We start from the raw sequence: 203,916 nt of genomic DNA on the forward strand, positions 1-203,916 counted from the left end.
AAAGAAAATCCATAAATCAATACAATTTCAGCACTTTAAAGAATATGCATTTCGATAATGATGTTTTGCCATATGACTGTCGGGTAGTTTCAGAAGGTTTGCTGATGAGTTCAGTGCCATTTTAAAATTTATTTGATTTTTCAAAGAAAATCCATAAAATACAATTTCAGCACTTTTGCATTTCGAGATAATGATGCATATACATCGCGTCGGGCCAAGCGGTTTGCTGATGTAGTTCTTGATGCATTATTTTGTTATATAGTTTTTTTCAAAGAAAATCCATAAATCAATACAATTTCAGCACTTTAGAGAATATGCATTTCGAGATAAAGATGTTTTTGCTTCATATGACTGTCAAGTATCTCTGGGACAGCAGAAGGTTTCTGAGATACAGCCATTTTAAAATGTTTCGATTTTTTCAAAGAAAATCCTAAAATCATACAATTTCAGCACTTTAAAGAATATGCATTTCGAGATGATGTTTTTTGCTTCATGACTGTCAAGTATTTTTCGAGTGCAGTAGTTCTCGAGATATGTTTGTTATTTCGATTTTTTCAAAGAAAATCCATAATCAATACTAGCACTTTAGAGAATATAATGACAGTTTTGCATATGACTTTTCAGCCAATAGTTTCAGAAGTTTGCTGATGTAGTTCTGGAGTTTTAAATGTTATTTCCGATTTTTTCAAAGAAAATCCATAAAATCAACACATTTCAGCACTTTGAATATGCATTTCGAGATAAAGATGATTGTCATATGACTGTATCTCTGGGCCGTTTCTCAGAAGGTTTGCTGATGTAGTTTATTGATACTCTTAAATGTAGTTATTTCGATTTTTCAAAGAAAATAAAAATAATTTCAGCACTTTAAAGAATATGCATTTCGAGATAATGATGTTTTTGCCATATGACTGTCGCGTATTTGCTTTCAGAAGCTTGTTTCTGAGATACAGTTTTTAAATGTTATTTCCGATTTTTTCAAAGAAAATCCATCACTTAATTTCAGCATTTTAATATGCATTTCGAAATAATGATGTTTATTGCCATATGACTGTCAAGTATTTCGGGCCAAGCAGAAGGTTTGCTGATAGTTCGCGATACAAAAATTTAAATTCCGATTTTTTCAAAGAAAATCCATAAAACGAATACAATTTCAGCAATATAAAGAATATGCATTTCGAGATAATACTTCTGCAAACCTTCTGAAACTTGGCCCAAAGTTACTTGACAGTGATATGAAGCAAAAAACATCATTATCTCGAAATGCATATTCTTTAAAATGCTGAAATTAAATTGATTTCATGGATTTTCTTTGAAAAAATCGGAAATAACATTTTAAAATGGCTGTATCTCCAGAACTACATCAGCAAACCTTCTGAAACTTGGCCCAGAGATACTTGACAGTCATATGAAGCAAAAAACATCATTATCTCGAAATGCATATTCTTTAAAATGCTGAAATTAAATTGATTTCATGGATTTTCTTTGAAAAAATCGGAAATAACATTTTAAAATGGCTGTATCTCCAGAACTACATCAGCAAACCTTCTGAAACTTGGCCCAGAGATACTTGACAGTCATATGAAGCAAAAAACATCATTATCTCGAAACGCATATTCTTTAAAGTGCTGAAATTGTATTGATTTTATGGATTTTCTTTGAAAAATCGGAAATAACATTTTAAAATGGCTGTATCTCCAGAACTACATCAGCAAACCTTCTGAAACTTGGCCCAGAGATACTTGACAGTCATATGAAACAAAAACATCTTTATCTCGAAATGCATATTCTTTAAAGTGCTGAAATTGTGTTGATTTTATGGATTTTCTTTGAAAAATCGGAAATAACATTTTAAAATGGCTGTATCTCGAGAACTACATCAGCAAACCTTCTGAAACTTGGCCCAGAGATACTTGAAAGTCATATGAAGCAAAAAACATCATTATCTCGAAATGCATATTCTCTAAAGTGCTGAAATTGTATTGATTTTATGGATTTTCTTTGAAAAATCGGAAATAACATTTTAAAATGGCTGTATCTCGAGAACTACATCAGCAAACCTTCTGAAACTTGGCCCAGAGATACTTGACAGTCATATGAAACAAAAACATCTTTATCTCGAAATGCATATTCTTTAAAGTGCTGAAATTGTGTTGATTTTATGGATTTTCTTTGAAAAATCGGAAATAACATTTTAAATGGCTGTATCTCGAGAACTACATCAGCAAACCTTCTGAAACTTGGTCCAGAGATACTTGAAAGTCATATGAAGCAAAACATCATTATCTCGAAATGCATATTCTTTAAAGTGCTGAAATTGTATTGATTTTATGGATTTTCTTTGAAAAATCGGAAATAACATTTTAAAATGGCTGTATCTCGAGAACTACATCAGCAAACCTTCTGAAACTTGGCTCAGAGATACTTGACAGTCATATGAAGCAAAACATCATTATCTCGAAATGCATATTCTTTTAAGTGCTGAAATTGTATTGAATTTATGGATTTTCTTTGAAAAATCGGAAATAACATTTTAAAATGGCTGTATCTCCAGAACTACATCAGCAAACCTTCTGTAACTTGGCCCAGAGATACTTGACAGTCATGTGAAGCAAAAACATCATTATCTCGAAATGCATATTCTTTAAATTGCTGAAATTGTATTGATTTTATGGATTTTCTTTGAAAAATAGGAAATAACATTTTAAAATGGCTGTATCTCGAGAACTACATCAGCAAACCTTCTGAAACTTGGCCAAGAGATACTTGACAGTCATATGAAGCAAAAAACACCTTTATCTTGAAATGTATATTCTTTAAAGTGCTGAAATTGTATTGATTGTTTTGGTTTTCTTATTAAAAATCGGATGTAACATCTTAAAAGGGCTGTATCTCGAAAACTACATCAGCGAATGTTTTTATTTTTTGCACAGAGATGCGCTATGGTGTAAGGAATCGATAGACCCCAAAATCTCGGAGTGCATATTTTTTTTCATAATAACGGTATTTTGAGCACCGTGTCAGCACCATGTCCATCTGGATCTCCACGCCGTCCTTGTCGGGCTGATTATCCTCTTCCAGTGCGGCAGGAAGCGGTCCATCTGGATCTCCTCGTCATTCTAGTAGGGCTGATTGTCCTCCTCTAGTGCAGCAGGAAACGGTCCATCTGGATTTCCTCACCGTCCTAGTCGAGCTGATTGTCCTTTTCCAGTGCGACATAGCGATCGTCGTCAGCGCTCAAGCCGTAGCTGGACATTTTGTAGGAAAAAATATGTTGTGTATTTGGCAGTTCTAGCTGTCAAAATGCCCACTCTCAAGATACCAAGCTCATAAGATGCGCGGTGGGAACAGTATGTCAAATAATCGCTAATCAATTAGCAAATCAACCAACAATTACGTTAGTTGATTAGTGATACGATAATTGATCAGGTGTGTCTCACCCCTCGTGTTCTGGTATGCAAAGCAGGACATCCGCATTGTTGTGTCTGGGGATTTTAACATTGATATCCTCAAACCGGAAAATTTGAAATTTGTTGATTTTATGAATTATGAAAGAGTACCTCAAGCTTGATCTGCTTTCCAATCCTTTGGGCGCACATGCCTTGACCTTGTTTTTGGTAGAAATGTTCTGACACAGTCACGAAGGTATGTTTCGTATTTTAGTTATCATCGGCCGATTTTGGCTTTGGTTGATACACCAGCCTAATATAAATTTCGCACCACAATCATTTCGCATCCATCAACAACGCCAGCACCTGCAGCATCCACCGCGGCCTATCACCCATCTGGACAGAACATCTCCCGGCTGCAGCCTTGCGACCAACGCCACCATCCAACTCTAATCGGTCCTTTTTAGGGCCACCAATTTTCTCACGAAAGAGTTCTTCTTGTTCATCATTCCCACCAAACACTACCACCCCGAAATAACGCCCTTAGCTGAATTCCATCTCCCATTCATGATCATATTCCGTAAATCTATTTAAAGAATATAGCTAATTCTTCAAATTAATATATGGAAAACCCACATGTCCACATATCTAAATTTTACGTAAGTCTACGCCATTCCGGTTATGTCTGTGACATAACTACTTTGACTTTTTTCTTTCACCTTCCCCCTCCCGATCCCCTATATCTTCCGGTGGTGTTCATTTTGTATGCAATACTAGTTCGGCCACTACCCTTTTTTCCACAAGAAACCGGACTTGGATTGACTTGAGGCCGCGTCCCCCACCTTGCTCCGTAAAACGAAACGAAAGTTATGTTATATATTTTTAGAAAGCATATGATAAGACCTTTCTTGTGGATTAAGAATTTCCAAGATCTGACTTACCTATCTTAAATTACAAGCATTTTAAAAAAATGGTCTGAATTTACATAACCTCAAATGGTCCCGTCTGATCCCCACGAAAAAAAGCCTTGTAGAGGGATGCCATTTTCCTGATAGGCGGTGTCTGTATAATCTTGACAAAAAATCTGTAGGATGTCTATTTTTTTTACTCATCACTTATTTTTATTAGGGCCTCTTAGGTGCTGCGATCACGTTAGGGGAGATCCATAAACTATGTGGACACTTTAGGGGATTGTAATCACTCTATAAATGAGAGGAAGGCACCAACCACCTAAAGGTAGATTATGTAACGTTTTTTTTTTTTAGAAATCTCGTTAAATTTCCTACAAGTTTGTCTTTGAGCATTTTTTGAAAGGGCTTCGAAATACGGCTATATTTTAATTAAGAAATACAACAATATTCAAAAAAATTACACCCTTCTCAAATTTCAATCTTGATTAAAACTGGCTCCATAAATGCACAAATAAGCATAGGATAACAAGTCTATAAAAGGTTCTATTGAAATTCGAGAACTATGAAATCAACTGCATTAATTTTGGTTATTCTTTCATCACAACATTGCATTGTAATTAGGTATCAATATTTAAAACCGCACTTACCAACATAAAAGCTCATCGCAACTGCAAGCATTTTTTCCCCTCCCACGCTCTCACTGCCCTCGTTAAACCCCGTTCGTCACCCTCGTTCCGTAATCGGAAATGAAATTTATGATAGCATTACAGAGCGCGCATTGCACCCGCCGAACCCCGCCCTCTCGATGAAAACCCAATTATCGGATCGTAATTGACACGATTTGCAATCAGCGAACCTTTTCCTTACTTTACCTGCATGTGCATATTTCGGCGAAAAATTATGGCCCACACGGCATGTGGCATAAATCACCCCGGGCCTCGTCGACGCCGTTGGCGCGTAAACTCACAGTGTGAGTAACGGTGGCCCATCAATATTAATTAAATTTTCCGCATTGCTTGATTTTATTTCGCCGTTTATTTTATTTCAATCTTGTTCGGTGAGTAACACTCGCAGGTAAACACGGTTTTGTGCGAAAGGTGAAAATAATTTCGCTCGGCACTATCTTATCAGCTAGTCTTTGTTCCATTCCGATAAAGTCTGAATGATGTGTGGTTAGTAAAATATCTCTGTCTTAACAATCCCTCTTTTTTAAGGCAGGTAGAATAGTTCCGCTGCTTAGACTCTAAAATTAAGGTTAGCATAAAAATCGTGGCACAGCCCATACGCATTCGAATAATCAAAACCAAATCACAAAACAAAACTCAAGGCACTGGTTTTTAAAAATATCGCCCCCCACTCTTCACGGCCTGTTGAAGAAGCCCAGCGGTGGCGCCGTCGGTTGCGGGTCTCCGTTCGGCAGAATCGGCTGCTGCGAGGTGTTTGGCGATCCGGGCGCCGCATAGCCCATGTCCAAATTTCCGTTCTCACGGCGCTTCGCATTGTAGAACTTGACGTAGGTCGAAACGAAGATGGCAACGGCGGTGAACACGCCAAACGCAATGCCAACGATGGCCCACGGCGAAAAGCCGGCCTGCTCGTAGTGGATTCCGGCCACGTGCGTCACTTCCTGCAGGGCATTTTCCGTGTTTTTACCGGCCAAAATGACTTTGTTGTTGTCGCTGGCGGAAATTATGCGCGGTTGATCGCGCGTCACCACGGCTGGGAGCTGGTAACCGAGCGATCGCGAGTCGATCGTGCCGTGCAGCTGTGGCACGTACTGCAGGATTATGTCCTGCGATCGGACGTGGCACATTCTCATCAGCTGGAGCATTCCAACGCCGCCAAGTTCGATGCTGCGTCGATTGTTGAGTCCGTAGTTTACTTCGACCATCGTTCGGTTAGGGACGGCGTAGATCCAGCGATTTGGATCGGCCAACTGAATCCAGATTTGATGGCGCAACTGTAGCCGGTTAACTCGACAATCCGAGTCGTAGTTTGTCCTGTTGAAGTACGTCGCAACGATGCAATCCTCGGCCGTGGACAGGTTTCTCATCAAGTGGTGCGTGTTGCAAAGCGCGAAATCGTTCAAATGGTTGCAACTTTTGTACTCATCGTAGGTCATAACCATCCCCAGATGGTGCTCCTTGTTGTGCACCAGAACGTCGTTTTCCAACGGGTACATCTTCATAATTCCGTCCCGAATCGTAGGCACGCTAGTTCCCTTCAACGTGGTGTAATCAACGTTATTCACGAGAGGCAACAAAATGCTCACCTTCATTTTACAACCGTCCACGAACGCTACCACCTTCGACAGCGGGTACATCTTTAACACATCGCGCAGCACCAGCCGAACCGGAAAGGTAAAGTCCTCCGGCAAATACTGTTTCTGCAACTTTTCCAACTCCAGCAACAAACGCTTCGGACTTACGATGTCGTCGCTCAACGTTACACTGCTGGACGCTTGCAGCAGCTTCATAAACAGCTCCTTCTTCCTGATAATCTTATTCAACAGAATGTCCATCATCAGCAGCTGCCCCTCCCGGCTGTAATCGATCGTCCCGGGCTTCTTCGGGTCCACCTGGAACATGTTCCCGCTGAGCACCGCAATCGCCTTGTTCGTACTGTTGAAAAAGTGCTCGATCGTCGACGATTGCGTTTCAATCTGCGTATCAACCCGCTTGAAATTCCCATCGATCTCATCCCGATCCACGTCGTCCATCAGCCCAAACCAACTCTTCAAAATCCCCCTCTTGCTCCTCGTCTTCCCCTCCTCGCAAAAGCTCTGCAGCAAACTCTGAAAATCGCCCAACTCCTTCGTCAGCTCCACTATGTTTCCAATACTCTCACAACTATCCGGAAACTTTTTTTGCATCTCCCGGCAGGCCAAAATCAGCTTGCTAACGCTACTATTCGCCACCATTATTTCCTCAATAAACTCCTGCAGCTCGTACTCCGCCTGCAGCGTCCACGTGCTAATCTGTATCTTGACCGGCTTCAACTGCTCAAAGTAGATCCCATCGCTGTACACCGGAATATTGCTCACCGGAAGGTCCCCGGCGGCCTCCACCCGTTGCGTCCCCGTGCCCACGTTGAGCAACAGCGCCAACAGCAACTGCAGCCGAGACATTCTCGTACCGGTGCTTACGTAATGCACCTGCGAAAACAAAACTATTCAACCAAATTTAATAGTGGGCAATATTGCAAAAATGAAAATAATCAAGCAACAAAAAACTTACCATCCGAAAGAAGTCCTTTTTTGGAAAGATCCCAACACCGGTGAGGTGACCTTGCAAATGGAAAGGGAATCGTCCGTGCCAGCACGCAATTTATAGGTGCCCTTTTAATTGCATTAATTAATGATAATTGAATCAAAATTGCTTTGCAAGGATTGATTACTCACCACCGTCGTCGCTGGTATCGAGTTCCGTTTTGTTTTCGTTTGAACGCGAAAAAAACACAGCTGGAGAGCTCCTGAGTTTTTGTTTTCCTTTTTGCGTTCGTGAAATGTCAAAAAACAGGGATGCCGGAGAAAAATAAATTCAGTAACAACATTTCAAAAGGGCGAAACCTACGATCCTGCCGTTTCGAGAAAATCAACATTCAAAATTTTGCAACTCCGATCAATTCCTATTTTCACAAAAAAGCATGGAAACCATCATTTTTTTCAAAACGTAATAGAAATTAGCAATAATTTCATCACTGAGAGCAATTTGAAATTAATTAAGGTGTTTTTGCTATTAAAAATTGAGAAAAACAAATTACGCCTTTTTGAAGAGCGTGCCTCCATTTTCGCCCCACCGTATTCGCCACCCACTCAACCAAAACAACGGTTTAGCCCGTCAGGTTACGCCACAAAGCAAAAGTAAACAACAGATTCGCCCTTTTGTTTTTTGTTCATTTTTCGGGTTTTTAAAGAAAAAAGTGGTGAAACAATTATTTTATCATTGTGAAACGTTACAGTCAGTGATAATACAGTGATATTTGCAACCTCAGTGATAAAAAATTGGTCTAGAAAGCCTTCATAAGGAGTCCGATTCAGGCCAAGACTCGTTGAGCTAGGATACACCGTAAGTAGCAAGTTGGTTTGACGATGTGGTCTATATTGAAGTGACATTCCTTGGGGTGTCCCCGCCGGAAGTGGGAGACACCATCCGGCCTTCTTAATCTTTGCATAGCTTCGATGGTTACGGAGGCGATGATTTTGTACGGCATTCCTCCTTAACCTCCCACACTAACTTTTTGTCCTGCAACTGCTCGACCTAGAATCCCCGGATGTCCCAAGCAGGCCTGCAAAATGTTTCCAACCCAGCGTACACATAAAGCAAATCAAAATGTCAGTTCACTGCTAGCATGTGACTGTAAGCCTACTGTGTCCGTTCAACCACTGCCGCCTGACTCGTGCCGGTCGGCTGCTGGAGGATGAGAGACGTGAAAAAATGAGCTACACTCACTCAATTCGTGTCGTATGACTGACTCGTAAAATCCTCTCTAAACATTATTTTGACTATTTTTAAACAATTGAATGGTTCTAGACTGTGCAAAACACTTAAAACAACCATAACTTATATTCAAAATTACATTTCCACGCATAAATACCAACTTTTTGTGTTAAAACTTGTTTCTTTATGTGTGTGCGTGTAACGTCGAATGAGCGTTGGTCGACTACTGCCTCGCATTGCAGCTGCTCAGTGAGCTAGGGCACTCACTACTGAGTCGGGTTTGTTTATGTCACGGTTTTGCGGTTCAGTGAATGGATCTGAAAAAATCGTGTATGCGTCGCCGATTTTCGCGTCAGGACCCCTGACATTTTCAGCTCTGGTCCCAAGAACCGGTAAATTATGGACCTTCACATCTAGATTGTGAATCCAGACCAGATCCGATACTACAATAATTGAAATTAAAAAGTTATGTATTTAGGATCATACAAATCTGTGTTTTTTTGTGGAATTGTGGTCTGAGACATCAAAAACATACATTTTGATCCATTTTGAGGATTGTCAGGTTAAAATTCACTAAATTATAACGAAAAATTAGTGTTTCTAAATATACGTCGGAACTTGCAGAAAACACTACATTCGCCCCTCGTGATTGGATGAAAACACAAGGGCGGAAACTCAATTTGGTTTGTTTTGATTGATGTTGTTGATTAGCCCTTTTGTTTTTTGCTTGTAAAACTACGTATTTTCGGAATTTTGTGATGATGGAGGGTGTTTTAGAATCAGTTTTGTTCGCTTTATATGATTCTGACAAAAACTCAGTTTGTTTACATCTGAGGGTTTCGCCCTATTGAAAAGTTGTTACAGAATTGCATCACGATTGCGTTTGGAAAAGGGCGTATCGTGAACATCGTGTAAGACAATAGAGATCTCCAAGGTTTCTCTCACGCACATCATCATTCTGTGTTAGTATTTGTATTTGAAGTATCAAGAAATTAAAAGTGAGAATGTGTGCGTGCAACATGGAGTTAAACTTTTTGAAAAGCCTTGGTAAGCTTCACAGCAACTGCACAGAAACTTTAACTCCATGTTGCGATTTGACAGCTCGATTGTTTTGGTTTTGAACGATTGCCGTTCAAGAGCCAAACGACATGCGACACCTAGTGTTGAGTAGCAGAACAGAGCGAAGAATGTCGATTGAAATTTCCGCCGTTTGAGCACTGACGAACTGACGTGCCACCCCGAATCTCCACCCGTATTTTCTGCAAGTTCCGACGTATGTTTAGAAACACAAAATTTTCGTTTTAATTTTGTAAATTTTAACCTGACAATCCTCAAAATGGATCAAAATGTATGTTTCTGATGTCTCTGACCACAAGTTCACAACAAACAAAGATTTGTATGATCCTAAATACATAACTTTTTAATTTCAATTATTGTAGTATCGGATCTGGTCTGGATTCACAATCTAGATATGAAGGTCCATAATTTACCGGTTCTTGGGACATCCGGGGATTCTGGGTCGAGCAGTTGCAGGACAAAAAGGTAGTGTAGGGAGGTTTAGGAGGAATGCCGTACAAAATCATCGCCTCCGTAACCATTGAAGCTAAGCAAAGCTTGAGAAGGCAGGATGGTGTCGCGGGGTGGCCTAGTCGTCAGGTGCCATGTCTCCCACTTCCGGCGGGGACACCCCAAGGAACGTCACTTCAATATAGACCACATCGTCAAACCAACTTGCTACTTACGGTGCTCAACGAGTCATGGCCTGAACCGGACTCCTTATGAAGGCTTTTTAGACCAATTTTTTATCACTGAGGTTGCAAATATCACTGTATTATCACTGACTGTAACGTTTCACAATGATAAAATAGTTGTTCCACCACTTTTTTCTTTAAAAACCCGAAAAGTGAACAAAAACCAAAAGGGCGAATCTGTTGTTAAAAGCAAAAACACCTTAATTAATTTCAAATTGCTCTCTATGATGAAATTATTGCTATTTTCTATTACGTTTTGAACAAAATGATGGTTTTCATGCTTTTTTGTGGAAATAGGAATTGATCGGAATGGAACACCTGACGGTATGTTTCTCATTTTTACCGCCAGGTTCGCAGTGTTGGTGCGCGATGGCCCTCTATCGACAGTTTTATGAACCCTTCATTTGTTTCATAGATGGCGGCATTGTACCCAAACATGCTTACCGTACAGAACCTTCTACTGGATACAAAATATATTTTTATTTTTTTGAGTTTTTATTTAATTTAGCACTTTTTGGATGTTTAACACAATTTTGATGAACGCAAAAATAGTTATAGATAAGCCAAACCATAAAAATGCAATATTCAAGCAAAACATTGTAAAAGGTTCAAAGTCCATTTTCAAAACATTGAGAAAAATGAAGGTGAATTTTGGAAAAAGTTTTTCAAATCCTAATTCAAGCGAATGAAGACTATCTAAGAGATTATTGACTTAAATAGTGAAAAACTATTACGACTATGTTTTGTTGTACTTAGAAATACAAACAAATATAATACAATCGAGAAAATTGATTAAAAAGCAACAAAGGCCCTGACAAAAATATTTTGCACCATGGGGAGAGTGTTGGCCCTTTGCATTTTAGATCCTTTGAAAACAGTGGAAGTTTCACTTTCCATTTTGGCCCCTGGCCTAACACGAAGACAGCTTGTTTTTGTTTACGTTTTGTTTGGTCGGCCCGTGGCCAAAATAGATCTAACCAAAACAAATCACAGTCTCCTGTTTGGCCTTTTGCATTCAATCAAAGTGTTCAGCGTCTTTTGATTGATTTGAGTGTTAAAATTATTAAAAATTATTTAACATTCTGTGATAAGAGGTGATGGGTGCAATTTTTATGGATACAAAACCGTCGGAACAACCGCAGGTAAGCCTAATCTTAAAGAAATATTCTGCTCTTTCAAGTTAGCTGATCAGTAAGTTTGACCCTCTCTTGAAGCTTGAAGATCTTTCTTACAAAAAATCAACAATTTCAGATTGATACTGGTGCTGCTGATCTCGTAACTTTCCACGTTGAATTTGCCCACCAAAATCGACATGTTCGTGCTGGAGAGAAAGATCGACGCGTTCGTAACGTACGATTACGAGGCAAACTGGTTTACGTGCAGAACTCGCGCTGGACGCCGGAAATCTTCAAGCCACAATCGTCACGACCTACAGGATGTTGAGGTGCATATTCGGGCCGAATCGGAGGGTGTCAGCTACATCACGCTTAAGAGTGGCGAGCGGGATTTGGTCCTGTCTAACCAGCGGTGCTTACCGAGCAAGCGACTTGGGAGTTTTACCTTTATCTGGAACGATATCAGCTGGACGTGAAGGCGGACTACATGGCACAATTTGAAAAGTTTGCGATCGTTAAGAGTCCGGAAACGGGTTCAAAGCCAGCGGGTACAATACGTTTGAGGGTTAGGTTGACCAGTAGCTGATGATGACCCCCGAGATCAAATTCATGAACATAAAGGTAACTTCAACTCCGTTGGTTTTCGACATTTTCACTTACCGTTACTTTATTTTAGGTCAACTCTATCTAACGCATCGTGCTCAAACCCCAGAAAGGTTGCCGTGACCTGAGCGAGTGGAAGCATTCCCGTGCCAGCACCCTGATCACGATGTTCGACGCCATCCTTGTGCTGGAGCCAGGAGGACTCCTCTCATGCGTTGCCACCAATGTTCGCTGCTTGGACAATTCAAGACTTTGAACTCGCTTTGAAGAACAAAACGCACGCTCGATGTTCATTTTTCGATTCCGGAACAGCGCTGACTTGTATCGGCCGCCGCGGCTTCCGGTAGCAGATTCTTCTTGGAAACTGCTTCTATCGGTTCTTCACCAAACCCTTCCTCCTCCTCGTCGCAGCAATAACAGCCACCTAGTTTTATGATCGTGTCAAGGGCCAGCATATTTTTGTTTCGAACAATAAACCATCGACCGCTCCGACTACGGCACGAAGTGTTGTCGCTTATGTCGTCGACCTTGCTTGTGTGATCAGTCCCGCAATCGTCACCAGCACTTGACATCATTGCCAGGTTGTTCAGGACGTCGTCAGATGGGTTGATTCCCGACATAGTCGCTTGCGGGGGTAGGACGTCGTTGCTGCCGAAGTCGGGTAGACGCCCGTTGGCGACGTACGACCTGACTGTGTCTGCAGGGTTTCCTCCGTGAAAGATTTGAAGAAGCGGGGGCAGCAGGGTTTTGGGATCTAACAGAGGGATTCAAAAACAAATATTAATGTTTTGAAATGTGCAATTTCAAAATTTTCCACTCACTCGATTCCAGCTTTTTCGAAATGGACAAAACAGATTTTGGCAAGTGATCTCGATCTGGTCGAACGTTTCGGCGTAATTTTCGATACTGGCCGAGGAGAACTGCCCGTAACGAGACGAAGAGTTCGAATTGCTACTGCGACCACTATCCGGAAGTCCCCATCCGCCGCCACCACTTTCACGACCTCCGTCAGTGAACGAGGCCAGATGAAAATTTAATGGTACGTCATTCCCGCCAGTAGGTACTTCATGGACTTCTAAGCTAGCTGCGCGAACTATTCGGCGTTTCGGTGTTCCAGATTGATGAGGCCGTCTTTATCGTCGCAGCCGGAAACAGTAATGTGTTCCGTGGCCTCGCTGCTCCGTTCCGTCCCGGCCGCTGGTTATTCTCCTAATATTAGAAACAAAGGGCCATACACGTTCTGGTCTTTGTTTTGAAAAACATTTGTTTTCGTCCCTGAGCTAACACGTTTTCAAAAACAAAACAACCCAGTTTCCATATTGGTCCTTGGGAGCAAAGGGTCTATGAGAAATCTTCGAAACAAACAAAAAGTCATGGGTTTGGGCCTTTGTAAAATTCTATTTTTTCACACAAAGGTGATCTTTTTTATTCTTTATTCAATATATAGCGTAAGTTAAAGGTTCTTAGCATCGTTTGCAACAAAAAAGCTGTTTGTTTACTTTTTTGACTTGGGTCCTTTTACAATGTTTTGCTTGAAATAGCAAAAGTAAATGGCAAAATAACAAAATAGCCAAAAAAGCAAAACACCAAAATGAAAAAAAAAAAAACTAAATTCAAAAAGAGCAAGATAGCAAATCAGTTAAATTTGCAAAATGGCAAATAGCAAAATGGAAAAATAGCCAAATAGCAGAATAGAAAATGGAAAAAATCAAACTAGCTAACCAGTAAATGAGCAAATAAAAAAAAATCAAGAAATGGCAAGATAGCATATTATCAAAATAGCCAAACACCAAAAAATTACAAAAAAGAAAAAGCAAAATTAAAAAATAACGAGATAGCAAAATTTCCAAAAAGCAAAACACCAAAATGGCAAAGCGGCAAACTACCAAATTCAAAAATAGCAAAATTGCCAAAAAGCAAATGAGCAAAATTTAAAAAAAAAATCAAACTGGCAAACCAGTAAAACAGCAAAATAAAAAAAAATACAAGAGTGCAAGTTGTCAAAATAGCGAAACAGCAAACTTGAGAAATAGCCAACCAGTAAAATAGCAAATAGAAAAATGCCATATAAGAAAAAAAGGAAAATGGAAAAATAGCAAAAAATGACAAAATGGAAGAAAAGCAAACCCGTAAATTAGCACATTAAAAAAATCAAACCATCCACATTAACGACCCCCGGGTCTTTTGTGGTCTCTATTACAAGTTTCTGCTCGAACCTCGGAGTCCGAAGGCTCGAATGGGGAGAGCACCCAAACCTCTTTTTTTTTTTTTTTTCTCGATTCCACCGGAGTAGGCTTGGTTTGGTGTGTTGTTTGTACTTATGGCATGGAGACGACTCCTACACCTGGAATGACTTAACGGCCTAACAACCAAGGCCGGGACCGACATTTTACTTCCTCATCCGATGGAAGGTTGCAGCAGATGGGAATCGAACCCAAAATCATCCGCTTACAAAGCGGACAGCGTAACCATTCGGCCACGCACTGCCACCAATTAGCACATTAGAAAAAATCTAAAAATAGCAAAGGAGCAAATCAGTAAAATGGCAAAATAGAAAAATGGCAGAAAAAAAAGCAAAATAGCTAACTAGTAAAATAGCAAAATAGAAAAATAAAAAATAGCAAGACAACAAGTAAACAAAACAGCCATACAGTAAACCAGTTAAATGGAAAAATAGAAAAACGGCAAAAAAGAAAAGTGCATATTAGCTAAAAAGTAAAATGGCAAAAAAGAAAAATGCAAAATAGCAGAATAGCAATGTAGCATAATAGCCTTAAAGCAAAACACTAAAATGAAAAAATAGCAAAATAGAAAAATAAAAAAACAAGCATGCAAAATAGCAAAGTAGCATAATATAAAACTAGTAAAATAGCCAAATTTAAAAAAATAGCTAGATGGCAAAATAACATAATGGAAAAATAGCAAATAGGCAAAATAGCCATTTTTTTAGTGAACTATCAAAATAGAAAAACAGTAAAATAGCTTAACGGGAACATAGGAAACTAGCAAAATAGCTAAATTTATAAAAAAAAAGCATGATGACTACATAGATTGACTAAATAGTATAAAGCTAAAAAAGAAAGGTAAAAGAATAAAAAAAAATGAAAAATTAAAAAATAGCTGAATTTACAAAAAGCAAGATGCCTGGATGACTAGATAAAAACTAATAAATAGTATAAAGCTAAAATAGAAAAATAAAAGAATAAAAAAAATAAAAATAGCTCAATAGCTGAACTAAACAAAATAGCAGGATAGCAAAATGGCAAGAGCAAAGTAGCAAAATAAAAAACTAGCTAACTAGTAAAATAGCAAAATTTGCAAAATGGCATAATAGGAAAAATAGCAAAACAGTATAGTGGCAAAAGAAACATAGAAAAATAAAGCAATAGAAAAATAGAAATGAATCAATTACATTTTAGAATAATTAAGCTTTAATAACGGAAAAAGGATATATTTTTTTTTTATTTAGCAGGTTTTGCGTTTCTTACAACTTGTTTTATAAATCTGTTCTTTATAAAACCTGTTCAAAATAACCTGCTAAAATATCGTATATATGAGGAAAAAAATCAAGCGGTTTAAAATATTTTAAAAAGAAACTTTTCTCAAGCTATTTTGCCAAATTGCAAAACAAATTTAAAAACCTTAATTTTTTAAATTTAAAAAAATAATGATTAATCTTTTGAAATTTAAATTTTTGAATAAGATTTTTTTTAACATATATCGAGATTTTCTCGATTGTCAGCTGCAATTTGTTCATGGCATATTGAGAAATTACGATTGAATGATTTCATTCTATCGTCTAATAACAACATACCATTGACAAATTACGATCGAGTGCAATTATCATTACGGTAATTACTTCTTCTATGTGGCTCTAGTAGCTATGGAAGAGGAGGAAGATTTTTCAGGAGTGAGGCCAATATTTGGAGTGTCTGAGCAGGTCAAATGGAGCACCCGCCGACGAACAGTTTTTGTTTTACAATGTATTTATTATGGAGCGAGGAATCAAAAACTGCTCTCAACGGCGGGTGCCCTGTTCCGGTAAACTCGATTGAGGTACGATTTAAAGGGGCCATCCATAAAACACGTGGGCACACTTTGAGTGAGGTGGGGGAGGGACTTGCGGTTATCCACGCTACATTTTTTTGTAATTGTCCTTGAGGGGTGCCCCCCTCAGAATTACAAAAAAATGTCCATGTGGTTTATGACTGGTCCCGAACGTGTTCTCGATCAGCTGTAAAATGTCCAGCCTGACAAGGATAAGCTGTCCGACGACTTCGGCCCGAAATGTTCGATCCCCAATCTTCGATGTGGCAAAGTAGACGGCGGTGTGATTCAGCAATGCCGGCGCAAGACACTTGAAACGCGTAAGATAGTGAGGCTCTTCCAGGTCTTACTCGGAGTCATGATAGACGCTCATGTGCTGCTTCATGATGTGCTGCGATTGATGGGAACCCGCTGACCAAATGTGGACTGCTGCTAGCTTGCCGATTTCACCGCTGACATGGGCCTCCCGGAGACGATTGTCGCATCTCCCCCAACAATTAACGCCGACATCATGCTCCCGTTAAAAGTCGTACTGTTGTGGTGGTGGTGCAGATCTTGCACAGGTTCCCAAACGGTGACACTTGGCTTTTGTTCGAGGTAAGCTTCAACTCGGTCGTGACGCACTTCAACAGTCCGGTCGTGGTTGGGTACGTCCGGAGGTGCGACGTTCGCAAACGGTAGACCTTGGATGTGGTGGCACAGGAAGTCCTTGCAGCTACGCAGAAAGCGCCGGATCACTTCCAAGGTAGTGCGCCAAATTCGTAATCGCTTGAAGGGGCAAGCAATCCACCAGCAACGCCACGATCACCTCCTTGATCTGCAACTCCACACTCGATCCGCCACCCCCCTGAAACTCGTCCAGCTAACCCTCCTGCTGCTGAAATTCGCTGACCTGCTTGCTCTCCAAACACTCTACGCATCCCTGCCGGAACTCGTTCGTGATACGCTCGTTCTTCGTGAACAGGCCCAAGATCTGCTGGTTTACGTTCAGCTGGCGAATCGCGACCAATGCGTTCTCAAGCAGCCGCGAGCTGTACGTGACGAAGCGCGTGATGTTCAGCATGTGGTCGGCCTTGCCGGAGCGTGGATTCAAATCGAGCAGCAGCTTGTTCGCGCCGGCCAACAGGATCGAACAGTTGGAGGTAAAATGGGCGTCGAAATGGGTGCACGACACGTCGATGATGTGCAGGTGGAGGCGCAGGAAATTCGACTTGGTATTGATCTGGAGCAGGATGTGGAATCCGGTCGGGAGTTTTCTTCGCGAGGCGATGGGCGAGGGGAAGTCTGTTGGGTGTAATTCCAGACGAAGGCGTGTAGGTAGGAGTTGAAGACACTTTTGGTATCGTCAACTTTTTCTCATCTCTTGCTGTTGTATTCTAGCCCTTTATTGTTGTATTTTCTCGGTAGATTTTTCTTCATCTTTGTCAGGTTCACGACTTCCTCAATGCCATCTTCCAGCGCAACACGTCATCGAAGGAGGTATTTCCGTTGAGTTCACTCTTGGCATATTCGTCCCCTCCATGACTTTGTCATCGACAACGACCTTCTTGGCAAGTTGCTTGAGTCGTTCCTGATTCGCCTTGCGACGCTCAACCATCGCTCCGATCGACATCCTCTGGAAAGAAAGAAAGTGGTTAGTCTTGAAAAAGTATCCACTTTTTTTGGAAGGTCTATGAACTTACGCTTCCAGAACGATGTGGTACTCGACGGTAAAGTGGTAGCAGCAGATCCTCGGCGGTTTTCTTTCGTTGTAAGCTCGGGTACACTCGTCCGGGCGGACCAACTGGGATTGCGGCGGAGTTCGCGGTGGCACTGGTACTAAAGTAGCCGGTCTTTCCGAAGGACGGCATTTGTCTTCTGTGAAAGAATTGGTAGTAGTTAAGATTGTTGCAGTTTCTTCAACCAGGTCGTGACGTCACTTCTCAACCATTCCTTCGTGGACAGTTTGCCGCCTTCAGTCATCACGCCCCGGATCATGGCCTGGAAACTTTTCCTCTATCCGGGCGGGCACGTTCTTGCCGATCGGACCCGGATTTAGTTTGCACGATACATTGGGTTGGCGAAATAAGCTGCCGTATGCTTCCTCATCAGCGAATTTGCCGCTGAAACCTTGTGGCCGATGGACTCGAATTCCCATCGTCCTCGTCGCTCCAAACCTCCAGCAGCCGTACCGGTACCATCGGCTTAATCAATGGCACCATCTTGTTTAGCTCCAGCGGCCGGCTTAAGCGTTTCGTTGCAAGTGGCCATCACCTCCTAGTCGCTGTTTCTTCGCCCATCCCGATGACGACTCCTTTTTTGAGCTTCTTGTCCTTTTCGTTCTTCTGCCACTAGCGGTCCTCGGCCTGCTTGAAAGTCACCAGCGAATCTTCGTCGTCCGGACAAACCGGAACTGTTTGCACCGTGCTTCGATCTCGAGCATAATTTTTTCGGAAAGGATTTAACCGACGACGATTCCGCGATGATGAAACAAAAAAACATGATTTGACATTTCGATCTGGCAGTTCTCGCTGTCAAAAACAAGGCGAGAAAGAGAAAAACGATCATGGCGGCCGCTGTCACGCTGGTGGTAAGCGATTCAAAAAATGTATGGGGGAAATCAAATTAAATTCAATATTTCCCAAATTAAAGATCAGTTAAAGATAAAATTTGACCTGGTGAAAGCTAATTTTTTTGTGAATCAGCAGGTAAAATATTGTCCCGCTGCGATTTGTAGTTGCTGAGTTATTCACAAAAAAGTAAATTTCTCAGAACAAATTTGAATTTCTTACTACCAAACGAACAACGCCATCTATGAGAAATTCTGGCCCGTCCGGTAATCCATTGCAAAATTTTTAATGTTGATTTTCCCGAAACGGCAGGATCGTAGGTTTCGCCCTTTTGAAATGTTGTTACTGAATTTTTGTTTTCTGGCAGCACTGCGCAATTGCTCGTACCACCACACTTTTCACAGTGGGGTCGTTCGCAAACATCAACAAAGCTGCTCATCTGTCAAAATTGTCATTTTCGAGAGCATCTTCAGCCCAAGTTGAACGCGTTTTTTTTCGATTTTCTTTCTAAAATTGCTTCAAAAGTGTTGATAATTAACAAGTCTAGCGAAATTCATTGAATTCCACGACAGCCAAGCTTTACAACACACAGGATCCCTCAACCCCCTTAAGCCACAATGATTATCCCGGTGCGTTGTTTTACATGCGGCAAAGTGATCGGCAACAAATGGGAAGCGTACCTTGGTCTGCTCCAGGCGGAATACACGGAAGGGTAAGGAATACTTCGATTGACCGTGGTCGTCCGGCCTGATGACTCACGCTTACGCTCTTTTCCTTTGCAGTGACGCCCTGGATGCCCTCGGACTGAAGCGGTACTGCTGTCGCCGGATGCTGCTCGGACACGTCGATTTGATTGAGAAATTGCTGAATTACGCCCCGCTGGAGAAGTAAATTCGTGTCTGGCTGTTAGGTTAAGGCTGTAAATGGTTTCCCCCCTTTTGTGAAGTAATAAAATAAGTTTTCCTGTAATCGTAAATGTCGAGTTTTGATTTCTGATCCCGGAAGCTTCGAAGGGAAGAGAGGTTATGTCGACCCTGGGACAATGTCGGCATAGACACAAACCGTTCTTCGAAATGTTTCAAATAAAATCAGAGATGTCGCTGTTAACTTCGAATTTGTTGTTGACTCTGTTTTAGCCGCACAGTGGGCAAAATTGATATGGATTTCAAAGCTTTTTAAGATTATGGTTTTTTATAAATTTCTCAACTGAAATCAAAGAATGGTTTTCAATGGTCAAGGTAGGATTTATTTGTTGTAAAAATTCTCCAATGATCTTACAACTAATTCAATGAACGTACCGCAAATGGTTCCTTGCATTCAGCACAACTTCCCCGTTTCTGCCTAGCATAATGCATACAAAATCAACTGAAGCTTACACATTATTCCAACCGCTTAAACGTAGTATTGTTAAACTTAAACTGCCGGTTCGAGCTGTTCAGCGACGACAGCAGCTGATCGGCACTTGTGGGTACGCTGGCGTTCGATCCGCCGGCACCGCCCGGTCCCGGATATATTCTCGGCGGCTGCTGGGGCTGAAGCAGCTGCGTTCGAAGCATTGAATTTCCTGCTACACCACCACCGGATTGGGCCACACCTTGTGCGACAGTCCCACCGGAACTGGTGCGTCGTACCGTCGACTGGACGACGGTCTTAATCTGTTTCCTCTGCACGACGATACGCTGCTGGGTGGATGTTGTCGTTACGACCGGCTTGGGCGGGCTTCTCACCATAGGTTGCGGTGGCTTCGGAACAATCGTTCTAGGAGTGTTCAGCATCTTTATCGTGTTGCTGCCAACGATTATGCGGCGAGGGCTTGCTTGGGTGCGATGCCAGAATTTCCCGGAGAAATGGCGTTGGAAGTCTTGACGGTGTTGGCAGCGTTGGCAGTGGATCGATTGTACTGCTGCATTCCCGGGTTCAGCATTGGGCCGTTAAGCACCCTGGGTTGCTGTTGGTGAGCGATCGCCGTTGGCGAAACCAATGATTCTACGTGGGCGATTTTGAGTTGTGGCATTGGGGCAGTCTGGGGCGGGGTCGCCACTTTCGGCACTGGTGCCGCGACTGCCGGAGGAATGCTTGCGGGCATCTTGGGACCGTTGATGCTTCCCGTCGTATGCTTCATGTACGATGTACCTCTGCGTGGAACGTACTTGATCGTTGGTTTCTTGGCCAGAGGAGGAATCCGATTCACGGGAGTGTTGGTCACAGTAGAAACTAAAGGTGGCGGTGAGCTGGAAACGACCGGACGTCTCACTGGTAGTGGTGCGGTGGCTTGAGCTGGTTTACTGTTAATACCACTGCTTCCACTGCCGCTGCTACCTCCGTTGGCTTGGCCTGTTGAATTATTATTATTTACAATTGTAGCAGATGGAACGGAACCAGCCTCACCCTTTCTCTTGCTAATACAAATCAGCTTGGAGGCACCATTTATCTTCGCCTTGATCAAATAACTCTCGTTCTCGTCTATTCCCCGGAAGTGCTTTACAATGTTTAGGATATCACTCTCGCTGAGAGATTGCTGTTGTTCCGGTTTGCCACCGCTTTGCTGTTGTTGTCCAGCAGCCGTCGCTGGAACCACAGCTCGGCTAAGATCCGCTTCATCTTCAATCTCTATCACATCGTTGTACGGTCGCGAATCGATAGCTGCAACCGGCTTCAACAAAGACGGTTGAGACGGACTGCCGATCAACTGACTGATGGGCTTCACCGAAATTGCAGGCTTCGGTGGCGACGTTTCATTCGGTATTGTGGCTGCCGGCTCAATCGCTTCCAGATCAAGATTGGTCAGCTCCTCCAATTCTTCGTTCTGGCCTCCGTACCATCGCTCCAGCAAGCTCGTCAATTCCACGTCCAAATTCGCTTCACCCTCACTGCGTGGCACCACCGGAACCACCGGAACCAACTGCAAGTCGTTCTTCTCCGCCCCGGACGATCCGTCATCTTTTCCATTCTCCTTACCTTCATCAGCCGCTTGATCCACATCCACCCGACTCCGTTTCCCAATCGTCTTCATGGCGTAGCTGTTCAGCCGTTTCCGATTCTCCTTGGCCGTTTTGTCACGCTTCGGGCAAACGTGATTCCCAAACGATTCCGCACCGCAATACGTGCGTCTGCAGAAGATGCACTTGTACTTGCAGGTGCCCTCCAAGTGCAGCTTCAGCTCCTCACGCGACTCGAACGGTGTAAAGCACCGGTCACAGCGCAGCTCTTCCGGAAACCACATGTCCACGAAATCTTTCGTGCTGTTCTGGTACACCGGGCCGGACACCCGCAGATACAGCAGATCGTACCGATCCGTGAGACGGTCCTGGAAGAGCGGGCTGCGCATGCAATCCTCGACGAGCAGAAAGAGTTGCTGCTTTGCGGAGTTCGGGGCGCTGTAGCCTTCTGCTTTCTGCGGCGGAACTCTGAAATAGATAGTTTAAAAGAAACATATTTTGAAAAGGGATTTTCATGTTTTCTTTCCATTTTTAAACGCATTTGTCTTGATTATAAAATGTTTAAGGCATATTCTACATTCTCTATTTTAAGATTTCAAGAGTTCTGGACAACAAAATTGGCAATATTATGCCCCGGAGAGAGTGAAGAAAAAAAAAGCCCCAATAAAAAGTTCCCTCTCCTTTGTTTTGCTGTTCGTAAACCTTGTTTCTTGGTCCCTTTTCTTGCCCTGAAGCACGCCTACGGTAACGGTTCGACAGGAACGACTTGGACGATCTTGACCATAAACGACATAAGATTCAAGCGTAAATTCTTGTCGAGATGCTGGACGATTTCCCAGTTTGGAGTGCCCCAGCTTGAGGGCCAATACGCAGCTCCAAAGGAAAGGTGCCAAGAAACAGCCTCACGAACAGCAGAACAAAGGAGAGGGAGCGATTTCTTGGGGCGTTTCTTCACCCTCTCTGGCTTGCTTTCGCTGCTGCCCATTTGAAATTTTCCTTGCCCGGTACCAAGTGCGTATACCGCTTCAAGCAGAACTATTCCAGCGGTGATTTGACCTGTCTCCAGGTTACCTTTACCCCGATCACCCGTTGCAGTATTTTACTTAGGCAGCTCAAAAGACGGCTTCGGAATGATCAGCATATTGTCCGTTTCTCTCAAAGGAAACGCCGCGCGGCATTTCAGAATGTGCCGCAAACACTGTTGCCAGCGATTTTCTGCACTTTTGGTGCAATAAAAAACATTCCCGGCAACAATGCCATGCAATTCGAAGAAGAAGATCAACAAAAACAAAACGCACAGTATGGGATTTGACAGCGCGCATTTGCCGAAAGTGCGGCGCGTCGTTTCGAGGCTGGTATGCCGCGTGTCTTTTTCGGGAATACGCGCAATATTTGCACCCGACCGGAAAATACCCCAAACTCAGGCAGCCAGTGATCTTCTTGATATTTTTGCAGCATGACACAAGTAATTCGTGTAACGTATTTTCCAAGATTTTCTGGTTTAAAAGCGCGCGTTCATCTTTTTCAGTTTAGGGTTAGGGTTGAACTATATTTTTATATTTTTGATTGATTTTGGTTAGAACAGATAAATATCAACTAAATTCGCGCATTAATTTCAAATTTTGTAGCTTTTAAATGCTTTAAAACTGCTGTCCCTATTCAAACCGTAGTCACGATTCGCCGTACCAATTTTGCTTGGATTTATATTTAAATAATGGCTTCAGCGAGACATTCATAGTAAATAATTTCTTCAAAAATCTTCTCAAAATTTTAACCATGATTCACATACTCTCCCACCGTTCCTATTGCTTTTGCCGAAAATTCCACCAGGTGTCGCATTCGACTTCGAAAACCACTTTGTCGACCGTCGACTTCGAAAAAGTTCAGGTTGGTGTCCCCGCTATCCACCATTTTGCACCCGGAATCTTTTGTCCCCAAAGAACCGAGAGATTACTCACCATCGTCGGATTCCGGTTCCGGAAAGGCGCTGACCTGGGCCTGCAGAATCGTCTGGTTCAACGTAACCAGCCGGGCCTTGGTATTAAAACCCGTCAAGTGCTTCTTCAGGTCAGTAGTCTTCTTGTAGCAGACTAGGCAAAGAAGTTTGCTTTCCCGACCGGAACTGTTGATCTGCAAGAAACCACATTCCGGCATTAGCTCCGCGCAAACCAAGCGATTCCCACAAACGTACCTTCAACCCGAACAGCTCCTGAACCATTTCGGCCACTTCCTGCTGTTGCGCCAGATCGACGTGGGTCGCGTTCGGGGAGCTCGCGCTCGCCAAACACAACCGGCAGCAGCTGTTCACGTCCAGTCCCATCTTATGACCGGAAGTCCCGCCCTCGAACGCGCACTTGGGGAGGCTGGTCACGGCGCGAAAACTCGTGAACAGTCCGCAGATTTTTATATTCGGAAGTTTTGATGTCTCCGCTGACCTGCGGACGCTCGCCAGGAACAGCAAAAGTTGGCTACTGAGATGTTGACATTTTGTCGGGAAGGACCACAGATGACGAAACGGTTCGGGGCCGGCGGTTGACAGAAAAGTCATGCGCGACGTTTCGATGCGAGGGTTTTGTTTGAAAATATTTGCAAAGTCGCAAGATAAAGCGTTTAGTGTGAGGTTAACTGTTTAATTAAACAGCCCGAGGCCGATCGGGTGCTGCTAATCGGATAAATTTTGATGCAAGTTGACAGTTACAATCAATCCGGTTCATACTCAAACAAAAGCAATGAAATATCAATGAGGATATATATCGCTAGAACACATAAAACCGCATATTATGTTAGTTCTTCGATTTTTTGCTGGTACTAGTCGTAGCAGGACCTTATTTAAGAAGAACGCAATTATTTACGTGCAGGGGAAGATCAAACTGGGGAATTGCAGGAAGAGGAGTTCACGGTTCTTGTCAACTAACGCAGTTTTAGGAAAGGTGGTGGAGAAACAGAGAAGTTCGGAATGCCAATCGAAGTTAACTTGACTTTGCAGCTGAAGCAGTTCGGGAACCGGATCGAAGTGGGCTTAACTATTATGCTGAGAAGATCAGTATGCTGAAACGTTCGGGGTCCCAATCGAAGTAAACTTGACTATGCAACTGAAGGAGTTTGGGAACCAGATCGAAGTGGGCTTCACTATGAAGCTGAGTGGTTCGAAATGCCAATCAAAGTACTTGATTTTGCAGCTGAAGGAGTTCGGGAACCGGATCGAAGTGGGCTTTACTACTCAGCGGGCAAGATCAGAAACTGAAAAGCTCGGGATCCTAACCGAAGTAGACTTGAATATGCAGCTAAAGGAGTTAAGGACTCAGATCAAAGTGGGCTTTACTATGAAGCTGAGAAGTTTGGGTTCAGCTAAGAAGATTAGAAAGCTGAAAAGTACAGACTGAAGTGCATCATAATTTTGCCTAAACAACGGTGTATGGAAGTGCCGTTGCCGCGAGCAATACAGGTACAACGGAATGTAAACAAAGCAAACGTCAAGAGTTGTTGCTGTTTCGCACGTCTTAAACGGCCGCTCTCTTTCGCGCATCCTCCAAATGTCATAATCATTTCAATTCATAATCATCCTGCGGAGCCAGTCAATGTGAATGAGCAAAATTGTGTAAACAACAGAAACTATTTTCTGGTGTGAAATTATTTTAAAACGGGCGGAAAACATCAACACACCATGGTACAGGATACCAATTTCATGTAAGTTTATGAAATGAAGCGAGATGTTCGACATTTTAGACGAAAATCGATCTAACCTTCGCGTGGGAGGCACCTCCCCGTGTGGAATTTTAGAAACAGGGAAATGCCTTGATAAGGGCAGGTTTTTCGCAAAGTGCGTAATTAAATTATTTAGAATCGAGAATAAAATGTAACAAGGTGGCATCGGGGTGCTAAAATATGGGCCAGAAATCGAAACATCACGATGGTTTCAGCGAGATTTTCTCTGCCTGGTACCCATTTTCTGTATAGCTTTTTCCAGCTCGGATGTGACCTATAATTTAATTCATAGTATTTTTTCGCGATAGAGAGACTGCCGAAAATCATCGTCACTCTTGATTTTTGTTGTACTGATTTCACAATTTAACTGAGAAGTATTGAAAACTTTCAGCTGCCCGAGGATCTACAACGCGTGCAGATTATGCAAAATTCGGGGAAACCAGCTGAACAAGATTGACCAACAGATATCGACCAAAATCTACGAATGTACCACTTTGAAGGTAATGAGCCCATGTCATACCGAACCAAACTAACACTAGCGCATTCTTGCAGATTATTTCCACCAAGGACATCAAAGCGTTCATATGCGACGGGTGCAAGGCCAAAATTGACGAGCACTACCAGTTTAAAATGCAGTGCATCCGGAACGTGAATCTACAGCGTTTCAACACTGGTGCTGCCGCGGTTGGAGCCGCCGCCGGAATCAGCCCCGGACCGGGACCAATCGCCAGCGGTAGCAACGTTGTGGGGGCGGCGCTAGCTGCAACCGCTCCGGCAACGGCTGCTACCTCACCATCCTCGTCGTCGGCGGTACCAGAGGGAACTCCCGGCAGTTCCAGCGCAAGCACCAGCAGCAGCACTCAGGTCAATTAGGGCTGAGCGCGTAAACACAGTGATTTAGTAGGTGTGTGATCAACTTCTATCATCGACCGGAACGCCGAACGGTTGCGCGTTTCGGGACGTTTTATTTTGTACCATATATTGTTTACTCTATACGTTAGTGTTCTTTCCGAATCGCGGTAGGATTTCACCCAATTTTTCTCTAAGAAACTATATTTGATACATTGTGATATGTTGGGAGTAAGGGAGGGAAAGGCCAACCAGCCAAAATATTTGCACACGAGTTCTTAAAAATTCTCTCTAGTCCAATCTTGTTGATGTCTCCAACAGAAAGTGCGTTTTGCTGGCATGCCAACACCAAATAAGAAAGAATAATGATTACAACTAATTGTACATACAAGCGCAGTTGAGATTTTGTAAGCTGCACCAGAGCAGGCAGCTGTGTATTTAATCTGAGTTTTGTGAATCATGAATAAAGTTTTGTTACAACCCCTAACCAAAAGAAAAACGCCATTTTCATTTCCTTTCGTATACATACTACGTACAACAACATTTATTTCGCTAGTACAATCACAATAGTACATGTTTCAAACATTCAGTAACACTGGTGTATATTGGCATATGTGTATTTGTTTTGTTTGTTCCAATAGTACAAGGGATAACACAGATTTTCTACCGTTTAAACAAAAAACGTTACGCCAGCAACAAACAACTACACGAACAACGTCTCTCGTTCCAACTACTACTTCATGTCCTTGCACAGCTCAAACAGCTGAAACTGATGCGTCTTCAGGTGCACGTTCAGCGCCTCCAGTGAGTCCAGCTCCAGCAGGCAAATGTTGCACCCGTACGCCGGCCGCTTCTTCTCGTGAATCTTGGTGTGGGCGCGCAGATTCGACAGCTGCGTGAAAGCCTTCGGACACGCCTCACACTTGAACGGACGTTCCCCTGCGGAAGGAAGAAAGGAGAAGAACATGGGCTATGCCAGAGTCAAAACGAAAACCGACCGCGTAATTTACCAACCAGTGTGGGACCTTCGGTGCCGCTTCAGGTCCTCGTTCGATTTGAACGTGTTCGAGCAGAACTCGCAGTTGAAGATCTTCTCGACGTCGATCGGATGCTCCAGCAGGTGCGTCTTCAGCAGTTCGCCCGTTTCGAACGTCCCGCTGCACTTGTCGCACTTGTAGAACCCGTTCGATTTGGTGTGCAGCTTCATGTGGACCTGGAAAAATACAAATGCATTGAATTTTTCGATATGAGAAATTGAAAATAAGCGTAGATCCACGTCAAAATATTTTCTGTTTTGGCTTGCGCATCGCTAGAACCGTTGAGCTGCCAAAAGGCGCGCATTGTTTTTGGTCAATTTTGGCAATCGCTAGCGCAACCTAACGTGATCGTAACTAGGGAGGATTGCAAAGTCAGTTTTAAGATAAAAGTGTAAACAGTTTCTGAAGCAGCGAAGTTTTTTACTGAGCCGAATTTTTCAATCAACTGTCAAACCGAGGAGTAGCAGCACCATTATCCTGATTCCTGATTCACCAGACCCCGAGAAACTGAACGTTTGGAGCAATTTCATCATCCGGAGAAACTCATCAGTCAATCATCGTCCATCATCGATTAATGCAGATACTGAAGAACCAGGAGCCTTGGAGTTGTCTTTGATGCCGTAGAAGCAGCTGTCTGATGGAAAGAAATTCCTGAGTGTTATGTTCACAATACGTTAAGCAGCTGTCTTTCAAAAAGAGATTCTCAAGAGCTTTGTTTTTCAACAAAAGATTCTTACGAGTTATGTTCTTAAGAGTTATGTTTGACGAAAAAATCCACTCACAAAAGTTACAAGAGAGTTATGTTTCAAATAAGATCAACGTCCCATTCGGTGTCCAGTGCACCTGACCTCCGAGCTAGGCGCTGAACAACATCATCACTCCGGATCTCGTTTCGTGAACGGAATCGAATACCATCTCTTCGTCGGCGACACAAAGTCCCCTGGTCGGAAGATGTCATGTACCCCGGATCGACCTGAAACTGCGGTGCAACAAGCTCATCGACGCTACGCTGCAGAAATCTGACGAGGATGTTTCACCCGCTGGTGAGTCGAAGCGCCCCACCCAGCTAACACTCACCTTCAGATTCCGGTTGAACTTGAAGTTCTTCCCGCAGATATCACAATAGTACGGCCGATCGTCCGCCTCGGTGGACTTGGTCCTCGCCCGGGGCGTCTTCAGATGCAGCTTCCGGTGCTTAACCAGGCTCGGGTACTGCGAGTACGCTTTGAAGCAAATTTCGCACCGATACGTGTGACGAGCACCACCAGCAGTGGCGGGCGGTGCCGGGTTCGGTGCTGCAACAACCGCTGGCGTCGAGACAATCGCCGCAGCAGCAGCATCCGCCGCCCGCTTCTTCTCCATCGTGGCCATCAGGAGATCCTGCAGCTCGATGGGTGCCCGCATGGCAAACTCGTACCGCAGCAGGTCGGACAGCGTCTCGAGCGTGGGTGTGGCCGGCGCTGCTGCTGCCGCTTCTCCCAGCGGTGGTGGCGAGCCCATCGAAGACGGCGTCGGTGGCACGGAGGGGACCGGAGTGCCGGGCAGTTCGAGCAGGCCACACTTTTGCACGTGCAGTTCGAGCAGTTTCTGCGTGCGACACACCTTGCCGCAGCGTTCGCACTTGAAGATGACTTCCGGCTTGAGGTGAGTCTTGCGGTGGGACAGCAGGTTGGCTTTCTGCGCGAAACCTTTGTTGCACAGATCGCAGATGTAGGGTTTTTCACCTGTTTGAGGGGGGTGAAGATTGATTTGAGGGATGTTTAGGTTCGCGACACTTTAAGGACTTACCCGTGTGGACGCGTACGTGCCGTTTCCAGTCTTCCTTGTTACGAAAGCTTTTGGGGCACATTTCACACTTGAAGTTCTTCTCGATGACCCCCTCACTATGGCACTGCAGATGCGCGATCAGGTTGCCCTCTTTGGCGAACGACTTCGAGCACAGTTGGCACCGGTACTTGTCCTTGACGCACTTTAGGCTGTGCGCGGTCAGGCTGTCCAGCATGGTGAAGCTTTTCAAGCACAGCTGACACTTGTACGGTTTGACCTTGGAGTGGACCTGTGGGATAGGCGGGTTAGTTTGGTTTGGGGGGGGGCACTTTCAGGGACACTTACAACCTTACGGTGCGACCTTAGGTTTGAAAGTTGGGAAAACCCACGATGGCATATCTCGCACGCGTGAGGCCGCTCTCCGGAGTGTGTGCGAAGGTGAATTCGAAGTTGTACATTGTATTTGAAAGATTTGTTGCAAATCTGACAGCAAAAGTTCTTCACCTGGCCGTGGCACTCTGCGGCATGGTTCAGCAGATTGCCCCGGTTGATGAACACCTTGGTGCACTTGCCACAGCTGTATGTGGGCTTGCCCTCCGGTGTCGTCACTGGTTCCTGACGCAATTGCTGCGGCTGTTGCTGCTGTGGTTGTAGAAGCTCCACGTGGGTATGGCTGTGAATCAGCAAATGCTGCCGAATCTTGAACGATTTCGAGCAGACCGTGCACGAGTACGTTTTGTCGTCTTCCTCGGGCTCGTCTTCAAGGGGCTCTTCCTCGTCGTCGTCGACCCGTTCCGGCGAACGTTTAATCTGGCGAAAGTCAATCGGAGCCGTTGCAACTGAGTATTGCTGCGTCTGCTGAATCGAATGTCCATGGCTGGAGTGTTCCTGCTTAATTTCTTCGTGGTGTTGCTGTTCCAGCTTGATGCTGTTCTGGCCAGCGTCGAAGAATGCCAGCGCGTTCCGCAGAAACTCATCGTTGGCTACGCACCGTTCTCGGAATCTCATGTACTCGTCCAGCTTGTTGGCGCACAGTTTGCACACGAACATTGGCAGGTTGCGCTCGTAAATTATCTGGGATGTACGATGGGGGAGGGAAAGGTATCCAATTACATTAAATTAAGCACAGAGAGAAGAAATATGAAGTAATCACTTTTACCTGTATCGACGTGCAGTCGTAAATCTTCTTGGTGAGCAGAATGTTCGGAAATAGATTCTCGTAAAAAAGCGGCTCCATATGGGCCTCATTCTTCAAGCACAGACGACAGATGTCGTTGTTGTGGTACCGCGAAGCACAGCTGCAAAGAGAGTACAGTCCAAGTCAGAACGTTCGTATACCTATACCTACATCGACATAAGTACCCACTCATAATCTATTTAAAATGAGCCCGCAGACCTGCCTCGCCTCTTTTGCATACTGCAGCCAAAAGCGAAAAATAAAATCGATTCCGATTTCGTCCCATATGCAAAAACAGGCCACCTCAAAAGCCAACGAGTGTCCCCCTTTCGACCCAAAAAATCATAAAAACGTAAACAAAAATCTCGGCGCGCAATGACGAAGAAAGCTCCCGTGAAAAACTTTTCCTCCCCGCATAAACTAATTAAAATAACTTCAGAACATTGCGCTGGCATCCATCTTTGATCTTGATGTGTCCTCCCCCGTCGACCCCCCTCTCTTTCCCACGCGCTCAGACGCGAAAATCTTGCGCTATATGCCGCTAGCAGCAATTATCTTGAGGGGAGGCGCGCACTTATTTATGTCTATACTCACATCTTATTTTTATTGATCGATAAATCTTCTGCCATGTTCTCGGCGGGTTTTGGCCTGCTGCGGCGGCCTCTGGAATGCAAAACCCGCTTACGTAAACCCTTCGGGACGCGGTGCGGGCCACGGAACCACGAAAACGAAATGGGGCCGCCGTCTGTCGCCAAAAAGAACGGGGGGGTTCACATTTTCAACAATTGGTTCGCGCAAAGAAAGTTTTGCACACACTTTTTGTCCCGTTTGGCTGGTAAGAGTCGCGTCGTCGTCCCCCGCCTTCGGCGTGTCCCCTTCTTCCAGCTGTACACACAACACACTCTCGCTGGTGGGGAAGGGTGGGATATCAACAAACCGCGGACCGCTGGCTGAGGTCCTGCCCCTACGATGTCCGAGCACTGAATGAGAATCCGAGTGGATGTTATTCTCGCGCGATAGTACGCGCGAAGACGCGACACGGCAGGTTTGTTGATAGCCCCCCGAATAAAGAGCGAGAGAATCGTCGTCAGCCAGAACATCCGAATGAAGCATGCCCGCGCGCTCCGGCACGTGGCGCTTGTGTGGGTGTGGGTGCGATTCTGTAGGCAAAACACTAGTGCACCACCACTCTCTTTAGGGTAGGTGCGGATGTTGTGGCCACCGCTATGTTTAGATTTCTGCATTTTGATGAAGACATTAGCTTCGCAGAATTTTATTGATCTTCTCGTTCAGTTATCTGAATCTTCAACCTTCAAACCTCGCGGCCTTGCGGATGCTTGTTCATTGTAGGGTTAAATATGGTATGCTTATGATTTTCTCTGGTTTACACGGTGCAATCTGGGATATCTGTAATGCTTTCAACTGGCGTTTGATGATTGGGTACAACTTCTTCAGCATCGCGATGTCCCTTGTGATCCTGTCTTCGACGTGGTGCCGGTACAGCAGTTTCAAGCTTTTTCCGGAGGGTCCTGACACATCCCAGGTCTGACAGCTGCATTGCAGCCACCACCACTAAGTAGACTGTCAGCTAGTTCTTGAGTAATGCTTTCAACCGGCGTTTGATGATTGGGTACAACTTCTTCAGCATCACGATGTCCTTGTACAGCAGTTTCGAACGATAGGCCGGGCCGAGGTACCATGTAAACGTTCAGGCCATTATGGAGTTGAGTGACGAGATGTTCCACTCCTCGTCGCCGATGGCTGAGTTGTCTGCAAAGAAGGAAATGTTAGTAACTGTCTTCAAGACACTTTCTTTTGATCAAATTATGACCCCTTTCGGGGTTTGCAAAAATTGCCGTAGCGGACGGTATTTCACGTCCCCATGGCGGGGTATTGGTATTAGTTTTCAACTAGCAATAATCGCACCTCGGGTGTACCTCATTGGTTACGATATCGCCACTGCGCAAAGCTAACTTGACCGGGGTCCTCGCGGACGGCTTGACCACCGACGGACTCGGTTTGCTAGCGATAGAAAAGCGTTTCAACCCAGGTAAAGGACGAAGGGATGCTGCGAGAACTGTCCCCTTTTTTCGGTTGCAGTAAGTATAGGAAAAGTGCATGTATGCAAATCCTGTTGGAGGTCAATGAACGGCTCACCCCGCGAAGATGCAGCCGGTGAGAGTTACCCTTTTTAAAACTGCATTATTTAAATCAAATTTGAAGGGGGAGAGCAGACCAAATCTGCAAGGGTTTAATAAATAGAAAGGGTTTGCAAAAACCGGTATTCGCACATGGTGGTATTAAATATGCTCAACATTTGTAACGTTCTTCGACCAATTCACCTGAAATGTCTTATTACATATTACAGGTAAAAATGGCGCAGAATTCTTGCCTCACAGCATACGGAAACTATGCTTATTATAGCTATTGATGAACAGTCTGGATCCTATTCCATCATGCAATTCTCGTCAATGTTTAGATGCAGTTCCAACTAGACAGTACATAATGGTAAATTCCAGGTAAGGGGTCCAGACTAATAACCAGATCCTGCCCGGACTAGCGGATTTGTCGCCTCCGAATTCCCTGCTGCAGTTGTTATTCGCAGTCACCAACGATCCGAGGTATACAAACTCCTCCACAACTTGTCTCCGTCGATCGACACGCTCTAACCTATGCGAGCCCTAAGGGATTCGGTTCTCCAGCCAGCAGAAGCCTGCCACATGCACCCTAAATCTAACCTTCTCCGCTTCTAGCTTCATGCTCGTCCATCAAGCTTCCCCGCCCTTATCCCGGCACATTTTGGCTCGCGGCATGAAGCCGTTCCGGGATTTAATGAGTTTCTTGTTGGAGCGATACAGCTGTTCCATGTTCTGGCACTCGAACGCTTCCTGGGTTTGCTGTCGTGGCAGCTGTCTGCTTCCTTCCGGATCAAAACCGTCTGACATTCTTCGTCGAACCAACCGTTCCGTCGATCTCGATCAACGTCCGAGTCGATGTCCGCGCCACGGTAGGTTCTGACGTTGATTATGTCTGAGAAGTACCGACCAACGATTAGAACATGATCTTATGTTGTAGAGGAAGCTGTGCTGGAAGAAACTACTACGTATGGTAATGTCTCGAAAAGTTGCAAAATCGATGAGTCGTGAGCCGTTTTCGTTCGTCTGCTGGTGGTCGCTGAACCTTTCAATAACCGGTCTGAACTCCTCTTTCAGGCCAAAGTCAATTTACATCGAAATATGTTTAACACATTTTAAAAAATTTAATAAGGCCGTTGCAAATATTTTTCAAAGTTTATTTAATTTTAAATATTTTGAGCCCTGTAGTAGGCCATGCCTACAGCAGCACTAGAATCTCACTCAAATCCTGACAGTCCACAAAGTCGGACGCATTTTAATAAACGCTCTAGTCTAGCAACGAAACTGTCTTTCATTGCTTAGCAACAGACGTAACAGTTTGGCGACGAGGAAAAGCAGAACAGTTTTCAAGCTTCGCGAAGTTCAAGGTCTCAACATGTCGTCTGATCCAGAATTGAAGAACGCCATCCTCAAGCTGACCAATCTGATCGCCACCCAGCAGGAGCAGATTGCGGCACTTCAACGGGCCAACGCAAATCCCTCCGGCAGCGAGAAGATCATCGAGTCATTGGCAACGGCCATCGAGGAGTTCCGTTACGATCCGGACGACGGAATTTTCTTCGATGCGTGGTTCGCGCGCTACGAGGACGTCTTCAAGGAGGACGGCATGCACCTGGACGACAAGGCGAAGGTGAGGCTACTTCTACGCAAGATCGGTACGCAGTTCCACGAGCGCTACGTGAACAGCATTCTGCCGAAACACCCCCGAGACTTCAAATTCGACGAGACGATCACGAAGTTGAAGAAGCTCTTCGGGCGACAAACTTCTCTCTTCCACGCTCGGTACCAATGTCTCCAGTACGCGAAGAACGAAGCCGACGATTTCTCTTCGTACGCGGCATCGGTCAACCGGCACTGTGAAGCGTTCCAGCTGAAGAAACTGTCCAGTGATCAGTTCAAGGCGCTCCGGTTCGTGTGCGGTCTCCAGTCACCGCGCGACGCTGAAATCCGGACGAGGCTGATCAGCAAGCTGGAAGCCGAGGAGGCCAACCCCCAACCTGAACCTCCTGCTGAGGGCGCAGCACCACGGCTGACGCTCGAAAATCTGGTCGAAGAGTGCCATCGGATCATCAACCTCAAGCAGGACACGCAACTGGTTGAGAAAACCGAAAAACTCAACATCCACGCCGTCGCTAAGCAACCACGGCCTACTGCGACGGAGAAGAAGGTGCCAAGTTCCCCGTGCTGGCTCTGCGGTGACATGCACTATGTCAGAGACTGCAGCTACAAGGACCACATGTGCAGCAGATGCAAGCGACAAGGGCACAAGGAAGGCTATTGCTCCATGGCCGAGCAGAAGTCGTCGAAACAGGTCGAGCAGCCAAGGTCTAAGGACTTCGTCATGTCCAAGGGCATTCGCTTGGTCAAGCAGACGGACCTGAAGCAGAAGAGGAAGTACATCCGCATCGGGCTCAACGGGACGACCGTGCAGATGCAGCTGGATTCCGCTTCCGACATCACGATGATCTCCAAGAACGTGTGGGCGCAAATCGGACAACCCCACATTCACACCGCGGACGTCAACGCCGTGGGTGCCGCTGGAGGTCGCATCAACATCATCGGTAAGTTCAACGCCAACATTACCGTCCAGAGCGTCACGAAGGAAGGATACATCTACGTCACGGAAGATCCTGACTTCAACGTGATGGGGATCGACACAATCGAAGCATTTGATCTGTGGTCGGTTCCGTTCAACTCGCTGTGCGCCATGAGTCCAGATCAACACCACGAATCGCTTGGACGCTGCAACTCAGTTCAGCTGCGTGCCAAGAATCTGGTGGCATCAACGGATCCGTTTGGACACAGCGCTTGCACACCCAGTCAGCAAGTCAACGAGGCCGTCGTCGCTCCGGAACAACGCGTCGACCTGGCCGTCTTAAGTCCAACCTACGACGATCACCATGTGGAGCCTGCCGACAGTGTTCCCGGACTCGGTCATCGTCAGTCGCCGATGTAGTAGCGCGGATGCGCATTGTAGATGCCGGTCTATCCTCCCGTCCACCCGCTTACCGACAGTGCAAGAAGGCCGCTTCCGGCCCGTAAGGTTTCGGAGGTTTCGGATAATCTCCAGAACCGCGTCCTGCATCATCCACTCACTCACACTCTCTCTGTCTCCTCCACACTTCCTCCCTGCCAAAGTACTCGATGTATAGAGGTATCCAACATTTGGAACTACGATGGTATGTGTAATGGTATTTACAAATAGCACGACTCTACATCCCCCCCTTACTTTATTAGTCCTTAAACGTAGTCAGAGAACCTCAAAATTTAGGTACAATCATTTAATCGCATTGATTTAAAATACCAAATATTCAGTTCAATTTGTAAACCGCCGACACGAACGAATTCAAATTACACTGACTTTTGGCGAATCACGTAATCAGACTGTTGTCCTTAGGCTTATAAATCTTTGTATGTAATATACTCCTTCCAGCTCCTTCCCTGCCACTTTTTTTTTATTCGCCTCCGTTCAATATGTCGTCTTTGTTTCATATAAGACTATATTATAAAATGGGGAGGACACACTCAATGCAAAACTATATTGGAAAAATAATCGAAATCAGAATTAATCTAGTAATTGTACTCGTTTTTTTTTTAAATTACACTCATCAGGATATCACCTTAATTGTTTCTTAAATACACTTATTTTAGCTGCTCAATTTTTCACATCCATAATTTTCATGCAACTCCTCCAAGCACATTCCATAGATTAGTAATATTTGAGGACAATTATTATTAATTTTTTTCTAAAACATTTGAGATTGACTCCTCAGATTTCAGTCAGTAAAAACTCCTCAAAAATTTAAAGGCAATCACTACTGCATACAGATGCTGCATATCATATGCTGAAAATATTCTCGATAGCAGGCTTGGCCGAATGGTTACGCTGTCCTCTTTATAAGCGGATGATCATGGGTTTGATTCCCATCTGCTACAATCTTCCATCGGATGGGGAAGTAGAACGTCGGTCCCGGCCTTGGTTGTTGTTAGGCCGTTAAGTCATTCCTGCTCCGGTCGCTCGTCGTTTTTCACTTCAGAAGTAAGCCGTCCTTCTTCAGCTCTATTCCTCGCCCGGAGTTTTTTTTTTTGTTTGTACAGGATGAATTTATATAAAACAACTTCTCACAGCTTCTCGATGAAGATTCTTCAGAGCATACTCTCTTGCAGCTCATAGTAGTTAATCTTATCTCACTACTCAAAGCTTGTAGTTACAACTCCTCAGAGTTCGTAACTTCACTATTCAGTAATTGCAAAGCTTATATGGTGTATTTCCAGTCAAAAATGAACTAAAAATTCTTCAACTCAACTCCACAGAGTTTCTCATCATAACAATTAGTATAACATCTCCTCAGAGTTTTTAAGTACCTCTCCTCAGAGTTTTCAATACAACTCCTCAGAGTTTCGTAGCACAACTCCTCAGAGTTTGGAAGTACAACTCCGCAAAGCACAACTCCTCAGAGTTTTCAGTTTAATTCCTCAGAGTTTTCAGTTCAACTCCTCAGAGTTTGGAAGTACAACTCCACAGAGTTTCGGAGCACAACTCCTCAGAGTGTGGAAGTACAACTCCTCAGAGTTTGGAAGTACAACTCCGCAAAGCACAACTCCTCAGAGTTTTCAGTTTAATTCCTCAGAGTTTTCAGTTCAACTCCTCAGAGTTTGGAAGTACAACTCCACAGAGTTTCGGAGCACAACTCCTCAGAGTGTGGAAGTACAACTCCTCAGAGTTTGGAAGTACAACTCCTCAGAGTTTGGAAGTACAACTCCTCAGAGTTTGGAAGTACAACTCCTCAGAGTTTAGAAGTAAAACTCCTCAGAGTTTGAAAGTATACATTTCCGCAGATTGTGTAAGTACAACTCCTCAGAGCTTTGTAACACCATCCTCGATTTTTTGTTTATCTTTGAACATCTTATGCGCGTACCTCTGAAAATGCTCTAACTCCTCAGAGTTTTGTAAAAACAAACCTCGAATTTTCATGCAAACTCCTCAGAAAATGCCCAAACTTCATTCCATGGAGATTCATTTCACCCGAAATAGTAAAACTCCATAATGCTGAATTTTCTTCAGCTACACGAACTCGGGATTCCAGATTTCCCACGGCTAGTCTAGAGTAAATCTGAAACGAAACTTGAAAAAACTGTTAATGTTCCTAAAAATATGTGATACTATGAAAACTTCTGAAAAATATATGATATTATGAAAGCAATTCTGTACATTATAATTCTTAAACAAAATTCTACTTGAAACATAATATCTGAACTTCTAAAATTGACACAAGACACAAGAAAAATAGTAATTCTACTCCTCAGAGTTTCTATTCAGCCAGCTCCTCAGAGTCTCATTTCAATTCAGTTTGTACTCAACTAACACTTCAAGAAAAAGAATGTATTGATTCGAATAATTTCAACTCATAAACTTTCATCGAGTCGTAGTAAATATATCTATTTTCAAATGGACAAAGAGCCAGAAAACTCTCCATGAATGTCTACATCATCGAAGCAAAACATGAATTGCATAGCTTGAAAGTTTACCCCATTTTTTACAGAATTGTAAGAACGTTTAGAACGAAATAATCATACCCAACATTGGGTAATTCAAAGCAAAAGTCTGCAAATATCTCGTACAGAGAAAAATAAATCTTTCGTTGAATGTTTTGTCTGCCATGAAACTGCAAACAAAAACAAACAGTGCCCCAAAATTTCATCCAGAAATGTAACCAAAAAAAACCGCACTACCACACTGAAAATCTCTCCTTCCTGTCAACCTTCATCCTCCCCGCAGCAACTGTGATCACTGAGCGCTACGCCCTCGTCCCAAGAAAACATCTCTTTTCAATCCTCTTACCGCTTAATCCTAGAGATCCTAAATAGGGAGACTGGACGAAGTGAATTTGACGTACCCAAACAGACGCGAGTTTGACGTATCCAAACGAGCATTTGCCTTTACGCCCAGCAAAACTTATCAGTGTTGCCAAGCTCAAAACATACGTTGCCAGATCGATTTAGCAAGCTTAGACCAGTCTCCCTATTAAGGGTCTCTACTTAATCCTCGTCGCCAGATGTAGTAGCGCGGATGTGCATTGTAGATGCCGGTCTATCCTCCCGTCCACCCGCTTACCGACAGTGCAAGAAGGCCGCTTCCGGCCCGTAAGGTTTCGGAGGTTTCGGATAATCTCCAGAACCGCGTCCTGCATCATCCACTCACTCACACTCTCTCTGTCTCCTCCACACTTCCTCCCTGCCAAAGTACTCGATGTATAGAGGTATCCAACATTTGGAACTACGATGGTATGTGTAATGGTATTTACAAATAGCACGACTCTACAGCCGACATCGAGCGACGTCATCAAGCTTAACGACAGCAGTTCCTGCGCCAACGCCGGCCGTCTGGATGTCCTGCGATCGTTTCGGAAGCTGTCAACAAAGTTCAACCATCGCGTTTCTCCGACGGCTGCAAGAGGTCTGCAGAATCTTGCCGTAGGGGGGAAAGCGGCGGTCACAAGCATCGTCTGGTTCAAGCCGTCAAGCGTCGATCGCGGACCACACCTGTCTTGGACGCCACGTGAAGACAAGATTTGGCCACAACCAGATGCCGGTTCCATGAAGATTTCACATCCGTCAAACCTCTTAAAGGGGGAGATGTAGTAGGCCATGCCTACAGCAGCACTAGAATCTCACTCAAATCCTGACAGTCCACAAAGTCGGACGCATTTTAATAAACGCTCTAGTCTAGCAACGAAACTGTCTTTCATTGCTTAGCAACAGACGTAACAAGCCCCATAAATTTTTATAATTTCAAATACATAAAAATTTGTTAAAACATCAAAAAAAAAATCGAAAAGGTAAAAAATAAAACATATTTTTTTTGCATTGTACTCAAGTTTAATATTTTTTTTTTTAATATTATTAAAAATTAAAAAAAATAAGTTTGTAATTTGTAAAAATCTTGAAAGTTTCAAATTTTGTTCATCATATTTTCTTTAACTCTTGATTTTTTTAAAAAAGTTCAAGATGGTATGTCAGAGACATAACCGAAAGACATAGGACCAAACAATTTGAATGAGTTTTTGTATTGCTAGTGTAATCTGGAATAAGATTATTTTATTTTGTTTCGTAGATTTGTCGGCAAATTGTCATAAATGTTCTCCCAAGGTGAACCTTCCATGAGGGCACCGGCAACTCCAGGTTGTGGCCACTACGGTCGAAATGTCAATTTTCATGTTCAGTATCAAAAAACCATGAATTTTGATACCCATATTGCAACAACTCGTAAGGTTCTGTAAATGTCCTCCCAGATCCCGGGGGAACCTTTTTTTGAGGGCACCGGCCACTCCAGGTTTTGGCCATCACTGTCGAAATGGCCATTATCATGTTCAGTATCAAAAACCAGGAATTTCGATACCAATATTGCCAAAACTCGCATGGTTCTGTAAAAGACCCTCCGGGCTCCGGGGGAACCTGCTTCGAGGGCACCGGCCACTTCAGGTTGTGGCCACTACTGTCGGAATGTCAATTTTCATGTACAGTATCAAAAATCATGAATTTTGATACCCATATTGCAGCAACTCGTATGGTTCTGGAAATGTCCCCCCAGGCCCCGGGGGAACCTTCTTTGAGGGCAGCGGCCACTCCAGGTTATGGCCAACACGGTCGAAATGGCCATTATTATGTTCAGTACCAAAAACCATGAATTTTGATACCCATATTGCCACAACTCTTATGGTTCTGTAAAAGTTCCCTCGGGCCCCGGGGGAACCTGCTTTGAGATCACCGGCCACTCCAGGTAGTGGCCAACACTGTCGAAATGGCCATTTTCATGTTCAGTATCAAAAACCATGCATTTTGATACCCATATTGCCACAACTCTTATGGTTCTGTAAAAGTTCCCCCGGGCCCCGGGGGAACCTGCTTTGAGATCACCGGCCACTCCAGGTTGTGGCCAACACTGTCGAAATGGCCATTTTCATGTTCAGTATCAAAAACCATGAATTTTGACACCAATATTGCAACAACTCGTATGGTTCTTAAAAAGGTCCTCCGGGCCCCGGGGGAACCTTCTTTGATTGCACCGGCCACTCCAGGTTGTGGCCACTACTGTCGAAATGGCCATTATTATGTTCAGTATCAAAAACCATGAATTTTGATACCCATATTGCCACAACTCGTATGTTTCTGTAAATGTCCCCCCAGGCCCCGGGGAACCTTCTTTGAGGGCACCGGCCACTCCAGGTTGTGGCCACTACTGTCGAAATGGCCATTATTATGTTCAGTATCAAAAGCATGAATTTTGATACCCATATTGCCACAACTCGTATGTTTCTGTAAATGTCCCCCAGGCCCCGGGGGAACCTTCTTCGAGGGCATCGGCCACTCCTGGTTTTGGCCACCACTGTCGAATTGGCCATTTTTCATGAGAACCGCCGCATCATAGCGACTTCCACGCCGTCCGCTTCGCTCGAATTTCCTCCTTCTGCTGCCGGTGGTTCTTCCTTCTGGTTGCTGGTCCTCTTCTTCTATTGGCCGCTGCTGCTGCTGCTCCGCGCCGGCCCGACGTGCACAGTTCGAGTGCTCGTTCCAAAGTGACTTGCTTTTTTTTTTTTTTTTTTTTTAACGATTAAATTAAATTTTATTTCAGTCTTTAATTATACATTTGTTTTACATATTAAGTGCTCAGGAGTTTCTTTTCAGCTTTGGTGTTGTGTGTGTGAGTGTGTTAAGTTTAAATTATGGTGCACATTTTGCGGGATTTAGGACCGACTAATTAAGTTAATTATTAAAAATAAGCCTACCTACTTAACCTAACCTTAACCTAGGGGAATCAAAGACGAATATTCCGGATCACCTCGATGTCGCTCACCGCACATCTTCTTTGAAATTTGGCCCGCTGGTTCTCGAAGCGCGCGTCAAGGGTCCCCACGCCCGCCAGCTGATGAACTTCGGTCGTTCTGGTCCAGAACGGGACGTTCAGGATCATTTTAAGCCACTTGCTTTGAATCCGTTGGAGCCGATCTCGATGGGATTTCGCGCAGCTTCCCCAAACCGGCTGCGCATAGTCGATCATTGGGCAGACGACGCTCTTAAAGACAGCGAGCTTGTTCTTCAGGGAGAGACGAGACCTCCTGTTGACTAGGGGGAACAGGGATCGTAGCAAGATGCTACACCTGGTCACCGTCTTGTCGACTTGCTCCCTGAAGAGAAGCTTGCTGTCGATGGATTGTTGCGGACGGTAACGCCGTCCCACAGCAAGCGCCGCGTACGACTGCACGAGCGCCGCGACGATCAGAAGCGCCGCGGTCGGACGAGCTGACAGGAGATGTCAAGAATCGGCGAACCTAACCAGCACCGTCATCATCGTCGGCAGATTGTGAAGAGGAAGGAAAAGTTCACGTTTATTGGGCAGGAATTTGGAGAATTTTCTGCAATTTCTTTATTAAACTAAGTTAGCTATTTTTTATTTTTCCGCATTTATTGCCTCAATTTGTAGTAAGTAACACCATAAAGAATGATATTTCCTAAACTTAATAGCCGAACACTTACAGCTTAAATCTACTCTGAACGCTCAGAAGAAGTAGGAATGGTTAGCACAAACCGTAATTTGAAGGTTAATTAAGCGTGAGTAGGAATTTGCGCAAGATATATGTACCAAACTCATTTTTTGTACGATTTGCAGTAAACCATCCTGCACTGTGAGTTCAAAACTCGATTGTTGGTTATAGTTAGGAGTTCGGACCAAATTTGTAAGTTCGCATACTTGAAAGCTCTACTTCTCCTACTAATAAAAATGATTAGCTTTTAGCGCATTCTCATCCAACCCCCGGATTTGTCGCTCAAAAGACCCGAATTACTCCCACGCCAACAAAATCTAAAAGAAATTTGCCGATATGGCCCATGTAACGACCGCAGAGTGGGGATTTCACTGCCAGGCCTGCTTCTGGCCGGACACCACGGACATGGTGAACTGTGCCCACTGCCTAACCTGGTGGCACACTTGCTGCGCTGGCGTCGACGAGACAGTTCCTGTCGCGGAGCGCTCATTCACCTGCCCTCGCTGCCAAAATCCGTCGTTTACCGTCCCCAAAGGGAAGAAGCCGTCCTCTAAGGCCAGCTCTGGAACGTCATCCACCTCCGACGCACGGGCGCGGAGGGCTCGCCTACGTCTGGAGAAACTCGAGGCCCAAAAGCTCCTCATGGAAAAGCATCTGGAGCAGGCACGTCGAGAGCAGCAGATTCGGCATGAGCAGGAGAAGTTGCAGCAGGAGGCGGAAATCGATCGCGCCAAGCTGGAGATCGAACAAACCATCCTAGAGGAAACCTTCCGGGCACGGGAGGAAGAGCTGGACGATGAGGTCGCGGATGATCGTAGCGTCGGGTCGGAGCAAAGCAGCAAAAGCAAAGTGGAACAGTGGCAAAAGCAGCAACAGTTTGCCGCTCGAACGTCAACGCTGACCGAGCAAGGAGCGAACAATGGCACTGCTGGTCAAAACGACGAATCAGCCGGGCAGGACGTCCTGGGACGGGCTCTCCAAGGCATTTCGCTGGATCAGTCAACACTTGAAGTGGGTTTGGGTGGAATGATCGACAGAACGTCGAGCACTTTGGGAACCATTTACGAGGTAGACCCATATGATAACCCAGGGTACACCAACTGGCAACAAGCCGGCCCAAGCCACGGTAGCGCTATGGCAGGTTCGGCTCACCTGACTCACTCAACGCCCTTTCCGTTTTCCAATTCCCTGTTGTACCAAAAGACCCTGACGGTCCGTCAAAGTCAATCTGGAATGGTCTACGGGAGTGTCAGCAGCTACCAAGTAAACAACGCGAGTGGTTTAAAGGCAAATGGGAACAATGGAACGATGACAGGATCGCAAGGAGTGAACCCGACACCTAGGCCGGAATCGTTGCCTCCGTATCCACCGCCGCCTGTTCCCCCGGTACCAAGGCCGCAGCCGCCAGAACCAACGCCACGCCCACCTGGGCCGTTCCCGCGTCCGCAAGGCCCATTCCCGCGTCCGCAAGGCCCGTTCCCGCGTCCGCAAGGTCCGTTTCCGCCGGGTTTCCAACCACGACCGCCGTTCCCGTTTCCACGTCCGCCAGTGCCAAGGATTCGCCCTCCTGGACCAACACCAGCACCCGAACCAGCACCGGTGCCGCCAAACCCACAGAGGGATCCGGAGCCAGTGCCGCCAAACCCGCAGAGGAATCCGGAGCCCGCGCCGCCAGACAACGCGCCAGAATACCAACCTGAACAGGAGCAACAACCAATTCCGCCAGTATTGGGGCCAACGCCGCAACAGCTGGCCGCCAGGCATGTAATGCCGAGAGGGTTGCCCAAGTTCAGCGGTAATCCCGAGGATTGGCCACTTTTCGTCAGCTGCTACAACAACTCAACCCAGACGTGCGGCTACTCCGATGCGGAGAACTTAGCGCGGCTGCAGGACTGTCTAGAAGGACACGCGCGGGAGATGGTGGTAGGCCGCCTCCGACTTCCGGCATCCGTTCCACATGTCCTCGCCACACTCGAAACTCTGTACGGCCGCCCGGAACTATTGATCCAGACGCTGTTGCAGAAACTTCGGTCGACTCCTGGACCGAAACCGAACCGACTAGAAACTCTTATCGCGTTCGGAATGGTGGTGCAGAGCTTGAGCGATCACTTGGAGGATACGGGACAGGATGCTCATCTAAACAATCCCACGCTGCTGTTCGAGATGGTGGAAAAGTTGCCGGACAATATGAAGCTGGACTGGTCACTTTACAAAAATCGCTTTGCGGTAGTAAACGTGCTCACTTTCGCGCAATACATGAACACCCTGGTCCGGGCCGCGACGGATGTCACGCCGTACAATGTACCGAAACCGTCGGAACACCGCGATAGGCAGGAGAAAGGCGGTAAGGAGAAACACTTCTGCGGAGCACATGCCGCAGAAAAGTGTTCCTCGCCAAAAATTCCAGCGAAGAAAGTCGAGGTCAAGCAAAACAACTCCGGGGGCCCAGCCTGCCTAGTCTGCAAAGACCCGAAGCATCGGGTAAAGGATTGTCCGGAGTTCGTCAAGAAGAGTGTCGACGATCGCTGGAAAGTCATCGAACAGCACGAACTCTGTCGCTGCTGTCTCGGTGCACACGGCCGGCGGCCCTGCAAGCTGAGCAAGCGATGTGAGGAGAATGGATGCCAGCTGAAACATCACCCTCTGCTGCACTCGAAGCCGGAAAGAAAGGATGCCAAGCAGAACAAGGAAGAAGAACAGGTTTCCGGGTCCAAGGTGGCCACCAACCACCACTTCTCGGGAAAGACCACACTGTTCCGAGTCCTGCCGGTGACGCTGCACGCCAACAATCGCTCAGTTCAAGTGTACGCCTTCTTGGACGACGGGTCCGAGAGTACGCTGATTGAAGAGGAAGTAGTCAGGCAGCTGGGAGTCGAAGGCGAACATCTTCCGCTGTGTCTACAATGGACGGCGAATATGAAGAGGACGGAAGCAGAGTCACAGCGGGTCACTCTGCAGATTTCTGGTGGAAGAGGTGGTGCGAAGCACACGATTTCCGATGTGCGAACGGTCAGCAAGCTGGATCTACCGAGGCAGAGCTTACGGTATTCGACGCTAGTAGAAGCCCACCCGTACCTGAAAGGACTTCCAGTGGACGACTACGTCCGGGCTACGCCGTGCATTTTGATCGGCAACGACAACGTGCACGTCACGGCGACTTTACGGATCCGAGAAGGGAAACCGGGTGAGCCGGTCGCTGCGAAGACTCGTTTGGGCTGGACGATCTACGGAACAAATCCGGACCGACCAGAAAAGCTTGTCCGCACCTTCAACATCTGCGAATGCCACAGTGAAGACCCCCTACACGATCTCGTGGCACGTTTCTTTTCCATCGAGAGCCTGGGAATCACTGCAGTGCCGTGTCCGGAGTCAGAGGAAGTGCAGCGCGCGAACCGAATCCTGCAAGAGACCACAACACGAGTTGGACAGCGTTTCGAGACGGGTCTCCTCTGGAAGTTCGACCACTTCGAGTTCCCGGACAGCTACGGGATGGCCGTACGGAGACTTCAGTGCCTCGAGCGGCGCATTCGAAGCGACCCGGTGATCGGCGAGAGCGTGCTGCGTCAAATAAACGAGTACCAAGAAAAGGGGTACATCCACAAGGCCACGGAAGACGAGCTTAAGGAAGCTGACCCGCGGCGCGTGTGGTATCTCCCTCTCGGAGTCGCGCTCAACCCAAAGAAGCCATCGAAGGTGCGTATCTTTTGCGACGCCGCTGCCAAGGTCGACGGGATATCGTTAAACACCATGCTCCTGAAGGGTCCGGATCTTCTAACCACCCTGCCGGCTGTCCTTTTTGGCTTCCGGGAGCGGCAGATCGCCCTGTGTGCTGATATCAAGGAGATGTTCCACCAGGTGCAGATCCGGAAGGAAGATCGCCACGCGCAGCGACTGCTTTGGCGCGAGAACTCCTCGCTGGAACCAGACATCCTCTTGATGGATGTAGCCACATTTGGTTCGACGTGCTCGCCCTGTTCCGCACAGTTCGTCAAGAACCTAAACGCCGCAGAGCACGCCGAGAAGTTCCCAGCCGCCGCCGAAGCCATCCAGCGTAAACACTATGTGGACGACTATCTCGACAGCGCGGACAACGAAGAGGAAGCGGTGAAATTAGCTCTGGAGGTCAAACACGTCCACTCCTTGGGCGGGTTCCACCTGCGGAACTGGTTGTCCAACTCCGAAGCGGTTCTAGCACGGGTCGGGGATAACGATTCGGCCTCGGAGAAGAATCTGCAGCTGGACAAGGGAAGCACGACGGAGCGCGTGCTCGGCCTTTATTGGAAGCAACAGCAGGATGTGTTTACGTTCTCCTCCGCTCTGGACACGCACGGTGGGTACCCGACAAAGCGACAATCGTTGAGTACGGTTATGAGCACGTTCGATCCGCTGGGATTCTTGGCTCACTTCACCGTGCGCGGTAAGATCTTGATCCAAGCCCTGTGGAGAGCGAAAACGCAATGGGACCAACGGATTCCAGACAAGATGTGCGTGCGTTGGACGCAGTGGACCGACCAGTTCAAGTTTCTGGAACAGATCCGGATTCCGCGCTGCTACTTTCCACGGCGCTCGGTCAAGGACATCAAGACGCTGCAGTTGCACATTTTCGTGGACGCAAGCGAGGATGCCTTCTCCTGCGTGGCGTACTTCCGAGCGGAGTTCGAGGACGGTATCGAGGTGGCGCTGGTCGGCGGGAAATCCAAAGTGGCACCCCTCAAGGCCCTCTCCATACCCAGATTGGAGTTGATGGCCGCGGTGATTGGCGTACGGCTGATGAACACGATTATCTTCGGACATTCCCTACGGATCGACAAGACCATCTTCTGGTGCGACTCCAAGACAGTGCTCGCATGGATCAACTCGGATCATCGCAACTATCGTCAGTTCGTGGCATGCCGGGTCGGTGAAATCATGTCCAAGACGATGCCGCATCAGTGGCGCTGGATTCCCTCGAAGGAGAATGTGGCGGACGACGCCACGAAATGGGGGAGAAGCTTCTGTCTGTCTCCCGACAGTAGATGGTTCAAAGGCCCATGGTTTCTCTATCACCCAGAAGACCAATGGCCGGTAGACATCACGCCAAACCTGCAAGAACCGACCGAGGAGCTGCGAGCCTGCCTAGTGCACCGGGAAGCCGTTGCCACGCACAACGTCGAGTGGGATCGCTTCTCGCAGTGGGTTCGTCTCTTGCGCACGCTCGCTCGCGTGCATCGGTTTGCTGGGAACCTGCGACGCAAGCTGAAGAAGGAGCAGCTACTGAGCGGACCATTGAGACAGGAAGAATTAGCGGCGGCGGAGAACACGATCTGGCGCTGGGTGCAAAGCGATGCGTTTCCGGACGAGGTTGCAACACTCGCCGCAGCACGTGCTGATCCGGAAAAGCGGTTCAATCTGGAATCCACGAGCAAGATTCGAAAGTTATCGCCATTTATGGATGACGCCGGCGTGGTGCGCATGGAGAGCAGAATTGTTGCGGCCGATTTCGTGCCGTTCGACACTCGGTACCCCATCATCATGCCAAAGGACCACACTGCGACGAAGTTGCTGGTCGACTCGTACCACCGGAAGTATCTGCACGGAAACTGCGAAACGGTGGTAAACGAGCTGAGACAACGATTTCACGTGCCGAATTTGCGGACGGCTGCCCGCAAAGCGAAGAACGACTGCCTGCTGTGCCAGTTGAAAGCGAAGGTTCCGGTCGTCCCGCGAATGGCTCCACTTCCTGCTGCCAGGCTGAAGGCGTTCGAGCGCCCTTTTTCGTACGTGGGAGTCGATTACTTCGGACCTGTGGCGGTGCGGGTGAACCGCACCACCGCTAAGAGATGGGTGGCGCTGTTCACATGTCTGACAACGCGCGCCGTGCACTTGGAGGTCGTCCACTCGCTTTCCGCCGAGTCGTGCAAGATGTCGTTTCGACGGTTGATCGCCAGAAGAGGCGCACCTGTGGAGATCTACAGCGATCGTGGCACAAACTTCGTCGGATCCAGCAACGAGTTGCAGAAGGAGATGAAAGTCATCGAGGAGAAGCTCGCCGAAACCTTCACCAACGCGACCACGAAGTGGGTTTTCAACCCGCCGGCCTCCCCTCACATGGGAGGTGCGTGGGAGAGACTCGTGCGTTCTGTGAAAACGGCGCTGGTAGCAATGAACACGACGAGGCTGCCCAACGAAGAAACGCTGGCAACGCTGGTGGCCGAAGCTGAGAGCATCGTGAATTCGCGGCCGCTGACGTGGATCCCGTTGGAAGCTGAACATCAGGAAGCGCTAACACCAAACCATTTCCTGCTACTGAGCACGAGCGGTGTGGTGCAGACGCAGAAAACGTTGGCCGACTCCAAGGACGCTTGCCGTAATCAATGGAACCTGATGCGGGTGATGATCGACCAGTTTTGGCGCAGATGGGTTCGGGAGTACCTGCCGGACCTGACGCGGCGAACCAAATGGCACGAGGAAGTGGTTCCAATCCGAGCTGGTGATTTAGTGATTATCGTGGAAGACACCGTGCGGAATGGTTGGATACGGGGACGTGTGGCGGAAGTGGTCGTGGGCCGCGACGGTCGAGTTCGTCAGGCTGTAGTACAGACTTCAACGGGACTGCTGCGACGGCCGATCGCTAAGCTGGCGAGATTAGATGTGGAGAAGTGTGAGGCAGATCCGGTGATCCCGGAAGTACCACTCAATGGTGTTGCCCTCGAGCTTGATTTTGACGTCCGCTGCCGGGATGAGTTTGTGCGATCCAGAGTGCGGGAACAGGATGGTCTGCGTTTTGGCCGCGTTGATGCGAATTTTCCACTCGGCGAAGTACGCCGCCAGCGCATCGAGACCGCGCTGGAGTTTCGCAGTGAGCGCCCTGATCACTCTACCTTTGTAGACGATCGCGGTGTCGTCGGCGAACAGGAACAGCTCGCCGCCGTCAGGTAAGGGAGGAAGATCCGAGGTGAAGATGTTGAACAGGATCGGACCCAGGATACTACCCTGGGGGACCCCGGCCACGATGTTGAAGATGTCAGAGAGGGTGTTGTTGATCGACACTCGGAACGTCCTTCCCGCCAGGTAGCAGCGAATCACCCGAACAATGTACAGCGGCAGGCCACACCTCCGCAGCTTACTGACTAGCCCGTCATGCCACACGTTGTCGAACGCCTTCTCGACATCGAGTAGCGCCATGGCCGATGTCTTCGCGACTTGCTTATTCCGCCGGATAAGCTGCACGGCCCGCGTCAGCTGGTGGACTGTCGACCGACCTTTCCGGAATCCAAACTGCTGCTCCGGGAAGATGTTGTTAGCGTCTGCGAATGAGAGGATTCGTCCATGGACGACTCTCTCGAATAGTTTTGATAGCGCTGACAGCAGACTAATCGGCCGGTAGCTTTTCGGAGATGTGGGGTCCTTCCCGGGCTTGTGGATTGCAATCACTTTGGCCACCTTCCAGGAGGAGGGGAAGTAGCCAAGCGCAAAGCACAGGGTGAAGATCAGGGCGAGATGTGCGAAGAATCTGTCACTGAGGTGTTTCAGTTCAAGGTTGAACACGTTGTCGAAACCGGGGGCCTTCATGTTTTTCGAGAACCTCACAGCCGCTCGCAGCTCCTCGGGAGACACCTGGAGGATCTCGTCCGCGGCGATGGGGGTGTTTTCGATACGGGCAACTTCTTCAGCGACAGATTGGTCATGAGGGCTAGGCATGTTCTGTCCCAGTAGATGCGACGAGAGAAAGTGCTGTCCTAGGGCGTTTGCCTTCTCCAGAGGAGTGATCAGGGGACCGGTAGGAGTGGAAAAGGGTGGGATAGGCCTCGGCTTGTTTTTGAGAAGTTTCGTCATCCTCCAGAAGGGCTTCGAGTGATTGTCTAACCTCCTAACGTGCTCAGAGAAGTTCTCATTCCTGATGGCGTTCAACCTGGCCCTAACTATCTCAGACAGATTGCGATAGGAAACCTTTTTATCGGGACAGCGCGTGCGCTGGTACTGTCTCCGATAGATGTTGCGGAGTTGTATGAGCTTTAGCGTTGTGGGGTCGATCTGCACAGACTTACTTGTGACGGGGACTTCGCGAACGTTGGCCTCCACCGCTCTCGAGATCGCCAGCTGGACCTCCTCAACGGCGGCGTCGATGTCCTCGCTGGTTACCAGCTGCCGGTCGAAGTCGATGTTCTCATCAACCGTTGCCTTGTACGCCTCCCAGTTTACACGGTGGTAGTCACGCCGGGTGTACACCCGCCGGTTCTCCACTCCTGCGCCGACCTCCACCAGCACGGGGAAGTGGTCAGAGCTGAGTTCTTCGTGGACAACGGGGAGCGAGATGCTTGGACCGATGTTGCTGATGAAGATGTCGATTATCGAGCGTGTACCCGTCCTCGAAACCCGCGTTGGCAGGTCGGGGGCTAAGATGTTGTAGTGGCCGCATTGCAGATCTTCATTCAAGAGGACACCGTTCCTGTTCCTCCTTGAGTTGCCCCAGGTTTCATGACGAGCGTTGAGGTCCCCGCCGATCACGTACTTTCCATGCCTTCGAGTTAACTTCATGATGTCGTTCCGCAGCTTGGTGGCTGAGCCGTCGTTGGTTTTGCACTGGGTGGGGTAGTAAACCGCGACGAACACGATCGGCCCCAATGTGGTCTCCACTTCAACTCCGATGGCCTCCACCAGGTCCAGATGGAACTGAGGCAGCAGGCGATGTTTTGTCCCGTACTTAACCGCAACCGCAACACCGCCACCACCCGTTGCGGTTCGATCAAGCCTGTGGACGTGGAACCCGGGAAGGTAGATGTTGTCCCGGAGAGGTTTGAGATGTGTTTCGGTGAGCAGCGCCACGTCGATGTTTTTTGAGTTCAGGAAGGCCCCGAACTCAAGTTGCTTGCCCTTAATTGAGCAAGCGTTCCAATTGATTACGTTAAGGGTTTCAATGGCCATACTGGATGATGAATCTTCCCAACGTTCTGAGCTGCTCGACGCGGGTCCGGCACCTGCACATTTTTTCGATCATCACATCGAAGATGTCCAGTAATTCATCTTTGGAAAAGAGCTTCTCCTCCGGTTGTTGCTGCAGCGGCTGCTGCTTACTGCCACCAGGGTTACCCCAGCCGGGCGGGGGAGGCTTAGGGGTACCCGGGGGTTTTCCTGCGGGATTCTTGCCGGGAAGTGGAAGTGGTTCCAGGACCGGGATAGGACGCCGCGGGATTTCCGGGAAGTTCTCGTCGTCATTCGTCAAAGATTTGCCGCGGTTGGACCGGTTCGGCTGGTTTCGGGTTGAAGCTTTCTTGCGGATCAGCATAAACTCGGCCCGCTTGGGACAAGCCTTGTCGGAGGCGGGGTGGTTGTTCCCGCAGTTCACATTTCACGGCGGTCTCGTCGTCCATTTCAGCTTCACAGTCAACCTCGCAATGAGGTCCCGCACACTGGGGCACTTCGGCGCCATAGCGCAGTTCTTGGTACCGTGTCCGAACGCCTGGCAGTTTTTACACTGCGTCACTTCCCGGTGCTGCGGTCGATACATTTCCCACTCCACAACGATGTGAGCGATGGCCTTGATCTTATTCAGTTCCGCCAAGGTGGCAGAACCGCGTTCCAGGTGAATCAGGTACAAGCTGTCCCGGTAGTTGATTTCCTTGTTTTGGCGAGTCATCTCGAACACCGCCACCGGCTTGAGTTTGTGAACCTTCACCAGCTCGTCCATGATGTTCTCCGGTTTCTCGCGAGCTGGGAGCCCCCGAATAACCACCTTCATTGGCTTGGCCGCGGCCACATCATGCGTGTAGAATTCAATCTTCGCTTGCTTGAAGAAGGATTTTACCCCGTTGAACAACTCCTCAGTACAGCACAGGATTTTTGTTCCCGTACTGCACAGTTTGTAGTTTGGGTGGAGCTTCACCTTGTTCATGGCCTCCATCAGCTTGGCAATATCCTTCACCGGAGTGAAGATCGGTGGCAGTTTGATCCGTTTCTCAACCGTTGTACCTCCGCTTCCGCCCGCAAGAGGTGCGTACGGGTTTGCATTGAGCAGGGAATTCCGGTCACCCTTGATGACTTTGGCCGACCCTTGGCCGGGAGCGGCGCCTCCGCCGCGCTTGCCCATGGCAACTTCGTTGGTAACTGCCAACAACTTCCGTAACTTCTCAACTTGAGTAACCAAAATCGAACTTCTCACGTCAACGACTAGAGACAGAGTGAAGTGACTTGCTTTTGCAAAATTTTCTGCTTAAATAGCGGCACAGCCGGAGAACGGCACAAAAGGGGCGCGGTCTCGAATGCATACGCTCGCTCTGATTGGTCATCTGTCCGATGTGTACTGAAAAATTACTCATTTTGATTGCATGTTTTAAGTGCTTTAACTATGTTTAGTCAGACTATCTATGTAGTTAAACAATAGTCTTCCTCTTTCGATTGGTGGTCCAACCATCTGGATTAATTCACAGGGAAAAAAGATATAAGCGTTCAAAATGTCCCCTTTTTTAACGCTTAAAAGTGACGCTTTGGATCGAATTTCTGAACTGGCCCCCCAATATAGTAAGAAGAGACATAGTCCTATGTCAATACTCGATCGTCAATCGTAACTTGCCGATGGTAGATCGAGAAATAACGATCGAATGATCTCAATCTACTACTGAAAAATTACGATCTTAATATTTTGATCGATAAATCTAGATCGTGAGTCGAGAAATTACGATCGAGTCACGATAGAACTTTCTATCAGCGATCATTTCCGAAAACGAAATTTGATCGCTGACACACAGCGCCTATCATGATCGTCATTGCTTGGCGACGGTCGGTGAACGTAAACACAAAGACGAAACGAACAAAAATGAGCACCACTCAAGTAGCCGCCCGAACGAGGCAACGAGTTTTTTCTCTTTCTCTCTTTTTACGTCTCTCTTTTCTCTTACATGTGTTTGCTGCGTGGTGACAGAAGTCGTTTGAGTGCTATCATGGGAGAGATGATCTGAATCTCAGTAGAATGTCAAACGACCGTTCTCTGAGCGATTATATTTCTAGAGAGAGGTCAATGACTGTGTGAGTGACTTTGTGTAGCATTAATTTGTTTGTGTGTGAAACGAACGAAAGTAGAATGTCAAAATCAGCTTGTCGAGGTGAAGACGGTTGGAGTGTTCTGTCACATATTACAAACAATGTCGAAATTTCGTAAGCACTGAACTAAATCAGAAATGACATAATTTTTCCAGCATTCATTTTTTCAAATATTACAACAATTTTAAGGTAATATTTCATCAGACTGATAATGCCTATAATGTTTTCAATTGATCAAATAATATCACACTTTCCTAACACCGACGTGAATCTCGACTACCTAGAAAAACATTATTTTCTTCAGATTAACTAGCGTTGGGTCACGCAGGCTAGCCGTGCGTGAAGTACCTCAGCTTGAATCGTCAAGCCACGCCCTAATGAACGTTTGCATCAATCGGATTCAAACGTTATTTAGAACTTCCAAACCCTTGTGAAATGGACAAAGACCCAGCGCGTATAAGTTAGTACCGTAAAGTGGGGTGACTTTGATAGCCCGGGGTGAAATTGATAGAAATTTGATTTTTCCAGCAATTTTGATACATCCAATGGAACAGACACATTTTTGCATATATGTTCGATAATAAGTTATCCTTTAATGCTTACATACTCAAAAATTTCTAAAATGTTGAGATATTAATTTGATGGGCATTTCAAAAACCTATCAAAGCCACCCCAGTTTACGGTATGTAACAGTATTCCAGTCTTAGCTCACCAAGCCATGATGGCCTAGTAGCTAGCATGTTTGCCTACTAATTCAAAGGACGGGGGATCGAACCCCGACTCATGCAAGAATAATAAATATTAAAATAATCAAGTATGTGGATCTCAGTTTATGTTGTTTAATAGTATAGGGACTTTTCGGATGAATTAAATCTAAACGCAGCTAGGTTTTGTTTTCCGTTTTTGGTGTACACAATACATAAATAGTTTACGTTTTATTGCTCCAGCGTGTGCGTGCGGGGCCCCTCCCGGTGGCGGCACAAATTCGCCATCGCCGTCGTTCACTTCGGGAGCGCTTGTGAGGGGGACCGCCTGCAACGCACACGCTTGAAGATGCCAGTTAGTAACATTTAATAAATAGTATATGCTTTTTACTTTGTTTTATATAGCAATAGGTCACATATATCCGTATATGTTTGATTCCGTTTAGTGTCAGTTTGTATTTATTTGTTAGATTTGGTTGCTTTCTTTCAAAAAGTTGGCATCTCTGATGGTGATTTGTGGCAATGTTTGGAGGAGGTGAAAGCTTCTCATCATGTATTGCTGATGCATTTTATTGTGATTATTTCTGATGATTGCGACTATGGATTGTGCTTGTTTGTATGAGGAGGGAAGGAATTTAACCTGCCAAGGACGTCAGGCGTAGAACCTGCTTCAAATCCTTGCAAGGGAAAACAAATCAAAAAGTTTCTAATTGTTTCATATTATTGCCTAAAAGCCCTAGATTCCTGTTTTTCTTGTTTCCGGTTCATTAGATGATTCTTCTACAGCACGACACAAAGCGATCTCTATTAATTACCTAGTAAAGATTAGTGTGTTTTACATTTCTGAGCTTGCCCTCGTTCGAACAACGATTCATCCGGTAAAATGCACACGGTACAGCGATAAAACAGTGACGACAAAGGGTGACGTCATCTCTCGATCTCCCTCCCTCTCTTTACTAGAAACGCAAAAAACGCAACGACGAATGTTCCGGAATTTCCCACGGTAATTTACCTCTTTTCGCCCCTTCTGCACGACAAATTCAAAATGAGATTCGCTATCGGTACTCTTCCGGACAACTTCCCGCCGCCACCTTACAGAATCTGGCATGAGCTCTTCTCCCGGAACGGGTTGACCTTCTGGGAGCTGAATCCGACCAGCAGGCAGTCCTCGCCCTCATGCTCGGTCACGTACTTGACGATGTCGGCCACGGCTTGCGTGACCGGGACGCGCTGGATCGCGGCCTCCCGTCGCAGCTGTTCCGTGATGGCCCGTTGCTGCTGTAGGTTCGATGCTATGATGTCCATTACTGCGGTCTCCGATAGCCCTATGTTGATGATAGCGATGACCTCTGGCGCGACTGCGAAAAACGGAAATCGACCTCGGCGGCGGCGGTGGCGACGACGTACGACGGAATCGGTGGGTTTTCACGGCGGGACGCGAGAATGGGCACTTCCGGCACGGGTTGGTGTAGGTTTTAGGGCGTGAAACTGCGAAAAAACGACGGAGTGACGACGGGAAAACTGCTGCTGCTGCTCGAATTCTGACGGGTGGTGAAAAACAAGATGGATGAAGTTATCGTTTTTTGCTGGAAGAAATATAAGCAGGGAGGGGCCGGTAATGACGGAACGCGATTTGGTCTTCTACGGAAAGGTCGAAATAATGAAGGTCGAACGCAAAAAAAAACAACATAGGAGACTCTCCATACAAATTATGTTCAAAATCTATCGTCTTTATCCATCAAAATTCACAACTGAAATAAATGTAACCCAACAATGTTTGCAAATAGATTTTATTTATTCTGTAACTTCATTTTTCCTTCGATCGGCAGTCTTCGGATCCAATCTTCGGTTGGATAATGATAGAAACTCTCGGGGCAAGACAGTGAGCAAGGGAGTAACTCTTATTACTCCAAGTTCCTCTCGTTTCCTCTGCTTTGCTCCCGTTTGCTCTGAAATTTCATTTTGACAGTTTTTCAACTCTTTCATCTCGGTTGTTCTAAATTCCTCCCGATTCCTCCCGTTTGCTCCCATTTGCTCTAGATTTCTCTGAGAGAGAAAAGATGAAAAATGAGAGAAGAGCGAAAATGACATTTGGTTTATTTACATCTGACTGTTTGTGTTGCGCGTAGAAAATTTTAAAAAGCGGAGATTTTGTTTTAGAAAACTTGCTTAAATATAATGTTGTGCTGTATACGGAATATCTTGTTATTAGGTGGATGTTTGCGATCCATTCCGACCGATCGGGAACAAGTGTCCGCGTGCGTGGAACGTGTACCAGGTAAGATTCTTTGAGAAGATTTGCTGAATTGAAGATTTTGTTTGAGATTGTGATATTTTTTCCTTTCGCTAGTTTGATTGGCCGGAGCCATCCACCCTTCAAAGATGCCCAATAGCATGGCACATCCGGCAGTGACAATGACGACCACGACGTTGACAACGGCCACTTGTTTCTCGTCGTCGGGTCGGGGAGGAAATAGCAGTGGAAATATATCCAGAAGCTCGTCGGGGTCCACTCTCCGGTTGAAAGATGCGACCGTTAGTACTGAGCCGGGAATGACAATGACGCCCAACACAGAATGGTCAAGGTCGAGGGCAGTGTAGCGAAGAAGCCAACGCCGGTCCAGGACATCCTCCAGACGACTGGCGATCTTGTCAGCATAAGGCGCGCGTCAAGGGCACTGTATGAGGCGCAAAGTTCCGTAAGCACTTAGTTGCACGTGCAGTTCATCCGTAAGAGATCGATCAGATCATCCACGTGCTGGTGCCACCCGTCTGGTGGAATGATCAAGGAGATTCTTCAAGATTTAGCTGCCTTGGATTTGTGGAGAAGGTTGAGCTACCGGCATCAACAGCTGGGAAATGGGCTACGAAGTAATATATAGGAAGTCATAATCAATATTGAGATTTCTAGGAAAATTTAGACGAAAATTGACATTCTTGTTAGCTGTTTATGATACTTAATAAAACAACAATTTTCGTGTTTGTGTTTTTATTGGAAAAGCACTGCGCTTTGCCGCTGAGGAAGATTGAGACCTTAAAAAGGTGAACCGAGTGCTCGATTAACCACCCGGAAATGACGTGTCCAGCTTGGTGGGCAAACATGGGTTTCCAGTGTGAGCAAACATGGGTTTCTCGGCCGGCCCAGGACGTTTCTTTTGCATTCCGGCATGTAACATGTTTTTTTTTTTATTTAGTGAGATTTTAAACAATTCAAATGCAGCTGCGCGATCCAAAGTCCGCCGGTCCAGGTCAACCACCAGACTAATGCCTATCTGGTCAGCATACGGTACACGATGAAGGCAATGTGCGAAGTGTCAGCTCTGTGAATCGATCAACATCGAAGTGCTGGCATTTCGGCAGATTCTGGAAGATTTCGCCGCCTTGGATTTATTGTGCAGTTTGCCAACCGCACAGGTGCGGTTTATTCGAGTGTGGTACGCAACGGAGAGTTTCTCGTCCGGCACAACGATCGGGACGCAGCAGCGTCTTGTCAAGAAGTTTCACCCGGCTGGTGGCTGCCAGAACCACACAGGCCATCGCGAAAATGTACCGCCCACGCTCTTGAACTCTCCAGAAACTCCCTTCCGGGTACGGCGATTAAAGTATGTTTGACGGGCAATCCACCAACAGAGTTAAACTCGTTCCGGGTGGTCCCGTAAGCACGGTTTTCTTGGGAATCTAGGAACCTATGCCTATGATTTAAATTTTGGCCGGTTCGTAACCGAAAACGTCCCTGGGGTGAAATAAAATCCAATTAACTACCGTTTTTGAAAAAAAAACAGCAACCTAACCTCACTTGATTCCGACGAAGAGTGACGGATTGAAAAAACGGAGAGAAACGTCATCAATGTCAAAACTGACATTTCTTAGAGAATTGCATGGTTTCTCTCGTTTCTCAAAGTTACTCTTGATTCCTCCCGTTTGCTCCCGGAGTAACTCTCGATTGTTCTGGTTTCTTCACTGTCTTGCCCCGAGTAGAAACTCCATCGTGGAACATTGGCTATCGGATTTTCGATCTTTCCTGAAGCCATTTCTCACATTAGTTTGCATTCCCGTGTCTTACCGTCGCCATCTCGTTCCGATGAAACTCTCCGTTGCTAGTGCTCCGCTTTTTTCTTGGGAGTTGCTCATGACCGTCCACCGACCCAGTAGCTTTTTACGAACGGCCTAGCGATATTGTGGCCTGGTTTCAGCGACAATTTCAGCAGCTTGATTCATACAAGTTCGTCCATTATAAGTATATGAAAATCCAGAGAATGCTAGAAGCACCAGCCGAAGCGATCATCTGGATTATGAACACTAAAGGAATTTGTCTGTAAAATAGAAACTTATCTAAGTATTATCATTTTAAAAACCTTAAAAAGTTACTGACCTTGACAAATGCAGAAGGAACATAACACGGCAGCCACGGCAACTTCCCAACCTTATTGCAGAATAAACAACATTTTCCACTGTAAAATTCTATTTTTCACATCACAATATCACGATTTGCCCTCAATTACTCGGAATTCTATCGAATTGGCCGCGAAAATAAAATAAAAAACCCCTTTCAAAATTAAAACAAAAGTTTGATTGAAAAGGCCCCAACAAGAAAGCAAACTCTGTTTTGGTTTGGCCTACCAGGCCAAAACAAAAGAACAACATAAACAAACCGTCATCGTGTTTGGCCTAGGGTCCAACTGGAAAACGAAACTGTCACTGTTTACAAAGGTGCTATCACGCAAAGGGCCCAGCTCGATCCCGCACTGGTAAAACTTTCGCACGAGGCCTAATTATTTTTTTCATTGATTTTCTTGGGGAAAAAACTTTTCCCGTGAATTTGAATTTAGCGAAGCATAAGCACACTAGTTTTACGCTATTTGAGTGAATAATCATAGTAAATTGCTCATTTTTCTTAAAATAGGAATTGAATTACTAGTTGCAAATTTCATTTTCGTTTTTCTCAATGTTTTGAAAAATGACAATGGCCGTTTTACAATGTTTTGCTTGAAATCATGGTGACGCCAGCGTTGTCTGGTGATCAACAGCCGACACACGACCTGAACATACCAATACGTACAACCATGGTTACGCATGGTTTTGCATACAACTGATTTGTCTATCAGTTTTGACCGCACACTGTTTCCTTTTCATTGTGTCTCTTCGTACTACTTATTCTCTTCTTCGGCTATTGTCAGAATTTAAGTTTGACGTTTTGTCACATCAGCTGCTTTCTTACTGTGGGTGAACTCCATGTAAAAAGGGTGTCAAACTAAAAAGTGACCCCGTTCGTTTGACAACAGTTGGTGTCAAACCATCGGGGTTTGAGTGTACGTACTTTTATCTTTTGCCCCATCCTCGTTCTGAAATATTGTTAAACAAAATTGAAATATTGAATCACAAATGTGAACTTTTAAAAAAATCTAAAAATTTATAGTTTTGTATCTCAAACAATTCAAATGAGCAAAATTAAATTCAATAATTGAATATGTTCTGATAATTTTAAATCTATGAACATAAATCGCGATAATTGGGGGAGGTGTCCACGTGCTTCCATCTCGCCAGTCCATATGTATGGCATTAGCTAGGGCATTAGTGTTGTGTTCACTGTATTTGATATTTTGTGAATCACACCCTATGCTGTACTCGACAGATATGGACTGGTTCCCGGCCGGGCTGATGGGTCTCGCAGCTGGCTAGTTGAACGTACCTTGAACGTACTTGTTAGAACATCAAATCATGCTGTTTTATCCGAGGTTTTATCCTTTTGTTTCCTTAGTCACAATAGTATAGTTAGTTCAGCAAGGGAAGCAATAGTTTGATCCGTTTAGCTGTTGAAGCTTTCGATTCAAACTAGTGCTGAACATTGTTGGACTACCTAGACTACTGGTCAAAGGAAACAAACACGAGGGTACAAAGGGATAAGCTCCCCCCGGATGGAGTTAAATTGTGGAACGCTCCCTGTGAGTTTTGCTGAGCTGCTTTGGACATTTTAGAAATTTTAGGCAATAGTTGTGTAAAAATAGTTAAAGCTTGGTATTAATTCACTGGGAGATCGTGTGGAAATTACCGTGCTTGTAAAGTACTGTTTCTGCGTCACTGTTGTGTTAGCTTGTAACTTGTTCGACATGACACTACAAACCAGCAGTGATTAGTTATGCGGAATTCTCCAAGTAAGGGAATACGGCGAAAATTAGACGACCCGAAGAAATAGTGAAAGTTATAGTGAAAGCAAAATAAATAAAGTGTTTATAAAGAATCATGAAGTGAAAATATTATTATATTTATTTATATTTAATATTATATTGCACTTTACATCTGAGTTGAAACTCACTATCAGAATGTAATGTTTTCTTGTGTTCTCTTTTGTTCTTTTCGTTTCAAACTAAATGAGCGTGCATCTGACTTGCTACGCAGCCGCAGGATACAACAGACGACGGAGGGTCAAATAAACACCAGCTGTGATCAATACCACACCGACTGACGAGGATTGCTACCAAGCTTGGTGTCCACGGCTAGATATCCAACCGTGAGACCTCCAAGGTCGCAGGGAAGTATTAATTAGTATCGCCTTTTTATGTTTGATCCTTTTGTTAATACAAATTCTTTTTCAGATACAAACCACTTTGAAAGTATGCCTCATGGCCTGCTTTGATCTTTTGCTTATTCTATCCGCTTTCTACCCCCAATGCATCCTGCACGGAGAACCTGGGGTAGGTTATGGTTGACCTGGGGAGCCCGAGGAATTATGCCGTAGGTGCTTGCGTAGGTGGCTCGCGTATTCTCACTCACCTATCCTCGCGGCAAGGTCTTCCGTAGGTCTGCACCCGAACATGCGACGTGGGACTGCATGAATCTTCAGCTGCTGTCGGAAGGGTGTATTCCGAAATTACCGAATGAACATAAACCGCGATAATTTTATTTATTTTTGCCAAGGGAATGGTGGAAAGAGAGGAATCACAAATCCGTATAAATAATTTCAAGATTTTTCAGGTGTAAACCGAAAACGCGATCAAAAATTAAAGTGGAAGAATGAGGCTTTTAACTGCTTTTTTAATTGTCGGTGTACAGCACGCCTCACTGTTTAATCATTTTCTGACGTCCATTCAATTTTGCAGTCCAAACCCAGTCATTGAATTGGAAAAATAAAATTCTTTTTCAAATTTTCTTTTCTTGATTTGTGTGCACCTACGTCGAAGACCAAGATTGTTTACTTTTTGTTCTTTGGTCTGACAGTCTTGGTCTGTCAGCTTTATCATGGATTTTGGTCTGGTCTAGGCGAGGGATAGGACACAGCACCGTCCTGATTTTTGCATAATGACCAAATTGACCCATTTTAGCCAGTTGTCCCAATCTAGTACCTCATCAGAAACTTCTCGGTTTTACTTCACTCCGGCGGTTGACAGCAAAACGATAACATCCCCCTTTTCAATTTTTCTTTCGTGGGTGTTCGCTCATGTTTTCTGGCCCGCAGAACAGCATCGCTCCTCACGGCCGCAGCACCGTACTCTCATCGTCATTTTCTCTCGTCCTCCTGTTTTTTGAGGTTGTGTTTCTTGGTCCGGTCGACCTGCGACGAAAAAAGGAAAAAATCTGTGCACAAAAATGGCTCTCCACGTTCCGAAGGCCCCCGGTTTCGCTTCGATGCTGAAGGAAGGCGCTCGTGTAAGTGTGAAACACGGTTCTCGGGGGTGAACGGGGACGGATCGGTTCTGGGAAAGCGGGTTTTCTGCGGGGGTCGATGACTCACGTGAGAATTTTTCTTCTAGGCTTATTCCGGCTTGGAGGAGGCAGTGTACCGTAACATTAGCGCGTGCAAGGAGTTTGCCAGCTCGGTGCGGTCGGCGTACGGTCCGAACGGGATGAACAAGATGATTATTAATCACATTGAGAAGCAGTTTGTGACGTCGGATGCTGGGACGATTATGCGGGAGCTGGATGTGGAACACCCGGCGGCGAAATTGATGATTCAGGCTAGCCAGATGCAGGAGGCGGAGGTCGGTGATGGGACCAACTTTGTGGTCATTTTCTGTGGTGCGCTGCTGGAGGTGGCCGAGGAGCTGCTGCGGCTGGGAGTGACCACCAGTGACATCACCGAGGGTTACGAGAAAGCCCTGGACAAGGCACTGGAAATTCTGCCCACGCTGGTTTGTCACGAAGTGAAGGACTACCGTAACCAGGAGGTGGTGAAGGAGGCCATCCGTGCCTCGATCATGTCCAAGCAGCTGGGCAATGAGGACTTTATTTCGGAACTGATCACCAAGGCGTGCGTTTCGATCCTGCCGGAGAAGACCACTTTCAATGTGGACAATATCCGCGTGTGCAAGATTCTCGGAAGTGGACTGCACACTTCGGAAGTGGTGCACGGAATGGTGTTCAAGCGGTTCGTTGAGGGAGAGATCGCTTCGGCCAAGGACGCCAAGATTGCGCTGTACTCGTGCCCGGTGGACATCATCCAGACGGAGACGAAGGGAACGGTGCTGATCAAGTCGGCGGAAGAGTTGAAGAGCTTCAGCCAGGGTGAGGAGAACCTGCTGGAGCAACAGATTAAGGCGATTGCCGACACCGGAGCCAAGGTCATCGTCGCCGGTGGCAAATTTGGAGACATGGCTCTGCACTACATGAACAAGTACGGTTTGATGGCCGTCCGGTTGAACTCCAAGTTTGATCTGCGTCGTTTGAGCAAGGCCGTCAACGGAACGGTTCTGCCTCGTTTGACCGCGCCGAGCACGGAAGAGTTGGGCTATTGCGACAATGTGTACGTCAACGAGCTCGGAGACACTTCGGTGTGCATTTTCAAATCGGAGGGCGCCGACAGCCGGATCGCCACCATCGTAATCCGTGGTTCCACCGACAACTACATGGACGACATTGAGCGCGCCATCGATGACGGTGTCAACACCTTCAAGGGACTTACCCGGGATGGACGTTTCCTGCCGGGAGCCGGCGCATCCGAGATTGAACTGGCCAAGCAGCTCGCCGAATACGCCGACACGCTGCCCGGTCTGGACCAGTACGCCGTGCGCAAGTTTGCCGTCGCCCTCGAGCATTTCCCAAAGGCGCTCGCCGAGAACAGCGGTGTCAACGCGACGGAGATCGTCAACAAGCTCTACCTGGCGCACAAGGAGGGCAAGAAGAACGAGGGCTTCGACCTGGACGCCGAGCAGGCCTCGACGATCGACGTGACCAGCAGCAAGCTGTACGATCTCTTCCAGACCAAGTACTGGGCCCTGAAGTACGCGGTCGGCGCGGCCTGCACGATCCTCAAGGTGGACCAGATCATCATGGCGAAGCGGGCCGGCGGACCGAAACCGCGACAGGGCGGCGCCAACAGTGACGACGAATCTTAAACGTCTCCTTAAGCATCCTTTTAGGTTAAACCAAAAACTTACCCTTTTTGTCTAACGCTATTATTAACACATCTTCATAACGTCATTGATTGCTTGTCGTTGTTTAATTCCACACTAACTTCACACTCACCTAGTTTGCGAGAAATACTCCGCGCTTTAGAATTCGAACCCAAGTTCGATAAACAACCACACAGTAACACACAAGAACAAATACACGCACTTTCGTTCCAGGAGGATGAAAATGCTCCCATTTGCTTAACAATCTAGAGTTTTGATTATTGCTCCGAAAATCCAACAATTTAAAATAAATGTCATCAAATTAATGCAATTCCTTCCACTTTTCTCCATTTATTGACGAATCTTGAAGATAAATGCACACACAATAACTGTAGGTTATACTGTTTGATAATTATGAATGTATCAATAAACCGAAAATCACAGAAGGATAAATAGTGAGTGCGAATGATCTACCGTGAAGTCATGAACCTTCTACAAGCTACAGTAATTTGATTTATAGTGATTATGATGTATAACTTTGCTCCGAGATACGTTCAAACCACACCATTGTGAAGTTTAACACCGAAGAAATCCCGCTAAATGTTTCTAATTTACACTACAATTACGTGCACCATTTCGAATGGCTTTTGAGTGAACTCTATAATTATGCTAGGATACGTACATACACACATTACACCTGGAATCGCTAAAAATAGTCAACGGATTTGCCCTTCCCTCTGATAATAAAGTAACGGTAATTGCTGATCATCCCAAATTTTACCATTTCCCCCATTTACTCGAAAACCAACCCGATCGAGGTGAACGGCAGCACCGGACAGGACGGCTCGAGCTGCAGCGCCGTGGCCATGCAGTCCGCCGAAGCGGCGTAATCACCGAGGCTCTCCATAACGCGTCCCAGCAGGAACCAAATCTTCGGACAGTTGGGATCGATGCGGGCCGCGTCCTTCAGGGTCTTCTCCGCGAGCCGCGGTTCCCCCAGCGTCAGGTGGGCTTCTCCGAGCGCACGCAGCGCCTCCGTGTGGTACGGGTTGGCGGACACGGCGTTCAGGAAGCACTGCTTCGCGTCCGCCCACTGCTGCTGGTAGATGTGGATCTGACCGCGCTGAAACGCAATAACAAGTGGTGGTTACTGTAGCAATTCTTAGGCCCAATTTTTGCGGTCGCGTTACCTTGTACATGACCTGGTGCGACACCGGGTTGATGAGGCTCGCCTCCTGGATGCAGTTGATGGCCTCGTTGGGCTGCTCGATCGCGATGTACACGTCGGCCAGCAGCAGCCAGATCTTGAACTGGATCATCCAGGCCTTCTGCGGGCCCGGCCGCGGACTGAACGAGCTCAGCGAGCTGGCCGCTTCGCTGAGGGCGTGCTCGATGCGGGACGCGGCCAGCGATGCCGCGTGGATCGAGTCTGAAAGGGGGAACGGTTATAAATCGAAACTTCAAAGCGACTCAAATCAATGCTCACTGGAATCCTTGTCGGACATCTGCGACGATTGCATCTGGAGCACGCTGCGCGTGTCCGAGTGCTTCTCGTGGTCGTGCTCCATTCCGCTGCCGGCGTTGGCCAGCTGCACCTCGTACACTTCGCGCCAGATCGAGAGCATCTGCTGGACCGTTTCCAGCGCCGTTTCGACGTCTTTGAGGAAGAGTTCGAGGTGGGCTTTTACGTGGAGAAGGTTAAGGTTGTCGGGGAACTCTTCGGTGGCGTCCTGGACGACGGCCAGGGCTTCCTTGGGGCGTCGGTTCGCGGTTAGGAGTAGGGCGAAGAGGTGCAGACTGGCCGGGTGTTCCGCGCGGAGCGATAGCGCGCTGGTGATATGGATCAGGGCGTCCGAGATGTTGTAGTTGAAGGCGTGCTGGCACGCTAGGTAGTACTCGGACAGGTGATCGTTCGGGTCCTGCTGGACGGCGCGCTCCAGAGCTTCCAACGCCAGTTTGTTGTAGCGATCTTTCTCGGAGACTAGATTGGAAGATACGGCGACCTGCTGCAGACCGATCCCGACGTACAGCTGGGCTCGCGAACGTCGCAGACCTTTCGACTCTCGACTGAATGCTTCTTCAGCGAAGGCCAATCCTTCTTTGATTTGGTCCAAATGCTCGTAGCACAGCCGGGCCGCCATTAGACAGCTCAAACTGTCCTGCGGTTCCAGCTTGGAATGTTCTTTGAGGGCACAAACCGCATGCCGGTAGCGACCCATGGACATCAAGCAAGTCGCGTACTGCTTCCAGACGTGACCCTCCCCGAACGCAAACTTCAGCGCCTTCTCCAGCGAATCGTGCAGCAGTCCCACCTGGTTCCATCGGACTGTAGCCAGCGTCAGTAGATCGTATACGGCTGTCGCGTTACCCAGCGAGTGCATTCTCGCTTCCCGGAACTCCGGACTCTGCGAAAGAACCGCATCCCTAACCGCAAGTGCCTCCGCTATCAACAGCAGCAGGATCGTTTCTTCGTGCTGATTTCTCGGGATGAACTGCTGCCGGGCGGCATACTTCCGCGGCTCCCATAGCCGCTTCCCCCCGGACGCTGGTTTGGTGTTCAGGTTCGACGGCGGCGTGTAGATCGTCCCGGAGACTCCCCGAAGCAACACTTCCGCCAGCTGACGAGCCAACGTTTGTCGCAACGTCTGGGTGGCTTTCGTCTCCACCGCGTTCAGCATGACCCGGTACCGGTCGATGGCGTTCTGCAACTTTCCCGTTTTAATCAGCACGATCGGAGCACGCTGCAAACCCGTCTCCAAAACCGCTCCCATACGACGAACCTCGTTCTGATTGTTACTGTCCTGACCCTGCAGGTACAGAATCCCCAAGTCGGCCGCCCGCTCAAAGCACGTAATCATTTCCGTTTCCTGCTCGGCTTGCTTGAACTTGGACGGCGCCTTGGCGTTCTTCTTCTCCAGACACATGCCCTTGATGGCGTATGACTCGGCCAGAATCCGAATGCTTCTCCTGAAACGAACAACATGGTCAAGATCCCCAAAGCATCACCCCCCAAAGAATTTCAACTCACGGCGACAGGTGCTTCTCCGACAGCGTGTTCAACTCGGCCAGCACGAAGCTCTGCAGCGACTCGTCGTACTGGCCACACGCGTAGAACAACTTCGCCAGCAGCAGGTGCGCGTCCAGCGCAATCCCCGCCTTCTTGCCACTTTCACCGATGACCGAGTTCAGATACCGCTTCGCGTCCGTCAGCCCCAGCTTCGCCTTGTGAAAATTGTCCTCGATGGGCGGATGATCCTCCAGGTAGCTCTCCAGCTTTCTCCCCCATCAGGAAGTTGGCCAAACTCTCTGCGCGAAATTCCGGAACTCAATCAGAAAATTGCAAAAAACCTTCCCCAGAGAATGACTCACCAACTTGCGGGTAGCCCGACTTGAGCTCGTCCGCCAGCTCGATCACCTTTGGCCACTTGGCCTCCCCGCGGCACTGCTCGATCGTCGTCTCCAGCTTGGTCACCGGGTTGCGGTTCCGTCCCGTCATTGTGGGTGGTTGTGGGCGTGTTTGCTAGACTTTCTTGATGATTTTTCAAGTTTCGACCACTGATACAGAATTTTACTCAAAGATTACAAAACACTTGCCACTTGTCAGCCGTGTCCTTGATGAGGTATCGCCTGCTCTGTTTTGTTTTGAATGTTCGCGGAGAAAAGTTGAATGAAATGTCAACGGGAGTCGGAAATTTACTGGGTCATTATTCGAAATTTTCTAGAATGGTCGAAATAAGGGGTAACTAAGTCGTCCATGCAAGCCGAATCCCCCTCAGAATGTTCAAGAAACAACTCTTTCGTGAGAATTTTGGTGGCCCTGAAAAGGGCCGTTTGTTTTCTAAGAATCGCAGCATCCGGCGTCTACTTCGAGGTGGTGTACTTGGTCACGGCCTTCGTCCCCTCGGACACGGCATGCTTTGCCAGCTCTCCGGGCAGCAGCAGTCGGACGGCGGTCTGGATCTCCCGGGAGGACATGGTCTTCCGCGAGGTGTAGTGCGCCAGTCGGGCCGCTTCCCCGGCCAGCCGCTCGAAGATGTCGTTCACAAAGCTATTCATGATGTTCATGGCTTTGGACGAGATGCCCGTGTCCGGGTGGACCTGCTTCAGCACCTTGTACAGATGCGTTCCGAAGTGCTCCTTGCGGCGGGGCTTTCGCTTCTTCGGCTTGTCCGCTCCAACACTCGCGATGACACTGCTCTTAACGAGCGACTTCTTTGCCTTGCCCTTGCCGATCTTCTTGGCCGCAGCGGTCGAGCTCGAGGCAGAGGCGGCAGCTGCAGACGTCTTTTCCGCAACGGTCTTCGGTGCCATGATGACTTGGAGTGTGTGATGTGTCTTCCTTGAAGGTCCAACGAGAAATGATGAAACTTTGACAGTGGGAGCTGGTTTTGTGCGCAAAACGCGTCAACGCATGCTCCGCCCCTTTTGCTCGCTTTGCCGATTCTACGGCATTCGCCACACGATTACTTCGTTGCGCGAAATGCCAAACGCAAAAACTATTTAAGCAGGTGTTTGGCCGGTTAAAATTTTATTTCAACTGTGATCGTCGTCGAGTGAACATTGTCTCCTAATCAACTCAATCAAGATGTCTGGACGCGGCAAGGAGGAAAGCTGACTGCGAAGAAGCAGACGCGGTCGTCGCGGGCTGGGCTGCAGTTTCCCGTCGGACGGATCAACCGATTCCTGCGGAAGGGCAACTACGCCGAACGCATCGGTGCCGGCGCCCCGGTCTATCTGGCTGCCGTGCTGGAATATCTGACGGCGGAAGTGCTCGAGCTGGGTGGGAACGCCGCACGGGATAACAAGAAAACTCGGATCATCCCGCGTCATCTGCAGCTGGCCATCCGCAACGACGAGGAGCTGAACCGGCTAATGCTCGGGGTCACGATTTCGCAGGGCGGCGTCTTACCGAATATTCATGCAGTCCTGCTGCCGAAAAAGACCCAGGAGAAGCGGAAGCAGGAGGAATCGGAGGCGCATTAAATTATCGTCGAAACCAACAAAACCGTCCTTTTCAGGACGAACAAAATTTTCACGAAAGAGTTATTCTTCAATCAGTTCCACATTTCAGCTAAAATCGGAATATTCAAAACAACTTTTGAATCATGGCTTTCCTATGCAGATAGTAACTTATGAAAGTTTGTTCTACAATTTTATGATTCAAATAAAGAGCTATTAGACTACGGCAAACTTACAAACTCGCACTTTTTGTGTTTTGACAGTTTGTTAAACTCGCAATCAAAGCCAAATGTATACAGGCCTAGATACTGCAAACAAATGTAGGCAAACTGTCAAAAAGTTTGTTGACGAGTTAGTTTGTCGTAGTATAATACTTCCTTAAGGTCATTAACCTGAGCGCCCTTTTCAAATGTTGCTTCTTCAAAGCAGTAAAATTAGGGACCATAATATCAAAATGCATTTCCTCGAAAAAAGCTTTATTTTCAGCACAAATAAGACAATCTCAAAACCGCATCACTTCACGTTAACATTCTTGAGCGATTGCGCCTTAACTGGCCCCTTGCCGGGCACGACAAACGTGCTGTCCTTGTAGCAGGCCACCAGCTCTCCGTTGGTGCGCAAATCCGGTGCGACCGTTTCGAAGATTTTCTTCTTCGGATTCATGACCGCGTCCGGAACCCTTGGATAGCCTTCCACGTGGACCAAATCTCCCGGCACGGATCCTTCCGGTGGGGCAAGGATTTCCACCTTCTCGGGGGTGGAAGCGCACATGACCATGGCCTCGGAGAGAATCCCGCGCATCTTGGCCGGCTTCAGGTTGCACAGCACGACGCAGTACCGGTCCTTCATCTCCTCAATCGGGATAAATTTAACAAGTCCAGAAATAACAGTTCTCGGCGTCGGTTCCCCGCAATCGATCTTCTCCAGATAGAGACTGTCCGCGTCCGGGTGGCGCGAAACCTCCACAATCTTGCCCACTCGCATGTCCAGCCGACCCACGTCGATTGGAGGTTCTTCAACGGCCGCGCCTGGCTTCGAATCCGCGGCCGGCTTCTCCTTCTTGGGCTTCTTTTCCTTCGGTGGTTTAGCATCGTCGGCTTGTTTGGCGGGTGCCGCCGGTTTAGCTGCTGCTTCCTGCTTCGCTTCCACCTTGACCGTTACCGCGGGAGTCGTGTCCACCTGTCCGGGAACCGCAATTTGTGGTTTTCCGTTCTGCACCTCCAGAGCTATGAGCTTCGAGCGCGCGGCTTCCACCTGCTGGCGCAGTGCAGCATTCTCCACCTTCAGTTCCTCGATCCGGGCGGCGGCCTTCTCGTTCTTCAACGCCTTGAACTCTTCCGGAGCGAGGGCAGCTCTTCGGCCGCTTGATTGTTCGAAAGAACCCGCTCGAATGTGGCCATTCTTCCGGTAGTCTGGCGACTCAGTAATCCGGTTCTATGGGATACTACTTTCACTACTCCACCAAAACCGGCGCGTAGCATTCAGTCTGGTAATAAAGAGCAATAGTTAGTGCATATTTGAACGAAATATTACAAAATTTACGAAACCTTTGCTGAAAAATACGCAACGTGGTAGAATTCGGAGCACCGTCGTGACTGTCACTGGCAGATTTTTGTTTTGTTTCTGCATTCTCTTTTGCGTTTCTCTTCGCTTCGCACTTTTGTTTTGGAAAAGTGGTGTACGACTGGCTGGTCGAATTGGGTCCTAAAATGAAGCTTAGATTGCTGATATTTTTGTTTACAGCGATAAAGCTTATTTTTCTGAGTACAATGACCCTTTGTACGACCACAAAGAGTTTAAAATGGATTTTTAAATCAATTTTGAAAAATTAACCTCGCGGTCCTTCTTGACAGAAAAGCTCCTACTTGACAGCTCGTTCCAAGGGGACCATAGTTGATCCATCGAAAAAAATGTTGTCTTGTCAATTTTTTTTTTGAGTTAAAATGAAAAAAAAGATCAGAAACGGTTTTTAAACGTGTTTTTTACCGTTGTACATAAAAATTGACACAGGGCTTTAGTACCCAATTGCAATACTGGGCCCTTTTTCAAACGGGAAGATGTCGAGATTTTTAAAAAGAGAGATGTGAGCCGGTAACATGTAGTGAAACTTTCACAGCCTTGTTCACAGCTGTACACTCAACCCCCAGTGGTTGGTCACTTTTTCGTTTGACACTTTTTTAGTTTGTACCACGTTGATTGGTTAAATTCAAACTAAAAAGTTTATACTAACAGGCTATCGTAACCAATAAAACAACAAAAAATTACAAATTACAAAGTGACGAACTGTCACTTTTTACACGGCTCTCACTCACGCACACTATCAAAACAAACGTTTGGTAGTGTTTATGAACTCCGTCTAAAAGGGGTGTCAAACAAAAAAGTGACCCCGTTCGTTTGACAACAGTTGGTGTCAAACCAACGGGGTTTGAGTGCAAACCATGCAATTTTGTGGATGTGGAGGCATGTTACATTTTACGATATTTGCGTTTAGTTCCACCAAAAAGCCACAGTTAATTTAATAAGCAGCATTTTTAGCAAATTTTCTTAAATTACCACTTTCAGTGTATGAGACTAGGCAAAAATTCGAGGAATTTAATGATACTTTTTGTTGATTTTCTTCTAGATTTTCTTCAAAATGCGAAGATTCGAAAAATGAAAACAATAAATAACGATCCGATCGGTACCATATCTTCCAGCCTTCCATCGAATGGGGAAGTAAAACGACAGTCTCGGCTTCAGTTGTTATTATCAGCCATTACGAGTGGTCTCCCCCGTATAAGTACAACCAACACACCAAACCAAGCCTGTTCAGGTGGAGTCGCTGGTCGATGGAGGGCTTCAGGACCCTATTCAGGTTTTTAAGCGAAGATGGCGTTCAAATTGTGAACGTCCGAAATGTCAAAATCGCTCAGTAGCAACAACATTAGAGAAAAAATGTGGCTGTAATGCACTGGCACACTTTTTACGTAAAGTTGGTACCACTGCGTGACTTTAACATTTCGGGCGTTCACAATTCGAACGCCATCTTCGAGTACCACCCGCCCGTGTGGATCAATCGGACCGCGCACTGGACTCACAATCCAGAGGTCGCCGGTTCGAATCCCGAGGCGGACGCAAAATGCTAAGTGTAAATATAGGTATTCGGTGCCCTCTCCCGTGCCCCGTGATTGTGAGTCCAGTGCGCGGTCCGATTGATCCACACGGGCGGGACGTTTGAACGAATTTGAACGCCATCTTCGCTTAAAAACCTGAATAGGATCCTGAAGCCCTCCATCGACCAGCGACTCCACCTGAACAGGCTTGGTTTGGTGTGTTGGTTGTACTTATACGGGGGAGACCACTCCTAATGGCTGATAATAACAACTGAAGCCGAGACTGTCGTTTTACTTCCCCATTCGATGGAAGGCTGGAAGATATGGTACCGGAAATAGGAATCGATGATCAGTGTTATTTATTGTTTCCATTTTTCGAATCTTCGCATTTTGAAGAAAATCTAGAAGAAAATCAACAAAAAGTATCATTAAATTCCTCAAATTTTTGCCTAGTCTCATACACTGAAAACCCAACCATGGTAATTGGGTACTAAAGCCCTATGTCAATTTTTATGTACAACGGCAAAAAAACGATTAAAAACCATTTCTGATCACTTTTTTTTTCATTTAAATGCAAATTTTTTTTTTACAAGACAACATTTTTTCGATGGATCAACTATGGTCCCCTTGGAACGAGCTGTCAAGTAGGAGCTTTTCTGTCAAGAAGGACCACGAGGTTAATTTTTCAAAATTGATTTAAAAATCCATTTTAAACTTTTTGTGGTCGTACAAAGGGTCATTTTACTCAGAAAAATAAGCTTTATCTCTGTAAACAATATTATCAGCAATCTAAGCTCCATTTTAGAACCCAATTTAAGAAAAATTGCTAAAAATGCTGCTTATTAAATTAACTGTGACAAAATTAACAATGATACAGAAAATTAGAAAACATTAGATCATTTTTGGGGTCAAAGTGTAGGTGTAGGACCAATTGTAAGACCGAGTGTAGGACTCACATTTTAAGCGATATACCTCGCGGTATACGCACTTCGGAAGGCACCGTTCAAGTAAAAATCAAATGGGCAGTAGCGGCAGCGCAAGCAAGTCAGATAGGGTGAAGAAAAGCCCCATGAAATCGCTCCCTCTTCTTTGTTTAGCTGTTCGTGAAGCTGTTTCTTGACCCCTTTCCTTCCGATCTGCATACCAGCCTTTAAGAAAATTAAAAAATCGTGATTCGGTTATCCGGAGTGAAATTTTTGGCATTCGACCAGCTAGTCGAATACCATTTTGTAAATTAACTAATTTTTAAAAAGTATGGCAACACTGCCGTCACGATGACATTTAAAACTGTTGCTGACACTTCGTTCAGTGCAGCTGTCAGTTTGAAAACACGGCCATGTTCGCGACCGAGCAGCCTCCCCGTCCGCGAGTGCAGAACAGAAAAGATCGTCGTCGTAGCAGGACCGTGTTCCGTCGCGGATTGTGAAAATCTAGTGAAAAACGGTTCCAATGACTAATCGAGTCAGTTCGATTTTTTCTCAAAATGCCAAAAGTGTGTAATTGTTGACGGATTGAGGTGAAATATTTGGATTTTTGTGCAGGTGAACTTTTTTTGGGGTGAAAAGTGCGTGTGCTTGTGGGAGTTGTGTGTGTGTTTAGTGCGAAATTCTTCGGGCGCTCCTCCGTCGAGCAGAAAAGTTTGAAAACAGTAAAAATTAGTGAAATTGCGAGTACGAAGCTAGAGGAACACAATGCAAGCTGAAAATTGGTGAAATTCGTAATAGTGTGTCCACTAAAAGGCCCGAGAAAATTGCCAGATTGACGGATTGTTGGCCTCTGCTAGAGAAGAAAGTCCGTCGTCATCATCGTGCAGCACGGACGGACACAAGACGAAGTGGGGAGGAGCTGTCATTCGTCATACAAAACCGAATTTCTTTCCTGCCTGATTCTCGAAAGTGGTCTAGTTCGGAACATTCGAAGAAGACACCGTGGCCGTGGCTTGACCCAGAATCCAGAACAAAGCCAGCAACAGGAGAGGAAGGGTGAAGAAAGAATTTTCCTCGAGTGAAGAGGGGAACGAGGAGCGAAGAAAAACGGGACTGTCCTCGAAAAGTCTTTCCTTGACCCAGCCAGATTGGCCAGAAATGCACCAACAGTGGTAAGTTGCATCATCACCGTTCGGGTCGATTGATAAACCCATTATCAAACACACAAAAATTTGCAATAAAATATTGATAATCGGAAGTGGCTGGGCCAGGAAAATCTTCCTTTTCCCCCCTTTGTTGCTCCCCCCACGTAAATTTTCATTCATCTGACGGTTCGGGCTCTGCGTTTCGTTCACTCCTTCGTTCTACGAGCTCACGCACACCACATTCTGCCTCGAACCCGTTGCGCTGGGCCGCGTTGGTATGCGTGCCAAGTCAGTGTGAGACAAACACTCAGGTGACACTGTGGGGGCGATGTGCGGTGCCAGGTGGGCAAAATTAATGCCAACTTTGCTGTAGATGGACTTGAAATTATTTTTATTGAAAATATCTTAAAATTTCGCAAGTTTCATCTTTAAATTTTGGAAATCTGACCTGGACGCAAAGATATCGTCAGTTAAACATTACAGGCTAAATTTGCAGGCCAAGGATTGATACCTAAGAGCATGCAATGGCACTGACCTTGTTGCGTGCTCTTCGGTTGACGTCCACGTAAGGAACATCCTGGAAGGAGCGTAACTAACTACATCCGTAGTTCTGTTAGATCATCCGAATTATCTTGATCAGAACAGTATAGCTCTGGTTCCTTGCGAGTGTCCTATTTTCTTACCTCCACGTTGGCTTGGTTTTCATGATGACCTAGCTGGTAGCCTGTGGAAACGGATCGTAAACCTTTGACCACCGCGGGTCAGAGTCGAGACGGCTAAAAGAAAGGGGCGCGACAATGTGGGAAAGGGAAGTAATTTGTGATTGTAGACGGTATTGTTTCGATTCGCAGTATGTTGAGTCAACTGCTGTGGATGTACCTGAAACATCGCACAACGGGGTTTCTCTTCTCTTCATTCTCAGCTACCACCAAGGGAATGATGGAAAGAGAGGAATCACAAATCCTTATAAATAATTTCAAGATTGTTCAGGTGTAAACCGAAAACGCGACCAAAAATTAAAGTGTAAGAATAAGGCTTTTAATTGCTTATTTCATTGTCGGTGTACAGGCCGCCGCACGGTTTAATCATTTTCTGACGTACATTAAATTTTGCAGTCCAAAACCAGTCATTGAATTAAAAAAATAAAATTCTTTTTCAAATTTTCTTTTCTTGATTTGTGTGCACTAGGGTGGTCCAAATCCGGACTTTTTTGGGGCTACCCCCTGAAATCAAAGATTGACCCATCACTAGGCTAAATTCCAAATTTGAGCTCATTCTGACCACGGGAACCCCTCCCTCCAATCGCTTGTATGGGAAAAATCGTCAAAATGTATGGAGAAAAGCAACTGTTTTACTTTTTTACCTGTGGAAGGCGCCAGATTCTTACCATTTCTCAAATGTAGAACCTTCATTAAATTTAGAACAACTTTCCCGAAGACACCATATTTTTAGGATTTTTCTCGCGAAGTTATTAGCGCCCAAATCTGACCCTTTTGCGCGGCCAGCTGTAAGGGGCTACCTAACAACGATGTTTATTTCCAATTCGTATACGCACGTGCTCTCTCTCAGGTTCAAACTCTCTCACGAGCTTGCTCGCCTGCCTGCCTGCTTGTTTACCTACAAGCGCGTGCTCTGTTTCTCGGCTTGGACTTTTGTCGTCGTCGTCGTTTTCGTTTGCTATCCGCTGCGCTGCGTTCTTGACATGTTTATTATAATGTTGAACTAAAATACCAGGTTTGTTTTGAGATATAAAATTTAATGTAATATGTGATCAACAAAAGATATCATATTATAAGAGCGTGTGAGGGAGAATACAAATTTGATGAATTAGTTCATCCTTGGTTCATCCATGAATCGTCATCGTTTTGGATTTTAATTTATCTGCTCTTGTTACAAGAAATACCATGCAGTTTTTTTAGATAAAAAATGAAGGAATCTTTTTTAGATTTTTTTTTAAACTGAAAGGAAAGGAAGGCCGCAACTGCAAGATCTGAAGGTAGTTTACGATTGTGCAGAAAGAGATGTTTTCTGAATTGTTAAATTTACAGGTAAACTGACATAAAAATGATAAACAGTTGCAAACTGTGTTGCAGGTGGTTTAGGAACACAGAAAGAAATTTCCATATAGAATAAAAAAATAATTTTAGAGAGTATGAATGAAAATTTGCAGCAATAATTGTAAAATTGCTTTGATTTGTACTAAGTATATTTTTGTTAAAGCAAACTACCTAAAGGAACAACATTTATATTACCTGAAGTTTTTTTTTTTTAAATAATTGAATCATTATCATGTTTCTTTAGAATATACGAAAAACTGCGTGTAATGCTTGAAAAAACAAACAAACCCTGTTCTCATGACATTTGCTGTAATTTTTTGATCGAGCCTAAGCTGTCTTTTCTTTAAACTATTTTTTTCAGCGCAGTTTTTTTATTTTTGTCATAATTTAAGAATTTATATGCTAAATATATCTCAAAACAATCCTGCTATTTTAGTTGAAAATCATAATAAACATGCCAGAAACGCAGCGCAGCGGATAGCAAACGAAAACGACGACGACGACAAAAGTCCAAGCAGAGAAACAGCGCTTGTTGGTAAACAGGCAGGCAGGCGAGCAAGCTCAGAGAGAGCACGTGCGTGTACGAATTGGAAATAAACATCGTTGTTAGGTAGCCCTTACAGCTGGCCGCGCAAAAGGGTCAGTTTTGGGCGCTAATAACTCCGCGGGAAAATCCTAAAATATGGTGTCTTCGGGAAAGTTGTTCTAAATTTAATGAAGGTTCTACATTTGAGAAATGGTAAGAATCGGATAAATTTGGCGCCTTCCACAGGTAAAAAGTAAAACAGTTGCTTTTCTCCATACATTTTGACGATTTTTCCCATACAAACTTTAAGCGATTGGAGGGAGGGGTTCCCGTGGTCAGAATGAGCTCAAATTTGGAATTTAGCCTAGTGATGGGTCAATCTTTGATTTCAGGGGGTAGCCCCAAAAAAGTCCGGATTTGGACCACCCTAGTGTGCACCTACGGCGAAGACCAAGATTGTTTACTTTTTGCTCTTTGGTCTGACAGATTTGGTCTGACAGCTTTATCATGGATTTTGGTCTGGTCTAGGCGAGGGATAGGACACAGCACCTTCCTGGCTACCACCTAACTCCTATTTTTATTTTGCTCTACTGATTCTCAATTCTTCACTGATTCTTCTGTTTAATATCCATCATTTGATTTTTGTTTTAATAACTTTTGATTCTCTTATCTCTCAAAGCTTTTCCACTCTTTTTTAACAATTGATACTGCTGTAACAAACTTTGTTTTTTTTTTCTTAAAAATTTACTTTTCCTTAATGTACTAGTAATATTTGTTATTTGTTATTTATTTGGACACCAACAGGCTCGGGCCCCAATGGTGTTTTACCTTACAAACTAATACATAAATTAACGTCTAAAGAACAACAAGAATTTCCTTTTGATAACATCACGAGACAAGTTAAAATCGAACAAAGAAGCGACAAAATTAAACGCCCGGTGTAGCCCTGTCAGTGCACTGTACATTGCATAATTTGTTTGACGGATAGGGACACGTAGGAATGGGGAGTTCCGAAAAGTCCGAATGGGGGCGAAAATGTTCAATCCACGGAGAATGGCCGGACACTGCACTCTCGAGGTCAAAACGTCGGCAACTAGGAGTGATCGGCACACATTTCGTCGTACTGCTAGCGTGTCCAGGTTGATCAGCTCACAGCGACTTTCGTAGCTGGGCAGTCGGAAGGATCCCGCCAGGGTAGAGATCGAAGGGCATATCGGATGAATCTTCGCTGCACACTCGATTAGCGCTACGCTGTTCTCGTAGTACGGACTCCACACAGAACAGCAGTATTCTAGTGTGGAACGGACCAACGCACAATAAAGTGCCTTCAAACAGTAGATGTCAGTAAAGTTTTTGGCTGTACGGAAGACAAAACCAAGTTGCCGCGATGCTTTGGAGACGATGTAGGAGATGTGCTGCTTGTATGTCAGCTCCGTGTCGAGGAGCACACCCTGATCCTTAAGCAGTTCTCACGAGGAATTGAAGTGCCGCAAATCTGGTACTCGAACTTAATCGGGTTGCGTTTTCTGGAAAAGGAGATAACGGAGCATTTGGTTGTATTAACGACCATTCGGTTAATTTTGCACCATTCCGCGAAGTTGATCAGCTGTTGTTGGAGAACTTGAGCGTCAGATGCATTGTCAATCCGGCAGTAGATTTTCATGTCGTCCGCGTACGACAAGCGTGGAACCGAGATGGAATGGATACAGTCGTTGTAGTACAGCAGGAATACAAGTGGTCCCAAGTGACTGCCTTGTGCAATTCCCGAAAAGGCTTCAAAGACAGCGGACAGCCAATCACCGATCTTGACGCTAATTTTCCGGCCGGTTAGATAGGATTGAAACCAACGCAGGAGAACCCCACCGATTCCCATTCTTTCCAGCTTTGCGATTGCAATAGAATGGTTCAGCTTGTCAAATGCGGCCGACAGGTCGGTATACACCGCGTCGGTCTGCGATTTGGCGGTGAAACTATCGGTCACGAATGTCGTAAAAGTGAGCAGATTCGTCGTGGTTGACCGCGAAGGCATAAAACCGTGCTGGTCGTCGCTGATAAGGTTCTTGCAGAAGAAAAACACCGGATCCATGACCGCCAGCTCGAAGAGTTTCGAAGTGGCGCACAGTGCTGAAATCCCGCGATAGTTGTCTGCGTTCCGTTTGTCCCCTTTCTTGTGCACCGGAAACATATATGCTTCCAGAGTTTTGGGAAGGAGCCGGTGGAGAGGGACAGACTGAAGAGATGTGCGAGAGGATCTAGAAGCCCGTCGATACATTTTTTCAGGACGATCGATGGAACTCCGTCCGGACCTGCAGTGTTGGATGACTTCAGTTTGGTTGCGGCTTCCAGAATCTGCGAGCGATCGATTGTGATGCGGTTCAGGGCCAGCCCGTTTGGAAGGACATTGTTGGCAGCAGCGGTGATTTGTTGTTGTGACAGATCTTCTTGTGTGAACATGCTCGAAAATTTTGCGGCAAACAGCTGGCAGATGTCCTCCGTATTCGAAGCTGTCTTGTCGCCAAGGAACATCGACGACGGCAGTCCGATTTCCTTCCGCTGCTCATTGATGTATTTCCAGAATCCTTTCGGATTGGACTTAAGCTTCTTTTGGGTACGTACTTCGTGATCGGCATGACACTGTTTGCTCATCCTTTTGTAGCAGCTGTTGAGTCGCACGTAGTAGTTGTGCAATGGTAACGTTCGATGTTTTGAGTACTTTTTCAGTGCCGACCTCTTAGCAGCCTTGACTCTCCTAAGTTCGCTGGTTTGCCATGGAACACGGGCGTTCGTAACTGGTTTCTTCGGGACGTGTCTGTCGATGACATAGCCGATAATATTGGTGAAGGTCTGCACAGCATCGTCAAGATTGTCCTTGTCAAGTGTGTTCTCCCAGTCAATGCTCCGAAGTAGTTCTAGCATGCTGGGAACGTCGGATTTGCGATAGTCATAGCGGACTTCACAAACAATGGGCGTAAATTCGCTGGCTAAATGAACAGGCAAAGATAGGTGCAGCGGTGGATGGTGCCGGACATCCTTGACTTGCGGTGCCGGGGCGATGGCTATCGGGGGTGCAATATCTGGGCAGCTGACGAAACAAAGGTCTAACAGCACATTGTTTTCGTTCGGGAACTGGTTGATCTGCTGCAGAAGTGCGCTGCTATAGTTGTCTAGGAACTCTGTTACGTGCAAGGTCTGGGTTGAGAGTTCGGGATCAGCATACAGGAAACCATCCCGGCTTGGCCGCCATATCAGTCTGGGCAAGTTGAAGTCGCCGAGAATTACTAGCTCATCGTATGGACGTGCCATTGAAGAGACTGTTGAAACCGAAGACGAGTTGATTTCAAATACGCTTGCGTTGTTGGTTTGGTCGGGAGGGATGTAAACAACGCAGATGTAGACGGTATGGTCAGCAAGATCGATGGCGACCCAAACTTGCTCAACGCACTTCCACTCGTCCGATGAAACGATTCGCGCGTTGAGTCCCTGCCGGACTGCGATAGCTACTCCCCCACCGTCTTTCTTCTGGCTGTTGATAAACTGCTCGCGATCACATCTGAAGACCTCGTACCGTTGCCGAAGACTTGACTCGATAGCGTGTTGTTCTTTAACCAGGTTTCCGTCACCGCGATTACGTCGTAAGAGATAGCGGAGCACGCGAGACGGTACTCGAGAGCCCGTGTGTTCATGCCTCCGACGTTCTGGTAGTATAAAGTCTATTCATCATTTGCCTAATCTTTTTTGATTTTATTGCGAATTTATTTATTTGAATAATTCTTTATCTGTCCTATAAATTATCATTACTATAATCTAAGCTTGTTTTGTATCTCTATTTATTAACTATTGTCTAATTTTACATCTAATACATCTAGCTTCTCATTTTTATTCTTTAAAATACGATCATCATTCTCTTACTATTGATTATTGATTATTATAAAATAAATTCTCTGTTACTGTCTATTATCTTCACCCTTTTTTCAAACAATTTATGGAATGGTTAAAGGATTAACACAAATATTACTATTGTACTTTTGGTAAACTTTTATAACATGCTTAGGACCAAAAATTGTAACAAAACACCGCGACAAAAGAAATAGCAACATATAAACACGACTCAACAATAGGGAAGATTTCAGGAGAAAACAATACACAGTAAAATAACAACTAGTTTTTGAATTCAAACTAAAAATAAAACAGTTTTTGCTTTAATGAAAGTTGATAGGCACACTATAAATGGTTAGGCGCTTATACTTACCCCCGGCCGAGTTAAAATGCGTAACCGGAAAAGAAGGTGTGCATGCCTGGCACGAACACTCAAAGCGTGTTCTAGCGTGTTGCTCGTACTGACTCAGAGCAAGGGTGAGATGTAGGTGTAAGGGCAGTGCGAGTTCGTCGGGAACCTGGTGCATAAGATCGGTCAAGGCCCGTTCTTACACTGAAAATTGCGAATTGCGAATAATTTCATTTTGCAACAACAAAGTTCTTTATCAGAATCAAGCTCAGAGTATCAAAGTCACGGCAACTATCGATGACACCAGGTGTATAGTGAATAAATTATAGGTTGTATATGTTGGGGTGTTATTTATAAAAATGACATATTTGAGAAATTTAAGTGCTTGTTACATTGCGGTGAATTGAGCCCAAGCACACACAATGCATGCTTAAGAAAAGAATCTAGAACTTCCTACCTACTCTCTTCAAACAGCACCCAAGAATACTGCTCTGCCTGCCTGCTCCACTCCAAATAGTGATGGAGTTGGCAACCTCTTCGATCCCCCGAACAGCTCGCTCATGTTCCCCTTGTTTCTTTCTGCTTTCAGAGACACGAACCGAATCGAACTCAGCGTTGGCGGTGTGTTGCTTGCTACTACCACCACTACCCCATATCAACGACGACACTCGGAGAATCGCGGCGGTGTAGTAGGTTCGCCCGGCCGGAAGAGCTGGACCCCTCCGAACGCGGACCAATCGTGCGGTGCATTTTCCGCGGAATTGAGCGTTCCGTTGAGGAATCAGGGCGCTGTGGTTGAACCGTGGCCAGGAACCGCCCCGGAAGGTGCCAGCTTGCGCGCAGTCGAACTGTCCGTGTCTCGTGGATTACTCATCACTGTTGGGTGTCATAGCTCGATTGCTTAGTGTGTAAAAGTGGAAGAATTCCGTCATCGGTTCCAGAGTGTGCTGACATCGTGTGAGGGAGTGTGTGCGAAGCAAGAGAGATTGTGTGTGTGCGCGTGTCAATTTGTTTGATTAAGAGTTTATTTTCGCTGCAATCTAATTTGCCTCCAAAGCAAGTGAAACAATAGCAGCGCGCAAACAACACCACAAAGTGAAACAAATCTAGCGGTTCGCGAAAAAAAACGCGAATTGGTGGGAGTGTTGGGTGTGCGAAGAAGAAAGTGGAATACCCTGCCTGTAGTGGGTAGCGCCGGCTGTAGAAGCAGAGTGGCGGACGAAGAGCCACGAGAGTTTGGAAAATTTTGGAGGAGAAAGTAATTGCTTTTTGACGACGGAGAAGGCATTCCAAATAAACAGTGAGACAGAAGAAGAAGAAGGGAATTGCGAGTGACGAGGTCGTGTAAAAAGTGTCACAACACGCGTGAGATCGCCCATGTGCGGCGTATTATCTGCTGCTAGGAGGAGTGATTAAGAGAGCGCCCACCCGGACTACGCTCGTGGATTGAATGGATTCGCAGAAGCAGCAGCAGCAAAGATCATCGGGCAGCGAGATGGAGACGATGGAGTCCCGTTTAGTAAGTGACCTTAAATTTTCTAAGCAAAAGTTAATGCTACCTAAAGGGAACCGCGATGTTCGTATTGATATGGAGCAGCCACCAGCTGAAGAGACAACGGCTTCGGTGGGTGATTCCGACGACGAGGTTCAATCGATCGAATGTTGTAGGGGTTACGGACCGATTTATCCTACAACCGAGAGGAATGGATATTACAGGAACAATGTGTTGTCTATTGTGGTAACCATTATCATCATAATGATTGTGGGTTATGTCATTTATAAATATAAGTATAAGTCTACTCATTTTTTTTAATCTTTTACTGACCACTTCCACGCACAGAAGAAAACTTTCTGTGAATATTGCATGTTTTACGTTAATAGTTTCAAAATCAGACGCGCAAGAAGTTTCAAAGAATTAATCCATGTCTTTGTTCAAAAACATCATCAATCAAAACTTCTAAACAACGGGCCTTTGAAATCATGAAAAAAACAAAAAATTTACTCTGAGTTTTGTTTCAGTTAAACAGATTAAACTGCTCGAAAAAATAAACATTAATTTAAATAATTAGGGCGCAAATACATAGTCTAAGAGCGACAATCAAAAAGTGTGGTGAAAAGGCTATTTAAAAAGACTCTTAAACATTGCCATCAGTCGAACCTAACGTAAGGAAAAAGAAGTAAATTTAAATACTTATGAAGTGATAGATTTTCAAAAGGTTCCGAAAAATAAGTTAGAAATGTAGAGATAAAGACTTAGCGTAATTTACTTAGAATATACACTGCTAAATTGTATTTTGTAATGAGATGTCAATTACGGCCGAGCCAAACCTCACAAATAAAAAAATACGAGGTTGGTGAATATTCCAGCGCTAGAATAAAATGTCTACGTTGTGGAGTGCGTCATTCGGTTTAAATTATGAACAAACTTAATAAATTTATATTTGCGTTATAATAATAAAAAGCTCAAGCAATTAATAGTTTTGAAACACTAGAAGTACGAATGAATAAAAAAAAAACGAATGAATACTTATATGTAAATCGATCAAAACCCTGTATTTTATTGGTATATTGTAAATAAAGTACGATGGCATATCGCTATCTACTAAGCTTCATTTACGATTACCAACCTAATACCTGGGTCTGAGAGACAGAACACAAGGGTTAGAGAAAGTTAGAGGCACAGTTTAAGAGTAAAATCCGGTAATCGGGCTGCGAACTTCACCCGATCTTGTTAAGATAGTAGTAATTTTATTCACAATTTTGGTTCATGTTACGTTTTGCGATAAAAATGAGACCTTTTATTCTATTAATTACATAATTCGTTTTCAAATCAATACGAATCAATATCAATGAAATTTTAAGAAAGTTTTCAGGTGACTTTCAGTTAAAATTTGTATGAAGCTTTCGAACTTTAAATCTTGTGTGCTGCAGATTTGAGTGAATTTAAATGAATTCAGTAATGCGAGTTTGGTGTGTAATGAATCAAATTGTGTGCAGACAAGACTCCCCTTTTATATGTATCGAGAAATTAAAAGTGAGAGTGTGTGCGTGCAACATGGAGTTAAACTTTTCAAAGTGCCGTGGTAATCTTCACAGCAACTTCACAGAAAGTTTAACTCCATGTTGCACACACTCTCACTTTTAATTTCTCGATACAGTGTATAGTACAGTGTCGTACGATTTTGAATTTGGGTCATTCCATCTGAAGCGGAACAGCATTTGAAAATTACCCTCTCCGATCCTGCTCAAATTTGGCAGAGCTGTTGATACTATCAAAACATGCAAGATATGATTTCATCCAAATACCCTCCATTTTTACCTCCCCAAAAATCGACGATTTTTGCCAAACCTCCTAGTTTCAAACGGCGATAGCTCAGGAACCACAAATCTCAGAAGGTCGGTCTTAGACTCATTTTGAAGGAAATCGGACGTAGAATCCATTTCCGTGATCAAAATGTTGATTAATTTATTTTTCTACCTGTATTGCGCAATTGAAAACTTTAAACGGCCGTATCTCAAAACACCCCAACTTATTTTTTTATTTGACTCACCATCGTGTTCCCCGGCCAATTTTACATAAGAATCACCTATCGACAGAAATGAATATGTTTCGTTCCAGAGATATCGAATTTTAAAGTTTTGTGTTTTCGAGATTACCTGCATCAGCTTCATTCGCCGCATCTGCTAGAAGCACACAGGCGGGCTGATCAATAACTGCTACCTGGCCATTTATTGAAATAATATTTCATCATAAATAATCTTCATCAAATTGAGCAAAAATTAACTGTATAATACTGTAGAAACTGAAGTTTAATCGCAAATGTTTATCTGCTCAAAAATTAATGAAGTGAATTTCTGTGTTAACCCACTGGACAGAGCAATGACGACACACAGTAAAGGGCAGAATTGGATTCCGACGGAGCGAGAGGAAAATGCAATTCGGATTAGTTTTCAAAAAGCCGTAAGAGCCATTGTTAAACAAAGTCCTTTTTGCATCGGTATTCGACCTACTTACGAAAAACCAATATCAAAATGCTCGAGATTGTTCATCTACACGTCCTTCAAGTGCCCCAAACTTAAAATAAATGAAATTTTGTTTCATTTTCTAGAAAAACGAAAATTAGTGTCCGAGGTCACAATGGCACTTACGGCTTTTCAAAAACTCACCCGAGAATTAATCTTGTTAGTAACGCTGAAAAATAAGTGCACGATACATTATTGAGTAAAAATATGAATTAAAATGAATAAAATTTGTTGATACGTTGTACTCTAGTGAAGGACGATCACAAAGAGTAGGAAAAGGATTTCTGGAATGTATAAAACTGAAAATATAAGAAAATCACAAAGTTTGATCTGCTGCAAAGCGGCTATTTCTCCAAATTTAGTTGCGATGATTTCGACACCGTCCGAACAACAGGGTTTTTTGTTCATCTATCATTCTTGGATTCTTGGAACACAATACGGCTGCTGTCCTCACGTATAAGGATTTTTTTAATTAAATGTACCTTGACCAAAATCATATTTTAATGAAATGGAGCTGGCTCACTATATAAAAATTGATTTAATATGATCAATCTAAACCATAAATCAGAATTATGGTAAAGTGTCAATAATAAACTATAATAATAATAATAATAATAATAATAATAAAGCAGGTTTTGGGGTTTTTGCTGAATGGCACTATTTTGCTCCACTTCATTAATTTTTTTGAGCAGATAAACATTTGCGATTAAACTTCAGTTTCTACAGTACTATACAGTTAATTTTTGCTCAATTTGATGAAGATTATTTATGATGAAATATTATTTCAATAAATGGCCAGGTAGCAGTTATTGATCAGCCCGCCTGTGTGCTTCTAGCAGATGCGGCGAATGAAGCTGATGCAGGTAATCTCGAAAACACAAAACTTTAAAATTCGATATCTCTGGAACGAAACATATTCATTTCTGTCGATAGGTGATTCTTATGTAAAATTGGCCGGAGAACACGATGGTGAGGTCAAATAAAAAAAATAAGTTGGGGTGTTTTGAGATACGGCCGTTTAATGTTTTCAATTGCGCAATACAGGTAGAAAAAATAAATTAATCAACATTATGATCACGGAAATGGATTCTACGTCCGATTTCCTTCAAAATTGAGTCCAAGAACGACCTTCTGAGATTTGTGGTTCCTGAGCTATCGCCGTTTGAAACTAGGAGGTTTGGCAATCGCCAAAAAGTCAATTTTTGGGGAGGTACAAAATGGAGGTTGGTCCGATTTGGATGAAATTCGGGATTCTTGCATGTTTTGATAGTATCAACAGCTCAGCCAAATTTGAGCAGGATCGGAGAGGGTAATTTTCAAATTTGCACTTTTTCGTGCACAGTTGAGATGGAATGACCCATTTAAGACATACTATTCATAAAGCGATCCTACCTCTCAATAGCTAAGCATATCGCAATAAAACGACAGGGAAAAGCAAAAACCAACCCGCCCAAAGGAAAAAGAAGACAAAGCTGAATGCTAGTGACTAGTTCTTATGAAAACAGTAATACTTGGTTCAAAGATTGAAGCGTAGATTTTAGTGATGGTTATTTTCAAATTTTCGTTTACTTAAAAGAAAATAACACAAAAAGCATTTCAAAAAAATAACGGCCTAGGCACATACAAATTTAAGTGGAGGTTTACTAGCGTAAAATTGTGATCTTAATGAATAGCACTTAAGTAGTTATTAAACTATGTATTGCATTGGATTGAGTATTAAATAAAGATCTGGATGGATCTCCATCAATGCAGTTCTTAGAAGCAATCCATTTATCAAAACTCAAAACGCTAGTAAATTTCCGACAAACCAGAAGTGATAATGTCTGTGATGAAATCGCAATAGAATATTTAAACGTACACATATTTTATATTTAAAGAAGGTTTACTAAAACTAGTTCCCATTTTAATAACTAAGTATCTCGCACTTATACAATTTGGTTAGTTTGATGGACATAGCAATAGAATGTTGAACAAAGTCATTAAAAATCAAATCAAATTATTCGCTCTACAGCATTGCCTTGGCGTTCTCGATTTCGAGATTCCTACTCCGAAACTAGGTGTCCGAAGGCTTGATTGTTGAGGCAATTGCAAACCGCTTTTTACACCTTAGCTTCCATCCATCCCGGGATTCAAACTGACGACCTTTGGATTGTGAGTTCAACTGCCTACCAGTGACTCCACCGAGACAGGACCCAGGGAGACGACTCCTACACCTGGACTGAGCTAACGACCTAACCTTTTTAGGTTAGTCCGGTGCCAACATTTACTTCCCTGTCCGACTGGGTGAGAGGCAATCACGCTTACCCCTACACCACGGTCCCGGATAACACAAAACACAAAACAAAGTCATACATTTGCTAAAAATCAATATTCATGATAACAACTAAAGAAAAATTCTTAGTACGGTGAAAAAAGAAAAAAACGAAAACTTGTACTAAGCTTGCTCGGACTCCTATCTAGATAGAATAACAGAGCATCACTTAGCTTAGAACAGTTAAGTAAAGTAAAATAGATAAGTTACCTACTTAGAAAAGTGCGCAACTTACGGCAGTCATCTACAATCAACATAGAAAACTTACTGGGCTGATATAGGGGAACATCATCTAATTCCAGCGTGCCTCTAATGTTGGCAGGTCAGAACTTTGACATTCAATTAATGCTAATTAAACGCGTTTTCAACTGAAATCGAGTGATAAATAGCTCAATAAGAAGTGAGCAAGCAAGTTTCTATCAAAAGTTTTGCAAAATTAGTTGTTTAAATAGTGAGATTCAGCAAATTGGATGGAGTTAGGAGCTATAGCTTAACCTGCCAAACATATGAGATTTTCCCAGTTGTTTGTTTACCTTTGATATGATAACGTCAACTTACCGTAGATTTTGAAATTTGCCAAACCATATGTCAAGTTTCTAATTTGATTACTTAGGAAACCCACGGCTCTTTGGCTGTTTTGGAAAAGTAATCTAGATTTGTTCTAGGAACGAGATTTCTTCAGCTAAGTCATCTTGAGATGTCTATTACACAACCCTTTAACATAATTTAGTTTCATTGAGAAGAACCTGAGAAATGGTAAAATCCGTGAAAAATCGCTTTGACCCAATGTAACTCCCACTAACGGAACTTTACCTTGGACGTGTTCATGTTTCAAAGAAATGATGTTTTAAATGTTATTTTTTTCTTAAAATTAAAAGTAGTCACTAAACTTTGTCAAGTGGCCACATGTTCAATCCCATTTTACAAATCTAATCAGTTGTTTGCTGTTGTCTTATCTATTTAGCGAAAGTAAGAATTTTATCGAACGCTGAATGCACCAACGGACGAAAACTGAATCAGAGCTTCAAACGGTTCGTAATCTGATTTCGCTGAAGTTATAATAAAACTTGCAGAGTGAATCACATTTCAACACCTTTCCTAAAAGTCAAACCCGGCCTGAAATCTGCGTTTACACAGAAAGTGTACTCAATGGTGCCACTAAAACGGTGGATTACCACCACCACGACCACTTGTTTGCGCACCACTTTCAATAGCTAATAAATTAAAAATTCTGCTCGTCTTCGCGCATCTTTTAGAGGGCTGGAGAGACTCCGGATCTCAACGCTACGCAGTTTCTTCAAGGCAAAAACCGCCGGTCGAACTTTCCCGAAACACGGTGTGCCGCCGATGAATATTATGCCGAGAGATAACAGCACGTAGATAACCGTTGTAACAAATAATAACACAAGACACATCCGTCAAAATCCTTCACAGAGTGCAGCGTAGATAGAGAAGGGGAGTCTTCCCCATCTCGTGCACCTGTGCTCAAGTGGTTTGCACCACATAATGAACGAGGGGTGGTGGTGCACTTCTTAGTGCACACACTCTCAGTATGCACGCGGTGAAGACAGACCTCAACCGCGGTCTGGCTTGGCTCCAAGCTACCATTATTACGCGACTGCCTGCAGCAGCTGTCGGAAGGTTAGCTTAGTAGTAGGTACATCGGTTGAAGCGTCTTGGTGACTCAGTCAGAGTTGAGCAGATGTAGACCTTGGTGTTCTTGGAGAATTTTCAATTCGTATTTTAAAGTATACTATGAAGTTAGCTGGAACTCCGTGTGCAATAGAGCACTTGTTTACAAATTTTTAGGGTTGTGTCCACTTGTCTGTGACGCAGCTTAGTCCAACAAGATGGGTGCAAAATATGAAAGGTGTAACAAACTGCAAAAAGACAGCACCGTACACCGAAGAAACGGTATGAATATTTATCTTTTTGCTCTCGAAACTGCAAGGTTCGCATTCCATAACAGGCAGCAAAGTTCGTTTTTTTTTTTGTTGATTTTTGCCAAGTTTGTTTGCATAAGATCCACCCTAGCATGAGTATTTCTTTGTGCAAAGGTTTTACGACCTCCAGCGAAGCTGGAGTGACCTTCGCCACTTGACTTGATGGCGTTTCGAGGTTGTTTCAGTCAATCTAGCTTACAGTTTTTAACTATTTCCATGCAGTTAACAACGGGGAAAGTTAGCTGTGAAATGATTATTGGGTATTCTATCCCCGGACTATCAATGTCACCCCAGTTTACGGTACTGCACATATTCAAGCTCCAGTCGATCGACAACCGCAAGATCTGTGCATCCATTCAGCATAGCTAATAAAACATAATGTTTCAAACACGGAAACGTCCTCTTCCAAATAGAGCAATAAATCATCTCTACACAAATTCAACTTCGTGGCGATTCAATTAGTTGCCCGTATCGGATCACGACATCCACGTTTGGGGTTCAGTGCAACGTTGTTTGCTCTGCGTTCCGTTTCCGTCGTCCCATAAAAAACACAACCCTCTGAAGCCGGTGTCGATTTCTCTGGATCAGCAGCGTGAGATGAAAAATTATGCACCCAACATTAATCTAAATTATTTCCTCGTAATCTACCGCTGCGACAGTTGATCCCCTTCACGCGGCTTCCAGCGCGACAGGTTAATAGAAAAGCGAACACGATTTATTTGTTTTCGGGGATGCTTTCACTCGAACTGGCTTGTTGAAGGTTGGTTCAGCGAACGCGTCTTGGTTGGAAGGTTCCCCCGACTTGGCGTGACATCTCGGCTATTATTATCTGCGTCCGTGTGGGGTAGATGGCATGATCTTAATGGATCATGCGATGCAGAGTCGTGAGTTCACGTTGATCCAATTTTCACCTGATTGCTCTACTTCGAGATAGTTTGAAGAGCTGAGGAGTTACACCTCGAACTCCACTCAAAGTTAATCTGAATAAGATCCCAAACTCCAACATACCCGTAGTCCCGTAGACCAGTAACCGAATCGCTACGACTCGTTTTAAAATAGAATTCCACAGAAGACCAACATCCAAACCGGCATCCGCGAAACATGTGAGAAAGTAAATAATAAGCTCGACGACGGCGTTGGAAAAGCGATCCGCTACTCATTAGCGTGCCTCAACGCCGTCGCTGCACATGATCGTTACCGGGACTGTACCTAGTACGACAACGACTAGATCATTCCACGAATGTCGCGCGCGCTCTCCTATTTTGGATGTAAATCTACATGATGAGAACGTATGCTCTGCCTTGGTTGCGCCCAGATTGGACTTTTGTTTACCGCTGCTGATGTAACTGGAGAAGGAACTTTGGGTAAACATAGACGGACGACGAGGTTTTCCGCGGAAAATGGAAGCATGTAGTACTACTTGGAAACATCGCCGGGCTTGTTTTGGGCCTGAACATGTGTGCGCTCTACGCTGTGAACAATGGATGTTTTGATCGGATGTGTTGTATTTGGGGTGTAACGATGTTCGATGGTCTTGGGATTTGTAAACAAGGATGTATCTCCTGATTGACTAAACCGTAAGGAGTTAGACTCAAACGTGAGACTTGATACAGATGTATGAAGAAGCATCAGAAGGTCGTTTTTAGACTATTCCAAGTTTAGACAAGTTAGTACCGATTCCCAACTCAGACTACACAAAATCGTAACCGTATTTCGGTTCTTCAGTGGGTCGTTTCGAGCCAATTTCATACGATCTACTATACCTATCCATCACACAGCCCAGACCAGCGAGTCTTCGCGAGCCAAATCCAATCTCAACCATCAACCGTGTCTAATTACTAACTTCTACCAACTGTGCGGCAGCGGCACAGGGGGAATTTCACGGAACCATAGCGTCCGACGACCAGAGAGCGATATCTATGCCGTCAAAGATGGGTAGCGCAAAAAAGCTGACGTCATCTGGTTCTCCGGACCGGAGAAGTGGAGCATCGTGGGGTGGTGGTGCGGAGTTGGGCGAATCAAGAAAATGATCTGATGATTATAAGGTGGAAAACAACCGCACTATGGGCCGAGCAAATTGAAAAATCTGAATCGAAAGCAAGCTCGGGATAGTGTGAGTGAGCTGCACACATACACGCAAATCGGTACAACCACTACTTACTTGCAGTTGGTATGTAGAGGCTTTGCGGACGGAAGATAAAGATCAAAACAAAAGGAAATCGCATTTGGCGTGGCGTGTAGAAGAGCCTCCTCTGAATAGACCGAGTCGCGGGTCTTGAATCGCTTGATTGTAGGAGACGCCTCACCTGTGGTATGAATGAAGGTTAGTGACCTTCACCTGTTCGCGCGATTTGCGCGCACCAACAGCATCATCACCGCTGAAGCTAGAGGTGTTTGTACGTGAACTGAGCAGCAATTGCTGCTGAACTTGGAGGTGGAGGTGAAATTTTGATGGAAAAAATTAGTCTGCGAGTGCAACATGCACCTTCAGCAGCGCCTTGTGAAGCCATGTGTTGAATTTGAGTTTGAAAAGCAGACTTTAAAAATTAATTTATAAAATTGGTTACAATGATCTGTGAACGACATGTCGTCTAGTAAAAGTATCTTGATGTTCTTTTTATTTTGATCTCAGACAAAAGAAAACAATTAATGCGTATTGATCAAACAGTCGATGATCTCAACATCCAACAAATCCGCTAACTCTGATTCACCAAACAGTCCCGGATCCACAGAAATTGCAATTTAAGAAATTCCTTTCCCCCAAACTCCGACCATCAACTTTACGATTGTTGTTGGTAGACACCGTAGACACAGAAACTCGCTAACCTAAGTGCTACTAGCGCCAGTCAGCCAGGCAAACATTCCAGCTATCCCCGGAATCGTCTCGATTTCACGCGCTGCCCATCACTGTTCAGCCTCCCCGTCGCGCGGCTTGGTTTGTGGCTCGACAATGATTGAATTCCCCGCGGAGTCGACCCCCGGTCGACCTCGGGGCCCGTAATAAAATAATCACTTTCCAGAATAATTTTGAAGTTCAAGTGTGTCTAACAAAATTAAGAATTTTGTTTGAAATTATGAGGTAAACATTCGTAAGATCTTACGAAACTCATAAAATCAGGCCTGACGTAATTCTCAACTCCTCTGAGGTATCCCAGAACAGTTCTTCTAAGCTACCTTCAAAAACCACTCTCTCAGTCCTTCATGCAGTGTTGAGCTGCAGCTGGCAAGTGCTATTCGCTGGGAATTCCGCGGATTGTCTCCAGATGATTCGCGTGTAAGTGTGTGTGCCGTCAAGACGGAGTTGGTTTCTCGTGGCAGACCTGCTGAGGAGCGTTCAGGCAAAATGCGTGACATCACCGCTTGAACTGCCGTTACGGACGAACGGATTCGTGTCGTTTGCGACGCCGTTGACGGATTTGGGGGGAATTTGGGCAGATTTAGACTTGACATAGAAAGACTAAGGACTTCATGAAGTTTATAGTAGTCTAAATTAGGTATAAGTTTCGCTTAAACTTCAAGAAACTTATACCAGGATAATTTGTACTGGAGTGCCCATTGAACCCCACCGTGCCTCAACATATTTATTTCGCACACTGAAAATAGATCCAAATCCAATAGCACACCATCGAGGAATCGCGCGGGGCGCTGCAATCAGATATGGGAGAAGCGCATCAACGACCGCTTTTCTTTAGCCGGCTTTTATTTTATTTTTTTCTCTATATATTTTTGGCTCCCCCCTCCCCTCACCCTTTTCCACCGAAGAGCCGGGGGTGAGGACACGCGAGGGGGTTGGCGAAACTAAGTTTCTCCAAATGTGGAGCATTTTGCCTGCCTGCAATCCACCAAACAACCCCCGTTCGTCGTCGTCGTCGTTCGTGTTGTGTGTCTTTTCCATATAGTCGGAGCGGCAAACTCACACGCGAAATCGAAAACCGAGCCGAGTAACACTTTCATTACCCGTATTTGCAATAGCGAGCGCAATTTTGTGTTGCCGCACACAATTTCTTCGCGCGCGGTGCGGTTAATTTTTCGCAAAATATGGCACAACTGAGCGCGGTGCGCAAAGAAAAAACGCGCGATAACAACCCGTTTTTCCAGCTCCATCATCCAGCTATGCAGCGCAGCAGTAGCGATTGATGGCCCGGGGGCGGATGCAATTGTTCATTGGCGAATTTGATGGAAATTCTTACGGTATGACCTTGATTCGGTGTTGCACACGCGGCCGATCGATAGTGGATACCGTTGGTAGGTGGATTTGCGTTTCGCGGTGAGGAGAACTATTTAGGAATTACAAAACAATGAGTTCAAATACTTGATAATAGTTAGAGCAATTGGGTCCTAAAATGAAGCTTAGATTGCTGATATTATTGTTTACAGCGATTAAGCTTATTTTTCTGAGTACAATGACCCTTTGTACGACCACATAGAGTTTAAAATGAATTTTTAAATCAATTTTGAAAAATTAATCTCGCGGTCCTTCTTGATAGAAAAGCTCCTACTTGACAGCTCGTTCCAAGGGGACCATAGTTAATCCATCGAAAAAATGTTGTCTTGTCAAAAAAAATGTTGCGTTAAAATGAAAAAAAGTGATCAGAAATGGTTTTTAATCGTGTTTTTAAACGTTGTACATGAAAATTGACATAGGGCTTTAGTACCCAATTCTTAAAAAATCGGCTGTTTTAGAGAAATTTAGATTTTTGTATTTTTTTGACCTACCTAAAATCTTTCTTTGGAAGTTCTATAACATTTAAAAATAAGTTATCTTAGTACCACTAAAGAGGTAATAGAATATGCCAAAGAAACGAACAAACTCGTACTTTTTTACCGTTTGCTTGTTGTGTTTATCTCCCTGCATTTGTTTTCAGAAACGTCAGTCTGCATTCATTTTGCACATGCCTGCGAGTTTGGCAAACTGTCAAACACAAAAAGTGCGAGCTTGTTTGTTTGTTTGTTTGTCATAGTCTAATACCTCCTTTAAACACCAATTAGTTTTCAAATGTTAAACAAATATTCGTTCGTTGAAATTACTTATCTCTCAAAAAATATATTAAAAACTTCATCATCCCGGTACGAGAATCGAACTCACGACCTCTGGATTGGAAACCCAGCACGCCGTCAGTCGAAACCCATCTCCTACCGGTCAGTATTCCCAGTGAGCATATTTACTCTTTTAAGGGATCTGACTTTGCCGAGCCAGACAGGAATCGATCCCATCACCTTCCGCTTACAAGGCGAAACCCGTAACCTCACGGCCACGGAAGCTTGACGCGGGGCGCTGTCTGATTTACATTTGACAAGGGCAAACATAGAGCGTCCAATTTCCTAACAAGGGAAAAAATACCAGGAAATTCCCGTTTCCCTGGAATTCTCAAAGTTCAAGCTAAAGTATACATTTTCTTCAATTACGATTTATTTTGCACAGAGAAAAAAAAATGGTGATATTTATTACATCTGGGAATGGTGACAGAAATGTGTAATTTTACATTTAGGTCAAAATACTGAAAAAAGATGTAGTATTTATCCAGCCAAATTTTCAGCCTTCCAAAATTAAACTTTGTTTCCTGTGTATAGTATCTGATTTCCTGAAGCATTCATAACTAAAAATAGCTCTTGTTAATTTGTTGGGTGACATTAATAACGATATTATGCAAAACAAATAAACTATCACATTTATTATGAGCTTTCTAAAGAAACCGTAAACCGGGGTGACATTGATAGGTTGTATTTTGCAAAATCAAAAATATGAATTAATAATAAACCGAATGGTATGGAATCATACTAAGCATTGCGGAGAAGTGTTCAAAGTTCTTCAAGAAGTAATGTTTAACACATTTCAAAAAGTTTCAAAAGATAGTTTATTATAATTATGAAAACATCAATATTATAATTTAAATAATTACTCTCACATCATGGTTTTGCCTTCCTCACCTCAATGAGGAAAGGCTATAAAATCACTCGAAAATTTAACTTCTTTATTCGACCTCGTAGACCCACCTTCACGTATAACTATCGACTCAGAATCAAATTCTGAACAAATGTCTGTGCGTGTGTCTGGATGTGAGTCCGTGCACCGAAAAATATGCACACGATTATCTCCGGACTGGCTGAACCGATTTGGACCGTTTTTGTCTCATTCGATCCGTCTTGGGGTCCCACATGACCCCAGTTAATATTATGAAGTTTGGAAAAGTACTTCAAAAGTTATGCTAAAAAAACGATTTGGCTGGAGTTTGGAATATTGTAAAAAAGGGTGGTTTTTGTAAGAAAATCCGTCATGCTATATATTGGTGGAAAGGTATTTGAAAAACATTTCCAACGCGTCCAAAAGATTGAAGAACTGACAACCCCATCAAAAGTTATGAGCACTTAAGTGTTATGTATACACTTTTTTAAGGCCGGATCTAAAATATTTTGATGAAAAAGTTATCCGGATCTATCATGCGACCCATTGTTGGATAGGTAATCAAAAGACCTTTCCAACAAGCTCAAAAGATTGAAGATCTGACAACCCTATCAAAAGTTATAAGTACTTTAGTGTTTTTAATAAACTTTTTTTGAGGCCGGATCTCAGATATTTTGATAAAAATAAGTATTATTTATACAATTTTTTGAGGCTGTGTGGTATATTCACTTTATGAATGCGAGGAAGGCACCATTTTTTCATTGGAAATTAGTTTGAACCTGAATACGATTATCGATTTTTTTTGACAAATTTACACTAAGCTAAAATTAATTTCTAGGTTACAAGTTTTAAAAGCTTTTGAAAAAGAAATCAAAAATGTCTTCAGGTTTATATACACTTTTAGCAGAAAAATTTTCATTTTAAATTTGGGAAAAAAATACGGATCATGCTACGAAATTTACTTTGGTGACATCAAAAATTTTTATTAAAAAAAACTATTTCTTATCAATTTTGAACAAACAAGGAAGTTTTTATTTATTAAACCTAAAACTTGTACAAATTTTATAAAAAAGTCAACAAACATAGTTGAACAATAATTTGTTTGTATTTGTTTTTCATAAATTAAACGTTAAAAGGAACTTTACTATGAATCAATTTGACATAATTATTTCAATTTGCTTGTAAAAACGAACATGGGCATTGCGTGACCCAGCCCAGTACATGTTTCAAAAATATAATTTATGAGTAAGTCTTACCGTTTTAACAATATCTTTAAAAATAATTTTAAAACCTATCAATGTCACCCAGGTTTACAGTATTTGAAATTTCCCAGAAATTCGTTTAAAAATAACCACTTCTTGGGATTTTTGCAACCCTAAGAAAAAATTGGACTCCCTAGCAAAAATGCAACGCCTTTTCAAGCACCTTACAAAAAACAATATTATCACAAAAATGCGTCAATTTAAATTTCAGCTCATCTTTTTAAACTGTCAAACAGTAAAAGCTGTAAAACAGGTAGACTTTGATTGCTTAAAATAAAAAAAAAAATGCGTGAATGCTGCTAAATGGTATTTTTATAATCCAAGTTATAATCTTAAATTGCATTCTGAATGGGATAACGGTAGTAGTTTGAAGTACTATTGATTGAATTCAAAAATGTTTTAACATTTTCATAAGACCAAATTTATTAGTAAAAGCAGATTAATTTCGATCCCTGTAGCTTAAAAATCTGTTTAAATACTCCATAGAACTCGATAATTCTATGGAAAAATCATTCCCAATAAATTTCAAGCAACATTGTAACACTTCATCTAAACATACATTATATGTAAACTAACAAAAAAAGTGAACATTTTACATGAAACATAAATAGTACAGTCATCCCACATATTCGGAACGATTTCCAGATCGGCCAATGTTCAAAAAATCATAGCAAATCGATAATTGAACTAAATGATTCGCTTTTACCTTCATTTGAAAGCTTTTCTTGCGATCTTTCGAATGCTGTATCGAACATCTGCAAATTTTAACTTTTATATGAAGTTTTTGAAGAATTACTTTGACCCTTGAAACCCACAAATTCGGAACACTTTTTTCTTACGAATGTAAACAAACTTTGGATCTCTCCAGGAGTACATATTTATTACCAAATAATGACTTCACACACTGAACCCAATGAAACTCAAGCTTAGTGATGTTTTATACATGGTTTGATAACTTTTTTGTGAAAATTTCAGTTAAATTCAGGTGTTCCACAATTGTGGGAGGCACAATAACATCCCACAATTATGAAACAGGCCATTTGGAGGCAGTGTTTTGCTGCTCTGCACAAAATAGTCTTGGTATGAAGTTTTTTGTTCAAAAAGTACTACTTTTACTAGTGAAATAGCAAGATAATGTCCAAATGAAGGTTCTAAAAATAGTAAGGTTGACAGAAAAGCTACTTTTGGCATGCTATTGACAAATTATCATCAAAGTGTTCCGAATTTGTGGGTGTTCTGAATATGTGGGATGACTGTAATCTTTAAAATAATCAACTTGACTAAAATAATGTAATTTAATTAGCACACTTTGCTGCTAAATTTAAAAGAAACTCTTTGATTTTAAAATCACTCTCATACGTTTATTCCTCTTTACCTTGAACTAAAAACCACACAGTTGATAACATTATATAAAATAATACTTTATGACAAACAATGCACATTCTTTCGCGAAGTGTACGGCTAAAGAAAGTTTCACGAACCATTTTAAAATTTTATATTTCTATGTAGCCCATTGCAACCCATAAACAACAATTGCCCAACTCATACCAGCAGTACAAAACGGAGTGTATGTCACGCATTTTACAACCAGATTGTAACAAGCCACCCGATAAAATTATCTTTATGTCACGATTTTTATACTCTACACACATTCTTATCGATATGAGTAGAGACCACACACAAACATACGCCCTATACCCTTGTTAAAGTAGAAAGTTTGTACAAAACTTGGCCGGCATTTTTTTTTGGGCCTCCAGCTGTAAAGGGTTATAAATACTTCCAAGCAAAACGCAGACTGGTGTACCTGCTATACTTAATTAGGTCATCGCACTAGATGGGCGCGGCGCTTGAATCGGAGTCGAGCTGGGATTAAGTTCGAGATTGTGAAATCACTCTCGCTGCACAACCGGGAAGGTAAACAACGCGATAAGAAATGGGTAATCTTCGGCAACCGGTGAGCGTCGTGAGCATTTGCTTATCAGCATGTTGGAATGCACTGGAACATATGTTTTCTAAACTTTGAGGGTTGATTTGCCTAGTCGAAAGGCCAGCTCAGTTAGTTCCGATAGTTTGTTTTTATGACCCAGTAAATGCCATATTTGTCACAACGACCAAATTTTCCTCTCTTCTGTGTGGCTTGCGGTAGCCTTCGATCAACGCCTTCGCCGGCGAGAGACTGCGTCAATGCCTCAACCTTCCCCCAGGCCACCTGTAGCGCTGCACAGTAATCAATTCTTCGCAACGCCCCATCTAGAACTCAGATATTCCTACGCCTTTTTGGAGAGAACCGTCGTCGTCGTCGTCGCCGGCATGTAGGTGTCAACTACCTTCCAAGCAGTGCGTCGTCACCTTGGACGAATTTCAGCACGTCAACAATATCCACCACCAATACCAACTCTTGTCCAACTTGTGTGTGTGTGTGTGTGGTACAAGTTGATGGAATGTTTACCAATGAATGAAGTCATTGAGGTTTCATTCGATCTGCAGTTTTGATTCGAGTCTGCGAAACTTGCTACACGATGCAGTTTGTAGAAAGCGCAATTTTGCTGAGCTCAGCAAAGCCAAAGTGGCTGGGTTTGGTTACTGTTCTTTGAAGAAACAGATGGACGAGTCAACGAAGTAATCGTACTTCATGGTGATGATAGTCCAGCTGGGTCGTTCAGTACTGTTAGCAAATAGCACCTTTTGTACAGCTATTGGCGATTTATTTATACGTACCTACATGTAGCAGCTTGTAAAAGCACAGCGAAAACTTATTTAAATTTGATATTTTTGAATAATTACATGTTACTTGTAAATTCTGTACGTTAGAATATGCCTAATAGTTTTAGGAAGTAATTAAACTATTGATTTCTTACTGTGCATACAAAGTTTGCAGTCTCTTGGTGTGGATAATGTTTTGCACAGTGCGTGAAGTTATACCGACGATTCTCTACATGCGAAGCATGTGGACGTTCGAGGCAGGGCATAATCGATGCTTGTTGATAGGGTTGGAACGCGTAATATCTGATGGTTATGGCATTCTCCGTGGAGAATGTTAATAAGGATCAAATGGGTGGGATGCGTGCGGCCTTTTGTTTCATTACAAATTTGTGCCGACACAACGCTGCCGAGGATATCCGTTGCTGAAGGTTTGCCGATTCTTCCACTCTGAATGTTCTATGAGATCGCTCCCCAAAACTCGTTTTTGATTACCCGATACTAGCTCAAGCAAAATAAAACTTTCTACCCCTGGCCAGCCAGCCATCAATTAATCATAATTTATATTCCTGCTTTGCCGCCACAAGGTAAAATCCCGACGCTATTGAGCAAATAACTCTTTCCGGATCGTTTCACTGTCTGACCGGTAGTCTGGCCAAACCGCATGCAGCATAAGCATAAGGCAGCAGCAGCATAGTACCTATAGCTCAATTTGCAATCGTTCCCCTCAATCTTGCTTTTACCTTACCGGCCGGATGCTATATTGAAATTCTTCTCTTGCATAAGTTTATCGGTGTCCAGCTATATATCCCGTGTTCGTGGTGTTCCGGCTCTTTACACCCTTTCACTTGTGCCAAGTTCTATGTTAATGGGCTGGCTGATGTATACTATAAACACGAAGGTGGACATCGTTCGATCCCGATTCTCAACGGGATTTGAGCAAAATTGAATTATCCATTTGTTTTGGGGATTTGAACTTGCTCGCTGATACAAACCAAATAAAATCAATTTGCCGAAGCTGTTCCAGCAAGCACAGGTCTAGACTCGGGTCGCCAGTTCTGGCCATGTTTTCTATCGCTTCATGAATGTTTCATTGCGTCCAAAAAAAAACCTGAACTCATAGAGTGTGCACAACGTCGATAAAAATAAAACACATTCCGGTTGGCTGGCGCTCAAGCCGCACTCAGGTTCTACCTCTCTTCGGAACCGCATTAATCTTGTCAGATTTTGTTTATTCTCGAAAAACGTTTCCCGGAAGACGGGAAATGCCGATCCAAGCGACACGGTATCCCAAGGTGCCAACGAGGTTCATCAATTTCACTCATCAGCGCGCGCGCCACTTTTGGAGTGCATTCCTTTGCCTCTCGTGACCTGTGCTGTTGGTTGATGTGAACTGCCGGTACAGTTATAAGAATCATCACTCCAACCAAACACCCGGAATCCAACAACAATGACAGCGAGAAGTGACGGGACCCAGAACTACAATAAATATCCACGAGTCCACATTCATATCCACGAGTCCACATTCAGACTGGCGGACTAACGAATCTTCGTTTTGGAAACAGGCATCCAAAAGAGCGTGATTCCGCCAGTCTGTAACAGTGACTCCAGAGTCGTCGTCCTCGACGACTTCCAGGCTGACTGACATGCTCTCTTTTCCGCGTCTCCTTACTCTGCGTTGACAAGACGGTTCAAAGAGGTCGAAGACCGTCCTGCTGTGAACGCCCGGCACACTTCGCGGACTTCATGTTCATAACTTGTGTTTTGGTTCGCGTGCGGAGTTGATAATTTTATGGGACGGAACCTACACTCTCGTTCATTGTTTTTGTGCCGGACTGGCCGGGAGATTCGGCCGGAACATGGGGGCCCGTATTAGGGGGGCACACTGCTGCCAAGTTGGTCAGTAATAAAGCACGTTCTCACACGGGGCCCGCGAACATGGTCCGCGTAAAGAATCGCGCAAGTGAAGAATTGGAGTGTTGCCGACTGGGGTGGCATGAATAAATATGTTGCTCGAGCTTTGGCACGTGTCTGGAATCGTTATGGACACGGTCGCTTGTAATATATTTAACACCTAATTACCATGCAAGCAGCTGATGCCATTTGATCCCGTAATGTTTATGAATCCACTTTGTAAATTTGCCATTTCTTATAACTGTACTTCAGACAGCCTTGTTCAAACTCGCTCGTTGATCTTCTATAACTGGACTTGCAACTCCTTAATCCGTCGATCCTGATTTGATTACATCTGTAGATCAACACATTGAAGCAGAACTAGTTCTCCACAACAACTCGTTATCATTAGCAGCATTCCTCCACCTGACTTATTCTACTAAGAAATTGATCTGGTCTCAACCATATCTTAACAGCCCCATTCACACGGCCCCTTTCAGCCGACTACGCAGTCTGGTCTCGTTGAACCTAAGGGGCGGACGGGCATCACCCGCGGTGACGTAATCATCTTCTCTGGGCCGCTATGGCAGCAGCAGCAAGTAATAATTTGAATACAAAACAACGCTAAATTGTCGCACATTTACGACGCTCGTAATCGGCTCGTCTCTTTGCCATCGGACAAGATGTGGAGACTGATTGTCACACAGCTAAGCGAACCTTTGCTCTGGAGGGGAAATGCTCACCAAGATGCCAGCGGATATCATGGTCACGTCTGACTTTCAAAGGAGTCTGGTTTGGGTGTAATATGTGAATATGCTTAAATGTTTCAGTATAGAAAAAATGCAAAAATTCTTTCTTCAACCGACGAGTCCCTGCTTTACCAGTAAATCGCTCAGTCCATTTGTCTACACGGAGAAAAAAGAGTTCCCAAAATCGTGAACAAGCGTTCATGAAAATGGGAACCACGAACAAAGTGTTCAAATCCCATGGTACGATTTCCAAAAACGTACCATGAGATTTGAACACTTTGTTCGTGGTTCCCATTTTCATGAACTCTTGTTCACGATTTTGGGAACTCTTTTTTCTCCGTGTATGTCATCATTGTTTTACAAAAAGTTCAAATTCCAATGCACCTCAGTATTTACGAAGAAGATAACAATGCACAGACACCCAAGTAACCCAGTGACGGCGGCGCCTCATTATCCGCTTAAACCCCGGCACCGATTTTCAGCGGCTTTTGCCCAGTAATCGTTCCATTTAATCATAAGTATTACGGCACGGTGACGTTTTACCGAGCGTCTTACCGTTTTGTTTTTAATCCACCGTGTTTGAATCGGGCTCTCGGTTGCACCGCTTGACAAGATCTACAAATTGCCGATATTGTTGCGCTCTAGCTGGAATAGAATAAATTACAGGTTTTGCCACTAAAGGGGGTGACACCACGCGGAAACCCACACAGTCCGGTTGACCGTCGTCGTGCTCGGACACGGTCAGTTTGCGTCTCACGAGCCATGATAAAACACCTACATTTCTCCGGACGGAACGACGACTGAACCTTACAAAGTGCTCACGGAGATATGCGGGGAGTCGCGAGTTGTTTAGTTGGCGTTGGGTCGAGCAACGATTACGACATTCGATACTAATCACCTTGTGGTTGGACCTAAAAGTGGAAGTGAATTTACTGTCTGTCCGGACTAGTTAATCCTTCTGTTCGTTTTATTTTTTTTAAATGCAAGGTAGACATGACATTATTGATGTTGACTACACAGTAAAACAATTGTGTTAATTTGGAAGTTGTAATTTTGGAAGGTTGAATATCACCTCTTTAATGATGTAAATTTACCTCAATTTAAAAGTAACATTACATCAGAAAAGAGGTAAAATTACACAATTTCAGAGATAAAATTACACACTTTCAGAGGTAAAATTACACTTTTTTCTGACATAAAAGATGTACCCCTTTCCAGATGTAATATTATTATGATTTTTTTGCTGTGATCGTAAATTTCTATTCGTTGTTCATCCTAAGATTTGAACTACTGACATTTTAGGATTAATTTGATCCGTCTTGAGGTTGAAAAAAAAAAAATAAAAATTCAAAGTTAAAATATTTCTCATATAAAGTTGCATAGCGGTCACATGTGAAATTTGGTCGTGTTTTACTCTTTCTGTCATAATCTAGACTGTCATTTGTATTAATGGAATCAGATGTAAAACAGAGAGATAATCTTGTCAAAATTAGCATTAGATTGAAGAAATATTGAAAAAAAATTAGCAAATAATTAATTTTGTATTAATATTTATATTTTTATTCATAATTTTATTTTCTTCTTAGCAATACATAAATGAAATCAGTGTGCTCTAACCACTTTAATACTCTCATGGAAATCTTTATTGTAATTTAACTGTCCACTCAAATTAACCTTATTGTGTAAGCTATTAAGATCTCACTCCGATTTAACCAAGCAGTTACTCACTGCATTCAAGTGAAAATTGAAATTTCCGCGGATTGCTTAATTTATGACGGCATAAACATTCCGAGTTTCACCCTTTCTCCAATTGGGCCCGCCAGGGTCCGTCGGTACCAATGCGCACACCCACCGACCGACGAGCTGCTTGACCACCAAGTGGACAACCATTCATCCAAAAGTGGACCCTTCCAGGCAAGAGATCAAGCGGAAAACCTGCAGTCCGCCGACGACGACGTTGAAAAATTTCACTTTCACTGTCACGAGACTGAATCCCAAGTCAGTAACTCGCGAGAGGGATGTCATCGATCGACCAGCAGCTTTTGTTTTGTAAGCTTTTTTCCTCTCCAAGTCGAGGGTTCGAGACTCTAGCCTGCAGGTATATCTATGATTATGCGAGCAACCTGCCCAGCAACTTCTGCATTAACTGTGGACGGGCAAGATTTGTTCGAGAGCTTTTCTCCGTGGTGTCGTGACCGCGACGACGTTCATCATCGGCGGTGCGAACCCGGCACGCTAATTGGGGACCGCAGAGATACACTTTTTTACTCTCCCTCCTGCAGCAAGTTCGAGATGTATGTTAGGCTTTGATTTTAATTAACGATTCGAGACTATTAGGTGTTCACGCCGCTGATTTCGACTGTCATCTCTTTTGCTGGGTGCAGATCGTGTGGAGATTAGGGTGGTCCACACAAACTTGCAATCCTTGTTGTTTGAGCATTCTTACTAAAATTCAATTCGTTGCGATGAATTATCTTTGCGGTTAACTCAAAGCAGTTGGCCTGGCCAGTTAAAAGAACTTTTTTATACAAACACAAGGCTTCAATGTTTACTGAACCAAGTTGAACCACCCTAATCCAAATACTAGCGTCTGCTACCTGCCAGCGATAGATCTCGCGGTATGTTTCCGCGTTTCGCCGTATCATCTTGTGGAGTTCAAATTTAATAGACGACAGCAGCTGTGTGTAACCGCGCTGGCCGATGCTCCACTGAGATCTTGCATCTTTGCACCACTTGGGGACCGTGATCCACGAGTGTGTGTGGAGAACCAAGTTTTCATAACATGCTAGCTTTGGGGGGCCCCGGAGCGGCGAAACCAAGATGACTGCTGTTTTATGTGCGTTCAGCGTTTAACATTTGAAAAATTGCTCATAAAACAGTTCATCACAATCAGATGTTGCTCGTAACCGTCGCCGTCGTCGTGCGCGTAACGATTATGAAGTGAGAAATGGTGACCCGTAGCTGTCAGTAGTGTGGGAAGCTTAACATTCGAGATGAGTTATTGGATTTGACGGTAATTTGTTGACCTATTTATCGCTTCTTCAACCCCTCGTAAGATGATACCTGTTCTGATTGAACAATGCTCCAAAGCTGTTAACTCAATTGCCCGGCCTAATTCTTCAATGGGTACTTTGGTTATTCCCCCCATTTATCCAACCACTCAATAAACCAGATGACAGCCTGAAATTGATCCCATTACGTTCCGAATCCGTGCCCCCCAATCCGGCAGATTCGGTATAGCACACGAGATGCATCTGCTTGCTGATCTCATCGTAGCAGCGTGCACAGATCTTCGCAGCTTCCTCGCAATTACGTTTCCAACTTAAGATCATTCATGCAGTGCTCGATCCCGGGCTGACTACAGGCAGTCTGGTTGAGATGATGCCTTTTTGCGCGTTCATTGATTCTCTCGAATGTTGTTTTTATTCTTCTTAAATCGGGAAGCATATAGTGAAAACACTTGGTGGAATCAATTGGATAGGATCCGGTGTTGTCGGCTTTTAGCAGAAATCAATCGTTCGATATCTCTGCCTTAAATGACGCATCAAGTGAGAAAATTGGAGCCGTAATTTGAACCATTCGACATTCCTGGACGTTTTTTGTAGCTATCCAAAATATTTACCTGAACCTGCTATTCGAACCTGCCCTCGTCCTATATTTCAGATTAGATATTAAGAATTCATGGCGTCAATTTGTATGAATTAAACATTGTATTGACAAAATTTCCTCCAACGGGATTCGTACTGGTCGATAGTATTCCCGTCGAAATAAACAAACTGAAAAAATCCCAAAGTGTTGTATTTCTGTACCTTCTCATGATATCACGTTTACTAAAACTAATTAAAAAGCATTAAGACAAAAGTTTTCTAATTATTCGTTGATGCTTTCACGACATTGCTCCTCTTATCAGGCACAAATAGGCATATTAAACGTGTTTTATCTTTATAAAAACATTTTATTTCAAACCTTTCCTGGAAAAGTGTTTCTATGCAACCAGTAACCATTTACTTCAGTGCCGTAAAACTTTCCAAACGCCCCAAATGAGCCTGAATCATGTAACTTTACGTCCCCAAAGAATCCAACTCTCTGTTGTTATCCCCTCCTTCTTCAAGGGGATCCTCCACGAAAAATGGAGCACCAAGGCCTTCGTCCTACATAGCGAGCCTTATTCCTCTTCCACCCAGAGAAGAATCGATTTTTGCGCATCCGGTTTCTCGCATCCGTTCTCAACAATTCCAACGGCGAAGGTGGCATCGTCGGGTGGACACAGGCCAAACCGCAGAAGCTCTTGTTCCATTTTCGCCATCATTTGGAACGCCGTGCACGTTTTGACGATGCACCAAATTTGCGAAAGTTTGGCGAACGTTCTTGCTGTTGTTGTTGTCATCATAATAGCATTAACTGGGTGCTTTTCTGGTGCATTTTTGGTGTTTCTTGGGTGGGGAAAATGAGCTACACATTTTAGGGAATTAAAAGTGTTTGTTTATATGTGTTGCTTTAATCCCACGCTTTCCAGTTCAATGCAATGGTCATATTACTTGCATAGGGCGGATCCTAAATTTTATCTTATTATCTTATCAATATTCACATTTATAAGGATGCCATTTATTACTATAATGCAGTGATATATCACAAAAAGGCTAGGCCCACTGTGTTAAGTTTACCCTAGAGATGATTTGTTGAACTGGATCTACAGGGTGGAAGAAGCGTTTGGATCCACCACCAAGGTGGATACCAGGGCTGTGGAGTCGTTTTTGGAGTCGCTGTAATAGCTTCCCGACTCCGCTGTCCTGGTTTATAACTGGGTGAGTTTTGTTGCTCATTTATTAAACAAATCTTTAAAAAATAATAAACGCAAGAAATATCATGTATCTTGTTTCTCTAAAGGGTAAAATGAATGCAATTTCAATGAGAATCCTTACAAGTGCTTTGTTTTGTTAATTGAAAGGGGTTCTAAAGTTAACTTGTGGCATCCATAGCAAACCCCCTAAAGCTGTGGAAAGTTTTAGTTTTCTCTCGATTAAAAGGTCACTCCACAGTGCGCAACATTTTGATCCCACGTGTTGAAACCTACACTCTTCGGCGAGATGACGACAAACTGTTGCGTTCTTGTTGCATTCTCCGACTGCGGTGCTAATAAAACCCAATCCATGTACTTGCCCCATTTGTAACGACGGGTGGCCTCTCCCAGCAGGAACAAGGAAATGGGCGATGGGTTCAATAGCTTTTAGCGTAATTAGCTGTTCGAGTGCTGTGTAGAGTCCTATCCATTATGCTCTATACGGCTGGACTTCTAGCACCTCTTTGGACACCCTCTTGAGGGGTGGTGGTTGACCGAGTTCATTAAACCGGCGGTCCTATTCTCTGCTGCTGCTATACACGGTACACGCCCTTACGGATTGGCCAAAGTCATGACCAGCAGCATGGTGGTGGGCAAGCAAAACTGGGTCAGGCCTTGTCCCGCGTTCGAGGCTGCTGAAAGTGTCAAAACTATCGAAAGAGTGCGGCGGGGTCGTCAGCCGCCGGAATTTCCATGATTAATGATAATTAAAGCCGCCGGCAGCAGCGGGGTGGGAAACTACTGCGTAATCGATTTTTTTTTGTGGACGCCGCCGCCGACTCACAGGTAACATATACAGTGGCCGGTATACCGAGAGTCTATTTCGATGTCGATGAAAAAAAGGTAAACAAACTGCGGCTTTGAGCACACACACAAACGCACACGCGTTTGTTGTCGAAAGAAGTGCCGGAGACCTTTCACCTTTCCGGCGCGAATTGGAACCTGTCGGAGGTGGAAGTTTGGAGATTGGCTTGTGGACGCAAAGTTTATGGTTTTTGCAAGTACCTATATTTGTTGTTTCTTGCCATGCTATCTTGTGGTCTTTTGAACCCCCGGTGGTGAACTTTTGCGTGGATTGGGAAAGTTTGGTCGGTCAACTCCAGGCGAAGATTAGCATTTTAGCAAGTGTTTATGTGCTTGTTGAGCGTGTAAGAGGCTTGTCGAAAGAAGCTACAATCTTTTAATTACTTGCGTGACCTTTACACTATTAAATATATTTGTTGACGTTGATGCGTACCGCTGAAACATTCAAAACCCATAAATAGACACTTGTAAAATATGTTTTATTGCTGAACAAAAAATTCTAATAATAATGCTGTTAAATATTTTTGATGTGGAGCTTTATCTCGGAAAACGTAATTTGTTTGTCCAATTCCTTCCTACTCAATTTAATATTTCATCGTAACATTGACATTGAGTCTGGGGTGAGATTAGGTCATTAAAATTTTCGCATTTTTGTATGACCCAGTTCACCCCCAGACCCAATGTCACCCCTGATGACGGTCCTTCTAAACTAGAGGTGACGTAACGGCCTACTTGTCTTTACCAAACAATATATGTTCTGTTTTTAGACATTTAACTCGACGGCAAATAACATTCATATCTAGAGTTTTTTAATAGGTCCTATAAACATATGAAACAAAATAGCTTATATGACCTTTCCAAAAAAATCTAGATTTTATAAAAGTTTGAATAGAATTTAAAGTTTCACTGTCAATGACAATCATTTTCAAATTGTGTTTTGTTTTGGAATTTAAAAAAATGTTGTTCCTATCTATTAGCAAGTTATTTTGTAACTTTTTTCCTTCCCCTGCTCAATTTGTTCTCCCGTGTACCAGTAAACTCTAACACCGTTTGAATTAGTCAGCTGGTACCCCATATCTCAGCTTAGGTTAATTACTGCACCGATGTTTTTGCCAAAACATTCCAATAAATGAAATGAAATGAACAAAAAAAATTTTCAGCACTGGTCGTGTTCATCCATCTCGGCAACGGCAACGACTCGTGCTGAAAAAAACATCATTTTGCAACTGGTTGTATAAACTTCTATTTCGCCATTGTCGTGCTATCTTGTCGCACGTGCATTTTTGGCCAAATTGAGTTAAGATCGCCATTTTGTGAAGCTCTCAATGCCTCACCTATTGACCTTCACAGATCCTCAAAATTCGATTTGAATCCTGAGATATTTAATAAAAACCGAAAAAAATCGCAACTCGGAACTTCGGCAACAAAATTCAACCAAACTTCGGGACAATACACAGAATGGTCGATCAAATAAAACGTGTTATTGTTTACATTGCGCGCTTTAGTTTTCGTTTATTCAAGATCAAACATAAAAACGCGTTTTTTTTCTCGGAACGTTAAAAAGCTACGTGCGACAAGATAGCACGACAACATCGCTTTGTGCTATCATATTACAATTTTGCTTTATTTCGTATATTTGAACCAATATTGTATTATAAATTTCATGTGAAAGCAAAAAGGCTCAGACTAAAGAAGGCGGGGGGATTTTGTTGGTGATTCTTAGATCAGGATCCAGGGCACTGGCTCGGTCTCTTTAGAAATTATCTCTCAGTGAGCACTCAGTGAAATTCTTTTGAAGAACATTCTATCATCGCTGATTAAAACAAAAAAAAACTATAACTTAGGGGCATTTTTTATATTGTTCAGTTATTACTAGATTGCCAACGACAGCTCTAGTTTTGATGATCTTGATGTTTTATCTTTTCAGCGCATTCATGCATGCTGTTGATAAGGGAAACATCACTAGATCCTTGAAGCGTATGATCGTTTTACGGTCCTGTTCAGCAACGGAGAAGGACAACCATGGGTGGTCTCTCATGCTTAATGCTACCAAGTCTTGCTGAGCCAAAATCTGTATACTTTACCGATATGACACCATGGTATAACAAAAACTGTTAAGGAATTATTTAGATAAGTTTGAAATTTGGGAATTAAAAATATTTTTGTTAAACGTTTAAAAGTTTACGAAACGTCAAGTAAGCTTTTACGAATAATATCGTTGTTGGTGTTTTCACGAAAACATTTCTAGAGTGTTTATTGGAATGGTCCTATAAATACAAGCACTACACAAGGTTTTCGCAAGCCAAAATTTGATCTTTTATTTGATAAATATGTTTTGTAAGGAATTTGAAAAGAACAATCATTGACAATGAATTTTGAACTGAGGAAAACCCGGAAAATTATGCAAACGGAATCGACGTAACACCTTATAATGTGGCCCTCTTAAACCATGCGGTTTCTTCAACGGATCCACAGGCGTGTAATCGTTCTTTTTGCGACAAGACTCCGCCTCCCGGGTCTCCTAAGTGTGATGGTATGGCACGGGGAGAGGGCACGGAATACCTATATTACACTTAGAATTTTTGTGCGCCCGCCTCGGGATTCGAACCGGCAACCTCTGGATTGAAAGTCCAGTGCACGGTCCGATTGATCCACATAGGCAGACGATTATGCAAGTTATCCCTTTTAAATCAAACTGACAGTTAAATAAAAATATCGAATTAGAGAAAGCTTTGGCCCAATTGAAAAAGCAATGAAATTTTAAAAAAGTTGTTAAAATTCCGTATAAATCCGTATTATGTGAAAAACTCCGTACAAAAATTCCGGCCTGTTAAAATCCGCGGAGAAGGTCGAAAATCCGAACGGTAAGGAGAAAATCCGTACAGTTGGTAGCCTTACTCATGCTCATGCTCAATTCTGGAGTTTTTTTTTTTTGAAAAGGTCCAATAAACCAAATTTTCAGTTTTTGCTATTGTTATTGCTATTATTGAAATGAAAAGCATTATTTTAATAGTATAAATAAATCAATCATATTTTAAATACCGGGGACGTACTCTGTATAAAAATCTCGGTGAATCAACACATTCGATGAATCAATTGGTCAACCAAAATGCGATCAAAACTGATCGCAACTATTTCATGAATCAATCACCGATTCCCAAAACGTTCGATTACTTGATTCAATATTTACAGAACGCGCGAGAAAACATCTTCGCGAAGTGCCACATTGTTTAGTCAAGACGCCGGCTATAAACGCCGGTAGTGGATGATGTAAGAGCAGAAAACACTTTACGATAATGAATCTTCCACAAACAGATATCAAGTGTGGAGGGGAAATCGTTGAAGCGCAGCGGTTTGTATCTCTGAGCTTATCGATGATGATAGTTCATTGAGGATATCGCAAATCTCGTGGGAAGTCGAATGAACATTTTAGCACCACGTTATTATCGCCTTCACAAATGGGTGACCTTCTTCCTGCAAAGTGGCACCATTGTAAATATTGCCTAATTTTACGGATTGTTTCCGATCCGATCCCAAGCCGGTTATCGCCAATTCTGGTGCAAAGCAGCGGCAGGACAGACACGCTCACCTTCGGTTAAAATGAAAAGTGATCGCAAGTTGATAGTAAAATGAATTAGAAAATGAAAATGGGAAATTGTTCGGAAATGTTGGAAATGTTTTCTCCTCGTTTTTCCTTGTGGCTGCTCCGCCGGTTGTTATTCAATCAAACATGATGGCAAAACGATTAACTTCTCGGCATGGGCCGGCACGTGTGAGCCGGATTAGAGGTTTATATTGTTTTATTTTATTGGCTCGTTTCATTTGCCAGCGCAGCGGCGCTGTTGTTGTGGTGCGTGTCTATAGTTGCGATGGAGCTCTTTGCAGACAGTTATTTTAATTTGTTTTGAAGTAATGCACTAACTATCCCTTTTTTCTGTCTGGCCGAGCGCGACTTGTTGCCGCTGCTGTAATTGATGCATAGTTATTATGGCTAGCTATTTGCCAACATGACTGTCATCCATATGTTGAGAGGGAGGTGTCACTGCGCATAGCGAATCGTTTTTAAGGCTAACACGACCTTTTTCTGGTTAAATTCATACGATAGACATGCCGAGAATTCCTAATCAATTCAGCAGATGGCTCTCTTCACGATCCCACAACATGCAGGATATCACATTCCAGTGACAGTTTCAATTGAGACGTATCGATGCTCTCCAGTTGACACAATCCCATTTGTGCGCAGGTTGGTCGATGTAACGACAAGCCAATTTATGCAATCGAATTTGATGTCTATAATGGCAAATCGAACATCGGTCCCAGACCAGCTGTTCTGTGTCTACTAGGCCTGATATTATACCAAATCGTTGCTATCGTGCTAGCTTGTCTCAAGTCGTTTTTAGACGACAACACTTGCATTTTGATCAATTTGGTTCTCGGTGATCCCTTGGAAGGCAAGCATTTCTTTACATGAAGTGTAGGGATTATTAGTATCCAGCTATGTAGGTCACAAGATTGAGCATTGAACGAATTGAATGTTTTACAAAGTTTTGTGTTTTTACTCGATGAAGCCCAAAATGCACTTTCGACAACGTAGTTCAATGGAGACCAAATCTCAAACAGCTGTTTGCGCCTGGGGGCCTACACCCCTACGTGAACAACTGCTAAAACGCAACAGTAAAGACAATATCGTGTCGTCGGCTTGAAACATGATGGTTGTACGGGGAGTTCATTGGAACATATTCCTCGTCGATGAATGCGCGATCGCGAATCATCGTGAAACGTGATCGATGAAGAGGGAGGCACTTTTTTTTTGGGCAAGTTAAACGCGTGGGTTTAACCCTGACAAAGCTGATGATTTATTTCAATATTTATAACATTTTGAGATATCAACATTATATTAACTTGAAGTTTCAAAACCTTTTATGATAATCTTCTCATAACGCTGCTAATACAAATTTTATTTCAATATCGATCTCAAGCACTTGTAAATTTTGTGTTCTGGAATTGACAGTGTTAAGCATCAATATATGCGAATCTAGGTGGTGCATCGAGTTATGGTTTTTTTTTCGACTTTACACACCGGCCGTATAACTCTACTCGTGCGTCTTCTTTTATTACCTCCTACTGCTACTAAGAGCTGCTATTAATTTTCGATCATTGCATTGTCGATAATAGGGTGGTGGCTCGATGGTTTAGTAGGTTAGCAGCAATTTTTTTGAGGATGATCGTGATGAACGTGTGTGCAAAGCAAGCCAACTCGCGTGGAGAATGTAGGTAATGATTATGAACCGAGTTGATTTGGTACTCTTTTTTTCGGTAAATTTCTCAAGCCCAGCCAGAAAAAGCCGCACTTTTAATGCGTCTTGTCATTTGCTTAACGAATATTAAATATTTATTTAAGAGCTGTTTCTCCGGTTTATGCTTGTTAGCTATGGTTGAATCTCGTGACGAACGCCGCTTACCAAACGAGGTTTGGTGGTTTGGCGAGCGCAACGGATGCAATCGCTGCTGCAAGTTTCCAGGCCTTTCGAAGCTGGCATGCAACACCATAATATCCGCATTTGGACTCTCTTCGCGATGGTGGTGGGCATCAACTCGGAAGGATTTCGGATGATGCAAGCTTCCGACTTGTGCCGACCCAAACGAAGTGGGAGAATCGATTAGAGATATTGATGAGTTAACCTGCGACTCGCAGATATCGATCATCATCAGAGATGTATGTTTGCTTCGGAAGAAAAATCACCGCCATGTGGCCCACAAATCACAATAATTGCAGTCAATGATGGGAGTGCGCAGTTTCAGTAATTAACGCAAAACTGCAGAAAGAAAATGTGAACGGAAGACACTATTAATTATAAATATTAATTGCACGTGTTCAACTCATTGGCCTGATGGATCAATTATGTGTGTTGGGTTGTTTTCTTTGCTATTTGTAAAAAGGTTACAAACAGGTGCAGTAAGTGGTCAATCACTTAATTACACAATGTATGTGATTGCAATGCTTTCAACGCTTTTATGAATTGAGAATGTCTTGACATTGAATTGGAATGCACTACATTTATATTTGTTTATCTCGAAAAGTCAAAGTAATGAAAGATTTACTTGAGTCGTAAAGAGTTAATACAAATTAAGTTTATCCCAAAACAGATTAAGTACTAAATCACTGCAACAAAAGAGAGTCCAAGCTCATGGACATGTCTAGTGCATAAATCTGTTATTAAATCACTACAACAACCTTGTCATACATTTTTCCACCCACATTACAACGTGTGTCACATCGTCATCATCGTCGTTTGTTCTGTCTGATCTCTGGGTATACTATTTTTGCAATCAACAACCTTTCCCCTCGCGAGACCCCAGACCGCGCTGCCTTATGTACCTTCAAATACCTATCTCAACATGACATAACCAAGGCTGTTCCTCGCAGCGCCAGCCAGAGCGGTTAATAGCAAACAAACCCATTATGTCACGATGAAAATCAATTTATCATAAACAACCAACGAACCAGACAACAGCAGTAAAACGGAAAGAAAGAAAGCATAAACCGGCGGCCTTCGGCAAAGCTGTTCAAATATTCCCACGGAGCGTAGTACCTACAACAGCAATAACTTATTCTGCGCCGATTTTCGCAACAAACCTCGAACTAAACACGACATTCGCATTCTCCTCATTGTCCCATTGCAGGCCAAACAGCGCGCCTCGGTCAAGTGGCTCCTGTCGAAGGCGTACAACAACCGGGTGCCGGAGTTCCTCAAAGATCCCTTCTACCGGGACCACGAGGGCCTGGACCACCTGAAGCCACAGATCGTGGTCGGGCTCGGGAACGCGTCCATCTACTGCCAGGTGCTGAGCAACATCTACTCGGACCCAAACTACCAGAGCCTGAACCACTGGTCCATCCTGCAGACGCTGTCCCGGAAGGGCGTGCCACTGAACGAGTCCCCCGACCTGCCCCTCACGGAGACCGTCCTGATCCAGACGAATCCTCTTAGAATTGTAAGTGTGTGTGACCTTGGACTGTCCGCTAGACCACGGGTTGGCCGTGACCTTGGAAAAAACACCGTTTAATCTCTCGTGTTTTTTTTTCATCTTCTCCTTCTCAGAATGCCCACATGACTGTGATAGAAGCGATGATGGTGTTGTACGCAAAAGAAGTGGCTTCCAGTGGAAGAATTTCCAGTGCTTTAGAAAGGTAAGTGTCACGGGCTGGGAGGTTGTGGGTGATAAAAACAAATCAATCATCGTGAAAATATAATGCAAACATTAGATTACGTTGATAATCATAGAAAATGTTTTGATCTAAATTCGATTGAGATGACTGTATAGTCCTGATCATCCGAAGTTATCGCAAACATTTCACTTCGGATATGCGATTACAATTATGATTTTTTGTCCGTTGTCTTTTTTTGAGTCATTGAGCTCGAATATGACCCTAAAAATGCTCTAACACGATTTAATTTTTTTGTTCCAAGATGACGGCCAAAATGCCGGTGATGAAATATTGATAAAATCAGTTTGGTAATTTGGTATTTTGACATGGGGTCGCAGGACTCGAATTTAATGTTAGAAGTGAGAAAATAAAAAAAAAACGACTTTCATTATCGGTTTCAATTATCCATTGACGTTTTTATAATTCAAAAACTTGAAATGAAATTTGCAATGGCCTAATGTATAAAAACTTGTTTCAAATTGAATGAATCTTAAATTTTTTAATGACTCGCCTTCCAAAAAACATCAAAGTTCAGTATCGAAACAAAAAGAACCTCTTTGTCTGCGTCAGTTTGTGGGTGTCATACGGCCGACCGTACACTCGCAATCCTTGCCAAAAATAGAAACTGGTCCAGGCCACGAAGCGGAGACCCCGGAACCGGTACCAAGATAACAAAGAAATTCACTGTGCTGCGGTTAGCAAACTAAGAGCAGCCGAGGACTGTAGTCCAGATTCCCCCTCCGTCGTAAAATAAACCGCAGCAAGATTGACCATGACGACATTTTGCACAGAAGTTGAAGTGTTTGTTATTGACTGCTTCGGCTTGAAGGTGAGAATGACCTGTCCGGTCACACGTGGGTGGGCGGGCGCATTCGTGAATGAATCGCCGAACGATGAATGGGGGGTTACCTGTTCTGCGTTGAGATTGTGTGTGGGGGTTTGGTGAGCCGTTCCACTTAATTGGATTTCTCGATGAGTGAGGCGCTCTGCTGTATAATCGTTGTAGTTTTTTTTTGTGACTATGGCAATTCAAGTAAGTCTTTATTAATTTTGTCTTGTCGTCCCTTGTTACAGAATATCTGGCCGCAGTACGTCCCAGCCCGCCCAGCACCACGAAGCTGCCTTACTCGGTTGGGTTTCACACGTGTGCAGCGCGCTGAAGCGACGGATCGACTACGAGCAGGCCAACGGTGGAGGCGGCGGCAGCGGTTCCGGCGGAGGCCCTGCTGTCGATGAATACGTGAGTTCTCATGCTGTTTCGTGCCATTGATTAATTTGTACCATCCTCTTGCGATTCTCTTAGCAATTTCTTTGGTTCTTTACTTCTTGAGCTTTTGGGTTTGCTCGATTAATCTGAAGCCCCTGTTCGATCTCGTTTCCCAGGGTCAACGGCTACCAAGTCCGGACATTCCGCCGCTGCGAGATTTTCGCGAGCTGTGCGACGGCGTCTGCCTAGCTTATCTAATATCGTACTATTGTCCCAAACTAGTTCCTTGGCCTAGCGTACACTTTAATCACGTTCCAACCATCGAGGTAAGTCCGTAGTACGCGCTGAGATCGATCTTAATGCCGCTTTGTTTGCGGAGCCAAGGTCTTAATAATTAATTCCCGCCCGTTTTTGTTGTAGGACTCTATTCACAACATCCTCATAGTTAGTAATTTCTCCGAGCGAAATTTGCCATACTCCGTGTTTCACATGACGCCAGAAGATATTACCTACATGCGAGGGTGAGTCATCGTTTGAACCTGTTTTTGCTACGAGCAACCATGGCGTGACTTTAACTGCATCACTAATCATAATCGTCTTCTCCTACCTACCGAATTTCAAATCCACAGAGCCATGAAGCAAAATCTGGTCGTCCTGCTGGCAGATCTGTTCAATGTGTTCGAGATCCATCCGGCCAAATGCGTTTGCTACCCGGGCATGGAACAGCAGCAGGTAACAGGTGAGTGACGAACCCATTTTAGCCATCGTTTACATATATACCTTTTTCTTTATCTATATTTACATCACCATCACCCGGTCGCGCAGTCCTTCCCACAATTTGTCGTCGAGATTGACGCTACTTTTGTGTTTTTCCCCCTTAATTCGATATTCCGTAACCGATCGAGCTTTTACTGTTCTTTGACATCGTCGTCCGTTCGGGACTATCCTGTAGGGCTGTAGAGCAAACAAGCAATCATTTGGCGAAAAATTGCACAAAATTTTGAAACGCAGGATCGTCCCCATCATGCAAAATGATTCATAGTACCGTTGGTGTTGTGCTCTACGCGCTGAAGTATTCTTTAAATCGTCGCTCGTGTGCTGTCTTGTGATATGTCCTAATGTTTTACATCAGATATGTCACAAGATAGCATACAATCAACGAATATTTATATACCTTATTTACATGTAAAAGAAAATCTCATATTGACAGTTTCCGTGATTGTTTTGACAGACACAAAAATTGTCAAAAATACTTTTGACAAATTTGTAAACAAAGTGTCATGCAATGGAATATCACCTTCAGTTATTGTTTTCTGAAAATGTCAAAATATGTCATCGATGCCACCTTGATTTAAACGTGCAGCATTTTGTGGCGGTTGCGTCAAGAGAGCACAACAGCGCCGATATCTACTCATTTATGTCTACCACAAATACTCTCTCCCCCGTCATGATATCATCGTCATTTTGTTTTGCGTTCGATATGCAGTTTATGTTCCCTTTCATCTATCGCCATTTTGGTTCAAATTTAGTTTCTTTTTATTTTATGAGTTCCGCGGTATAGTTTTGGCGGCCAGCTTAATGGTGGTTTCCCCAACAAAAATATTTCGTCTACAAATGAAAAAGTTGCCGAAAATTGGGCATGCTCGGAGTGCTTACGTCAGAAGACGTATATTAATTGGCTGACGGTATCTGCTTTTTCCGTATGCGAAAAAAATAAGAATTTGAAACGCGACCGGCTCGTATCTGGCTGGATAACCTCACGTGCTTCTTTCATTTGGTATGCGAACAATTTGTAAATATTACGTTTTGTTTCAACAGATTATCCTTGTTTAGTTCTCGTTAAGAAAAGCTTCTTAGAATATGTTTGTTTATGTTCCAATGCTATCGTAATGGCAGAAAGTACAAATGTTGCATCTTGAAATTTACTGTTTATATTTGCGACCACTTTCGCAACTCTTTATTCCGTAGTGCGTGACATGAGTAATGTTATACGAACAATTAAATAAAGTAGAGTTCTTACTTAACCTAGCGTTGGACTCACTAGTAGTTTTGATATCTAATGAAGGGAACACTCCTTATCTGGAATGGGAATTCTACGTACTACTGACAACTGCTTCAATTTTATTGTATATTTTATGTTTCTTTTTGTATAATTTATTTCAATTATAGAAACCTAAATCAACTGTCGGTCGAATAATTCAAGTTCAAGTTGCATTATAAAAATTGAAGTTTTATTTCAGAATCTACAGAAAGTTATTTTGTTTTGTTCAAGATGCATATTAGCTATTTATTTACAAACATGTCCTAAGTTGCCTTTTTTATTTGTTATCATTATTATCTCATTTCAATCATGTTTCCCTCGAAATGTAACTCCAACTTTTTTATGTTTTTATTTTGTTGGTGATAAAGTCAAATTACAGAATTAAATTATAACATTTTTTTTATTGTTTCTACCGTTAGAGGATTTTCTGAAAATTTGATAAAATAATCTCTGATTTTGTAAGAACAGAATTGGTTAAAAAGAACTTTGTAAATACATTTTCTTTAAGTTTGTTCAAGTCTTCTTACCTGTACAATTGTTTCCTAACCTATTTTTAAACTTCACAATCATTACAAAATCATCACTTAAACCATTGCCTTCGCTACACCCTTGCATCATCCTGCGTCCTGCGAAAATAAACTCGTCCATCCACTTCTCGCGATTTTTTTTTGTCGAAATTTTCCCCCAAAGAGACCTACCGTGCGATCGTTTTTCTTTGGACCATAACACCATCCACTTTGAAAATAAAAGCCGCAAAACAAAACAATAATGTAAACTTACTTCAAAACTATATTTTTTCACCCACGTGCTTTTGTGTACCCCCCACTACCACCCGCGTGTCCGTTCCGAAACGATTTTTTGTGTGCGACCTTCGAAAACCGCAAACCGCAGATTCCGGAACAAACGAGCACGGAATCGCCCACCGGCGTGGCTTCGCGAACCAGCCGGCCGTCGTGGCCATTCCCGAGCTGCGCAGCGGACTCGATTCTCCACCGGGCAGCGCCTGCAGTGGTGCCAGCAGCGGTGGCGGCAGCAGTGGCCCTCACTCCAGCCGCCCACCTTTCCAAGGTGCCTAACACACACAGACAGACAGAGGGACAGATTTTAGAGTGCTAAAAACATGACTTTGTTTTTGTTGCCTTTTGTTTTGATAGATTTAGTTCATTCGAACGTTTTTTTTTGTGTTTTGCTCGTTGATTTATTCATTTTTTCAGTTTTTATGTTCTGTATTATTATGTCTTTTCTTTGTTTTATTCTGGTTTTTGCTTTGTGTGGTTTTGTTTTTTGTTTGTCTCTTTTGCTAAAATAAAACATACGACTTTTCATTACAATTGCTAAAACAACAAACTTTCGCGATCGCTGTTTAGTGTGTAGTGGAATGAAACTGCTTCGAAAATTGTATTTTTGTGTGTCATTTACCTTTTTTTTTTTTTTTTGTTTTCCACCTACCTTCTTCACGTCTCATTTGGTCATACTCCTGAGAGTTTGCCTCGTTTTTGGTTCCACTTCTTTTTTTCTTTGCAACTTTATTTTGCAATTTCTCCCATTCCAATGGGCCGCAACATTTCTTCTCTCTTTCACCTTTTCCTTCGTACAAATCTTCAAATTAAAAATTAAGTTGATCTTTTCGGTATTGGGTGCAATTTAGCAGTAGTTTTGTCGTGGCATTCGAAGATGCTATCAGTGCAATAATTTGGCACGTTTTTCCCTAGTAACATTTTTAAACTTACAGGTTTTATCAGGGTTCTGGAAACCCTCATACTGCCTAAATAGGCTTTTATGACCTACTTAAAACCTAAAATGTTACTAGGGTTGTACCTGTTTGTTTGGGCTTTTTCGATTGTTCCAATATGTTCGGTATGGCAGTTTGAAAACAAGTTTGGAATTGCACCGTAGAAATTCGACTGTGACGTCATTTTGCATGTTTCTTTTTTTGTGCTTGAGCTTTCGCTTTCTTCATTTAAGAAAAATGCTTTACAAATAGTTTCTTTTGCATAAATATGCACCTGTGGGGACATTTGAGTTAACAAATCAAAGGGTTGAGTTTTGTTCCCCAATTCGTTTTCGTGTAGTGCAATTTAACAGGAGTACCCATAAATCGTACATGAATACTTGTCTATCGTAGCGATAAATTTCCCAAACGACATGTTCGCAACTGCTACAAATGTATCCCGCACTATCTTTCCAAACTATTCATAAATTCCTGCTTAGCATCGCTCCCGGCGAACAACCCTTAAATCTTGCCGAGATAACCGACTTGAGGTGCAGCCAGGTGCCTCGCACATGCTCAGGTGTTCCATAACCCCGGGAGGCGATGATTGCAGAGTTGCCTTTTTCAATGTTTGTTTTGGAGCCGCCTTCCGCGTTCCACCGCCAGCCGACAGCCGGTTCAACAAACCTCGACCGCGGTGGACCGGTTCAGTGGCCAAAACAAGATCGCCCGGGCGCGTGAGCGAATGCAAATTGTCTGGCCGTCCTGGCATTCAACTCGACGACGATCGACAAGTGAAACACATGCTCTTGAGGTGGGTTAATCGTGTCTTGCCCCAAGCCACTCACAGCTTCCAAATTGGTTCCACACTCGGGGGCATCAAACGGTGCAGTTGCATTTTCTCTGCAATCATTTATGCGATAATGTTGGGGATGGAGAGATACAAATTGATAAACAAAAATGCCTAAATTGCTGTTATAATAACACAAAATAATAACCGAGATTTGTTCGAGAAATAACACATTCTGTTATCACAAATTATTACAAGAAAATACGATAACAGAGAAAAAATGTTCCCTATAAGTCAATAGGTTCCTAAAACCCTATGTCAATTTTAATGTACATCGGTAAAAACCATTTCTGACTACTTTTTTTCATTTTAATGCAAAAAAATAAAAAAATAAATTGACAAGACAACATTTTAAGATGGATCAACTATGGTCTCCTTAGAACTGCGATTTTTATTTTAAAAAAATAATTAAAAATCCGTTTTTAATCCTTTGCGGTTGTACAAAGGGTCATTATACTCAGCAAAATAGCCTTTATCGTTGTGTACAATAATATCTAGATTACTTTTCTCCTAGTCCTATGTACATAAAACCTTTTGAAAAAGTAAACGAGATATCAGCAATTTAAGCTTAATTATAGGACCCAATCGGTATTGGTGTAATATGCTTTGTACAATAATAAATAACTGATTTTGATATTGTTATCTTATTTTTAGCTTATTATATATTTTTATATTATTGCTTGGTTCCAATTAAATATAACATATTCTTAAATTCTGATTAAAATCAGTAAACTTTTTCTGACGGCTTAAAATGTTTGAAAACTCTAAAAAATAATCAAATATTTCATTTTGCACAACATTTTTGATCAAACTATTGATAACCTTATGGGGATTATCAATAATTAAACAAATCAACTTTAAAATTTTTCACCTTTCACCAAAAAGACCACATTTTTTCATGGACAAAATAATATTTTTGACAAAACTGGTCAAAATGTTCATAGTTCTGGCAATATAAAAAATAATAACACATGGGTAATTCTCTACCAACTCACACGAAATCGGGAAAAGTTGCCCCGACCCCTCTTCGATTTGCGTGAAACTTTGTCCTAAGGGGTAACTTTCGTCCCAGATCACGAATCCGAGGTCCATTTTTGATATCTCATGACGGAGGGGCGGTACGACCCCTTCCATTTTTGAACATGCGAAAAAAGAGGTGTTTTTCAATAATTTGCAGCCTGAAACGGTGATGAGATAGAAATTTGGTGTCAAAGGGACTTTTATGTAAAATTAGACGCCCGATTTGATGGCGTACTCAGAATTCCGAAAAAACGTATTTTTCATCAAGAAAAACACTAAAAAAGTTTTAAAAATTCTCCCATTTTCCGTTACTCGACTGTAACAATTTTTGGAACATGTCATTTTATGGGAAATTTAATTTACTTTTCGAATCTACATTGACCCAGAAGGGTCATTTATTCATTTTAAAATTTCGTGTTTTTTCTAACTTTGCAGGGTTATTTTTTAGAGTGTAACAATGTTCTGCAAAGTTGTAGAGCAGACAATTACAAAAATTTCGATATATAGACATAAGGGATTTGCTTATAAACATCACGAGTTATTGCGATTTTACGAAAAAAAAGTTTTGAAAAAGTTACTTTTTGCGTTTCTCTTTGTTTCGTCGCCCGTGTCTGTCGCGGGTGACCATGAACGGCCATGATCGATGACGACCAGCTTTTTCAAAACTTTTTTTCGTAAAATCGCGATAAGGGGACAAAAGTTACCCCTTAGGACGAAGTTTCACGCAAATCGAAGAGGGGTCGGGGCAACTGCTGTGTGAGTTGGTGGAGAATTACCCACATATATTTAGTTAAGCAAAATAAAAAATAATAACACATTGGGTTATGGACACTTAGAAAATTTTTGAGCAAATTGTTGATGTCCTTGAGAGGGTATATCAATAACTAAATAAATCAACACTTACAAAAATTACGGTCAAAATAATGTCCTTGATAAAATTATGAAATTTTAAATTAACAAGAAAAATAATAACAAATTAAGATATAACTGATTATTGTTTTTTTAAGCTGGAAAAACGCAATCAATATTGAATGAATTGAATGGTTCCATACCTTGATTTGTTATTGTCTTACTCTCTCAAAAGATCTATTCAATCATATTTTTTGAAATTACCATTTCGCAACTTGTTGTATATACTAGGCATATACTACCATATTATAAGATGTTGTCCCGCCAAGCAGGTATTAGATTATGGCAAATAAACAAAAAAAAAACTCATATGTTTTCGTGTTTGACAATGTGCCAACCCGCAAACAACTTAAAATTTATGCAGGCTGACGTTTATGTAAACAAAAGCACGTAAACAAACTAAAATTTCGAGTTTGTTTGTTTGTTTGTCAGAGTCTAATACCTGCTTCACGTTGCATTTTTCTTCATGGGAAACAAAGGTAGATTATTTTTCATGTAACATGTTGTTTTCATGCAGGAAAATCAATATATTTTTCTATAAAGTAAATAAATGTAAGGGTTACAAAAGTGAAATGATTGAATAGTCAATTTGCTAAAAATTAGAGAGTTATCGGATAATGCAGTCTGGGCTGTAAGTGAAATCTTTACCTATATACAAATACCCATCAATAAATTTAAGTTTAAAAGGATAAGGGAAATACAAGATTCTGTGGCACAAAACAAGCAGTCCAACTGACCATTAAAACTGTGTACTACAAACCGAGTATCTTCGTGGAGTGACCCAAACGACTGTTGGCCTCGTTACAAACTCTTCCATTACCCAGAAATGCGCACTCTTCGTCGTCGTCGTCCCAAAGTACACACCATTCAGTGTAACACTCCAAATCTTTAGTGCTTCCCCTCGACAGCACACTCTCCAAGAGTATAGCGGCCCCATCGAACTTGATTTCAGCACTTGCGTGGCTAGCTAATCTCTGCGTTTAATGCTGCTGCTTCTGCGCCGGAAAATATGATGTCAAGTGGGTGTCGAAAATGGGTGCTGTCTGGTGCTGGTGGCGTCTGGCAAGCGTGATGAACTCCCGTCATCGCGCCATGAGAAAACCCGTTGAGAGCGTTTTTTTTTTGTCTAGCCGGGAAATTCCACCAGCCAAAACTTGCGCGTGTCGTAATTAATGGGACCTGCCCTCACCGAGATTAGGTGCAAACAATTAACGCGCGATTTTCGGCGCTGAAGCGAAATCGTATTGTTTGCCTCTGGAACAGCATATTGAATTCCTAATTTGCTCAAATCCCGCGAAATTGTTATGTACAGCTGACGGTTCAAATGCACGCCGCCAACTTTCAACAGTTTTACACCTACTGTCGGAGTGGTTGCAATTGCGCGAGCATGTACTGTTTAATTCATTTTCCAGCGACGCATTTCACCGCGAAATTTTGTTCGCGACTCAGTCGAAAACGCCAAATTAAAGCGGGCGCCTCAAAGATCTGCTGCGTCGAAAAGACACGAAACGGCGTCAAATTTCAATTTCCCGACTGCTGGACCATTGCGCAAGTTGTGCCTGCATTGTGTTGTGTCGATGGTGTTGACCAGCGCGGGTGCGATACTGCCGCCGCCCCTAATTGGGACCAGTGTTCATCAGTTTTCATTAAAAGTACCTATTTTGGAACGATTCAATGATAATGCAGTTAAGAGGCGCCGTCGTCAAGTTGATGGAAGTAGTGCTCATCGTCTCATTAAGGCGGACAGAGCGAGAGTGTTATCATATTTTGTTTTGCAGTTGCATTTTTCTCACAAACGTAAACTTTGTTGTCAACATTGTTTAATATTAATTGCTTGCGGATTTAAAATCAGGTAACGATTAAGTATGCCGAGATAGACTTGATTTAGTTTTAAACCTTGCGAAATTAATGTTAGGAGACTCGTGAAACGCAAATCTAGAAAAGATCTTTGTTATGTTTCTGGATACGATAAGTGTGGGAATATGAGATTTTTCCAATCGAATAATGATTTGTTACATTTTTGTTCTCTTAAAAAAAATAAAAATATATGCATTAGGGTGGTCCAAATCCGGACTTTTTTGGGGCTACCCCCTGAAATCAAAGATTGTCCCATCACTAGGCTAAATTCCAAATTTGAGCTCATTCTGACCACGGGAACCCCTCCCTCCAATCGCTTAAAGTTTGTATGGAAAAAATCGTCAAAATGTATGGAGAAAAGCAACTGTTTTACTTTTTTACCTGTGGAAGGCGCCATAATTATCCGATTCTTACCATTTCTCAAATGTAGAACCTTCATTAAATTTAGAACAACTTTCCCGAAGACACCATATTTTTAGGATTTTTCCCGCGAAGTTATTAGCGCCCAAAACTGACCCTTTTTGCGCGGCCAGCTGTAAGGGGCTACCTAACAACGATGTTTATTTCCAATTCGTACACGCACGTGCTCTCTCTCAGGTTCAAACTCTCTCACGAGTTTGCTTGCCTGCCTGCCTGCCTGCCCGCCCTACCAACAAGCGCGCGCTGTTTCTCTGCTTGGACTTTTGTCGTCGTCGTCGTTTTCGTTTGCTATCCGCTGTGCTGCGTTCTTGACATGTTCATTATAATGTTGAACTAAAATACCAGGTTTGTTTTGATATATAAAATTTAATGTAATATGTGATCAACAAAATATATCATATTATAAGAGCGTGTGAGAGAGAATACAAATTTGATGAATTAGTTCATCCATGAATCGTCATCTGTTCTGATCCAAACCTAAAATAACAAATTAAGATATAACTGATTATTGTTTTTTTAAGCTGGAAAAACGCAATCAATATTGAATGAATTGAATGGTTCCATACCTTGATTTGTTATTGTCTTACTCTCTCAAAAGATCTATTCAATCATATTTTTTGAAATTACCATTTCGCAACTTGTTGTATATACTAGGCATATACTACCATATTATAAGATGTTGTCCCGCCAAGCAGGTATTAGATTATGGCAAATAAACAAAAAAAAAACTCATATGTTTTCGTGTTTGACAATGTGCCAACCCGCAAACAACTTAAAATTTATGCAGGCTGACGTTTATGTAAACAAAAGCACGTAAACAAACTAAAATTTCGAGTTTGTTTGTTTGTTTGTCAGAGTCTAATACCTGCTTCACGTTGCATTTTTCTTCATGGGAAACAAAGGTAGATTATTTTTCATGTAACATGTTGTTTTCATGCAGGAAAATCAATATATTTTTCTATAAAGTAAATAAATGTAAGGGTTACAAAAGTGAAATGATTGAATAGTCAATTTGCTAAAAATTAGAGAGTTATCGGATAATGCAGTCTGGGCTGTAAGTGAAATCTTTACCTATATACAAATACCCATCAATAAATTTAAGTTTAAAAGGATAAGGGAAATACAAGATTCTGTGGCACAAAACAAGCAGTCCAACTGACCATTAAAACTGTGTACTACAAACCGAGTATCTTCGTGGAGTGACCCAAACGACTGTTGGCCTCGTTACAAACTCTTCCATTACCCAGAAATGCGCACTCTTCGTCGTCGTCGTCCCAAAGTACACACCATTCAGTGTAACACTCCAAATCTTTAGTGCTTCCCCCCTCGACAGCACACTCTCCAAGAGTATAGCGGCCCCATCGAACTTGATTTCAGCACTTGCGTGGCTAGCTAATCTCTGCGTTTAATGCTGCTGCTTCTGCGCCGGAAAATATGATGTCAAGTGGGTGTCGAAAATGGGTGCTGTCTGGTGCTGGTGGCGTCTGGCAAGCGTGATGAACTCCCGTCATCGCGCCATGAGAAACCCGTTGAGAGCGTTTTTTTGTCTAGCCGGGAAATTCCACCAGCCAAAACTTGCGCGTGTCGTAATTAATGGGACCTGCCCTCACCGAGATTAGGTGCAAACAATTAACGCGCGATTTTCGGCGCTGAAGCGAAATCGTATTGTTTGCCTCTGGAACAGCATATTGAATTCCTAATTTGCTCAAATCCCGCGAAATTGTTATGTACAGCTGACGGTTCAAATGCACGCCGCCAACTTTCAACAGTTTTACACCTACTGTCGGAGTGGTTGCAATTGCGCGAGCATGTACTGTTTAATTCATTTTCCAGCGACGCATTTCACCGCGAAATTTTGTTCGCGACTCAGTCGAAAACGCCAAATTAAAGCGGGCGCCTCAAAGATCTGCTGCGTCGAAAAGACACGAAACGGCGTCAAATTTCAATTTCCCGACTGCTGGACCATTGCGCAAGTTGTGCCTGCATTGTGTTGTGTCGATGGTGTTGACCAGCGCGGGTGCGATACTGCCGCCGCCCCTAATTGGGACCAGTGTTCATCAGTTTTCATTAAAAGTACCTATTTTGGAACGATTCAATGATAATGCAGTTAAGAGGCGCCGTCGTCAAGTTGATGGAAGTAGTGCTCATCGTCTCATTAAGGCGGACAGAGCGAGAGTGTTATCATATTTTGTTTTGCAGTTGCATTTTTCTCACAAACGTAAACTTTGTTGTCAACATTGTTTAATATTAATTGCTTGCGGATTTAAAATCAGGTAACGATTAAGTATGCCGAGATAGACTTGATTTAGTTTTAAACCTTGCGAAATTAATGTTAGGAGACTCGTGAAACGCAAATCTAGAAAAGATCTTTGTTATGTTTCTGGATACGATAAGTGTGGGAATATGAGATTTTTCCAATCGAATAATGATTTGTTACATTTTTGTTCTCTTAAAAAAAATAAAAATATATGCATTAGGGTGGTCCAAATCCGGACTTTTTTGGGGCTACCCCTGAAATCAAAGATTGTCCCATCACTAGGCTAAATTCCAAATTTGAGCTCATTCTGACCACGGGAACCCCTCCCTCCAATCGCTTAAAGTTTGTATGGAAAAAATCGTCAAAATGTATGGAGAAAAGCAACTGTTTTACTTTTTTACCTGTGGAAGGCGCCATAATTATCCGATTCTTACCATTTCTCAAATGTAGAACCTTCATTAAATTTAGAACAACTTTCCCGAAGACACCATATTTTTAGGATTTTTTCCCGCGAAGTTATTAGCGCCCAAAACTGACCCTTTTTGCGCGGCCAGCTGTAAGGGGCTACCTAACAACGATGTTTATTTCCAATTCGTACACGCACGTGCTCTCTCTCAGGTTCAAACTCTCTCACGAGTTTGCTTGCCTGCCTGCCTGCTTACCAACAAGCGCGCGCTGTTTCTCTGCTTGGACTTTTCTCGTCGTCGTTTTCGTTTGCTATCCGCTGCGCTGCGTTTCTGGCATGTTTATTATAATTTTCAACTAAAATAGCAGGATTGTTTTGAGATATATTTAGCATATAAATTCTTAAATTATGACAAAATTTAAAAAAACTGCACTGAAAAAATAGTTTAAAGAAAAGACAGCTTAGGCTCGATTAAAAAATTACAGCAAATGGCATGAGAACAGGGTTTGTTTGTTTTTCCAAGCATTACACGCAGTTTTTCATATATGCTAAAGAAACATGATAATGATTCAATTATTTAAAAAAAATCTTCAGGTAATATAAATGTTGTTCCTTTAGGTAGTTTGCTTTAACAAAAATATACTTAGTACAAATCAAGGCAATTTTACAATTATTGCTGCAAATTTTCATTCATACTCTCTAAAATTATTTTTTTATTCTTTCTGGAAATTTCTTTCTGTGTTCCTAGACCACCTGCAACAAATATTGCAACTGTTTATCATTTTTTTGTCAGTTTACCTGTAAATTTTTCGATTCAGGAAACAACTCTTTCTGCACAATCGTTAACTACCTTCAGATCTTGCAGTTGTGGCCTTCCTTTAAGATACTCATTTGGATTCAGTTTAAAAAAAATCTAAAGAAAATTCCTTCCTTTTTTATCTAAAAAAACTGCATGGTATTTCTTGTAACAAAAGCAGATAAATTAAAATCCAAAACGTTTGCAATTAGGTTTGGATCAGAACAGATGACGATTCATGGATGAACTAATTCATCAAATTTGTATTCTCTCTCACACGCTCTTATAATATGATATATTTTGTTGATCACATATTACATTAAATTTTATATATCAAAACAAACCTGGTATTTTAGTTCAACATTATAATGAACATGTCAAGAACGCAGCACAGCGGATAGCAAACGAAAACGACGACGACGACAAAAGTCCAAGCAGAGAAACAGCGCGCGCTTGTTGGTAGGGCGGGCAGGCAGGCAGGCAGGCGAGCAAACTCGTGAGAGAGTTTGAACCTGAGAGAGAGCACGTGCGTGTACGAATTGGAAATAAACATCGTTGTTAGGTAGCCCCTTACAGCTGGCCGCGCAAAAATGGCCAGTTTTGGGCGCTAATAACTTCGCGGGAAAAAATCCTAAAAATATGGTGTCTTCGGGAAAGTTGTTCTAAATTTAATGAAGGTTCTACATTTGAGAAATGGTAAGAATCGGATAACTATGGCGCCTTCCACAGGTAAAAAAGTAAAACAGTTGCTTTTCTCCATACATTTTGACGATTTTTCCCATACAAACTTTAAGCGATTGAGGAGGGGTTCCCGTGGTCAGAATGAGCTCAAATTTGGAATTTAGCCTAGTGATGGGTCAATCTTTGATTTCAGGGGGTAGCCCCAAAAAAGTCCGGATTTGGACCACCCTAATATGCATGAATGCTTGTGCTTCATCTGATTCAGCTTTGATTTATCATTTCATTACGTAGTGCTTGCCAAAACTTTTTATTTACCATTTATAGTCAAGTATTGAATTTCAGTGTTTCTTATGTTTACCATTTAATTTCAAAAATAGGTTTGAAATACATCTCAATGTGCTTTAGGTGCCTTGCTTGAGTCGTCTTCTGTCTTGCGAATCGTGATAGTTTTCCTTATTTTTATTATTTGATCGACCCCATATCACTCTAAGTAGATCCGTACTGCAGCATAGCATATAGCTCAGCCCCCTCAGAGCACACAAAATCATCCTGTGCGCCATTATTTTTTATCACCTAGTACCGCAAAGGAAACCCCACTAATCTGTTATCGATTTGTGTTTTGTTATCCTTCGAACCTACGCAGTGACACGCTCTCCATCTGCCAACACCCTCCGGAAACACCACTCCACCCGGGACATGCATGACCAGCAGCAACAACAGATGCAGCCACAACAGCCCTACCATCAGCAGCCACAGTATTCACAACATCAGCCACAGGATCAGTACCAGGATTCAAATGAAGGTAACTCAACCAAGCATATGTTAATTGTAACGATTGCTACTAAAACCCAAACTTTTAACCTTATTTTAGGATTCGTGGTGCATCGAAGTAAAGGAGTGCCAACGTTGTCTTCAATGCATGAACCGCTTGTGCCGGCCCGAATACGGCAAGCCAAGGAGAAAACCAACAACGATTCCAAGGCGGAGGAACGCGGTAAGTGTTCAAGGTCACACCAAGACTGTGAATTTGGTTTTTCTTTTCCTTCCTTCTAACTTCTTCCGTTGTTGTATCTTTATTACACTCTGTGCATTCCTTTATTATTTCCCGTTTCTGATCTTGGCGGTAGACTGATTTGCTTGCTCTTGTTTAGCGTATAGTGGGACACCGTTTGGAAAGTTTTATTTATTTATTTTTCTGCACACGATATTGAAATCAATTTCAAGCCGTCCAAGGCATCAAGATGTCCTCGGAGAAAGGTACGAATTTATGCTGCCACATCACACGGAAACCGTTGTACATACCATCTTTGCTCATGGCGCACAACACACATAAATCATCCATTAAATGCAATACGCAGAGGATTAAAATGCTTATGCAAAAGCAATTCTCATGGGATTGTAGCGTTCTGGTAGATAGCGTAAATCGAAGTTTATTCTTGGATAATTCATCAAGGCTGTGGATTTGGGTAGCTTTTTTGACGACTTTCCAGTTGTCCTCAACAAAAATGCTGACCCGTTTTCACAACCATGTTACTTATTCCAGGGTAGAGTATTTTTTTAGATTGGTACCGTAAACTGGGGTGACTTTAATAGCCAGGGGTGACATTGATAGAAATTTGATTTGACCACTAATTTTGATACATCCAATGTGACAGTCACATATTTGCATATATGTTCGATAATAAGCTATCCCTTATTGCTTACCTACTCAAAATTGTCAAAAATGTTTAGATACGGGCATTCGAAAAACCTATCAAAGTCACCCCGGGCTATCATAGTCACCCCAGTTTACGGTACATAATTAGTAGAACGATGGAGCATTGAACTGATTTCTGCAAATTATCCAAAATAAAACTCCCAGATATATTTTGAAAAACTCGGAAGTACGTTTGATCTTAATATCCGCAGAGATGAAAAATTTTACTGCCCCAACATTTTACAACTCGAAAATTTTGCAAATTTCGCAAAACAATGTTTTCCTATCTCTAAATTTTTCTGTGTTACGTCAAGTTTGAGTTCCTTGGCCTCATTTAAGTCAAATTTGAACAGTTGTTTTCAATATTTCACCACATTGCCGCCATCTTGGATTTAAAAATTCTAAATCACTTGAGCGCAGGTTAGGGTCATACTTAAACTGGACGATCAAAAAATAAGACAGCTAAAAAAATGTTTCGTGATTCGATTATTCGAAGTGAAATTTGCATCGAAAATTTACTAAAAACCAATACACTCAACCCCCGGTGGTGTAGGAAATTTTACGAGCTTTCTGCAAAAACACACGGAACGAAAAATACACGCTATTTCGACATGATTTTTTGATTTGAAGCTTTAAAAGAAAATTTTAAAGGTGAGTTCAAGAATCGTGTATTAAAACCACATTTTTGAAAAGTGATTTATACGCCATCTTTTAATAAATTGCAAAATTCAACTCTCAAGACAATTAAACATAATAGTCGCCATATTGACCACTGTCCTAAGTCCTTTTTGCCTCTCTTAATTTGACATAAGGTTTATCCTTTTGGTTTTTATTGTTTTGGACCTTTGAAAAACAGACTCTAGATTTGATTTATTGGCTTTTGGATAATTTGGTAAACATGTTTTGACAATCCAATTAAGCCGATGCTGATATTTTTCTTAGTTTATGTATGTATGTATCAGACACGGGGTCGACTGGGATCGAACCCAGACCAACAGGGGTGAGAGGCAACCACGCTTATCACTACACCACCGGACCCGGCCGAATGCCCCTCCATCTGGTTGAGTACTTGAACTCCTCGATACTTAGTTAAAAATAGGTGCCGCTAATTTATAAAAGTCATTTCAATGAAAAAATAAAAATTTTCACAAATATTTGTTGTCCTTTCATGCCTTTATCACTATCGTCATCGGTTTCTCGCAAATTTTTGGAATGGGGTTACACCAAATTTTCAAAAATTATTTTAATAAGAGCATTCATTCCTTCATCATCGTTGATCGGAAGGCACGCCGACGAAGAATTGCTGGAGAATCGCGATCGAATTAAATTAATATTTAAAATTTTATATGGCTATCTTTCCGCAGCCGACTGCCCAAGATTTAAAATTTAAACTGAAAAACAAATTGCTCATGGTCACATCACTTCCGCTCGAGTTCTTCGACCTTATATTAGCCTCTTATTATCTACTAACCCCCATGCAGTCGATTGGGCGGTCTCTATCACTCAAGTATTGGACTAACATTCCCATCCACTTCCCAGTAACCCTACCACTGGCCGTAGCCGGGGTCAGTAGTGATCAGCATGGTTACCCTACTAGGGGCCTTTTAGAAAGTGCAAAACGAGGAAAGGTAGCTCCCACTCATCTTCCACGGCACGTGGATGTATCTTTTGGAGGCCCTGGTCAACAACCAAGTAGCAACTAAGGGTACGGGCACTAATGCTTATGCTTATCTTTAGAACACCAAAAGCTTCATTTTTCGGTCAATGAATCGGCATGCAAAACTATCGTCAGGGGCACTTCCCATCCAAAACCAAGATGTTTGATATGTCGCACGACTACTTTAGGATGTTTGCCCAATACGGTTCCGGTACGGAGACCGGTAATCCTTGGAACGGGTCTCAAGGATCGTATGATCAGTATAGTTTTGCATGCTGGTTCATTAAAAAACAAAATTAGTTAGGTGTTACTAATTTATGAATAGATCTGATGAAAATTCCGAAAATAAATAATTCCTGATAGAAAACCGAAGCTTTTGGTGCATCGCATTCCAAACTTAGCAAGAAACCATGTTTCGGTATTTTTGGGCCCGTTTTCCATTTTGCGGCGGTGAGCCTTCCGATCAACGATGATAAAGGAAGGACTGATTTTATCACTGTTAGTAAGAAAACGTTACTTAATCCACCCTAGGGTGGTTGGTGCCTTCCAAAATAGTCACAAAAGGGCGGTGTTTTTCAGTGTTTTATCAATTTGACTCATTATTCATACCACTAGATTGGGTAGTCAGATCTTCATATTGCAGGGCACTTATGTGCTTACAACTTATGATAGGGTAGTGAGATCTCCAATCCAATTCGTGCTCGTTGAAAAGGTCTTTCACTACTTATCCAACGATTGGTCGCATGAGAGATCCGGACAACGTTTTCATCAAAATATGCATAAATAACACTTAAGTGCTTATAACTTTGGTAAGGTTATCAGATCTTCAATGTTTTGGACGCTTTGGAAAGTTATTTTGTTCAGCTATCCAACGATAGGTTGCATGAGAGATCCGGACAACGTTTTCATCAAAATATCTGAGATCCGGCCTCCAAAAAGTGCCTAAATAACACTTAAGTGCTTATAACTTTTGATAGGGTTATCGAATATTCAATGTTTTCGACGCGTTGGAAAGGTCTTTCAAATACCTTTCTGAAAATGTATAACATGAAGGGTTTTCTTACAAAACCATCCTTTTTACAATCTTCCGAACTTTAGTTAAAATCGTTTTTTAGGCATAACTTTTGAAGTACTTAACCAAACTGCATAATTTTCAATTGCGACTTATGGGACCCCAAGACGGATCGAATGAGGCCAAAACGGACAAAATCGGTTAAGCCGGTCTCGAGATAATCGAGTGACATTTTTTTGATCAACGTCCCACCACACACACGGACATTTGCACAGAATTTGATTCTCTGAGTCGATAGGTATACATGAAGGTAGGTCTAGGAGGTCTAATTGAGAAGTTCATTTTTCGAGTGATTTTATAGCCTTTCCTCAGTATGCTGAGGAAGGCAAAAAAGGAGCCGAAAACAATTTTGCAGAGCAACCGCGTGGCCCCGCTGCTTAAGATCAACTTCAGTTTCTTAAAAATAAATGCATGCGAAAACGAAAAATAGAGGAAACCTGATATTTCGAGTAAAATAGAATTAATACAAATATAATTCAAATATCTCTAAATCGTAGACATGGATAAGTGACGAATGACCTCTCTAGGTTAAAGTCACGTTAATAAAATAAATAACAACATAGACATGGATACCACGCCCGTAAACTTTTTTTCTGTTTCAAATAGATTCAATAAATTGACCAAAATAAATTCAACTAACCCTCATCGTGACCCGACGCTACGTAACACCGCTAGTAGACACTTGGTGAACATATAAAGTTGCCCTGAACTGCATTGCTCCGATTGGAAAAATGCACATTTTCAACTGTAACAGCAATCGAATACGGCCGCAGTGCAATAATGTTTTACAAGCTCACACCTCATTCATTCATCCGCCCACGCATCGCAATGATCTTTGGCATTTGATATCGAAAAGGTGCCAATTGATTTTCGCTGCTCACCGGCAATTTGCCGTTTGCTCTTTGCACTCTCGTTGGTTTTTCTATTTCCTTTCACACGAATCGGCTGCCCAATTTGAGCGGTGTTAGGATGGTTCACTTGGTGAGAAGTTATTTGTTTTACTATTTTCAAGAATTCTAAAAATATAGAAAATTGATAATTGATTAAAAATAACGTATTGTAATATTTAAATAATCATTCTATTTAAGTAAATGCAACTACTTCCTATTTAATTGAATGGTATAGCCAAGTGTTTATGTTGCATCACTTACCTTAAAACCGCTCAATAATTGGGTATAGTATCATATGACTTAAGGTACGATAAACTGAGAAATTGCGTTGCCCAACGAAACCCTCCAGCTACATTGCTACATTCCATGACTTTTGCCCGAACCCCAAGTAGCACTAATGGATTTTTCGAGGTGAAAAACGGAAAAGGCTCACCACAAACAACACCTCGCTCACTTCTCCCACAATTGGTGTGGGGGTGCCATTGGAATCGCATAACCTATAATGTGCATGACCGCACACGGCCCACACATTCGGGTGCAGAAAAATGCTGCCGTACACCCACCTGTATAAACCGCCACCTTACCTGTGCCCTGAGTGCACGGTTAAATTCGTTTTGTAACGTGTGGAATGGGCAGGGTGGCAGCTCAAAGTAGTAGAAGTAGTGAGCTATACAAAAAGGGAGCAAAATATTCTGATATATTTTCAAGGTTCAAATATAAATGACTAAGAGGTTAAAAATATTATTGCAGGACTTCATTCGGAAAAATGCAACATTATTATTCATAAAATGTGGTCTTTGTACCAAAACTTTTACAAAAAGTGAAAATTTTCAAAGTTGATTTTTTTAAAATTATTGACCTTCCAAGGAAATCAACATTTTGTTCGAAAATTTTCTAAGTGTCCATAACCCAATTTGTTTTTACTTTTTATTTCGCTTATAATGTAGCCTAGAACTATGAAAAAATTTGGATCAATTTTGTCAAGGACATTATTTTGGCCATGAAATGTGAACTATTACAAAAAGTGAACAAATTTAAAGGAGATTTTGTTGATTACTAAATTTACTCCAATTTTGTCAAGAACATGAATGTGAAATGTTAAATATTTTGTTTATTTTTATATTGCTAGAACTTTGAGTACTTCTAAATATGTTTTTCAAGTTCACTATTTTGGTCATTTGGATATTTTGCCTGGTTTCTGCAAAATTTATATTTTTTTCAAATGTTGAACAACATGTGTAAGCCAAAGTTAACTGATTTTATATAGCATTTGAAAATATGTAATAATTAATTTGAACCAAGTAAATATTCAAATTTTATAATAAACTTATCATAAGGAAACAATATCAAAATCAGTTATTTACCATTGCAAATAACATATCTCACCAATTCCAATTTAAGTTATCGTGAATATTTTTGCCTTCCTCATCTCACTGAGGAAAGGCTATCAAATAACTTGGAAATTAGATTCTTAAATAGACCTCGTAGACCCACCTTCACGTATACATATCGACGTCAAATTCCGAGCAAATGTGTATGTGTGTGTTGGGATGTTTTGGTCTCTTTCGATCAGTTATGCTACAAAATAAATTTCGGCTAGAGTTCAGAATATGTTTTTTCATCATCATCAGTAATTTTATATTTGTTAGAGAGGTGTTTAACCTTTCCAATGAGCCCAAAACATTGAAGATCGGACAACCCTATCAAAAGTTATAAACACTTAAGTGTTATTTATACACTTTTTGAGGCCGGATCTCAGACATTTTGATGAAAACGTTGTTGGATGGGCAATCCAAAAACCTTTCTAACGCGGCCAAAATTTTGACGATCTGACAACCCTACCAAAAGTTATGATTACTTAAGTTTTAATAACAGAATTTTTGGAGGTGGATTTTTTTTTATGAAAATGATGCGACCCATCGATTAAAAACAGGAGAAGAATGATCACTACTCAATACCTACATAAATTGCTAGAGTTCTTCAAAGGCTCAGTTTACATTCAAAATTTAAAAAAGCTCTCACCCTGCTGCTACCGCTGTTAACCTCCCCGGAGAGCCCCGTTGTCTTCGGCGCAGGGCATAAATCATAGGAAAACCCATCATCGCCACCGCAGTGCTCTTCGGTTGCTTGGTTGCTCGGAAGTGCACTGCACAACACAGCCCACACGATCGACCTGTGCGCCCGAGAAAGAGCGAAGAAGCGTATCGCGCAAAAGCGAAAATTGCTTCAGTAATAAGCGCGGTCAGTTACGGGAAGCAGCAGCAGCACCAGCAACAGCTGTGCTCTGGCGGTGGGCTCCACCGAAAAATAACACTTTTTCACATCTCTCTCTCTTTCTTTCTGAATGTTCACTGGATTGAGAAGAAAATTTCGGCTGCTACACTTCTGTTTGTTCCGAGAGGAAGAAAGCGCGATTTACTTCTCCTGCCTTGGGCTGGGAGTCTTTTTGGTTTTTTTTTTCGAATTTCAAATTAGGCTCGCCCTCACGCGACAAGAGTTCCTCTGGCCATGAAGCTTTTCAGTCTGGACGCGCTCGATCACGTGCTCAATCGATGCATTTTCCTCGTTTTTAAAACTCTTGTTGTGATGCTTCTAGGCGATAGTATTCCAGCAGGTCGGCCCAGCAACTGGGAGGATACCCGGAAGCCGAGCTTTTCAGGTGAGTTTTCCTTTGGTTTTTCTGCTTGCTGTTTCTTTTAGTTTTGGTAGTTTTCTATTTAGTTCTTTACTTACCGCTTGAATGCCCCTTCTCTCCTGCAACGCTCAAATGTTAATGATCATTACGTACACAAGAGAGGAACCCATCCACGAAAAAAATAGACTCTCGGACTGTGGTGTGTCTTCGCCCTTTTTCTACGCTGACCTTACTCTTATCGTATCTTGGATTTCTTTCCACTACTCCACTCACTGCAGGTCGTCGTTCGCGGCGCAGCTCATTCAGCGAAGACTCCCAGCTAACGATCGAGAACTTTGGGGGCTCCCAGGACCAGCTGAACACGATCGGACGGTTCGAGCGCGAGCGCAAAATCTCCAACACGAGTCTGACGTCGGCCTCGGTAGAACCCGTTACGCCGGTGCGATCATCCCTCGCAGACGCCCGCGGCTCGATCCAGTTCGGCTACGACACGGACTCGTCCGGCAACGAGAAACAGGACCGGGACACCGAGAAGCCCACGCCAACCCTGCGACGCCACAACAGCACGAATCTACATTCCACCACCAGCAACAGCGTTGAGAAAGACATTATCGATGGTGATATGAGCTACATCGGAGGAGGGGGTGGCGGCGGCGGCGGAGGTGGAGGCGGCGGTCCGGTCAGTGTGTCCGATGTGGTGGAAGCTGCGCCGCGGAGGAAAACCTCCTTCGCGGCGCTGCCCCACAATACGACCACGTGGCAGCAGCAGGCGATAAGTGTGCAAAAAATGGAAGATGCCGGTAAGTTCGCGAACAAACAAAAAAAAAAGAAAATAAACCCCGTTGGATCTAAATTTTGCAATCTTTGCGCTTTTTTTTAGACGAATCCGCACCGGGCTACGAAGACGCGAGCAAAATTTCCACCATCAAGCTGAAGCTGGAGGAAAAGCGGCGCCTGATCGAGCAGGAAAAGCGCCGCATGGAGTCGGCCTGGTCCAAGCAGCTGCAAACGGTTGGAAAACAAGCTTTTACAAGCCATTAACAAGGTGAGAGGGAGGGGCTGTACTCAGAACGCTTCGTGTATGTGCTAATCTAGCATTGATTGATACGATCGAGCATGACGAAACGATTGTGTGTGTGGTGGGTGGTGCATGTGCAACGTTGAGATAATCTGTTCACTTGCGGTTCTTAGTAAGGTTGCTGAATTTTCTAAATTGTGTTTTACTTCCGATCAACAAAACATTCTAAAGTGAACAGATTTTACTCAACCGTGAATGAATGCGGTTTAGCAATAAGCAATGTTGATTACTTGCGTAAAAACATGCATTGAGTTATGGTTGTGTTTTATGCAAATAACAACAATATTTATTAGTGCACTTTGGAAGACAGTAATGACACAGACAAACAGATATATATCTGTTAATTTCGTTGGAGAAAACTATTAGTTTTTATACACAATTTCAAAAATTGATTCAGCTTCCACGTCTGTTTGTCTGTGGTCATATGGTTTCAGTAGATGCCAGTGCCTAACATTCCTGTTTTCTGTTACTTGTAGTCTTGTATTGAGGAACATGTTGGGTATTATGTTGTTATTCTACGAATTTCATATTTGGGAAGCATTATCTTTCTTGAAGTATGTTGTGTTGTTTACTAACAAGGAAACTGAAATGTCGGTGCCGTTTTTGTCATTCGTCAAAAATAAAAATAAAACTGTGAAAATGATTTAATACTTGAAGTGCAACAACAAATTCCAACAACAATTCAAAAACAAAAGATATTCAAAAAAACGTTTCTTAACCCACCATTAGGTGGGTGGTGCCTTCCTCACATTTACAAAGTAGGGGAACAGCATCTAATTCCAGCGTGCCTCTAATGTTGGCAGGTCAGAACTTTGACATTCAATTAAAGCTAATTAAAAGCATTTTCAACTGAAATCGAGTGATAAATAGCCCAATGAGAAGTGAGCAAGCAAGTTTCTATCAAAAGTTTTGCAAAATAAGTTGTTTAAATAGTGAAAATCAGCAAATTGGATGGAGTTAGGAGCGAGTGCTTAACCTGCCAAACATACGAGAATTTCCCCTAATAATGAAAATAAGTTTATGAAAAAAATATATACCTGATACAGACTTTTCCAGAAAACATGCAGACTTTCATTTGAAACAATATGGCAACAGGGCGTTTCGCATCTGGCGCGACTCTCGCACGTAAACAAAAAAATCCGGCCTTTTGAGGTTATGCAAAAAATCACCCTTTTTTGTATCTACAAAAATCTTTTTCTTAGCATAACTTTTTAAATACTTTACTAAACAAAATGAAATTTAATAGGGTCTTAGGGGACCAGAAATTGAACAGAATAAGGTGGATCCGGCCAAAATCGGTCAGTTCTCTCGACTCTGAATTGTGGGTGTAGCGACGAGCTTTATCGTTATCGTTACGCATTAAAATGATCGGCTATGTATAACCTAAGCAATTACAAACGTTGTTTATGGGCAAAATTAAACAACTTTTTAGCAAAAACAGAATGTAAATTTACTCATCGATTGTTGGAATTGCCTTACACAAAGTTTAATATCAAATTTATCAGCCAGATTACATTAAATTTCATTATAAATATTCAAACATCCCATCAAAGGCAAACTTTTCATGGTAAATCTAAAGATCCGTGTTCAGCCCATACCCGGAAGACCCGAGAGATAATACTTTATCGCATCCTTATTTTATTTTCCCCTCTCAACCCACCAACCACATCAATCCTGCACAAACGCCCACACACGCCCTGGTGACGGGACCATTATCCGGATGTGTTGATCCTGTGTAAATACATACCACGTTCGTTCGTTTCGGTGTTCCCGTTGTTTCTCCACCCTGTGTGACCCCTTGACGCAGGGCAAGGGTGGTGGCGGAGGCGTCGGTGGCAGCATGTCAGAGTCGGACACTTCCAAAGAGTCCGGCGATGGCGGCACGGTCATGGAAGACTCGATTAGTGGCACGATGGAACGGGCCGAACGACCATGTTCTCTAAAGGTACGGTTTCTCGGACGGCGGTTATTCTTTCGTTTTGTTTCGTGCTGCCCCGCTTAAGTTGACCGCGCGCTGTGCTTTCCTGATTATTTTGCTTCGCTAACATGAGAAAATACGTGTATCGGTCACCACAAAAAAATGTTTCGATTTTGCTTCCCAGTTTTTCAGTTGCTTAGTAATTGGTAGATTTTTCGGTTTGTCAAACCTGCATGTCGCTTAGTTAATCATTGCTTTAACCGCTACTTATTTTACGTTGAGCATCGCGTTTTAAATTCAATTACCCAATTATTTTCCGGAACAGGATTTGGATGATCAGAGTAAATATGAGTCAAAGTGGAATGCACAAATCATCGAGCCCAAGAAAACGCCAGATTTGGAGAACATGAACTTGGAACAGTATCAAGTAAATAATGTTTTCTTTCTTTATATATACATATAATCTTTCTGTTGTTTAATGACTTTATGCGTTTTGCGCTAACATCTACCAGAGCATACTTTTAGCAATTGTGTAACATATTGCTTGTTCCCGTTTAATACCAGTCTTCAACTGAATATCGCAACATCACATTTACCATAAAAATTCTAATAACCATCCTTTTTCGCTTTCCCACCACCTCTTTCTCGCTTGTGTTTTCTTTCCTTTTTTCCGTTTTCCGCCGTTACACTCTTTCTCCTCGAAAATTAACCACATCCACACGAAACCCCCACAACTCTTCACGCGACCGCCGATAACGCTCGCGTACTTGTGCGCGCCTTGGCCCCCACAACACCCCCATTAGCAAAGTATCTCACATATGAACACAAACCTGCATGACATCCAGGCCGACATCCAGCGACTCACCCAGCAGCAGAACCAGATCCAGGCACAGGCCCTGCAAGCCCAGCAGCTCATCCACGCGCAGCAAATCGCAAATCTGCTCAGCCAGGTAAGTGCGCGCGCGCGCTCGCATCACTTCATTTCATTTTTCAAACTGGCCGGTCATTAAATAGCTCCCTCGCGTCACGCGATCACCATCCCACCCGATGATGATTGGTGAATGTTTCGGGCTCCCCTTCTACTTTCCTGTTGTTTTTGCTTAAGTTTGGGTTTTTTTTTTTTTTTGTTAGTAAGAGTTTATAAAAATATATATTTTTGAGACAATCTGTTGGTTTTAACGCAGAGTTTAGTTGTTAAGATAGATGAGAACATTTCTCTCTTCGGCAGAATTGCGTTTTTCTCTCTTTCTTGCACTCTTCAATTTCTCTCCATAATTCAGCTCTCCAAGGAGAAGCTTTCCGTGCAAAAAAGGTTTAGCCCTGCTAGCTTGAGGGACTTTTACATATCTATGTGTTGAAAGTGAGCTCTCTCTCGTACACTGCTGATGAGCTTTCGTTTCTTTCCAGCAATACGGCTCCCAGCAAAACATCCAACAGAGCATCCCCGGCACGTACCGGCCCATCAACACTCAGCTGTACAGTTCTAGTCCACATTTGCCACAGCAAGCCGCACCGCTACTGCAGCAACAGCAGCAATCCCCAATAAACTACGGCACGCGGCCACCAAGCCGAGATCCCTACCTGACGCAGCAGCAGCAAATGCACACGCTTCAGTATGTAAACGATCAGGGACAATACATCCAGCAGGCCCAGCAACAGCAGCAGCAGCAGTTCAACAATAGCCACATGGGCTACGAGAACGGTGCCGGGCAGTACCGGAAGGAAAACCAATACTCATCGAATCCATACCTGAACATGGACCAGCAACAGCAACAGTTTTATCAAGACTCGAATCACTACCGGGATCCATACTTACCGCAGGAGGTAAAGGAGCCTCCCATCTCACAACAACAACAGCAGCAGCAACACAATCAGTTCTTTCTGCACGACAACAGTGGAGGAACACCGCCGCAGCCTGCCCAACGCAGGACGTGGGCTCAGTCGGCGGCGGCTGCCGCAACCCAGCGTGGAGGTAGTGCCGCCTCCAGTGACATAACGCTGGACATTAACGCATGGAACCAGGGCATCAAGAGTTCACCGTATAACAAATCTCCTAGTCAAAGCGGCTTCTCGCTGCATCACAACGGTGACTCTGGTGGACTCGGGGACGGTAGTCAGCAGCAGCGGCACGGCGGCAGCCAACAGTCATTCCAGAACCTGTTCGAGGTTCACCACGGTTCGTCGGCCGGCAGCCCCCAGCACAGCCGAGTACGCAACCAAATCTCCCAAATGATCAACCACGGCAGCAGCAACAACTCGTCACCGAGCGCCGAGACGCGTAGCCATCACGACAGCTTCCGGGACCACCGGCCGATGCCACTTTCGCCCCCGATCGACGACATGGCCCCGCAAAGCATATCGTTCATCGGCGACGAAGACACCGGCGACATCGAGATCAACACATCGAAAAGCAACAGCTTCGCGCAACGCCAACAGCAGCAACAGCTGGAACAGCTGTACGGAAGCAGCAGACCGGGCAGTAAAATGCAAAACAACACCAGCAACGGTCAGGAGCTGGACAAACACCTGAGCAAGCTGAACATCACCAGTGGCAATCGCACGTACCGAATTCCGTCGCCAACGCGACCCACCCTCAACTCCAACAGTTTCCATGTAATTATAGCTTTGTATAATCTCACCAAGCAATTATCCAACTAAATCCCCCCAAACCATTTTCAGGATCCCCAGCAGGACGACGTCAACGAGAAGGGCTACATCTCGTTCGACAACGAGCAGCCCAAGGCCCAAGCCGCCGCTACGGACGAAGCGCTCGCCCAAAAGGACAAACTGGGCGGCAGCGACGTGGACCTCAGCGAAAAGAGCAAAGAATCCGAAAAGTTCAGCCATAGAGGTGAGTGCGCGGTGACCCACTTTTTTAAGTTATCTCAAAATGTACTATTGATGAGTTAGTTTTTTGGGTCAATCGATTCCCGGGGCACGGTTTGAGCCTTCCGAAAAGGAAAGTGACTCGCGACGGCCAGTAAAATTGTGTGTTAACTTGCTAATTGTGAAACTGCTGTCGGAAGATTCACTTTCAGTTTGTAGCATGGTCCACTCCGCACAACACACACCAGTCAGTCTGGCCAAAGCATACGGCTTAGGAGACACTCTTCTTCGGGGGAGGGGCGGTCGTAGTCGTTGTGTTTATTTTGCTTCTCGCTCCGCCGGTTGCCGTGTGTGCCCTTCGGCCGTGACGACACGAACCGTTGAAAGAAAACTGCGGAGTTTTCGAGCAGTCCATAAACTATGTGCTTTATCAGCTGATGGCGTGTGCGACGGGGGTGTCCAGTGCGGCCAGAACTCTAATGAACAAACCCCGCTTTACTTGGTCGGGTGAATGCTAAAAAAAGGAAAATTGTACTCTCGTGTTAAAGCGAATTAGTCAAATGAAGTGGTGGGTTTCATGTCCAGCTGCGATGGCAACCCAGTCGTCCTACTCGCGCTCTGATTTTCCCACTTATGAAGTCATAAGTTCAACTTTCTCATCAATGGCGATTTTCGTCGAACACGTCGTTCCACCCGCGCGCAACGGTTGAGTGCAGCCATAAAAACAAGGTCATGTGTGCGTTTCTTATCTTAAACGATGCCTCCGCGCCATCGTCGCCCCTTCTCGGGGGTGGGCGGGCCATTGGTTTCCTTTTCTTTCCTCGTTCCATGTTACTGCTCGCGCTGTGCCACCGCTAGAAAACAATCAAAACAATTTTGGCACCTTCAGCGTCAAGACGGCCAACAGCTTCGGGGCCAACTTCAACGAGGAACAGGTCGTGGGTCGCAAGAGTATCATCGACAGTGCAACGTCACCGTTCGAGACGGCGCCCGCTGGAAATCGGTCCGGCAGTAGCAACAACAACAGCCTGAGCGCGGGCATGGCGGCCACCATGGGCCGGAACATGGACGGCGAGTGGCGCCACCACCAGGAGGACATGACGAACCATGCCAACAACAACAACAACAACATCCACCACTACAACAACAACAACGGCAGCAGTAACGGTGTCGACGGGTACGGAAGCGAGAACGAGCGGAAGGCCAAACTTGTGATAGGGACCGACGTGTCCAACCTGGATCCGGTGAGTAGCGTTTTAAAAACAATTTATTAAGCTTATCGTGCCATGCACATCTGGTCATGGTTTGGTGCAGCAAATTACGACGATGACGACGATTTTGAAGGTTGTTTTGGATTGCAACCAATCGAACGATCATAATCAGAGTGTAATAATTCGTTTGTATGGTTGTGTGGACAACCCGGAAATGTAAGCTGGAATGTGAAGGGGTGGCCAAATATAGTTTCTCTTTTTGGCGTGATCGAATAGTGTCAATGTGCTTCAAGTTATACAATGATATAAATTTGATACCTACAATAAATATGAAAGCGGCCATCACCGGCTCCATGGCTTAAAGGTAGCGGCTTCTGAACATAGAATATGACAAAACACGATTTGAATCGGCTGAATCGATTTGCACCTTTAGGATTGGTGGTCTGGGAAGCTACCCTTCTTTCGGACATCAGAAGGTTGACAAACTACAGCATCTAATTCCAACTTGCCTCTAATGTTGCCATATCAGCACTTTGACATTCAATTACAGCTCATTAAAAGCGTTTTAAACCGAGTAAACCGAGTAATAAATAGCTCAATAAGAAGTGAGCAAGTAAGTTTCTATCACAAGTTTTGCAAAATTAGTTGTTTAAAAAAGCAATTTGGACGCAATTAGGAGCGAGTGCTTAACCTGCCAAACATACGAGAATTTCCCCTAGTAATGATCCGTAGTGAAGAACCGTGCCACCTTCTCATATTTTACCCATTTTTGCTTTCCTCGCCTTACTAAGGAAAGGCTATAAATCACTCGAAAAATTAACTTATTACTTTGACCTCCTAGACCCACCTTCACGTACCTACTCAGAATCAAATTCTGAGCAAATATCTGTGTATGTGCACCGAAATATATGCATCCACTCGATTATCTCGGCAAAGGCTGAACGGATTTTAACCGTTTTGGAAAATTATGAAGTTTAGTAATTTACTTCAAAAGTTATGCTAAAAACGATTTTGACTTAAGTCCGGAAGATTGTAAAAAGGGTAGTTTTTGTAAGAAACCCCGTTCAGAAAGGTATTAAAAAGACTTTCTAAAGAGTCCAAAACATTGAAGATCTGACAACCCGATCAAAATTTATAAGCACTTAAGTATTTTTTATACACTTTTTAGAAGTCGGATGACTTTTATTTTGATTGTAGCGGACTGTATTAAGATGCTGTTCGAACCCGCTCCGGCGTCCGAACCGGGAGGCCACACCGCAGGGAATCTTTCCGGTGATTCGCGGACGAGCAAAATGAAAGACGTGTTTCGCTCTTGAATGCTCTTTCTAACTGACGTTTATTGTTTCTCTTCTTCTTCTTCCTCCTCAACGGCAAAACAGCACGAAACGGCGCCAAAGACGTTTACGTAGACAGACCGGCCGCGCACCGAGGGGTCGATCGCTGTTTAACCGCAAACATTCTCCCCGCCTTGAGACAGCGTCTCAACCTTCTTCTGATCTCCTGCACCGAGCGATGGTACTCGTGCTTTCCTCGTCGCGTCTTCACGTTCCGAACCAGTCCCGCTTGATCTGGCCAGCCTCGCGAACTGCATCCCTGGGGTGCTTGAGCCGGAACGCTTCTCCGGTCGCAGGTTGTAGAGGGCCGCTTCTCGAGAATCTGCTTGCCCTTCGTGTACTTGTACTTGTTCGCCGGACCAACAGTTCGGAGTTTCTTGCATAGCTTCGTGTTTTGTCGATCCAGATTGTTCCGCGAGACCCCGGTCGTTGTGGCGTAGCAGCCGTCGTGAACGACCCGGAGTTTGATCCCGATGATGTCCTCCTTCACAATCTGTTCCTTGGAGTTGGATTTCCGTTGGAACTTGCCTTTGTTGGCCCGCAGGCGCTTTGTACCGAGGATCTCCTGGTCCTCCAAGGACAACCGCAAGGAGCGATTGATGTCGAGTTCCTGGGCGACGTTAAGAACCATGTAGGGAGTGCGTGTTCGACACGGCTTCCAGATTTTCCTCGCCACCATCCATCCGAAGATGGAACGCTGTGCCACGAGGATTCTTTGTAGATTCTTGACCTGTCCATCTGCTACGCTGAAGCGCTGACTCGGCAAGGCCGTCGTCAGGCCTCCCAAAACGTAGGCTTGCGTGGTGAGCTTGGTTTCACAGTTGAAACGCGAAGGCATCACCCGCGTGTCTGCGCCGGGCGTGGTCCCGACGATATCTCCGTTGGCCTCGGAGACTTCCAGAGAGGCATTCGTGCACTTCATCCCAAAGCGCTTGACCGATTCCTCTGTGATGTGGGATACTTGTGATCCGCTGTTGTTGTTGACGAGACCTCGCACCTGTTGCGATTCTCCGTCCTCTTTCTCCTTGCAGACGATCTCCGCAGGCGGTAATGGCACCGACGACCATCTCGATTGAGTTGCGTTCTCGGAGACCGACGAGACCTCCGTTCTCCTTGGTTGTGTTGCAGGTCGGTCGCGGCCTGCCTCTTCCGGTTCTTGAATCTGCTGCTGCTGCAAGCATAGCATTGTGTGGTGTCGTTGCTGGCAGCCGGCCGTGCGGCACGCTTGCAACTTCTCTTCGGCAGGCTTGGCAAACACCTTCAGCGCCTCCGCGACGCTTTGGGGTTCCGAATTCGACACCTGACTCCCCGCCGGTGGCGCCAGTGGCGGCGGGTTCTGGCACTGCATGAGGAGAATCTGCTGTTGTGTCTCCTGAATGATCCTGACGGCGTCCCACAGATCATCGCTTTTCTGCCGATTGCCCGTACCGGCCTTGGACTCGCTGTCCTCCAGGCGCTCAGCATACAAATCCTTTGCTCGATAGTACGCTTCTTCGAACTGAAGTCGGTTGTTGAACTCCTCCTCCAGGTTGGGTGTAGCCTCCTCAATCGCGGTTTGGACGGCTTCGAAACACCGAGCAAGTTCGATGAGTTTGTCCCGCCGTTCCGCCACTTCGCCGAGGGACGGATTGCGAGCCTTGACTGTTTTCGCGGTGGACAGTTCCTCCTTCACCTGCGCGAGAATGACGTCACGCTCCGAGGTGAGGGCCTTCTGTTCTGGTTCCATATCCGACGCGCGAAGGACCAAAATGTAGCGGACTGTATTAAGATGCTGTTCGAACCCGCTCCGGCGTCCGAACCGGGAGGCCACACCGCAGGGAATCTTTCCGGTGATTCGCGGACGAGCAAAATGAAAGACGTGTTTCGCTCTTGAATGCTCTTTCTAACTGACGTTTATTGTTTCTCTTCTTCTTCTTCCTCCTCAACGGCAAAACAGCACGAAACGGCGCCAAAGACGTTTACGTAGACAGACCGGCCGCGCACCGAGGGGTCGATCGCTGTTTAACCGCAAACATTGATAAAACCCTTGTTCGGATCTGTCATGCGAACCATCGTTGGATGGGTAATCAAAAGACCTCTCCAACGGACATTGAAGATTTGACAAACCTTTAAAAAATTAAAAGCACTTAAGTGTTGTTCATCTCAAATATTTTAATAAAAACGTTGGATTTCCTATGAGCACAAAACATTGAAGATCTGACGATCTTTCAAAAGTTATGAGCACTTAGACTTCAAAAGATTGAAGATCTGACAGCCCTATCAATAGTTATAAGCACTTAAGTGTTATGTATATTTTTTTAAGCCGGGTCTCAGATATTTTGATAAAAATTTAGTCTATCAAGCGATAGCTATTGGATAATTTATCAAAAGACCTTACCGATTAGCCAGAAAGATTGATGATCTGAAAACCCTATGAGTAATGAAGCTTAATTTGTAAAACGCGTTTAAAGGGAATGGGGCAATTCTGATTGAAGGAGCTATTAGACTATGGCAAACAAACAAAAAACCTACTTTTTTGCGTTTGACAGTTTGCCAAACCCGCAAACTTGTTTGTGGCAAACTCGCAAACCAAGTCAAATTTATGTGATGTTTCTGTAAACAAATGCAGGCAAACTGTTTGACTTAGGGACTATCTATTTGAATTACTAGCACAGATTTCTCATTAAGGACAAATTCAGCATGCTTTTTCAAAAGATAAATAAAGATTCATATAAAAGAAGTTTCAATCTTGTCGTGCTATCTTGACACACCCTGCAAATTGATGTATATACTGGCCAAAAGGATTTCAGGTCAGAACGCGTTTGACACACGTACAAGCCCCACTAGCCTACGCATTTGTAATTATAATTCGGGAAGTCCCGACCAAATTCAACCAAATTTCGGGACAATGCACAGAATGCCCAACCAAATAAAATATGTTTGTTATTGTTTACACTGCGTGCTCTAGTTTTTGTTTATTTTAAGTCAAACATAAAAACGCGTTTTCTCTTTCCTAAAACGCGTCCACGGTTTATGGATGGTCCCTTATATTTTTTCTATTATTTTTTTTAGAACTCCGTCGACGAGATGGAACGCAAAAAGGAGAAGATCATGCTGCAGTCGCTCCAGCGGCGACAGCAGGCCGAGGAGGCCAAAGCGCGCAAAGAGATCGAGGCGATGCAGCGGCGGGAAAAGGAGCGCGAAAGGAGGAGGAACGAGCGCGCAAAAAGGAGGAACAGTTTGCCCGGCGGCAGCAGATCCTCGAAGCGCACAAGGTCAAAAAAGCCATCGAAGAAGCGGAGAGAGAAGTAAGCGATTAGGGTCTCAATTGAAGACACCTAGATTGGTTGCTGATTGTTTGCATTTTCCTACTCCTCCTCAGGGTAAGACCATTGACCGGGAGCTGTTGATGAAGCACCAGCAGCACCAGGCCATGATGAACCAGTCATCGTCAGCGCAACTGCACCAAACCCCAACCCCAGCGGCCAAAATGCGACCTCAGAAGCTGAGCCGGCCTCGGCCCAAGACCATCCACGTGGAGACCGGTTCGGTGGACCTGAGCGAAACGTCCAGCCTCAGCAGTCGGGGCAAAAAGGGCTCCAACTCGAATTTGACCGGTGAGTACCGACGAAGGTGCGACGAGGGTCATCTCTTCTGGAATGTGTCCCGTCGTCGTTTTGCTTTTGTGTCTGTTGTGATTTTTCGAATTTCTGTCCTAAAAGCTATCGAATTTCGGCGAGACAAGATTCTTTAGTTTGTTTGATTTTATTACAGAATTCGTTCACCTTTTCGTTTTGATTAAATTTTGTTTTATTTTTTCAATTCTTTAACAATTGTCTTCGGTTCCATGTGTTCCATGTGCCACGTTTTGTTGTGCTTTTTGTGTGTGCGCCCCCTTCTTGATCATCGTCGTCACATCAAACCAGGAATCGGCCTGCAGAGTTCCAACTCCATGCGACGAGATTACTACCGAGGATCGCAGGATTCACTAGCAATAAGAGGTAAGGTGTCCCCATTATGGTTTTTTTGTCGTATTTTGCATTCTGTTTTTATATATTGTTTACATTGTTTAGTGATATTCGTTCGAGCAAGTTAATTTATGTAGGATAAGTTGAATGTGTTCAGTTCCGTTTAATTCCCATGTCTCGCTAGCGATGAGCTCTAATGATTGTCTCTTGTCCATTACATTGCATTTGTATGTGTATACCTACGTTTCCTCGATGTCTGCGACAACCCACATTCCCTGCTTCCTTCCTTTCTCCTTCAACCGAAAAGTTTGTCCGCTTGTGAACTTGACCAAAGAATCGTTGAACTTCGAAGGTAATGTTTGTTTGCTTTGCCACCATCAAAGAGTTGTTTTATATGTCGTTGTGTACCGCGTTGTTGCTTGAAACTGTTTGTTTCCGCGGTGGAGGGTTTCTCACTAACCAGAAATTACGGGTTTTAAAGGAACAGAATTATCTTTTATTGTTGTGATACGAATAATAATTGGGCAAAAATAAGTATTTATAAATGATTGAAAAAAAAAACAACTTTTCAACTATCAGTCCAATTCTCCACGAAATCGGCAGAATAAATGCGATTCCCTAGGGCTTCCATATGACTGAACTGCAATCACAGAGAACAGATGTATATCATTGAAGAAACAGCATTGAAAAACGTGTGTAAAAATTCAAACCAAAATTCGTTGAAATGAGCTAGAGTGTGCACCATCCGCCTAGATAGCGCCACTTCCAAAATCATGATGGCCTTCAGTAGCAGGACGTTGGACCATCCAATCACTTCACAAAACATTCCGTATGAACGACATCAGACCCATGTCTGACTATCCTTCGCCCAAAAAATATTTTTTGAATGAATTTTTTGTTCTGTTTTTGTTAATGTCAATGATTTTTTGCATTAATTCTAGTTAACAGTGAAGTGGATGGTATATTTTAACAAGATAAACATTTACTTTTGTTCGAAATTTTTGAGCCATTCTATATTGTTATATCAAGTATTTTTAGCCGCGACGGTGGCGCCGCCAAGCGTATCTTTTACACTCTAATTTCTTTGATGCAAGATTGTACGCAACGCATTTTTTTTTAGTGCAACATTACACACAAGTTCGAGCCTAGATGTACATCTGTTCTCTGTGCTGCAACTGTGTATCATTGGTTCGTCCAGACAAATCTCCATTCAATTTTGGCTGCTGCTCATGTAAAATTGTACGAAAATATTCGAAAATCAATGTTTTAAGAATATTCGAAAATTTGTATCTTGAGATTATTTGAAAATCTGTAATGGGCGGCTAAACATTTTGACAGTTTGGATTATTTTGCAAATTCGTCTCAAATCCGATAATAATATTGACCATTTTTGAGAGCTCAATGCTAAAGTCGAGAGAATATTGTCACTAACTCACACCATGAAAACAAATGTGTTCATTCGTCAATTGAAACATTAAATCTCCAACAAGCGTCATACATCGACTTCTGACCACTCTTGAATCACCAGGCGGTGGTGGCCGAGGCAGTAAAGCCATTTAGTTAGTTTGTCAAAGGTCCCTGGTTCGATTCCCGCATATGACACATTTTGTTTTGACGAATGAACTTTCATTTGGAAATAAACTCGAGGCCATTATTCTCTCGTTCATTTCAAGCTGTGTTCTCTCTGTCCGTAAATGGTACCGCTGTTCTCTTGGCTCGAGGCCACAATTCTCTCGAAACAGGTCTTCAGTCCCAGTTTTGGGTTTACCTTGACAATTTTTGGATTTTTCAAAATTGTCATGAGTTTATAGTTCATGTTCCGGGAAGCAACTTTTCCAAAGCGTACGAAGAGATTCGTCTACTATTAATAATGTTGAAAACGAAAACTACAACCTTTTTAATTAATAGAAAAACACGATTTAGTGTTTGCCACCAAATCTCAAGAGAGCGTACTTTTACTACGCAACGCAAAATTTAGATTTTTGGACCCCCTCACCCAACCACCCACCCACTCCCACCCCCAAATGTCCAATACAAAATTTGAAATTCTCGCTCTTGACAAAAGTGGATAACAGTCGTTTCTTCAATGATAGGCAGTATGCCTACAGTGAGAAAAATCGAGCCAATTCGTTCTGCTGCCGAAAAAGCTTGTAGAAAAACTTTGAGTTTTGAACCGAAAATGTTATAAACTCGGTACCATTCTCCAGAGTAGACGAATCGCTTCGGTGTCTTTGGCAATGCTGTTACATGAGACACGAACTATTAGCTCTTAAAGTTTTTAAAAACCCCTGTCGAAATCAATGATGCTCACACAGTACTGTTCGTTAAAAGAGTGTTGTTTAACTAGGCTGTAGTCAAACGTCAAAAAACAATAACAAAGCAAAATGATCGAGGGGTAAGCGGATGCAAAAAAAATCCACAAATGTTTTTTTTGCAGTTTTTTTTTTTATTTAATGTTACACCCAAAAATATGTAAACTCTAGAGATGTATTCTAGCAAATTTTATTGTTATATTTTAATCTGAATATATCCCCTCGTCATTTTTGATCAGCCCAATTACCGAACCGGTACTGTATTTGGAATTTGGCTTCAGTACACTTCATTTTGTTACATCTTAACGAACAGCTGCTAGAATTGTCTGGATACTTGTAGTGACAAATAAACCCAGTAAGAAAATTTGCTCGAGTTTCGAGCCAAATTTCCTTACGAGCGAAAGTCAAGTGAAATACAAGCGGAATATGTGTCTGGGTTTCGATGAGAATTAGTCATAAATGAATTGCGTTTCACAACACAAAACAAACTTGAAAGTTTTTATTAATCTTAAATGTGGTTCCCCTGGTGTTGGTAAAGAATTAGAATTTAGATCGCTTTGACGTACGTAGTTATCGTAGTTAGTCCTTGTCGCCGGAAAAGCTTAAATATTTGCAGATGTGCTTCCCCGTTCAGTCCCAAAAAAATCCTACATACTAGTGTAGAGTCCAAGTAGTCGATAGTACCTAACTAACAATTTTTATATATTTTTCTTCTTTTCCTCGCCTGTAATAACTCACAATATACACCTCGCCGTAAACTTCGCGTGCTCTTGTAAATTATCGCGACGATTTTGCACCATCTCCACTCAATTGCGATCTAAAAATAAACAAACATCAACACAACTGCCAATATATCTAGAATCACCGGATGAATATCAAGTAGCAGCTCAACACCGATCGGCCGACGAGGCTCGTACAAAACTGGAAGAGGTTGGTGGCGGTTTCTACCCAACTTTAACTTTGTTTTTCTATATTGTTTTGAAACGTGTTCCACTTTAATCTATACTAACCTTTCACGATTAGTTTCACCACTAGTTAAGTATCAACTAATCATCTCCAGTTCACATGCATGAACTCTTGACTCATTAGAATGACAACACGCTAATTTAATTTTGCATGATTGTTATCTTTAGTTTAATCTTGAATATTTCTAACAGTCAGTCATGCCTCTTCTCTCTTAGATTTCACAGTTCAAATGCATGTCATTTCTTCGTTCTGGTAGCCCAAATTCACACGACCACGTTCAAAATTTCAACGTTACGGTTTTGGGTCCTCCATTTTTTGTTTGTTTTCCTCTGTGAAAATAAATCTGTTTTGGTATTTTGTTTCCTTCTTCATTGACGTGCACATAAGATTTATTCTATCTTATATCAAACTTTCACACCTTGTTTCACTTTTATTCTGGCTTCAGTTTTTATTTTGAAATAGTATATTTACTGAAACAATATCTTATCAACACTACGTATACAACGAGCAGTTACCTTCAGTTTGCAGATTTCTTTTTCGACTTTATTTCCATTTCTCAAGCGGTTGTCGTTCCAATATAAAAGTATACATTTTTTTCGTGAAACATTAAACCCTTTCGCTCAAAGATATGTTATGTGATGAAACCAACATTCTCGATAGTATAGGCCAAAGGGAAGAGAACAACTTTTACCCAACCACAGAAAGAAAAAAATAAACAAGCACACAAATCACCAACCAACCACAACCCTAATTGTTTTGCAGAACCGGCGACGATCGAACGCGGTCGTACCCTATCACGTATCTCGCTAGCGAAAGGTGCCAATTTCCGGGGACGTAAATCCAACTCCCTGATGAATCTATGCGGTAAGGTTCCTCCCTCCCAACTCCCCCACATTCGTCAATCAATGCTGCCAACCAAACAAAAAAAAAACATGAAAATATACACAGACACACGTGAGACAGTTTTGTGTTTTTCTCTGTTTTCTTCTGTTTTTTTGGGAGGCACATTTATTTGGTTGTTTTTTTGGTTTTTGGTGAAAAGGTTCATACTTTGGTCTACAGGAAAACTTTTAATACTTATTGGTTAATGTGAGCAAACTTCTTTGGAACAGCTTGATCTAAATGGAGCGGGTTAAAAATTTACAGCTTTTTGTTTATAATTGGGTTTACAACAGTTTTTAGTTTCGAGACAATTCTGATGCACATTATTTAGCTTCTCTTGTTAAATCTATACAAATCGAAAATGCATTAAAAACTAACATAAAACTTTTATGATAAAAGTTACTCAAATCACTGTAACTAGTTTCAAGCACTACAATACTTGAACTTAACACACACGCCAATACTAACACAACACGATAGCCAAACAATTAGAAAACATTTGTGAAAATTTACACTAAGCTGTTAGTAGGAAAAAGTGAAACATATTTCTCAAACTAGATAAAAACAGTTCAGTATCAACGAACCATGCTGTGCGTTAGGTGTGCATCTGTTCGAAACAATCGAATCTCACCCGTTGATCCTCGTTCGATACGATTCTCTGTGTGGTGTTGTGAGCGCTGTCGAAGAATCAACCACCAGTGCCAATTAGATGATTGTAATTCATTTGAAAATATAAATTCCCCGAAATCGGTTCGTTCGGTTGCGGTGCAAACCAACAATGGAGGCTTAAGCCATCAATACACGGTGACAAACAATAGTTTTGAGCCAGGATGGAACAGACGAAGTTATTGTTTTGGACAAAAAGCTGACCTGGACAGGTCGGCTTGGCGGTGGTCGTTTAATAATGGTATGTAGTATTGTTCCACGCATAATTTACGATTATTTTTGCCAAGCTTTCACGATTTGATTGACAGAGTAATCGAACAAGCATTGAAGTTTGTAACCAAACAAATTCCAGAGCTTGTCTAACAATTTTACTATTTGTACTGTTAAATGCTAGAACATATAATAAAATTACCAAAAAAAAAGCTTTGTTAATTCAATTTTTTGTTGTCAAAATTTGGGTATCAAATTGCGCAAAATTTTAAATTGTTTTTCACTGTATTACATTTTTTATGTATAACAAGCCTTATTCGACAAACTTCGTTCTGACTTTTTTCGTTGTTGACGTTTTTTGAATTTTTGCTTATTCAGCCTCCTGTGATCAAAATTTCATTTTACGTAACTTTTTTCATACAATTATTTTCAAAAATATGTAGTAATTTGTTCAATTTTAGTATTTTACACCAAAATTGTGATACCGTGTAGAACTATACGAAATTAGGCGTCGTTTGATACCCATATTGCTAATTTTGAAAATATAAGTTTAAAAAACGGTATTTTGTGATTTTTGACCATAACGTTTTATCAAAAGTTTTAAAATTCTGAGATGTTTTATTTTCTTGAATATGTTCATTTCAAGGCTTACTTGAATTGAGTTAAAAATAATAAAGTTATGAAGCCCTTTTAGTAATTTTAAGCGGTTAAAACACGATTAAGCATCGTTTCTGATATTTATACACAACGTATTTTACAACAAAAAATAAATAAATACATTTACAAGACAACAATTTACCATTTACTAACAAGGAAGGTCGCGAAGTATTTTTTTCAAGATTGATTTAAAAATCTATTTTAAACCCTTTGTGGTGATAATAACAATAACCGTAACATCAAGGAGGTATTAGACTATGACAAACAAACAAACTCAAAGTGCGTGTTTGACAGTTTGCCAAACTCGCAAGCAAACAAAAAAAGCAGACAAACTGCCAAAAGTTCGAGTTTGTTTGTTTGTCATACATAGTCATATACCTCCTTTACGTTGAAAGAGTTATCGTTGGTTATTGTATTGCCAATAAAATCATCGTATTAGGGTAATTCTCTACCAACTCACACGAAATCGGGAAAAGTTGCCCCGACCCTCTTCGATTTGCGTGAAACTTTGTCCTAAGGGGTAACTTTTGTCCCTGATCACGAATCCGAGGTCCGTTTTTGATATCGTGACGGAGGGCGGTACGACCCCTTCCATTTTGAACATGCGAAAAAGAGGTGTTTTTCAATAATTTGCAGCCTGAAACGGTGATGAGATAGAAATTTGGTGTCAAAGGGACTTTTATGTAAAATTAGACGCCCGATTTGATGGCGTACTCAGAATATCCGAAAAAACGTATTTTTCATCGAAAAAAACACTAAAAAAGTTTTAAAAATTTTCCCATTTTCCGTTACTTGACTGTAAAAAAATTTGGAACATGTTATTTTATGGGAAATTTAATGTACTTTTCGAATCTACATTGACCCAGAAGGGTCATTTTTTCATTTAGAACAAAATTTTTCATTTTAAAATTTCGTGTTTTTCTAACTTTGCAGGGTTATTTTTTAGAGTGTAACAATGTTCTACAAAAGTTGTTGAATAGAGGTTTGCTCATAAACATCACGAGTTATCGCGATTTCACGAAAAAAGTTTTGAAAAGTTACTTTTTGCGTTTTCTTCGTTTCGTCGTCCGTGTCTGTCGCGGGTGACTATGAACGGCCATGATCGATGACGACCAACTTTTTCAAAACTTTTTTTCGTAAAATCGCGATAACTCGTGATGTTTATAAGCAAACCCCTTATGTCTATATATCAATTTTTTTGTAATTGTCTGCTCTACAACTTTGTAGAACATTGTTACCTCTAAAATAACCCTGCAAAGTTAAACACGAAATTTTAAAATGAAAAATTTTGTTCTAAATGAAAAAATGACCCTTCTGGGTCAATGTAGATTCAAAGTACATTAAATTTCCCATAAAATATGTTCCAAATTTTTTACAGTCAAGTAACGGAAAATGGGAAAATTTTTAAACTTTGGGGTCGTGCATAAACCACGTGGTCTCCTTAGGGGAGGGGTCGAAATCCGACCGAAAAAAACCATGAAAAGCCATGGGGGAGGGGGTCGACGGCTGACCACGTGGCCTTTAAAAAATCTTTTCATAAAAAAACAAAAAAAAATACGCTTTAAATTTATTTATATGCATACATTTTTTGTTACACTTCAAAACCATATAATTATTGTGTTTAAAATTATTACTTATATTTCAATGTCATAATATTTTCCAATTCAATATTGAATTATATATTTCGGCAGATTCATATCAATACTTTGAGCCTGTAATTGAATGTACACTTTTAATACTCATGTAACTACGTTTTGCAAAAGTTTAAAAGCTGTTAAAATAAAGTGACAGTATCCAAAGTTAATATACCTAAAGCGTACCAAAATGCAAACACAATTTCATTTTTGTTGATGGTATCAAGTAACTAAAAATGTGCTTGCAAATTTGCATTGAAAGTAGATGTAGTCTTCGATAGTTCTATTTTGGAACAACTTAAAAAATAAATATTGCTGACAATTTTATAAGAGTTTCGTAACAAGGCAAAAAGCTAAATATGTATTATAAATGAAGTGTCTAAAAATGATTCTCTGCGAATTTTTTTTTTCAAAATCTCAGATCTTAGCTAACTACCGTAGCTGGTCCTATAAGTGATCGAAGAATCTTAATCGAAAGATTTCCTTTTGACACTTAAAACAAACTCAAGATATCTTGTATCTCCTCTCTCATGCAATATTTTTTAAGTACAAAGAAACTAAAAACCCCAATTTCAGGATTATCGCGCAAAATTTCAGTTTCACTACCTCATTTGCAAGAGAAACGTCAAACATTAAAAAATAACCAGTAACGAAAAAACGAACGATACATACTTTAAGATCCACCAAAAAATTTGATGAACATTTTGGTCTAAAATATATTCCTTATTTCGTTGGTTACACAATTCGGATTGTTATATTACATAACATTACATAAAATACACGATTACTATCCATCGTCAAAGTTGTAGATATTTTTTTAGTTTTTTTTTTTTTTTGTTAATAGGGACCATCTCTTGAGCCAAAGAGAAACATGGGCAAACATTTTAGATTTTTAGAGAAAAAAAAACGAGCTTCAAGCAAACATTGTTTTTGTTTCTCAATTAATTTAAAGATTAAAAAATAGGGGCCAAAGGTGCCCTTTCCTGAAAATATTAGTTTTTCTTTAAGCTGAGAAAATATACTATACCCTCAACTTCAAATTTGAGATAAAACCACTCAAATATATAGACACATTAAAATAATTTAAGTTTTGAAAAGTCACTTAATTTTCAAATGCCTAAATCAATTTGTACAATAAATTTCAATACAATGCCGTCAAGATCAACATAAATAAAATTCATTAAAAAAGATGGAACGGTACTTTCAACTCGCTGGTTCTCGGGCATAACTCAACCAACCGGGACATTTTTTTTGAGTGAATTATAAGGATGTCTAGATGATCCTTAAACTTTGCAGAACTCGATATGATCAAATCTGTAATTTATGCGATCAAAAACGTCGATCCAACTTTTGTTTGCTCTAGTAAAAAAAATCGCCTGAAAATCCGCGGAGACAAGCCCGAAAACCTGTGAGATGAAGTTACCGTTCCAACGTTTCAGGGAGGCTTTGGTATCCGTCTATATTGGACATGCGTTGGGTGTCCCAGTGTAAATAATTTAAAAGATATTGAAAAGATTGAAAAATTAACTTATTTAAAAAATTTTTTGTATTTATTTTGAGGTAATATCTCCAACCAAAAGTTGGATCAAAAATCTTAAATCGTAGATAATTGCCTATTTTAACAACTGAAAAAAATGTAAAATAAATTCCAAATTTCAGTTCAATCTTTTTTAAATTTATCAAAACACGTAGTCGATAGCAAAATCAATTTAAAGTAAGAGTAAGACTTAAACAATTTGAATGTCCATGACTAAAATAATGATTTATAGCGCGTTGTCTACAACTTTTCCAAAGACACGAAATCGATTTTCGAGCAATTCTATACAAAATCGGTCTTTATTCTTAAATTTTATTTTTTGATTTTTTTAATCCGCCTGAAACCTTTTTTGGTGCCCAAGCCATTTTGCATCATTAGTTTGTCCATATAGTTTTCCATACAAATTTGTCAGCAATGAAAATTAAAAAATCTGTATCTTTTGAAGAAATTTTTGGTCGATTTGGTGTTTTCGGCAAAGTTATAGTTATGGATAAAAACTACACTGAAAAAAAATTATAAATGGTAATTTACTTTGCTGATTTTTAATTTCACTTTTTGTCACTAAAACATGATTTGCAAAAAAACACTATTTTTATTTTTTTTTAATTTTGCCAACTTTTCAGAAATTTTCAGAACGGGCAAAAAATCGTTGTTTGAGTTATGAATTTTTGAATCAATACTGATTAAAAAAAATCGAAATATTGACCGCAACTTAATTTCAATTTTATTTTTCGATGTAAAATCAAATTTGCAATCTACTAAAAGTACATTAGTGAAATTTTCATAAAGTGCACCGTTTTCAAGTTATAGCTATTTTTAGGTAACTTTTTTAAAATTAGTTGCAGTTATTAATTTAAAAAAAATTAGTGCCCAAGTTTGCCTAATTTAAAAAAAAATAATTTTGAAATGCTGAGAAAATTCTTTGTTGCTTTGTTTCTAAGATATTGCCATGCAAAGATTTTAAAACAGAAAAATGGATGTTTACTACCCAAACAACCCATAATTTTCTTATGTCGATATCTCAGCAACTAATGGTGCGATTTTCAATGTTAATAAATAAAACTTTAGTGAAATTTTCCGATCTTTTCGAAATCAATATTTTCAAAAAAAAATTAAGACCAACATTTCAAAAGGTCGTAATATTGAATGTTTGTATGTATGGAGAAAAAATTAAATAGCTCGACTTTTTTGGACACACTGAATCATTGGAATCAATCATGCTTAATTAAAAAGAAAAGTTGCTTTAGTTTGGATTTTCATGAATGTTTGGAATAAAATGAATATTAACTAGGAGCTTTCATAACTAGATATTTTCCTTAAAATAAAATGGAAATTTTTTTTTCCTGAAACAAAACTTTTCTATTTAATTAATTTCAAATTTAAGAAAATATTTTAAAGCGCATTTAAATTAAATCATGAATGCTGTTTATAAATCAAAATAGCTTTAATTCTTAAAGCATATTTATTCTGGATGCAATTTATTGCACTGCAATTCCATAATTTTGAATACATATGTTTTACTAAGTTGCTTGTTTTGTTGAGAGTATTTTTTACTTTCTGTACCATTTCAATAAATTGTTATACTGTTATTATTTACCTTAAACATTGTGATATCATACTTTTTTCACACTTTTAAGTGAATTTCTGTTTTTTTTATATATTATTAAATTGGTTTTAATAGTGTTACAGCACCTACACAAATTAAAATGTTTTCTGTTTGACCCAATGTCACCCCCTCTAAAGGGTGAGTTTGAGTTTATTTTAAAACGATTGGCATTTATGAACGGTGTGATTATACTAGCCATATTCTGGGAAAATGTTGGTAAATTCAGGAGCATTCCCCAACAATATTTATTTCGATATAATTTGAAATGTTTTTATTGTGTTAAAATAACAACAGTAATATCGTTTTTGACTAAAAGTCACCACCACTGACGGTACATCATTTGTGGATAAACATTTTGAAATCTATACTTATTTTGTTTTTTTAAGATTTTTGACCTGGGAGGAAAAAGCCACGTGGTCATATAGGGGGTTGGCGTGAAACCACGAAAACCATGAGGGGAGGGTCAAAAATTCTCAAAAAGGCCACGTGGTTTATGCACGACCCTTTTTTAGTGTTTTTTTCGATGAAAAATACGTTTATTCGGAATTCTGAGTACGCCATCAAATCGGGCGTCTAATTTTACATAAAAGTCCCTTTGACACCAAATTTCTATCATCACCGTTTCAGGCTGCAAATTATTGAAAAACACCTCTTTTTTCGCATGTTCAAAAATGGAAGGGGTCGTACCGTCCCTCCGTCACGAGATATCAAAAAACGGACCTCGGATTCATGATCAGGGACAAAAGTTACCCCTTAGGACAAAGTTTCACGCAAATCGAAGAGGGGTCGGGGCAACTGCTGTGTGAGTTGGCGGAGAATTACCCATTACGATAACGATAAGTTCTAAAATGGGAGGCCATGTTTTGATATTCCGCTGATATATTTTTTTACATTGTTCTCGTGTTCGTAATTTTTTGATCGGCGCTGTTAGCGAGCCGTATTGGAAATCTGAACACTAACATAAAGCTTATACAATCTTTGCACGGTATTAATTAACATAATAAAATAATTTTGAATCAAATATCAGCATCGAAAGTAAATTACGTAAATATTACAACAGTATAACAACAGTAAACAGTATAGAAATAATTTCAAGTAGTTACACGCTTATAGTAGATTACTAACACTAACACCAGACCACATGAACTAAAACCCAATATTTAATATATGCAAACAAATATTCATCAATGGTAATGATTCAAAAATTGGTGACGAGTTACGTTTAATTTCCGTTATATGTGGATTTGGGTTTACTTTACCATTTTCTCTTCATTTCCCTATTCGGTTCTACCTTTGCTCACCCATAAATCATCATCATCCTCACTGTCATCCTAATTTCACCTACCCTTATATCTTAACATTGCTCACCCACATTTCCATTTGATTTCGTTTGACAATGGTTACATGTATTTCCTCAACTGGTTTTGGTTTGTGTTTTTCTCATTTAAGTTTGTGTTAAATCCCCTTTTGTGTTCGTTGTGTCCTATTGTATTGTGATTTAACTCGATTATGGCAATGCAAAATTCTGTACAAAATCGTTAACAATTCGGATCTTGCCAGGTGTTTCGTTTCTCCTATCATTACTATAATACTGGTTGCAGTTTGCAAATCTCTCTCAAACTTCCTTAATCCTAACAGCTTCCTTAAATTCGACCAGAGAAGAGAAAAAACCCAAAAAAGTGCAATTCCTACTCTCTCCTCAATCCCGCAGCTGATAGTACGTTTGCTCGTTTATTAAATCGTTCCTTTCTGTTTCGTTTCTCTTCTCTCCATCACTCACAAATTTGCCGCGTTGCGCCTTTTCGCTGCCGTTTGCTGCGCGCGCAAATTCACCCACGCCTGTTCCATTACCACCAACTCGTGCGTGCCGGAACCGGAAACTACCTGCAACACTAACAACCCTCGTCTAAATTCTAAACCAAAACAAAATATACCTACAAACTAATCCCGATTGGCATGAATGTGCGACTGCGATCCAGACTCCGACTCTGGGCTGGGACGTGCGACGCCTCCGAGACGTGCCCCGTCGCCCGGCATGGGACCCTCGAGCCGGCACTTGCCGTCGCCGTCGGGTCCGGGATCGCTTCCGCCGGGGCTCATCACGAAAAGGCGCGGCTTCGATGACGGCTCAAGCGACATCTCGTCCACCGCCAGTTCCATGATGGACTACAACGGTTTGTACTCTCTCCCAAACTCGCCTAGATGATCAAACAAAAGCTTTTTGCTAAGAATTCAACAAATACTTGCTTAAACACACACTTATCAAAAAATCGATAGAGCCAGCTAACAAAACACCCCGTCTCCCGCAGGTCCCAAGCTGTACAAGCAGCCGGCCACCAAGTCGAACCGGGGCATCATCCTGAACGCCGTCGAGTACTGTGTCTTCCCGGGGGCGGTGAACCGCGACGCCAAGCAGAAGGTGCTGGAGAAGATCGCCCGGTCCGAGGCGAAGCACTTCCTGGTGCTGTTCCGGGACGCGGGCTGCCAGTTTCGGGCGCTGTACGGGTACTGGCCGGAGAACGAGCAGATCATCAAGCTGTACGGCACCGGGCCGAGCCAGGTGGACGACGTGATGTTCGACAAGTTCTTCAAGTAAGTTTGGGGAATAAACCGACCAAATTTGTTTCTATCTCTGAGCAATTCCCAGAAATTAATGTTTTTATATTTTTCCCCTGACCAAAAAGATATTCAATTCTAAAATCTCAGACTTCTCAACATTCTCAAATTTCTAAAAATTCTCAAAATTGTTAAAATTCTTTAAACTGTTGATAATTCTCAAAACTGTTAAAGTTTCAAAAATGTTAAAATTCTAAAAAATTTAAAAAATCTAAAGGTTTATAAAATTCTTAAAAATTTTAAAAATTTTAAAATTCTCAATTCTTAAAAAAAATCCTAAAATTCTCAATATTCTCAAAATATTTAATATACTCAAAATTCTTAAAATTGTTGAAAATTCTTAGTTGTCAAAAGTTTCAAAATTGTTAAAATTATCTAAAATTTCAAAGATCTTAAAAATTTTAAATTCTTAAATCTTTTAAAATTCTTAAAATTGTTAAAAAATGCTCCAAATTATCAAAGTTCTCAAAATTCTTATAAGGCCGATGCAAATATTTAAAAAAGTTTTGTCCTCGGCCCTGGCCGAGGTCGGGGGAGGGGGCAAAAATATAAAAATTTAAATAACAAGCCATAGTCTTCACATTTAAATGAAAAAGTGTTTTAAAATGCATTTTACACTAGTTCAGTTGTTTTGCAATCATTAGTTTTCAAAATCTAAGATCTGACAAAAACAAAAACTGTATCGAAAAAAAAGATTTTGCCTCGAAAATTTTCAAAAAATCTCAAGATTTTTTAATAAACCCAAACATGCTAAAAATGATTTTAAACGCAGAAGAATGTATTTTAATTTGATTTCTGCTGGTTGCACATGAATTTTCATTGAAATTTTGAAGTTTATTGTAAAATATTTTTTTGCCCCTGATTTTTCGGGCCAATTTTGAAGGGGGTGGGGGTGGCAAAACTTTTAAAAATATTTGTACCAGCCTAATTCTAAAAAAATCTCAATTTTTTTTAAATTTTCAAGATTTATGAATTTTTTTTTAATTTTAAAAATTTTCAAAATTATCAAAATTCTCAGTTCTTAAAAATTCTCAATTCTCAAAAAAATCCAACATTCTCAATATTCTCTAAATACTTAATATTCTCAAAATTGTTGAAAATTCTCAAAATTTTCAATTCTCAAAACTGTTAAAAATTTAAAAATTGTTAAAAATTATTGAAAGTTTCAAAAATCTCAAAACTTTTAAAAAATCTCAATGTTCTTAGAATTGCTAAAATTCTCAAAATTGTTGAAAATTCTCAAAATTCTCAATTCTCAATTTTGTTAAAGTTTTCAAAATTGTTAAAATTCTCAAATATTTTAAAAATCTCAAAATACAAAAAAATATGTTCTTAAATTGTTAAATTTCTCAAAATTAAACAATCCTCAAAATTTTCTATTTTTTTTAATTCTTAATATTCTCAAAAATTCTCAAAAATCTCAAAATTTCCAAAATTCTCAATTCTTAAAAAGTTCGAAAATTCTCAATATTCTCAAGAATTTTAAAATTCTCAATTTTTAAAAATTCTCAATTTTTTTAATCTAATTTTTTTTAATTTTTCAAATCCTCTATTTTTTTAAATTCTCAAGATTGTTAAAAATTCTTAAAATTGTTAAAATTCTCAAAATTGTTACACTTCTAAAAATACTCAAAATTGTTAAAATTTTTAAAGTTCTCAAAAATTATTAAATTCTAAATACTGTTAAAAAATCTCCAAATTCTTTAAAAAGAATCAAAATTCTAAAATCATAAAAAAAATCATAATTGTTAACATTCTCAAAATTGTTAATATTATCAAAATTATAAATTGCTAAATTTTCAAAATTCTCAGTTCTTAAAATTCTGAAAAATTGTTAAATTCTCAATATTCTCAAAATTGTTTAAATTCTCAAAACTGTTAAAAAATCTCAAAATTCTCAAAAATTCAAAATTCTAAAATTTAACAAAATACCAAAATTTTCAAATTGTTAAAATTTCCAAATTCTCAAAATTGTCAAAACTTTGAAAAAATCAGAATCTTAATATTGTCAAAATTATTTTTTTTTTCAAAATTATTAAAATTCTAAAATTGTTAAAAATCCCCAAAATTTTCATTATTGGTAATGTTCTCAACATTATCAAAATCTCAATATCTAATCTAATCTAATCTAATCAGACCCTAGCGCAGCCAATCTTTCGAAGGGATCCTGGAGAGTGCCTTAGGTTAGATGACGCCTAGCACTCTTCTTGTCATTTATTAACATTTGTAGTGCGCCATTGCATTAGAATGCATTGAAACATCACAAGCGTTAAAGCGGCCAGGCCTACTGCGTAAAGCCGTATCGCAGAGATGACTCGTAATTGGGTTGAGTTTGAGCACTGGGTGTTCGAACAACAACACAATTCTGAATCGACAGGAGGAAGAAGCGTGGGGACACACCACCATACGCTCCGTGATTTGGTTGTATTCGTTGGGAGCACCATGCTAAGAAGGTTTGGTACTCCGGGACCATCTGGGATGGGACATTGTATTTCCACGAATGCCCTGGACACTGTTTGCCGTGGTTATAGCGCCACAACTCGCTCTCTGTAACAGTATTCCTAATTCCAGTCCAAGTTCACCAAGTCGTCATGGCCTAGTGGTTAGCATTTTTGCTTACCAACCCAAAGGACGGGGGATCGAACCCCGCCTCGAGCGACTTTGATTTTTCGTTCATATTCATTATTTCTAATTTCTGTGTTCTAATCTTTCTCGTTGGGAGCAGATGGGCATCGAACCCAGAACCATTCGCTTACAAAGCGAACACCGTAACCAGTCAGCCACGGCCGCTCCAGTATCAAAAATCAAAATCTCAATATTCTCAAAACTGTTAAAAATTCCCAAAATCTCAAAATTTCCAAAATTCTCATTACTTTTATTAATCTCAATGTTCTCAAAATTATCAAAATTCTCAAAATTGTTAAAATTCTCAAAATTGTTAAAATTCTCAAAATTGTTAAAATTCTCAAAATTGTTAAAATTCTCGAAATTGTTGAAAATTCCCAAAATTCTAAAAAATCTCAAAAATCTCAGAGATCTCAAAACTATCAAAATTGTTAAAATTCTCGAAATTATCAAAGTTATAAAATTTATCAAAATTATCCAATTAGTCCAAATTCTCACAATTGTCGAAAATTTAAAAATTCTCCATATTCTCAAAATTGTTGAAAAGTCCCAAAATTCCCAAAATTGTTAAAATGAGAATTTCATTCATTATAGCATTTTGTTTAGAATTGAATACAAACAGAAAGACACCAAGGTGGTTCAAGAACAGTTTTTAATGAAACCTAAGTCAAGATATTAACAAACTCCCTCTCCCATTTCCTTCCCCAGGTACAACTCGGGCGGCAAGTGCTTCGCGCAAGTGCACACCAAACACCTCACCGTGACGATCGACGCGTTCACGATACACAACTCGCTGTGGCAGGGCAAGAAGGCAAACTTGCCGAGCAAAAGGACATGGCGCTGGTCATTTGAAGCGGTCGTCCCGGAGTCGTCCAATAATGCAGCACGAATGTGATGATGGCACAGAGCAGGAGGAGGCACACGACGACACGACGCTTTGGAGGATGGACCTAACATCGTGTGTCAAAGAGTGAGAGCGAGTGGGAAGCTTCACCAAAAACAACTAAAAAGGCAAAGGAACAGTATTTTCTCCTCTTAATGTTTTATCGTGTTACTTTAACAAACCAAACGGGAAACTAAAGTGAATTGAGGCGAGCAAACGAGTGTCGAGCAGGGAAATTTAGCGAGGAATGTGCTTTTTTTCTGTACGCCAGCCAGCCAGGTAGAATTGAGTCAGGGTCCTCGGGGAAAACGTGTCTGGGACAGTGTGTTTTCTTCAGTTGCCTATTTTCTTTTGAAAAAGATATCTGTTCGGTATTAGATTCACTCAACAAACAAGCTCTAACCAATTGCTGCATGTTCTTTGATCAAAGAAACGTAGGTGTATAGAATCTGTAAATATTTATAAATATTAATTAGTTAGCGCTCTCTTCCTAGAAGAAAGAATGTTCCGTTGAATCAATTCAAGACAGCAAAAAGTCGTGCAAGTCGTGTTTATTTCGAAGAATAAAGTCTGCAGTCGGTGACAGGAACTTGCTTCTAATCTCGCTAGTTTATTTTTCTCTTTAAACAATCGTTGAGTTCTCAAATTCAAGTAGCATAACACGTTGCATTAACTTGCTGTCAACGACTGCAAACGGTATTGCATGCCAAAATCACTTTTCTACAACTAATATTTAATAACAAAGAAATTGAATGTCTATCGGCTCATATTGAACAGAGATCGCTACTTTCACTATGTTGCTAAACTCCTCTTCCTACTCTTCACCAAAACAGTATGTGACCTTTTCCTCAATAGAAGCCAACCATTACTGAAGATCCAGAAAGAAATGATTAATATTAACACAGTACTGAAGATTAAATAAAAGTTTAAAACAAATAACTAGACAAATGAGATGTAGTGATAGATTTAAGCATTAATTTATTTCAAACCCCGACATCTCCCGGATTACAGCGTGTGATCGTGTCCCCGTAGGACCTCACATTCATTGAACAACTATTAGGTTTGCGCCCTGGACGACTGACGAGACACTTTCGCCGCGAAACGCGAGTTGTTTTTAACCGGAACCCTCACCCATAATAGTAAATAACAGTCCACTAGTTGCGTAAGTAGATGTGTCCTCTGTCCATCCTCCCCGCGCCAGCCTCCCCCTCTCAAATTAAACGGTAATAAAGACTTTAACAAGGGATGTTGAGTGAACGCGGATCTGGTTATCATACTTGACATTGTTTCTCTTTTTTTATTATTTACTGTAGATTTTAGGTTTCGTTCCGTTGAGTATTGGGCGCGATGTGAACGGCGGCGCGTAGCGAACAAAGCATAAACTATTCCCAACACACGTGTCTAATCATTATTTTTAAAAAAGGCGTTATTATTATCTAATTATTTGTTTAACAACTAATCTTGGCGAAGCGACTAATGCGAATGCTAGAGGGCCACATGCAAGAGGAGAGCTGTATAAAAGATTAGCGACAGCATGTTATTAATTAACGACATTTAGGGCCGTATGCCGATCATAAACTGAATAATAAGGCAAAAAAGAAGAACAAACATGCAACTGTTTCTGACTCCTAACAATTTAAGTTAATAACATCTAATGATTATTGCTGGACTACACTTAATTGACTAGGGATTAAAACCAATTCTTTTGTAAATCCATATTAGTGAAAACAAAACCAACAAAAAATATTACGTTAATGAACGAAAAACCAATTTTATTTAAGGATTTAAAATATAATCGTTTTTATTAACAAAGGATTCGTGTGTTTAGTCTGCCTGAAACTGTCCGAAATTCAACATTAACATAGTGTACACTATGTATTAGGGTGGTTCGATAAGCAAAACAGCAAATTTCTGGTCACACGTCAGAAATGTACTAAATCACTCAACTTTTTGAGTGACTTCAACCGACTGACAGCTACACTGTCCTAGAAAATTAGACTCAATTTTTAGGCTAGAAATTTGACAGCTTGGGTGAACCGTTTACATTTTTTTCACGTGTGTCTCATTGAAAATGTGTGTGCTCGTGACGTCACGCTGTAAAACCTAATTAGGTTTTACAGCGTGACGTCACGAGTCGGCGTAAAACCTAAAAAGGCGAATATTAAAAGAACACTATCGAGAAATTAAAAGTGCAACATGGAGTTAAACTTTCTGTCAAGTTGCTGTGAAGTTTACCATGACAGCTGCGAAAGTTTCACTCCATGTTACCGGCTCACATCTCTCTTTTAATTTCTCGATAGACAAGAAAACCGTGACGCAGAGTTTCAAAGTGTCATGGTAACCTTCACAGCAACTTCATAGAAAGTTTAACTCCATGTTGCACACACCCTCACTTTTAATTTCTCTATAAGAGGAGAAAATCGTGACGTCAGAAGTGAACTCAAATCACTCAAAGTTCATTTTGTGAGTGACTTTAACAGTTTGGCCTAGTTTGACAGCTACTTTGTCCCTACTTTTTCTGTGGGAGAGAAATGGAGGCGAATACTTTAAGAAAATCATACCTGTCAAAATTCCTAGCCTCAAAATTTTGTCGCGAGTTGCTTTTCTCTTCTAAGTCCGCTCTCACGCACACTAGCACACCATTTGTTTTTCTGGCTGGTTACAAAAATTAACCTCAATCTTTTTCGTGTACGTACACACAATCTAGAAATTAAAAGTGCAACATGGAGTTAAACTTTCTGTCAAGCTTCTGTGAAGTTTTCCATGACAGCTGGAAAAGTTTCACTCCATGTCGCCGGCTCACATCTCTCTTTTTGAAATTTTGAGGCTAGGAATTTTGACAGGTATGATTTTCATAAAGTATTCGCCTCCTTTTCTCTCCCACCGAAAAACTGAGGACAATGTAGCTGTCAAACTAGGCCAAAATGTTTAAGTCACTCACAAAATGAACTTTGAGTGATTTGAGTTCATTCCTGACGTCACGATTTTCTCCTCTATATAGCTGTCAAACTAGGCAAAACTGTTAAAGTCACTCACAAAATGAACTTTGAGTGATTTGAGTTCTTTTCTGACGTCACGATTTTCTCCGTACGTAGATAACTCAAAGAATTCAGTATTCATTTGTAAAGTGCTTTTGAGTGATTTGACAGTTGTCGGTGCCTTGAACTTAGCATTTAAATAGAGGAGAAAATCGTGACGTCAGAAATGAACTCAAATCACTCAAAGTTCATTTTGTGAGTGACTAACATTTTGGCCTAGTTTGACAGCTACCTCGTTCCCAGGTTTTCTGTGGGAGAGTAAAGGAGGCGAATACTTTATGATAATCATACCTGTCAAAATTCCTAGCCTCAAAGTTTTGTCGCGAGTTGCTTTTCTCCTCTATCGAGAAATTAAAAGTGAGAGTGTGCGTGCAACATGGAGTTAAACTTTTCGAAGTGCCACGGAAAACTTCACAGAGAGTTCAACTTCATGATGCAGATTTGACAGCTCAAATTTTGACCAGGTTCTCTGTGGAGAGAAAAGGAAGCGTAAAGAGGAGCAACTCGCGACAAAATTTTGAGGCTAGGAATTAATTTTTACAGGGATTTTCTTTAAGTACCTATTCGCCTACCTATTCGGTTCGAGAAACAACTCTTTCGTGATTATTTAGTGGCCCTGAAAAGGGCCGATTTGTTTGTTCAACGGCATGTACACAGCTCAATCACGTTCTCCACGAACGCGCCGAGCCAGCTGGATGTCTTTCGGCATGATCGTGACTCGCTTGGCATGAATCGCGCACAGATTAGTGTCCTCGAACAGCCCGACCAGGTACGCCTCGCAAGCCTCCTGCAGTGCCATCACCGACGAGCTCTGGAAGCGAAGATCCGTCTTGAAGTCCTGGGCCACCTCACGCACCAGACGCTGAAAGGGCGCCTTGCGCAGCAGCAGATCCGTAGACTTCTGGTAGCGGCGAATCTCCCGCAGGGCCACCGTTCCCGGCCGGAACCGATGGGGCTTCTTAACTCCTCCCGTGGCTGGCGCACTCTTACGAGCCGCTTTAGTTGCCAGTTGCTTGCGCGGGGCCTTGCCACCAGTTGACTTCCGAGCGGTTTGCTTGGTACGAGCCATCGTTGACGTTCGACGAAGTGTGGACTGTGTGAAAGATGATTTACGATTGAAAAATTTGGACTGCTGAAAATTTGTTTTATAATTTTGCCTCGCTCGCATCAACCAATCACAGCGCGGCACGCACTGCTGAAGCGAGAGAGGGCGATGAGAGACGACGCAAAAAAGGGTGGGGGTAATTTTATAAAAGAAAATTTCAATGTTGAAATTTCATCATTCTTCGTTCAATTCTCGTACCGTCAACAACAGTTTCGAAGCAGCTCATCATGACTGGACGCGGCAAGGGAGGAAAAGGACTTGGCAAAGGTGGCGCCAAGCGGCATCGCAAGGTTTTACGCGACAACATCCAGGGCATCACCAAGCCGGCCATTCGGCGTTTGGCCCGACGCGGCGGCGTGAAGCGGATTTCCGGACTGATCTACGAGGAGACGCGCGGTGTTCTGAAGGTGTTCCTGGAGAATGTCATCCGAGATGCCGTGACGTACACGGAGCACGCTAAACGCAAGACGGTCACCGCTATGGACGTTGTGTACGCGCTCAAGCGGCAAGGACGTACCCTGTACGGATTCGGCGGATAAGGCACGGAGGCGACTAATTAAAACTAAACGGCCCTTTTCAGGGCCACTAATTCTATCACGAAAGAGTTGTTCGTCAAAATTCATTGATGGTATGGTTAATTATTATTTTCCCGACAGCTTTGAGCTTAGTAAATCCTGAAGATCTTGTCCTAATCCCACTAGTTTTCCTGGTCATGGGCCCAATGGAGCAAATCATCGATTTCAACTAAATTAACCGTTAATTGGTCAAATTCCCATGGAAGTTCGAAAACTCATCCTGAAACAACATTTGAAAAGGGTGCTTAAGTATTTTGACAGCTGATGTTTTCCCAATTCCATGCGTGCAACATGGACTTTTCAAAATGCTATCGAGAAATTAAAAGTGCAACATGAAGTTAAACTTTCTGTCAAGCTTCTGTGAAGTTTACCATGACGGTTGCGAAAGTTTAACTCCATTTTACCGGCTCACATCTCTCTTTTTAATTTCTCAATGGCAAACTTTACAGAGAGTAACTTCATGTTGCAGATTTGACAGTTAATCGAGAAATGGAAAAGAGAGATGTGAGCCGGTAACATAGAAAACCACCTGTCACAGAAGCTTGACATAAAGTTGCACTTTAAATTTCTCGACACGGCTTTGCAGCTGTTCAATTGTGAGTTTTTCGGAACTTGAAAAATAATGCGCATCTGCTCTTATCAAATGTTGCTCCAGAAATGATTCTAGCAAACAGTGTAAAACGAGCTGTTAAACTGTCTGCAGTTGCTGTGAATGTGGCACAATTTCTCGATTCTGCTCACTTCATAATGAGAGATAATGAGCTATTTACAAATCAACTGTCGTATAATTGATTTTGATAAGAACAACTCTTTCGTGAGATTTTGGTGGCCCTGAAAAGGGCCGGTTTTTATTGTTTTCTCCCGTCTATTCCCGCGAGCTCGTGTACTTGGTCACCGCTTTCGTTCCTTCCGATACGGCATGCTTGGCCAGCTCCCGGGCAGCAGCAGGCGGACTGCGGTCTGGATCTCGCGGGATGTCACGGTCTGCCGCTTGTTGTAGTGGACCAGCCGAGATGCCTCAGCGGAAATCCGCTCAAAGACGTCGTTCACGAAACTGTTCATGATGCTCATGGCCTTGGACGAAATTCCGGTGTCCGGGTGGACCTGCTTCAGCACCTTGTAGATGTAGATTGCATAACTCTCCTTCCGAGACTTTCTCTTCTTCGGCTTCTCGAGTCCACTGCTTTTGGCAATGTTCTTCTTGGAACGTCCGGCACCGGCCTTCTTCACCACAGCAGCAACAGCTCCCGTAGGCGAGGCCGCGACCGTCTTGACCGCAGCTGACTTCGGTGGCATTTTCTCAGTAACTGGCTCAGCGATGTGTCTCCTTCCAAGGTTGCGATGGAAATGGTGAAAATGGAACGTCAACTTGGTTTTGTTCGCGCAACGCGTCAACGCATGCTCCGCCCCTTTGCACGCTTTGCCGTTTCTACCGTTTCTACGGCATTCGCCACACGATTTCTTCGTTTTGCGAAATGCCAAACGCAAAAACTATTTAAGCAGTTGTTTTGCCGGTCAAAATTTTTAATCTACTGTGATCATCATCGAGGAAGCATCGTACTCAATCAACTCATCCATCATGTCTGGACGCGGCAAGGGCGGAAAGGAAAAGGCGAAGCCGAAGACGAGCTCCTCTCGTGCTGGGCTGCAGTTTCCCGTCAGCCGAATCCGGCGGTTCCTTCGGAAGGGCAACTACGCCGAACGCATCGGAGCTGGTGCCCCGGTGTATCTGGCAGCCGTGCTGGAGTATCTAGCTGCGGAAATTTTGGAACTCGGAGGAAATGCTGCTCGTGACAACAAACGGTCCCGGATCATTCCACGCCATCTGCAGCTGGCAATTCGAAATGACGAGGAACTGAACCAGCTGCTTACCGGGGTGACCATTTCCCAAGGAGGTGTGGTCCCGTTCATCCACACCGTTTTGCTGCCAAAGAAAACCCAAGAGAAGAACAAGCAGGAGGAATCGTCGACGAACAATTAATGCCTTGAAACGGAGTGACACACCTGCTTGACCATCCAAAACCAAACCGTCCTTTTCAGGACGACAAAATCCTCACGAAAGAGTTATTCTTGTCATTCAAAGTTTAAACTAATTACAATTTTTTCTAAGCGTCATGATTGATCCAAGAACAAGAATAATTTTCTTTCATTTATCAACCGTAGAAACAAAACCTACAAATAGCACGTAAATTGTTAACTAATCGAGAAATTAAAAGTGCAACATTCTGTTTCCATGACAGCTAGGAATGTTTCACTCCATGTTACCGGCTCACATCTCTCTTTAATTTCTCGATTTAAATTCCATAAAATGGAAACCAAATTTTGATATGATCATGTGTTAGAAATTAGGTTTTACGCCGACTCGGTTTGGAGGTTAGAAAAGACTGCACTGTCAAATGACGCCACGGCATAGAACGAGAAACTAAAGAGAGATGTGAGCCGGCAACATGGAGTGAAACTTTTCCAGCTGTCATGGTAAATGTCACTGTAGCTTGACAGAAAGTTTGACTCCCTTTAAATTTCTCGATAGCGGACACTCGAACTCACGATATCAAAAATTTCAGTTATGCGCTTTTAAAAAGTTTTCTTGAATGTATTTGATTGAATTTTGATGCTAAGTTTAATATTAAAACAAAAGTTGTTTAATTTATGAACGAGCCTCGAAAACCACTCATGCGTGTTAACCCATGAGGTAAATTTCATTCGAGAATGCATTTCCGTTCTTTAGCTGAGACACTTTCGACCAGCATTCAAGTTATACCAGTTTGCAAAACCAATCGAATTTACCGTGTACTTGGCTTTGACGTTTCAATGTTTTCATCGGTGCACTTTTCAAACATTTTCACCTGGGTGATGTCATCTATTTTCAAAAAGCCAGAATAATTTGTGGAAAAGTCAATAATTTGTGAATTATTTGTGGTGCAACTGACGATTTTATCAAAGTCCCCAGCACAGCAATACGATGGCCGATCCAAAGTTTCAGTTCCTGCCGTACATCGTAAGTAAACGACATGTTTTGACACTCCCTCCTTCCAAAACGGGATTTTCTCTCCGCGTAGGCCCATGACCAACCCGACGTGTACGAAAGTGGACCGGACGTGGCGGACGCGGAAACTTCCGATTTCTACGAGGAGGAAACCAGCAACGAAAGCATCGAGCGCCTGCACATCTCGACCAAGGACTCGTACAACAAGTTCAAGGGGAAGTACCTCACGGGGGATGTCGATTTCAGCGATCGGATCGGGAAGAAGTTTCGCACCGGGTACGATTCCCGCAGCGGCGAGTGGGACCTGGCCGGCGAAGGGGAAAAGGAGTCTCCGATTCAAAAGTGTTTACGTTTGCAGTGTGAAATGAACGAGCTGATGGAAGAGATAACCGCTTCCCAGACGGATGCAAGCAAGACCAAGGAGGAGAAGGCATCCTACGAGGCGGTATTCGATGTTGTGGGTACTGCTAAGAAGGTGCTGGAGAGTTTGAAGCTGGAGCAAGCAATGGGCAGTGAAGTGGTTCCTGCTGGTGGGTCAGAAGTTGAGGCTAAGAAGTTGTTGGCCAAGGTCGAAGAATATAAGAAAACTGGCGGTTCTGATCCTGCTAGGACCGCTACAGAATTGGCACAAAGTTCACGAATTGCCGAATTGGAACACCGTTTGCACCAACTGGAAATGTCGGTTGGAGCCAAGCCGGAGAAGATAAGCCGCCTGGCTGGGTCCGCCGGAGCCAACAACCTTATCGACGCAGTTCAGTCTATTTCGGCCAAGGCAGCGCTGCTACAGCCCACCCAGTTGGATGTGGTCGAGGGAAGACTCGGAAATCTGGTCAAGACGATGAACGCCATCCAGGAGAAGTCATCCGCTAATGGACAGGACGCCAACCGGGAGCAGAAGATTCTCGAGCTGTACGATATCGCCAAGACGACTGAACCTATTGCGCAGATTCTGCCGGAAATGTTGCACCGAATGCAGACCCTGGAGTCGCTGCACAAATATGGTAAAGTTGAGCTAAGTGCTTCATTTGAGAAATTTTGTTTTAACGCATTTGCGTCTTTTTCAGCTACCAACTTTAGCAAACTCTTTGCCGAGCTGGAGACCACTCAGGCCAGCATTGTGAACGGGATTGCTGCCAACAAGTCCCTGCTGACCGGCGTCGAGCAGGCCTTCAACTCAAACCTCGAGAATGTCAACAAGGAGGTAAAGAAGCTGGATGAACGTATGGCTGCGCTCCAGCAGAAGATGAAGTAGGTCGTCGACATTCCCCAGCGTCAGCGTCGTATCTAGCGTACTGCACTCTACTAAACTATGATTTGCATATTTAAGAACACTCATCATCCGCTGCTTCCGATTTGAAACCGGTGGCACGGAAATTATATATTTATTTGAAGCTTATTAACCAATAAAAAGGGCATAAATCAACACTCAGTTTAAATTTCATTAATTTTATTTCAGTGAACGCAGAGTTCACAATCGCAGATTTTTAAAATCAATTATCCTAATGTACTACCTTCATACATTCAACGTTAGCATATATATTAAAATCTAGTCTAGTCATTCGCAGTGTCCGTCTTGGGGTTCGAACCCGGTGCGGACGCAGCGGATGCTCGAACCGGCGCCGCCTTCACCGCCGCCGGTTGCACTCCCGCTGTCGCCCTCACCTTGGCCTCCTCTCAGAGATTTATGTTGGCGTAGTCGGGTTCGTTTTCGCCGCGCACGTACACGCTGCCGTGCTTGGCCATATACTTTTTGATGAACTCGCGGGCTTTGGTCCGCACCGAGTCCGACACGGTCAGTTCGTTGATTGTGTTGTCGCAGTGCTTCAGCTCCTTCAGAAGAACGAAATGCGTGAGCTGGAAGGAAATGGTGACGAACGATTAGAATGGGGACTTGTACGAACGAGCAAAACACACTCACCTTTCTGGCTAAATGCTTAAAGTCTTCCGTGTTGGTGATGCGACCGTTTTGGCAGGTGTCCTTGCGGTACGCCCCCAGATTTTGCACAATAACCCCGGCGATTTCGCCGCGGAACTTTTCCTTGATCTTCTTCGCCTCTTCGCTGTTCAGGTCCAACTTTTTCCGTTTTCCAATCTTGGACGAACTGCTGCTGCCCGCGCCACCGGACGGGCTTGACCGGAACGAACTCGACGCGCCACTTCCATCGCTGCCACCACCACCTGCCTCGGCCAGCTTCGCGGCGCGCTTCTTGCCCAGCCGTTGCTTGACCTTTTGCCACTCCTCGTACGGGGAGATTTTCTTCTTCTTCGTCAGCACGTCCAACTCGTCAACGATGCACTTGTCCTCGACGATCTTGTGCGACACCATCAGATCTGTGTCGTCCACTTCGGCCGCACTCGCCGAGGTCGAAGCAAACGAGCTGCTGAACGGACTGTCCAGCGACTTGTCCAGCATGCTGCGCGCCCGCATCCGTTTGGCCTCTTCCTTGCGTCGGCGGAGCTTTTCTTTGGTTTCCTTGTAGCGCTTCATCTCCATCTGGCCGTACAGCTTGTCCTCCTCCGTGCGGGGCTAGAAGAAAACACACGACGCGTCCGGTTAGCTTGGTACCAACGAGAACAAACTGGAAACTTACGCTGATGACCCGCTCCTGGACCAGTTTGTTGCTGTGTTTGCGCTTGCGGTGCTGCATCAGCTCTTCGGCCGTCTTTTCGAGCGACTCCGACAGCAGCTTCTCGCCGCTGCTGCTGGCCTGCGGGGACGAATCGCCCGCCTCCAGGTTCTTGATCGTTTTCGACAGGTCATCGTTCATGTCGTCCGGTTTGGCCAGCACGTCGTCTGAAAAGAAAGGCGTTTATTAGTGAATCGTTGATTTGATTTTATCTTCTTAGTTGAAACATACCCAGATTGAAGCAGGATTGTTGCTTTTTCTTTTTCTTCAGCCCCTCGAGCTGCACGTTCAGGTACTCCTCCTCAGAGTCCTCGGTGTCGGTTGTGCTCGAGTCCGAACTCATCGAGATATCCTCGTCGCGCAGTCCTTGGCCCGTTCGGTTGGGGTTGACCTTCTTCGGGGGTTCCCACTGGGGCACGCGTAGCTTCACGTGGTAATAGTACAACCGGCCGCGTTCATCGATGGCGAACTTCCACAGCGGCGGCAAGTCCATCGGAGGTAGCTCGTAGTCGTCCGGATTGGTGGGCATGGGCGGGGGCAACACTTTGAAGTACATGTGACTGGGCGGTGTTGGCAGGAGTCGATCGTCCGCGGAGAAGTACTCGCCCGTGGCGGGATTCATCTTGGCCGGAACGTCATGGGGTGCGGTCATGTGGGGGTTCAGCCCAAACTTCATGCAGTTGTTTTCATGCTGCATCCACAGTTCCTTGTTCCGCCGTTCGGCTTCCTCGTGGGCGACCTTCATCTCGAACAGATGCCGACGCTGCTGCTTCGACAGGTTGTCCATTTTGGGCATCGCGATGGCTGTGGAGAGGGATCGATTTCGTTTGTGGAAGTTCAGCAGTTCGCGATCGTCCATCGACTTGCGGCGTTTCAGCTCACGTGATCGGTCCACCGAACGATCCTGGAGGAAGCGACTCGAAGAGTGCTGCCGCTGGGACGCGTCTTCGTCATCACCCAGCCCGAGTGCTTTGTAACGAAGATCGGCCTCACGCTCGTGTTCCTTCATCTGTTCGATGCGCTCCTTCTTCGGGATACGGAACACTTCCTTGAGATTGATCCAGCTGATGAGCAGTTTGCAGCACAGGATTCGAATCTGCGTGCCCAGTCGTTTCTCCTCCGGTGCGTTTTCATCTTCCGGTTCCGGAATCGCAATCGAGTCCATCAAAGCGACTGCCGATGGAATCACCTCTGTCGTGGGTTTCTCCTTTTCGGCGTCCTTCTCCGTGCACGCACTGCTGATGATTTCCTTGAGTTTTCCAAGATCGGCCAGTTTCAGCAGCTCCGGCATATTCTTCAGCACCTCTGCACTGCCAACGACTTCCTGTTTCTTGTCGGAACTCGTGTTGCTGTCGCTGCCACCGCCGTTACTGTCACTCGGCGAGCTGGTGCTGGAAGTTTCCTTCTCCTTTTCGACTGGCTTTTCCTTCTCCTTCTCCTTGATCTTCTCGATTTTGGCCCACTTTTCGATCGTTTGCAGAATCTTGCTGTCCTTTAGCATAGTTTTGTTCGGTATGGGCAGATGGTCCAGCGTGTCCAGGATTTGGATGCGGAACTTGAGATCCTCAATGGACTCGGTGGACTCGCAGATCCAACCGTACAGCAAGCGCAACCCGTGGTAGTCCAGGAAGAGACGCCGACACGGCAGTTCGCCACTTTGCAACAGCGTGAGCAGCCGGCTGCGGGACTTGATGTCCTTGGCGCGTACCATCAGTCGACAGAGCTTCAGCGTTTGCGCTTGGTTCTTCAGACCCGTCTTGAGCAGGTTGTTGATTTCCTTCTCCAGGTCGGGATCGTGGATTTGCAGGCGTCGCTTGATCGGACGTTCGATGCGCTTGCGAACCTTCTTGGGCTTTGGTTTCACCAGTTTATCATCAGCGGTGGGAATGTCCGCGATTGGCTGCTTCTCTGGTTCTCCTTCAACCGTGGGTTTCTTCGCTTCGTCGTCCACGTCCCCGCTAGCGACCACGGCCTTCTCAACGTCCACCTTGGCGGGTTCTTCGGGCACAGATACGGGGATCGCCGGAGTGACCGTTTCCGCTTCTTCCTCACTTTCTTCGACGTCCTCTTCCTCGTACTCGGACTCTCCATCGCTGCCCGGATCGCCTCCGATCCAACCGGTACAATTGTCCGCCTCGCAGTAACACTTTTGTGCCTTCCGGCCGTACCGTTGAAACTGATAGTCAAACGTGACTTCCTCTCCGGGAGAATGTACTTGGTGCTGAAGAATCCGATGCGTAGCTCACCATTGACGGTCCACTTCTGAGTCTCGGCGTTTGCGTCGCACGAGTGGTTGATGAACCGCGAGATGTTTCCTTTGGTGGTGGCGTCGATGATCGCATCGCTTCGCAACGCCATAAAGTAGTAGTGCTTGTTCTTCTCCTTGGAGTACAGTTCTGCCCGTTCGTCAAACTGTTCGCTGTTCAGCACCTCCCCCACATACTCCATTATAAACTCACCCGGAGCGATCTCCGTGCTGGCCTGAATACCAAAGCCCTTCTTTTCCGTTCGAAACACCTGGGTATTCGCGTACTCCAGCTTCTGGAAACGTTTGTTCGTACATCTCTCTCCAACAACGCAACGCGACCCGCACTCGATCATCAGCAGCTTGTTGAGACAGTCCTCGCCACATCCCAACTCCCCGCGATCCTTTTCCTCTTCCGTCAGGAAGCAATCGCACATCATCTTCTTCGCCTCCTTACTAATCACCTTATCACAGTGATACATATTCTCCCGAATCGTCTCGAACCGGCTCAGCTTCTCCTCCATGTCCCGCAGATACTCGTCCGACAGCTCAATGTTGGTCACGTTCACATCGCACTCGCCCTCTCCATCGCCCGTCGACACCACGTTGAAATTGCCCGTCAGCGCATCCTTCAGCACCTTCGACTCAATACCCACCGAAATGGTCGTCTTCTTCAGAAACCGGTCCCGGTCCTTGACCAACCCATGCCCGCTCGTTCGCTGCTTCTGCGAGCTTATCGTTTTGATGCGCGACGAACGCCGAATCGAGCTATCGTCCAGATCGACCTTCTGCTGCTCCTTCAAGCTGTCCATGGTCGAGTTCGAGTTGGAATCTTCGTTGGACAGTTCCTGCGAGGGTGGGGAAATTGTTTGCGCTGGTGGTGCCGGTTCCTCCTCCTGCTTCGGTTCCACCTCCGCTAGCGTAATGTTCTCGAACGCCTTCAGTGCCACTTCCGGCCGAGGACCGGAAATCTGCACGCTGCTGTCAAACTCGTCCGCAATTTGCTGCACTTGCGCGTCCTCCGGTTTGACCTCAGGCTTAACCTTATTCTCGGACGGAACGGACTCGATCGACGAAGCCACGATCTGCAATTCCTCGACGTTCTGGTACATCTTTCGCGATGCTTTCGTGGCAACGCGGGGTGCATCCGGGTGTTCCGGTTCCTGCTTGACCTCGCCTTCGGCGAACTTTTCCTCTTTCACCTCAGGTTTGTCCGCGTCCTGGGGAGCCACACCTTCCAGGAGGCTTTCCCGCTTCGGCTCGTCCTTCGCCTTGTCTTCAAGCAACGCTCCGGCGACACTCTTTCTTCGCTTTCGATGCTGCGAGGAAGCATCCTTTTTCGAGCTGGACGAACCGTGATGTTTCGACGGAACCGGCGACGTGTCCGTTGAGCGACTATTTTCCGGCTTCGCATCTTTGCTCTGTTTAAGCTCCGTCAGCTTCTTCTTGGGAACCTCAACCTTTTTCTCAACGCGTTGCCTCTGCTTGTCCAGCGACTTTTCCTTGGTGCGTTTCGAGTCGTCCGCCGAGCGGTGCTTCTTGATCGGCTCCAGCGCTTGCAGTTCCATGTCGAAACATTTCTTCGGCTTCTCGGGCAGCTTGGGTTTCTCCGGAACGGGCGTGGCAGGCTTTTCCTTCTTTTCCGGCTCCGCCGGTTTCTTCTCGACTGGCTTTCTGTCCACTTCGACGGTTGACCTGCGACTGTCGGCCTTCTTTTCCTCGGGAGCCTTTTCGCGCTTGCCCCCGTCCGACGATCGCTTTTTGTCCTTTTCGCGATCTTTGCTGGACGGTTTGGAGTGGTCACGATCTTTGCGCGCCGAATCTTTGGATCGCTCCCGAGGTTCCTTGACTTTTGTGACTCTTGGAGGAACTGTCCCGATGGGACTCCTTTGCGACTTTTCCGCCTTTTTAGGAGTTTTGGTTTCGTCTTCTTTGCTGACTTTCTTCTCTTCCTTGGGGGCAGTTGGAGTGGCGTCCGCCGGAGCTTCCTCTGGCAGAATGATTTCCTTCGAATCCAAAATAATAACGTCTTCCGGGGATTTGGGAGGCATCTCCGCCGGTGGTTTGGCTGGCTCCGGTTCCTTTTTGGGCCGCTCGGCAACCGACGTGGACCGGGAGCGCTGTTTGGACGACTTGGATCCGTGAGGTCGATTTTCCGCCGAAGAATCGCGCTTGGAGTCCGATTTGGGTTTGGTCTTCTTCGGTGAGGGTGCGGTTGGTTCTTCCGGTTTCTTAATCTCGGCAGTGACTTCTTCTTGGGAGGCTGAACAACGACTGTGTCGATTTTGGGTTCCTCCGGAACAATCGCTGGTTCTTCAGACATAATAACTTCAAGAACAACTTCTTTGGCGGGAATTTCTTCCACCTGCTCAATATCGACCACTTCGGCCGATTTCGATTCCTCGGGCGAATCTTCGTCGAGATCTAGCGAAGAGTCGGGCCGGCTTCGTCCTCGGCGCGGTGGTCCATCGGCCGGGGTTGGGCGTCTTCCGCCACGGATTCGACGCCTACGCCGCGGAATGTTGATTATTTCGTCGGCTTGGAGCACCACGACATCGGTCGGTTCGACTATTTTAACGGCAGTGTCCACGTCTTCCGCGAGCGCCGGTGCGGGTGGTACTTGGGATTCTTCCGGTTGCTCCACTTCCGGTTTGAGATCTGTTGACGTCTTGACGGGTGTGGCCGCATCCGTGGGAGAAACGGTGGTGACTGGAGTCAGCGCAACCGGACTTGGCTTTGTTGTTTTGTACGATCGTTTGATGAAGGTAGATCCTGCAGGTCGCGCGGGCTCTTCGGCGACTGATATCGCCGGACTCGCTTGCTCCGACTTGGGCGGTCTTCCACGGCGCTTAGGAACTGGTTTAATGACTTTTGGCTCTTGAACTTCTGCAATCGGTTCATCGAGTTGAGCTGGTAGTTCAGCGAATATGCAAGGATCGGAGGCAAAGCCGGAAATGGTTGACAACGTAGAGGTTGATGGTCCAGCTGCCGCTGCGTCAAATTCATCATCTGGCCAGCCGTAAAACTCGGTTGGCGACGGAGAAGCGTACTTGATGACTTCATCGTCCGTAAAGTGGCTGCTGTCGAAGTGCAGGGTTAGCGTAGAATCGCTCATATCATCCGGTCCTGGCAACTCTATCGTTTCGTCTGCTTCCAGCTGCTCTGACCAGTCGGCTTTTTTACGGGTACGAACCTCCTTCGGGCCCGGTTTAATACTTTTTCTCCTGTACTTGGTCGCGGATTTATCCTTCTTGCCACTGCTGTAAGTCCGCATTGGTGGTCGAATAGTCAACGTTGGCGAATCTGGACCCAAATCGTCCACAACACTGACCGAGTCCTGGTCACCGATGGAAGAATCTTCGCAAATCGAGACCTGTTCCACCTCTTTGACGTGAGACTTGCGACCACCTCCATTTCCACGGGCCAGCTTTACATCGGAATACGGCACCTGGGAGGAGGGCAGCGGAGCATCTACCACGAAATCGCGGTATTTGTTGGTCACCTTAACCTGCCGTTTCGATTTCCGCGTCGGAGGCTCCGGTTTGTCATCCTGCTCAACCGGTGGTTCCTCCTCGGGCTTCTTGCTGCTGGTCGATGGCTGAAGTTGGAAAGGAAGTTTAAAGATTCAGCTCAACTAAAAATCACAAATTTCTCACCTGCACCAGTTCCACACTGTCCGTTTTATCCACGACCACGTAAAATGTATTCTCTTCGGCCAAATCCTCCTTCGAGTCTACGATTGTTATCGTATCATCGATATCGCAATCCATCGCTTCAACAATACATTCGCCCTTTTTCGACGTTGAGCCCGTTTTCGAGGGGCCGGGCCCTTTAACGATCAGCGAACAGGGAAGTTCGTCTTCCAAATTCACCGAAACTATCTCAACGGATTTGCCACTCTGGGATTCATCGTCCAAAATTTCAATCACCTCCACCATGCCTGCATCACTCGAGTCCTCCTTCTCCACATCATCAACCGGGGAGGATTTCCCCCTGCTTCGCGTAGCCCGAGTCGGAGCGGCCGCTTGCTGTGAAAAAACAAACATCCCATCAATCTACCAAATCAATTCCCTAGACATTTCGCCATTAAACTCACGGTCTTCTTCCGGGGTCCCTTGCGGGCACCCCCACCCCCAGTCGAACTCCGGCCGCCCGACTCCACCGGCAGTTTCTGCAGCAGAACCGACGGACTCAAACTTGCCGCCAGCGAAGCTGGCAGGTCAATTTCATTCCCCGAAGCCATCAGCTCTCGCGGGGATCCGCGCTCCACAACCTCTTCGTCATCGCCGGCCTCCTGCGATGTTGATGTTGACGGTGGTGGTGGCGGAGTCTCCTCCTCGGTCGCCGCAGAGGCGTTTTTCAACGCGATCGAAGTACGCGTATTACGAACCATTTCCGGCGGAAAACACTACCCGGCCACCGAGAAACAGGGGAACTACGCGGCGCGCTGGCCAGTGCTATAAAAGTAAGGGTTTTTCACTACCAAAAGGAATTTACTCAGCTTTTTGGAGGAGCACTGCTTTCAATCACAAATGGCGGCCATCGTTTTTCAGGCCTTCACCCCCTTTCTGTCAAAACAGGTCAAACATGCTGGCAGCTACCAACACAAGCGTGCGCTCGACTGAAAGGATGCGAATCGCGGAGAATGCTGGCAGAATGCATCAAAACAGCGCAGTGAGCCGATACCCGTTGCTGAAAATGTGGCGGGATCGAGGCTGTCATTCTTGCAAAATTGCTGCAGATATTTGGCAGAAATAAAATTATTTTAAAAGTTTTACATTTGGAATCGAGTTTCTTATAAACTTAATAAACTTTCTAGGCATTTTAGCATATTTTTATTTAGTTTTATCACGACTGCAATCGGGATTATTATGGATTTGTCTGATTTTTTTAAGCGGATATGACCTTAACCAGGTTTTACATGAATGCTGTCAGTTTCCTGCCCGCCCACAGCACCTGCCTCCAAAATGTCAAACGCCACGTGATTTCAAACGAATCACCCCCCGTCGTCAGCCAAAAAACCAAACAACCCCCACTCCGCGCCTCTCATCATGTTGTTAGTGCCGACGTCATAATAAAGGGAGCGTTCTTTTATTACGTAACGCAGTAGGGGGGGAGGGGGGGTCGGAGGCCGTGTTACGCTCCATACAAAATTTTTCAAATTTGTATGGAAATTTTGTTACGAGGGGGGGGAGGGGGTCTAAAAGTCCGATTATTCGCGTTACGTAATAAAAGAACGCTCCCAAAAGGGTAAGTGCGTCATTTTCTGCATGAACACTGAAATCAAAAATAATTTAATAATGAATTTTGATTAAATTATGGAAAAATAGTTTGTTTTAAAATTTTGCTGTATTTTTATTGAATATCGATACAACCAAATTTAATTAAAATATATTTATAATAAATTCATACTGTGACCAAAATCGAACCATTCACCCTACTTTTCTTATGTCAGAGCCAGTCTCGGAGGAAATTTGAGAGTTACCAAAAGAGAAAGTTAATTAACTAGCCAAATATTGTACGATAAGTCGAATACACGGGTAGTTTAAGTTTTTCCCGGTGAAAACCTCGATACTGCCGTGCGAATTTAACACCCGGAAGTTGTTTTCCTCTTCCATTTCTCCTTTGCAGAGAGTTTGTGGCCAAGGCCCGGAAGCGATCACCAAAAGTACTGCCCAAATGGATCAAATTAAGCTGCGGACCTGACCACTAGCCAGGAATCGACCAATCCGTTGTTTGTGTATGTGGCTTTCGTTTGTTTTGTTTGCCGTCCACTGTGCCGTATAATTAATTGGCATCGGCCCCAGACTGGTCTGGTTCGCTAGGAAATCTAGGTCATCTCGTCTGCCTTATCATGAGCGTATCGCGACTTCTTCCGTTCAACCTGACGACCTCGCAAAAGGTAAACTGTTCGCTGTTTGTTGATGAAAATTTATCATGTTTATCATTCACGATCCTTTCCAGGTGATTGTCGTTTCCGTAACGGCTGGTATGGCCGTCCTGGGAGTGATTGCCAGTTACCTGGGTCGCCGCAGAACTCCCAAGCCTCAGCAGCGACGGTTGCGTAAGCCCGGTGGCCGGAAGACGCGCAACAGTGTCCGTAGCCCGAACGACATCATTTCGCTGGCGGGATCCAAAGCTTCCGGCCGGTCGTACAGTCCGGGTGGTTCGATTCATGGGCTGTCCGACCGGATGTCGCTTGCCTCCGGATCGTTGGCGGCTGCCGGAGCCGGGCCCATCGGTGGTACGACCCCGTTAACACCCCAACAGCTGGGAGTGATGGGAATGGAAGCGCTGGAAACGGTCATCAGCTACTGGGAGGATGCCCTCACGGGGCGCAACGACATTGACATCCCAAGCCGGTTGAGTGCCGATCAGGAAGAGTTTTGCAGGGAGCTGCAGAACCTGCTAGATGCGGCCTATAATCTGCAAGAAAACGGCGAACTCCTGTTTCTGGACGAGCGCTCGGTGCTCTACAGAGACGATGAGAACAAAGCTACCCAGGCTGCCAGTCTGTCCAACGGACACAGATCTTCGTCCGATCCCAACATGGACTCGGCGGAGAGCTTTGCGTCGGCACTGGATCAGGTACAATCTGGTTGGATTACAGTTTTACATGTCGTCTCATAATTCTTCTTTAGGTTGCAGATTTACGTGAGTTTGAAGATTACGGCGAAGTGTTTTCCGACGTAGAGAACTATCCACTGTATCAGAGCGCACTGGAACTGCTGGACGATCAACCAATTCCGTGCCGGACCATCCGGACGGACATGGTCGGTTGTAACTCCGATGCGGAGTATTACGCCAAGTTGCACTGCATCCGGCTTGCCTTTCAACTGCTTTTTAAAGTAAGTTATTTTAAACGAAAACTGAAAATTATGGTGCTCTTAACCATATGTTTCGCCCATTACAGGACCCAAAGATAAGCCGCTGGGTGGCGGACACCGGTCGCCAGGTGCTGACCGATTTGCTCTGCCTGGGCGACAAGGATCCCAAAGATTTTCTGGTGTCGTACGAGTCGATGCTCGAGTTCCTGCAAAACCAAGACAACTGGCCTGACATCGAGGCAGAGCTCGAATCCCGCCAGGTGAAGGCGATCACCTTCTACGACATTGTGCTCGATTTTATCATTCTGGACGCATTTAGGGATCTGGACACGCCGCCCAACAGTGTCCTCGCCGTAATCAACAATCGGTTCCTGTCCAACAGCTTTAAGGAGACGGCCCTGACGACCGCAGTCTGGTCCGTGCTGAAGGCGAAGAAACGCCTGCTCAAGTTCCCGAACGGGTTCATGTCCCATTTCTACTGTGTCACCGAGCAGTTGTCGCCCCTCATGGTCTGGGGCTTTTTTTGGCCCGGACGAAGATCTAAAGGAAGTGTGCAAATACTTCAAGGACCAAATGGTCGGATTCATGATCGATATGTACAACTTCCAGAAAATGCGGTACACCACGGTTGAAGAACTGGCGGAGGATATTCACTCCAATATGCGGATGAGGGTTAACAATATAGGCGTTAAATTTAGCCAGTAAGCATGTGCGAGACACTTTTTGTATCGTTTTGGTTGAGAGTTTTTAAACTTTGATTTTTTTTAGTTTTTGTTAGTTTTAATTGTTTGGCTGGAAGTAGTTTTAAACCCGGCAACTACGTAAACCGCGTTTAGTAAACCTTAATAAGTAATTGACTTATCCTAACCGAATCCGCTCAAGGCGGTTTGGATTGTTGCAGAACAAACTACGAACTAATTGTATCTATATATAGGGAGCCCTGTTTTTTTGCTATTAAATAGTTGAGGTAGTTTTAGAGAGCATACAGTTCCTTACAATCACGCGTAAAAATAAACCCTTTGGTATGCTGTAAAATAGCTAAATAGATGGTTTCATTCATGGAAAATATCACTTTCAACCAGCTGTCCTCATTAGTTTTCGTTGTCATTGAGCTTAACGTGGTTGACCGTAATTTCTCGATCTACTATCGACAAATTACGACTGACGTTCGAAAAAATCTTGATATGTGTTTGAAGCTTGTTCAAAATTCAAAAGTTCAAACATTCCGGACCTATAAATTCAGGAATTCAAAAATTATATATTCAAAATTTTAAACTCAAACAAAATTCCAAAAGTTCAAATGAAAAAAAAACACAAATATTTCAGAACTTTCTAATTTTTTAATGAATATTATTAAATTTTCATTTCATTTTATTACATTTTATTAGGTTGCTTTAACAATTACATTGGTGCAGTTGTTATCCTGAGCTGAGATATGGACTACCTTTCAACAGCTGATTTGTTCAAAATGAGGAGAAAGTTTACTGGTACTAAGGAGAACGAATTAGACAGAGAAGGAAAAAAATTGCAAAAATAACCTTCGAAATAGCTAATAGATGTGGGATAGTTAGAGGAAAGGTATTATAAAATTTGAATTTTAAAATTTCTTAAATATTGTGTGGATTCGTTAATTCGAATTTCGCTTTGTCCGCTAATTCTAATGCTCGCTAATTCGAACGTATTTGAAATGCTCCAAGCACGTTGTTTCAAGTTTTTGACAGCTGTTGGAATGACTAGCAAATTCGGGTTCGCTAACTTGAATGCAATTTTCATTCGAATTAGCGAATCCGCTTTGTAACAGTTATTTTTCAAATTCCCAATAATTATATATAATTATAATGTATAACTATTATATAATTATTATCTATAGATATTTTAAAAACCTTGAAATTTTAAATCTTTATTCATTTTTACTAATTTTTAATATATATTAAATAGCTTAAACTTTGTAAATTGTTTTTGTTTAATTTATGATTTTTTTTTAATTTATTCTTTTTTTAAATATTTTGAAATTAATCATTCTTTTACCATCATTTATTGTTTTTTTTAAGTTTTTGAAAATTTAATTATTTTTTTGATGTGGTTATTCTGTAATTTCGGAATATACTCGACCTGCAGCAGCTAAAGATTCGTGTTTTCCCAAAAACTCTAGAATTTTAATTTTAAAATTTTCAAAAAATGAACAATCCCTGGGCTTTGTCATAATGAGTGTCATAGGTTTGATGCTTGTTTGGCAAAGAGTATGATTTGATTCGATGTGGAATTAAAATCGAAGTGTTCAGTATATTGCTGAAGCTTCCATTTTTACACATGGACACCACTTCATGCTGCGAGAACCCACTTTGGCGTAGTCTCAGGGCTTAATCGATGGCCGGTAAGCTGTCATCGAGACAAGGAGGTTCTCTGATAGTGGAAATATCACATTTGTACAATGAAACGCTACATATGTGATTTTTCCCTATCTTAATGTGGGTGTCAGGTTAGGATGCGGGTTTTTAAATATTTAGTTTTTGTAGAATTTAGGATTTCAACTATAAATATCAACTTTTTATACTTTGCCTTTAGTTATTTAGGGACAAAATTAGCAACAGTGAATTTAGTAATTCTATCAGAATCGGTGATTTTCATTCTAACCATTATAATTTGTCAAAATTTTCATAGAGTCTCGATCAATCAATAGTGAAATGATATCGGACTAAATTCGTTGATCTGTTGAACTAACGGTTGTCGGATTATGATTGTATCGACCATTGTTGCGAATCGAGGATCTACTGGAATTCTGACGAACAAATGGTCGTCTTTTTCAATTCACGACTTGTAAAATATCAACTGTTATTTTTTTTTTTTTTAAAAGAAGCCAGACAGGTTTTAAAAGAAACGTTTTTTTGGTTAATAATTAAAATGTCGGGGATTTGAGATAAGAGTAGCTTTCGGATAGGTTGCTTTAAATCTTGTATTCAATTCAAGTTAGGTAGTTATCCGCAAATGAATATTAGGACTTATATGAATAATTGAACATTTTGGACTTATGAATAACACACAACTGTGCATTTATTCTAGAGTCAGATCCATACAGCGTCAGTGTTTATTTGGTCGAAGTGTACTAATTCATTGGCAGATCTGATTCTAGTTGTAATGTACGACAAGACTACTGACGGACGTGACAGGACGAGGGCCCAGTTTAGAGGTTTCGACATCAACGATGTGCGGCTGGATCACCCTCCCAAAAAAAAACAAAAAAAAAAATTTCTAAAAATGAACAATATTAAGAAAATTTTGTGGATCGAAAAATAACGATAAAAGTTTTGAATTGCAAAAAATTGGTTAATTTAAATTTGGTTAATAATTAAAATGTCGGGGATTTGAGATAAGAGTAGCTTTCGGATAGGTTGCTTTAAATCTTGTATTCAATTCAAGTTAGGTAGTTATCCGCAAATGAATATTAGGACTTATATGAATAATTGAACATTTTGGACTTATGAATAACACACAACTGTGCATTTATTCTAGAGTCAGATCCATACAGCGTCAGTGTTTATTTGGTCGAAGTGTACTAATTCATTGGCAGATCTGATTCTAGTTGTAATGTACGACAAGACTACTGACGGACGTGACAGGACGAGGGCCCAGTTTAGAGGTTTCGACATCAACGATGTGCGGCTGGATCACCCTCCCAAAAAAAAAAACAAAAAAAAATTTCTAAAAATGAACAATATTAAGAAAATTTTGTGGATCGAAAAATAACGATAAAAGTTTTGAATTGCAATTTTAACTATATCTTTAATTTCAAAAATACTAAATATTTTGGAAATCTCCCTCCCCCCACCCTAAAAATCAAAAAATCATAACATTTCAACTGATTCTAGTTTTCTAGTTCTCTTGGATTCATATGAAAGGTGATTGTAGCTGACGGTGTCAGATTTAGTTGAAGTTAAATTAACCGAAGTAGTTTCAATTATTTGGAAAAACTTACTCGCGCTGTCTGTGACGCAACAATCATGAATATCAAGAAATTCCCAAGCGGTGTCGGGTAATTTAGAAGAAAGATTTATTTATTACATTTCCTGTAAGAAACACGAAATCCAAGAAAACCATTATCGACAGGAAAGGCAGCTAGGTTTCTAGGAACATCAGAAAACCCTTTTCAGAAGTACAAATCAGAAGGTTAAAATTCAAACGAAGACATAACCATATATCCTGCAAGTTTATCAGACCCTAGAATCAGAAACACGAAAAGACGGTATTGTCCGCACAGAGCTTGAGAACAAGCATCCGAAGCATGTTCGCGCACCTGAATACAAAGTAGCAAGTATAGAGTGAAAGGGACGATCGAGCAAACGGATTAATCGATCAAAGCAGAGAGAAAGTAGAAATTGAGCGAACGACGCCACTAGAATAGAGAGGACAAAACATAGAACGAACTATGATCGCCGCGTAAGCGAGATAGACAAGCTATGCGCGTATGGAAGAAAAGGACAAAAGTCCAGGAGAGAGGTTTAGAACAAGAGAGAAATCTCTTGATTGAGAGCATTGAAAAATTGTACTAAATTTAAGGAACTATATAATGTAACCGAAACTTTTTAATAAACAGTCACTTTTTAATCACCAGTTTGTTAGTTTACACCCTCGAACTTACGCCGGGTTAATTTACTAATAATCCGAAAATAATGTTATTGAAGTAATGCACTGCACATTACATTTTATGGTGGCTCCAGAGAGGAAAAGTACAAAACTGGTGATGGTTCAAAAGTAAGAACCAAGTGTTTGTGGAATTTGCCGAGTTTTCACAAGATAGTGACTCATGTGTAAAAAGTGAGAAGTAGTTCACTTTCCTTCGGCCGCGACCAACGTCTAGGTTGACTCGTGTTCATCAAAATCCGATCAAGTGCCACGTGCCGATCGGTCGCCATCAACATACGGTTGGAAAAGTGCGTTCGTCAAAATCCGGACAAATCTGTTCGGTCACACCCGAATTGCGGATAAGTGTGCCTGGTCCGGACATCGAATAAGTCCGGTTAGATATCAATAATCAGCAACTGTCGTGTTCACTGGAAGAGCACGTTACAACGAAGAAATCCGGTCAATTAGAGATTGCCCGGTCGCATTCGACATCAGGTCGAGCCTACATGCGCCAAGGAGTTTCATCAGTGAATCATCAATCGAAGCAGATCAATCTGAAGGAAAATCTATCGTCGTGTGGACAACGAGACATCGAAGCATCACATCGAGCATAGCAGAACCAGCAACGCAACGAGCATCGCAACGAGCAGCGCAGCATCACGATCACAACGAGCTACAGCAGAAAAGTAGTAAGTCTACAACATTAGCCCGTAAGAAGTGATCTGTTAGGAATAATTCGCAAACTACAAAAAAGAGTGTAAAGAAGCAATATGGCTTCAAAATTGTTCAAGTTTAGTGGCAATACGAATGGTCACTGTCAGCTTTGTAATGATGCTGATGAAAAGGATAAGATGATAGGTTGTGACGATTGCCAACATTGGTTTCACAAAAGTTGTGCAAATGTTCCAAAAGATCCACCCAAGAAACAAGAATGGTTTTGTCCAAGATGTGTGACCATCGCGGAAAAACTCAGAGGAAGTGTAAATCCAATTATCGAAATGATGGAAGCACAAAAGGAAGCATTCCGTTACATGTCCAATAAGAGTACTAACAATCAGGTAGCAACCTTAAAAGAAATGATGGATGCATTTAAAGCATCATTGGATGTTAAAAATGAGCAACTCGAAAATCAATCTGCAATGGTAGTTGATAATCCAAGTGGGGAGGCTGCAATCCTCCAACTTAACAAAATTGTGACCAGACAAGCCCTCATGGACTTGCCTGATTTCGACGGGTCTTATAAGGTATGGCCCAGGTTTCAGAGTATCTTTGAAACAACTACAAAAGAAGGAGGCTTCAGTGATGTGGAAAATCTGAACCGCCTAGAAAAACATTTAAAGGGACAAGCCCTATTTCACGTAGAGTCTCTGTTGACAGATCATACAAATGTTCCACTAATTATGAAATCCTTAAAGGAACAGTTCGGTAACGTTCGATTCCTTTATGAAGGATATTTAAAAGATGCACTCAGTCTTAAAAACCCAAGTGTGGAGAACCCACAATCAATGATTGATTTCGTAACTTCGATCGAGAACTTAGTTACAAATATCAAACTACTGAAACAACCTGATTACCTGAAGGATCAAAGGTTGATACAAGATCTGGTAGCAAAACTACCATTCAATTTGCGTCAGCAATGGCTGAAATCGTTGCTTGAAAAAGAGAAAGCAGTGAATTTGCTTGAAGCAAATAAATTGCCTGATTTAGAATCGTTTTCTATATGGCTAAAGGACCATAAGTCATTGGCAACCATGATGATGTCGTATAAGACGGGAGAATACTCTCAACCAGGGAACCGCGAAAGGTTCAATAGAAGAGAAAAATTGAATGCTCATTTGGATATAAAATCAGACAAAAGATACAAGTGTTTCTCATGCAATGAAACAACTCATAGAAATGCTGAATGTCCAGTTTTCGCAAAAATGGATGTCGCTAAAAGAATAGAAAGTGTGAAGCAAAATAGACTTTGTTTCGCTTGTTGTAACTTCTCGAACCATAATTCGAGAAACTGCCAGAACCCTAGGAAATGCAATATTGCTGGGTGTAAGATAAACCACCACCCAATGCTTCACGAAACCAAAAGAACTCCTACCGTGGAGAAAAGTCTGAAAATACAGCAAATCAAGTTAACCACCATGATAGGAATGATAGTAGTGTGTATTATCAAATCATGCCGGTGGTATTATCAAATGGAGATAAAAGAGTTAGGTTTTAGCTCTTTTAGATCTCGGTTCATCTACTAGTTTGTTGCTAGATGATGTAAGAAAAGAATTGGCCATAACGGGCACTAAGATACCATTAGCTCTATCGTGGACTGATGGAAATGTTCAAAGAGATGAAAACAGTCAAGAAATAACAGTGGACATTGAAGGAAGTCATGGAAATACTTATGAATTAAGAAAAGTGCGTACTATCGGAAGTATGTCACTTCCAAAACAGTCCTTAAATAAGGATGAAATGATCAAACGTTATCCGTATTTAAAAGACATTAACTTGAAAGGTTATGGAAAAGAGTCTCCAAAACTTTTATTAGGATTGCCACACTCCTTTGTTATTCAAGGATTAGAATCAAGAGCGGGCAACTTCAATCAACCCATCGCAAATAGAACCAGATTAGGCTGGGTCTTGCATGGAAAAGTATCGGGTAAATTTCCCAATAAGAATTTTACCGTCGCATTTCATAACGAAATTGAAGAAGATGAAGTGTCAATCAACAAACTAATGAACGACTTCTTCTCATTGGAAGGATTCGGAGTAAAACAATCCATTAAACCGCTGGTTTCGAAACAAATTGAAAGAGCAGAAAAATTATGAAGGAAACATTGCAATATGAAAATGGCCAATATGAAATTGGTCTACTATGGAAGCATGACGACGTTCAATTTCCAGATAGTTATTCAGCAGCATTGACAAGATTGAAAGGTCAAGAGCTGAAGATGAGAAGAGATCCGACCTTAAGAACGTGGTATAACAATAAAATCAAAGAATACGAAGAAAAAGGATATATCAGAAAGTTATCGCAAATCGAAACAATAACTAAATCATCAAGAACTTATTATATACCACACTTTTCCGTTATTAATCCAAACAAACAACCGCCTAAACCTAGGCTGGTATTTGATGCAGCAGCAAAGACAAGAGGAGAATCATTAAATTCAAATCTATTATCCGGTCCTGATACCAACGCAAACTTACTTGGAGTTTTGATGAGATTTAGAGAAGGCCGTTATGCCATCTCTGGAGACATTCAGGAAATGTTTCACCAAGTAAAGATTAGAAAAGAAGATCAAGATGCCCAGAGATTTTTATTCAGGGAGTCGGATAGTTCAGAAATAGATACTTATGTTATGCAAGTAATGACATTTGGTGCAACTTGCTCTCTGCTTGCGCTCAATTTGTAAAGAATCAAAATGCCTTAAAATTACATGAGAATTATCCGAGAGAGGTTGATGCAATTTTGAACAACCATTATGTTGATGACTACTTAGACAGCTTTGACTTACTGGAAGAAGCAAAAGAAGTAGTCAATAATGTGATAATGATCCACGGCAAGGCTCATTATAATATCAGAAACTTCGTATCGAATTCCAATTCATTGTTAAACAGTATTGAAGAATCGAAAAGAATGGAAATTAATGCTATAAAGCTTGGAGATGATGAGCAACTATATGAGAAGGTTTTAGGCATTTTTGGAATACGGAAACCGATACGATCAATTTTAAAGTAAAAGAACTGCAAGAAATGGAAAACCCAACGAAGAGGAATATTTTATCCACGATTATGAGAGTATATGACCCATTGGGATTAATTTCAAACATTACAATTCAAGGTAAAATATTTATGCAAGAGTTGTGGAAGTTGGGGTTAGAATGGGATGAATCAATTCCAGAAGATTTGAATGAGTCCTGGAACCATTGGTTAACTAGACTTTTAGCTAAAAACATTAAATTCCCAAGATGTTATTCAACCATGACTAACATTAAACGACGAGAGCTCCATGTATTTGCGGATGCCTCAGATAAAGCATACGCTGCAGTTGTATATTTACGGACTGTCAGCCAAAATTCGGATGATCCTAAATCGGAACAAATTGAAATAAATCTAGTAGCAGCAAAAGCACGTGTTGCCCCCAACAAGATGCTGTCCATTCCACGTCTTGAATTATTAGCAGCAGTATTAGGAACTCGAATCGCGGAAAATATAATGAATGAACTAAGATTGAAAATCGACAGAACCATATATTGGTCTGATTCGAAGACAGTGCTAGCTTGGATACAGTCTGATGCTAGATCATATAATGTATTCGTAGGATTACGAATTAGTGAAATACTCGATTCTACAACCGTATCTCAATGGAGATGGGTAGACACGAACAACAATCCAGCAGATGAAGCAACGAAGGTTGTAAAAAAGAATCCATTTGGATGCATGGTCCAAATTTCCTAAAGTATCAAGAAGAAAACTGGCCTGTAAAAGGAAAACGTTTTCAAACAAATGAAGAATTGAAGCCAGTTCATATCATAAGGGAATGCAAAATTCCAAACTATAGTTACATTCAAATAGAATGGTGTTCCGATTGGAGTCGTTTGAAACGAGCCATCGGTGGTATAATGAAAATGATCGTTTCGAAAGCTAAGAATATGGCCTACGAAAATACATTGCTTAAAGAAGATTTCTGCGAAGCTGAAATCGTTCTGATTAAAAAGGCTCAGTGGGATAAGTTCCCGAGCGAAATGAAGTCATTAACATTTGAATTGCCAATCGAGAAAAATAGTTCTCTTAGAGGTCTCACACCGTTCCTTGATGAAAAGGGAGTGATGAGGTCGAGAGGAAGATTGGAAAATGCTGACGTGTTAAACTACGCAGCTAAGTTTCCAATCATATTACCGAAAGATCACCATGTTAGTAAACTCATACTGAAATATTACCACGAGAAATTCTACCATTTGAAACTGGATGCGTCAATAGCATCAGTTAGACAAAAGTACTGGATAATTGACATTAGAGCAACAATGAAGAAAGTAAAGAACGCATGTCAATTATGCAAAAATAGATCGGCGCAACCCCAGCCACCCATAATGGCTGCGCTTCCGTCATACAGAACAATTCCATTTGTCAAACCGTTTACTTATGCTGGAGTAGATTACTTTGGACCAGTAAATGTCTCTATAGGGAGACGTGTTGAAAAACGTTGGGGAGTAGTATTTACTTGCCTAATAACAAGAGCGGTTTATTTGGATCTGTCTCGTAATCTGAGTACAGATGCCTTTTTTATCTGTTTGAAAAATGTTCAATCAAGACGAGGTAGAATTATGCAATTGTACAGTGACAATGGAACAAATTTCATTGGAGCAAATAATGAAATCAAAAGAATCCGTCAGAGATTAGCAAGCGAAGGAATTGAATGGTTCTTCAATCCACCTTCAGCGCCTCATTTTGGAGGTGTTTGGGAAAGAATGGTAAAAGAAGTCAAAAGTATTTTAGCATCGGTGCAAGAAACTATGCCAGAAGATGTTCTACGAGGCTTACTCACTGAAATTGAGTATATCATAAATAGCAGACCGTTGACTCATATTCCACTGGAGTCAGAAGACGACGAAGTTTTAACACCATATCACTTTCTGATAAATTGTTCCGGTGATATGGAACCAATGTTAAATGATGTTTCAAAAGGTGAAGCTCTACGAGAGCAATGGAAAAGGTCCAGCCAGTTAGCGAATAACTACTGGAACCGATGGATAAAAGAGTATTTACCCAATCTTACAAAGAGACCAAAATGGATTCAAGAAATGAAACCAATTGAAGTTGGAGATATTGCTATAACTCCTGATGAAGAGAACAAAGGAAAGTGGATCAAATGTTTGGTAACCGACACAAGACCCGGAAAAGACGGGATAGTAAGATCAGTTAGAATCAAAACAGCATCAGGAAAGTATTTGACAAGACCAGTCGTGAAATTAGCCGTTCTCGACGTCAAGCGTAAACAAAGGAATGCATCAGATGATGATGGCAATAAGAAAATCGAAATGAAAGATGATAAGCAAAACGAAAATTTATAAATGATCCCCAAGCAATACGGGGTAAGGAATAATAAGAAGGTATTCAGCATAGATATAGTAAAAGCAAATAAATCATATTATTTTTCCTATATTAATTTCATCTTTCAAGCAATACATAAATGTAAGAAAATCATATTCAACAATGCTTTATAAGATAAGGAACAATTTACTAATGTAACAACTCCAACTAAATTCATATTTGTGGTAAACCTACGGATGTAGATTTACGGGGTCCGTGTGTGCTGACGGTGTCAGATTTAGTTGAAGTTAAATTAACCGAAGTAGTTTCAATTATTTGAAAAACTTACTCGCGCTGTCTGTGACGCAACAATCATGAATATCAAGAAATTCCCAAGCGGTGTCGGGTAATTTAGAAGAAAGATTTATTTATTACATTTCCTGTAAGAAACACGAAATCCAAGAAAACCATTATCGACAGGAAAGGCAGCTAGGTTTCTAGGAACATCAGAAAACCCTTTTCAGAAGTACAAATCAGAAGGTTAAAATTCAAACGAAGACATAACCATATATCCTGCAAGTTTATCAGACCCTAGAATCAGAAACACGAAAAGACGGTATTGTCCGCACAGAGCTTGAGAACAAGCATCCGAAGCATGTTCGCGCACCTGAATACAAAGTAGCAAGTATAGAGTGAAAGGGACGATCGAGCAAACGGATTAATCGATCAAAGCAGAGAGAAAGTAGAAATTGAGCGAACGACGCCACTAGAATAGAGAGGACAAAACATAGAACGAACTATGATCGCCGCGTAAGCGAGATAGACAAGCTATGCGCGTATGGAAGAAAAGGACAAAAGTCCAGGAGAGAGGTTTAGAACAAGAGAGAAATCTCTTGATTGAGAGCATTGAAAAATTGTACTAAATTTAAGGAACTATATAATGTAACCGAAACTTTTTAATAAACAGTCACTTTTTAATCACCAGTTTGTTAGTTTACACCCTCGAACTTACGCCGGGTTAATTTACTAATAATCCGAAAATAATGTTATTGAAGTAATGCACTGCACATTACAGTGATTGATTAAGTTTTCAAAGAAAAATAGTTGCATCTTTCCATTATTTAAATTTTAGTACTCAAAAAATTAATAGGTCATCGCTTAAACTTTAATGTTATCGCAGTTTTAGTGAAAAAACTTGTGAAAAAGTAGTTTTTTTCCCGATTTCGTCATTTTCCAGTTCCGGTACGTGGCGCGCCGGAAAACCCAGCCTTTATTTCCAAAAAATCATGTCTTGGAATTCTGTTTATGAAAGTCTACCATTTTGAGATATTTTAAGTAAAATTGTCCGAAGAGACCTCCAAAACCACACCTCAAGTTTTCATGCGACCTTTTCAACAATAAGGCTTGATTTTTAAAACTCCGAAATATTTTTCTCTAAAAACCCAAAAAAAAAAATCGAATCGAATGATCGAAATGGCGCGAAGTTATGATTTTTGTAAAATGTGGTTTTTGCGAAAATCGACGAAAACTTCATTTTCTCGGACCACCCCAACACGGCGTACGTAGGTCACCCTAAAAACCAAAAAGACAAAAACGGGTCTAATTATTTCGGCCAAGGACCACCACTCCAATTTTGGGCCTGATCGGACATTTGCTTGCTGTTTTCGTGGAGAATTGCTAATATTTTATTTTATTTTTTCAAACATCTTCCCACAGAGTCACCGCGTCACATCGACCGAAAGTCGCCACCGGGGATCACGCGTCTCGAAAACCGCGTTCGAGTCGAGACACTTTTATACCAGTTTCCTCCCCGTCGTCCGCGTCTGACAGCTCGACTCGAAACGTCAACTCGCTCCGTCCCGTTTCAGTTCTTTTTCCGGTCGGCCATTGGGATCGAAAGTGAACACATTTCACTGAGTGAGTAAATTTTGGCCAAATTTCGGTGATTTTTCTGTGATCTTTGGCCGGAAAAGCGACCCAACTGCCGGGGGAAGGTGTGCCGTGGCGGATGCCGTTCGACGCCGTAAACGTGGTGGCCAATTCGTCGGAAAAAGTGTTGTTTTTCGTGGTTCGCGGAAAATGTAAACTTATGCCGCGACGGGTGACGTTTGACGTTTCGCTCAAACAAACCACAACACGAGCGATTGGTCCATGCGCTTGAACGGGGACCGCTCAACGGGTTGAAACTTGGCCGATTCCTTCCGGCAGTCGCTGATCCTGTGCTGAATTTTTCTGTTGGAGATTTTTTCTAACGTTGAATTTTTCGTTGTTTTTGCTTTGCAGACCATCATGGGCAAGATTATGAAAGGGTAAGGTCGTGCTCGTCCTCGGCGGACGGTACGCCGGCCGCAAGGCCATCATCATGAAGACGTTCGACGACGGAACCTCCGACAAGCAGTTCGGACATGCCCTCGTGGCCGGCATCGATCGCTACCCGCGACGAGTGACCCGCCGCATGAGCAAGGCGCGCCTCCACAAGCGCTCCAAGATAAAGCCGTTCGTCAAGGTGAGTTGTTTTTTTTTCGTGTGTGTTTTGTAGAACTCGGTTCCGGGTTATGTCGGATGTGGACAAGGTTTATGTTGGTGCAGAATGGAAATTGGTTGTTAAACATGTTTTAAAGACTTGTTGAATGTTTTGATTTGGTTTCGATGCTTTTGAAAACATTGCATTATTTCATTAGTTAATTTAAAAGTCGTTGCTGAAAGAATTTGGTGATTAATCCTCTTCTGAGATCAACCAGCACTGCGGGCCCAAATTCTTTCAAATGACACTCAACCTTTGAGTTAGACGTAGTCCTTCGTCAAAACATCGACTGAAGTAACGTTTGGCTGATAATGAAAGCAGTTTATTCAATTCAATTTTATTTTTCGAGATAGCATGTTACAATTTTGTTTCTTTTGTGCTTGTATAGAGATTTGGATTTTCCTTACAACTATGAATGTTTCAGATACTGACTTGGTAGCATAGAAATTGTTTGTTTCAGATCTTCAAATCTAGGAAAAGGGTGGTAAAAACCTAGCGAAATCCATAACTGAAAGCAGTTTATCGCAGTTCATCGTTTTAAATCTTACACAATTTCATAGATAAACGTAATATAATTAAACTAAAATACTCATACGAAACTCTCTCTCCTTCCAGATGCTAAACTACAACCACCTGATGCCGACGCGCTACAGCGTACCGGACGTCAGCCTCGACAACAAATATTCCGTCAAGGACTTGAAGGACCCGGTCAAGCGCAAGAAGGCCCGCTTCCAGATCCGCGTCAAGTTCGAGGACCGCCACAAGTCGGGCAAGAACAAGTGGTTCTTCCAGAAGCTGCGATTCTAAGCTGGTGCGTGCGACATTACCTAACACTATTGTCCTTAATCGTTAAGAAGAAGAATGCGGAAGCGGAAGGGAGGAGTTACTGTGTGTAAACGGAGGAGAAAACGTAAAGAAAAGCCCGTTGAATGGAAACAAAAACATGGTCTTTTCATGGTTTGAAGAGAACTACCCTAGATGATGACTGTTTTAAGGGCCAGTACGCACCTCCTAAGAAAGGGGTTAAGAAATGGCTTTACGAACAGCAGAACAACGGAGAGGGAACGATTATAATTTGGGGATTTCCGGCTCCATATATGGGTTGTTTTCGCTGCCGCTGCTGCTCATTTGAAATTTTACTTGTCCGGTTCCTCACCAAGTGCGTATACCACTTAAGTTATTTTTTCAAAAACTATTTTAAATCATTCATTGTTTAATTTAATGTAAAATATTATAATCATGATAGATGTAAAATTTTAACTTCATGCTAACAACTCTCATTTTCATTTTCTCGATCCTGACGAAATCGACGGTAACATTTCAACAGGCATCATATACATTTTGACACTTTCTGGGTTATTGCATATTCTGAAAGTACTCCTAATAAGCTACCTCTCCACCAAAAATGAGCAAAAGTTACTTCAGTAAAGTCTGTTTAATCATGATTTTAAATAAAGTAACATAAACAAAATCTTTGTGCAGGCCAAGTGCGAATGATTCTGATGATATCCCTTCAGTTGACGCTCAGGCGAGGAACATCCTGGAAGGAGCGTCACTGACTACGTCCGTAGTCCTGTTAGATCATACTTGGATCAAGACAGTATAGCTCTGGTTCCTTGCGTGTCTATTTTCTTACCTCCACGTTGGCTTGGTTTTCATGATGACCTAGCTGGTGGCCTGTGGAAACGGATCGTAAACCTTTGACCAGCGAGGGTCAGAGTCGAGACGGCTAGAAGAAAGGGGCGCGACAATGTGGGAAAGGGAAGTAATTTGTGATTGTAGACGGTATTGTTTTGATTCGCAGTATGTTGAGTCAACTGCTGTGGATGTACCTGAAACATCACACAACGGGGTTTCTCTTCTTCCGTTTTTATCTATCATCTATATTCTGTTAATTTTGTTTCACTGATTCTCTAACGCAGCTTCTGTTTACTATCCTCCATTTGATTTCGATTTTACTTATTTGATTCTCTTATTTCTCAACGCTTTTCCACTCTATTTTACTAATTGATGCTGCTGCAACAAACTGTCTGCTTTCCCTTAATTTGGCAGCGATGTCAATTTTGTTTATCATGTGCCTTTTCTTTATTTATCTATTTCAATAATTTCTCATCTTCCCTGTAAATTGCCCATCATAACAATAATCTAAGCTTGTTTGTTATCTCTTTTCATTAACTATTGTTAATTTTTATCTTCTTCATAAATTACTATCTTTCTTTTACTATTGATTCTTTACATAGTATATTTCTTTCACTGTCCATTGTTTTGAAACTTCACCTTTTTCTTAAGCAAGTGAGGTTCGAGCCCTGACTCAATTTATGAAATGATTAAAGGATTAACGCAAATATTACTATTGTACTTTGAAAACTTTTATAAAATGCTTAGGACCAAAATATTGTAACAAAACACCGCGACAAAAGAAATAGCAACATATAAACACGACTCAACACTAGGAAAGATTTCAGGAGAAAACAATACACAGTAAATAACAATTAGTTTTTGAACTCAAACTAAAAATATAACAGTTTTTGCTTTAATGAAAGTTGTTAGGCACACTTTAAATAGTTAGGCGCTTATACTTACATCAAACAAGGGTGAGATGTAGGTGTAAGGGCAGTGCGTGTTCGTCGGGAACCTGGTGCATAAGATCGGTCAAGGCCCGTTCTTACACTGAAAATTGCGAATTGCGAAATTGCGAATAAACAAAATCTTTGTCATCAGCAGTCCCTGTTTATATAGCCCTGTCAATCTGTCAAACAAAAGACTACATGAACCTCGTGACGAAAAAAAGCAACATGAACAAAGCGCCATGTACATTCGGCGAAGAAAACGAATCATAACAAACCGCTCCCTCAATGAAAGCAGGGTGATATAGACGTTGGTGATTTCAAAAGAAGTTATGTTTGTTTTTCTGAAATAAAATTACGAAACTAATGTTTTATTGAATTTGGATGATCAATTATCAATAAAAGCAACGTTTTCCATCGTTTGTTATCATCAGAACATCTTATTTTGCTTTTATATTAAAATGGGAATTGAAAATGGATGCTCAACATTCTAATGCGTTTTACTCAAAACGCATGGTTTGTACATGATGCTTTTTGAAATGTTGGCGTCAAAATAACTAAAATTAAAAGAAATTTAAAATCAGAAAACGAGAAAAAAATTTAATCGTAAAACCTTAAAACAACAGCAGGTTTTCATTACTGTAATCAACTTGCAAGTTTCAACTTCATACGATTTTTTCATTCGACTGCGATTACACAAAAAAGTGTAATCGCAGTTGAACTGAAAAAAATCGTATGAAAAAGTGCGAAAACGAACTCAGCAAAGTGCGATTTTCAGTTACAGTGTACTGTGCAACTACTGAACGCAACCTACGTCAAAACCAGCTGTCAAATTGAACAGTGCTGTGCCTGTTTTGTTTTCGTTGAACTTTTGCTGCTGATCTCTCTCGCGCACTTTTGTTTTGACGCTGAAGCTGTTCGGTCGTGGAATCTGCGTTTCGCGCGAGCTCGCGAGGTTGTTCAGTGGCCTTCCGCGGAAGATCTCAAAGTGCATCATCCCCTCTTTTTCTCCATTCCAACATTGTTCATCCGTCTTCCAAGGTTCCTTCCATTCCGGCGACACTTGTGATTATGGGTGTGCGGTGTGTGAATAGTGTCGTCTGCTACTGATAAGGTGAAAAAGAGTCGCGAACTGGTCCAGACGAAAACAATAGAGAAGGTTGAAGCGAACCAGTTTGGCTGGTTTGGCATGAGTAAATCGATCCCAGAAAGGGAGAGTGTTGTGTAATTGCTGTTCGAAATAAAGGTGCAGCTTTCTGTTTGATTTCGGTAATTTCAAACGGGGATTAATCTGCGACGCAAAACACTTTTTGTGTGCAGCGGAAAGTGAACGTAAATCGCTTGGTCGCGTGAAAACAAAGGTCGCACGAAGAAGAAGAGAGAAACATTAAACGTTACCAGGTAAGCGGCGCCGTAGTAGATTCTCCACCTCGTCGACTGCTGCCCTTGCGTAGGAGTAAACGGTTCCACCCGCCGCTGCCCTGTTTGTGTGGGTTTCGGAGGTGCATACAAAGCACTCGCAGTGTGCATATGAAATTGGATCCAGCAGCTGTAACATCTTACTCTGGAAGTGGACAAGCATTGTGAGGTCAGTGCAGCGGCGTGAGTCACCGGAAGGGAGTATTGCTTGGAAGGTCCAGGAGACCGAGTCGGAAATCTTCAAGAAGGGTAAGTAAAGGATGTTTGCAAAGTCAATAGAAAAGTCCAACAACAATAAATTAAGCAATCCCACAACAGACATAAGCTGCTGGTCAAGTGGTTACTCAGACAGGAAAAATAGTAAAAGATTTCCATTTTATCTGTATTTTTGGGCTAGTTCTCTAAATAAAATTTGGTTGATCAATGTGCATAATCACCGAATCGTGATGGTATTTTATTTTATTCACAAGGTTCTGTTTTATTTCAGCTAATCCATGGTTGTAAAACCACGGTGAACATTGTTGTGGGAAAATGACATCATTGTCCAATACAGACGGTACTCTGTTGGTCTTGGTTAAATGCATGTTTTTCTGCTCCTGTGATCGCATATTTGCCTCATATTTAAATTTAATTTTGTTTAAAGTAATCAACCAAGCTTCAAAAATACTACCCAATGAATTTTCAATATTTTGCTGAACGATTTTCCAGAAAATATAAATGTTTTGATAAAAACTAAGTAAACTAGACCAATAGAAATTGTACTTAGAATTTTCAGTCCATCCTCATCTGCTTCTTTGCTGCAGGATGTTGGGGTCAGAATATGGGTGATTTACTATCTTACTTTTTCTGCCATTCTCGAACAACCTTTTTACCAAAATAACAAAATCGAAAGTAATACTTTTCGATACAAGAGACAAAGTTCAGCACTGAAAAAGGGGCTGAAAAGTTGGACTCTTCAGCCCTTGTATCGAAAAGTAATACTTTTCAATACAGTTTTAAATATTAAATAATCTGGCAACCCTGTCAAGTAATGTCCGGTTCTATCATGCAACTTATCGTTGGATGGATAATCAAAACCTTCCAACAAATCCAAAATATCGAAAATCTGTCCACCCTATCAAAAGTTATAAGCGCTTAAGTTTTAATTATACACTTTTATACCGGATCTCAGATATTTAGATGAAAACGTTGTCCGGGTCTATCATGTGACCATTCTAACGACCTCAAGAGATTGAAGTTTGGCAACCCTATCAAAAGTTATAAGCCATTAAGCGTTTTTACACATTTTTTTGAGGTTGGATCTCAATTATTTTGAATGTTGTCTGGATCTATTATGCGACTTATCGCTGAATTCGTTATCAAATGATTTTTGCAATGAGCCCAAACACATGAAGATCTGACAACACTGACACAAGAAACAAGTAAAGAAGCTTAATTTGTAAACATACTAAGGGCGAATGATGCTATTTTGACTACATGTATTTACTGTGTGATTGTCAGAAAGACACCAACCACCTAAAGGTGGATTAAATAACGTTTTTTATTTGATCCAGCACAGATGTCTGTGATGGGAGCTCACATGTTCTGTTTTAAAATATAGTGGTAAACTAAGCAGCTATATGTATTCTAGACTTGAATAAAGATTTGTCAACGGTTAGGTCATTGTTTAATTACCACCCGTCACCAATATACATTGAGGCTAAAAATAAACAAAAACAGATTTGCTTGTGTTGTTTGTAGTATGGGTGGTTGGCTTCGTTTTGTGTATGCTTTGTTTGATGCTTTGACTTCAAATCAAAGCTCAAAATGTTATAATTTTCGTTTTACTCTAACATTGTTGAAATTTTTATAATTTTTATTATTAAAGATTATTGTAATATTTATTTAATCAAGTTTATAATTTGGTCAGCAAATTCCACCGCGAGTCAGAATCGAGACGGCTGAAAAAAGGGGCGCGACAATGTGGGAAAGGGAAGTAATTTGTGATTGTAGACGGTATTGTTTTGATTCGCAGTATGTTGAGTCAACTGCTGTGGATGAACCTGAAACATCGCAGAAAGGGGGCTCTTCTCTTCATTCGCAGCTACCACCTATCTCCTATTTTTATTTTGTTCTACTGATTGTCACTTCATCACTGATTCTTCTATTTAATATCCATCATTTGATTTTGATTTTACTAACTTTTGATTCTCTTATCTCTCAAAGCTTTTCCACTTTTTTTTGTCAATTGATACTGCTGTAACAAGCTTTATTTTTTTCCTTAAAAATATACTTTTTCTTAATGTACTAATAATATCAAGTCTTTTTATCATTTGCCTAATCGTTTTGGATTTTATCGCGAATTTATTTATTTGAATAATTGTTTATCCGTCCTATAAATTATCGTTACTATAATCTAAGCAAGTTTTTCATCTCTATTTATTAAATATTGTCTAATTTTACATCTACTACATCCAGCTTCTCATTTTTATTCTTTAAAATACAATCATCAAATGATTAGGCGCTTATACTTAGGGAGAGGAGACCTGATCCTTTTGTATCGCACATAATTCTGTCAATTTCTCACAAACTATAAACTTTTTTGCTTGAATTGAAAGCTTAAACATTCATCTATGTTTGGCTAATAAGGGTATTTCATCAGATGAACTTCGAATCATGCCAAGCGGTTTAAAAAATATTTTAAACCGGCTTTAAAAATGCTAGGGTAACTTGATCCCCTTCAACATTTTGAAGAAATCTTAAGCAAAATGTTTCTTATTCATCCAAACTTTTGATTTTCTATAA

General features: G+C 42.8%; 20 protein-coding genes, 1 long non-coding RNA gene, 1 other non-coding gene and 2 pseudogenes across 25 annotated transcripts; 12 read left to right on the forward strand and 12 right to left on the reverse strand.

Moving 5' to 3' along the window:
• Positions 1–5,316: 5,316 nt before the first annotated feature.
• Positions 5,317–7,834, reverse strand: LOC119765912. The gene is made up of 3 exons (XM_038250110.1): positions 7,701–7,834; positions 7,537–7,637; positions 5,317–7,454 (listed from the first exon to the last, which is right to left on the reverse strand). The coding sequence occupies exons 2-3, from the start codon at positions 7,537–7,539 to the stop codon at positions 5,661–5,663; spliced, it is 1,797 nt and encodes a 598-aa protein (XP_038106038.1). The 5' UTR covers positions 7,540–7,637; positions 7,701–7,834; the 3' UTR covers positions 5,317–5,660.
• Positions 7,835–19,240: 11,406 nt separating this feature from the next.
• Positions 19,241–19,780, forward strand: LOC6037809 (DNA-directed RNA polymerases I, II, and III subunit RPABC5). The gene is made up of 2 exons (XM_001847632.2): positions 19,241–19,516; positions 19,587–19,780. Exons 1-2 carry the CDS (start codon positions 19,422–19,424, stop codon positions 19,693–19,695), a joined length of 204 nt encoding a protein of 67 aa, XP_001847684.1. The 5' UTR covers positions 19,241–19,421; the 3' UTR covers positions 19,696–19,780.
• A 247-nt stretch (positions 19,781–20,027) lies between these two features.
• On the reverse strand, positions 20,028–24,239 carry LOC6037810. Of its 2 annotated transcripts, XM_038255368.1 has the most exons (4): positions 23,935–24,239; positions 23,702–23,873; positions 21,193–22,209; positions 20,028–21,138 (listed from the first exon to the last, which is right to left on the reverse strand). In XM_038255368.1, the coding sequence occupies exons 1-4, from the start codon at positions 24,061–24,063 to the stop codon at positions 20,603–20,605; spliced, it is 1,854 nt and encodes a 617-aa protein (XP_038111296.1). In that variant the 5' UTR covers positions 24,064–24,239; the 3' UTR covers positions 20,028–20,602. The 2 variants fall into 2 exon arrangements, with proteins under 2 accessions (XP_038111296.1, XP_038111295.1); XM_038255367.1 differs by having other exon boundaries at positions 20,028–22,209.
• Positions 24,240–25,271: 1,032 nt separating this feature from the next.
• On the forward strand, positions 25,272–26,790 carry LOC6037811. Its single transcript, XM_001847634.2, has 3 exons — positions 25,272–25,430; positions 25,840–25,948; positions 26,001–26,790. The coding sequence occupies exons 1-3, from the start codon at positions 25,408–25,410 to the stop codon at positions 26,319–26,321; spliced, it is 453 nt and encodes a 150-aa protein (XP_001847686.1). The 5' UTR covers positions 25,272–25,407; the 3' UTR covers positions 26,322–26,790.
• An 11-nt stretch (positions 26,791–26,801) lies between these two features.
• Positions 26,802–31,537, reverse strand: LOC6037812 (zinc finger protein 271). 3 transcript variants are annotated; one of them, XM_038253684.1, is made up of 7 exons: positions 30,873–31,434; positions 30,261–30,399; positions 29,450–30,175; positions 29,123–29,390; positions 28,412–29,058; positions 27,312–27,510; positions 26,802–27,236 (listed from the first exon to the last, which is right to left on the reverse strand). In XM_038253684.1, exons 1-7 carry the CDS (start codon positions 30,905–30,907, stop codon positions 27,031–27,033), a joined length of 2,220 nt encoding a protein of 739 aa, XP_038109612.1. In that variant the 5' UTR covers positions 30,908–31,434; the 3' UTR covers positions 26,802–27,030. The 3 variants fall into 3 exon arrangements, with proteins under 3 accessions (XP_038109612.1, XP_038109611.1, XP_038109613.1); XM_038253683.1 differs by having other exon boundaries at positions 29,447–30,175; positions 30,873–31,430; XM_038253685.1 differs by having other exon boundaries at positions 27,071–27,236; positions 27,308–27,510; positions 29,447–30,175; positions 30,873–31,537.
• Positions 31,538–32,108: 571 nt separating this feature from the next.
• Positions 32,109–32,249, reverse strand: LOC119768200. Its single transcript, XR_005278012.1, has one exon. It is a non-coding gene; the product is annotated as a U4 spliceosomal RNA (small nuclear RNA).
• Positions 32,250–33,788: 1,539 nt separating this feature from the next.
• LOC119765961 (uncharacterized protein K02A2.6-like) lies at positions 33,789–35,369 on the forward strand. Its single transcript, XM_038250254.1, has one exon. It carries the CDS (start codon positions 33,789–33,791, stop codon positions 35,367–35,369), a length of 1,581 nt encoding a protein of 526 aa, XP_038106182.1.
• Positions 35,370–41,627: 6,258 nt separating this feature from the next.
• LOC119765962 lies at positions 41,628–48,873 on the forward strand. Its single transcript, XM_038250255.1, has 2 exons — positions 41,628–42,326; positions 47,331–48,873. The coding sequence occupies exons 1-2, from the start codon at positions 42,292–42,294 to the stop codon at positions 48,871–48,873; spliced, it is 1,578 nt and encodes a 525-aa protein (XP_038106183.1). The 5' UTR covers positions 41,628–42,291.
• Positions 48,874–53,859: 4,986 nt separating this feature from the next.
• Positions 53,860–55,257, reverse strand: LOC6037813 (guanine nucleotide-binding protein subunit gamma-1). Its single transcript, XM_038256458.1, has one exon. It carries the CDS (start codon positions 54,978–54,980, stop codon positions 54,768–54,770), a length of 213 nt encoding a protein of 70 aa, XP_038112386.1. The 5' UTR covers positions 54,981–55,257; the 3' UTR covers positions 53,860–54,767.
• Positions 55,258–57,798: 2,541 nt separating this feature from the next.
• Positions 57,799–58,120, reverse strand: LOC119765918. Its single transcript, XR_005276929.1, has 2 exons — positions 58,048–58,120; positions 57,799–57,988 (listed from the first exon to the last, which is right to left on the reverse strand). It is a non-coding gene; the product is annotated as an uncharacterized LOC119765918 (long non-coding RNA).
• Positions 58,121–61,101: 2,981 nt separating this feature from the next.
• On the forward strand, positions 61,102–63,263 carry LOC6037814 (T-complex protein 1 subunit theta). The gene is made up of 2 exons (XM_001847637.2): positions 61,102–61,319; positions 61,424–63,263. Exons 1-2 carry the CDS (start codon positions 61,260–61,262, stop codon positions 63,002–63,004), a joined length of 1,641 nt encoding a protein of 546 aa, XP_001847689.1. The 5' UTR covers positions 61,102–61,259; the 3' UTR covers positions 63,005–63,263.
• Positions 63,264–63,339: 76 nt separating this feature from the next.
• On the reverse strand, positions 63,340–66,650 carry LOC6037815 (tetratricopeptide repeat protein 7B). The gene is given in 6 exon segments (XM_001847638.2): positions 63,340–64,124; positions 64,192–64,430; positions 64,488–65,968; positions 66,030–66,278; positions 66,280–66,307; positions 66,371–66,650. Coding segments are annotated over 6 exon segments (2,454 nt in total). The 5' UTR covers positions 66,498–66,650; the 3' UTR covers positions 63,340–63,794.
• Positions 66,651–66,818: 168 nt separating this feature from the next.
• LOC6037816 (late histone H2B.L4) lies at positions 66,819–67,621 on the reverse strand. The gene has a single exon (XM_038251409.1). The coding sequence runs from the start codon at positions 67,310–67,312 to the stop codon at positions 66,863–66,865; it is 450 nt and encodes a 149-aa protein (XP_038107337.1). The 5' UTR covers positions 67,313–67,621; the 3' UTR covers positions 66,819–66,862.
• Positions 67,587–68,001, forward strand: LOC6037817 (annotated as a pseudogene).
• A 410-nt stretch (positions 68,002–68,411) lies between these two features.
• Positions 68,412–69,587, reverse strand: LOC6037818 (aminoacyl tRNA synthase complex-interacting multifunctional protein 1). The gene is given in 3 exon segments (XM_001847641.2): positions 68,412–69,309; positions 69,312–69,446; positions 69,508–69,587. Coding segments are annotated over 2 exon segments (966 nt in total). The 5' UTR covers positions 69,442–69,446; positions 69,508–69,587; the 3' UTR covers positions 68,412–68,473.
• A 2,794-nt stretch (positions 69,588–72,381) lies between these two features.
• LOC6037820 (patronin) lies at positions 72,382–166,179 on the forward strand. The gene is given in 34 exon segments (XM_038254921.1): positions 72,382–73,150; positions 80,521–81,450; positions 113,043–113,354; positions 113,462–113,550; positions 114,643–114,808; positions 114,952–115,101; positions 115,196–115,296; positions 115,405–115,514; positions 117,708–117,884; positions 128,367–128,525; positions 128,595–128,717; positions 135,635–135,697; positions 135,952–136,473; positions 136,554–136,701; positions 136,703–136,718; positions 138,559–138,696; positions 138,995–139,096; positions 139,473–139,619; positions 140,077–141,282; positions 141,349–141,407; positions 141,409–141,449; positions 141,452–141,520; positions 142,354–142,739; positions 147,092–147,218; positions 147,221–147,327; positions 147,402–147,636; positions 147,946–148,020; positions 151,159–151,173; positions 151,176–151,229; positions 152,028–152,129; positions 160,437–160,631; positions 160,767–161,049; positions 164,407–164,522; positions 164,525–166,179. Coding segments are annotated over 33 exon segments (5,688 nt in total). The 5' UTR covers positions 72,382–73,150; positions 80,521–81,381; the 3' UTR covers positions 164,551–166,179.
• A 2,072-nt stretch (positions 166,180–168,251) lies between these two features.
• LOC6037822 (histone H3.1) lies at positions 168,252–168,688 on the reverse strand. Its single transcript, XM_038256368.1, has one exon. The coding sequence runs from the start codon at positions 168,686–168,688 to the stop codon at positions 168,278–168,280; it is 411 nt and encodes a 136-aa protein (XP_038112296.1). The 3' UTR covers positions 168,252–168,277.
• A 255-nt stretch (positions 168,689–168,943) lies between these two features.
• Positions 168,944–169,269, forward strand: LOC6037823 (histone H4). Its single transcript, XM_001847646.2, has one exon. The coding sequence runs from the start codon at positions 168,952–168,954 to the stop codon at positions 169,261–169,263; it is 312 nt and encodes a 103-aa protein (XP_001847698.1). The 5' UTR covers positions 168,944–168,951; the 3' UTR covers positions 169,264–169,269.
• An 893-nt stretch (positions 169,270–170,162) lies between these two features.
• On the reverse strand, positions 170,163–170,634 carry LOC119767540 (annotated as a pseudogene).
• A 214-nt stretch (positions 170,635–170,848) lies between these two features.
• On the forward strand, positions 170,849–171,305 carry LOC6037824 (histone H2A). Its single transcript, XM_038258330.1, has one exon. The coding sequence runs from the start codon at positions 170,879–170,881 to the stop codon at positions 171,278–171,280; it is 402 nt and encodes a 133-aa protein (XP_038114258.1). The 5' UTR covers positions 170,849–170,878; the 3' UTR covers positions 171,281–171,305.
• Positions 171,306–172,107: 802 nt separating this feature from the next.
• LOC6037825 (dynactin subunit 2) lies at positions 172,108–173,708 on the forward strand. Its single transcript, XM_001847648.2, has 3 exons — positions 172,108–172,297; positions 172,359–173,286; positions 173,350–173,708. Exons 1-3 carry the CDS (start codon positions 172,262–172,264, stop codon positions 173,535–173,537), a joined length of 1,152 nt encoding a protein of 383 aa, XP_001847700.2. The 5' UTR covers positions 172,108–172,261; the 3' UTR covers positions 173,538–173,708.
• An 89-nt stretch (positions 173,709–173,797) lies between these two features.
• Positions 173,798–181,730, reverse strand: LOC6037826 (probable histone-lysine N-methyltransferase CG1716). Its single transcript, XM_038258331.1, is given in 8 exon segments — positions 173,798–174,139; positions 174,204–174,812; positions 174,877–175,079; positions 175,144–177,120; positions 177,123–179,091; positions 179,094–180,755; positions 180,814–181,185; positions 181,254–181,730. Coding segments are annotated over 8 exon segments (7,269 nt in total). The 5' UTR covers positions 181,551–181,730; the 3' UTR covers positions 173,798–173,959.
• Positions 181,731–182,602: 872 nt separating this feature from the next.
• LOC6037827 (mitoguardin) lies at positions 182,603–185,027 on the forward strand. The gene is given in 6 exon segments (XM_038256167.1): positions 182,603–182,675; positions 182,789–183,059; positions 183,122–183,745; positions 183,799–184,005; positions 184,071–184,502; positions 184,504–185,027. Coding segments are annotated over 5 exon segments (1,497 nt in total). The 5' UTR covers positions 182,603–182,675; positions 182,789–183,011; the 3' UTR covers positions 184,690–185,027.
• An 11,884-nt stretch (positions 185,028–196,911) lies between these two features.
• Positions 196,912–198,088, forward strand: LOC6037828 (60S ribosomal protein L27). Its single transcript, XM_001847651.2, is given in 3 exon segments — positions 196,912–196,928; positions 196,930–197,128; positions 197,762–198,088. Coding segments are annotated over 3 exon segments (408 nt in total). The 3' UTR covers positions 197,954–198,088.
• The last annotated feature ends 5,828 nt before the right edge of the window (positions 198,089–203,916 follow it).

The sequence above is a fragment of the Culex quinquefasciatus genome, chromosome 2, assembly GCF_015732765.1.
Source record: "Culex quinquefasciatus strain JHB chromosome 2, VPISU_Cqui_1.0_pri_paternal, whole genome shotgun sequence".
Taxonomy (NCBI): domain Eukaryota; kingdom Metazoa; phylum Arthropoda; class Insecta; order Diptera; family Culicidae; genus Culex; species Culex quinquefasciatus.

What these genes read in the sequence shown, in the direction of transcription:
- LOC6037814 (XM_001847637.2), top strand. Translation starts at nt 61,260, where the DNA reads ATGGCTCTCCACGTTCCGAAGGCCCCCGGTTTCGCTTCGATGCTGAAG. An exon ending in TGCTGAAGGAAGGCGCTCGT is followed by an intron (nt 61,320 to 61,423) that starts GTAAGTGTGAAA and finishes TTTTTCTTCTAG; the next exon opens with GCTTATTCCGGCTTGGAGGA.
- LOC6037812 (XM_038253683.1), bottom strand. Translation starts at nt 30,907, where the DNA reads ATGGCAGAAGATTTATCGATCAATAAAAATAAGAT. An exon ending in TCGATCAATAAAAATAAGAT is followed by an intron (nt 30,400 to 30,872) that starts GTGAGTATAGAC and finishes CTCTCTTTGCAG; the next exon opens with CTGTGCTTCGCGGTACCACA. An exon ending in TAAGGTCGCACCGTAAGGTT is followed by an intron (nt 29,391 to 29,446) that starts GTAAGTGTCCCT and finishes CCTATCCCACAG; the next exon opens with GTCCACTCCAAGGTCAAACC.
- LOC6037824 (XM_038258330.1), top strand. Translation starts at nt 170,879, where the DNA reads ATGTCTGGACGCGGCAAGGGCGGAAAGGAAAAGGCGAAGCCGAAGACG.
- LOC6037811 (XM_001847634.2), top strand. Translation starts at nt 25,408, where the DNA reads ATGGTACAGGATACCAATTTCAT. An exon ending in GTACAGGATACCAATTTCAT is followed by an intron (nt 25,431 to 25,839) that starts GTAAGTTTATGA and finishes GAAAACTTTCAG; the next exon opens with CTGCCCGAGGATCTACAACG. An exon ending in ACGAATGTACCACTTTGAAG is followed by an intron (nt 25,949 to 26,000) that starts GTAATGAGCCCA and finishes GCATTCTTGCAG; the next exon opens with ATTATTTCCACCAAGGACAT.
- LOC6037823 (XM_001847646.2), top strand. Translation starts at nt 168,952, where the DNA reads ATGACTGGACGCGGCAAGGGAGGAAAAGGACTTGGCAAAGGTGGCGCC.
- LOC6037825 (XM_001847648.2), top strand. Translation starts at nt 172,262, where the DNA reads ATGGCCGATCCAAAGTTTCAGTTCCTGCCGTACATC. An exon ending in TTCAGTTCCTGCCGTACATC is followed by an intron (nt 172,298 to 172,358) that starts GTAAGTAAACGA and finishes CTCTCCGCGTAG; the next exon opens with GCCCATGACCAACCCGACGT. An exon ending in GGAGTCGCTGCACAAATATG is followed by an intron (nt 173,287 to 173,349) that starts GTAAAGTTGAGC and finishes CGTCTTTTTCAG; the next exon opens with CTACCAACTTTAGCAAACTC.
- LOC6037813 (XM_038256458.1), bottom strand. Translation starts at nt 54,980, where the DNA reads ATGGACATCATAGCATCGAACCTACAGCAGCAACGGGCCATCACGGAA.
- LOC6037810 (XM_038255367.1), bottom strand. Translation starts at nt 24,063, where the DNA reads ATGGGACTGGACGTGAACAGCTGCTGCCGGTTGTGTTTGGCGAGCGCG. An exon ending in AGGAGCTGTTCGGGTTGAAG is followed by an intron (nt 23,874 to 23,934) that starts GTACGTTTGTGG and finishes GGTTTCTTGCAG; the next exon opens with ATCAACAGTTCCGGTCGGGA. An exon ending in GGAACCGGAATCCGACGATG is followed by an intron (nt 22,210 to 23,701) that starts GTGAGTAATCTC and finishes TCTATTTCAGAG; the next exon opens with TTCCGCCGCAGAAAGCAGAA.
- LOC119765962 (XM_038250255.1), top strand. Translation starts at nt 42,292, where the DNA reads ATGGCCCATGTAACGACCGCAGAGTGGGGATTTCA. An exon ending in ACCGCAGAGTGGGGATTTCA is followed by an intron (nt 42,327 to 47,330) that starts CTGCCAGGCCTG and finishes TGCTGATCCGGA; the next exon opens with AAAGCGGTTCAATCTGGAAT.
- LOC6037822 (XM_038256368.1), bottom strand. Translation starts at nt 168,688, where the DNA reads ATGGCTCGTACCAAGCAAACCGCTCGGAAGTCAACTGGTGGCAAGGCC.
- LOC6037809 (XM_001847632.2), top strand. Translation starts at nt 19,422, where the DNA reads ATGATTATCCCGGTGCGTTGTTTTACATGCGGCAAAGTGATCGGCAAC. An exon ending in CAGGCGGAATACACGGAAGG is followed by an intron (nt 19,517 to 19,586) that starts GTAAGGAATACT and finishes TTTCCTTTGCAG; the next exon opens with TGACGCCCTGGATGCCCTCG.
- LOC119765961 (XM_038250254.1), top strand. Translation starts at nt 33,789, where the DNA reads ATGTCGTCTGATCCAGAATTGAAGAACGCCATCCTCAAGCTGACCAAT.
- LOC6037816 (XM_038251409.1), bottom strand. Translation starts at nt 67,312, where the DNA reads ATGGCACCGAAGACCGTTGCGGAAAAGACGTCTGCAGCTGCCGCCTCT.